At 40.0% G+C, this 288,358-nt stretch overlaps 2 protein-coding genes and 1 pseudogene across 4 annotated transcripts; 2 read left to right on the forward strand and 1 right to left on the reverse strand.

The window, feature by feature from the left end:
* Nucleotides 1–32,058: 32,058 nt before the first annotated feature.
* Nucleotides 32,059–151,064, forward strand: GDA (guanine deaminase). 3 transcript variants are annotated; one of them, XM_049896660.1, is made up of 15 exons: nucleotides 32,059–32,262; nucleotides 80,324–80,412; nucleotides 82,867–83,038; nucleotides 86,183–86,270; nucleotides 90,110–90,215; nucleotides 93,884–93,911; nucleotides 97,824–97,931; nucleotides 100,130–100,237; nucleotides 102,623–102,720; nucleotides 105,202–105,269; nucleotides 120,810–120,956; nucleotides 125,656–125,786; nucleotides 127,745–127,772; nucleotides 128,898–128,964; nucleotides 150,588–151,064. In XM_049896660.1, exons 1-15 carry the CDS (start codon nucleotides 32,140–32,142, stop codon nucleotides 150,643–150,645), a joined length of 1,419 nt encoding a protein of 472 aa, XP_049752617.1. In that variant the 5' UTR covers nucleotides 32,059–32,139; the 3' UTR covers nucleotides 150,646–151,064. The 3 variants fall into 3 exon arrangements, with proteins under 3 accessions (XP_049752617.1, XP_049752619.1, XP_049752618.1); XM_049896662.1 differs by lacking the exon at nucleotides 120,810–120,956; XM_049896661.1 differs by lacking the exon at nucleotides 150,588–151,064 and having other exon boundaries at nucleotides 128,898–133,199.
* Nucleotides 116,664–117,312, forward strand: LOC126083203 (SAP domain-containing ribonucleoprotein-like; annotated as a pseudogene).
* A 75,897-nt stretch (nucleotides 151,065–226,961) lies between the features above and the next one.
* Nucleotides 226,962–237,013, reverse strand: ZFAND5 (zinc finger AN1-type containing 5). The gene is made up of 6 exons (XM_049895824.1): nucleotides 236,930–237,013; nucleotides 232,344–232,503; nucleotides 231,830–231,941; nucleotides 231,197–231,300; nucleotides 228,646–228,771; nucleotides 226,962–227,197 (listed from the first exon to the last, which is right to left on the reverse strand). Exons 2-6 carry the CDS (start codon nucleotides 232,492–232,494, stop codon nucleotides 227,049–227,051), a joined length of 642 nt encoding a protein of 213 aa, XP_049751781.1. The 5' UTR covers nucleotides 232,495–232,503; nucleotides 236,930–237,013; the 3' UTR covers nucleotides 226,962–227,048.
* Nucleotides 237,014–288,358: the final 51,345 nt, after the last annotated feature.

A 288,358-nucleotide genomic window follows, 5' to 3' on the forward strand; every position in this document is an offset into this window, starting at 1 on the left:
GACTCTGCTGGTGAAACCTACCTGAGAAGTTAAGTGTTGACCAGAGGGTTCCTTGGAGAGCATGCAAACCCAGCAGGGCAGGGCAGGCAGCAGAATGAGCCAAAATTTTAAAGCCCTCAGGTCATGACAGCCTGGGACTGAGACTATCACCAGGATGAGATAAGGTTGGACTCTTGAAGCAGAGCATTTCCTCCTCTGGAAATTTCCTGCCCTGCAGGTGACTTGTGTCTGCTGGACATTGCTTGGATGAGCACTGTAAATATTTCTCCAGGCTTCTAGCACAATGCACGGAACAGGCAGTAAGGAAAAATTAGATAAATGGCACTCATAGCACATAGTTGTAAAATGACCTTATTCTTATCCTGCATTCATATCAGGAAGTGATCATCTTTCTGAAATAAGACACCAAGAGGTTTTCCTTTATTCGTCTAGCCAGGGAATAAAGGTAACACATTAAAGTATTCAAAACAAAAAGAGGGAAGAAAAGAAAAAGAGAAAAAAGGGAGGCAAGGGGAGAAGGTCCTATCCTAAATAGATATTGCTCAATGTTATTTAATGGCTTATTTCTGTAATTAAAAGCTTTTTAATAAACAGGCCCTCCCAGGAGATTTAAGTCCACTTAGCCCTCACAACTTAGTTCAATTAATTCATAGGGTTTTTTTTTTTTTTGGTGAAGCCTAATGCTTGATACACAGAAAACAATGATTAGGAATTTTAGAAATCCATCACTCCTACCCCTTCACTTTAAGTAAGAAGAAACTGTCCTAGAGATTCTCAGTGTCTTGCGAAAACTAACACTACTGATTACTTTTCTCCTATTGCACAGTTGATAATGCACTGAATAAATATGCACTAAATAAAGACAGGAAATTTTGGTTTGAGAGAGAGGAAGAGAGGACGAGGTACTTTTTGAGAATGAGATATTAGTAGGGGGTAAGTGGGCCTAAGGACCCTGGTGGTGCAGTGGTTAAGAGCTTGGCTGCTAACCAAAAGGTTGGCAGTTTGAATCTACCAGCTGCTCCTTGGAAACCCTATGGGGCAGTTCTACTCTGTCCTATAGGGTCGCTATGAGTCGGAATCAACTCCATGGCAACGGGTTTGGTTTGGTTTTGGAAGTGGACCTAAGTGGAGACCTGATGGAAAGGCCATAGGATGCAAAAAAGGAAATGATGCACATCTCCAATGCTATGATTTTCCTGGGCTAGTTGGCAGCTCACACGCCAGGCTTTTTGTAGAGCTTTGGTCTACCTCGTCAGCAAAACCAACTATGTGAAACACAAAACACTTTGCTTTGTTGTCATTGTCAAGTATGTAAGGGGAAAACAGCCACTGGAAGATGCTGATTTTCTGGTTAACGGAGAATTTATAATTTATAATGAATTTGTGGTTCATGGAGAACTTATGAGAGTGTGGTGATCTGTAGATGGTGATCATTTTGTTTCAATCACTATTCATTGAGCACCTGTCCTGAGATATACACTGGGCCTAACCCAGAGGGTACAAAGATAAATAACACATGATACTTGCCCTCAAGATGCCACAGTCCAAAAGAGGAGATACGCAATGAAGTAACTACGGTCCCGCGTATTACACCCAACAATTAAAATGTGTATGAGGTACAGTGGTAAATAATATAGGGATGGGAGAACGGAATTCTGTTGGGAGTGGTTAAGGAAGGTTTTACAGAGAAGGTGATCTATGAGCTGAGTTTTGAAGGATGAATAGGATAGCATGAATTAAGAAAAAAAAAAAAAAAAGAAAGGTACTCAGTCATCCAAATTTACCACTGTATAACCCAGGCTGTTGCTGATAACAGTCTTATCTGGATGAGCATTTTTTAAAAAAAAGTCTCTACACATTATGTCCAAACTCCTTATTATGGCATTCTTGAGCTTCCATTTATCCACTAATTCATCTTCGTTTATCGAGGCTCTGTTATGTGCTAGTTGCTGAGGATAAAAGCCAAGCAAGAGGAGATGTTGGCCCTGGAGGAGCTCACAGTATAGTACAGTGATTCTCTACCCTGGCTGCTGTTTAGAACCAATTAGGCGGGAGGGGGCTTTTAAAACACATGAGTGCCCAAGTTCACTTCCAAGTGCACCACTGAGGTTGAAAACGTCTGGTGTAATGAGGCAGGCGGGTATGTGACCAACAGATTAGTGTACTGTTAAATGATAATACCAGTTGCTGTAGCGTTGACTCGGATTCATAGTGACCCTGTGTGCCCCATAAGGTTTTCAATGACTGATTTTTTGGAAGCAGGTCATCAGGCCTTTCTGCTGAGGCACCTCTGGACAAACTCAAACCTCCAACCTTCTGGTTAGCAGTCAAGCAGGTTCACCGTTTGCACTACCCAGGGACTTCCAGTGTTGTATAATGGAGGTGCCTAAATAGTTGTAGGAATAACCAGGCAGAGTCCCCAATCCATCCTAGGGCTGAGGAAAGGGCCCGTGAAGCCTTTACAGAGAAAATGATTCTGGGTTGAGTTGAGCTGTGAAGGATAAGTAGAGTTTAATTAGGCAAAGCGTGTGGGAAAATGTTTTAAGCAGATAAAGGAGCCTGGGCAAACATTCAGGGATTTACAGCCTTTCCCTCTCCCGTTCTTTTCACCTTTCATACCCGTAACCATGGCGATAACCCTGACCTCCACCCCCCACTACAGCCCTGACTTCATGAACCCTGTGTTGCAGTTTCCCTAATCTACTTTCCATTCATAACACACCATGCATGCCTGTATGTCTTTATGAGTGTTTTCTCCTTTGCTGCCATGCCTTCCCCCATTACTCTAACAAAAGCTTACTTGTCACAGTATAGTACAGTGACTCTCTACCCTAGAACCATGGCCTAGCTCTAATTGCCCCCTCCCTCCAAACCAGGGGTCAGGAAACTATGGCCATGGGCGGAATCTAGCCTGCCACCTCTTTTTGTAAATAAAGTTTTACTGGAACACAGTCATGCTCATTCCTTTAAGTATCATCTATGGCTGCTTTTATGCTACCAACAGCAGAGTTGAGTCATTTTGACAGAGACAGTACGCTCCCCCTCCCAAAGTTGTGTGTTCCTAGGGAAATAACTGTTTAACCCCTTGGTGCTTCAATTTCCTTACCAATAATAATAATAAAAAAAATACCAATAGCATGGCAATAATTTAAAAAATTGCAACATGTTTTTATAATGATTGAAATGAAATCATGTGCATTTGGTTGATGCTGTTATGATGCCACTACAGAATGAGGATTTATTCCCCCAGTTGTTAGAAGATAGTACTTAGCTGTTAGCCTTCTGCTGTGGTGGAAGAAAGCTTCCTCACCTACAGTCATGTCTCCTTCCTGGGGGCAGCCTCATCTAGTGACTTATCAGCCTGAAGGTATAAAGACCTGGCCCCTTACCCCCCAACTCACATCAGCTCTGAGGAGACATCCTAGCAGCAAAGCCCCCCATGGATCTGCTGTGGAATTGCATTGTAGTTCAGCCTCTCCCTGTGCCCAGTCCTGCTTCCTTCTGCACCCTTCCATTGGTGTTTGTCCCATGAACATGCCCTAATAACTGTCTTGCACACTGAGCTCCTTGTCGGAGTCTGCATCCAGAGAAACCAACCCTTGATTGTAGATTCCAGGGTTGATTCAAGAAAGCAGACACTAAGATGGGATTTAGAATCTGGATCACCGTCTTCTGGCTGCCAGTGAGGGTTCCATCACTGTAGGTGGAGCTCATATAGCCCAAGCAGCAGGAGTGGATTACCCAAAAAGCAAGGTAAACATGGGCTTACTTGTGCTTACTTCCTAATCAGTAGTGAACAATTTTATAGGTGTTTCACTACATCTCTTCTCCCATCTCCCCTCTTGGCCAGCAGAATTAAGTCACAAAATAACCCTGCCCAAGGACATGCTGGGTCTGGTAAGAGAGAAAAGGACTGACTACCTCTAGTTTAATTTCCAGAGTAGCCAACTTGGAGAACATGCATGGGACTGGATTCCAAGGGTGCCCAAGCAAGGTGAGTGGAAGATAAATTGAGATAAAAGTAAGTTTATTGTCCAGTGCAGCTCTGGCTTAGGAGACCCTATTATGCAGGGCAGTCCTGGATATTTGTACCTTTTTTTTTATGAGGTGGACCCCACCATTTCCAAGGGGAAAATTTAACAGGGGAAGAAAAGAATACAGCTGGGTGCCCTCTGTGTGATAATCCATTAGAAGGCAATCTCTGAGCTTTCTTTTTGTGGCCTCAATCTATACTATCTATTGATTTGCAGACTCCAGCATGTCAGCTATTTTACATGGATTCTTTGCCATTTTAAAAATCAACAATGTATATAGTTTGGAGATTTGGACTTCCCTTACCTGTGTGAACATTGTTCTTTGGGAATGATGAACTGAGAATGCCTGCTTTTTGATTAGCCAAGCGACCTTAGCCCACACAGCAATTCTTCCCTGGTTATTTGTTTTTAAATTCTTCTGCCTCGTATCATCTTGATTTCCTACTGGTGGAATAGACATTCACTCTAGTTACAATTCAAAGAGAGTTAGTTTAAATTCCCATTTCTTCTTACACTAACTGGCTTCCTAGAAACATTCTCCCAAAAGATACTAGAAATTTCATTATAATAAAACCACCTTCTTTTCTCCTTTGCTCCAGATGAGTAGAGGCCAATAGTTGTATCTTAGATGGCCACTCGCAAGCTTTTAAGACCTCAGACACTACTCACCAGACTATAGAACATAAACTTTGTGAACTCTGTTATGCCATTGACCGAGTTGTCTCATGAGACTATTGTTCTAAGCCTTCAAACCAGGGCTTTGAACCAGCTCAAACCACTTCAGTCATGGCTGAGAAAGCAAAACAGGAACAGATCTGAAGTTTTAAAATTTGGTAGATTTGTCAAGGTACCTGGAATGGGAAAAATTACAGGTAGAAGCTGGAATGGGAGATTTGGAAGAGGTGTAGTGATCCCTTTTGGGAGCCTGATGCATGAGACTGGATTATTGGCAGGACTGTAGGAGAGCGACACACATTTAAAGTGGTGCGATCAGCTGCCATCTTTTAGCGAGGTGCCACCATCTTTGAGGAGGACAGCACTGCTTTGGACTGTGCTCATAATCTGGGGACAAGAGATTCGGTTCGTAGGGAACTCGTACAGTGCTCTTGTTCTCTAAGAAGGAGATTAAGTTTCTAGCAGGGCTTTGACCCATAATTTTACCTGTTCTGTATACCTTCCTGTTCACCATAACTTTAAAAATTCAGCTTTGTCCCAGTGATACTTCCTCAACCACAACTGAGCTGGGTAGAATTTGCGTGAAGCCCTGCTTCAAACCCAGTAAACCACGTTCTCTGAGGTGTTTGGTTATATCTAGAAAGTATTCATAATAGTGCTCCCTATGTGCTTTGTTATATGTGAACATATATGCAACACTCACAAGCGTGTATATAAATATGCCTACAGATATACCTATGTATGCACGCATACACACACACATATTTCCTTCTATACACATATTTGCATACATATCTACCACTGTAACCTCGTACATATTTTTTGGTTGTTATTGTTATTATTGCAAAATAATATATGTTATAGCATTTACCGAAAACGTCCCTTATTCTTGTGTACTTCTTATTGTTATCATCTACCTTGGTGAAGTTATGTACACTTCACCCACATTCAGTATTGCCTTTCCCATCACCAAAAATAATAAGTATCTACTATCTATCTATCATAGCATCTCTATCAGTTGGAATCAACTCGACGGCAATGGGTTTTTTGGTTACTATCTAGCAACTAATTTTCCCTCCCTCCCCCTTCCATCCTTGGCAACCACCAATGAATGTTAATTTCTGTATGTATACCTATTCTTTTCTTTTTATAAAAGTGAGATCATACAATATTTGTCATTTTGTGATTGACTCGCCATAATATCCTCCAGATTCATCCATGTCATGTTTCAAGAACTTACCATTATTCTTTATAGAAATAGCTGTGTAATATTCCATTGTGTGTAGGTATCACATTTTCTTTATCCATTTGTCTTAGTTATCTAGTCCTGCTATAATAGAAATACCACAAGTGAGAGGCTTTAGCAAACAGAAATTTATTTTCTTACTGTTTTCTCTCTGCTGGCTCTAAAGGAATGTCCTTGTCTCTTTTCAGCTTTTCTTGGGTGGTCTTCACGTGGCTTGGCATGTCTCTTCCCCCATCTCTGCTAGCTTGCTTGCTTGTTTAATCTTTTTTATATCTCAAAAGTGATTGACTTAGGACACACCCTACACTAATCCTGCTTCATTAACATAACAGAGACAACCCATTCCAAAATGGGATTGTAACCACAGGCATTAAAAAAAAAAAAAAAAAAACTGATAGTGACCCTGTAGGGCAGAGTAGAACTACCCCACGGAGTCTCCAAGGCTGTAAATCTTTATGGAAGCAGACTGCCACATCTTTCTCCCAAAGAGTGGCTGGTGGGTTTGAACTGCCGACCTTTCAGTTAGCAGCCAAGTGGTTAATCACTGTGCCACCAGGGCTCCTCACCACAGGCATAGAGGTTAGGAATTACAACACATATTTCTGGGGGACATAACTCAATCCATAACACCATTCATCCATTGATGGGCACTAAGGTTGTTTTTATCTTTTTGTTATTGTGAATAATGCTGTAATGAACTTTAGTGTGCATATGCCTATTTGTGTCATTGCTATTAGATCTCTCAGGTATATACCCAGGAGTGGGATTGCTGGATCATAGATAGGTACATCTACTTCTAGCTTTTTGAGGAATCATCATATCATTTTCCATAGTGGTTGTACCATTTTACAATCCTATAAGCAGTGGATAAATATTCCAATCTCTCCACAGCCTCACTAGCATTTGTTGTTTTCTGTTTGTTTAAATTAGTGTCATTTTTGCAGGGTGAGATGGTATCTCATTGTAGTTTTGAATTGCATCTCTCTAGTGGTCAATTACTGCAAGCATCTTTTCATGTGTTTGTTGGTCACTTGAATGTTCTCTTTGGTGAAATAAATACATTTTTACCAAAGGGAAAAATTAGGATATGATCTTAAACATATTGGCTTACTTTTTTTTCTTTGTATTTTCAATTTCAAGCAACAAAAATAATCAAATGATCAAATAATAACAAATAGCAATAATATATTGTGCTAAGAACTATATGTATATTATTTCTTTAATTCTGATAGTGAAACTGAGTGTCTTCGTTACTTAGTGCAGCTGTAACAGTGGCTTTAAAGAACAGAAATTTATTTTCCCACAATTTTGGAGGCTTAAAGTCTAAATCAGAATCTTGGCCATGTTGATTCCTTCTGTGAGCCTTTCTCTTAGTTTCTGGGGTCTATCGGTGATCTTGGTGTTCCTTGGTGTCTGTCTTCCCCGTGTGTGTGTCTTTGTGTCCATTCCAGTCTTTTTATAACCTAGAAGTGATTAGGTTTAGGATCTACCCTATACTGGTATGACTTCATTAACATAGCAAAAACCCCAATTTCCAAACAGGATCACATCCATATGTACTAGGGTCAGTAAGTCAACACATATTTGGTGGGGGGAAGATGTAATTCAATTCATAATACTGAGAGTGAGTAGCTTTATTCCCATTTTAAGAAACTGAGATGCAAGAAGATGAAGTCATGTGACCAAATTCACAAAATTATTAGTGGCAGATCCAGGATTCAAAGCCAGCATTGTCTGATTCCAAATCCCAGGCTCTTAGTCACTTTGCTCTCCTATCTTCACCTAAAGTCATCTACTCTGAGGAAGGTGTGCTGTATACTGGGGACAGAAGGCTGAGTAAAGTCATATCCCTGTCTTCATCAAGCTCATTTGTTAAAAACAATAAGACTTTGACAATTAGAGATCAATTATTTACTAAAAGAGAGAGAGAGATGTTTGTAAACAGTTCTAGAAAAACTGCTATAGCTGTCCAGAAGCTTTTTTTTTTTTTTTGCTTATATGGGGTTTGTTTGGGGGTTATGCTATTTACAATCTCATGATAAAAGAAAAAAATGTACAGTTGTTTTTTTGAAGTTATACAGTCATGCAGAAGAGCAAGTCACAAGGAATACACAAAATCTTGGAGATACCGCCGTAAGAAACTTCTAGGCTAAACATCTACTATCTGTTCAAAGTGAGCAAGGTTCTTGGGAAAACAGAACAGGCATTTTTTTTTTTTTTTTAATTTTATTGTGCTGTAGGTGAAAGTTTACAGTGCAAATTAGTTTCTCATTAAAAAGTTTATACACAAATTGTTTTGTGACATTGGTCACAATTCCCACAATATGTCAGCACCCTCCCCCTTTCCATTTTTACCCCGTGTTCTCTGTGTCCATTCATGTAGGTTTCCTGTCCCTTCCTGCCTTCTTGTCTTTGCTTTTGGTCAGGTGTTGCCCATTTGAACTGATATACTTGATTGAGCTAAGAAACACATTCCTCGCGTGTGTTATTGTTTGTTTTATAGGCCTGTCTAATCCTTGGCTGAAAGGTGGACTTTGGGGGTGGCTTCAGTTCTGAGTTAGCAGGGTATCTGGGGGCCATAGTCTCAGGGGTTCCTCCAGTCTCTGTCAGACCAGTAAGTCTGGTTTTTTAACGTGAATTAGAATTTTGTTCTACATTTTTCTCCCACTCTACCTGGAGCCCTCTATTGTGATCCCTGTCAGAGCGTCAGTGGTGGTAGCTGAGCATTGTCTAGTTCTTCTGAGCTCAGGCTGATAGAGGCTGTGGTTCATGTGGTCTATTAGTACTCTGGACTACTGTTTAACTTGTATCTTTGGTTTTCTTCATTGTCCTTTGCTCCGAACGAGATGGAACTGATAGATGTATTTTAGATGGCCACTCACAAGCTTTTAAGACACCAGGCAGTACTCATCAAAGTAGGATGTAGAACATTTACTTTATGAACTATGTGATGCCAATTGACTAGATGTCTCCTGAGACCATGGTCCCCAGCCCTCAGCCTCAGTAACTGGTCCCTCAAGGTGTTTGAATGTGTCAAGGAGCTTCTAGGGCTTTGCCTTTGTCAAGTTGTGCTGACTTCCCCTATATTGTGTGTTGTCTGTCCCTTCACCAAAGCTAACACTTGTCTGCTACCTAGTATCTAGTTAGTGGTATTCCCTCCCCACTCCTCACCTCCCTTGTAACCATCAAAGATTTTTTTTTAACGTGCGTAAATCTTTTCTCGGGTTTTTATAATAGTGGTCTCATGCAATATTTGCCTTTTGTGACTGACTTATTCAACTCAGTAAAATGTCCTCCAGATTCATCCATGCTGTGCGTTGTTTTGTCGATTCTTCATTATTCTTTATTTTTGCCTCATATTCCAGTGTGTGTGTATACCATAATGTGTTTATCCATTTATCTGTTGGTGGGCACTTCGGTTGTTTCCATCATGATAAACGGAGACAATATTGAAGTTGTCAAAGATTTTGTTTTACTTGTATTCACAGTCAATTCCCATGAAATTGAATGACATATTGCATTGGGCAAATCTGCTGCAAAAGTCTCTTTAAAGTACTAAAAAGCAAAGATGTCACTTTAAGGACTAAAGTGTGCCTGACCTAAGCCATGAAGTTTTCATATGCATGTAAAAGCTGGACAATGAATAAGGAAGACCAAAGAAGAGTCAATGACTTTGAATTATGGTGTTGGTGAAGAATATTGAATATACCATGGACTGCCAGAAGAACAAACAAATCTGTCTTGGAAGAAGTATAGCCAGAATGCTCATTAGAAGCAAGAATGGTGAGACTTTGTCTCACATGCTTTGGACATGTTATCAGGAAGAACTAATTCCTGGAGAAGGACATCACGCTTGCTAAAGTAGAGGGTTAGTGAAAAAGAGGAAGACCCTAGACAAGATGAATTGATACAGTATTTGCATCAATGGGCTCAAACATAGCAACGATTGTGAGGATGGTGCATGAGTGGGCAGTGTTTCATTCTGTTTTACATAGGGTCCATATGAGTGGAACCAACTCAGTGGCACCTAACAACAAGGACGTTTCCCCATTTAATGGACTTCGGGTCTTTGTTGAAAATCTGGTGACTGTAGGTGGATGGATTTACATATGGGTTCTTGATTCTGTTTTCTGCCAGCGAATCTTCAATAATCTTCTCTGAGTTTTCCATTTTCTCCCTCTGTCCTGGAACTCCTATCACACAGATTTTTGCTCTTTGTTGTGTTCCACATAATTCTTAGTTTTTCTTTATTTTTTTTTCCTCAGACAAAATTGTGTCCATTGATTTGTCTTCAGTCTCATTGGTTCTGTCTTCTATTGTCTCAAATTTGCTCCTAAGGCCTTCTATTGAATTGCCTATTTCTGAAATTTTGTGGTTTATCTTTTGGATTTCTAGTTGCTGTTTTTATATGATTTCTAATTGTCTATTTATTTTGACATTTTGTTCTTGTATTATTTTCCTGAATTCTTCTATTGCTTTGTCTTTGTTTTCCTTGATTTTGGCTATGTTTTCCTTGGTTTTTATCTGTGTTTCCTTAGTTTCTTTCCTAATCTCTTGGAGAGCCCTAAGTACTAGTCTTTTTAATTTTATATCAGGTAGTTCCACTACCTTTTCTTCTAGTGGAAGGTCATGTGATTCTTTATTTTTGTTTCTTGCTGGAACCATCTTGTCCTGCCTTTTTATATGTTTTGATATTGGCTGCTATCTCTGAGACATTAAGGTACTATTTATTTACTGATTGTATGTTCCTTACGTTTCCTCCTGAGTTTTTGTTTTGATGTCAGGGCAGGTGGACCAGGTGTGCTTTGCTGCTTGTTTGTCTGTGGGCAAGATAGCTCTTACCATCTTGTCCAGTTGGGCAGGGCAGCAGCAGTCAGGCTGAGCCTGCTTCACTGTATACTGGTTTTGTAAGGTGGCTGATGGCAGACAGGGTGGGCTCTGTCTGCCTTCTGATGTTTTCTGGTGGTATGGGAGCATTCACAGCCCCTCCCTGATAGGCTGGGTTGTCAGATAGGGAGTGGCACTGTTTTTCTTCCCACCATTCAGCAGTAGGCTGGGTGACAAGAGGTGAAGGGCATGGTGGGCTCAGTGCTGTGGCTGGCCTGAGTCCTGGGGATGATCTAGCCACTGTAGCATGGCGGGGGACAGCATTGAAGGGGGATGGCATATGGGGCTATGTGGGGGTAGGAAGAAAGAAAAGAGATTGAAAAAAAAGGGTAGCCAGCTAGTAGGGGCAGGGTGGACGTGGGGGCCAGCAGGAAGGGGGAGAATGTGGCATGTAGGTCCAAGTTTGAGGTGGAAAGAAGAATAAAATAAATGGCAACATAATGTGGGCTGGCATGTGGCAGTGCTGTGTACCTGGGCAGTGGCAGGCTGGCATGCCATTGGCTGTCTATTCATCGTGGTATGGTGGGGGCTGGCAGGAAGGGCAGGAGATTGCCTACAGGGCTAGATGGTTGGGAGAAGGAAAAGTAAGAAAGGAAAAACATGTGGTCTGGCTGGGGCTGGCAAGTGGGGGCAGGGTGAACCTGAGGTCTGGTGGGAAGGGAGAGGAGGTGGCAGACCCAGACTGGCAACAAGTCAGCAGCTCCCTAGCTAAGGCAGCATGGCATGTCCTGTCAGGAAGAGGTGAAGGTAGCATATAGGGCAGGAAGATGAGGGGTAGGAAAGTGTATTTCTCTGTTTACCAGGTGCTCTGTCTCCTGTTGCGAGCTCCATGAATTTGCCTTCCCATACTGCCTGTCTGGATTTGTTGCTGGCTGTGTTCCAAGATGGCAGTGCTGTACCTTGTTACTTGGCAGGGGACCCTCACTTCGTATCTCTGCTTGTTTTCTGTTTTTCTTCTGTTTCTTGTTCCGTTCAGTGTTTAATCATTTGATGCTTCCATTTCCAGGATTGGCATTTGTATCTGTTTGTCATGGATTGAATCATGTTCCCCCCAAAATGTGTGTATTTTGTTAGTCCATGACTCCCAGTATTCTATGATTGTCCTCCATTTCATGATTGTAATTTTATGTTAAAGAGGATTGGGGTGGGATTGTAACACCCTTACCAGGTCATATCCCTAATCCAATATAAAGGAAGTTTCCCTGGGCTTTGGTCTGCACCACCTTTTATCTATCAAGAGATAAAAGGAAAAGGAAGCTAGCAGAGAGTTGGGAACCTCGTACCATCAAGAAAGCATTGCTAGCAGCAGAGCACGCCCTTTGGACCTGAGGTTCCTGTGCTGAGATGCCCCCAGACCAAGGGAAGACTGATGACAAGGACCTTCCTCCAGAGCCAACAAAGAGAGAAAGCCTTCCCCTGGAGCTGAGGCCCTGACTTTGGACTTGTGGCCTACTAGACTGTGAGAGAGTAAGTTTCTCTTTGCTAAAGCCATCCACTTGTGGTATTTCTGTTATAGCAGCACTAGATGACTAAGACACTGTTTTACTTAGTTTTTTGGGTCTTTGCTGCAGAGGGTTGGCATGGTGCATCTGTCTATGGCACCAGGTTGGCTCTGCCTCCTAGAAGAGGCATTCTTTTATTTATTTATTTTTGTACTTTAGGTGACGGTTTACAGAACAAACTACTTTCTCGTTAAACAGTTAGTACACGTACTGTTTTATGACATTGGTTAACAACCCCATGACATGTCAACACTCTGCCTTCTCAACCTTGGGTTCCCTATTACCAGCTTTCTTGTTCCCTCCTGGCTTCTAGTCCTCCCCCCTGGGTTGGTATTCCCCTTTAGTCTCATTTTGTTTTATGGGCCTCTATAATCTTTGGGTGAAGGGTGAACTTCAGGAGTGACTTCATTACTAAGCTAAAAGGGTGTCTGGGGGCCAGAAAGAGCATCCTTGAGAGATTAATGAAGTTGGTTTGCAGGGGTATATTTAATGATAAGACACCTAGAAATCTTGGAGCATTGTCCAGGCTTCTGGGGAGTTCGATTTTAACATATTTAATGTTTGGATGAACATGATCAAAGCTATTAGTGAGAGGCACATCAGAGTGAAATTAATGATTACTGTAATTTTTCATATAGTTAATAGTTTTTACATTTTGAGGAAAAACACATTCCATTTTCAAAAGGTAAAAATGAGAGAAGAATGTATGGTGTATCTTGACTTCAGCAAGACATCAGACAATATTTCATAAAATCCTTGATAGAGAGTTGAAGAAATGTGATTTGAATGATAGTATAATTTGGAGAATTTAGGGCTGATTGAACTTTCATATCAAAGTGTCTGGCTAATAGTCAAGGTGAAACTGGAGTGAGAACTCTAGAGGTGAGCCATTGGGCCCTTCCTAGCCCATGACCTATTCATCATTTTTAACTATGCTTTAAGGCATTTATTTGTTTGGCATACATAAATCTATGAGTGACATAAAACTTTGAGAAATAACTGGCATATATGATTAAAAGCTACATGATGATCATCATTAAAGAGAATATAAAGCTTTGGATATAGGTTCAGGCAGTCAGTTGCATTCATTTAGGATTGAGAATAATATCAGTTAATGTGAAAAGATTAAAGAGTACAGCATGTCCAAGAACCATGTCAAAAATAAACAACTCAGAACACCATTAACGGATTGCTGTGCAGGTTTAAAAAACAACCTTAAAGTTGGATAGCAAGCCATTACCAAGTAAATCAGTGCCTTGATAAATGAAGATTTTCAAGGTATTCATATATAATTCATTAGTAACTTTGAACAAAAAATTCTTGATTGGTTGACAATTATATCAGAATACATAAATCTTATAAGAGAGCAGCATGTACTCAAACATTATCAGAGCTTAAATAGGAACCTTTCTAAGACAATCACAAGATCAGTGAGCCATGGTTGTAAGACCTCTGGAGTCCTGGAATCAGGACATGTTCATCAATCTTCAATTGTTTTTTGAAAGAATATGTTTCAACTGCTTCAGTGAGCCTGATCACCCATGTACAATTATGTGAAACTAGACAAGTTACTTTTAAAAGTTATAGTTCAAGGCGTAACAATAGACATGTAAAAAAATCGTATATATATATATACATATCTTATTATATATTTTTATATGTAAAGATGTCACTTTGAGGACTAGGTGCGTCTGACTCAAGCCGTGATGTTTTCAATTGCCCCATATGAATGTGAAAGCTGGAAAATGAATGAGGAAGACCAAAGAAGAATTGACGCCTTTGAATTACGGTGTTGGTGAAGAATATTGAATATATGACGGACTGCCCGAAGAATGAACAAATCTATCTTGGAAGAAGTATAGCCAGAGTGCTCTTTGGAAGTGAAGATGGCGAGACTTCGTCTCATGTACTTTGGACATGTTATCAGAAGGGACCAGTCTCTGGAGAAGGACATCATGCTTGGTAAAGCAGAGGGTCAGTGAAAAAGAGGAAGATGCTCAACGAGATGGACTGACACAGTGGCTGCAACAGTGGGCTCAAACGTAGCTACGATTGTGATGAGGACATAGGACCGGGCAGATTTTCATTCTGTTTTTTTTAGAGTCACTATGAGTTAGGACCGACTTGATGGCACCTAACAACAACAATATTATATATTTATGATTATACAGCACATAGGTTTCTAACGTTTCATAAGATGAGCTTTAGTGTCGTAGGCAGGAAAATTCTGTTTTCATACGGTAAAACTTATAATTTTATTTCACAAACTCGATGTTGCAGCTAATGGAGCAGGTATAATCTTAGGCTGCATTAATAGAAGCATCCCATTCAGATAAAGGAGGATAACGGTTCTAATGTATTCAGCATTGGTTGTACTTTCTTGAAATATTGCAACATTCCAGGTGTTTCCCTTTAAATGAGATATTGATCAAGCATTGAAAGGCAATAGAAATAACATTGATTGAATACCTACTGTGTATCAGGGGACAGTGGTGGTTCAGTAGTAGAATTCTCACTTTCCATATGGGAGACGTAGGTTCCTGCCCAAAGTCCCTTATGTGCAGCTACCATCTGCCTACCAGTGGAGGCTTGTGTGTTTCTATGATGTTAACCAGGTTTTAGCAAAGCTTCCAGACTAAGACGGACTAGAAAGAACATACTGGTGATCTACTTCTGACAATCAGCCAATGAAAATTTTATGAATCACAATGGTCTGATCTGCAAATGATCATGGGGATGGAACGGGACCGGGCAATGTTTCCTTCAGTTGTGCGTGGGGTCCCCATGATTCTGGGACCAATTCAACATCAGCTAACAATAACAACTGTGTATCATTTTATACGCTAGGTGATTTCACACATACTATCATTTAAATCTCACAAAATCCGTCTAAGGAACTTTTAAAGAAAGCTGCAGCAACTGAGCCTCAGAGAGGTTAAGTTGTTTGGAGTAGAGCTGAGATTTTATCTGAGGTACATGTAACCACAAAGCTCATGTCCAGGCCACTAGATCAGGCTCCCAGAGAGTACAAAACACTGAAGGGAACAACTTGGGGTGGGGAAGAATGAATGGGGAATAGGTAAGAATGGAGAAGAGGCAAATTAACATTTATTATGTATCTACTTACTATTTAATAAACTTAGACTATTTGCATGCATACACTCAGTTCATACAGCAACTCAATGAAATAGGTGTTATCACAATTCTCATTTTAATATGAGGAAACTGAGACTCAAAGAGTTTGAATGCCTCATCTAAGATCACCTAATAAATACGTGGTGGATTTGGGATCACGCTGCTCATCTCTTTCATTCTGTGTAATCATAGTTTTGCCATTATTTCCCAAATGTCAGATATTCCACACTCCAACTACATAGATTTTGTGATATCTGAGTTCCATCTATTTTGTAATTTACTTAGTTTTTCTTTAAATCTCTCTTTTAAGACTTTTTGTTGTTTGCTATTGAGTTGCTCCAACTCATTGCAAACCTATATGACAGAGTAGAACTGCCTGCCACCCCAAAGGGTTTCCTAGGATATGATCTCTGCTGAAGCAGATCACCAGGTCTTTTCTTCCATGGAGCCACTGGGTGGGTTTGAACTGCTGACCTTTCAGTTAGCAGCCGAGCACTTGACCATTGCACTACCATGGGTCTTTTTTTTTTAAGACGTAAGCGCAATTATTTAACTAGATAACTGTATACAAAATCACCAGTAAGGAACCAGGTCTACCAACTCTATAGAAGGAAAACTAGCATCCCTGATGCCATTAACATAAATACAATATAAACAAAATGATGTTATCGGATTCTAGATAGATACTGTTGCCTGCAGTAAGTTCTAACCCTGAAGTCTCCTTTCTTTGTGCAAAATCTGAATTAACAAGATCATAGAGAGGTGGAAGACCTTTTAGTACCAAACTGAGACCATCTCCTTGACTTGAAAGGATTGAAAAATTAAAATGGGGCTAATTCCCTCATTATGTCATTATTTGTAATTCAGTGTTGTTTATTGCACTGTCTGTGACTTACCTGAAGTGGTCTCCTGAACCACATAAAGACATCTCATGTTCTACCAGTGGTTCACATCCCATATTTTCATTTTGCTTAATTGCCTTGAAGAACAGTGGGATGATTAATCCGGTAAAGAGAAAATTCGGGACAGTCACCACAATTTTCAAATACTTTAAGACTGGTGTGTGGGAGACAATAGTGATTTATTCTTTCTTGCACGAGAACATCAAACTAGGACAAATTGGTTGACATTTTGAAACGTACCTTTCAGCTCAATGTAATATACAATATTATCATTAAAGCTTACAAAGGAGATGGCCTTCACTCTAAGAACTGAGTTCTTTGCTCCTGAAAGTTGGTAAAAGGTGATTCCCACTCCCGTGGCTGATTTTTGGAAGTAGATTGCCAGGCCTTTCTTCCCAGTCTGTCTTAGTCTGGAAGCTCCGCTGAAACACGTTTGGCATCACAGCAACATGCAAGCCTCCGCTGACAGACAGGTGGTGGCTGTGCACGAGATACTTTGGTCTCCCACCTGGAAGGTAAAAATTCTACCACTGAACCACCTTAGTCCCTGTACCAAATTTCCAAAATGATATAAAAGAAAAGATTTTATTGTTTGGGAAGTTGGAGTAAAATTTAAGACCATTTAGGACCTTAAGATTCTTTTCAACTCTATCATCTCCTATGACCCTATGATGCTTCTGTAGGTCAAAGATCTCAGAACTTCTAAGATCCTGTAGTTGAGGCTCTCGCCTCAGACGATGGTTTTACAATCTCAGCACTACTGACATTTTGGACCACATAATTCTCTGTTTGGGGTGAAGGTGCTTTCCTGTGAGCATAGGATGTTTAGCAGTATCCCTGTACTTTACCTACTAGATGCCGGTAGCATCCCCTCCCCCTGACCCACCCTCCGCTGGGTTGTAACAAACAAAAATGTCTCCAGCCATTGCCACATGTCCTCTGGGAAGCAGTGTCACTGTTGGTTCAGAACCATTGTCCTAGGCCAATCTGTCTTGTTCAGGGTCTTCTTGTTTTTCGCTGATTCTCTACCTTACCAAACATGATATCCTTTTCCAGGGACTGATCCCTCCTGATAGCATGTTCAAAGTATGTGAGACAAAGTATCACCATCCTTACTTCTAAGCATTTGGCTGTACTTCTTCCAAGACATATTTGTTCATTCTTCCGCTAGTCCATGGTATATTCAATATTCTTCACCAACACCGTAGTTCAAAGGCATCAATTCTTCTTCAGTCTTCCTTATTCATTGTTCAGCTTTCTCATGCATATGAGGTAATTGAAAATACCATGGCTTGGGTCAGGCGCACTTTAGTCCTCAAAGTGACATATTTGCTTTTTAACACTTTAAAGAGATCTTTTGCAGCAGATTTGCCCGGTGCAATACGTCATTTGGTTTCTTGACTGCTGCTTCCATGGGTACTGATTGTGGATCCAAGTAGAATGAAATCCTCGACTACTTCAATATTTTCTCCATTTGTCATGACGTTGTTTATTGGTCCAGTTGTGAGGATTTTTATTTTCTTTATGTCGAAGTGTAATCTATACTAAAGGCTGTAGTCTTTGATCTTCATCAGTAAGTACTTCAAGTTCTCTCCACTTTTCACAAGCAAGGTCGTGTCATCTGCATATCGCAGGTTGTCTTCCTCCAATCTTGATGCCATGTCCTTCTTCGCATAGTCCAGCTACTCAGATTATTTGCTCAGCATGAAGATTGAATAAGTATGGTGAAAGGATAGAAGCCTGATGCACACTCTTCCTGACTTTAAACAATGCAGTATCCCCTTGATCTGTTCGAACGACTACCTCTTGGTCTAGGTACAGGTTCCTCATGAGCACAATTAAGTGTTCTGGAATTCCCATTCTTCATAATGTAATACATAATTTGTTATGGTCCATGCAGTTGAATGCCTTTGCAAAGTCAATAAAACACAGGTAAACATCTTTATGGTATTCTTTTCTTTCAGCCAAGATTCATTTGACGTTAGCAATGATATCCATGTCCACTTCTGAATACAGCTTGAATTTCTGGCAGTTTCCTGTCAATGTACTGCTACAACCACTTTTGAATGATCTTCAGCAAAATTTTACTTATGCATGATATTATTGATATTATTGGATAATTTCTGTATTTTTTTTTTATTGGATCACCTTTCTTTGGAACGGGCACAAATATGGATCTCTTCCAGTCAGTTGTCTGGGTAACTGTCTTCCAAATTTCTTGCCATAGATGAGTGAGCACCTGCAGTGCTGCATCCCTTTGTTGAAACATCTCAATTGATATCCTGTCCATGCCTAGAGCCTTGTTTTTCACCAGTGCCTTCAGTGCAGCTTGGACTTCCAGTGCCATTGGTCCTTGATCATATGCTACCTCTTGAAATGGCTGAACTTTGACCAAATCTCTTTGGTACAAATGGAAGGAATATTACTCATATTAGGCACAAAACAAGTGGAAGAAATGAAAGCATATTACAATATATAATTACTTCATTTCCATCATGCATTGTATCATACTTAATCAATATTTATGCCAGTTATATTTCTAATTATGTCAGTGCTCATCATTCTGGTTAGTTAAGTCAATAACTTTGAGTAAAGAAACCTGTACACATCACATCCTGATAAACATCTGATGCTTGCGCTGCCCAGCATCCATTCACTTTCTTCTAAGAACTTCATTCCAGTTTGTCTAGGAAACCACCCCCTTCCCACTCGAAGCTCCTGTGCTTCAGCTCTCTGCATCCTTGATCGAGGGGTAAAAGGTACCACATTTCACATTGCCCTGGCCACGATGATTTTTTCAGGATTGGCACGTGGGCCAATCAGAGCAAATAATGTGATGAGGTTTTTTTTTTTTTCTGTAGCTTTTGGGAAAGGACCAAGAATTTTTTCCCTGATCTTGAATTTGAGACTGTAAAAAGTCTACAGCTGTTGCCACCATCTTGTGACCATGAAGTGAGAGATGCCAGAGAATGCAGTCAATATTGAGGAGACAGAGAGACAGACAGACACAACCAGTGTTCTGTGGACATCGACTGATCCTACAACCAATCTTTGCCGGTGGCAAGTGTGACCGTGGATTATTTTTGGTTATGTGAGGCAGTGTATTCCCATTTGGCCCACAGGGTTTAGGTTGGTTTTCTGTCACTTCTAACTCATAGGTCTTACTTATACATGCCCCAAACCCAAATTACATGTGGTTCATTTCACAACATATTGTAATGTTATATACATGATGATAATTTTAATGCTCCAGGGGAAAAATAAGTGATTCTGAATTGGAGTTTTAGTAAATATTACGTAACATCAATTCATCTAATATTTACTGAATCCCTATTATGTGTCATTGCACAAGAAATTTGGAAACAAACCAAAGTAAAAAAAATAATAAGGACAATTGCTTCTCACATATTTTCCCCCTACGAATACATGAGTTTGCCATGAGTAAGGGTCTGACTTGACAGCAGCTAACAGCAACAGCTGTCACCATTAGGATTAGATATTTGTCATAAACCTAATTAGTGTCTTTCGCATTTCATATGGAAGAGCTATCTGTGACTGGTAAATTCTTTCATTCATACATAATATTAAAAAATCATCCTTTTAGAAATATACACAGAAAAAGTAAGTTTTTTCTTTTTTAATTTATTTTTGTTGTTGTTACTGAGAATATGCACAGCAGAACATACACCAATTCAGCAATTTCTGCACGTATAACTCAGTGACATTGATTACACTCTTTGAGTTGTGCAACCATTCTCACCCTTCTTTTCTGAGTTGTTCCTTCCCCATTAACATAAACTCACTGATCCCTAAGTTTCCTATTTAACCATTCAAGTTGTGGTCAATTTGATTCCATATAAGTAGATCTTAAAAGAGCACAATGCTCAAGACAGACATTCTTTACTAATTAAGCTAAACTATTTTTTGGTTTTAAGAAGACATCAAGGAATAATTTTGGTTTGAGGTTTAAGGTTTAAAGGTGAACTCAAGAGTATAGTTTTGAGGATTCTTTCAGCCCCCATAGCTCCAGAAAGTCTGGAGTCTGTGAGAATTTGAGATTCTGTTCTGTGTTTTCCCCCTTTTGATGTGGATTTGTCTATAGAATCTTTGATCAAAATGTTCAGTAATGGTAGCTGGGCACATTCCAGTTCTTCTGGTCTCATGGCATAGGGGGCAACTGCTCATGGAGGCAATTAGTCACACGTTCCTTTTCCTCCTCCTATTGCTGGCTTTCTTTCCTCTGTGCTCCAGTTAAATAGAGACCAGTTATAACTTGGATGGCTGCTTGCAAGCTTTTAAGACCCCAGCCACTATGCAATGAACTAGGAGGTAAAACAGAAGCACTAAACATGATTATTAGGCCAATTAATCGGGAAGTTTCATGAAACCATGACCCTAAACACCCAAACCAAGGAACCAAATCATTTGAGGTATTTGGTTATACCTAGCAGCCTCAGCACCTACTTTTTCTTTTTTTGGTCATTGTTGTAAATATACCTATCAAACAGCTTTAGCAATTCAGCTTTTTACAGATGTACAACTTATTGACAGTGTAATGGTTAAGATTGTGTGTCAACTTGGCTGGGTCACAATTCTCGGTGTTTTGGCAGTTGTATAATGTTGCGATCACTTCCTTGTTGAGATTTGATATGTCATCACCCCCATGATGGGATCAGCCGTGAGTAGCCAGTCAGTTGAAAGGGATTTTCCTTGGGCATGTGGCCTGAATCTGAATATAAGCAGATGTTCTGGCAAGGCTCAGGGGCTTTTGCTCATTCTGGACTCTGCAGCTGGTCCCTGCTCATCTGACCTCTGGTTCTTGGGACTCGAGTTAGCAGCTTACCTGTAGTCTTGCCTGCTGATCTTGGCATTTGTCAGTCTTCACAGCCTGTGAGCAAGAGCCCTGCTTTCCGACCTGCCCATCTTGGGTTCAACAGCCCCTGCAGCTACATGAATCAGGAGAAGCCTCTGTCTTGATCCACGGTCTTGGGACATTCCAGCATCTACAACCTCGTGGGCCATTTCCTTGATGTAAATCTCTCTCTATATAGATATTTATATGTTTTACTTCTCTAGAGAATCCAGCCTAAGACAGACAACAATAACATTAATTGGCTATGTAATTCTACCCTTAATCAATGATATCTACATCACTCTAAACTGAAACTCAGTGCCCTCTAAGCAATACCTCCTTTTCCCTCCCTTGGTAACCACTAATAAGCTTTGGTCTCTATACATTTGCCTGTTCTTGTCTTTTTATATATGTGAGGTCATATAATACTTGTCCTTTTGTGATTGCCTTATTTCAGTCACCGTAATGTCTTCAAACTCCATCCATATTGTAGCATGTTCGCTATGAGTTGGAGTCAACTCAATGGCAATGGATTTGGTTTTATGGAGATTTCATTTCTCTTACTAGCTGAGTAGTATTCCACTGCGTGTATGTACCATATTTTATCCATTCATCCATTAATCGGCATTTAGGTCGTTCTTATGTTTTGACTGTTGTGAATAGTGCTACAATGAACATTTTTATACAAGTATGTTTGAGTCTCTGCCTTCAAGTCTTTTGGGTATGTACCTAGGAGTGGAATTGCTGGATCATATGGTAGTTCTAAAACTCAACAGCACTAGGTTCTAGGTTATGGTAGTTCTATGTTTAGTTTTTTGAGGACTTGCCACACAGTTTTCTGCAATGGCTGTACCATTTTGCCTTCCCACCAGCAATGGATAAGGGTTTCAATTTCCCCACATTCTCACTAACATTTGTCATTTTCTGTTTCTTTCTTTTGTTTTTTTAATGTATTTTCCCATCCCAGTGGGAGTGAAATGGTATCTCATTGTGGCTTTGATTTGCATCTCTCTGATGGCTAATGATGTTGAACATCTGTTCATGTGTTTGGTGGCCATTCGAATGTCCTCTTTGGTGAAATGTCTATTCAAGTCCTTTGCCCATTTTTTGATTGAGTTATCTTTTTGTTGTTAAGTTGTTGAAGTTTTATATGTTTTTTGGTTATTAGATTTTTATCATATATATGGTTTCTGAAAGTATTTGCCCAGTTGGTAAAGGAAGCAAGTTTTGATATTCATATATGGTTTTTCCAATAATTATACTTTTATATATTCAAATACTATTGTGAGAATTCATTGTAACATTCTTTTTTTTTCCTTTAAAATGTATCTTTGGTCATTTAACTTGAGTTTCAATTAGTCTTTAATTTCTATTTAAAACTTACACTTATCCTAAGGGACAATAATTGGGTAATTTTTCTAATGATTGTAGCATTGGGCTTTCTGCTAGGGTAGAGCCCACATGTGTCACGGCTTCTAGGAGCACGAACTCTGTCCTCAACTGTTCTCAGCATGTGGACTATCGTGATGTTAGCTAAAGCAAACATCTTCCCAAATCTGGGACCACTGCACACTCAAGCCTTTAAGCTGGACATTGATATTCTTGAGTAAAATCACTTCTTCTTCGTGGCCAAAAGAATTAGCACCTGAATTGGATTCATTCCATCCTCTAGGTCTCAGTTGTCAATGTTGAATGTTGGATATATGAAAACGCTTCTAGCTTAAGGCAGAAAAATTGACAACTAGTTTCCCAAAACATGTTTGCTATCTACTAATATAGAGAAACAAAGTGCTGAGGAAGATTATTGAACAAATTCAAAGCTATGCTTCTTACTTAAGATATTTTTGATATTTCACAAAGCTTAACAAAACTTGTCCAACTCAGAATTGATTATATGAGCTAAGTAAAATGTTAGGTCTGCTTCTGGTTTGAATTATATTAGCTCAATATGATAATACTAGACAGTTCATGTTGATACAAGCTCTGATTGGCAGTTACTTCGGTGTTTAATTAATGAAACATGGGGAATTCATTTAACAATTTTTATTGGGCGTCTATCTTATATTAGTATCTCTGATAGATAAAATGTTTAAAAACTTAAGGCCTAAGGCAGAGAAATAAGGAAATGAGTCCTTGGGAATAAAGATGTATACAGCCAGTGATAGAATGTAACTATTCGTCTTGCAGATGAGGAAACCATATTCTGAAAAAATGGAATGACTTTCCCAAGGTATCATTGGCTAGTGGCTGAGCTGGAATAGGAACCATAGACAGTGATTTTATTAACTGCTTATTCCTTGTCACTAAAAGTTAAATGTCTTTGTAATCCACGTTAGAACAGAAATGTAGACAACACAACGCCAGGTCAATGGTATTTGCTTTGAGCTTACTCTCCTGGCTGGAATGGAGTGTAAGCTAATCCTTGTAAGGTGCTACTTCAGTCCCGGCATCAGTAGTGTGAGTAGGTGATCAGGTAGCAGCTTATATGGTACTTAAATAAATCTTCCTGCACCGGCTGACATAACCTTATTCAAATTGCAACTCAATCCTCTGGTTTTGAAATTTTCCTTACTTCATTAAAATTCAGGTAAAACGTATTCCTTTCCCCAAACTTCTCCAGATTTAATTGATGTTCTACAAAATAGAAGTAGCTTTTCTCTAGCTTATTTTTCCTTCTACAAAACTCTGGGCTGCCTGTAATCTCTTGTCTTTTCTATATATGAATTTTTCCAACAAAACTGCAAGGATGTTATTGGTAATGATGGATCTGGGTAGTGATATATGAGGTTTTTTTTTTTTTTTATCCTCAATTTTTAAAAAAATGAACATATATCAATTTTACAAAAGTAATTAAGTAGCTACTTAAACATAATGGACTTCTTTAAAATAAGTAATATTAAAGAAATAGCATACTTCCACACTGTCATCCATATGAGTCATTCCAGCTTCAGTCTTACATGCCTTTTATCGTATTGATATCATTTAAAATCTGACATCTAGTATACATGGTATTATGGATTGAATGTGTCCTCCAAAAAGATATATTGAAGTCCTAACAGTGGGTACCAATGACAGTGAAATAAGGTCTTTGAAGATGTTATCACTTGACGTAAAGCCATGCCAGAGTAGGGTGAGTTCTAACCCAATATGACTAGTGTCCTTACAAAAAGAGAAGAGTAAGCACAGAGCACAGACAGTGGGAAGATAGCCATGAGACAAGAGAGCTCTGCTGCAGCGGCCAGCCGAGGAATGCTCTTCCTCTGGAGCACATGGAGAGAACACGGACCTGCCAATATCCTGAATTTAGATTACTAGTCTCCAGAACTATGAGATAATAAATTTCGGTTCTTATAAGCCACCCATTTGTGCCTTGTCATGGCAGCTCTAGGAAACTAATACCCATGGCAACATGCCATTCACCAATCATGTTAGAGGAATGTTAGGGTAACACTTGAAAGCTATTAATTCCTACTCCTAGAGGTGGCACAGAGAAAGAAGACTAGTTCCAGGTGGGCAGGACAATATCTGTTTTGTACATTGCCATATCTGCAGTGCTTACAATATAGATGCTTAATAAATGATTACTGAATGAACAAATACGTGAATGAAATATATTTGTACCATCATTACATTGGAGCCCTGGTGTGTAGTAGTTAAGAGCTACGGCTGCTAACCAAAAGGTCAGCAGTTTGAATCCAACAACTGCTCCTTGGAAACCTTATGGGGCAGTTCTGTTCTGTCCTACAGGGTTGCTGTGAGTTGAAATCTACTCGACAGCAAGGTTTTTGTTTTTTATCATTATATTCTCTTAAAAATCAACGAAATGAGAATCAAGCTGTCTCTCTATTGCCAGTAAATGGGGAGATGAGATACTCACATACATAACTACTGCTGCACAGATAAAATAATTCTGGGAAGGCCTAAAGATGTTCCTTCAATGGGTATACAATTCTGTGTTCTCACTTAAGAGCTAGAAAATCGAGATCGTTATAATGTGCTATCCATTAAGGCCTCCCACTCAGAAGAACGCAATTTTAAAAGGAATGTATCCCATCTCAAATTTTTGGTGTGCTCTCTTCCCCCCACCCAAAGCATAACGAGCTTGTCAAGAGTTTCCATGGTGAACACGGGGCACCATGGAAACTGATAGATTTAGCTACACGAAAAGAATAAATAAAATAGGCAGGCACTTATTTCACTGTACAGTGACAACTTCTAGATGGGAGAGGAAAAGTGGCTTCTCGTTTAACCCACCTGCCCTACACTCTCTGTGCCTCATGAAAATAGGAGTTGTTCTCCCTGGATCCTTCTGCTGTCATATGTGGATCGGATTGTTATTCTCCAGAAAGGCCCTTCTCCCCTCTTTGGTTTCACTTTGGGGTATGCCTGGGTTCACCAGCAATTGTTGGAAACCGTGTAAAATGTGACTACAACCCAGATGTAGTGAACAAGCGAGCCATGGCAAAACTGAACACGGTATTCTTCTCAGTCTACGGTGATAAGACAATGTGAGAGGGCAGCTGGAGACAAGTCCCAGGTTCATCCCATACTAACAAGGTGGGCAAGCTAACCTCCCTGAGCCTCGGTTTCCGCATCTGTAAGATGGTTAAAATACACTCTTTTCCTACTTCATAGGTTCATTGTAAGGCTCCAAATGAAATAATAGGGGAGGAAGCCTTTTAAATAGTCAGATTTTATCTCTCAAGAAGGATTGTCTAGCTGCAGGTATAATTACACTAATGTTGTTAGTTGCCATCAAGTTGATTCCAACTCTCGGTAACACCATGTGTGCAGAGTAGAACGGCTCCATAGGGTTTTCGAGGCTGTGACCTTTCAGAAGTAGATCACCAGGCTTCACTTCTGAGGTGCCTCTGGGTTCAACTGCCAACACTTCAATGAATAGTTGAGCATTAAGTATTCGTGCCACCCAGGGACTCATATTTACTCCTATTACACTAATAAGGGGACCAAAATGTCCAAACTGATCATGCTATATTCCAGTTCTTTATCTTGAGCAATTATAGGTTTAGGATATACTGGTCCCATCCAGTTGTTGTTGTTGTTAGTTGCCGTTGAGTTGGCTCCAATTCATGGCAACCTTATGTACAGCAGAACAAAATGTTGCCCGAGTGTTTGAGTCCGTTATTGTCGCTAGAGTAGTGCCTTCCAACCTAGGGGCTCATCTTCCAGCACTGTATCAGACAATATGCTGTTGTAATCCAAAAGATTTTCATTGGCTAATTTTCAGAAGTAGATTGCCAGGCCTTTCTTCTTAGTCTATCTTTGTCTGGAAGCTCTAATGAAAGCTATCGACCGTGGGTGACCCTGCTGGTATTTAAAATGCTAATAGCATAGCTCCCAGCACCACAGCTACATGCAAGCCTCCACAATAGGACAAACTAATGAATGGGCGGTGGGTCCCTCCTAGTAGTCAGTAGTTTGGAGACCACTTGGCTCCATCTGAAGTAGGGAGAAATGTGACACAAAGAAATAAAGCTTTTCAATTTTTCTGTATGTTTGAGAATTTTCATAATAGAATGTTGGAAAAACAAATAAATGAAATAAAGTGCTTTCTTACTTGTTTGTCCCAATGAATTATTCATCATTACCACAAGCTTACTACAGTCTCTGATTTTCTTTGTCCCTAAAATATAGACAATACATCCTTCTCTTGAAATTCAGCATTCATATGATAAATCTGATGAGCACCTCCTATTATCCAAGCACTGTGGTGAGGGAATATAGTAAAGACAAGGACATGGTCCTTACCTTTAAGGAGCACACAATCTTTTGAAGAAGATAGACTGGTAATGGAGCAATTATAGCACCCCAAGAACTCAGAGGAGGAGCACTTAACACCTAAGGGGAAGAGGAGGTGTAAAGATTTCCTGGATGGGGGCGGAGGAGAGGGGACAATTAAGCTAAGGGAGAGTGGGTGGTGGAATGAAGTAGTAGGGTGTAAGGTAGAAATCCATAGGGGTAAAGCAAATTCACAGCATGTGGGAGACTGGAAGGAGAAGAGCCTGAAGAAGCAGTCAGGGCTACCTCATGAAAAGCCCATGCCAAGGAGCGTATCTTTTCTTCTGAAGGAAGTGATGCGGAGCAGGGGTGCACTGAAGATGCATTCTATTGCTAGATTTTGTTCTGAGAAAGTGTGTTGGCGAAGGTTGAGTCTAGTCATTACTGATGGGGAATAGTGATAGTAGAGCATAGCAGAGAAACACATATTGAATAGTAATCTCCGAGGCTCTTTTCAGTTCTAATATGTCAGGAATTTAAACACGGGCTATAGAAAGGGTCGAAAAATGAAAATTGCTGTTTCCCGGTGTCTTTGGAGGCACAATAAATATCCTTTGTCACATACTCTACCATGGGCAAACCATGGCTTATTAACCAGAAGCTGGCTTGCCATGTGCTTGGGTTATGTTTTAAAGGTAATTATGAAAGTTCTGCAATTCTTTCCTGCTCCAAACCTCAGTACCTGCGAGAACACTTTCCTGGGAATTACCAGAATGGGAGTCAATATCGCGAGAGGACCAGGTCTGTGACTGGAGAGCTGGGGAGAAGACAAGGTGTAGGGGAGAAGCTAGTACTTCCTCATGTGTGGCTGAGCTGGGCTGCCTGGCAACAGCATCAAGGGTTCTGGACCCTGAGGCAGCTGCTTAAAACTCAGCTGGGAATGGAAGCAGGACTGTGCTCTGCTGGAAAAAGCTAACTCTTACTTACATGAGGAGGGCCAAGCCCATGCCATCCAGAAGGCCATGGCCATTCCTTCTGTTTATGGAGATCAACTTTATTTAATGATTGCTCATTTTGTTAACTACACTTCAACATTAATAAACATCAAAACAAAATTCCCTAGTGGTGCATGGAAATCAAATCCCACTTCTCTGATCAAATGTGTTAATCAATCCAAATCAATTTCTTATCAATTCTATTCCCCTCTGTTCTACTTCTGTCCTGACACCAGATGCACACATGGCACTTCTTCCTCTGACTCTAACCACCCAGGGCTAGGACAAACCTCACAAGTTAAAGGGCACAGTCTTCCAGACTGCCATGTCTGCCAAGACCTCAGATGTTGGCTGCAATCTTGAGGGTCTCCACACCATAACTTCTTTAAAAAAAAATTTTTTTTTAAATTGTGCTTTAGGTGAAAGTTTACAGCTGAGGTTAATTTCTCGTACAAAAATTTATACTTACATTGTTATGTGACCCTAGTTGCAATCCCCACAATGTGACAGCACACTCCCCCTTTCCACCCCAGGTTTCCCATATCCATTCAGCCAACTCCTATCCTTTTCCGCCTTCCCATCCTGCCTCTGGACAGGAGCCGCTCATTTAGTGTAGTTTTTTTTTATCTACTTGAACTAAAAAGCACACTCCTCGTGAGTATTATTTTATGTTTTATACTCCAGTCTAATCTTTGCCAGAAGAGTTGGCTCTGGGAATGGTCTCAGTCCAGGATAACAGAGAGTCCGGGGGTCGTGTCTTCTGAGGTTCCTCTAGTCTCAGGCAGACAATTGTCTTGCCTTTTTGTGTGAAATTGAATTCTGCATCCCACTTATCTCCTGCTCCTTCAGGGACTTTTTGTTGTGTTCCCTGTCAGGGTGGTCATTGGTGGAGCTGGGCAACTTCTAGTACTTCTGATCTCAGGCTGATGGAGTCTCTGGTTTATGTGGCCCATTTGTCTTTTGGGCTAATATTTTCCTTGTCTTTAGTGTTCTTCATTCTCCTTTGCTCCAAGTAGGTTGGGACCAATTGATGCATCTTAGATGGCCACTTGCAAGCTTTTAAGACCCCAGATGCCACTAATCAAAGTGGGATGCAGAACAGTTTCCTAAAAAACTTTGTTATGCCAATTGACCTAGATGTTCCCCAAAACCATGGTCCCCTAACCTACTCTGTCCCTCGAAGTGTTTTGTTGTGTTCAGGGAACTTCTTAGCTTTTGGTTTAGTCCCCTTGTGCTGACTTCGCCTGTATTGTGTGTTGTCCTTCCATTCACCTAAGATAATTCTTTCCTGCTATCTAGTTAGTGAATAGCCCCTCACTCTCTCCCTGCCCTCGTAGCCATCAAAAAATGTTTTCTTCTGCTTTTAAACCTTTTCTTGAGTTCTCCAAATAGGTGTCTCACACAATATTTGTCCTTTTTTGACTGACTGATTTCACTCAGCGTAATGCCATCCAGCTTCATCCATATTGTGAAGTGTTTCGCAGATTCATCATTGTTCTTTATCTTTGTGTAGTATTCCATTGTATGTATATACTGTAATTTGCTTATCCATTTGTCTGTTGATGTGCACCTAGGTTGTTTCCATCTTTTTGCTACTGTGAACAGTGCCGCAATGAACATGGGTGTGCATATTTCTGTGTGATGGCTCTTATTCTCCAGCATAGATTCCAAGGAGTGGGATTGCTGGATCGTGTGGTACTTGTATTTCTAGGTTTTTGAGGAAGGGCCAAATCGATTTCCAAAGTGGTTGTACCAATCTAAATTCCCACCAGCAGTATATAAGTAAGTGTTCCAGCCTCTTCACAACCTCTCCAACATTTACTATTTTGTGTTTTTTGAATTAATGCTAGCCTTGTTGGGGAGAGATGGTATCTCATTGTAGTTTCGGTTTGCATTTCTCTGGTGGCTAATGATCATGAGCATTTCATCATGTATCTGTTAGCCTTCGGAATGTTTTCTTAGGCGAAGTGCCTGTTCATATCCTTTGCCCATTTTTTAATTGGGTTATTGGTCTTTTTGTTGTTGAGGTTTTGCAGTATCTTGTAGATTTTAGAGATTAGGCCCTATGTTATTTATGTCATCACCAATTTTTTTCCCCCAGTCTTTCCATGATTTTAACTATAGCATAAACACCATTTTTTTAAGACTTCACATTATATTATATATATTTCCCGTGTGGCTACATATTTCCCCTAATGCTTTTAATAACTGTACAATATGCTGCTAAGTAGATATATGCTAATTCAGTAGTCTGCAATTGTTGGGCATTTGAGTTGCTTTCATTAAAAAAAAAAAAAAGATTGTTAGCTGTATTTGTTTTAGGGAACCAGCATATATATTGAAAATTTTTAATCAGATCCTCTTTCAGAATAAAGGGCCGACATTTCATGACCTTTCTTTTGTGAGGTTTGTGTATATAGGCCTTGGCTGAGGGAGTGTAGCTAGTGTGCCAGCCCTTAGGATGACAAGGAGAGTGTGGTCTGCAGAATCAGAAGAAAGTGGCAGGGAAAGAGGTTAAGTCTCCAAGATGCAATGCAGTGACTTCAGCTTCCAGGACTCCTAATTCTGAGTCCTTAGTAGGGTACTTAACTGTCCCATTTTGCTTGGGAGTAAAGGGTTTGCTGGGACACAAGACTTTTGGTGCTGAAACCAAGGAAGTCCCTGGCAACAGTGATAAGTTGGTACTAGACGTTGGTTCAGGGGAGGTGAAGGAACTGAGAAGGGAATGCATCATTTACATGATCCAGGCCTCTGCAATAAGATCACATTTCAGTGAAAGTCCGCACATTGACTGCAATGAAACCCTCAGTCTTTATGCAGAAACCAAAATAGGTATTTATCCCATGTTATTACTGTGCTCACAAAGGAGCCTTTCATTCATTTATTCAATAAATATATATGGACCACCGGGCCCTGTTCTAGGCATAAGACAGGTTCCCTGCCTTGTGGTGTTTCCATTAGTCGTGCGTGTGTGGGTGTGTTTGTGGAGAAAGGCAGATAATAAACAAGAAATGAGAAAACTTTAGATACTGATAAGTGCTACGGCAAAAATAAGGAGACAAGCCAGTGATGAGAAGAGCCAGCCTGGTGAGGATGCTCAGGAGAGCATTAGGGGCAGAAAGAACAGCACCTACAAAGGCCTTGGGGTAGCAACCAGGTAGCCATGCTGGAGAATTTAGTAAACGATTCTGTGGCTATAGTCTAGGGAAAGAATGCTGAGCTAGAATCAACGTTAGCAATGACCCAGTGCAAACTCCATTTTCACAAATGAGAATCATCAGGCTGCTGAGACCCACGTGCCTTGTCCATAGTCTCTTTCCACCAAGCCATGCCAAACCACCATTACTTGGTTTAGAGACTTCAATTCCTCCTGTTGTACAACCGGAAGTAAACCAAAGAGGTTTATTTTAGACATGAGAAAAATTAATATTGGAATGGTTTGTGGACAGGCTGATGGGTCAAAACACTGGTCCCCAGTAAGGTTCAGTAAGACATGCTTCCAGGACGCCACGTGTGGAAGACTATGTATTCTGCAGCCCGTGGAAACTGAAAATAAAATTAATCAACAAAGTAGTCAACACTAACTGACCTTTCACCAGACCTTGAACTTCTGCAATTTCAGGTGGGAGAAGTCCAAGGTTTGTCCACCAATGGCCCAAAGAGTTTAGAGGGCAGAGGAAGGCAGATGCGCCTCTAAGCTTCCCAACTGGGGGCGGGGGGGTGCTGGGGAACTGGGGGTAAAAGCAAATTTCAGTTCCAAGTAAAGGTGCAGGGCTGGAAACATGGACTCTTCAAGCTCCTTCCTTCATCTTTCGCCCTCTGCGTGGGTGACTCAGCCAGGGTGAGTTAAAAGAACTGCAATGCGAGCAGTGATTTTGGAAACTCAAAGAGTTAATATCAAAAACTAACGCAGTGGAGAGAAAGACCACACCCCACGGGGGCGCAGAGCCAACTCGCGGGAGAGAAATCCTATTGGCATTGAGAAGGCAGGGAGCCAGCCCCTGGGCGCGGCCTGCAGGGGGCAGGCGATCCTCCGGGGAAGCGGGGGGCAGGACCGAGGCCTGAGCCGGTGCCCGCTTGGCCGCCTCCCGAAGCCCCAGGGAGCCCTCGCTGCGCCTCCACCAGGTGCACCCTCTTCGCTCCGCGGACCCCGCGCTGTGCTCCCCGCTGAGATGTGCGCCTCACGGATGCCGCCCCTGGCGCACATCTTCCGAGGGACCTTCGTCCACTCCACCTGGACCTGTCCCATGGAGGTGCTGCGAGATCACCTCCTCGGCGTGAGCGACAACGGCAAAGTAAGTGGCTGCGGGCGTCGGGGGGTCTGGCGCGCTCCGACGGGCCAGCGGCCGGGCAGGTAGAAGGGACCCGCGCGGTGCGCTGCGGCGAGCGTGCAGGTAGAAGGGACCAGCGCGGTGCGCTGCGGCGCCAGGAGCTCGCCGGGTGAGGAGCCAGCCCTGCGGCTCCGGAGTTGAACTTGAGCGTTTGGCTGTCGGGGAACGCGAGCTGGGTTCGTGGGCTGGCTTGGAAGTAGGGTGTTCTCAGAAGCGGGGAGCAGTGGGGTACTCACGTCTGCGACTGGATGGACAGTCGTCCGGGCTGCCAGGGAAGGGGGAGATCGTTAATAAACCAGAACCTTGCCTCATTCATCTCTATATCTCCAGAGCCTGGCACAGTGTCTGGCACAGGGTAGACGGTTCGTAAATTTGGTTGAATTTATTGTGAAAGAAAAAATAACAGAGGAGGGGTCATTCGATAAATGTGGTTTAGCCATAGAGTAAGCAAAGAAATGATTTCATCCACCCGATCATTCAGCAGAGAGATGTACTCATGATTCAGGCTGAACAACTTGACTAGAAAGGATGGTCTGAGAGAAATTTCTCTCTCACATCCAACCACAAACCATATCCATTTGCATCAAAGCGAGCAGTTCCATTTTCAGGTTCAAAATGTCTTCTGTGAGTGCATCTTTTGCACTTCCTTTTCTGAAATCGGAATGTCTACAACCCACATAGGTAACTTGGTGTCTAATATTTACTGTCCCATACACACAGAGGGCGACTGTATCAGCAGTAGCCTGGCTAGTTTTATAAGTGAAGCCATTCCGTTTTTAGAAGAAAAAAATAAAGACGGGGATGGGATATTGTCGAGCTGTTTCCCAACTTACTGCCAGTTTGGTGAGGAAGAGTGCACATGCTTGCGATTTGTCAGGTTGAAGCCTATTCCTGACTAAAGTTGCTACCAAGTCAGTGACAATTTTGAATCGTGATTTGTATTTGGGGGACAGGGGGAGAGTAACTAAACCCAAACGTTTTAATGTGCTTTTAAAAAATACTCTCTATCTGTGCATATTCAGGGAACCTGCCTTTGTGTTTCCTAGGTGATGGAACTCTCAGAGCTCACCCAAATGGAGAGGCCCCAATAAACCCCGAAACTGATGAACTCCCAGGCTTAGGCCAGCTCCCAGAAAGCAGGGAATGGAGACTGCTACACCAGTCGAAGATGAGAGGTGTTAGCCTACTCAGAAGGATTTGTTCAACTCCTGGGCTTCTTTTTTAAAGTTAATTTCCCATATCCAGAATTTTTAGTGGGAGGGAAGCAGGCAAGAGAGTGGGTGGGGGACTGACTTTAAACAGTGGAGAGGAGTGAGAAAAGGAAGCCATTTATCTACAAAATTGTCTTTGCAGGGCGTTGTGCAGAAGAGGAATAAAAGAGGGTCCCGAACATGCAATTAGTAGTTGAGTCAGGGAGTCTGTTCTTAAATAGGGAGCATACTGAGGTTATAAATTTAGAACACATGCCATTCATTCCCCTACAAGATGAAATTAACTGGGGATTGAATACAAAGGTGAGGTAGTCAAATAGCTTAGATTTAGGGTGTAAAAATCCCTAATCAGTGAATTACTAACTGGGTATTGCTGTCTCTCCCTGAGTGCAATAGAGTTGATTCCTGACTGCCTGTAAAGGGAGGGCATGTCATACGTATTTCAAGACTCGATTTCCTTCATTTTGAAACGGGGAATACCTCACCTTTAGGGATGCTGGGATAAGTATTTTACTCGTTTAAAAACTTCCAGGGGTCTATAGAGAAAACAGTTTGTCCATGAGATAAATAGATGTGTTAAATAAATAATCAGTGTGCTGAGTCATCGTGATCTTTAAATTTTTGTTGTACTCCTAAAGCTGTTCTTGAGCATTGACGTGAATCGGAAGCATCTTGTGGTGAGGGGTAGGGAGCGAAGCTTGTTAAAATGGCGATTCCTGGCTCTCATCCTCAGAAAGTCTGAATCTGTAGGCCTGCAGTGAGCCCAGGAAGTGGCATTCTGACAAGTATCCCAGGAGAATCAGAAGGACTTAGTGTGGGTGGAGTACATTTTAAGCGACCATAAAGGTTGTGTGATGGGACTGGTTGTGTGTGGTCTCGGGGCCTCAGTTCTCCATTTCAAGCCCAAGTCAGGGGTAGCCTCTCAGAGAGAAGGGACACGACTGTCCTTCTCCGCCCTTCTAGACCTCACCCCCCATCTCATATAACTTCCTTTTGACCCAGAGAATGGGAATGACTAAGTAATTTCAACTCATTAAAATAAAGCTCATTCAAATTGAGGTTAGTTTTTAGAAATTAACATTTTAATATTGGGCATTTTGAATTCAAAGTTAGTTTATTTACTCAACTGGCATGTAGCTTTTAAAACAAATAATCCAGAATGTATTATACTTCATTTGCAAATATTTAAATAATTGTGAAGCTCTGTTGAAATATTACTAAATTACCTAATTCTTCCCACATACAAAAAAAAAAAAAATTGGGCCTGGTTAACTTTAAAGATAAATAAAGATGCCTGGTGGGTCTTTTAATGTACATTTACCCAGAAGCAGGAGAAAATCATCTTGATGCTCTGGGGTGGTGGAGTCTGTAGGTAGTACAAATGGTTAACATGCTTGGATGCTAACCAAAAGGTTGGAGGTTTGAGTCTGCCCAGAGGAACCTCAGAAAAAAGGCCTGGTGATCTACATCTAAAAACTTAGCCATTGAAAATCCTGTAGAACACAGTTCTACTCTGACCCACATGGGGTCACAGGTCTGCTTTTTTTTTTTTTTTTTGCTCTGGGGTGGCGGGAGCAAGGCCTATGGTGAAACAGAGACCTGGGTTCAAATTAGAGCCTCCACCACTTACCAGCTCTGTGACCTTGGGCAAGACAATTAACCTCTCTGATCCTCAGTTTTCTCATTTGTAGAATCAGAATAAAAGTGAATGAATGAAAATGCCTGGCAGTTAGTGGGTGTTCAACACATACTATGTTCATTCTGTCCCTTTCCTTCCTTTTGCCCTTAGCAAATCCTTAACTCCTACTCACTGCAGCATTTTTGCATATTTCCACATGGTGGCACTCATATAAGCCAAGTGGTACAGAAGGAAGCCATGGCTTGGGATGGCGTGTGTGGAAAGATGGGAGGATCGAGAACCAGGAATGACCTGTCAGGGAGCCCTGGTCGCGTAGTGGTTAAGAGCTCAGCTGCTAACCAAAAGGTTGCTAGTTCGAATCCACCACCCACTCCTTGGAAACCCTATGGAGGCAGTTCTACTCTGTCCTATAGGGTCGCTATGAGTCGGAACCTACTCGATGGTACCTAACAACAACAGGACCTGTCAGAACTTGAACGAATTTGGAGGTGGAGGGAAGGCTTTCCTGAGGAAGTGACATTTAAACTGTGATCCGAAGAATGAGTAGAAGTTAGCTAGGTAAAGGAGGCAGGACTGGAGGTAGAGAAGAGCCTTCTAGGCAGAGGCATGGCTTCACAAAGGCTCTGGGGTAGGAAAGAATAAAAGGACCAGTGTGGTTCAAGTCCAGAGTGTAAGGAGAAGGGTAACACAAGGTGAGGGAGGTAGGACAGGTAGGACAGGTGATGTGTGTGGGAGGGACCTTGTACTGTGATTAGATTTTGCATTTTTAAAAGACCATTCTAGCTTCAGGATAAAGAATGCTTTGGAGGAGGGTTGAGTGCAGGCAAGGAGGTCAGTTAGGAGGAAGAAGTGGGTTGGAGAAGCAGTGTTGCGGTGTAGTAATTAAGACATGAACACTTAAGAATATTTGTATCGCTTTTGAGTTGCTGATTCGATTCCAACTCATGGCGACCCCACATGTTACAGAGTAGAGCTGAGCTCAGTAGGGTTTTCTGGGCCGAAATCTTTAGGGAAGCAGATCCTTCCTTCTGAGTGCAACCGTTTGTACAGCCCAGGGGCCTTTATTTGCATGCAATTTCATTTAAATTGATGAAGGCTCCTATTCACATGTAGATAAAGAAAGGAAAGTGGAAATCTCTAATACTTCTAGCAAGCACGGGATCTTGCAGATAGCATAGATGCTGAGTAAATATTTATTGAACGAATGTTCTGAAAAATTATAGTGACTGTTGCAATTTGTCTTAATCTTTGTTCAGGCTGTTTCTAAAATGTAGTCGTGTGTACCTGAGAAAGGGCAATGCTACATGTAATTTAGTCTTGTCTCGAGTGATTTTTATTACACAAAATACAGACGTTGAGAAGCTGTTTGTTCCATTGATTAAATCCGCTCTGGTTTGAAAATGATGTTACTTTTAAGGGGTTTTTGTTTTATGTCGAAACATGGAAATTGGATGTTACTTTTTTGCACTCTGCTACCTATAAATATTTTATGCCTTTAACCGTTTGTTGCACAAACATTGAGTGCCTACTATTACGGATTGAATTGTGTCCCCGAAAAATATGTGTTATAATTCCTAACTCCTGTACTTGCAGATGTAATCCCATTTGAGAATAGGGTTTTCTTTATTATATTAACAAGGCCATGTCAGTGTAGGGTATGTCTTATGCCAGTCACCTTTGAGATATGAATCAAGCTAATTAGACTGAGAGAAGGAAGCAGAGATGGGGGAAGATAGATGCCAAATCACATGAAGATCACCCAGGAAAAGAAGCTGAAAAGAAGACAAGGACCCTCTTCCAGAGCCGACAGAGAGAGAAAACCTTCCCTAGAGCCGGCACCCTGAATTTGGACTTCTAAGCCTCCTAACTGTGAGAAAATAAATTTCAGTTTATTAAAGCCACCCACTTGTAGTATTTTTGTTATAGCAGCACTAGGCAACTGAGACATGTGTTCAGCGTACTACAGAACAGGTCTTTGTGTCCAGTGACTCGGTCACAAGCAACACATTCCAACTACCGTGAAATAGAGATTTCACCATTTACAGTCAAATGCTCAGCATCACAGGGTAAAGTGTTGTACTTCAAAAGTAACTCCATCAGTGGATAAAATTACTATAGGGAACACAAAGTTCAGAGAAATGAAATGACTTGTCTAACGGGATACAGGTGGGAAGGAATGGGGTTAAGATTTGAATCCATATCTGTTTCCTCTCCAGAGTTTATTTTCTCACTAGATTTGTTTTAAAGACTCTGGTTGCCATGTCAGCCACCAGGACACTTATCACTCTCTCAGCCCTACCACCTTTGTTGCTGAGTCTTTGAGTTTTAGATAGCAAACCCATCCTTTGCTTTGGGGTGACGCACACCCTTCATTCTGTGGCCATGCCCAAGATCTCCTACAATTTCTGATATTTGCCTCCTGTTCCTTCCCTGTTTGCTGCACTGAATGAAGCTTTATTTATTGATTTTGTGTGATAAAAATATATATGACATTTGCCATTCCCATTTTTACGTGTACAAGTCATTGACATTGATTGCATTCACCATGTTGTATATCACCACTACCATTTCCAATTTTATCATTCGTAACAGAGACTCAGTGCCCCTAAGCAACAAGTTTCCCTTTTTCCCTCCTGCCTACCCTTGGCTGGTGTTGTTACATGCCATCCAGTCAACTTCCACTCAGAGTAGAACTGCCCCATAAGGTTTTCTAGGCTGTGATCTTTACGGGAGCAGATCACCAGGTACTTCTCCTGTGGAGTCGCTGGGTGGAATCGAACTGCCAACCTTGCAGTTAATAGCTGAGTGCTTAACTGTTGTGCCGCCAGGGCTCTTTCCACTGCTGGTAACCATTAATAAACTTTGGTCTCCATACATCCGCCTGTTTTCAGCACCCACAAAACTCAAAATCTGGAAGTATCCCCAATTCCACAGCATTTTCACAACCCCAGACTTGCCCAAATAATGCAAAAATGGTGGCCCTTAAACTAATCTTATCAATATTTATAAATCTGAATTTACAAAAACTGACTGAGGGAGGATAAACATGAACTTTGCAAACAAGTTGGCAAGACGTATCTATTATAAACTGAGAGATTCAAAAGGGACCTCAGAGTCTTCTAATCCTGTTTAACTTGACATCCCTTAATCACTACCTCACACCCCCCCCCCCCGCCGCCCCGCCACAATTGCTTCAGACATGTGGATTTTTCTATGGAGAAAAATAAAGGCCATCTGGCCTTTATTCAAAAACAGTGGTTAACATACGAGAATGTATTGATCTACCCCAATTTCGTGCAAATAATGTTGCTTTTTTTTTTTTTTTTTCATACTTTAAGAGAACCAGTTTGAACTCCAACCACCACAATTATTGGAAAGTCCAGTATCAGTCATTTTGGGGCCTTTCTTTTTTTGGTTCCCGTCCTACAAGAATTCCTGGCAATTTACATGGTCCAAGCATTCATTCCTCCAGGATATTGATGGAGGTGCTGTTCTTGTTCTCAGACTGCAGCTGGGAGCAAGACAAAGCCTGCCCACATGGAACTTACCTTCAGTTTTGAAAAGGGGCCTCCAGACATGAAATTCTGAGATGAGGACAAACTCTTATGTCTGTGTCCATGGTGGCCACTGCTGCCTTTGTCCCTTGTGGCCACATGATGCTGCACTTGGGTGCTGGTCTCAACCCTTTGCCATTACTACTCTGTGTCACCAGGCTTGAAAGGGCCTTGCCCGAGGGAAGCTCAGTGGCAACTTCATACCCCATGGTCAGCTTATTCTAGAACCCCTTACACAAGTCACTGGGTGACACTGATCTTAATATTTAGCTTTCCTTCTAGGAAAAGGAAACCCTGGTGGCATAGTGGTTAAGTGCTACGGCTGCTAACCAAGAGGTCAGCAGTTCAAATCTGCCAGGTGCTCCTTGGAAACTCTATGGGGCAGTTCTACTCTGTCCTATAGGGTTGCTATGAGTGGGAATCTACTCAGTGGCAGTGGGTTTGGTTTTTTTTGTTTTTTTCTAGGGAAAGGAAACCTTGGTGGTGTAGTGGTTAAGAGCTATGGCTGTAAACCAAAAGGTTGGCAGTTCAAATCCACCAGCCGCTCCTTGGAAACCATATGGGGCAGTTCTACTCTGTCCTTTAGGGTTGCTATGAGTTGAAATTAACTCAGTGTCAACCGGTTTGGTTTGTTTTTTTTTCTAGGAAAAAGTACACCATTTCATTCCTTCCTGGTACATCTACATAAAAAGCCAAACTCACTGTTGAGTTGACTCTGATTCATAGCGACCCTATAGCACAGAGTAGAACTGCCCCATAGGGTTCCCAAGGCTGCAGTCTTTATGGAAGCAGACTGGTGCATCTGTCTTCCACAGAGTGGCTGGTGAGTTCAAACTCTGACCTTTAAAGCACCAGAAAAGTACAACGTAATTCCTCAGTTGGCCACAAGAATAATTCTAGAGTTCCAAGGTGCATTTAAAATACGATTTTATAAAAATTTGATCAATGACAATATTAGTAGTAAATCTCTTATATTAAGCAGTTGTGCGTTAAAATGCTAGAACCTGATTAAAAAAAAATACATTTTGTGTGCCAGTCATCTTCTTACATTGCACTTGATTCTTTTTTTTTTAATAATTTTTATTGTGCTTTAAGTGAAAGTTTACAAATCAAGTCAGTCTTTCACACAAAAACTCATATACACCTTGCTACACACTCCCAATTACCCTCCCCCTAATGAGACAGCCCGCTCTCTCCCTCCACTCTCTCTTTTCGTGTCCATTTCGCCAGCTTCTAACCCCCTCCACCCTCTCATCTTCCCTTCAGGCAGGAGATGCCAACATAGTCTCAAGTGTCCACCTGATCCAAGACACTCACTCCTTACCAGCATCCCTCTCCAACCCATTGTCCAGTCCAATCTGTGTCTGAAGAGTTGGCTTCGGGACTGGTCCCTGTCCTGGGGCAACAGAAGGTCTGGGGGCCATGACCACTGGGGTCCTTCTAGTCTCAGTCAGACCATTAAGTCTGGTCTTATGAGAATTTGGGGTCTGCATCCCACTGCTCTCCTGCTCCCTCAGGGGTTCTCTGTTGTGTTCCCTGTCAGGGTAGTCATGGGTTGTAGTCGGGCACCATCTAGTTCTTCTGGTCTCAGGATGATGTAGTCTCTGGTTCATGTGGCCCTTTCTGTCTCTTGGGCTTGTAATTGCCTTGTGTCCTTGGTGTTCTTCATTCTCCTTTGATCCAGGTGGGTTGAGACCAATTGATGCATCTTAGATGGCTGCTTGCTAGCGTTTAAGACCCCAGACACCACTCTTCAAAGTGGGATGCAGAATGTTTTCTTAATAGATTTTATTATGCCAATTGATTTAGATGTCCCCTGAAACCATGGTCCCCAGACTGCTGCCCCTGCTACACTGGTCTTTGAAGCATTCAGTTTATTCAGGAAACTTCTTTCCTTTGGTTTAGTCCAATTGTCCTGACCTCCCCTGTATTGTGTGCTGCCTTTCCCTTCATCTAAAGTAGTTCTTATCTACTATCTAATTAGTGAATGTCCCCTCCCTCCCCCGTCTCGTAACCACAAAAGAATGTTTTCTTCTCAGTTTAAACTATTTCTCAAGTTCTTACAATAGTGGTCTTATGCAATATTTGTCCTTTTGCAACTGACTGATTTCACTCAGCATAATGCCTTCCAGGTTCCTCCATGTTATGAAATGTTTCACAGATTCCTCACTGTTCTTTATCGATGCATAGTATTCCACTGTGTGAATATACCACAATTTACTTATCCATTCATATGTTGATGGGCACCTTGGTTGCTTCCATGTTTTTACTATTGTAAACAGTGCTGCAAAAAACATGGCTGTGCATATATCTGTTCGTGTAAAGGCTCTTATTTCTCTAGGACATATTCCAAGGAGTGGGATTGTTGGATCGTGTGGTAGTTCTATTTCTAGCTTTTTAAGGAAGCGCCAAATCGATTTCCAAAGTGGTTGTGCCATTTTACATTCCCACCAGCATGCACTTGATTCTTGACCATGACACAGGGTGATAAATTCATAGACACAAGATGCGTTGATGTCTACAATGATCATATTAACAATAATGCAAATGTTTATTGAGCACCCATTATGGGCTAGACCCTATACTGAGTAATTTGCATGTTTTATCTCAGTAATTCTTGTGACTACTTTATGAGGTTAAACTCTTATTCTTATTTTACGGATTAAGAAACTGATGACTATAAATCAGATGGCCTTTTTTTTCTTCTAAAGCCATAATAGGAGCCCTCGTGGCACAATAGTTGAGTGCTCAGCTGTTAACTGAAAGATCGGTAGTTGAAACCCACCCAGTGGCTCCTAGGGTGGGGGTGGGGGGGAAGGCCAACCTATCTACTCCCATAAAGATTACAGCCTAGAAAACCCGTGGAGCAGTTCTACTCTGTCACGTTGGGTTGCTGTGAGTCGAAAGGGACTTGATGGAACATGACCACAAAGCCATATTGAAGCTCTTTGCTTTGAAATGGTCAAACAGCAGATTTACAAATGGCTTCTCTAACTGAAATTGTTAATATGGATTCAATTCCTAAGATTAAAGGTAAAGATGACTAATCTCTTCTGATAACATTTACTAAGATTGTCTCCCAAAAGTTCTTGCCTCATGCAAGTCTTTGACCTTGTTTCCTATCTTCCAAAAAACCTCACCCTTTTTATTTTTGATGTCATTATTTAGTTGACTTTCTCAAACTAACTTATTAAAACTCTAAAGGATAAATTACCTTAACTTTAATTTCTCATTGAGGCTTGTCTTTCAAGATCATTTTGACTGTTGAATTTGGGGTCTCCTGCTTGTGCAACGCTAATTTTGTTTTTCATGTGGTATTACCTGAAGTTATTTCATTGTAAATATCCCCCATATCTTTTCCTGTAATAACCCTGCTCAGGTGGGGCATCACCATCAGGCCTGTTTCTATGATCACAAAGCTCTTCCTTTCTCTTCTCAGCCTGCTTTTGGCTTTTAAAAATTATTTTGACAGAATGAACCTCCTTCAGCAAACTACCTTAAAATCCAAATGTATTGCCCTCAATTTACTGACAAGCTATTGATTCATGAGTGTTTTTTTTTTTTTAAATCTCTGAAAATGCAAGCAATAATAAGGTAATTCTAAAGTGAGATTTTCTAGGCTTGAACAAAATGGTATGCAACCAAACCAAATCAATTGCCGTGGAGTTGGCTCTGACCCATGGGACTCCATGTGTATTTCGGTAGAACTATGCTCCAGTTTTCAAGGGCTGATTTTTTGGAGGTAGGTCATTAGGCTTTCTTCTGAGGCCCCTCTGGGTGGACTCGAACCACCAAACTTTTAGCAGCAGGCATGTTAACTGTTTGCATCAAAATTCCAAGGTTCCCCACCAGCATAAAGGGAAAGATAAATATATAATATGACCATACAACCACCCTCCCTCCAGTGTACCCACACTCTAATATACACATATAAAACACGTTCTGGAAGACAGTATTTAAAAAACACCTAAATAATATATACTTTTGGAGAGTAAGGGAGGGGAGATGTGGATATAGAGATAAATTTTACTTTTGACTTCATAGCTTTCTGAATTATTAATTTTCTGGTTTTGCTTTGCTTTCAACATCTAAAACCAATTTAATTTAAAAAATCCATTATAGCTCTCCATTACCCAAAGCTAGTTTCCGTCAAGTCAGTTCTGACTCATAGAGACCCCATGTGTGTCAGAGTAGAACTTTGCTCTGTAGGATATTCAATGGCTGATTTTATGGAAGTACATCTCCAGGCCTTTCTTCCAAAGTGCCTCTGGCCTTGCTAACTGTTTGCCCAGCCTTCTGTCTTGTTGTATGCTTCCAGGTCATTGTCCTTGCTCTTCCTTCATCCTCCGTCTGCTGGGTCAATATGCACTTACTTTACAGACTCAGTTCAAGTATCTCCTCCCTTCCGTTCACAGGCAGAGCTGACCTCTTGCTCCTTTGTGCTCCTCTATGCCCCATTTTCAACAGGGCACCTCTTCACGGCTCTCACTTGATCTCATCCAACTCCCCCATAGCCTAATCTGGAAGGCAGGGGCTATGGCTTTTTCATCTTCATAGCCACGACTTCTAGCACATGCTGGGAACGCAGATGAATATTTATTGGATAAATAGTGTTCAGATTTTTTTTTCTCCACAAAGTGGAAAAGTTCACTTTCAGAGTCAGCAAAATGTTTAGCTGGCTAAAGATACCTTCCAAATAATCAATTTTTTGAATAAGAACTCTGGGTTTTCCTAATCTAGATGCTTGATACAAAGTATTTGGCCCTGGGGAGCCCTGATTAGCTTCACGTCCTGGTGAGTAATTAAGAACCCTGGAAGAGTAGATTTTAATTAAAACCCTACAGCCTCATGATGTTCTCAAGCGCTTTTAACTCGGACCATGCTAGGACCTGAAATAATGTAGATTATAAAGGCCTGTTTACTCTCTTGGGTTTTGTATTATGTTTGTTAAGTGTTTGCTTCTTCATTACATGGTAATTTACTTGAAATGTTGCTTGTAAATTACTACTTATAGTTTACAGTCCTGGAACATAGTAGCCCCTCGATAAACAATAGCTCTTATTATCCTTCTCAGGTTTCTCATAGTACTTTACATAGTGCTTTTGCACAGAGTAGGCATTTGATAAATGCTTTTGAATGAAAGAACGAATAGAATGGACTAGTATGCTTTGTACACCATTTCTTTTCATGCATAGATAGTCCTGGCAGAGTAGAGAAGAAATACTTAACATTCTTGGTTAGTTTTAACCAATAAATTTGAGGGTGCAGCAGAAGAAATAACATTGTTAGCACCTTCCACATAGTGGAGATTTCTTCCTATAGTATCTTACCTATAAATTGGTTTCTTCCTGTCAATGCCTAGGGTCTCATGTAAGCTCTAATCCTTTTTTAAAGTGCAAAACGCAGAACCCAGTCTAGGCCCCTAGCTCAGTGGGGACATGGGGACCTTCTCACCTTTCAATATTGTGTAGACTCAACGGCCCTAGGGAGTTAGTGGGCTTGGAGCTCATTAAAACTGATAACAGCCTATGAAGAGCAAAGTCTTCAAGTTGCTATGGATAAAATGATGAGCAAAAGAGCTACAGTTCCTGCCTTACTTGCACTGAGAGTCAATAATCAAATGAGTATGAATGAGTGTGTTATTTCTACAAAGGAAAAATGCAGAGTACTAAGGAAGTGTTGGCATCCACCTGGCAGTGCCTCAGAAGAAAGGCCTGGTGCTCTTCTTCCATGAGATTATAGCCACTGAAAACTCTGTGGGGCACAGTTCTGCTTGGACACACACACGGTCGTCGTAAGCTGGAATTGACTCGATGGCAACACGTTGTAGATGGAGGTGTAAAACCAGAGGACTTGGCTTAGTTTGGGGAGATGTGCCAAGGAATGTATCCCTGCAGCAGTGACATATGAGCTGAGTCTGATGGTTAAATGGGAGTTAACTAGGCAGAGATAGGGAGTAGAAAGGCCTGTGCAAAGATCAGTAGGGGACATGAACTAGGAACTGTGTGGTGGAGAATGGAGAAGAAGGGGGCGATGGAAATAGATGAAACCAGAGAGAACTTGTAGGTCTGACAAGAAGTAATTCTTTCCCTTTCTCCTAAGGGCAATGGGAAGCCATTGAAGAGTGTTAGGTGGAGGGAGACAGATCAGATTTTCATTTTTATAATAACCCTCTGATCGCAGAGTGGAGAACAGACTGGAGCAGGGCAAGAGTAGGTGCTGGAGATCAGTTAGGTGATTGCAGTAGACCATGTGCAGTACACCACAAAGGGTGGTGGTAATGGTGGAAAGAAATGGGCAGATCTGTGAGACACTGATGAGGAAAATATTAGTGGGACTTGGGGACTTGTTGGATATGGAGGGAGAAAAAGAAGCTGACCTCTGGGTTTCTGGCTTTTACAACTAGATGAATGTGGTAGCCGCTGCTGAATTAGGGTACAGAGGAAAAGGCCCAGCCAGGGAGGGCAGATCCAGAAGTCTGTTTTAGGCATGCTGATCGAGATGCTTTTGGAACAACCAGCTGGAGATGTCAAGTAGACAGTTGGCTTATAGGTATGGAGCTCAGCAGAGATATCTGAGCGGGAGATGTATAACCTGGAGTAAGGGGTGAGAAAGGAACCCTGGTGGCCCAGTGGTTAAGTGCTTGGTTGCTAAATGAAAGGTTGGCAGTTTAAACCCACCCAGCGGCTCTGTGGGAGAAGGACCTGGTGATCCGCTTCTGTAAAGATTGTTGTTATTGTTAGGTGCCATTAAGTTGGTTCCAACTCATAACGACCCTATGCAAAACAGAATGAAACACTGCCTGGTCCTGCGCCATCCTCACAATTGTTGCTGTGCTTGAGCCCGTTGTTGCAGCCACTGTGTCAGTCCATCTTGTTGAGGCTCTTCCTCTTTTTCACTGACGCTCCACCAAACATGATGTTCTTCTCCAGGGACGGATCCCTTCTGACAACATGTTCAAAGTATGTGAGACGCAGTCTTGCCATCCTTGCTTTCAAGGAGCGTTCTGGTTGTACTTCCTCCAAGACAGATTTGTTCTTTCTTTTGGCAGTCCGTGGTATATTCAATGTTCTTCCCCTATTCCACAATTCAAAGGCGTCAATTCTTCTTTGGTCTTCCTGTAAAGATTATAGCCAAGAAAATCCCATGGGGTAGTTTTACTCTGACACATGGGGTTGCAATTAGTTGGAATCTACTCAATACCACCCAAAAACAAGGAGTAAGAAGAGATCAGGAACAAGATTGGATATAGAGTAGAATGAGCAGGTTGAGAAGGGTAACTTGAAAGGCTTGAAAACCATAGGAGGGTAGTGTCACAGAGGAAAAGTATGAGGATACTTCAAGATGGGGGAGCAGGGCAGATGCCCTATGTTACTGAGAAGTAGAAGGTAATGGACTACTGGAAAATTCCCATTGGGTTTAGCAAGCCAAGTTTTTTGTTAGGTGCTGTCCACTTGGTTCCGACTCATAGCAACCCTTTGTACAATGCAATGAGAACACTGCCCAGACTTGCGCCATCCTCACGATTGCTACCGTGTTTGAGCTCATTCTTGCAGCGACTGTGTCAGTTCATCTCATTGAGAGTCTTCCTCTTTTTTGCTGACCTGCTGCTCTACCAAGCATGATGTCCTTCTCCAGGGACTGGTCCCTCATGATAACATGTCCAAACTATGTGAGATGAAGTCTCGCCATCCTCGCTTCTAAGGAGCATTCTGGCTGTACTTCTTTCAAAACAGATTTGTTCATTATTCTGGCAGCCAAGGTTATTGTTGACTTTATTTTGGGCGGGAAAGATAGGGTGAAAATCAACTTAGTGTTTGGGTTTTGGAATGGGTGGAAGATAAAGAAATGCAGCTAGTGATTATAGTCAACTCTTTTGAGATAATAAATGTGTAATGTTTTTATTGTAGTAGAAAAAGAGAATTCAACAGTAATAAAATACAAATAAGTTACAGACTTGTTTGCAGACTTTCATATAAATGTTTGATTTGGTAGTATTTTGAGGTCATAGTGCTCTATCTGTCCTCTGGTCGTCAAATACTCTGCCTCGCACCCCGGAGACTATGGCCCCCAAACACCCTGCTGACTAAGAACTGAAGCCACTCCTGAAGACCACCTTTCAGCCAAAGATTAGACAGGCCTATAAAATAAACAATAACACACGTGAGGACCGTGCTTCTTAGTTCAATCAAGTATAAGAGACCAAATGAGCAACACCTGCCCCAAAGCAAAGACAAGAAGGCCAGAAGGGACAGGAAAACTGGACCAATGGACATGGGGAACCTGGGGTAGAAAGGGAAAGGGGGAGAGTGCTGACACATTGCAGGGATTGCAACCAATGTCACAAAACAATTTGTGTATAAATTTTTTGAATGAAAAACTGATCTGCATTGTAAATTTTCACCTAAAACACAATAAAATTAAAAAAAATACTTTGGTTTTTGTAGATTTTTGAATTTCAGGTTACTTCAGTGTACACATCAGACTGCTGATTCACGATGCACTTGCGTTCCTATATTCACAGAACGAAGTTTTCCAGTCTTCCTATAGTGTGTCCTGATTCACTTCTCTCCAAGTGCGTTTCAAAAGTTATATAAGCACGTTGGTGTTGTCCATTTTCAAATATTTCATTTGCACGGATGCCAAATTGTTGGTAAATATATATGTGCCGGAGCTTAGAATTAGTTGCTGCCTCCTTAATAAACCTTAATAAACATCTTATGGCTTTATCTCAGAAATATATAATTTAATTGCATATCAGTATCAACATCATTCTTGGTGTGCGGTTAATACTTCCGTTTTAAAATTCAAGATGCCGGTAGTGAAAATTTTCCCTTTATTAAGGTCAAACAGGTAAGGCATAATGTGTCTACAAGTTAGAGATTGTTTGGAAATTAAAACAAGAAAACAAAACCAGATAAGGCAATAGAGGCAGATGTTTCCTCTAGTCAAAAATTCAGTTTGGTCCTAGGGAAGCATTTTTTGGATTTCTGCCTTCTCTAAGGCAAGCGTGAAGAAAATCCCTACCTCCTCTCTCCTTCCCTGGTGGATGACTGTTCAAAGAAAACTTAATCCAGCTGAGAAAGATAACATATAGGTGACTCACACTAGGAAAGAAAACTACAACCTTCGTCTGTATGAATGGAAACCTGTACAATCATTCTTTTTTGCTCTGGATTTATGTCAGTTGAAACTAGAGTCAGGGAAATTGTGTATTTTGGTAGGACTGGGTATCTCGAAAGTGCCAGATCATTGAGTGAGAAGACAGCAAGGGAAGGGGGTGTGGAAAGGAAACATTGTAACAATGTTGACAATGTAAACAGTTGCACATCATTTTTTTTCTATGTCTTTGGACTTCCCCATCTTTTTGTCCACACCAGAATGCCCTTAGCCCCCTTTGCCTCCTGTATATACGCCTTATCCATCATTTATTTCCAGTTTCTCCAAAAACCACCCAGATTATTCCAGTCTTCACTGATTTCTCCCTTCTCTGAATTTTCACAGCTCAGCTGGTAACGCCAATTTGGCCCTTAAAAACATGTCACTTTGCATCTTTCTTTGTCTCCTACATGCATGCAAACTTTATTTCCTCAGCCAGAAAGAGGACTCCTGAAAGGCAAGAATTATTTCTTATATATTTACCTGGATCCTTAGTAGTCTGATGGCATGTGATGTACTTTTAAACAATATGGGTTGCCTTGTTTTTTTTTTTTTTTTTGAGTTGGAATCGGAGCCCCTGGATGGTGCAAATGGTTCAGTGCTTGGCTGCTAACCAAAAGGTTGGTGACTCCAGTCCACCCAACGGTACCTTGAAAGAAAGCTTGGCAATCTACTCTTGAGACATCAGCCACTGAAAAATTATGGAGCACAGTCCTTCTCTGACATGCATGGGGACTCTGTAAGTCAGGATCTGGTTTACTAGTTTACTGGTTGTGAGTTGGTATCAACTTCAATGCTGCATTTCTGAACGTGGCAATAGGTAGGCCAAGAAGCACATTTTAAGCAACTTCCTGCCAAAGCCACCCATCTCACCTCCGAGCCTCTCTATGTGATGATTTTATTGGCATAGACCCTGTCACAGGCTTCTGGCGTGCACAAGTGTAACTTTCACCGATGAACCTGGGTGGTAATTTGTAATTTTGCAGAGCGGGGGTGCATGTTTGGAGGCCAACAGCTGCACGTTGATATGCAGATCGCATCCCATCAGCGTCAGCATCTCAGTGCAATATCTTGCTCTTGCCGTATAAGCAGAAACTCTCAGAAATAGTTGAAAAACTATCAAAACTTTGCATTTAAAAAAATGTTATAGCATTCTTGAGAACATTGATGAGCAAGTGAAGATCTACCAGTGTGAAGGCAGCTTCTTTTTACTCAGGTTGCGGTTGCCATAGACTATAAACTCCTTGGGGGCCGGGATTATGCCTTGCTCACATAATATCTCCAGTGCCAGACATATCACCTGGGAGATAGAACACGCTCAGCAAATATTTGAGAATGGATAAGAAAAGAATTATTTCTAATAAAGGTAAGCAATTATGTCACATTTACTATGTCCCAGGCACTCATCTAAGGTCTTTACATATATTAACTCGTTTAATTGTTGCAGCAGCCCCATGAATTAAGCACTAGCATATCTCCATCTTACAGGTAAGAAAACTGAATCATCAACAGACTGAATGGCCTGTTCAGGGTCACGAAGCTGGTAACTGGTCGAACTAGGATTTAAATTCATGTGGTTGGCTTCTAAAACCTGTACTTTAGCAGCTTTGCTCAGGGAGAAATTAAATTACTGGCGCTCAGTTATTTGGGAGTACAGGACCACAGTGTCTGTTACAAGTTTTTTGTTCGCTTTTGACTTTTTGTCTTGCTAAAGCACGTGCCTAAGGTGTTCTGGAAATTTGTCCGTAAACCTTCTAAAGCAGTTACGTGCCTCCTCCAAGATTACTTATCTGTTAATTCTTAATCGGATTTTAGCAATGCTGTTATGTTGCTACACGTCAGAGGTGTAACCAGGTAAGGTAGACAGACACTAGCTTTGGGGAATAGGGAAAAGTAATGGCTGGTATCTTTACACAGAAGAACTTGGAACGCCAGTAGCTAGGTTTGTTCTGGGATCTTCTTAACAGCACCAGGAACTGAATTTCTTGAGCTGGATAGGCAGTTCAATAAAGCTCATTAAGTTGTGTGAAACCTACTCTTAAGTCTGTTTTAGAACCGCCGTGAAGAGCACACAGACAAACAAGGAGAGCGGGAGTATCAAGTCACGTGGAATTCCTTGCTGGACTCAGATGTTAGTTTTTAAATCTACTCTTCTGGAAGTAGAGTCATGATTTGTCTTAATTTGGCTGCTCCGGATGCATGTTTTCTAGCTAGCCAACACAATTTGTTTATACGTTCATGTCATCTTTTTGAGTAGGCTTCATAAATCAAACTTGGGAATAATTGTTGCTGGTGCTACCTAGTTAAAGGGCACCCAAAAATGACAGGTACAGAGTCTTGGGAGTTCCGTTTAGCAGAAACCAACGAGGCCCAAATTTTGCCTTTCTGCCCTCATCCAGCTCTCTGTATGCCGTCAGTCTGATAGAAAATAAGTTTGTGAGCTCACACTAGAATTAGAAATTGAAAAATGTTTGGTTTTCTGAGGAAACTAGGAATGGCTTTGTAATTAATGTGACAGAGAAAAGCAAGATATTTTCACCAATTTTACCATATATGTTTGTTGATAAAAATAAATAATATTAAAAAAAAAGCATTCTTCACCTCTGCGAACAGATAACCCAAAAGCCAGACCCATTGCTCTCGAGTCAATTCCAGCTCCTAAGCAATCCCGTAGGGCAGACTAGAACTGTCCCATTGGGTTTCCAAAGCTGTAATCTTTACCGAAGCAGACTGCCACACATTTCTCCCTCAGAGCAGCTGGTGGGTTCAAACTCCTGACCTTTCTGTTAGCAGTCGAGCACTTAATTACCGTGCTACCAGGGCTCCTTGAGAACAAATAAGGGTCCCCACATTCCCAACCTCCTGGAGGAAGTGCTCTCTTATTTTGCACAGTCAAGTCCCACTGACCAAGAGAGTAAAGAGACAAATTACACATCAAACAGAATGGGGCATAAAGAATTTTTCCCTCTGTAAAATGAGGGAGTATGACACCAGACACCATTTTCTGGTTGCTGTAAGAATGTATTAGGAAAGTTGGACTAGACTACAGGTTTGACTAATGGAAACATGTAACTATCACTGAGCTCTTGGAAGGAGACAACGGCAGTAGAGTCTAAAAAAAAAAAATTTTTTTTTTTTTTTTGGGCAAAAATGACTTTGCTAACAAAAAACCAAACCTACTGCCGTCGAGTCGATAGACCGAGAGAAAAACAAAACTCATTGCTCTCTTCCTACCAGTACAGATCGTAGCACATAATAACTGGGTTTTTGTGCAACTGTGCATAAAGGCGGTTTTATAAATTAAATAATGGGGAAAAATACATTGGCCAGAAGTTGGGATACCTGAGTTATAGAAGGGATTCTACTTCGCAAAGGATGGTGTGATCATGGGTTAATCAGTATCTTCAGTGTGTCTTTCTTCTTCATCTATGAAGTGGGGATTGCAGATGCATCTCTGCTGAGACCTTGCTTTGTGTCTTACGGAGATCCTTTGCCGCTTGAGCGTGCAGCAAGAGCTTCAAGTCAGCAGTTTGCAGTATGTGACTCTTGTTTAAAAAATTCTAGAGAATGAAGTCCAAATTTCTCAGCGTGACCCCTCAAGATTCCTCAGAGTCCAGGCGCTACATCACATTCATTCATTTATTCGCCAAGTGTGATTAGGCATCTGTCATGCACTAGGACTGTGCCAGGCACTGGGAGTATACTAGTAGCGTAAAGATGAACACCTCTATTCTTAGGGAATTTGACACTGAATGAGAAAGAAAGATATGAATAAAATAATACGTAATTATGAATAAATGTGAAACTGACATTGCAAATACTAAAACAATAGCTCACACTCATGGAATGTCTGCCATATGTCTTGTAACATTCTAAGCATTTTACATGTATTATCTCATTTAATTCTCACAACATGAATATAATCATTATCTGTACTTTACAGATGAGAAAACAGGCACAGAGAGTTTAACTGACTTTCCCAAATTAACCACTATTTCATAATTTCCATAAAGGAGAGGTGTGTGATATTTTGAGAATTGTTAATTAGGGTGGGGATTGGAGGGGATGTTGAACTAGTCCATAAAGGCTTCCCAAGGAAGGGGGCAGCTGAAATGAGATAGGAAGGATCAGTTAGATTAATTTGGCAAAAGGAGAGAAAAAGTGTCTCATCCAGAGGAAAGGTCATGTGTAAAGGCCCTGTGGTAGGGGAGCAGGGTGCTTATGGGATCTGAAAGGAGACCAGTGTGGTAGAGCAGAGAGCACAAGGGGGAGAGAGGAGCAAGGTATGGATTAGGCTGAGATGGGGTTAAACTGGGGAAGCAGATAGATGCCAACCCATCCAGGACACTATAGGCCATGTTACAAACCTTCTTCTTTATCCTAAAAGCAATGGAAGCCATTGAGATCTTAAGCAAAGGGCAAGAGTTCCTGAGTGGTACAAACGGTTAATGCGCTTGGCTGCTAACCAAAAGTTTAGAGGTTTGAGACCACCCAGAGGCTCCTTGAATGAAAGGCCTGGTGATCTGCTTCTGAAAGTCAGCCATTGAAAACCCTATGGAGTACAGCCTTACTCTGACACACGTAGAGTACCATGAGTTGAAATTGACTTGATGGCAATGTTTTTTTCTTTTTTTCATTTTTAAGTGAGAGATGTGTTAGACATTTCTTACCGTGCCCTGAACTGATGTTCTCATTCTCTAGAACAGGGAACTTGGAAAGAGACTAGGTTCAGAAATAAGATCACGGACTCAGTTTTGGACATACTGACTTTGAGGTGCCTTTTGAAACAACCAAATGAGATATCAAGAGAAACGTGATATAGATCTGGAGTTCATAGGAGAAGTCTGGACCGGACCTTTAAGCATAGGTGAGTATGTGGTGCCATATTGAAAAATAAATAATGGTTCCTTCAATATAAAGGCAAGCCTAGACTTTGTTTCATTGACTTCTTGCAATTGAGAGACGAACTTGCTGAAGGACTTCAGTCTTGCTAAACAGAACTTTAAGGTCTTTTATGAGGTCGATGTTAATCTTTTGTAGCAGATTTGAATGTGGGGTGATAATCAGATAGAGATTCCCTCTCCACTTTGTGCTTATTACAAGAGAATACCTTTGGGTAATATTTTATCCTCCAGTGATAGGAACAAGTTTTTGTAAATTATGGTTCAAGTCTATTAAAAGGAAACTGGTTAAAAAACAAAACAAACCTGTGTGGGCAAGCTTCTTTCAAACTCTGAAATTTCAGAAACCTCAGCATTCAGGTCAGAGTGGATTTTCTTTGTTATCTACTGCTTTATAACAAACTACCTCAAAATTTAGGGGCTTAAAACAACAATACAAATTTATTATCCTAACAGTTTCGGTGGGTCAGGGATTTGGGAGCAGCATACTTGGGTGGCTGAGGCCTGGGGATCTCTCATGAGGTAGCAGTCAAGATGTTGGCCAGGGCTGCAGTTATCTGAAGGCTTGAGCAAGGAGAAGGACTCTCTTCTTAGGTGATCTTTCACAGACCACTGTTGGCTTTTCATCAGAAATCTTTGATTCTTCTGCACAAGAGCCTCTTCAGGACTGCTTGAATATCTTCACAATGTAAGTGCAGGCTTCCCCCAGAGCAAGCAACGCAAGAGTCAGAGAGCTGAGTGGAAACTATTCTTTCCATGAGCTAGCCTTGGAAATTACGTAGCATTGTAAGTTCTTTGTTCCAAGCAAGTCAGTCAGGCCCACATCAGGGGTGAGGAAAGGATCTGTCGTTGTTGCTAGATGCCATTGAGTTGATTCTGAATCACAGTAACCCCATGTGACAGAGTAGAGCTGTCCCATAGGGTTTTCTTGGCCATAATCTTCCTGGCAGCAGATTGCTATTTCTTTCTGCTGCAGAGCTGCTGGGGAGGTTTGAACTGCCAACCTTTTGGTTAGCAGTTGAGCACTTAACTGTTGGTGACACTAGGACTCCTTGGGAGGCAACTAGAGTAGGCTCCACCTTTCGAAGGAAGGAATATAAAAGAATTTGTGGAAACATTTTAAAAAATAACAATGATTTATTTAGGTAATAAATCTGCAGTTTGGGCCAGGGTCAGGGGTGACAGCTCATTATGCTGTGGTATGAGCTGGGGAGGTTCATTTAAGGCTGGAAGATTCTCTCCCAAGATGGCTCACTGACATGGCTGGCGATTGGGTGCTGGCTGTGTTATTTTCCACATGGACCTTTCCACAGGATGGCTTGGGCTTACTCACAGCGTGGTGACTGGATTCCAAGGATGAGCCTTTTATGACCTACTCTTGGAAGTCATAGGGCATCACTTCTGTCACAGTCATTACGTTCACAAGATTCAACAAGAGAAAACATAGACTTACATTTTGATAAAGGAGTGTTGAATCACAGTGTAAGAGGAGTATATGAGATCAGGGCTATTGTTATGGCTGTATTTGGAAAATAAAACCTGCCACAATGAGCCTTCTGGCCACAATAATTCACGTCCTTCCTTTTTGCAAAGCACACCCCCTCTCCCCAAACCCCCAAGTCTCATACCATTATGGCATTAAGTGCTGTTACTTGATTACCACTCTGAAGACCTGTGACTAAAGAAACTTACCTGTTCTCTTCACAGCCAACATACAAAGATGAACAGGCATGGAATAGCCCTTATATATATTTCTATTCAAAGACAAGGCACTAAGAATCACACAACTGTCAGGAATCCATAACAATTCTGAAATCCAGCTGGACACATGATTAGACAGCCTTGATTAGGGCCCATCCTATTGTCTGAGAATGGTTCTCAGCCTCTTGACTCTGCCCTCTGACTCTTGAGTCCATCCTCTGAATTATTTTTCCTCTTCTCTGTCTACAGCCAAGTAATTTTCTCAGTCTACATTCCAGTCCAAATGCCTATTTTAATTTTGTGTTGTCTGTCTCTTTTTGGTCCACATTGGCGGGGCTTCCACCAGAACAATTATCTTAGAAACTTTGTGGATTTTCTGTGAAGTGCATTGATGTCTACCCATTAGACAGAAGTCATACCCACAGACCTATTTGAGACAGGCTCTTCTCTATCACTGGCCTTCTATGAGGCTCCTGAAAAACATCACCCTTAAAATTTTTTGAAGCCCTGTTATTTAATGGAGAGAATCTGTGAGATATGCCTTTCAAATCTTTAGATGGCTTTTTCTCTCCTTGAAGGGTCTTTGAGACACCAGCTTAAATATTTCTTAAAAAGAGATTTACAGTCACACCCTGGATTTGATTGTTGTCTTGAAGCCATTTATAGATTTAAGAATTTTGGAGAGGCTGGAAATGAGAGTTTTATTTTCACACACAGCTCTTCCTGGCTCATTTGTATGCAACAGTTTGTTCTTTAGCTCATATGTCTCCTCTCACATTTCCTCATGGGTAGTGAGAAGAAGGAAGGTGACACCTCTAATAGTCTGTCTGGAAATTCCCTTAGCAAACTCATCAAGTTCATTAGGAACATTTCCTATTTGCCATGTTATCTTAGTTGACTGAATTGGCAAGTTTTCTGCCACTAGATAACATGAGAACCCTTTCCTTCAGCTTCCAATAACAGTGGACATATTTTAGAACCACCACATTGATGTTTTGAAACCGAGCTGTGGATGGGGCTTCCCCTCTCACCCTGTGTAGGAATTAATTTCTGCTACAGCCTCCCTGACAGATGGTCATTCAGCCTCTGCTCTGGCACTTCCAACCATGAGGGGTTGGCTGTGTTGTGAGTCAGTGAATTCCATTTATATCCCATTTTAATTGTTAGAAGTCTCTTCTATTCATGAAATTTTGAAAGATTTATTGCAGGATTTTCCATTGTTGAAGCTAGTTCTGTTGCTCTGCAGTGGCACTTTTAGGTGATGGCTTTTCCAGAGTTTGTAGCTATAGTAACCTTTCTGACTTTCCTCTAGATGAAATATTGTCAGTTCCATTTTGAGTTCTGTCTTAGGTTGCGTTCTCTAGAGAAGCAAAACCAGTCAAGTGTATATGTATATGTGTATGTGTATGTATATGTGTATGTGTATGTATATGTGTATGTGTATGTATAAATATGTAGAGAGAGAGATTTATCTCAAGGAAATGGCTCACACAGTTTTAAAGACTGGCCAGTTCCAAGTCCATGGATCAGGCTTCTCCTGCCTCACGTAGCTGCAGGGACTGATGAACCAAAGATTGGCAGGTCAGATGGCAGGCCACTGGCTCACAGGTTGTGGAGGCTGATGAATTCAAGATCAGTAGGTAAAATGGCAGACTGCTGGCTCACAAAATGTGGAGGCTGATGAATTCCAAGATTGGCAGGTAAGGTGGCAGGCCACTGGCTCACAAGCTATGGAGGCTGATGAATCCCAAGATTGGCAGGCAGTATGGCAGGCTGCTGGCTCAAGGCCCAAGAGCCGAAGGTCAGATGATGATGAGCTGGATGCAGGTAAGCAAGTGAGCTTTGTCAGAATGTCCGTATATATTGGATGCAGGCCACACCCTAAAGAAACTCCCTTTTCAACTGATTGGCTGCTCATATCAGATCACAAAATAGAGGATGATTACATCAGATCACAAAATGGAGGATGACTACATCATTAAATAACTGCCACACCACTGAGAATCATGACCCAGCCATGCTGACACACAACCTTAATCATCACAAATTCCCTCTCATGTTTTGGTTTCAGGGTTTTTCTGAATTCTGGTTACCCTCCTTCAAAAACATTCCAATTCAGTTCACTTTCACCAAATCTGAACACAGACTACTATTTATGTACTCCAAGCAAAGTTTAAAGGACACAATAAGGCAGTTCTTGCCTTATTGCAGGACTAAAAAATGACTGTGTAAGCTGAAATTGTGCAAAGTTATTTTAACAATCAATGGGAAAATTATGACTGTCCTGTGAACTTTAAATATTTTTGTCAAAACATTTAAAATTTACCGTTAAGCCAAAGATTAGGTAAACTCATAAAACAAAATGAGACTAAAGGGATACACCAGCCCAGTGGCAAGGACTAGAAGGCAGGAGGGAACAGGAAAGCTGGTGATAGGGAACCCAAGGTCAAGAAGTGGAGAGTGTTGACATGTTGTGGGGTTGGTAACCAATGTCACAAAACAATATGTGTACTAATTGTTTAATGAGAACCTAGTTTGTTCTGTAAACCTTCATCTAAAGTACAAAAAAAAAAAAAAAAAAAAGATACGACCTGTGCCTGCCTAGCTCCCTGCCTAGTGGGGAGACAGACAGGGAAACTGGCTATGATGGTACGTGGGTCAGAGCCCAGAAGGGGGTGGAACAAGTCAGGGACAGGGTGCCAAACCCAGTCAGGGGTGGGCAATTTGGGGTGGGGGGAAGGCAGGAAGTTTTCTCACTAGAGGTAACAATTTGAGCAGTCTTGGAGAATGAGCAGGAATTAGTCTGGCAGGGGAGTGAGGGTGGGAAGGGGGTGATCCATGCAGAAGGAACAGCCTGAGAAGCCCAGAGGACATCTTACTTAATCCTCAAAACTAGAATGCAGGCATTCTAGTTCCCATTTTACAGATGGTGAAACAAAGGCCCAGATGTAATAATAATGCTTTACTTTTGGGCAAGTGTTACAGAGTTTGAAAAAGTGGTTTCTCACCTACCCTCTTGGTTTTCTGCTCACTGCTAACCCTATGATGTAAGAACTTTATCTGCACTTCACAGACGGGGCAACAGGCTCAGAGAAGTGGCTGGAGAGACAGATGCTCAGCTTTTCTCAAGTTTGCTCCAGTGTCTGGCTCAGCAATTAGAGGGCCAGGGCACCCTAAAGGAGGTGGAGCCACAAATCCATACCCCTGTTCCTTCCTTCAATCCTTGTCCTGGGAGGTGGGGCTCACCTTATCCCCTACCCTGTAACATTACCCCCTGCCCCTACCCTACACTGATCATTCCCATGACTAAAGCAGAGTTTAGGTGAGAAAACACTTGTCCAGAGCCACCATTCAATTAAAGAGAATGTCTGGAGTATTGGTATTTGCATGAATTATTTAGTAGCGTTGGTTTGCAGGATGGTGGCTGGGAGGAAGGTGGGAGTAGGTGTTCCCATATGCCAAGGGTGTCAGCTGCAGAGGAGGTGACGCCAGAGGCTGAACTCTCAGCTGCCCGGTCTCCCTTCCTCCACACCAGAGAAATCTCAAGCCTGGAGTGCAGGGGGAGGGGCCATGGGGAAAAGGTAGGTGTGGGGAGGGAGCAGCTTGAGGGTGATTGGTAAGAATACGTTGCATGTACTGAGTGCTTATCACGTGCTGCATGTTATCTTGTTTTTCCTGACAATAATCCTGTGTGGTAAAGTGTTACTATTGTTCTTTTATGGAGCCCTGGTGGTACAAGGAAACACTGGTGGGATAGTGGTTAAGTGCTATGGCTGCTAACCAAAAGGCTAGTAGTTCGAACCCACCAGGTGCTCCTTGTAAACCCTTTGGGGGCAGTCCTACTCTGTCCTATAGGGTCGCTATGAGTTGGACTTGAAGGCAATGGGTTTGGTTTTTTTTTCGTTTGATGGTGCAACAACAATGAAAGCTTACTGTTAGTTTTAAATGTACAGGGAGATGAAAAAATAGTAAAGCTAATCTTTATTTAGTACACTGTAATTGACCAATAGAAACATTGGGAATTAGAGAGTTTTCAATTTCTTCCCGAAAAACTTACCGAGAGTATTTTGAGCAGTGTTTGCTTTCTTCTTTTCCTCACATAGCTTAAGATATGGAACGAGCATCTCTCCTGTCTTGGTAAATTGTCATACTATTTTTTCAGTTTGGATCAGCTTCCAAAATTTTATCCTTTGCACTTTCGGAGTCGTGAAGTATTTCTGAGATATTTCTCAGAGAGTTCCTTTAATATGAAGGGTTTTTTTTTTTTTTGCCATCATCACAGCCTCTGGGACATCGTCAGCCACTTGCCTCATTTGTATTAATGAGTTCACTTTCCCTAAGTTCGTCTTGCTGCATATTTAGAGTCTGTTGAAAGGCAGCACCGTCAACATTGCCCTGGTCAGCTGTTTCTTCTCTAACTCCATTTTTTCTTTATTCAATTCCTGCAGCGTCACTTTTTGTTGCTGTGTAGGTTTATCACTGGGAGAGAGACAGAGAGGCAACACAACTACATGCTTTGCTGTCTGTGCATGAACTGAATAACAGGCTTTGAAAGAGGTGACATGATTGATCACTGATTGAGATGTGCATCAGTTATTTACAATAACTTGATAACTGTAGAGCTGGCGGCCAAGTGTGTGTTCTGTGTAATTAAACCCAACCCACACAGTTAATATATTGTGGTAACTGATATTTGAACCATGTTCAAATATTATGTTGTTGGGGGTACTGATGTTATTTAACCAAACTATGGTAACTGAAATTCGTGTGTATCAGAACCACACAAAGCCAGGATTGCCTATATTTCTGTGAATTTGAACTTAGCTAGAATCCATTTTTTTTATGAGCAGCTGTACCACACAGTTTGACTTATTTTGAGCGCATGGTCCTTGCTCTTACCAAGTCTCATATATCTTTACCTTGTATATTTGATTTTTTTCTAATGTCTCATTCATCTTTATCATGTGCATTTGATTTTTTAAAAATGTCAATGTAGGATTTTACTTATATTCCTGTTAAGCTTCATCTTGTTAATTTTAGCCTGGCTTGATTGGGTTGTCTAGGGAACAAACTGTTCCTTCGAAGCGTTGTCCTATGCCATTAACAAGAACATGGCTGGGGCGAAGCTCTGTGGTAAGTCTCTAAAGGCCTCCACCCATGCTTCTTTCATCATATTAATCAACACCAATTGAGTAGGAATATGTAACTAGATGGGAATTTCTCCAGGTTCGTTGCCCTCCACCCTGCATTATTCAAGCTTGCTCAGTGAAGTTTTCTGGTGCAGCCAGAGAGATGCCTTCCTGAAATCAAGCCACGCTGTGTCTACAATTGACTTCTGACCCATCACTTTTGTTGCCATATCAAAAATTTACGCTAATGATGATAACTTATGTTTATAGAGAAGTTTTTCAGTTTATGAACTATTTGACATATTTCTCTTTAAAAATATTTTGTCTTTATGGACTTAAAGGGAGATAAAACAACAACAACAACAAAATAGGGGTAGCTATTATTACCGTATTTTTAAAAACTGTGAGTCAAAGAGGTTAAGGGATTTTCCCTTGATGTCCAGGCTAGTAAGTGGAAGAATCTTGATTCTTCAGTGATTCCAGTGTCTTTATTACCCCCAGACTATTTCAAATGAGATGCTTACAGGAAAAAAAAAAAGAGAGAGAGAGAGAGAGATGGAGGGGGTTGTGCAGTTTTTTCCTTTCTTGACTTATTAGAATGGATCAGCCTTAGAGACCCTATTTCGTGTTTTTAAAAAATGATCAAAGGAGTGGGTTAACATAGCCAGTACTTCTATGCATGCCTGCATTTTCTTATCCATACCTAGCATCTGATACAGTCTGTTAAGTTAAACTTTGTGGTTAGTTGATATCACCTTTCAGTCTTCACATGACAGTGCGAACGCCTTTCCTGAATTCATTCTCAGTTGGCCACTTGCTGAATTTAGTCTCTGAAGGTGTCTTTTGAGAGGCAGCTGCTGAAATTATTAGCTTGTCTAACCATTTCAGTATTCAAATGTGTCATTTAACTTTTGCTGTGAGATTTGTGGTGAAAAGTGAATTTGACTCAGTGCTTAGTGCTAATTATATACCCATCTAAGCAGTTTCCTTATTGTGCAATTTTTTTTTTTTTTTAAGCAGTTTCCTTGTTGTGCAAGTTGCTTAAGGAATCAAGGAATTCTGAGTTTAGGAAACAAGTAAATTAGAGAGTAATAATTTGTATTACAAAGGCATTCAGAAACTATCAAGTGCATTTAAGAGTTGTTTAGCTGATTATCCACTGCTTAAGAAATAAGGGACAAACATGACCTCATTTTAGACCGCTGGCATGGGGGGAGGGTCTTACAAATGTTAGGCCTATGTCATTGGCTCTCCCCCTCCTGTAGCTTTTCTTCTTGGTCATTTGTATTTTCTACTGATTAGCAAATATGAGTGTTTTATATATGTTTTGATGTTTTTAAAAAATACATTTTTAGAGAGCAAAGAATTTGTATTTTCTGATACAGTTTTCCCGTGATCCTTGTGCATTTTGCTTATATGCTTTTTAGAAGTGGTTCTTCTTAATTAACTAACTCATCTGGTAGAAAACGGAGCAGTATGACTCTGTGTAAGGTGTAATGCATAAAGATGATGAACCATCAAGGATCTTTAGAGTCCCCTGTATGCCCTCCCCCATCTCATTCCCTTCCTTTCCCTCTCAGGGGAATCCATTACCCTAAATGTTATGTTTATCATGCCCTTGCATTTCCTTATAGCTTTACTTTATATATTTGTACTTCTAAATAATCCATGGTTCAGTTTTGCACTAAAACTTTTTAAAATTTTGAAATAACTTTAAAATTATAAAAAGAAGTACAAGAAGAATACAAATAGCTTTCATATAGCCTTTTACCCACATTCCCCAGGATTAACATTTTACCACATTCTCTTCATCATTCTTCCCCACTGTTATGGGTTGAATTATGTCCCCTCAAAATGTATGTCAATTTGGTTAGGCCTTGATTCCCAGGATCACATGATTGTCCACCATTTTGTCATCTGATGTATTTATCCTATGTGTTGTAAATCCTGTGTGATGTTAATGAGGCAGGATTAGAGGCAGTTATGATAATGAGGCAGCAATCAACCTACGGGATTAGGTTGTATCTTGAGTCAATCTCTTCTGAGATATAAAAGAGAGAAGAGAGCAGAGAGGAGAGGTACCTCATACCACCAAGAAAGAAGTATTAGGAGTGGAGCACTGAATAGCTCCACAACCAGGGAAAGATTGATGACAAGGACCTTCCCCCCAGTGCTGGCAGAGAGAGAAAGCCTTCCCCTGGAGCTGGCACCCAGAATTTGGACTTCCAGTTTCCTCAACTTTGAAAGAATAAATTTCTCTTTGTTAAAGCTATCCACATGTGGTATTTCTGTTATAGCAGCTCTAGATAACTAACACACCCATTTTTTCTAGATATATATACAAATACATAAGCACATATATATTACTATATTTTTTCAGAGCCAATTGGGGTAAATTGCAGATATATTTTAGTCTATCTACTTCAGTGTGTATTTACTAAAAAACAAGAACACTGTTTTACATAATCAGATTATAACTATCTAAATGAGGAAATAAACGATGGTATAATTTTACTGTGTAATCTACCAAAAACCAAACCAAACCAGTTGTTGTCAAGCCTGTTCTAACTCAGTGTAATCCAAGTGTAATCCATGGACACTTTGAAATTTTGCCCATTGGCACAATAATGGCCTTCATACCTAAATTCTTTTTCTTTCTGGTTCAAGATCCAATCCAGAATCACAAATCACATTTGTAGTATTTTTTTTATTGTAGTAATATTAGTTTTTTTTTAATATATATATAAAACATTAAAAAAAAAACTGTTGCCATCAAGTCAATTCTGACTCATAGAGACACTATAGAACAAAGTAGAATTGTCTCATAGAATTTCCAAGGAGCCACTGGTGGATTTGAACTGCTGACCTTTTGATTAGCAGCCTGGCTCTTAACCACTGTGCCAATAGGGCTCCATATATAACGTAGCATTTTCCATTTCAGCATTTTTACATATATAATTCAGGGACATTGATTGCATTAATCACGTGAAAACATCACCTGTATCCATTGCCAAATTTCCCATCACCATTAAGGTACCCAATACTTTCTAAAAAATAATTCCCCCTTGTCATATTTCTTCAGTGGCCTTTCATTTGGAACCGGTCCTCAGTCTTTCTCAGTTTTTTATGGCCTTGAAAATTTTGAAGAATACAGGACAGTTATTTTTTAGAATGTCCCTCAGTTTGGATTAGTCTGATGTTTTTCATGATTAGATTCATGTTACGCATTTTTGGCAGGAATCTTATAGAAATGACGCTGTGTTCTCCTCAGTACATCCTGTTAGGAGGCATGTGGTGTTGTCTCATTACTGGTGATAATTAACTTTGATCACTTGGTTAAGGTGGTTTCTGTCAGGTTCCTCCACTGTTACTATTTTTTTGTGTGTGAAATAAATTTAGTGGAGAGATGCTTTGACACTATATAAATATCCTGTTCTTCAACAGATTTTCACCCACTAGTTTTAACATCATTGATGATATTTGTCGGAGTCAATTATTGCTGCGATGGTTGCCGAATGCTCATTTTCTAACTCCATCATTCCTTCCACATGTACTAGTTGGTATCCTACTGTAAGGAAGAACTCTCCCTTCTTCCTTGTTTATTTGTGTAAGTGGACTCATGGATTTCTATTTTATTCACTGGGTTTTAGTCCATTATTGTCATTATTTATTTTGATGTGCAAATTGATTTGTCTAGTGGGAACCCCTTCAAAATGGCTTCTGTGTCCTTTTTTTTTTTTTAAATAAGTGTTTTAGGTGAAAGTTTATGTAGCAAATTAGGTGCCCTTTTAATAATTTCTGTACAACTTGTTCTATAACATTGGTTACATTTTTCATAATGTGTCAACATTCTCGTTATTTCCATTCTTTTTGTTCTGTTTCCATCAGTCTAGCTTCCCTCCCCTCCTTAGCTTCTCACCTTTGTTTTAGGGTAAATGTTGACTGTTTGGTCCCATATCATGGATTGTTTAAGGGAGCACAGTATTCATGGGTATAATTGTTTACTTTATAATCCAACCTATTATTTGCATGAGCAGTGACCACCAGGAGTGGTTTCAGTTCCAAGTTCAAAGGGTATCATGGGGCAGTAGTCTCAGGGGTTCTTCTAGTTTCTATTGGTTCAGTAAGTCTAGCCTTTTTTAGAAATTTGAGTTTTGTTCTGTATTTTTCTCCCTTTCTGCCCAGGGCCTTCTATTATGTCCCTGGTCAGAATGGTTGGTAATGGTAGCCAGGCACCATCTAGTTCTTTTGGTCTCAGGCTAGATGAGGCTGTGGTTCATATGGACTCCTGTGTCCTTTTGACCAATCTCCAACTATGTTTCTTAACACCTCCTTACTTTTTGGCACAAAATTATGTTTCCAGATTCATCTTACACTTTGCCTGCCCCAGACCTAGAATCATCCCTGGAATCACCGTGGTTCCTTTTAGCAAAGAATGGTATTCTAAAGTTGCTGATTGCTACTTGGTGTCATTGATTCTAGGATCTCTTAGCAGACAGAGCTAGGAAGTACCATATTTTTATGCAAATAATTGTGTGCCTTCTACGTTTGTTTGCCAACTGCACCCTTTATCATGATAAGTATTTTCGTAAGCACCGCTATGCCAATTTTTTTTTCATGTTGCTGTAAAAAAATTAGCATAGTGTACTTACAAAAATACTTCATTGGGGAAGGGCACAGTTGGCAAACAAAGGTAGAAGGCATGAGTTATTTGTGTAAAATACGGTATATGTATATACACATATGCACTCTTTTCTCTTTATTACATTATCTATCCAAATTAAAAACCATGACTTAATGCCAGTACCTCCAATTCAAATCCAATACCACAGGGTTTATTCTAGCCTTTTCCCTTTTGCTCTTTAAAACTCAGGGAGCCCTGGTGGTACAGTGGTTAAAGTGCTCGGCTGCTAACCAAAAGGTCAGTGGTTTGAACCCACCAGCCACTCTGCGGGAGAAGGATGTGGCAGTCTGTTTTTGTAAAGATTTCAGCCTTGGAAACTCTATGGGGCAGTTTTACTCTGTCCTATGTGATCACTGTGAGTCAAAATCAGCTCAGATGGCAGTGGCGGTTTTTTTGTTTTTTTTTTTTTAATGGATTTACTTAAAAATCCTTTCTGAGAAACCTGTCTCTCATTATTCACAATATTTTCATTTATTTGCTTATTACTCCTATATGTAATCAATCTCGTGACCCTTGTGGCTGCCTCCTCAGCCCCAGACTTGCCCACACCATCTGCCTCCTTGACTACCGCCTCTTCAGCCCCAAGTCCACTGGTCTCAGCCTTCTCCGCCTTACCACCTCCTTAGCCCTGACTGCCTTCTTGCTCCTGACCTTGCGAGGCCCACCAGCCCTAGCTCTTTCAAGAAAAGAGCAGACAAAGGAAAAGCACCAATAAACATTTTATACAGAAAAAAAGAAAGGAGAATTTTTGTATGAAAATGTGTTTTACAAAAATTAGGATAGTGTTCGATAACACTCAGCCTGGAGCCAGACTTGGTTCAGATTCTGTATTTACACGTACCAGCCTTATATTTTGGGCAAGGTAGTTACCATCTTTGTTCATAAGTTTTCGTAGCTGAAAATCGGGCCAGTGATATTACCTGCCTCATACAGTTCTTGCAAGGTTTAAACAAATTAATATATGTAACGTACATGAGACAGCGTCTGCCACACAGTAAACATTTTCACGGATTTTTATTAAGAGATAGCCTATCGTTTTGAAATGTTGTTTTATTTTTCTAATAAAATGATGTTAAATACCAAAAAAATTGTTCATGAGGTCTTCTGTAGAGATCAGAAGAGTTACTGAAGTTACTTATTTCTCTATCAAGAAATATATGATTTCCAAAGCAAAATGGGGCTTGGTGAGGCAACCAGAGCTACTCTTCCCAGGGTATTTTGATCAGGCCATAGGGTGAAAGGCAAAGTTGTTAAAAGTTATCACCAGTTGCAAACCAATTATACATGAAAATAAAGTTTCCTGGAAATATGGTAATGGCACAGAAATTGTGTCAAATTATGAAATTTTAATTTATATGTGTCTTTTTTAGGATACTTGTGAAATGGTGGGAGGAGTAGCAGTAGCAGAGTCATGGGGGATAAAGGGAATCAAGAGCAGCATCAGCCCAAAGCTGATCCGACCTCCATCTGCCAATCTTTTTACCAGCTCTGACACCAGCCTTCCCTCCTGTGGTACTCTCTACTTCTCTTCTGGGTTTGATAAGTCATTGCAATGGCCACACAGAACTCATAGACCATACTTAAAATTAATTATCTATTAAGGAAGTAATGGGATCAGGTTCAACAAGCTACAACTCAGGAGTAGGAGCAGGAAGCATATAGGCAAAGTCTCCCCTCTTCAGTGCAGGACAGCTCTCTTAGCTCCTTTCAGCTGCGCAGGCCTCTTCTCAGCCCCCTGAGGACAGGCCTCCTCTCAGCCCCCTGAGGGCAGGATCCCCTCAGCCCCCTGAGGACAGGCTCCTCTTGGCCCTGCTCTCTGTCACCACCGGCTCTGTTATGGGGCTTCTTCCAGGCCTGTTGCGACTAGCCCTACCATTGGGACTCTTCCTGGACTCTTGCTGTCAGCTCTGTTGCTGAGCCCGTTCTGAGACTCTTGCTGTCTTCAGTGATAGAGGCCTTGACTTGTGGTACAGCTCTTTTAGGAAGCTCCTTGCCTACGCTCTCTCAGTGCTTCTTCTATCTTCTTTCTTCCTTTTGCTCCTGTCTGCCGCTTCTCTTCCTGTGTCTTTCTGTCTCAAAAACTTCTATGGAGTTGGCTGCATATATATACAAACTCCTTGTCAGTTTCAAGGCATGGCCCTTCCACCAGGGCCAAGAATTTACCAATCCCCTCTTAGGAGGCCACAGACACTTTTTTGCATAGTCTACTGACCAGTCCCTGAAAGGTGCATACCAATCCTAGGATAGGCTGCAGCCCAGCCAAAAAACCCACTGTCATTCAGTCGATTTTGACATAGCAACCCTACAGGACAGAGTAGAACTGCCCCATAGGGCTTCCAAGGAGCAGCTGGTGGATTCAAACTGCTGCCCTTTTGGTTAGCAGGCAAGCTTTTAACCACTGCGCCATCAGGGCTCTAGTACCAGGCAAAAAGTAAACCACAAGTTGTTTATGGTTTACCCAGGAATAGCAATCAAACCAGATAAAAGTAACAAGCTCTCTGGGGTCGAAAACTAAGGCAAAGGTGACTCCTTGGTACTTAGGGAAAAATTATTGCAAGCTGCCCTTCCAAAGAGCAAAGGCAAAAGGCCACATAAAGGAATTCATTTCATGCCATATCAGGTTGGCAGACTATGGCCATTGGCCAAATCTGGCCTACTGCCTCATTTCATATGGCTGAGAAATAAGAATAGTTTTTACATTTTTAAGTAGTTGAAAAAGAGTTAAAAAAAAAAAAAAGCAAACAATATTTCAAAGAACCAGCTTTTGGCTTTGTTAATTCTTTCAATTGTTTTTCTGTTCTCTAATTCATTTAGTTCAGCTCTAATTCTTATTATTTGTTTTCTTCTGGTGCCTGATGGATTCTTTTGTTGCTCACTTTCTATTTGTTCAAGTTGTAGGGACAGTTCTCTGATTTTGGCTCTTTCTTCTTTTTGTATGTGTGCATTTATCGATATAAATTGGCCTCTGAGCACTGCTTTTGCTGTGTCCCAGAGGTTTTGATAGGAAATATTTTCTTTCTCGTTGCTTTCTATGAATTTCCTTATTCCCTCCTTGATGTCTTCTATAACCCAGTCTTTTTTCAGGAGGGTATTGTTCATTTTCCAAGTATTTGATTTCTTTTCCCTAGTTTTTCTGTTATTGATCTCTAGTTTTATTGCCTTGTGGTCTGAGAAGATGCTTTGTAATATTTCGATGTTTTGGACTCTGCAAAGGTTTGTTTTATGACCTAATATGTGGTCTATTCTAGAGAATGTTCCATGTGCGCTAGAAAAAAAAGTATATTCTGCAGCAGTTGGGTGGAGAGTTCTGTATAAGTCAATGAGGTCAAGTTGGTTGATTGTTGTAATTAGATCTTCCGTGTCTCTATTGAGCTTCTTACTGGATGTGCTGTCCTTCTCCGAAAGTGGTGTGTTGAAGTCTCCTACTATAATTGTGGAGGTGTCTATCTCACTTTTCAATTCTGTTAAAATTTGATTTATGTATCTTGCAGCCCTGTCATTGGGTGCATAAATATTTAATATGGTTATGTCTTCCTGATCAATTGTCCCTTTTATCATTATATAGTGTACTTCTTTATCCTTTGTGGTGGATTTAAGTCTAAAGTCTATTTTGTCAGAAATTAATATTGCTACTCCTCTTCTTTTTTGCTTATTGTTTGCTTGATATATTTTTTTCCATCCTTTGAGTTTTAGTTTGTTTGTGTCTCTAAGTCTAAGGTGTGTCTCTTGTAGGCAGCATATAGATGGATCGTGTTTCTTTATCCAGTTCGTGACTCTCTGTCTCTTTATTGGTGCATTTAGTCCATTTACATTCAGCGTAATTATAGATAAATAAGTTTTTAGTGCTGTCATTTTGATGCCTTTTTATGTGTGTTGTTGACAATTTCATTTTTCCACATACTTTTTTGTGCTGAGGCGTTTTTTTTTAGTAAATTGTGAGATCCTCATTTTCATAGTGTTTGACTTTATGTTAGTTGAGTCGTTACGTTTTTCTTGGCTTTTATCTTGAGTTATAGAGTTGTTATACCTTTTTGTGGTTACCTTATTATTTACCCCTATTTTTCTAAGTAAAAACCTAACTTGTATTGTTCTATATCGCCTTGTATCACTCTCCATATGGCAGTTCAATGCCTCCTGTATTTAGTCCCTCTTTTTGATTATTGTGGTCTTTTACCTATTGACTTCCATGATTCCCTGTTTTGCGTATTTTTTTTTCATTAATCTTAATTTGTTTGTTTTTGTGATTTCCCTATTTGAGTTGATATCAGGACGTTCTGTTTTGTGACCTTGTGTTGAGCTGATATCTGATATTATTGGTTCTCTGACCAAACAATATCCTTTAGTATTTCTTGTAGCTTTGGTTTGGTTTTTGCAAATTCTCTAAACTTGTGTTTATCTGTAAATATCTTAATTTCGCCTTCATATTTCAGAGAGAGTTTTGCTGGATATATGATCCTTGGCTGGCAGTTTTTCTCCTTCAGTGTTCTGTATATGTCGTCCCATTCCCTTCTTGCCTGCATGGTTTCTGCTGAGTAGTCTGAACTTATTCTTATTGATTCTCCCTTGAAGGAAACCTTTCTTTTCTCCCTGGCTGCTTTTAAAATTTTCTGTTTATCTTTGGTTTTGGCAAGTTTGATGATAATATGTATTGGTGTTTTTCTTTTTGGATCAATCTTAAATGGGGTTTGATGAGCATCTTGGATAGATATCCTTTCGTCTTTCATGATGTCAGGGAAGTTTTCTGTGAGTTCTTCAACTATTTTCTCTGTGTTTTCTGTCCCCCCTCCCTGTTCTGGGACTCCAATCACCCGCAGGTTATCCTTCTTGATAGAGTCCCACATGATTCTTAGGGTTTCTTCATTTTTTTAAATTCTTTTATCTGATTTTTTTTCAGCTATGTTGGTGTTGATTCCCTGGTCCTCCAGATGTCCCAGTCTGCATTCTAATTGCTCGAGTCTGCTCCTCTGACTTCCTATTGCGTTGTCTAATTCTGTAATTTTATTGTTAATCTTTTGGATTTCTACATGCTGTCTCTCTATGGATTCTTGCAACTTATTAATTTTTCCACTATGTTCTTGAATAATCTTTTTGAGTTCTTCAACAGTTTTATCAGTGTGTTCCTTGGCTTTTTCCGCAGTTTGCCTTATTTCATTTGTGATGTCTTGAAGCATTCTGTAAATTAGTTTTTTATATTCTGTATCTGATAATTCCAGGATTGTATCTTCATTTGGGAAAGATTTTGATTCTTTTGTTTGGGGGGTTGGAGAAGCTGTCATGGTCTGCTTCTTTAAGTGGTTTGATATGGATTGTTGTCTCCGAGCCATCACTGGGAAACTAGTTTTTCCAGAAAATCTGCTGCGTCCAGTCCAAATCCCGGCGGGATGGTTCCCCGGCTGGGACGCTGCTCTTCCTGCTCCAAGACCAGTCACTGCCTCCCGGGGACTTCTCCTACCGGCTGCGTCCCACGCCGCCCGCGGAACCGGCTGGTCCCCCTCCTGGGGTTAGTTCAGGGAGGTGGAGCAGCTCTCTGTGCTTGTGCCGTACCTGACTGGTACGCTGGCTCCAGGCTCTGAAAACAATCGCTGCTTCCCCATATTAGTTCATTCTCCGTCTCTAAATCTGTTTGTTGTTCAGGGTTCATAGACTGTTATGTATGAGATCGATTCACTTGTTTTTCCGTGTCTTTGTTGTAAGAGGGATCCGAGGTAGCATCTGCCTAGTCTGCCATCTTGGCTCCGCCTCCAAATGCAAACAATATTTCATAACAGTGAAAAAGATATAAAATTCAAATTTCAGTTTCTGTAAATAAATTGTATTGGACACAGCAATACCCATTTATTTATGTATTGTCTAGAGTGACTTTCAACTTCCGTACTAAAAAGGCAGAGTTGAGAAGTTGCAACAGAAATCATATGACTTGTGAAGCCAAAATATTTACTGTTCGGCCCTTCACAGAAAGTTTGCTGATTCCTGGTTGATACTATTAGAGAAGCATTCATAGAGGCTCAGAAGAACCTCTGGGAAGATGTTGCCCTGGGTCTAGTTCAGCAGGTACTCCTGACTTGCCCTCTGACATTGGCAACATAACCAGACTTTTCTCCTCAACTATATGATGAGAATGTTGGACCAGAAGACCTAAGTCCCTCATGCTACCCTGGGGCCTTTGTAACGTGCTTAGCTCCAGTCTGCCTTTACAGCCTGACAGTTTTATTGTTTTTTCACAAAAGCAATGTCATTTCTTTCTTTTCCATTTGTTGTGAATTCAGCTAACATGACAATTCTCATCTTTGTCCAGAAGCTTCAGAAATCTTTGAAACTGCATATTTTTATCTGATTTTATTTCCCATTACAGTGCCTAAGAGTGGATTTTGTGTAATGGGTTGCAATATATGTTCCCTTATTTTGCTGGATGGCTGAGCTATTTCAGAGTGGTCTAAAGAGGAGTTTACTCTGTTCCATAGCAACAAGCCTTTTGCCCAAAATTGCCATCTGGTGTTTGAAGCCTCTGTTTTGCAGAGATTTTTTTCATTAGCTGACAATCATTACTCATCTGCTTTTGGCTTTAGTATACCTGACATTCTCACTATTGCTCATCTTAAGTAGTCTTCATTTCAAGAAGTGGAGCACTTGGAGTTTTTTGCCCAAAAGAAGGGACTCAGCTACCTCATCTGGAAAACAAGAGCCTTGGACAAATGGGTTTTTGCCGGCTGGAACCATCTATGATTTTATGAAACTTGTTTTTTTATGACTTGTATACATTATTGACAGGTCTCCTAGACTGTGACTTAGGAAGGTGGCCCATAGGACATACTAGGCACTCATTAAATGATGAATGACTGAATAGGGGAATGAATAGTGGTATAGATTGAATTGTGTCCCCCCGCCAAAAGATATGTTGAAGTCCTAACCTGGGACCTGTGAGTGTGAGCCTATTTGGAATAAGGTCTTTGCAGAAGTCATCAAGTTAAAATGAGGTCATACTGGAGCAGGGAGGGTCTTAATCCAGTATGACTGGTGTCCTTATAAAAAGAGGAAAAGAGACACAGACTGACAGAGGAAAGATGACTTTGTGAAGGTGGAGGCAGTTAGAGGTTAGAGTGAGGCATTTATAAGCTAAGAAATGCCACAGATTGCCAGGAACCGCCAGAAGCTAGGAAGAGGCAAGGAGGGTCTTCCCTAATGTCTTCAGAGGGAGCAAGGCTCTGCTTGCCACCTCCATTTTGGAGTGTCAGGAGTCCCTGGGTGGTGAAGATGGTTAGTGTTCTTGGCTGCTAAACAAAAGGCTGGTGGTTCGAGTCTACCAGGAGGCACCTCGGGAGACAGGCCTGGTGGTTTACATCAGAAAGGTCAGCCACCAAGAATCCTATGGAGCACAGTTCTACTCCAGCACACATGGGGCTGCCGGGAGTTGCAATCGACTTGACAGCAACTGGTTTCACCTCTAGAACCGTGAGGATATACATTTCTGTTGTTTTGAGCCACCCAATTTGTGGTACTTGCTTATGGCAGCCCTGCCAATGGCTACGTAAGCCCACACCATCTCAGAACAAAAACCATTGCCCCATGAAGGAAACATCGATGTTATTTTATGATTTTATCACATTCCTTTGTTTTCTGAAATATTTTTAGAGATTTCATAAAAATGAAATGAACAGACCATACATACCATGACTTAGAAGACCTTGGCTACCTCCACAGTCTGATATCCTTCCCCTCATTTTTCTAGTCCTTTTAATGTATCCCTGCTGGCGTCCCTGGTATTTCAAAACATGCCAAGCACATTCCCATCCTGGGGTCTTCACATTGGATGCTCTTCCCAAGATATCCGAGTGGTTCATTCCCTCCCTTCATGCAAATCTCTGCTGAAACATCACTTCTCAGAGGGACCGTCATACCCCATACTTTATTATTACATCCATTTGCCTTTATTTTCTTCATAGCTCTCTCTACCATATGTAATGTATTTTATGTTCCTCTATCAATTTATTGTTTCTAGTTCCTGGAAAAGTGTTCCTCACACAGCAGGAACTCAGGAAGTATTTGTTGTGTGAATACATAAATATGAGCAAGAAAAAACATCTATTAAGTACTTGATTTGTAGATTAAAGTTCTTCCCAACCCAATGCCCCAATGTTATTTAAAGTACACTCTTTCCATAACACATCTTGTAGCGTTTTGTCTCTGTGCCTCTGCTACTATCATATTTCCATCCCTTTTCCTCCAACCCTGAATGCTTATCAAGCATCAAATCCTACCCATCACTGTTTGATTCTGCCTTTTCTTTGGAACCTTCACTTACCACACCCGCTGTCTCTCCATCTGAGCCGGTGGAAGCTTGTTGCACACCCTGCTCATGCCCTCCTCCATCTGATTCATTATCTGCCTTTGTGTGTCCTAAATCCCCAACTATAGCTCTATGAATGGAGATTGTAATTAATAATAGAATTTAAAATAGAATTATCTTTATTGTTTTGGCTAGAATAAAACATTTATTATTAAAAAATTTGAATCCAAAAAGGTGTTAAGATGAAAATAAAAATCACCCTGAAATTCTACATAAAGAAATAATAGCCATTGTCAACATTTAAACACAACCCCCCCCACACACCTTACTCTTAACAAAAATGTGAATATATACCATCATGTTATTTAGTAACCTACATTTAAAAAAAATCTTAACATTGTATCAAGGATAATTTTTCATTCAGTAAATATGTCATCACTGTTACTTTTTTTATTGTGGTAAGTATGTATGTAACAAAACATTTGCCATGTCAACATTCATCACACTTACAATTCAGCAACACTAACTTACGTTTATTATGTTGTCCAACCATCACTGTTGCTTTTAATCACTGCAGTGTTTAGTTTTATTTAACCAATCCCTTATTGATTCTGAGATCGTTTGCAGTTTTTCACAATTGCACGTGTGTGGTGTACATTTTCGAGGTAGATGGGGTGGGAGATTTGAAGAGAGGAGAGATTTGAAATCGTCACTGTGAAGGGCTAGAACATTAGTTGACTTTTTTTTTTGCTAATGTGTCTCCTAAAATAATTTTTAAAAACTTTGTACCCTTTTGTGGTTTTAAGTTATATTTTTTCTTAAATTTAAATGGTTATAAAGCCTGCAATTTCTGACAGATTGTATATAAATATATATAGAGGTGTGTTAAAATTGAATGGCAATATTATTTTTTAAATGTATCCAATGGATACATTTATATATCCATTTATCCATTTGGAAACCCTGGTGGTGGTGTGGTTAAGAGCTACAGCTGCTAACCAAAATGTCGGCAGTTTGAATCCACCAGGTGCTCCTTGGAAACTCTATGGAGGGAGTTCTACTCTGTCCTATAGTATCGCTGTGAGTTGGAATAGACAGCACTGGTTTTTTTTTTTTTTTTAATCCATATAAATGTATATGCTTATATATTTATATATATTATATGTAAAATAATTTGATAACGGCCTTTATCCATTTTTTTAAAATCATGAAGTAGCTGTTCTTTAATGATTTGAAATGTTACATAGCCCCCTTTTCTTCTTGAATTAGTAATTCTATTCCGCTTTCCTTAAAGAGTTTGTACTAATGTAATAAACCTTTACAATTGAAAGTCTTTTATTGATCAACCTATCACGTTTCTTTGCAATAAAATTCGTGCACATAAACTGAAATGTTTAAAATTTCCTGGGACCATAATGAAATTAAAAAAAAAAGTCTATATTACAAAATTTGAAAAGTAATTTGTTAAGTGCAAAAGGGCTGTGTTTTCCTCAAACTAGTTAATATATCTATGGATGAATGTTACTTATTGATAGAATGAAATAGAGGGTGGCATTACTTTTTCTATTTTTCATTTTTTTAGGTGGAAGTGGTGAGAAATGTTTTCACATAAATTAAGTAAATGGGAATAGAAGGAGTTTTGTTATAGCAATATTTCTCAATTATTTGAACTCCTGAGTTACTTCCTAAAAATTGTATGTTGCTCTCTCACCAAAAATATTTTTAATGACCTGTCAGTTGATAAGTAACTTGGTCTTCCTTCAGTTTTATTGACCGTAATGACCACTATGCTAGAGAAATAGCGTCCCAGGGACTGTTGGGAGCCCATTTGAGTTTGGTGACGGTGGATAGTCCATCTGCTATGTTGTGTGCCTTGCTCCAACATTGCTTGACTACTCAGATATAACCCAGAGCAAAAGAGATTTGAGTTCAGTCAGGGTTGGAATTTTGTCAGATGTGTGTTAAATAAAAGACAACAGAAGTAAGAAATAATAGATGGTGGAATCTAAGCTGGACAAGGAAAGTAGTAAAAGGAGGGTGCTGGAGGACTGAGAGAAAATCAAAGCAGGGCTCAGTCAGGTGGTTGAAATAGCAAATGGAAAAGAAAGGAGAATGTGATCAGAGCCTGAGATGTGTGACACCTGTTTTGGGGGGCAAAGCAATTATGGATCATGAACAAGTCCAAGGTGTGAGCATGGGTGCAGTGGCTCATGGAAGTGGAACAAGTCACTGAGGTTGACTTCACTGACAATGAGTATTAGAAGAGTTGTCCATGTTGATATTGAAATTATAAGCAATGAAGACAGGGCTTGGAGTGGAGAGAAAACTGTGAGCCAGGCATCAACAAATTTAGAGAATGAGAAGGTTGGTAGAGGAGAGCATCAATGAGAGAGGAAAGATGGTATACCTGAAAAGGGCACGTTGCAAAGGAACAGATATGTCTATTTATAAGAAGTTGGAGAAAAAATGGTTTGGAAATAGCCATGAAGTAACAGAAGGTACCAAACTCACTGCCTGGCCCTGGTTTATGATAACCTATTTGGTAAGCATAGCATCCCTGGGTGGTACAATGATTAATGAGCTCAGCTGCTAATAGAAAGGTTGGCGATTTGAGTCCACACAGAGGCATTTCAGAAGAAAGGCCTGGAGGTCTACTTCAAAAAAATCAGCCATTGAAAACCGTGGGGAGCACAATTCTACTCTGACACACATAGGTTGTCATGAGTTGGAGTTGACTCCATGGCGACTGGTACTGAAAATTTGCTAGGCATGGGGCAGCCATGTCCTGGAGGGACGGCACCAGGAAAAGCTCAACATAGATGCTGAAGATGCAGGGGAGTTTGCTGCTTGCGGAGGGACACTAACAGAAGTCACAGTGATGCGTTTTGATAGGTGAGGAGCTTGGTCAAGGTCAAGGAGTGTAGAGCTTTATGATGGTAATGGGGCAGATCAAGATCCCTGGTGTGTACCCAAGGGGCAGGTGGATTGTAGTTTGGGTGTTGGCTGAAAAAAACAGGGATGAGGGGTAGGTGGATTTATTCCAGCAATCTTTGAGAAGTTGGGTCTTTGCCTAACTCCTAAACTTCTGCTATGAATTGACAGAAGACATTTCCCAAATAATGAAGTCTTATGTGTTACAGATACTTTGAATTATTTTTTAAAATATACTTTTGCTTTTTACTTCCAGCATATCATTTGGGATATTTTTTGCATCTATGTTGTTAATTAACAAGTAGCATTGGTCTGAAGCTCTCAGGACCTCTTTCCATAGCACAGACGTTACCTGGTCTTAGTGAGTTTGAAAGGACTTCGCTATGAAATTCAGTGAACCTGCGTGGTCCAGTACTGCAGCCACGTGTGAATACGAGTACCTGAAGTGGGGCTAGTGCAACTAAGGAGTTAAATTTTATATTTTAAATAAATTTACATTCGCATTAAAAAATTTATACTCATTTCAACTTTGGAAAACCTAAGTGTGTTTGGAATAACCTGGGTATGTGAATATCCTCTTTTAAAATTTCATGGGACCTAAATGCAGATCAGACACTTCTGATGAAAATTTCGTGACCAATTTGGAATGTACTTTAAATGCAAAATACACCTTGGATTCAAAGACTCAGTACAAAGAAACAATGTAAAATTAGTAACTTTTATATTGATTCTAGGAGCCCTGGTGGTATAATGGTTAAGCACTCAGCTGCTAACTAAAAGGTTGGTGGTTCAAACCCACCCAATGGTTCTGAGGTAAAAAGACGTGGTGACCTACTCCCGTAAAGATTATACAGCCTAGGAAGCTCTGTGGGGCAGTTCTTCTCTGTCACATCGGGTCACTATGAGTGGACATGGACTCAACGGCACCTAACAGCAACACATTGATTCTGTGTTGAAATGGCAAACTTTTATATATGTTTTGTTAAGTAGAACATGTTATTAAAATGAATTTTACCTCTTTCCTTTAACTTTTTAAAAAACATGGCTACTAGAGAGTTTAAAATGACACATGTGCCTTGAATTCGTGACTCCCATTATATTTCTGTTGGACAGCGCTGTGCTGAACTGTGAGCTTTCGTTAAGGAAACGTCCTTAGTTTCTTCTAAAGTTATGGGTTAATTCAGCTTTTGTATTACTTTAGAACAAATTTTTATCATTTATATTGTCCTCAAAAATAATTTATTTCAAGTATGTTTCAAATGTGTGAGTATAGTGCTTTACAAATGACATTTTTATTTACAGTTTTTATAGTAAATCAGGTCAGAGATACACTTACAAATTCTGTCTTTTTTAATTAATTATGTATCTGCTTTGAGGTTTTTTTATTCCTCTTTTCCAAATATTTTTAGGACTCTCAAATCACTTTTCCTTAATTGATCATGTATGCTTTTCATTTTCACTTTAGACCAGTATCCTTAATTATTTTTTCTTTAAAGGTATCTTAATGATTGAAGAAGTCAATATTGACCTTATTTTCTCTTCAGTTCCACAAACAGGTTATTTTTCCTGATGTGTCTTGACTTGCTTCTAATTAACTAGATATATTTTATCAACCAGTTTTATTTCATGTTTCATGAAACATCTATTCTCACTATATTACATTAAAAATATGACAGGAATTTCCTGTATAAGTAATTTATTCTTTCTTGTCCTTTCTAGCTTTACAGTCCATTTTAATAGAGAAAGCTATCACACTCTACTTACAAAAGATTTAATAATACACATCATTTATCTAGCTTTTAACATGTTTCAGAGATGTCCTTACTTCACCAGAATTATTATACTTAGCCTTCACAATGTTGTTGTTGTTGTGGTTGTTATTGTGTGCCATCGAATGGATTCGGACTCAGAGTGACCATATATGACAGTTTCTGTCTTAGTCATCTAGTGCTGCTCCAGGTGAGGTCTTTCTCTGTCAGCTCTAGAGCAAGGTCTTTGTCATCAATCTCTGGGAAGCTCTTCTGGGAGCTTCTCAGTGCAGGAACCTCTGGTCCAAACGACATGCTCTGCTCCCAGTGCTGCTTTCTTCAAGAGGCCAAGGAACCAGGAAGCAGAAGCTGAAGAGACCAGGAACACAGGAAGCCAAGCTGCCTCAGTCTCAAAGGGTATGACCACACCCTTTGGGGTTTCAAAAGGTGGAGCCATGGCCTCCAGTGTTTCCAAGGGTGGAGTCACCACTCAGATGGACTAGGAGAATGGTACGCCTAAAGCCAAGGGAGCAGAGTTGCTGTCCTAGTGGGCCTGGAAAGGTAGATCCAAAACCCAGAGCTGAGGGGCCTCTACTCAGAATCTGGAGAGTGTGGCCAATACCTAGAGTCTAGAGGGCAGGGTCATTGTGTCAGTGGTCTCAGAGAACAGAGGATTATTTTCAAGCTTTGAGGGCTAATGTAATGTGTTCTACTGACTTGTTTGATGTCTGTTATCCCTTCTTTCCCTCCAGTTTTTCCCATTTGTAATGGAAATGTCTCACTTGTGCCTATTCCACCATTGTACTTTGGAAGCGGATAAATTGTATTCTAGATTTCACAGATGAGGTAGAATTTTTGGATTTTGGACTTGGAGCTGATTTAAAACTTTGTCTATGATATGATGGGATGAATATATTTTACATATAATGAAGACCTTCCTCTGGGGCCGACAGAGAAAGCTTTCCCTTGGAGCTGATGCCCTGAATTTGGACTTCTAGCCTACTAGACTATGAGAGAATAAACTATTGTTTGATAAAGCCATCCATCTGTAGTATTTCTGTTATAGCAGCACTAGATGACTAGGACAGTTTCCTAGGCTGTAAACTTTATAGGGGGAGCCCTAGTGGCACAGTGCTTGGCTGCTAATCAAAAGGTCAGTAGTTTGGACCCACCAGCTGCTCTGTGGGAGGAAGATGTGGCCATCTGCTTCGGCTTCCATAAAGATTTAGTCTTAGAAATGGTGCAGTTCTATTCCGTCCGATAGGGTCGCTGTCAGTTAGAATCAACTCCATGGCAACGAGTTTGGTTTTCTTTTTTGGCTAATCTTTATAGGAGCAAATCTCCAGGTTTTTTCTCCTGCAGAGCGGCTGGCGGGTTCTAACCTCCAACCTTTTGGTTAGCAGCTGAGTGCTTAACCATTACATCACCAGGACTCCTAGTCCTCACAATAGCCCTGTGTACTATGTACTGATGTTACCCGTAGTTTGCAGATGGGCACCAGACCAAGAAACATGAAGAAACCCTGTGAAGGTCACCCAACTATTGGACATGGGCTTCAGACCTCACAATTAAAGATTGCTGTTTTACCTCACTTCACTGTAGTGTCTCTTACACACAGAACTAAAAAAACACAGCAGACCTCTTTATAGTAGATGTCCAGCATCAAAACATCAGCATAGTTCATATGGAAAATCAATCGTCAGACAATTTTTATGTGTGATTATATTTGTTGTTGTTGTTAGCTGCTGTTGAGTCAACTTTGACTCATGACAACTTTATTTACAATAGATTGAAACATTGCCTAGTCCTGTATCATCCTCACAATCACCAGCATGTTTGAGTCCATTGTTGCTGCTATTGTGCCAGTCTATCTTACCAAGAGTCTTCCTTGCCCTCGCTGGTCCTCTACTTCACCAAACATGATGTCTTCCTCCAACAATTGATCCTTTCTGATGTACTGTCCAAAGCAAACAAGCCAGACAATGTTCTGTTGTGACCCATAAAGTTTTCATTGGCTAATTTTCAGAAGTAGATCACTGGGCCTTTTTTTCTAGTCTGTCTTAGTCTGGAAGCGCCACTGAAACCTGTCCACCATGGGTAACCCTGCTGGTATTTGAAATATCAGTGGCATAGTTTCCAACATCAGAGCAACACTAAGCGACCACAATACCACAGACAGACAAACAAGTGATGGCAATTATATTTAGTGTTAATAAGTTGCCCCATGATTTCACTACCACTGCACTCTAGTCTTGGATTTCCCAGCACAGCTAACTAAAATATGTGCTTAATCTGCTGTGAGGTAATATTTCTATAACCAATTTTTTCCTTTAATCATTTTCAGAGGTAGGAGGGAAATAGATATTAATTCACCATTTTTAATACCCTGTATCTTCAAATTATAGATTTGAATCCTTACTTATTTCTATATAGGTAGTCCCCAATTATGACGGGTTCCATTCTGACAACTCTGTCATAAGTCGTTTCTGACGTAAGTCGAATACCTCTTTTTTTTTTTTAGTTTTCATTATTATTGCCCTTTGTTATCAATATCTTTACAAATCCAATCTTTATTTGTCTTTGGGGGTTGGAAACATTGCATATAAAGTTACAGATACATTTTAGTAATACATACATAAAAAAATACACAAATCATAAAAATTTACTCTGACGATGAAGAAGAGTTGGACAACATTGGCATTTTGTCAGTTGCAGTAATAACTCCACTTGTGGAAGGTTCTGGATCATCTGGGTTATAACATCAGCAAATTACATGCTGCAAGATTGTTAAGATGTACAAAAAAAGACTGTTGTAAGTGCGGTTTGTCGTAACTCAAATGTGTTGTTAATCAGTGACCACTTGTACTGCAGCAGAAAAGGAGAAATTTTACCACTTTATTCTTCTGGTGACCAAAGGCACACCCTTCTCTGTTTTATCTCTAAACTCAATCCCATTTGTTACCAAAGACCTTGGAAAATAGCTCAGCTACAGTGTAGTCTCTTTAAAAGATTTAGATATTTAATGGCAACCAAGGCTGAGGTTCATTAATTTGTGACCCTTTTCTTTTGCTCTTTCTTTTAAAGATAATGTTTGTAGAAGAAGCATCTGAACAAGAAAAACTGGCCAAAGAGTGGTGCTTCAAGCCATGTGAAATAAGAGAACTGAGCCACCAGTAAGTCATGGCCAACTTCTTTCCTTCTGCTTGATGCTATTAATTAAACTCAGATTACAAGAAACCTGCCTGAGAGACAAGGATGCTTTTTGTTTTTGGAAAGGCGAGGTGGGAAGGAGAAGATAGAGATTAGGCAGCTGAAGAACAGAAACTTTGAGAACTAGAGGCTGTCATTAGTCATTTATTTCTTTGACAAATATTTAGTGCACCTACTATGTACACATACTAGGATCTGGAACTGAAAAGATCTACAAGGTCCTTGTCCTCATAAGACCTACAGCCTATGGCAGACACAGACAGTAAACAAGTAATCAGATTGTTAGCACCACAGGGATAGACTGATACTTTCTATAAAGAAAGTAAATGGGGAGGGGGGCTATGATTCCAAGAGCAACCAGTGGATTCGAACTGCCAACCATTTGGTTAGCAGCTGTAGCTCTTAACCACTGTGCCATCAGAGCTCCAACATGATATAGATAAAACATTGGAGGGGAAGGAGGAACAGGTATGCTGACAGCATGATTAGGGTCTGCAGAAGTGTGTTTAAGCTGAGATTTTATGTTCCAATTACTTTTAGTGGTTTTTAATATTTGTATAAGACATGTTTGTTGTAATTGGCCCACTTCTTCATAGCCATGTTAGCTGTTTTACAACAGTAAAAATCATTTTTAAAAATCAAATATTTTATCTTGTGTCAGGACAAGTGTGTTTGCAAAGTCAGTAGAACTGGTACTTTCACTCGGAAAACACTTGCGTAACTAGGGATGTAACTTTAGTCATGTAGTTCAAGGAACATTGAACTTCGAATTCAAATACTTAATTTGAATCCTTGCACTACAGCTTTCTAGCTGTTAGATCTAAAGCAAGTCACTCTCCTCTTTGAGCTTGCCTTCTCTACAAGCTTTTAAACAAAAGCATTGTCGGAGGTGAGTATGAAAGTCCCTTCTCATGCTGAGGCTCTGTGAATTGGGTTACCCCTAAAGCTTTGCAGCAGAGGGGCTGGTCATAGTCCAGAGGAACAGAGTTTGGTTACAATTGCAGCTGTATTCCCATCTCCTACCTCCTTCCCTCTCCCTGCTGTCTCTCTTTAGGCTTGGAAGCCCACTGGCAACGGGCATGGAAATTTAATGCAGGAACTTCTGACATTACCTTCTGCTTCCTCTTACTAGATTTTCATGAGAAGAGATGTTGAAGAAAAACTGACATTTATAGTCACCTGCTCGCATGCCTTCGGGATAGAGGGATTAGAAGGAGGTTTGGGAGGTGGAGTGGATGAACATATCTGTGGGTCTTCGCATCCTTTTGCTCCTTTTTATGAGGCTGCTTTTGGAGTTAAATCCATGGAAAGTGCAGATCCCAGGGGCCCTGTAAACACTACATACAGAGAAGCGGTAAGGCAAGAATTCACACTTTGGTGGAAGACTGAGGCCTATAACAGAAAGTCATATTTAAAATGCAAAGGGATTCTAATATCAAACACAGAATATGAGCAGTTGAATTTCTTTATGTCTCATGATTAAAATACCGTAGAAAATGATGTCTCTGATAGTATTTTTTAATAGACTTGGCCCAATACCCAGGTATGTAGAGGCCTATCTCAGCACCAAGTGGATTCTTAAAAAGTGAAAATTATAACCGGAGCACTGTGGGCAGTCCCTGGATGGCAAAAACAGTTAAGTGCTTGACTAGTAGCTGAACGGTTGGTGATTCAAACCCACCTAGAGGCACCTTGGAAGACAGGCCTGGCAGTCTGCTTCCAAAAGGTCACAGCTTTGAAAACCCCATGGAACAGTTCTACTCTGTACATATGGGGTCGTCATGAATTGGAATGGATTCAACTGCAGCTAACAACAATGGTGGGCAGTGTCTTGGCAGGAGTGGATCAGATTACGGCCAAGGGCTATGGACAAGGTTTGTAGTGCTGGGATTAGGGTGAGATGAGCGAGTCATTTACCATAGGAACAAAATTTAAGCTGGGAGGGGGGGTGTGCGGATAAAAAACTCGGTAATCAAGACAAAATATTTTAATGCAATAGCTTTAAAAATCAAAATTAATGCAAAAAATCCATGATGAACGAAATAACCCACATTTTAAATAAAGAAAAGCTGTTATCGTTTGTTTTATGCCCTTGTGTTTTTATGCAATCTATTTTCAAAAACCAGCCAATGAGAACCGTGTCGTTAACAATGGAACATTGTCTGATCCGCAGCCAATCATGGAGATTGCGTAGAACCAGGCAATGTTTCGTTCCATTGTTCATGGAGTCCCCAGGAGCTGAGGCCGACTCGACGGCAGCTAACGACAACAAAATAATAGGAACATTTACGGTTCTCTGATGTTTCAGCTGTAAACCTGTGTGCTGATCTATTAAATCCTTGTCGAGATAAAATGTGATGTAAAGATACGGAAAATGACTAAAGATGTTATTATTTTCCTCTCATCTTAATTTCCAGTGAATTCTTCATGCCTGGACTTGTTGATACACACATCCATGCTTCTCAGTATTCATTTGCTGGAAGCAATGTAGACCTGCCACTTTTGGAGTGGCTGGCCAAATACACATATCCTATAGAGCAGAAATTTCAGAGCGTCGACTTTGCTGAAGAAGTATATACCAGAGTTGTCGTAAGTATCCTGTTTATGAATACTGGTGTATCACGTTCTGTGATCTATACAAACACCCATTTCTCTGGGCAGATTTAAATGATAAAATACAGGTAGTTAAAGCCAGATGGACCATAGGGAACTTTTAGTCATTTCACAGTCCAGGGAGTTTGTGACCCCCTCACTTACGTAACTGATGAGCGGCAAAGAGAGAACTTGAACCCAAGTTCCCAAATCTCCACTCTTATGGGCTCCTACCTCTTAGGTATTACTTTACCAAATTTGGGTTTAATACATATACATATAGGGTTTTTTTGGGGTGGGGTACATATACGTGTTCTGCTATTCCTGCCAATCCCCGGTGCTGTTCTGAGGGTCATGTGGAATAGCTGTGTGACCTTTGGAAAGGTCTATGACTCTCTTCTCAATTGCAGCAGTAAAGATAATAGTGCCTGCTTCATAGGATTGTTAAGAGAATTAAGCAAGTCAGTATTTTTGAGAGTCTTGGAATAGTGCCTGGCACATGATAAGTGTTGTATGTGTTTGTTTTAAAAAAAAAAAAAAACTCAAAAATTTAAAATTAAAATGTCAAAGGACTGTTAGAAGGACATCACACTATTTTGGTAACTTCCCAGCTAGGGAAAACAGAAGGGTGCCATATTGCAGGACACGTGGAAATGTGACTTGAGCATTTGCACCACTAGAGGGGACCATGGGGCCAGTTTAGTCATTCAACAGTGGCTGTAGTGGTTGTAGTGCCAACTGTGTTTTGAAGGCTCTGATAATGTCCTGCCTTCTACTCTCTTAAGAAAAACAGCTTCCTTCTTTCCAGTCCAACCCTACTCCCACCCACTCAGCCACTCAAAACAGCCTCTTTAGCAGAGAAGTGAAGGCTGCAAGATAGCTTTTTATCTGACTGCTGACTCCTGTCATTCAGGATGCTTAGTCTGGACACTGCTAGTTGTTTGTAGGATCCATTGATGATTTTTCTCCTAAGGCATTGGCTACGTGATGGTGACAGTATTACAAGCCTTACATAATGACTTACCCGGTCTGCCAGTTTCTCTGGTCGTTCATCATTCAAGCCTTGAAGGGTAAAAGCAAGCGCGAACATTTACACGCTTCCCTTGCTTCATCACAGATTCAGTGCAATTGTGGATCTTACATATTTAGCCTGCATCCACATGACACAAGAAAAACTGAGAAGGACTAAAGCTGTGTATTAAGTTGCTGGTGCACTATGTTAATAACGAAGTGTGTTAACCACGCCAAATCTTTTTTATTCTCAACATTTATTTATACCTCACATTATTCTAAAAAGATCTTGAGATAGCTTAAAATTGCATAGTATACCACAAAAGAAAATTAGTCACAAAATCACAGCAAGGGAAAAAATGAGGAGAGGAAACCTAAAATAAAACCGAGGGGAAAATGTATGCTTCGGGGTCTATGCATTTGTTAGAGTTTGCCACAAATTTGGCTTTAAGTTTTTAGCAGCTGATCCAGAGGGGGAAATCAGTTGTGAAATTTATATTGCATATATGATTAAAAAGAAAGTATTTGTTAAGGTAAAGGATATGTATTTGTCGTATTAAAATTTAAGAAAATTAACCCCAATAATGTGGGTAGAGTCTGTATTGTCAAAATGTAGCTCAGTAAACTTAATAAAGTCCAAATTTGTCTGTCTCTGACATGTAGAGAGTTTGAGTATGTAGGACTATCTGTGTTTCAGGCAGAGCTCCGTAAATATTACTTCTTACATCTGAGGTATGTTAAGTATCTGTTTAAGCATTTGATGTCAGTGAAGGAGGTCAGGTTTTACTTCTGACAAGCCTTTGCAGTGCAAATACCTCTCTTTCTGATTCCAGGCAAGCCCACACATTTAACAGTTGGGTTAGGTGAGGGTAATGTTGACATCTGTGTGAGACAGTTGAGGCTGTTAACCAGAACCTGTCCCTAGGCTGAAGGCTTCCTGTGTCTATGTCAAGGGTTGCTAAAGAAGGTACCTATGAATAGAACCGAGATTTCTTTTGTATGCCCTCTGCACCCCTGAATAAAGTCCTAGACTTGAGCAATCAGGACTCCAGCATGTTGCTCCGTGGATGATGACTGTGATTATTGAATTGGCGAGTTATTTGAAGTATATATTAGCAAACATCTCCTGAGATTATTTTTTTTTAATCTCAGCAAGTCAACCTGAGAGTATCTACCTTAAATATTTTAAACTAGGTGAGAGGTTGCAGATTCAAATTGGACTGAAATGAACTCAAAAGACTAGAAAGATAAGTAATCTGCCCAAATTGTAGTCAAAGGACAGGACAGGAAGATCCGGTCTTGGTGAATGTGCAAGCCAAACTACTTGTAAATATTCACCCAGGTAATACAGTGAATATACACGTGCTGCGGGGTCATCAAAGATTTAGCAGATAAGTAAAGATAAATCCAACTAATTCGAAGAAGGTATCAAGTCATTAAGATACAAGGTGAAACGAAGGAGATCAGACCACTTTTTTTTTTTCTTTCCTATTTTGCCTCACAGGAAATTATCTAATCTGTTAAGAGGCCATTGCTACTAACCTTGACGTTCATAGTCCTCTTAAATTGGGAATCTATTTTGAGCTTCTAAAGCTTGGTCTCAAAACCCTTCTTGACAAGAATCGAAGGCTGAGGCAAGGTCAGGAAACACGGCAAACAGTCTGGTGTTGCTTCTGGTAGATTTCTACATAAATGGTAAAAATACAAAATAGTCATTAATGGAGTAGCTCCACTAAAGCTCGTGAACTCCTAGTGCTCAACAGGGGCCCAGGGAGCCTGGGCACAGACTGTAGGAAGAAGGATAACCAAAAAACCAGTTGTATCACTCCCAGCTGCAGCAGGGTTTGGTAGACTTAACCGATCCTAAGAAATAAGGAATTGATACCATTTGATGAATTCTGAAACGGAATTGTGTGACTCTAGGAAATCAAAAGTATCAACTTATCCTCCAGCTAACACTTCCAGAATATAAATGCTTTTCCTATTTCCCTTATAACTATGTTCCATGTCAAGATGGCATACCTTTAAATAAAAACATTTTAAAATTAAAAACTAGAATTCTGTCTTCCGTATATGCCATGTGACTTCTTTGGGCACACACGATTCATGGTTTTTGTGATTTATTTTTAGAGGAGAACACTAAAGAATGGAACAACTACAGCTTGTTATTTCGGAACAATTCACACTGACTCATCCCTGCTCCTCGCGGAAATTACAGGTGAGCAGATGAAAGCTTGATTTATGGGCATATCAGGCAAAGACAGCCAGACCATACCTGGCAACAGTTTATACTTGTGGGCAGTACTTTTATTTGGTAAAATTTGAGCACTGCATTTCTTATGGGTAATTAAATGCCCTGTATTACAATGGCCCTTGAATGTTTAATATTGTTAAAGTAATTTGGTTATTTCCTTATGGCTTTTGATTCCAGACTCATGTCTACGGGTCTGCATTTTGTGGATTCATTTAGCTTTTTAGATTTACTAATTCTAGCTGCAGCAGCACTTATAATCAATAGACGTGTCTTGGCTATTGTCTAGACTCAGGACACTGTGCTAGATGCTGGGAACACGGTGACACAGAAAGTAGTCTCTGCCCTTGAGGAGCCAGATGGGACACCCATGCACAGTGATTAATAACTGTAGTAACAGGTATAATGCTGTTACTGGATGCCTGGCCACCACTCATCTGTCAGTTTGTTGTACTGTGATGGCTTGCGTGTTGCTAGGATGCTGGAAGCTATGCCATCAGTATTTCAAATACCAGCAAGGTCATTCATGGTGGACAGGTTTCAGTGGAGCTTCCAGACTAAGGCAGACTAGGAAGAAGGACCTGGAAGTCTACTTCTAAGAAACTGGCTGCTGAAAACATCATGAATAGCAGTGGAACTTTGCCTGATATAGTGCCAGAAGATGCGCCCCTCAGGTTGGAAGGCACTCAAAATACTATTCCGAAAGAGCAGCTTCCTCAAAGTAGAGTTGACCTTAATGACGTGGATGGAGTCAAGCTTTCAGGACCTTCATTTGCTGAAGTGGCACCACTCAAAATGAGGAGAAGCAACTGCAAAGATCTATTAGTGGACGGGGCAGTGTTTCGTTCTGTTGTACCCAAGGTTCGTTATGAGTTGGAACAGACTCGACAGCACCCTACAACAAGATGCCTGGCGTCCTGTGAACCATTCTACATAGATTATCTCTGCTTCCTTGAAAACAGCCTTATGAGACAGTTATTAATGTCCTAGTATTACAGGTGGATGAACTGATGCACAGAGAGATTAAGTAATATACCCAAGGTCACACAGCTAGTAAGTAGAGCTGAAACTGGATTCAGGCTGGTAGTCCCAACATTTCTACCCAGTTCGATGCCTGGAAAGAGCCCTGGTGGTGCAACAGTTAAGCACTTAACTGCTAACTGAAAGGTTGGCAGTTCGAACCCAGCCGGTGGGCTCCACAGGAGAAAGACTTGGCAATCTGCTTCCGTAAAGATTATAGCCAAGAAAATTCTATGGAGCAGTTCTACTCTGTCACGTGGGGTCACCATGTTGGAATCAACTAGACGGCATACAACAACAATAGCACCTGGCACATAGCAAGTGCACAGTTAATACTTGTTGGCTGACACACTGATGGGACTGCTTGCTGACCATGGTGGTTTATGCCACAGTCCCAGTGTGTGGCACGATAAAGAAATACTGCCTTTTTCAGAGGAGGCAGAGAGAGCCCGGGACTGCAGCATCTGGGATGACTTTAAGGAAGGGGGCCTTTAAGCTGGGCTTTAAAGGGAAGAAAAAATGGGGGGATAGGGAAATGTCTTCTAGGCAGGGGAAATGATGGGGACAAAGCTATGGGGACAGGACTACTGACAGTGGATCCAGGAAACCTGGAGCAGAGTAGTTTAACTGAAAGAGAGAATTCATTTCATGGTGGGGTAGGAGATTAGATTGGGCAGATGAGATGACTCAAATTGTGAAGGAGCTTGAATATACATCAAAGACTCAACAAAGGTTTTGAGCTAGGTGAGTTACATGATGAAAGTGATGTTTTAAGGAATGACAGAGGGCAGAGCAGCAGGAAGACTTTTCAAAGACTCATATGACAGGAGTGGAGAAATTCTAAAAAAAATTAACATTGCCCAGTGTGGCTTCAACTTTGCAGCTGAAATAGAATTCCTCCAGCCCCTCTAATGAGGACTAGGTTCTTTAGCACTGACAAATGAGCTAGCAGGAGTAAATAAAACCCCTCACAGATAATAACATTGACTTTTCTACTGTTAAGAATAGAGGCAGTATCTTTCTTGAATCCTGTGTGCCAGACATTTTGTATACATTATTGCCTTTATTTCTCATTGTTGTTGTCAATTGCCGTTGAGTAGGCTCCGACTCATGCCAACCTCAGTGTAACTGAAGGAAACATTGCCAGATCCTGCTCCATCTTCGTGATTGTTGGTAATGTTTGAGTCTGTTGTGGCTATCGTGTCAATCTATCTCAGAAAACCAAAGAAGAATTGACGCCTTTGAAGTATGGTGTTGGCGAAGAATATTGAATATGCCATGGACTGCCAAAAGAACGAACAGATCTGACTTGGAAGAGGTACAACCAGAATGCTCCTTAGAAGCAAGGAAGGTGAGACGGCATCTTACATACTTTGGATATGTTGTCAGGAGGGATCAGTCCCTGGAGAAGGACATCATGGTTGGTAAAGTACAGGGTCAGCAGAAAAGAGGAAGACCCTCAACGAGATGGATTGACACAGTGGCTGCAACAATGGGCTCAAGCATAACAACAATTGTAAGGATGGTGCAGGACGAGGCAGTGTTTCATTCTGTTATACATAGGGTCACTATGAGTAGGAACTGACTCGATGGCACCTAACAACAACAACATCTCATTGAGTGCTTACTTTGTTGACCCTCTACCAACTATGTCCTTTTCTAGCAACTGGTAACATAAGGTTGCACATAGCAGAGGAAACTGGTCACATATAGGTTTGGACCTTACACAAATACATCTGCTGTCCTGGGAGGAGTAAGGAGACACATCTAAGTCTGTCCAACACCCAACATCCATGTTTTTATCACTAGACCAGGGAGTAAGAATGCAGAGAGGGACTCAACAACGAGGAGGGTAGAGCAGGAAACAGGAAGGAGATTATGGGGTGGTAAGGGGGGGAGAAGAAACAGACTGTAGGCGTGTCAGTGACTAATAGAATGTTTCACAGGATCACAGGCCGTCTAATCCTCTACCATGAAGATAAAATGAAAGCACACGATAGTTATGACTTTAGTAAAGACACAGATAAACTGTATAAGTAAAAGGAAAAGCTCAGTAATCAGTGAAAAACCCTAGTTGTTATCTAGATACCCTGGGAGTGGGTATGGGGGAGAGGGTGGGTTGGAGTGACAGATAGAGGAAATTTTACTACCTACTAAATTTAGTGGATACCACCCATCTGTCAGTTTATTGCACTGTGGTGGCTTGTCTGTTGCCATGATGCTGGAAGCTATGCCACAAGTATTTCAAATACCAGCAGGGTCACCCACAGTGGACAGGTTTCAGTGGAGCTTCCAGACTAAGGCAGACTAGGAAGCAAGGCCTGGCAATACTTCTGAAAATTAACCAATGAAAACCTTATGGATCACAGTAGAATGTTGTTCAACTTGCTTGCTTTGGATATGTCACCACGAGAAATCATTTGCTAAGAAGGACATCATATTTGGTGACATAGAGGATCAGAGAGGGTGAAGAAGACTCTTGGTGAGATGGATTGGCATAGTAGCTGCCACAATGGACTTGAACTTGCTGGCTATTATGAGGATGACACTGGACCAGGCAATGTTTTGTTCTGTTGTACATAAAGTCAGCATGAGTTGGAGTTGACTTGATGGCAGCTAACAGCAGCAAATTGGGTTTTGGTGGTGATTGTTATTATTCTCGAATGTCATGATGATGGGTAATCTTGTAGATTCTGGCTTATGTTTTTCGTAAGAATTTTAAAGGCTCAGAAAAAGTGCTGTTGGGAATGAAACATGATTTTAGACTTTGTGTGTGTGTTTCACAGATAAATTTGGGCAGCGAGCATTTGTGGGCAAAGTGTGCATGGATTTGAACAACACTGTTCCAGAATACAAGGAAACCACTGAGGAATCAGTCAAGGAGACTGAGAGGTAAGATGCTCCATTGTCTTGATTTGGCTTGTGGGCAGGTCCCTCTGCTGCAGGGATGGAGTTAGAGATGGAAAGAGGAAACCAGGTACAGGTGTTACGCGGGTGAGATGTACACACAATGATTCAGAATGTTCTGTTTAGTGCAAAATGGGACAGCTAGTCTACAGTGAATCTGCTCAACCATTGATCATCATTCACAATTTACAAAGAGCCTCCCCCTGCAAGGCCACGATTAATCCTCGCCTTTAAGGCCGTCTGTCTTTCATGCTAAGAAAACTGAGTCTCATATAGGCTAAATGACTTGACCAAGGCCTCAGCTTTTAAGTGGCAGACCCAGGATTGGAAACCAGCGTCAGTGGCTCTAAATTCAATATTCTTTCTACCGTAACATAAACCCTTGCCTCACGTTCAACGTAAATGCATAAAAAAGGTGAGAGAGAGAGAGTGCATGCAAGCGAGCAAGGAAGCAACCAACCATGTGCTGTGGTGTGTATTTAAAAACGATGTGAATGTGAGAAATCATTTGTGGGATGAAATATCAGAGAGTTAGGAAAAATTAGTAACATTTAAAGGCTGCTTAAGGATCTTACTTTTTTTTTTTTATTACAAAAGTAATATATACTCTTTGGAGAAGCACAAAAAGGTACAAAGAAGAAAAAAGAGCTCCATAATCCAACTGCTTAAAGTTATCGATATTGGTATTTTACTCTGTAGCCTTTCGGTATTTTCCCAAGGAGGCATATGCATCCCCTCACTAGTATTCTGTCCTACTATGAGAAGAGAGAGGTTCTTCTAGATACATCTGGAACGGCCATACCATGTCAATGCAGGGAGCTTGACTAGCTCCTCTTCAAAGACCTGACCTGAAAGAACACCTCTGCAAGGAGAAGTGCAGAGATCCAGGAGGGAGGGCCTTCAGGTTAATTCCTTTCCTGCTTTGGCACCACATCTGTGTGCTCACGGCGGGGCAGGGCCTCTCTGTGCAGCCTGCAGTGAAGATTCTAGGATGCCCAATGGTGATACACACAGCTAGAAAGAGACGATGTGGAGGGACCAAGGGTCTTTGCTCCTGCTGCCGCTGGGCATAGAGCTGGGTTTGCCAGCGGTGGTGGACAACCTGCTCTGGGAAAACCTCCACCTCAGAGAACAGAGTGCGATATGCACGTAGAATCATGAAAAGTAGTGGAGTGCAAGAGACATGAAAACGTTTGTCCGCACAAACATATGTCCACATTTCTATGAAACATATAAGAACAAAACCTATGAAAATATGAACATGAAAATGTATGCCCGTATCCATCAATGAGTAAACAAAATGTGGTATATCCACTAAGCTTCTGTTAAGAGCAATAGAAAATTCTGGAAATGGAGAGGGTTAATGTTGCGTGACATGATGAATGTCAATGAACTGTACACATAAAAAAGGTGTTAAAAAATGTTGAAATGCAAATGTTTTGTTATGTATATACTCACCACAATAAAAAAAGTTTCTAATTGAAATTATGGTTGGAATCTTAATAAAATTATATATCAATTAAAAATATGGTATATCCATATAATGGAATATTATTCAGCCATAAAAAGTTCTGACACATGTTAAAACATGGATGAAGCTTGGAAATGTTATGCTAAGTGAAAGGATCCAGGCTCATATAGCAAGGTTCCATTCATAGCTGAGCACTTAACCACTGTGCCATCAGGGCTTCTATGAGATGTTTAGAAAAGACAAATCAGAGACAGAAAGTCGATTAGAGGTTGCTTGGGGTTGAGGGTAGGAGTGGCTATTAACTGTAAATGGACACAAGGGTTCTCAATGGGCTGATGAAAGGTTCTAAAACTAGATTACGATGATGGTTGCACAACTCAATAGATTTAACAAAAATAATTAAATTGCACACTTAAAATGGGTGAACTTTATGGTATGTAGAGCCCTGGTGGTGTAGTGGTTAAGAGCTCAGGTGCTAACCAAGAGTTCAGCAGTTCGAATCCACCAGCCACTCCTTGGAAACTCCATGGGGAGTTCTTTTTTTTTTTTTTAATTTTTTTATTGTACTTTAGATGACAGTTTACAGAACAAACTAGTTTCTTATCAAACGGTTAGTACACACATTGTTGTATGACATTGGTTAACAACCCCACGACAAGTCCACACTCTCCCTTCTCAACCCTGGGTTCCCTATTACCAGCTTTCCTGTTCCCTCCTGTCTTCCAGTCCCTGCCCCAGGGCTGGTGTGCCCCTTTAGTCTTGTTGTGTTCCATGGGCCTGTTCAGTCTTTGGCTGAAGGGTGAACCTCAGGAGTGACCTCATTACTGAGCTGAAAAGGTGTCCGGGGGCCGTACTCTTAGGGTTTCTCCAGTCACTGTCAGGCCAGCAAGTCTGGTCTTTCTTTCTGAGTTAGAATTTTGTTCTACAGTTTTCTCCAGTTCTGTCCAGGACCCCCTATTGTGATCCCTGTCAGAGCAGTCAGTGGTGGTAGCTGGGCACCATCTAGTTGTACTGGACTCAGTCTGATGGAGGCCATGGTAGATGTCCGTTAGTCCTTTGGGCTGATATTTCCCCTGTATCTTTATTTTTCTTCATTCTTACTTGCTGTGCGTGGGGCAGTTCTCCTGTGTCCTGTAGGGTTGCTATGAGTCACAGCCCACTATATAGCAACAGGTTTGGTTTTTGGTTTTATGGTATGCAAATTATAACCCTATAAAATTGTTTCAAAAAATAGGGGTGTGGGTGTAGGGTATGTGTTCATGTATATTTGTGTTTTCTAGTTCACATCTCTTTGGACAAGAGTTGAGTAGAAAGTCATCCCTTTTTTAAAAAAGTAAATTTATTTTTGTAAGTTTACTTTTAAACTCACAGCCAGGGCAGAAGTAACCATTTCATAGGCTCAACAATGGCCATTGGAGGGGTGGTGCAAAAGGTTCATGTGCTTGGCTGCTAACCAAAAGGTCAGAGGTTGGAGTTAACACAGAGGTGCCTCAGAGAAAAGGCCTGGCAACCTACTTTTGAAAATGCAGCCATTGAAAATCCTTTGGAGAACAGCTCTGCTCTGACACTTGCTGTTGCCATGAATTGGAGTCCAAGTCGACGGGACAGCAACTGGTTTTTTACAGTTGCCTCTGTCTTTGCAGGTGTGACTAGTAGACTCTCCACCCCAGTCTCCCTGTGCCTCACAGCCCCCTCTGGCCTATTCTTACTGCCTCACTCTGACATTCATCCCCAGTGAGACTCTGGTCTTGGAAAGAAATGATGATACTGTGTGAGTGAGTTAGTTTTCTGCTTTAGGAAAATTAGGAGCAGAAAAGCCCCCATAGCTTATACATACCTCCAGGTGCCTAGGACTTCACAACGCTAATATGCGTGGAGAGTCACACATTGCGATATCTGCCAAACAGAGCTTAAGCTAGTAGGATAATTTGAGTGCTGTGGCAATACTCAGTTAACAGTCCAGCTGATTTTAGATGATAATTACATTTCTCCATGATTTTGGGGCTGCAAATGAGAAAGGAATCGACACTTGTTAATCTTTAATGAGCGGTGCTGAAAACATGTGCGGTGTTAGAAATGTTTGCATGGAAATTAGGGCATGTAAGGATCATTTTTTCATCCTTTTAAAATTTATTTGAAAATGTCTAGATTTCCTAACTTCCCGTTTGTTGCTTTATTTCAGATTTGTGTCAGAAATGCTTCAAAGGAACGTAAGTAAACTTGTTAGCAGCTTATTTTTGGATTGCTGTGGCATTTGTTGTAGGATTCACTGCCAATTTGTTTGGTAGAGATTAGCCTGTGTGTGTTTGGTTAACTGCATGTGTGAAGAATGTGCCTAGAACCTGAAAATGTTCTCACAGAAAATTCATCGTCTCAGCTCAGGTCAGATAGTTTTTCCCTTTCATTGAAGGCAACTGTGGCTCTTCACCCAACCCTCTGTGTTTTGTATTAAACACAATTTGGAAATCAAAACTGATTTTGGTAGGTTTAATTAAACAAAGCAGAGTCAGCAAAAACGAAGGAAACCCTCAGTAAGATGGATCGACATAATGGCTACAACAACGGACTCAAAGATAGGAACAATCGTGAAGATATCACAGGACCAGGCAATGTTTCGTTTTCTACATAAGGTCACCGTGAGTTGGAGCTGACCAACGGCGACTAACAAAATAATACTTAAGCAATCACCATTCAGATATGTGCAAACATGAAGCTTGCTTTATTCATAGCACTTTTCTTGGCCCCAAACTCCTATGCCTATACGTAGAGGGAGAACTAAATTTAGTCAGGTGGCTAAATTTGACCCAGTCCACTAAGTTTTTAGTTGAGCTAAGTGATGAATGGAAACCCTGGTGGTGTAGTGGCTAACAGCTACAGCTACTAACCAAAAGGTCAGTAGTTCGAATCCAGCGGGAGCTCCTCAGAAACTCTATGGGGCAAGTTCTACTCTGTCCTTTAGGGTCACTAGGAATCAGAATTGACTCAATGGCAATGGTTTTTTTTTTTTTTTTAAGGGGTGAACAACTTAGTCTTTGCCCAGGTCTCAGGACAGCTTTCTCAATGCCTCCCTCCCCGCAAACTCTGGGTCCTTCTAATTTCATAGGACTAGTTTCTGGGGAGGGGGACTTCATGGAGGGCATGAAACTGGAAATTGTGGGACTGCTTGATGATTATGTCAACATTGGCTCTGGCCACTTCTGCCTCTTTGTCTGGTCTTAAGCCCAGGTACTGTCCAGCTGTTATGCCTTGGCCACTGGCTGCCATGTTGTTGTTGTTGTTAGATGCCATTGAGTTGGTTCCAACTCATAGCGATCCTGTGCACAACAGAACGAAACACTGCCCCGTCCTGAGCCATCCTTACAATCGTTGTTATGCTTGAGTTCATTGTTGCAGCCACTGCATCAATCCACCTCGTTGAGGATCTTCCTCTTTTCTGCTGACACTGTACTCTGCCAAGCATTATGTCCTTCTCCAGGGACTGATCCCTCCTGACAACATGTCCAAAGTATATAAGATGCAGTCTCTCCATCTTTGCTTCTAAGGAGCATTCTGGCTGTACTTCTTCTAAGACAGATTTGTTCATTCTTTTGGCACTCCATGGCATATTCAATATTCTTCACCAACACCACAATTCAAAGGCGTCAACTTTTCTTCAGTCTTCCTTATTCATTGTCCAGGTTTCACATGCATATGATGTGATTGAAAATACCATGGCTTGGGTCAGGTGCACCTTAGTCTTCAAGGTGACATCTTTGCTCGTCAACACTTTAAAGAGGTCCTTTGCAGCAGATTTACCCAATGCACTGCATCTTTTGATTTCTTGACTGCTGTTTCCATGGCTGTTGATTGTGGATCCAAGTAAAATGAAATCCTTGACACCTTCAATCTTTTCTCCGTTTATCATGATGTTGCTCATTGGTCCAGTTGTGAGGATTTTTGTTTTCTTTATGTTGAGGTGCAATCCATTCTGAAGGCTGTGGTCTTTGATCTTCATTAGTAAGTGCTCCAAGTCCTCTTCACTTTCAGCAAGCAAGGTTGTGTCATCTGTATAACACAGGTTGTTAACGAGTCTTCCTCCAATACTGATGCCCCATTCTTCTTCATATAGTCCAGCTTCTTGTATTATTTGTTCAGCATACAGATTGAATAGGTATGGTGAAAGAATACAACCCTGATGCACACCTTTCCTCACTTTAAACCAATCAGTATCCCCTTGTTCTGTCTGAACAACCGCCTCTTGATCTATGTAAATATGCCTCACAAGCACAATTAAGTGTTCTGGAATTCCCATTCTTCACAATGTTATCCATAATTTGTTATAACCCACACAGTCGAATGCCTTTGCATAGTCAATAAAACACAGGTAAACATCCTTCTGGTATTCTCTGCTTTCAGCCAGGATCCATCTGACATCAGCAATGATATCCCTGGTTCCACATCCTCTTCTGAAACCAGCCTGAATTTCTGGCGGTTCCCTGTCAATATACTGCTGCAGCTGTTTTGAATGATCTTCAGCAAAATTTTGCTTGCGTGTGATATTAATGATATTGCTTTATAATTTCCACATTCAGTTGGATCACCTTTCTTGGGAATAGACATAAATATGGATCTCTTCCAGTCAGTTGGCCAGGAAGCTGTCTTCCATATTTCTTGGCGTAGATGAGTGAACACCTTGAGCCCTGCATCTGTTTATTGAAACATCACAATTGATATTCCATCAATTCCTGGAGCCTTTTTTTTTTTTTTTGCCAATTTTTTAAGAGCAGCTTGGACTTCTTCCTTCAGGACCATCAGTTCCTGATCATATGCCACCTCTCAAACTGGTTGAACATCGACTAATTCTTTTGGTATAATGACTCTGTGTATTCCTTCCATCTTCTTTTGATGCTTCCTGGGTCATTTAATATTTTCGCCATAGAATCCTTCACTATTGCAACTCGAGGGATGAATTTTTTCTTCAGTTCTTTCAGCTTGAGAAACGCCAAGCGTGTTCTTCCCTTTTGGTTTTCCATGTCCAGCTCTTTGCGCATGTCATTATAATACTTTACTTTGTCTTCTGGAGATGCCCTTTAAACTCTCCTGTTCAGTTCTTACTTCATCAAGTCTTCCTTTTGCTTTAGCTGCTTGATGCTCGAGAGCAAGTTTCAGAGCCTCCTCTGACATCCATCTTGGTCTTTTCTTTCTTTCCTGTCTTTTCAATGACCTCTTGCTTTCTTCATGTGTGATATCCTTCATGTCATTCCACAACTTATCTGGTCTTCGATCACTAGTGTTCAATGCATCAAATCTATTCTTCAGATGGTCTCTAAATTCAGGTGGGATGCCTTGGTCCATGTATATATAGCAGTCACATGGTCTGTAGGCACTCAGCCAGGCTACCCCTGGAGTTGAGGATCCTATGGAGACAGTGCTGTTTCTGCCCCCACCCCCAGCAGGCTCCATTGGGTGATCTTATACAGGCAAGTCAAACCCTTCCCTTACTATTTTTAAGGTCTGATTAGAAACCATAGGAAACCTTAGAACTTCTTTCAATCTATCTTTGGGAGCCCTAGGTGGAGCTTTATAGATCTTTACCCTTACCACACTGCAATGGGTCTTCTCCCTGGCCTGATCCCTGACCTCAGGTAGAACCAGAGCCAATCTGGCAACTGAACAATCTCAGAGAGGCTACGGCCAGTACAGTTCTACCAGGTGTAGAAAGGGGAATGCCACCACCTCGTGTTTTGTCTCCCCAACACTCTCCTTCACAACTTCTTCTGTCTTCCAGTTACCTGCATAAAGGTCACCTGAGCCTTAATGTGGATGTGGGCGGGGGGGAATGCCTTTCATTGACAACACACCCTTTTCCCATTGAATTTGGTGCTAAAGAATACACTCTCCTTCAAACACATGGAGTTGCCATGAGTCAGAATTGACTCCATGGCAGCGGGTGTGATTTTTTGGTTTCTTTTCAGCCACGAACTGTTTCCACATAACCTAGTTTTCCCACTCACTCTTAGAATGAGGGACTACCCCCCAAAATGAAGTCATAAAGTCATCTTTTTGTATGACATGCATTTTGGATGCAGTACTGGTTCATGATATCCATAGTTTTCTTATCAATTGTTTTTGGTTATTTCTAGTATTTGAGAGTGAAGCCCATAGTGACGCCACGTTTTTCCCTTTCCTGCTCCGAGTCTTTGATGAGTGAACTCGGCAACATTGCCAAGACCCATGATTTGTACATTCAGGTGGGTATTTTTCTTCTGTGGGTATTTTCTTCTTCAGGACCTGCGGAACATCTCTATACCCTAAATCCTGGCACTAATTTTCAGTTCCTCTACTGAAGTCTCCCAGAGTTGTGGTGTTAGAGGGCTGGAAGGAGCCTTACAGAAATCACCTAATCCTGTTCTTCAGTTTCACAGATAAGAAACTTGAAGCCCCATTTATCCTCCACCTCCTATGATTATCCATTGAGAGACAAGGGTATCTTCATAAATAACTGAGCAAGAACAATAATAGACTGTTTACCTATTCTCTGTAGACTACATTTAATACATTTCTTTCCTACTTCTCTTTGTTTGATACTTTCTCTCCATGTTCTATACTCTCATTTTGGGAGAAACAAGCTATTATTTGAAAAGCAAGAAGAACCTAATTTCCACCTTCCAAAAAAAAAAAAAAAAAGGCACTTAAAAGGCCCTTTGTTCCAAGTTTCTTAATTTAATGTCAGGAACAAAAAGTATATCTTACTTTGTCATTAAGTTGTTGCAATTTAGGAATAAAACACTTTTTAAAGCTTACAGCTGGATTAAAATTGGATGCTCCCCTTCCCCTATCCAAGCTTAATTACATACTGTACTAAAATTTCTTCTCTTAAAAGAGTTAGTTGACTATCTTATAAGAAAAGGCAGGTGGGGAAAGGCAACATAGTGATTCTTTACCATTTTGTAGTTGGGTTTTTTTTTTTTTTCACTATGTATCTTCTCAGAGCCCGTTAACTATTCTCATCTTTCCCCACTTTTGTGATCTGTAATACATGAATTATTGATTCTATCCCACACAGTTCTTTCCTGGAGACAAACCTTAGATGAATTTTCTAGTTTGGAAACAGAATGTTTCTGCTTCTCAAAAAAGAACATCAAAATAATATTAAAGTACATGGGAAAATAAAATAAAAAGGCACACAACGGAATCAAGTACATCCTTCCTGGAGGAGTGCGTGTGTGTGTGTGTTAAATTTGTTACAATGACGTGACTCATTCTCGTTGGTCTCTTCTTCTCTTCTGATGTCCATCCAATGGTCTGGAATTTCCTCAAGAAACACCCTGTTTTTGGAACCCTGTTATTTTTTTTTCTTTTATTTATTTGGGTATGCATACTCTACCTCATGTGGAGAGAAGGAAAGAGCTTTGTTATTCTTCAAAGTGATAATATACTTGTGAGTGATTTCTCATATATACTTGTAACTGGTTGTCCCGACATAATTTTTGTAGGCTAGTGGTTGGACTGGTTGTTGGACTGGTTATACTTAAGTTTCGTGTCTTAAAAACACTTTATGCCTCTTAGGTTATGTGGTGCCCTGGAAGGCCAATGGAGGGGACCTAGGACTCACTTGTTTTACTTGCATGTGGATTCTTAAGGGCACTTTCTTGAAGACTGCAGGTATTGTCTAGTATGGTTATTTTCAAACTGTTTTCTGCAAAATCACTCATCTGGAAGCCAGCAAAGGAGGCAGAATGGGGACAGGGTTTCAGAGTTCCAACCCTGCCTTGCCCTGAGGAGCAGCTTGTTTATGATGCCTTTTATGTATTGGATTTCTGTGAACTTTCATATGAGCAACACATACAAAGCTAAAAGAATTTGGAAACCCACTCATCTAGCCTAACCCTTTTATTTGAAAGATGAGAAAATGGAGGCATAAAGAAAAAAACTTACTTGTCCTAAGACACATAACTAGGGTCAGCACTTGGGCTAAAACTTTGCTCTCTTTACTCATATCCCAGTTTTCTTACCAGTGAACCCTGCTGTCTATCCTTGTGATGGCCACTGAAGTCTTTTCTTAAATGGCCAGCACCAGAAGGGGCAGTTTGCCTTAAATAGCTAGGCTCTTGATCTTCTTCGCTGAGTGCTTTTTATTTGTTCTTGGTATATTTTGGAATTTAAGAAGATTTTCTTGGAAGAATTTGTCTTAAAATGCACACACACAGAGTACATTTATGATATTCATAGTTTTCTTATTTTATATATATGTATATATATATATACCCACTTTATATGATATACATAATTGTTTTAAAGAAAATCACATGTCTAATCCTCATTATCTTTCCATGCGGTCCCTTACATAGGCAAGTAGAAGCCATCCATACCACTTTGGGATAGAAACTATAGTATCTAATGGTATTTTATTAAAAAAGAAACTGAAAATACAATTTTTTTCTTGTAGAGCCACATAAGTGAGAATCAGGATGAAGTTGAAGCTGTGAAAAACTTATACCCTGGTTATAAAAACTACACAGATGTGTATGACAAAAACAATCTTCTGACAAATAAGGTAAATTGTATATAAGGACATAATTTATGTAAATTAGGGTTAGTTAAATCTTAAAATCCTAGTAGTAATCTTCAGACTCCTGTGACGTGTATATTTCCCAAACTAGAGTAAAACTCAAGGTTAATTTACTAAAATACAAGCCTGAATTTTCATCCCAGTAAAGAAATCTAAAGGCTGCATTGAGGGTGTGGATGGATTTTGGGCCAAGAACATTTTGATAGTATCCATTAGGATTTTGTTTTTAAATAATATTTTATTGTGTTTTCGGTGAAGGTTTACACAGTATCCATTAGAATTTAAATGTGCATTCCTTTGAGTGAGTAAGTGCATTTCTAGAGACCCATCCTATAAAGAGTCCATATATTCATACTAACACTAAAAAAACCCAAACCCATTGCCATCCAGTCAGTTCTGACCCATAGCGACCCTATAGGACAGAGTAGAACTGCCCCATAGCACATCCAAGGCTGTAAATCTTTACTGAAACATCTTTATTCCACAGAGTGGCTGGTGCCTTTGAACCATCAACCTTTTGGTTAGCAACCAAGTGCTTAACTGTTGAATCACCAGAGTTTATTATATTGATATTAACTACACATAATGGCTGTCGGTGGTGGATTGGCTAAATTATAAAGCCTCTATAATTCAGACTAGGAATCCTTTGGTGGTGCAAATGGTTAAGGACTCGACTTCACTAGCCAAAAGGTTAGCTAGTTTGAACCCACTCAGAGGCTCTTGAGAAGACAGACCTGATGAGCTGCTTCCAAAAAAGCATAGTCTTGAAAACCCTATGGAGCAGTTCTACTCTGACACAAATGGGGTCACCATGAGTCAGAATCAACTCGATGGCAACTAGCAACAGCAGCATAATTTAGAATTTTATGCAACAGTCACAAAGAATTAAGTGTACAGGCTTATAAGGAAGAATGTTTGTACACTGTTGTTCAGTGTATGTGTATATATGTATGTGGAAGTGCCTGCTTAGAAAAACAGTCTGGAAGACACACATTGAATGTTATAAGTGGCTATTCCTGGGGGAGAAAATTGGAGGGATGACTTTTTGCTTTTTATATTTGAACACCCTGAGATTGCTCTATTATTATTTTTTTTAGTGAGCATGTATTGTTTTTGTAATTAAACAATTTAAGATAATTAAAATGAATAGAGAGAGACCTTATTGCAACAATGCACCCCTTGGCCTTGGCCTTATAGGAAATGTACAAACTGTAAGGAGAGTTTTACTACTGCAGCAAACTACTTTTCAGTTACTATGTGAATGGAGATCTGAATATGACCGATTTGAAATGTTAACACTCTGCATAAATCATGTAAATGCGACATCATAATCTTCACCCTCCTTTACATATATTTCCATATGATTAATATATTAACCTTCAATTTGCATGTTAATTTTAGTTGTACACAGGTTGTGAATATTTTATTTTAATAATAATTCTGTGGCCTCTGAACCATGCCTCCCAAAGGAGAAGGCTATTTAGATACAGGTTTTGTACTGAGAGAAAAGGAATTTTGAAAGATAAAAGTTTTTTCAGGAAAATCCACAAACATTACTGAGACAAAAAATAAAAGAAGTTTCATAAGTATGCAGCACCTGCTTGCTTGGATTAGTTTTACCTTCTGAACTAAACTCTATAAGATATTAAAACCAAAAAGCCAAACTCGTTGCTGTCGAGTTGATTCCGACTCATAGTGACCCTATAGGACAGAGTAGAACTGCCCCATAGGGTTTCCAAGGAGCAGCTGGTAGATCAGAACTGCCGACCTTTTGGTTAGCAGCCAAGCTCTTAACCACTGCGCCACCAGGGCCCCCTATAAGATATTACATACACTAATTTTTATGAAAATGTAAAGAGATGAGTTAAAGTTTGTTTGTGTCAACACCATTTGAGCCTGTATTATAACTGAGAATAATGGAGGTGGGGGGGCATGCCTCCATGTACTGAGAAGTGAAAGTTGCCTACTAAAAAATGCATATTACAATAGAAGCAAACACAGTCTGCCAGTAGGTTCCATGTAGACATAAGAAAGAATGTAACTTGACTGTTTTCTAAAGTGGAGATGATAGAATTGTGACATGTTCAAGCTGGATGGATGACCTATCTTGCAGATAAAAAAAAAAAAGGAAATTGAAAGGTAAGATCTACAAATTTGCTGAGACTTTTGTAATAAGATGTTTTTATAGGTTTTTTATGAGGTGTAACTCGTAGACAGTGATTTGATGGATACAGATAATCATAAATGTTCTTGTAAAGATAGTAGCAGCCAGGCACGGCTTCCATCTGCACCTGTAATATCTTGTGGGAGTGAGTACTAACCTAAATGTTTTTAAGTGACAAACTCTGCATCCCACACTCTTCTCTCCAGACAGTGATGGCGCATGGCTGCTACCTTTCTGCAGAAGAGCTTAACGTATTCAGTGAACGAGGAGCCTCAATCTCACATTGTCCCAATTCTAACTTATCGTAAGTAGGCAGTAATTGTTTGGTGGATTTTGAAAACTTGGGTTGCAAATACCAAATACCTTTGCTTTCTTGGTTGTTCCTCCAGGATCTCTCTTCTGTAATACTCAAACCCTTTGCCATGGAGTCGTTTCGACTCATAGCGACCTTATAGGATGGAGTAGAACTTCCCCAGATGGTTTCCAAGGAGCAGCTGGTGGATTTGAACTGCCGACCTTTTAGTTAGCAGCTGAGCTCTTAACCACTGCACCACCAGGGCTCCCTCACTTCTATAGTTAGGTGTAACTGAAATGGAAATGAGATAGACTGACCTTTACCTGGGCTGTGATGGAGAGAAAGAGAGCATTTAAAAAGGCCATTTTTTTCAGAGAATGCATTTCAAAAGCACCTTGTCTCCTAAAATTTCTGAGTTTGAACAAAACAGAATAGGAAATACAACAGAAAGATAACTCAAAACCAAAAGGATTCAGAATTTACAGCTAAAGACTGAGAGGATACAGATTGCAGCCAGGTGTTCTGGGAACAGATACTGACTTCCCGTTACTGTTTGTGCTCTGATGTCAGACAGAGGCGGTGCTGCCACCAGAAGCCAGCACCCTACCATGTATGTCATGCTGCTGGATCTGATAGTGTGCCAGCTCACACAAGGGGACCTCAGGAGGGACCTCGTCCTACTGCAGTTCTCAGAATGCAAAAGATTTATTGATAACTGATTCTTAACTTTTGAAGGGTTATTGATCCATAACTGAATCAGATGAAAACTAGGGTCTGTCTCTTCAGAAAAAGCCCATAGATAGAAAAACTTTGCATCTAATTTCAGGGGATTCATGGACCCCATGATGCTGGTCCTGAATGCTAAGTTAAGGGCCTGTTCTCCAGGATTAGATTAAATGTCTGTCATTTCTAGTGCTAGTGGACCCCAAATAGACCTCTGTCTCCTTAGTAACAGGGTGGAATGGATCAAATTCATTCCACAAATTTATTAGCTTCTGCTAGATTTTAGCCTTTTTGAGGGTTCCTTTGTATCATCTCTTGGTTTGGGTTCTCGCAGAAGTAGAGTGTGAGCTGAGGATTCATGTACAAGTAGCTTATTTGGGAGGCAATCTCAGGAAGCACCTGTTGGGGTTGAGACAAGGAAGGGAAGGACGTCAGTAAAGAGTGGATCGTCAAGCAGGTTACCACAGGTTCCTCTGGAAAACCCAGTAAGCCGGTGTACAAAACAAGCCTCAAAGTTACCTTGCCCAAGGGAGCTGGGGTAGTTATACTCTAACATTCATCAGTCATTGGTGGAGGGCTGCTGGGTTGGAGCCAGGGGCACTAATTCTCTGAAATTTTCAACCTTCCCCAAGCAAGGACAGAGCAATCTCTAGCATCCAGAAAGAACCCAGGCAGAGCAGGTGCTGGCAGCTGGAGGTCTAGGGACTTGGTGAAGGGAAAAAGTATGTCAATGGCATTATGGGTAGAGCCTAGGAGTGTTTTGAAAGCCTTTAGAGACTCTTAGGTTTCAGACATAAAGGTAGTCAATGTGACAGGGAATTTTGCCTACCTACATCTTAGTGACCATAATTATGGTCTAGCGACTTAGTGACCATAATTGTGGTCTAGCGACTAGACTGGAAGGATTTAACATCCCTTGGGTGAGTTGGACATCTTCTAAATTAAAACATGATCCAGCTTTCCAAATTGAGGTTGAAGTTAAATTTCTTAAGGATATTTCCCTGTTTCAGTGGTCACCACTTCTCTTTCTTCAACAGTTTGGAGAGATTTATTACTTATGCACTGGGGCTTTAGAAGTTATAGTTAGGTGTCTCTTTGAGCAGATGACTTTGACCTTCACATCTTCTCTGGCTTATAAAGATTGCTTAAGTTTTCCTTTGTCTCTTTAGAAAAGCAGTACATCTATCAAGCTCAGGGTCATGAGGTCCAGAATTCTGTCTGGGAACTCTCTGTCCTGGTTGCTGCTGTCTTCAGAGGCAGCACTTGAACTTTCAGTCCCTAATTCACCAGACTGTACTCCTTTTCCTGTTGTGGTCCCTCCTCTTTTTGAGTTTGCAAATTGCTGATCATTCAGAGTAACAAATTATTCCAGATACAGAGAAAAGGTAATGCGTTACAATTTCTACTTCCTATAGAAGGATGAGTTAGTTAAAAAGTGTGTATATTAAAGACTGATAAGACTTTTGGAATAATCGCAAGGCTTGATTTCTCCATTTTTCCTTACAAGTGACCTGTTGCATTCCCTTCTGTCACTTGCCGCTTTGTGTCCTCCTGAGAGTTTAAGACAGGATGTGGCCAGAGTATCCAAGCACCTTTATGATCTTTTTTTTAAACTCCAGGGCTTGGATGCCATGGTTTGACTAATGTTTGTATCAGCATTAGAGCTGATATGACGGGAAATACAACTTTTAGTGATATCGCCATCATTGCTATTTTGTTGGAACCACCTGGGTCTCCTTGTTCTGACTATCTCCTCTCTCTCTCCAGGCTGACCAGTGGCTTTCTAAATGTGCTCGAAGTCCTGAAACACGAAGTGAAGATAGGACTGGGTACAGGTTAGTAGTTCACCATTTGTAGCTATGGCAAAGTGGCCGATCAAGTACATAAGTTTCTAACATGACTAATTGTTGGGTAACAGCTCTTTCATGTTAAAAAAAAATCAGCTTTGGTATTTGTAGTAATACTTTGAGGTGATGAAATGGTGAAGTGGAAGCAGTAAGAAAATGTACACAGAGGGAGAAGTTTTGATGACCATAACCTCCTGAAAGAGACTCTGGGTACTGCAGATGGCTCAGCACTTAGCTACTAACTGAAAGGTTGGCAGTTTGAATCCACCCAGAGGTACCTCAGAAGAAAGGCCTGGTGATCTCCTTCCAAACTATCAGCCATTAAAAACCACATGGAGCACAGCTTCGCTCTGACACGGCATGGGGTCGCCATTTGCCTGAATCAACTTGATGGCAACCTTTTTTTTTTTAACCTCCTGAAAGCCATTATCCCTATTTACTGTTCATAGAGTGGTCTATAAAAGGTATTTCCTTTTAAAGTGCTTCAGGGTTTTTTTCAAAAAGTCGTTGATTTTTTTCCCTTTTTGTTTTATCCTTCCGGCTAAGTTTTTATGGTTTGGATTTATCTGTTTTTATTTTTCAAGAACTGTGTAATCACAAACATTGCCTCCAAAGAAAATAAAAATTATGTGACCTTGCTCTAAACCAAAACCAAACCCACTACCGTCAAGTCGATTCTGACTCATTGCGACTCTATAGGACAGAGTAGAACTGTCACAAAGGGTTTCCAAGGCTGTAAGTCTTTATGGCAGCAGACTGCCACATCTTTTTCCCAGACGAATTTAATCCATGCCAGCTTTGAGAACACTGAGAAATCTGTTGAGAACTTGCATTGCTTTTAAGCAGCATTTAGCAAAATGAGACTCCTCAATTCCCACAGATAGTCTGTGTCTTTATGAGGCTGAAGAACATTCTAGGTGGTTGATACGGTAGTTGCCTCTATGCCTGTGGTTATGGTCCCATCTGGGCGTGAGTTGTCCATTATGTTAATGAGGTGGGATTAGGGTAGAATGTATCCTTTTTTTTTTTTAAACATTTTATTGTGATTTGGGTGGAAATTTTACAGAGCAAATTGTTTCCCATTCAATAATTTATACACTTTTTGTTTTGTGACATTAGTTGCAATCCCCTCAATGGGACGGCACTCTACCCCCCTTCCTCCCTGAGTTCTCTGTTTCTATTCACCTATCTTTCCTGCCTCTGAACTTTGTTTTGGGGCATATGCTGCCCTTTTGGTCTCATATGCTTGGTGCGCCTGACCCAAGCCACGGTGTTTTCAGTCTCCTTGTATGCGTGTGAAAGCTGGACAATGAATAAAGAAGACCAAAGAAGAGTTGATGCCTTTGAATTACAGTGTTGGTGAAGAATATTGAGTATACCATGGACTGCCAGAAGAAGGAACAAATCTGTCTTGGAAGAAATACAGCCAGAACACTCCTTAGAAGCAAGGATGGTGAGACTTTGTCTCACATACTTTGGACATGTTGTCAGGAGGGATACTTTGGACATGTTATCAGAAGAGACAAGTCCCTAGAGAAAGACATCATGCTTGGTAAAGTAAAGGGTCAGCGAAAAAGAGGAAGGTCCCCAAGGAGATGGATTGACACAGTGGCTTCAACAATGAACTCAAGCATAACAATGATTGTGAGGATGGCTCAGGACTGTACAGTGTTTTGCTCTGTTGTACATAGGGTCGACGGTACCTACCAACAACAACGGTTGATTGTTCTGAGGAGCACGTTCCTCATGGGTGTTATTGTTCATTTTTTGGCCCTGTCTATTGTTTGTATGAAAGGCGATTTCCAGAAGTGGGTTCAGTTCCAGGTTTGAAGGAAGTCCAAGGGCCACAGTCTCGTGGGTTCCACCAGTCTCTATCAGCCTAGTAAGTCTGGTCTTTTTTATGCACTTGAATTTTATTCTACATTTTTCTCCCACTTTGTTCTGTCCAGGACTTCCTTCTGTGATCCTGGTCAGAGCAGTTGGTATTGGTAGGCAGGCATCATCAAGTTCCTCTAGTCTCGGGCTAGTGGAGGCCATGGTTCGTGTGGTCCATTAGTCCTTTAGACTAATTGTTTCCTCGAGACTTTGATTTTCTTCACTCTTCTTTGCTCCGGACAGACAGAGACCAATAGTTGTATCTTAAATGACCACTCGAAAGCTTTTAAGACTCCAGTCTCTGCTTAACCAAAGTAGGATGTAGAACATTGTCTTTGCGAACTATGTCTCCTTCTTTTCAGAGCACATTTTAATTGTTTTTTTCTGAGTGTGTGCACTGCTGCTCACTTCAGAAGTACGAGTCGGGCCCAGAAGTCTAGACATCCACCATGAACCTCCTTTTATTACTGTGTGTGACTGAACTAAAAATTAACCCCCCCCCAAAAAATAAATAAATAATGGGCATGGTAGCACAAGGACTCTTTTCCCATTCTTGATGCCTTGGTTTTCCTTATGTTCAAGAGCATCAGGACATATGCATGCTCACAATGCTACTTTCCATTGTTTTCTGCAATAGTTGAAGTCTCAGTTTGTCACCATGAGACCCTCTAAAGATCTCATGCAGTTAATTGGCAAGATGCACAATAATGCATAGGATGTAAATACACAATCATATACCTAAAGACTTAGTATTTTTAAAGAGGTGCACTAGATTAGAGGTTCTTCCCAATTTTACATGAACCAAAGGAATTAGGATTTTCCAAATTTTAATTAAGACTTGGATTATTGATTCCGTGCCAATCCCTAGGTATAGTCACAGGTATTAAGGCAGGGAGGAGCCCTGGTGGTGCAGTGATTAAGCATTCATCTGCTAACCAAAAGGTCACCAGTTTGAACCCACCAGCTGCTCCAAGGGAGAAGGATGTGGCTGTTTGATTCCATAAAAGTTACAGCCTTGGAAACCATATGGGGCAGTCCTACTCTGTCCTTCAGGGTCACTATGAGTCAGAATTGACTCAATGGCAATGGGTTTGGCTTTTAGTTCTTAAGGCAGGGAACCAGTTATTTTATCTTCACAGAAAAGCTTTAATGGATAAGAAAAAGACAGCCAGGAGTTTTTGTTACATGCCATAGTCAGTTAAAGAAACTCTTAGCAGATGAGATGCAAAAACCAGGTAGGTGCTGTACAGGATTTCGCTCTCCATGCTTTAAATCCATTACGTGGCTTCCAGTTCTTGACTTTGGGTTGTGTTTTATGGCCTAAAAAGTGTAGATAAAGCTCCAGCTCTGAATTCTTTGTCTGTCACTTATTAGCTGTAAAACCTTGAGTAAGTTACTTAAATTTTCTAAGACCTTATTTCCTAATTTGTATAACACCACCAACAACAGCTATAACAATGTTGACCTCACAAGCTTATTGTGAGAATTAAATTAAAAAAAAAAAAAGTGTAGTTAGTACAGTACCTGGCACATAGTGCTAGTCAATAAAGATTGGCTTAAAAAAGAAAGAGCAAGGTTGTGTGTTGACCAAATGTTTGATTAAATACGATGTATTAGCTTAAGGAGCTCTGATGGTACAACAGTTAAGTGCTTGGGCCACCAGCCGCTCCAAGGGAGAGAAGAACTGACGATTTGCTCCTGTAAAGATATAGCCTAGAAAACCCTATGGGGCAGTTCTACTCTGTTATATAGGGTTATAAGTCAGTATGAGGTTGATGGCATACAACAATAACATTAGCTTATTAACTTGGAGCCTGCTGTTGCATTTTCACAGTCTTCACACCAGAAACCTTCTTATATTCCGCTGTTTCCTAAACATGACCTTTATATACCAATTGCCCTTCAAGTGTAGTTTTTAGAAGATTATATAAACTCAGAGACCAGGACCAAGAACAGTTTATTCACCCTGCCCCTTAATAAGTCTAGGTAGATCTTGACTTGTTCAAGTATAAAATAGGAAAAATCCATGTGAAGCCTGATATAAATATCATGAACCAAGAAAAAAAAAAAAAAATCAAAAGAAATAAGAGGAAAAGTATACCTCTGAAAATGATGTACTTCAGGATCCAGAAGAAAGTTTCAGAAAATTGCCATCATCCTTGGAGTACAAGAAGACATGAGTCTGTGAAAAGACCCCAAGTTGTGATGGAAAAGACAAATTTAAAAATGAAAGAAGGAAATTACAAAAAAAAATTTCAGAATAAAAAATGCATACTTTTTTTTTAATGTGCTTTAAGTCATTTTTTTTAAGTGAAAGTTTACAAATCAAGTCAGTCTCTCATACAAAAATTTATATACACCTTGTTTTTTATATACTCCTAATTGCTCTTCCTTAATTAGACAGCCCGCTCCTTCCCTCCACTCTCTTTTAGTGTCCATTCTGCCAGCTTCCAACCCCCCTGCCCTCTCATCTCCCCTCAAGATAGGAGATAACAACATAGTCTCAAGTGTCTACTTGATCCAAGAAGCTCATTCTTCACCATCATCTTTTTCTATCCCATTGTCCAGTCCAATCCCTGTCTGAAGAGTTGGCTTTGGGAATGGCCCCTGTCCTGGGCTAACAGAAGGTCTGGGGGCCATGACCACCAGGGTCCATCTAGTCTCAGTCAGACCACTAAGTCTGGTCTTTTTACGAGAATTTGGGGTCTGAATCCCACTGCTCTCCTTCTCCCTCAGGGGTTCTCTGTTGTGTTCCCTGTCAGGGCAGTCAAAGGTTGTAGCTGGGCACCATCTAGTTCTTCTGGTCTCAGGCCAATGCAATCTCTGGTTTATGTGGCCCTTTCTCTCTCTTGGGCTCGTTATCACCATGTGTCCTTGTGCTCTTCATTCTGCTTTGGTCCAGGTGGGTTGAGAGCAATTGATGCATCTTAGATGGCTGAAAAAGCATGTAAACTCTTATATACTGTTAGAGAGAGGGTAAAGTGGCACAACCACTTTGGAGAACAGTTTGGCAGGTTATAATACATCTACTTAGGACCCAGCGGTTCCAGTTTTAGGTATCTACCCAAGAGAAATGGAAACATATGCTTACAAAAATTCTTGTGCAAGAATGTTTATGCCAGCTTTATTCATAATAGACAAAAACTGGAAACAATCCAAATGTCTGTCAAGAGGAAGATGGATTAGCAGATTGTGGTATATTTATATAATGGAACACTCCTCAGCAATAAAAACAAAACAAAAAAAAGATCAAACCACTGATAATATGCAAAAACATGGGTAAATCTCAAAAGCATTTTTTAAATGAAAGAAGTCTGGCACAAAGAAGCTCATACTGTATGATTGCACATATATGAGATCCAGGGACCAACAGAGCTAATATATGTTGATAACCAAAAAAGCCCCACAAAACCTATTGCCATCAAGTTGATTCTGACTCATAGAGACTCCATGTGTTACACAGGAGAACTACTCCAAGGGTTTTCTTGGCTGTAATCTTCATGGCAGTAGATCACCTGGCCTTTCTTTCATACTGCCATTGGTTGGGCTCAAACTGCCAACCTTCAGGTTAATAGTTCAGCACATTTGTGCCATTCTATGCACCTAATCTACGTTGATAGAAATCAGAAAGTGGTTGCCAAGGGATGGGAGTGGTAGATAGGGAGATTGGGAAAGGCCATGGGGGAATTTGCTGAAGTGATAGAAACCTTTAATAGCTTGTTTTTTTGAAATGCAGTTAAATGGGTGTATAAAATTGTCAACATCAAACTAAGCACCGAAGATGTGTACGTTTTATCATATCTTAATTATAACCAACCAGTTGTGTCTAGTCAATTCCAACTCATGGCGACCCCATGTGTGTCAGAGTAGAACCGTGCTCCATAGAGTTTTCAATGACTGATTTCTCAGAAGTAGATCACCAGGCTTTTCTTCCAAGGCATCTCTGGGTGGACTCAAACTTCCAATCTTTTGTTTAGCAGCCAAATGTGTTAACCGTTTGCACCACCCAGGGACTCTCTTAATTATACCTCAGTTGAAAGATAAAAAACCCAACCATGTAGGAGCCCATGACTTATTGTTGCAGAAAATTGAATCAGTGATGTGGAGAACAAAGTTGACCAAAGATCAAAGGATGTGTTTAAGGATGATCTATATGGAGGGCAGAAAGCATAATGCCAACAGATGGGATTTTCCTGATGGAAGATCAATAACAAATGGAGCAGAAGCAATCATCAGAGTTTTTATCATGGATTAAATTGTGTCCCTCCAAAATATCTGTCAACTTAGCTGGGCCATGAGTCCCAGAATTGTGTGATGGTCCACCATTTTATGTGATCTCCCTATGTGTTATAAATCCTATCACTACAATATACTAAGATCATAATCATAAGATGGATTAGTGGCAGGTATTTTGATGAGATCTACAAGATTAGATACTGTCTTAAGCCAATCTCTTTTGAGATATAAAAGAAGTGAGGAGAGAAACAAGGGGACCTCGTACCACCAAGAAAGCAGCTCCAGGATCAGAGCGTGTCCTTTGGACCTGAGGTTCCTGCACTGAGATGCCCCCTTGGTCTGGGAACATAAGTGGTATTTCTGTTATAGCAGCACTGGATGACTAAGACAGCTTTAAAGGATAAATCTTTTCTAAGCCTAAGAAAGAACTGTGCATCATATTGAAAGGGCTTACTCTGTTCTAGGCTAAATCATAATTGAATATATAATATATCCTAGAAAAACTTTTGAATTACAAAGATAAAGAAAAAAATTTCATAAAACATTAAGGCATGGGGAAAATCACTTATCAATGAAACAATAAAATCCAGTTTGATTCAGCCTTTCTTTGCTAGGTCACAAAATACCAAAAGGGAAGAAAGAGTTTGGAGGCAAAGCAATTGTGTTTTAAGAGTATTGTATATGACCACATTCTCCTTATGTGTGAAGGCAACAAAATTCTCAGATATGCAAAGGCTTGGAAAATGCTCTCCCCATAAACCCTTTCAAAAAATTTCTTGAAAATCTACATCATCCAGTAAGATATGACGCAAAATGAAGGGCTATAGTATAGGAAAGTAATGGTACGATAGGATTGTCAGATAAGCTGAACTCAGCTAAAATAGAAATAGTACCAAATAATTGTAAAGGAGTTTAAATATTCAATGCAAAAGTCAAAATATATCTCGAGAGAGTACGTATGGTATTAAAAGCAATATACATTAAAAAAAAAAAAAACTGTAAGAATGGCAACATAAATCAGGAAAGTGTTTCCTTCTGGTTGGGAAGAGATTCCTGAAGACTGTATACATGAAACTCATTTATAAAACTGAATGGCAGGTCTTTGAGTTTTGACTTTATAAGGGTGTTGCAGACAGTTAACATGCTTGGCTACTAACTGCAAGGTTGGTGGTTTGAGTCCACCCAGAGATGCCTTAGAAGAAAGGCACTGCAATCTGCTTCTGAAAAATCAGCCACTGAAAATCCATGGGGCACAGTCCTACTCTGACACACATAGGGTAGCCATGAGTGAAAATGGACTCCACAGCAAAGGGTTTAACTTGAACGTCTTCAGTGTTTTATCTTAAAATTTTAGAAATAATATATGTGCTACAAGAAAGAATTTTTCAGTACCAAAAGAGTTCTTCTATTTCTGATTTTGTTAACAAAACCCAAGAAGTTGTGGTTTCTGCATAAGATTCTAAACCAAACCAAACCCATTGCCGCTAAGTCGATTCTGACTCACAGTGACCCTATAGGACATAGTAGAACTACCCCATGGGGTTTCCAAGGAGTAGCTGGTGAATTCAAACTGCCAACCTTTTGGTTAGCAGCCGAGCTCTTAACCACTGCACCACCAGGGCTCCATGTGTAAGGGTAAAAGGATGAAAATGCATTTGGCAAGAAGAAGCGAAATTATAAATTTATGAAACTCTTTGTGTCAGAAAAGAGAGACACAAATATCCCATTTCACTTCTGATTTTACAACATGAAAATATTAAAGATAACAGCTTGTAGAACTTAAAAAATAGGATACCTCATATCTGAAACATAAAAAAAAAAAAGCACAGCAGAAGTTAAAAAAGGAATCTGATGGAAAAATTAAAAATTCTAAAACAAGTTTACATAACCAAGACCTAAAAATTAAAACAAAAAACACCCCACTTTCTAGCATCTTACATTCCAGCCACGATCCTCTGTCTTTTTAACTGTAACTTGTTCCATTATTCCCAAAGCTGTTAACAGTTCTTTCATCTCCTATGGACTCCGATCCAGTGACTGCACATTTTCTTACGTTCCATTATCCTCTTCTTAATTTACCTATCTTACGTGATCCCATTGTGCATGGGGTTGCCATGAGTCCAGGCCAACTCAGTGGCAGCTAATGACAACAACGGATGCCAGGATACACCACTGTATTTATTCCCTTGGAAACATCCTTACTTCTTATTTCTCTCTTGCTTTCTTTGACCTCACTTAATAAAAGCCCAACCCTAGAGGAACTCGACTACTTTTTTTCTCGGTGGCTGAAGCTGAGCAGTTGGAAGTTGCTGGAGAAAATCATCCAGTGACATTTCATTTCAGATTTATGCTCTCCAACCCCACATGGTCCTCAACACTGCCTTCATAGACAATATGTGTCTCTAATAAGAGTGTGTTCCCATATTCTAAGACAGTTTTTTTTCTCATTTCTTCTACAATTTTCTACCCTACCTCATACTTTCCTTATTTCCATCTGATGCCCTCATCTCATAAGTCATTGATAAAATAGAAACAACCAGAGACCCTTTCCTCATCTTCCTATCGTGGAATTCTGACACCTTCCTGCATCTGCAGGCATTTTCTCTTCTTTTTCCTGCTACAGCTGAAAAACCTTTGTTCTCCAATCAAAGACAAAATACTCAAATACCCTGGCGTGTGCTCTGTATTCTTTCCCTCTCCCAGTATCTGAAGAAATTAATTCCTTTGGCCAGTCATTCTCCTGAATCGTCAGTATCTTCTCCCTAATGGATCATTCTTACCACCACACAAACATTCTCTAGTATCTTCTGATCGTTTAAGCGAAGGAACAAAGCCTCTTAGCCAGACATCCCCCTCTGACTCCTGCCCCACCCAGATGCTCTATTTCACAGCAGAACTTCTTCAAAGAGGGGTTACTCACACTGCCACCATGTTCTAGGTACTTTCCACTTGTCCACCAACATCAGTCTGGCTTCTTGCCCCACCTTCCAGGGTAACTAACTGTCCTTGTCCATTCTTTACTGGGCTGTTACCACAGTGACCTCTTTGCTGTCAATTCCAAAAGACACCATTCTGTCCTTACCACACTTGACTTCTCAGCAGTGTTTGCCATGGCTGACTACTCTCACCTTTGTCAGAACAATCTTATCTTGGATTCTTGAAACAACATTGTAGTGATTTCTCTTCTTCCTCTCTTGCCAGCCCTTTTTTTCTTTTCTTTGAAGGCCCATCCTCTCTATGACACAGCTTTCACCTTTTGATCCTCATTTCCCAGCACTTATGTTATTTAATTGAATTCTCTCTTTTATGAGAAAATTGAGGTTCCCAGACATCATATAACTGGCCAGTGGTCAACAAAGCAAGAAACTTCCAGATCCACGGTCTAAAACTAGGTCTATAAAATGCAGAATTTTATTATTTCTTTTCCAGCCCTCCATAAAATCTCTTAAAAAAAAACAAACAAACAAATCCATTGCCGTTAAGTCGATTCCAACTCATAGTGATCCTATAAGACAGAGCAGAACTGTCCCATAGGGTTTCTAAGGCTGTAGTCTTTATGGAAGCAGACTGCCACATTGTTCTCCCATGGAGTGGCTGGTGGGTTCAAACAGCTGAACTTTTGGTTTACAATCGAGCACTTAACCACTGTGTCCCCAGGGCTCCTCTTCTTCCGTGGTAAATAAAGTATTCTCAATAATCTTCAGTAATTCCACCTGCATTAAATATGCTGTGGATAGCAGAGGAAGCCACTAACTTCAACCAGTAGAGCAGGGATCAGGAAGTTACTATCACAATGGAAATCCCCTGGAGGAAAACTTGACTGTCATACAAATAGTCCTAACTAACTAAATACCTTGGTTTGTGTGACCCAGGGTTCATTCTCTGACCAGCACATTGTTGTTCCTTTTGAGTAGCTCACTGTTCCTTTGGCATTTATTACATAACATCGGCAGCCAGAAGAATACAGGATGATTAAATGGACAGCATAATAAGGCATTTCTCAAAATATTCTCAATAAATTGCATAAAGTTGTTCCCTGATCTCTCCTTATTCTTTCTACAGGGATAGTTTAGATTAGGTTTTGAGGAAGATACTACTTCCTGTGATTTTTCATAACTGCAAGAATTTAAATCCTCCATAATTACACCATCTTAACTGCACTGATTTTGTTTTCTTTGTTCTCTTCCAGTCTTTATCCACAGATACATATTTAATTTTTACATGTTTCATACCATATGTTGATATTATTCTGCCTCGTACACTTAACATTGTATTTATTCTAGCAACAAAGGAAGAAGTAGCAGACAAAATATTTTAAAGCTTAATGTGCATTTTCCCCAAATCTTATTTGTTTTCTTTGGTTTGATGTTATGTTATAAATTCAAATTCAGTGGACGGTTAGGTGATGGGTCAGCAGTAGAATTCTCATCTTCCATGGGGGAAGTTTGATTTCTGGTCAGTGCACCTCACGTGCAGCCACCACCTACCTGTTATTGGAAGTTTGTGTGTTGGTGTTAGAAATGCCAGCGATCGCGTGATTGAATTTAGCAAGATCAACAACTTATTCATTGCAGATACCTTTTTTCAACAACATAAATGGCAACTATACACATGGACCTCACCAGATGGAAAACACAGGAATCAAATCCACTACATCTAGAAAGAGATGATGGAAAAACTCAGTATCATTTGTCAGAACAAGGCCAGGGGCTGACTGCTGAACAGATTATCATATGCAAGTTCAAGTTGAACCTGAAGGAAATTAAAACAAGTCAACGAGAACGAAGATACTACCTTGAGAATATCCCACCTGAATTTGGAGACCATCTCAAGAACAGATGTATTGCATTGAACCCTAATGACGGAAGACCAGACAAGTTGTGGGATGACATCAAGGACGTCATACATGAAGAAAGAAAAAGACAGGAAAGAAAGAAAAGACCAAAATAGGTGTCAGAAGAGACTCTGAAACTTACTCTTGAACATAGAGTAGCTAAAGTGAATGGAAGAAATGGTGAAGTAAAGGAACTGAACAGAAGATATAAAAGGGCAGCTGGAGAAAATGAAGTATTACAATGAAATATGCAAAGACCTGGATTTAGAAAACCAAAAGGGGAGAACACGCTTGGCATTTCTCAGGCTGAAAGAACTGAAGAAAAAATTCAAGCCTCAAGTTGCAATTTTGAAGAATTCTATGAACAAAATACTGAACAACACAGGAAGCATCAAAAGAAGATGGAAAGCTAGTGTAACAGGTGGGGGGGTAACAAGATGGTGGCAGACAGTGGACTTCATAAGCTGAAGCTTGCTGAACTAAAGTAGGAGTGCCTTGCTCGTGGTTTTGAGTTCAAGGGAATAAAACAAGATCCCATCAACAGGCTCCAGGCAGATCTTGAAGAATATGCTGAAGAAGAGGCAAACGAAGAAGATGTACTGGGAGGTGAAACAGAGGAAGAAGAACCAAAGCCCATAGAACTGCCTGTCAAAGAGGAAGAACCCCCTGAAAAAACTGTTGCTATGGCAACAGAGAAGAAAGTGGTAAAAATTACATCTGAAATACCACAGACTAAGAGAATGCAGAAGAGGGTTGAAAAATTCAACATATCTGTGAGCTTAGTAAGAAAGCTACCTGAACAGCTAGGGTTGGTATTTCTTCAGTTCCAACAAAAGGCCTGTCATCTGATGCCAAACCTATTGTTAACCTGGATAAGCTGAAGGAAAGAGCTCAAAGATTTGGTATGAACATGTCTTCAATCTCCAGAAAGTCTAAAGATGATGAGAAACTGAAGAAAACGGAAGGATCTATTTGGGATTATCACAATTCAGCTGGAACTGGAGCCACAAAGGATACAGAGGCAAAGAAGAGGAAAAGAGCAGAGCGCTTTGGGATTGCCTGATGAAAATTTCCTGATGTTTTCTGTTCTCCGATGGTTTCCCTTGCTCTTGATTTTCTTGGTCACGTAGATACCCAATGCACAGTTGTGTGCCTAGGTCTTGTCTTGCAATGAGGGAGCATGTACTCCAGGTACATCTGTGAACTCCAGCAGCAGTTTGACTTATTGCCGTTTCAACTTTAAAGTGTTGCCGTGTTTTTGTTTTTAATCGTTTTGCTTAATAATAATAGTAAGACTGTAGAAAAGAGAAGAAAAAGATGGAAGGAATACACAGAGTCACTGTTCTAAAAAAAACTGGTCAGTGTTCAACCATTTCAGGAGGTAGCATATGATCAAGAGCCAATGGTATTGAGGAAGAAGTCCAAGCTTCACTGCAGGCATTGGAGAAAAACAAGGCTTCATGAGTTGACAGAATATCAATTGAGATGTTTCTCAACAAACAGATGCAGCACTGGAGGTGCTCACTCGTCTATGCCAAGAAATTTGGAAGATAGCTACCTGGCCAACTGACTGGAAGAGATGCATATTTGGATCTCCCATTCCAAAGAAAGGTGATCCAACAAAATGCAGAAATTGTTGCACAATGTCATTAATATCACACTCAAATAAAATTTTGCTGAAGGTCACTCAAAAGTGGTTGCAACAGTACATTGACAGGGAACTGCCAGAAACTCACGCTGGATTCAGAAGAGGACATGGAACAAGGAATATCATTGCTGATGTCAGATGGATCTTGGCTGAAAGCAGAGAATATCAAAAAGATGTTTACCTGTGTTTTATTGACTATGCAAAGGCATTTGACTGTGTGGATCATGACAAATTATAGATAACATTGTGAAGAATGGGAATTCCAGAATACTTTGGTGTGCTCATATGGAACCTGTGCAAGAGGCAGTCATTGAAACAGGACAAGGGGCTTTTACAGCAAAGGTGTGCATCAGGGCTGTATCCTTTCACCACACCCATTCAATCTTTATGCTGAACAAATAATCCAAGAAGCTGGACTACATGAAGAAGAATGGGGCATCAGGACTGGAGGAAGACTCATTAACAACATGCAATATGCAGATAACACAGCCTTGCTTGCTGAAAGTGAAGAAGACTTGAAGCACTTACTGATGAAGATCAGAGTACAACCTTCAGTATGGATTATACCTCAACATAAAGAAAATAAAAATCTTCACAAGTGGACCATGAGCAACATCATGATTAACAGAGAAAATATTGAAATTGTCAAGGATTTCATTTTACTTGGATCCACAGTCAACACCCATGGAAGCAGAAGTCAAGAAATCAAATGATGTATCGCATTGGGCAAATCTGCTGCAAAAGACCTCTTTTAAGTGTTGAAAAGCAAAGATGTTACTTTGAGGACTAAGATTTGGATAACCTAAGCCATGATGTTTTCATTTGCCTCACATGCCTTTGAAAGCTGGACAGTGAATAAAGTAGACCAAAGAAAAATTGATGCCTTTGAATTATGGTGTTGGCAAAGAATATTGAATATACCATGGACTACCGGAAGAACGAAAAAGTCTGTCTTGGAAGAAGTACAGCCAGAATGCTCCTTAGAAGTAAAAATGGTGAGACTTCATCTCATATACTTTGGACATGTTTTCAGGAAGAATCAGTCCCTGGAGAAGGACATCATGCTTCGTAAAGAGTCAGCAAAAAAGAGGAAACGCTCAATGAGATGGATTGACACAGTGGCTGCATCAGTGGGCTCAAGACTTAGCAACAATTGTGAGGATGGCTCAGGACCGGGTGGTGTTTCATTCTGTTGTACATAGGGTGGCTATGAGTCAAAACTGACTCGACACCACCTAACAACAACAACAACAATGACATAATGCTGAACATGTTTATATGGAGCTTCCAGACTAAGACAGACTAGGAAGACCTGGTGATCTGCTTTCAAAAATCAACCAATGAAAATGCTATGGATCACAACAGTCTGATCTGCAGCCAATCATGGGGTTAGCTTAGGACCAGGTAGTGTTTTGGTCCATTGGGCATGGGATTGCCATGAGCCAGGGGCCAACTTGACTATAGCTAACAACAACAACTGTATATTAACACAACCTAATAACTTAAGTGGAGGTAATAACTTAAGTGGAGGTAATAAAACTTCTCAGGGAGCTGGATAATCCTCTGATAATAGTGTTCAGGTTAAAGAAAAGTAGTTTCTAAAAAAATCCATACAAGTTTATCCAAGGATGTGCAAGATAATTGAACATAAAATTGAACTGCAACCTAAAATTACAACTTAAGAGGCTATTGCTTTTGATCTTTGCAATATGTATAGGCACTAACAATTATAAATGTCTACCTAGGAATGACGGAAGGATCCCTTGAAATATAAAGTGCTTTTTATTAGCTATAGTTGTACTTTTCTTCTAATAAAACGTGCTGACTTACTTGACATTTACTTATTTAAACTGATTTTATAACTTCTACGTTGTTCTGGCCAAAGGCGGTATTTCAACTTAATTATGCTTAGGGACTTTATTTAAATCACCATAAATCTCATTTCTCATGTAAAGATGCCAACCAACATATAAAGCTATCTACATCAGCATGGCTCATTTATTACACTAATTTTCCAGAGTATAAAAGTTCATTCTAAACACTCTTCCTGAAAAATTATCATGAAGAGGTGTATTTTTAATTTCCTTTAAGTTCTCATCTGAATTAGAATAGAGTTTGGATAAGTTTTTAGTATATAGAACGATGAGCTTATTTTAAATCACATATTATATTATCTAAATTATCTTTATGCAGTCACATTTGAATAATTTCCATGAGAGTTCTACCAGGGAATATTCAGAGATAAAAGGTTTTTCTCTTAACTTCATGTAACCATTTGAGTATTATAGTGGGTTGAACTGTGGCCCCCAAAAGATATGTCTACCCAGAACTTCAGAATATGACCTTATTTGGAATAAAGGTCTTTGCATATGTATTTGAAGTAAGGATCTTGAGATGAGATCATTCTGAACTAGGGCGAGCCATAAATCCAGTGATGAGTGTCTCTATAAGAGACAGAAAAGGAGAGGCACATAGAGACGCACGGGGAAGATGGCCATGTAAAGATGGAGGCAGGAATTGGAGTGATGCTGCCATGAATCAAGGAACACCAGGAGCCACCAGAAGCTGGAAAAGGCAAGGAAGGTATTTCCCCTAGAGCTTCAGCAAAGCGTGTAGGCCTGCTGATGCCTTAATTTTGGACTTGTATCCTCCAGGACTTGAAAAAATTAATTTCTGTCATTTTAAGCCACCAAGTTTGTCATAATTTATTGCTTCAGCCCTAGGAAACTAGTATAGGTGTACATTTGATACTGATTCCAAGTTTTGTATTCCTTTAAAATGTCAGTCTGTGGCCATTCTGTGTTTATAGATAGTGCCCTTCCAGTAAGTATATTAAAGACTGTATCTGTCACTAAAAACAAAAACCTACCTATATATCTAATATTCCATTTATCCTCATAAGGTTACTGTTTTGGCTCTATCTTATTTGCTGTAGATGTTGCTGGTGGTTATTCATCCTCCATGCTTGATGCCATCAGAAGAGCAGTGATGGTTTCCAATATCCTTTTAATTAATAAGGTAAATGAGAAAAGCCTCACCCTCAAAGAAGTCTTCAGACTAGCTACTCTTGGAGGAAGCCAAGGTAATGACTTCTTTCTTTCTCACCTAAGGTCCAAGCATGCCTGTCTGCGTCCTAGGGTGCAAGGTGAAGGCACGTGTGATGATACCAGCATGTATTCCATAGTCCAGTTGCATCTTAGATAACAAACCCTAAATATAGCAAGCAAAGCTGAAGTTCAGGCAGGCAGTGAAGGCATCATTCTTTCAATGAGTTTGCTGTTTGTTTCATGATTGTTGTATTAATTATTTTAATGGGTATTTTTTTTTTATATTGCTCGCCTGCAAATAAGTTCTTTAAAATAAGCAGTTTTCCCATTGAGTCAAATAACTTGCTTTCTATTGGTTTGAGTAATAATAATAATAATAGTTAAAACAATAGCCAGGACTTCCTGGATGTTTACGTGAGATAGGCACTATGAAACTTGCTTTATTTACATTTCTTAATCTTCACAACCACTGTTATTAATTCTATCTTCCAAGCAAAGAACCTGAGGCTCACACAGCTGTCAAGCTACAGTGTGTCATAATTCAAATCCAGAAAATCTGATACCAGAGTAAAGATTCTTACCTGCTGACATCTTCCTATGTAATATGCCTGCCGAGACCATGCCTTTTGCTTGTATGTTTAAGTACACTATTTACCCAAGCTTCTTTAAAAGGAAAAGATGTAAAAATATAGTTGGTTGATATGAAAATATCACTCATCAGCTTTACTTGTTCTCACATGTAATCATATTTGTATGGAAAAAATAGAAATGCTTATTGTATTGCTTTAAGTCACTTTCAAATTATTGTGTAATCTGGAAGGATGATAGTGAAAATAGCATGGGGCCATAAGTAGATAGCTAGAAACAAAAATATAGACACAAATACAGATATGTTGTTGTTGTTAGCTGCCATCGAGTCAACTCCGACTCCTGGTGGGTGACCTTATGTACAACAACATGAAACATTGCCCAGTCTTGAATCATCCTCACAATCACCAGGATGTTCAAGCCCATTGCCATGACTATGGTGCCAATCCATATCTTTGAGATCTCCCACACCCTTGTTTGCCTTCTACTTTACCAAAGATAATATCCTACTCTAGTGATTGATCCCTCCTGATGATGGGTCCAAAGCAAGCGATTCAGGCCATATTCTGCTGTGATCCATAGGATTTTCATTGACTAATTTTTGGAAATAGATCTCCAGGCCTTTCTTCCTAGTCTGTCTTAGTCTGGAAGCTCTGATGAAATCTGTCCATTATGGGTGACCCTGTTGGTATTTGAAATACCAGTGGCATGGCTTCCAGCATCACAGCAGAGGCAAGCCACTACAGTAGGACAAGCTAACAGAAAGGTGGACTGATACAGATATAGATGTAGATGTATCATGGGTATTCTGGGCCACTGAGGCCAAGGGTATTCTGGGCTATCAAGGCCAAGGGTATTCTGGGCTATGAAGGCCATGAGTTACCTGGGAAAGGAAACTTCCTTGTTCTTCTTTGCATATCCTGGACTATGACAAATACTATAAAGGACATTTCAAGAAAAACATGCATGAGTTATGCTCTTTGGATTTCCTTAAATTTTTTTATTTCCGTTCCTGAAGTTTCAAGTTTTAATTCAGCCATCCTTTTAACGAGGGCGATACCCTACCTCCACCACCATAGCCATATTCACACATCTGATTTTTTTTATTGTGCTTTAGCTGAAGATTTACAGAACAAACTAGTTTCTCATTAAACAGTTAGGCCACATATTGTTTTGTGACATCGATTAACAACCTCACGACATGTCAACACTTTCCCTTCTTGACCTTGGGTTCCCTGTTACCAGCTTTCCTGTCCCTTCCTGCTTTCTAGTCCTTACTCCGGAGCTGGTGTGTCCTTTTATTCTCATTTTGTTTTATGGGCCTGTCTGATCTTTGGCTGAACGGTGAGCCTCAAGAGTGGCCTCGTTACTGAGCTGAAAAGTTGTCCAGGGCCATATTCTCAGGGTTTCTCCAGTCTCTCTCAGGCCAGCAAGTCTGATCTTTCTTTTTCGAGTTAGAAGTTTGTTCTACGTTTTTCTCCAGCTCTGTCCAGGACCCTCTACTGTGATCCTTGTCAAAGCAGTGAGTGGTGGTAGCCAGGCACCATCTAGTTTTACTGACTCAGTCTGGTGGAGGCCTTGGTAGATGTGGTCCATTAGTCCTTTGGACTAATCTCTCCCTTCTGCCTTTAGTTTTCTTCATTCTTCCTTGCTCCTAAATGGGTGAGACCAGTGTAGTATCCTAGATGGAAACTCATAGGCTTTTAAAACCCCAGACACTACTCACCAAAGTAGAATGTAGAACATTTTCTTTATAAACTATGTTATGCCAATTGAGCTAGATGTTCCCTGAGACCATGGTCCCCACAGCCCTCAGCCCAGCAATTCGGTCCCTCAGGGAGTTTCGATGTGTCTGTGGAGCTTCCATGACCTTGCCTTGTACAAGTCGTGCTGGCTTCTCCAGTGTCGTGTACTGTCTTACCCTTCACCAGAGCTACCACTTATCTATTGCGTATTTAGTTGCACTTCTGATTTTAAGTAGTTGTTTTACCGAGGGCTTTGAACAGATTGGTTCTGGTTCAAACCCCTGGTGAGAATTTGCATTTTGAACATGTTCCCAGTTGATGCTAATGCTGCTGGTTAGGGAGCAAGTCTGAGAACCACTAGTAGAAGAGTGGTTCTCAAAATTTATTATACATAAGAATCACCTGGGGATCTTGTTAAACCGTAGATTCTGATTCAGTATATCTGGGGTAGAAATGCAAATTCTCAGCAGTGGTTCAAACTGGAACGAATTGCTTCATCAGGATCCTGTGTCTGAGCAAGCCAGCATGGGGGGCCTACCAAATTATTTCTACCTTACTGTGTAGCTTTCAGATCTTTTTCTGTGCCACCAGGTACACTGTTACAGAATTTCTTCTCCTTAGCTCCTGTGTCTACCACAGTCTGAATAACATGAGATCAGCGGATTCTGGTTTAAAGAGTGACATCTTCCAGCTCTGCCACAGACTTTACGTTCAGTCTCAAGAAAATTAAGATGTGTATAAAGCACCTTCATAGAGCCAGCATTCGCTCCAAAAGGCAGTAAAACTGAAACGCATTTGAGTTGCTTACCACTTGGGCCCATCTGCAACAATCTGAATTTAGATCACTTTATAAAGTCACTGAAAGCAATGTGTCCAGTATTTATAAGTATGATTAATTTGTGCCTGAACACTTCCGGTCCTAGTGAATGACCCAGTTAGTTTATATCGCCAAAATGACCTGGATTCTAACAAATATATCTGGCCTATTAGACACACAACAATTTTGTGTTGAATACAGTCATTAAAAAGTCATATTTGCCATGCTTCTTTGTCAAGGGCCCAAAAGTAGAGTGTAATCAGTGAGGGAGGAGAGAGTTTCCTATAATTTTCTAATATATCCAATCCCTGCTCATATAATTAATAGAAGCCCCCTAACTGCTTTTAACATTTCTAATTATTTTTATACTCTTGTCTTGCTATCGAAGTCCTTCAGCCAAAAAAAAAAAAAAAAAGTTTTTTTCCCGAGAATAAAAGAGTGCCCACTGTATATTATCTTTCATAAATAAGCAGGATTCCTAAGTCAGTGCTCAGAGAATTGGCAGAAGATTTCTGGGTATTCATGTACAGAAATATAAAATAACAGATGTTGCCTAACAGGAATCTGTAACCCAGTGCATTTCACATCTGTATTCTGACAGTGATAGACTACAACAAACGCATGCAAAAATTGAAATAAATAATGTTGCGCTCCAGTTGACTTTCCTTTGATGTATGCCTTCCCTTGGTACCTCAGTGTACACCTTATTCAGATTACAGGGCCTAAGGAGCTTTGGATCCAATACCCTCATTGACCAGGAAAGCCAAGTACCCTATTTTCTGAAACGAAATCATAACGAGAGATGTTCTTATCCAGCGTCCAGTAGCCATGAAAGATGAATTCTAGCTCTGAGATGGACAGAGTCAATAGACATTATTGACCTATGTCCTATTTTAGAAAACCATTCTTTTCTGACGATCAGAAAACTGTTGAGGTTACAAAGAAATTGGGCTGCTCTCAAAGCATTGGGACTCTTGAGTTATGAGACCTAGTCACTTTGGAAAGTAAAAAAAATTTTTTTTCTATTCAGAGGATTTAAACTAAAGAATTTATGATGGATATGCTTGCATTGGCAGATGTGTGAAAGGATAATTTTTTTTAAATTTATTCGAGGTTCATTTTACTGCCATGAAAATGGATCATGTTAGCGACCTCATAGAAAAAAGAACGAAACAGGCAGGGAAAGGAGTTGGAGTGTTGGGGGGAGAATCGGAGGGAAAAAGAAAAAAAGGTTTTATACGTCAAGTCAGTTATGCTTCGTAGAGAACTGAAGGGAAAACATAGAGGGGCTGGGGTCTGAAGTATACCGACAGAGCTGGGAGAGAGAGAGAGGCTGCCAGAATTATGTTCACAGTCATGAAGGGAATGGATTTTATTCTCAATTTTGCTTTTCCTGTCCTTACTCTGCTTTGCTAAATAGAAGTCCTGTAACCTACTGGGCTGAGACCACTTTCCTGCTTCACTATTAGGATACTAATTTTTTTTCTAGTGTTATGTTGGCAAACGCTGTCCCTATAAACTAGGGCATTTGCATCGTCTCATGGCTGGAAAACTGACTGTTTATTACCTTGTTCTGCTCTGTAGCCCTGGGCCTGGATAGTGAGATTGGAAACTTTGAAGTGGGCAAGGAATTTGATGCACTCCTGATCAACCCCAAAGCATCAGACTCTCCCATTGACCTGTTTTATGGGGATTTTGCTGGTGATATTTCAGAGGTAAGTAAAAGAATGTTAATCAAAAGGCATTTACCCCATGAAGCAGTCACAACAGCTTCCCTGTAGAAAAAAATAGAAGCCGAAATATTTTAATAGAAATTGGGAGAATCTTAGAAGGGGAACTAGATCTTTGAGTTGTAATTACAATTTCATGACAGTAATATTAAGAATAATGATATTCTATTAACAAAATATTTGTATTTTGAATTGATTTTGGCTCTAAGCAGCCATACTATAGCTAGCACTTATGGAACACTTGCTATGTACTGGGTAAGCATGGGATTAAGCACTGTCAAACGTCATTTCACTTAATTATCAGAACAACTCTAGCAGGTAGGTACTGTTATTATTGCTATTTTACTTACGGGGCAGTGAGGCTTAAAGGAGGTTAAATGATTGACATACAGACTCATGGCTAGTAATTAAGTGGCAGAGTTTGGATTCAAACACGAGACCTTCTCACTACCAGAGGCTGCACTCTTAACCACTCTGCTTCACTGATTTTTCTTATTTTATAAGAAAATGAGTTTGATTAATTTCCTGTGTATAAAATAGAAGAGTTCTTCTTAGTTTAATAACAATTCTTTATCTGACACAAGATTTTTCTTTAAAAAAAAAAAAATTATATCACCTTTTACATACTGATTCATTAGTGTAAGGACAATGTCATGACCCAGAATCAGCATAAGACTGCGTTCTATGAGACAAAGACAGATATATTTCCACCTTCCCCCTTCTCCTTTATTTTGCTCCATTATTTTTTTGCTGGGTTCAATATCTGCTACAGTGGTCACAAAGAACTGTCAAGAACTCATGGACTATACTCACAGTTATGTGGTTTATGAGAGTAACAATGCAGAGGTAACAGGATGCAATGCAATTTGGGATGCAACTCAGGGTAAATGTCAGGAAACTCAGAATACAACTCAGGGAAGCATATGTGGGTGAGGCCTGGGAAGGTTGAAGAAGAGCAGGTCTCTCCCTTTGTCAACCAGGACAGCTTAAGACAAGATCCCAGCTGGAACAGGTCTTCCTCAGGCTGACTCCTGAGCAGCTCTTCTCTGGCTCAGGACTGCTCAGCTCTCAGGTTCCAGGGTTTTCATAAGCTAGTCATGTAAAAAAAAAAAAAAAAAAAACTCCTTGTTAATTACAAGGTGGGCTTCCCAGCCAATCTGTGTAAAGGTCAGATGGGGTGCCCTCCCCCAGCCAATTCGAGTAAAGGATGGTTACCAGGTGGGTCTCAGGAACCAGGACCAAAAGGCCAAATTGAAGGTGAAAGTAACTGTGGTAAATACAATAAATATAAACGTGATAATAAAAGAAAACCAAACCCTTTGCCATCGAGTGGATTCCAACTCATACCCAGACCCATAGCAACCCTATAAGATAGAGTAGAATGGCCCTGTAGGATCTCCTAGGGTGTAAATCTTTACAGAAGCAGACTGCCACATCTTTCTCCCACGGAGCAGCTGGTGGCTTTGGACAGTCGACCTTTCGGTTAGCAGCCAAGTGCTTAACCACTGAGATTCTTAGAAGGAAGGTGCTAGATTATTTGAAATTGGCACCATTTGTTATTTTCACTTTATTTATTCTTTTTGTCCTTTGTTGGAGTGAACTTCTTAAAATAGTACTCTTCTCACTCATCTGATCATTTTTGTTAATTCATATACCTGTTGAAATGGTTGAATTATTTTGTTACATTAACTTCTTAAATTCATATAAAACCTTCCTCTGAAGATTTCAAGGTTATAGACCAAGAAATTCCAGTCCATGAATAGTTGTTAGTAGTTGATGATTGTTTTAAGCTAAACACCATTTCTTATTAATTAATGGAGGTAGATTTTGCGATTGAAAAAAAAATTTGTATTTCTTGACTTTGCCAACACTATTGACTATGAATCTGCTTTTCTAAATGCATAAAGTATTCTTTCTTATTATTACCTTTATTTTCCATTTAGGCTGTCATCCAGAAGTTCCTCTATCTAGGTAAGGTAGATACATGTCTCTATGCTAAATAAAATACGTCTTTGTCTCTTTCTTGGATGTTCCCTTCTGTATTCATGGTACCATATGTTAAGCCCTGTGTGTGATAATTTGCTTTGAGTCATTATTTTTTCAAGACTCCTCCCTATTAAGCCCATTTAAGGCATGATATTTAAAAGACATTATTTGAAATGTGCATGCTCCTCTGTGATGCAGAGTCATAAATCCTGAACTGAGAAATAGAAGGCCAGAGACTGTCCATTCCTCTCACACTCATGCTGTTCCCCACCGTCTGCCCTCCCATGCTCTTATCTGTGTGCAGTGAGTCTCGTCACACAGGCTTTAACCTACTCACATTCAATTCTACTCACTGAGAGAAATAACAAATAGTGCACAAGGTTCTACTTTGCATTCGGCTCCATGAGCTCAGACCCCTGAGTGAACTTGATGTGGGAGATATGAGTGACTTTGAATGGAGGTCAGTTGCTGAAGGCCGTTCACCTCATGCTGAGTATGATTCTGGAGTTGAAAGAGAAAATAAAACCAGTTGCCATCAAGTAGACTCCAACTCAGGGTGACCCCATGTGTGTCAGGGTAGAATTGTGCTCCACAGGGTGCTCAATGGCTGTTTTTTTTAGAAGTAGATCTCTAGGTCTTTCTTCCAAGGCACCTCTGGGTGGACTCAAACCTCCAACTTTTGGTTAGCAGCTGTGGGTGAACTGTTTGCGCCACCCAGGAATTCCCTAGTTCAAAGATAAGTACTCCCTTTACAACAGAGGCTAGAAATGCAAACCAGCTACTCCAGCTGGAGAACAACATAGGCTAGAAATGCAAACCAGCTACTCCAGCTGGAGAACAACATAGGGTCCTTTCAGCTTTATGTGGCTTCCATCTTAGGTGCAGATTTCAGACCCTTGCCCTCAAGTTATGTGGAGCATGTTATATTGGTCATGCCCCTCTGTCCAGATTATAAACAATCTGACAGACAACAAAGGTAGATTTTTGTATTTCCTCTCTTAGAAGTATTTTTTTGTTATTTCTTTTGTTTTTTTAAATCATGCTGGTGGCAATATAGATAATTATTGACACATAAGCACTTCTTAAAAGATCCCTTGCTTTTTCTTTCAGGAGATGATCGAAATATTGAAGAGGTTTATGTGGGCGGAAGGCAAGTGGTCCCGTTCTCAAGCTCTGTGTAAGACCCTTGGGTTTCTGCAAATGTTCTCCTGGGATAAAGTGGTCTTGCGTCTCCCTTCTGCCCAGGCGGAGTTAGACAGTCAAAAAATAGTACCTTGTTCTTGGGATGACTATCTCTTTCTGTGTCTACAGTATGCGCTTGACAAATCCTTTGAAGGAAGTTGCGTTAATTCTTAACTCTCTGGTCGGGAGAGTTCATAATTTCATGAAGTTCGTCCATCTTGAGCTGTTACAGATTTACTTGAAGCTCAAACATAAGGAAATGTTTTTGGTGGTGGTGGTCTTATTCTGAGATTTAAGTAAAATCTATTTCATATTTTGAAATGTGGAGAGAAAAAATATTCCTATAAGGTTAAATATTTTGAGCTAATAAATGTGAAAATTAGAAACCTAAGAAGCACCAGTGAGAATAATTTTGTGAGAGGGTAGAAGACTGAACAAATTTTGGAAAATCACTTAGGATTGTGTTTGAAAATTACATGCTGAGCATACTACTTTAAAGAGAGAACTTGTTGAATTTTAAAATGTGTTTCTAGACCGACCTTGTATTCTGGAAACTTAAAAGAATTTGCATTTCAGAGATGTGTTATTGTTGTGCTTCGGCTTCTTTGGGGATGAAATGTTGGAAATTGAATGCCACATCTTTGCTTAAGGTAATCCTGTGCTTGAGAGTGTTTGACAGAAGTGAGTATTCAAGATTTAAAGTCTTTTAGGAATATTACTCATGTAACTATGTGGCATAAATAGTTGTATTTTTGTGTACTTTAAAATCACCTTGATTTATAGTTGTGTGATGTTATTGCTTCAGTTTTATTAGAAGAAAAACGAATCCCATATTCCACTGCTGTGTAGACTAGAGTCTTCCTAAGTTGGAGCAAGTAGTGGACCTGCGGTTGTCAATACTGAGAGGAAGGGTTCCATGACACTATACCATAAAAAAAAAAAAAAAATAGTTACTGGAAATTTCATACATAGATATCAATCTGCTGGAATTTTAAAAATAAAGGACAAATCCTGTTAAAGAAATGTTATTAAAAATATGTAAGCCCTGTCTATTGAAAGCGCTGTTTCCCAGATTTATCCAGTTGTCTGTTTAATTCCTTACTCTCTTCAGGACATTAGAAATTTAGAATAAGAACAACAACAATAAAAAATGCATGCCCCCTTCGTGTTTATATTAATGGAACATAATTTGTACTAGACATCTAGGAACATTAAACAAAGCAAAGAACATTTTATACTTCTTAACTAATATAGCGTGTTTTCCCATAACCTAGAATTGAAACCAAATTATGACCTTATAATAAGTCCTTAAAAAGTATTGATATGAACGTATCATTTAAATCCCACACATTTCTCATTTAATTCTGATTATTGTAAACCAACAAGGAAGAGGGATAGTTTTTCTTAATATATCATAAACTTGTTCCTAGAACTTAGATGGGACTTCTTAATATTGCCTCATGGTAAAGAGTTTTATGTAATATGGCTAACTCCATATTTACAGAACTAAGAACACAATTCCTCCTCCTGTACTATAAATTCTATTTTCACATATTCATGCAAATTCAGCAGTAATTTACCCAGTTTTTTCTATTTTTTTCTGGCAGGCTGGCAACAACAACAGAAATACTTTTAGATTTGATTTGATTTGATACCCTAAACCTAAAGATGGAACACATTTTTGCTTGTATGTGTATTTTTTAATAACAGAATTAGTGTTGTGGGATATTACATTTACTCAGTAAATCTGATGTCAGTCTGCTATTTCCAGTATTTTTAATTCCTGACCCATGTCAAAGATGACCTGCCAGATTTCTCCCCACTTCTCTATAGTGCCAGCAGGTGTTAGCTGCTCTGTCTTCCAACTCCTCCCAGAGGAACTTGGTTGCATGGTGTCCAACCCAAAGGAATAGACTCAGAAATTCAGTGAGATGGGCAAGAGCTACTATTAGACAGCAGCTACTCCCAACAGTTGCAAGATCTTATACTTTTACTTTCTTTAAGCGTAGACATTTTGATGTTGAACATCAATTTTCATTTAGATTTAGAATCCACATACAGAAAATATAAATGTGTGGCAACAGAAGCAGGAAGAATGGCCATTTACAACCAATCTGTCAAACATTAGATTTAACCTTGATAGTATGTTAAGACCTGCATATCATTTCTAGTAAGAATAGAATGTGTTGAGATGTTGACATGTACTTTGATCTCCCTGCATCCCTATAGCTTATGTGTTTTCTTCCTCCAAGTGCAGCGTTTCTGAATGTTGCCTATGCTCTTTGCAGTACTGTAGGCACTAGCCATACTTGTAGCCAGATGTTCCGTGCTTTGAAATGTTGCCTTTGCCTGATGTAGGTTGACTTTCTGAATTGTGGAGAGGCAGTATTCCAAGCCAATCCTAGTTGTCACTTTATCCTTGAATACTTTGCTCTCTGACAGGAAAGAGAATGAAAACTTACCAGCCCCCTCACTCCACCCCACACCATTTCACAGTATTTTTTAATGGAATGCACTTGGAAAGGTAAAAAAGTATTCAATAATAGTGTCTGTCAAAAATTTATAAGATTTTTTTTGCAACAGCAACACAAAAGCAAACAGTCTTTTTTTTTTTCCCCCTAAAGAGATTGAAACATGGGAAATAAAAGATTAGGCCATGAGAGGTTGTCCTAGTCATCGAAAATTGAGATTCAGGAGCCTCCTCTCCCCCTTATTTATGCCCTAGTCTTTTTCTATGATTTAATTGTCGAAGATTTCAGAATCAAGAGGATGTCTTAGAACAGGAAGAAGTCTTTCTGAGTTAATGCTTGTGAGCATTGAACCCCATTGGATCTCTTTTTTTACTTCAGTGAGAATGCTACACGTTAAAGGAGGGGAAGTGGTAGGAAAACACTGCCTATGATGCTTAGCTGATTTTGAAGTGTGCTTTGAATATCCCTGTTGGCAGCTGCAGCTGAGATCTTAGAGAGGAAATGTAATGGGTGTGAGATCCAGCAATGTATTTTGAATCTTCACGGCCTACCAGACTTTTCCTATTTTGAATCTTTTCATTTCAGCCAGGCAGATGGTGAGCTTTAAAGGCAAGCTGGAAGGCATGTTGTGTCAGTTCTACCTTGTGCCATACACAGAAGTACCCAGAATTGAATGTTCCTGTAGCCTAATGGGGAGTCCCTGGGTGGTTGTAAACGTTTAACACTTGACTGACAACCAAAAGGTTGGGGATACAAACCCACCCAGAGGCACTTCAGAAAAAGTCCCCCTGGTGATCTAATTCTGAAGAATCAGCCATTGAAAACCCTACGGAGCGCAGTTTCTACTCTGATATACGGGGTTGCCATGAGTTGGAATGGCCTTGACAATAACTGGTTCACAAAATAATACTTACTCTGTCTGTGATGCCCTGAGATATTCCCTGTACTATTTTATTTTATTCCACCCCATTTTATTCTATTTAATTTTTTTATGTTGATTGGTAGCCTACTGGAAATCTTTTCATTGTCCATTATTTAGATTGATGATGATGCTGGAAACATGCTTAAAAAGAGGTTTATGCATTATTAAAAGGTAAGCTAAGAAATGTCCCATGGATAGTGATTTGAAATTATTTTTAAATTGAGTAGATTTTTATGAATTTTGAAGTTATTTTTTTGAGGACTTAAAGGAGATATTTGCAGTTTCAGACATGCCTCCACTTCAGGTATGATTTTAGGGAAAGCATAGAAAGAAGTGCCCACATGAATAGACACAGCTAGGAAACCTTAACGTTGGTCCCAGGCTTGTTTTCATGCTTAGCCTCATCTCACTTCCCCTCCCACAAGCCTGAATGTAAGAGATAGAGAGTTAAGGGGCCAGTTCGTGGACATAGTCCAAGTCTGATGAAATGCAAGAGTCCAACAAGCCAATGGTGAAGTTAAATGTAAATTCCAAGACGGCTTTCACAGTCAAGTAACTTGGGGTTCAGGTAACTTGGGTAACGGATGCTATTCTTAGCTCATCTCTTATGTGGCAGTTACTTATCTGTCCATTCCCTACTCAAAATCCTGTCAAAAAGCGTTCTTTAGAGAAAACCATCTTAAATTGTTGTTAAACTCCAACTGCTACTCTTAAGAAGGTATATGTATGTATTCTTAGGGAAATTTTTTCTCAATATTTGTATCGATTTGCTTATTGTTCTTGTGCTGAGTGAGCTCTTTTGTGCTTCAGACAAAAATAAATGAGACCTTGTGTTTACATTAATTTTTGTTGTGAGTTCTATCTAGTCAATTTTGTTGTGAGTTCTATCTGTCTGATAGAAAGAGGATTAATTTTATGATGTTTTTCTCCTTTTAACAAGAATTTTGAAAAACAAAATAGATTATGTAGCTGTGGGCCAACATGTACCTTCCATCCTATGCTAAAAACCAAACCAGACTCATTGCCGTTGAGTGGATACTGACACATCACGACCCTGTAGGACAGAGTAGAACTGCCCTATAGGGTTTCCAATGGTGACTGGTGGATTCGAACTGCTGACTTTTGGTTAGCAGCCAAGCTCATAACCACTGTGCCACCAGGGCTCCATAGCAATGTTATGATAAGGTCACTGTAAATAGCTTCCTAAAAATTAAGCTATAATGTTGAGCCCTTTAGAGTCAGATTGCTATCACTTTTTATCTCACAATAGTTAGTTAAGCTCATTCTACTTGGGTTTTATGTACCTGGGGTTTTAAAAGGAAAAAAGGCTGAGAGGTAGTATAAAGGTTAAGTAGGTCCTAGACCAATGTATTTCATACTATTTAAACCACAATCCAGAGTGAGAAACGCACTTTACGTCAAAAGTATGTGCATGTATATTTAAAACGAAGGTTTCACAAAAATAATACTTTCCCTATCTGTGATGCCCTGAGATATCCCCTGTACTGTTTTATTCCACCCCATTTTACTTTATTCTATTTAATTTTTTTATGCTGATGATGAGTTCCCAAATTGGTTTCATGAACCTCCAGTGGGTCATGACCTGCAGTGTCAAAGCAGGTCTTCAGGGCTGCATTTGCATCTAGGCTTGGCTACTGCCTGACTGGGTGGACAAGTTATGCTTTAAATCTCCATGTCTGAGTTCCTTCCTCTGTGATACGAGGATAACCTGAGTAACTGCCTTAGAGTCATGAGGGTTAAGTAAAATAATACCTGTTGCTGTGCAGTCAATTCGGACACATCGTGTCCCGTAGGGCTTTTAATGGCTGGTTTTGGCAGTAGACTGCCAGACCTTTCTTCCATGGCACCTCTGGGAGGACTGGAACCACCAAATTTTTGGTTAGCAGCCGAGCACATTAACTCATTGCACCACCCAGGGACTCCAAAATAATACACAGGCAGCTCTTAGGTGGCATCTGGGACATAATGAGTGCTCATGATGTGGTAGCTGTTATTTTAAAAATTATTTTTTAAATAAATGAACAAAAAAAATACAGACTAGAAAATAAAAATGTTTGAAATATATTTCTGTTTATTTTTTAGAATATAAATCAAGTGATGTTAAAGATCCACAATGTTAAAGTTCTGTAAGGACCTCATCTGACTTTTTTTGGCACTGATTTGTTCATTATTTTTGATTTATAACATGAACTCATAAGAGAGTAGTAGATTTAATCTGTAAATTCACCCTCAGTGCTCTGAGCACTTTTTTCTCCTCCTCAAGAGCAACGTAGTCAAAATACCCAGAAAAGAAATTTCATGTGCATAATTTTGCATTAATGTGTGGCTAATTTGTATGTTGTGGGCACTAGGCCCCACCCTAGGTAATTAATAAAAAAAACATGAAAATCATTATATGAGGCTAAGTTCAGGATTTAAATAAAATAAGGTTTGGACTTAAAATAAATACCTGCCAGCAGTAAGACAAGACTTGGGCAAAAGTGTTTAAAACTCCATGAAGAGGCTACTCAGACAAAGGCGCTGTCCACGTGAGGGGCTGTCACTGAGAGGAGGGTGAGTTTCTTTTTTTTTTTTTCCAATCTTGTTTTAAAATAAGGGAAGACGTCGCTGCCCTTTGAAAGTGATACCAAAAACCGAACCCATTGCCATCTAGTCGATTCCGACTTACAGTGACCCTATAGGAAGAGTAGAACTGCTTTATGGGGTTTCCAAGGAGCAGATGGTGGATTCAAACTGCCGACCTTTTGGTTAGCAGCCAAAGGCTTAACCACAGTGCCACCAAGCGATATAACATCATCGTAAAACATAATTATTCTTTTTTTTTTTTTTTCATCTTTGGGAGGCACGAACAGTTTGCAGTCAACTACTAACCTAAAGGTTGGCAGTTTGAACCCTACCCAGTGGCGCTGTGAGAGAAAGGCCTAGCAATCTGCTTCTGTAAAGATGACAACCAAGAAAACCCTATGGAGCAGTTCTACTCTATAACACATGGGGTTGCCATGATTCAGAATCGCCATGATAGCAACAGGTTTGCTTTTTTTTTTTTTTAATTATTTTTTTCACTGATCTTCCTTTACCCGTTACCTCCAGCACCACTGTAAGGTTACAATGAATTTGTCAGACTTCTTGAGTTTGTCGTTAACTCTCGAATTTTTTGTGTTTCTGTCATAGCTTGGAATTGACTTGATGGCAGCAAGGCTTCTATCATAGTTCAGTCTGTATTTCAGGGTATAAAGTTTTTTCAAAGATTGGTAAAAGCATTCCCTGCAGCAGCAACTTTGTTGGGAAATTCTTCAGTAGTAGCTCAGAGAAAAATAAAATCAATATTTTTCTCCTAATTTAAGAAGTGGTAAAGAACTGTGAACAGATCCCACGGAACTTTACAGACCACTTGGACCCACCTAGATTGCCCACATTCTGCCCTTATCCCAACAGGACTGCCCAGCCTTGTAGGGAGTAAGCAGACATTCATTACCGTGTTTGTAGGAAGGAAACCCGAAGTCATAGCAGTAAAGTCTAACATAAGAGAAATAAAGGCCCTGGAAAAATGATCATTTGGTCAGATGACAAGGGGTTCTTATACCTTACTTGAAACTGGAACTTCTAGCCTCACTGTGAAATTAACTTCTGTTCTTTTAATCTTGGATAGTCTCCACAAATAAGACTTTTGTTTTACTGCCGTCAAAGACAGCCATAACCTACAAATGAATAAACCCAGGGAAAAGTTTCATTCTTTCCTTTAATTTCTAAATTTGTTGTCCTGGAGTGCCTGAGAGACTTTATAAAGCTCCTCCCTGCCCCACCCGCAACACTTTGCAAAAGCTGGTTCTGTCCACACTTGAGCCTGGGAACAAATGCAGGGATGATTTTGTGCTTGTAAAGCACTTTGAAAACCTTGATTGAAGCACAGAAACAGATAAAGGCGTGAGAGGCTTTTGTTATTTCAAAGGATATAACTAAGAGGCTCAGTAAAAGCAGCACACTTCTTTCAATTCATGAACACTTCCTGGCAGAATGATGAAAGATGAATCGGGCTTGGCAAATTATGTATTCTGGACTAATTTATATAACCACAACAAACTCTTCAGTATCACGAACATGTCCTGGCATAATGCGATGACATACTATGTAATCAGTAAAATCTCATGGTAATTATTCTGTAGCATGGGTGTGAAAGAGAAGCCACAGAGTAGCTGTTGAGGCTGCTTATGAACAAGCAAACACCTCATGGAATTTGGTTCCTTGGTTTGGAGGTTTAGGGTGATGTTTTCATGGGACATCCCAGTTAATTGGCCTAATATCATGTTTAGTGCATCTGTTCTACCTCCTAGTTTGTTGTGCAGTGCCTGGGGTCTTAAAAGCTTGCAAGCAGCCGTCCAAGGCACAACAATTGGTCTCTATTCACCAGGAGCAACAGAGGAAGAAAGAGAATCAAGAATAGGAGGAAGATATGGAATGTGTGGCTCCATGAACAGCTGCCTCCTTTGTCATGAGACTAGAAGAACTGGAAGGTGCCCAGCTACCATTACTGAACATTTTGATCAACGATTCCATAGACAAATCCTCATCAAGAGGAGGAAAACGCAAAACAGGATTTCAAATCTCATGGACTCCAGACTTTCTGGAGCCATGGAAGGTGGATGAACCCCTGAAACTATTGCTCTGAGATAATCTGTAAACCTTAAACCAAAAATATCCCCTGAAGTCTTCTCAAAAGTGAACAGTAGTTTAGCTTAGCTAGTGCAAAAGGTCTACCTTGAGCGTTATGCTCTTTTAAGAACTATCTATATGGCATCAAATTGACAACAGCAACTTGAAAGATTACATATGAACCTTAGAGGGCATAGAATTTGTGTTAATGTGGAAAGAACAATTCAGAAAAGGAGGGTGAGAAGTTGCACAACTTGAAGAATGTAATTAATGTCACTAAATTGTATGTGCAGAACCTGTTGAGTTGGTGTACGTTTTGCTATGTATATTCTCAACAAAAACAACAAAATTAGAAAAAAGAAGGTGGCTAATTTTTTAAGTTCAGTAATTTTTTTTTTAATCTTGTCCAGAACAATTATGCAATTCTTGTGGCAAATTATTTAATAAAACAGGTTTGTGTTATTGTTAGTGGCTGTTGAGTCAGCTCCAACCCATAGTGGTCCTTATACAACAGAACAAAATGATTTCTGGCCTTGCCCCATATTTACAATCACTGGTATGCTTGAGTCCATTTTTGCAGCCACTAGGGGCCTCATCTCCCAGCACTATATTGGACAGTCTTCTATTGTGATGCATAAGGTTTTCATTGGCTAATTTTCAGAAGTAGATGGCCAAGCCTTTCTTCCTAATGTGTCTTAGTCTGGAAGCTCCACTGAAACCTGTCCACCATGGGTGACCTTGCTGGTACTGGAAATACCAGTGGCATAGCTTCCAACATCATAGCAAGAAACAAAACACCACAATACTGACGTACAGATGGTGGAATAAAACTTAATAGGAGAAAACATTCATTATGTAGAACCTTATACAAAATCTTCATGTGCATGTAAAATTACTGCCCAGTTTAAATAAAAAGAAGACAACATAAATGTGTATAAAATCTTCACTTAATGCTGTTTATGGTGGTACAGTGGTTAAAAACTCAGCTGCTAACCAAAAGGTCGACAGTTCGAATCCACCAACCACTCTTGGAAACCCTATGGGGCAGACCCTCCTCTGTCCTGTAGGGTTGCTATGAATCAGAATCTTCTCCATGGCAATGAGTTTGTTTTGTTTTACGACACCATTTAACATGACATAACCCAAAAGAAATTGAAATTAATTAATCGGGTTCCCCTGAAATGCACTTGGCTATTCTCTTTTGCTCTTCATGTCTTGGCAATATTAATACTTAAAACTAGGTGCTTGTTTTGAGATAGGAATCCATACACGCAGGAAGCACAAAGTAACTGACTATGAAGTAATATTGAATTTATTAATCATAAAAAAAAAGAATCATAAGGTTGGTAAAATTTCAATGATACTCATTCAACCAACGGTTCATTGAGTGCACACTTGATGCCCTGGCACAGGCCAGCCTTGAGAGTTAAAAACAACGTTCATCTCCTTGAGGAGTTCACAAGCTGGGATGTAGTGAGAGGAACTATGTAATCAAGTCAATCTATTACATTAATGACAGACTTATACAGCACCAAGGAAGAGGTGAGTAGAGTGAAGAGAGGGCAAAGGATGATGGAGAACATCTCACTGAAGAAGAGAAAATTCCTGGAGCTTGGTTCCAGGAAGAATAGGAATTTATATTGAGTGTGAAGACTCTCAAAAGTTTATTCCAACATGAGGATTCAGCATAAGCAACAGCAAGTCATTATGAAAAACTTGGCCTCTGAGGTAGAATATTAAGAAATTCAGTGTGACCTTAATACCTGGTTTGTGGAGAAGACTACTTTGAAAAATAGGATGGGATTAGACTGAAAATTTTATCTGCTGTGCTCAAGAACATAGACTTTATCCTGCATACTATAGGACTTTAAAATCCTTTCAAGACCCAATTATTTTTTGCTTTAAATTTTTTTGTCAATACCATGTTTTTTCATTAATGGAATGCATACAGAATCATTGAGTGTATTTGAATTTTTGGTAGGTACTTTGTGTTTTTTTCTTGCCTCATCCCACCAATCCTAATCTCAGTGTCCAGAGCACTATGTGTACCACTAATTCTACTCCCCCAGAGTCCAATGGGACATATATGTCTCAAATAGATTTTTTTATTATCAAAATCCATGTTTTTCATACAAAAAACATTGATTCAGCACTACCTCATACAATACCCTGTAAAAAAAGTAATTTGTGGTACAAGCCCATTACTTCCATTTTATACAATTTTGGAGCAGCATGTCTTACAACAGCACGCACTGTCAGTGGGATCACCAAAGCCAAATCCGTTGCCGTCAAGTCGATTCCTTCTCATAGCAACCTTGTAGGACAGAGTAGAACTGCCCCCATATGGTTTCCAAGGAGTGCCTGATGGGTTCAAAGTGCTGAGCTTTTGGTTAGCAGCTATAGCTCTTAACCACTACACCATCAGTGTTTCCATAAGTGGGATAGCTTCTCGATAAACCACATGTAGGTGTAAGTAAGAGGCGGGAAACATAGGTGGTTGTTATATGTACCACAGGTCACAAAACGGACAAGGAAGTGATATGATTAAAGAAAAAAAATCACAGTAACAAACCGGAAGGTGGGTTAGAAGTGGGCAGCAAGGAGGGTAAATTGGAAGAGGGAAGTTATCCCAACACTTCAATGAGAGGTGAGGGTCTAAAGTTGATTAAGCTAAGAAGTTGGGTGTTGGGAGAAAGCATCAGACTGAGGAGTATTTCTGAGGGTAAGTGGGTAACTGACTAATCCTATATGCAAGGAGGGGCAGAGTTGATATAATCTGGTTTTTCTAGCTTGAGAGAATGGGAAGATGGGAAAGCATTACAAAGATGTAGAAAGAAGGAGCAGGGAGCAGTTGAAGCACAGGGAACAAAGGGCAGGTCTTAATGAGTTTGTAGGGTCAATAAATATCTGGAACCAAAGAGGTCTGAGCTGTTGGGCATTGTAATAATTTTTATCACATTACATTAGCAAATTAAAAACTCTGAGATGCCTATGGTAAAGAAAACTGTTTAACGTTAAACTTTCCAAATTAATGTTTCAACAAATTCCATGCCTTAATTTTTTAATGTCTCATCTAATTAATATCCCATCAATCAAAAATTTTGAGTACCACAGTTTGAGAGACTATTCTTTTAAAAATGTGGGCTATAGCTAGAGTTGTAAATTTGGAGAGCATAAAGAAAAACAAAAACTTTTTTTTTTTTTTATGGTGGGAAAGTTTGAATATATTGGCCACTGAGGGAAAAGCCCTTGCAAAGAGAAAAGTGCAACAGATGGAAGAGAGAAAGTTAATTGGTGGAATGAGGATCTGGCCGGAGCATGAGGGGATTGGTTAGCGGTGAGAGGAAGAAGGGCATGACAATGGAAGCCACTATAAATAGGTTTAGAGACTGAAAAGAAAGAAGTTGAGTGAGGACCAGCTTGATGGCCTTTCTTCTGTGGGTGTGTGAGGTAAGATTATCTAATAATGAAGAGGTGCAGGTCAGGTCACAACTTGGCAGAAAAGTAGTAACACTTGGAATATTTACATTGGAAACTATAATTAGTACTTCAGAGGACAATAAAGAATAATTGAGGTGCATATTTGAGAACCCACATTGTTTGGAAATCATATAATTTGCAATCAGCAAATGTAAGTGAATTTTCATTAGTCTTAGTCAGTAGAAATGATAAAAAGCAACGACATGTATTTAATTTAGGTTTGAGGGTTGATAAAAATGGATGTCGTTGTGTAAGGGCAAGGGAATTTTGGGTGAACACTCTGGATTGGGTAGAGAGAAAAGTAAGGTAAGAATGAGGTAGACAAATCCAGTTACCAGGGGCCTTGGTTCAAAATTGAGGTTTCCGGACCCTTCTCCCTGGAGATGCTGATTCAATAGGTCTAGACATGTCCTGAGAATCTGTATTATGTGGGTAGAGCCATCTTGGAGGTGACAGGTCCTGGTGTGATCATGCATGTGAGCCGCTAAAGAGAGAGGGCAGGAGACTTGCTGAGTCAGAAGCTGTGAGCATCATGTCCTACCTGGCAGTTATTAGCATTCATGAAGCAGTAGGTGAACATTCAACGTTTCATGACCTAGGCCCAGCTGGTGGGGAAAGAGATGACGGTAGCCATATTCTCACCACATGGAGACATCTGAAAGGGTGAGCTCTACATAAACATCCAGAGAGGCCTTGTGCTTACTCTGGGATGAGATACACATACACAGTCCTGGAGGTAGTGAGTCTGTGATTACCACCCTAAATTCCAGGATGCCCGCCTCCTGTTGCTCTGCCCTTTTATGTCCCCTCCCCATTGTTGTTAGCTGCCACGGAGTTGGCCCCTGACTCATGATGACTCCGTGCACAATGGAACTAAACGCTGCCCAGTCCTGCACCACCCCTATGAGTGACTGCACAGATCTGACTATTGTGATCCATAGGGTTTTCACTGGCTGGTTTTCAAAAATAGGTCACCAGGACATCCTTCCTAGTTGGTTTTAGTCTGGAAGGTCCGCTGAAGCCTGTTCAGCATCAGAGCAACTCACAAGCCTCCACTGACAGGTGGATGGTGGCTGAGCTTGAGGTGCATTGCCTGGGATCAAGCTCAGGTCTCCCACGTGGAAGGTAAGAATTCTACCACTGAACCACCCATTTCTCATCTCCACCACTCCCATTATCCTTACCTACTTTCTCTTAAGCTACTTCCAGCTGAGTTTGTCACTTGCAACTTAAACGGCCCAGAAAATCCTAAAGACTCCTCAGCCCCTATTTTTTCCCAGGATGCTGAACACTTTACTTTAGAAACAGATTAGAGGAGTCCCTGGGTAGCATGAATGATTAAGTGCTCACCTACTAAACGAAAGGTTGGAGGTTCTAACCCACCCAGAGGTGCCTCAGAAGAAAAGCCTAGCGATCTGCTTCCAAAAGGTCACAGCTTTGAAAACTCCACAGAGCGCAGTTCTGCTCTGCAAAACACGGGGTCACCATGAGTTGGAATAGACTCGATGGCAACTGGTTTGTTTAACACCCTTGAGTACTGCACTCTTGTCAAAAATCATCTATATGAGACCAAATGGTCCACAGTTACTCTAAAGCGTAGATGAGAAAGTTGAGGTGCAGTGAGGCTAGGTTAATGGGAATGGACAGAACAGTTAAAATGGAAATAATGGGGTTGTTGATACAATGCAAAGAATGCAAAAAATATGACTCAGCAATATGTGTAGAAATTATTGAACGGGAACCGCTTTTGCTGTGTACATTTTGCCCCAAAATACAATGAAATATTTAAAAAAATAAATAAAATAAACATAAAAAGAAACTGATTATTAACTTAGAAATGGCCATTTTCTTTTAAGTGAGTAAATGAATTACAAGCAAAGGAACAATTCTCTATTCATCAGGCATTTGGCCACTTTACTCTCCCCTCCTCCCTTCTAACTCCAAACCTGGTCAGAATCTGTAGGCCCTATATCCTTAGGGTCACCTCTAGCCTGACTGTGGTGCTCTTGGGGGCCCCCAGTGAGTCTCTCATTTCTGTACATAAAAGTACTGAGGATTAGTCCCTCACTGCAGAGTCCCATGAGATACCAGGAAAGTAAGGTATTGTTATAGAAATAAATGGTGGCAAATTCAGGCAAAAGAAGGACCCACTCCTCTGCAGAGAAAAACATGCTTCTCAAGATGACTTCATGAGTTGACCTACTGCAGGACAACCTGGCGAGCCATGTGGAGCAGATGGCTAGGCCGTTTGATAGAGGGCACTGAGGTCATTGGGTCACCCCCAAAGGGGAGCCTCCTCCATCCAGGCATGCACAGATTAAACAGGACAAACCGGCTCACTCAAAACCTTGAAATGTGAAGCCCTGGCCATTTCTGATTGATTTCTTTTGAGCTCTTACCATTGAAATCAACAACTGTTAGTTAACACCTTTGTGGAAGCCCTTCCATCCTTTACCTCTGCCAACCTGGACTGATTAAACACAGATGAGGGAGTGGGGAGGCATCACAGAAGAAAGACCCATGTGACCTTTGTAGGGAGGATCAAGTTTCCTTGCTGTAGAAGGAAGCTTAAAGTCAGGAGAGGGATTCTAACTCAAAAATATAGGGACACAATTCTACTACTGTAGTGTGCTCCCGGCCATTATGTCCTGACACGCTTACGGGCAATGAATGGGCAATGGCATGGGCCTGCTTTGATCTTCTAGGTGTCCTAGAGGGGCCAGGTGAGAACTACCGTGGCCAGAGATCATGCGCTGTTCTACTGTGGCTACAATCAACCCTACCCTTTTTTTCAAGGCACTGTACAAATAATATCACCCTCTATTTGTGCAGGAAACAGAGTAAAGTTAGAGAGCACTGTTTTATACAACCTGGCCTCTTCTGCCCCCAGCGTGCTGGTGGTTTGTCCTGGTTGCCAGACGCTTGTTTGGTTAGAAGCAGAACAGTCCTCAGAGTTCCCTGTGGTCAGTTGCAGCTCACTGGACACCAGCAACCGGAGGCAGAGCAGCAGTACCCTTTGGAGCCATAGCAAGCCTACTGACTGCCACAGAAATGTCTTTTCATTTCTTTCCTGGGGCTGCTGAGTGCTTGAGACAAGGTCTAAGTCTCTTTGGGCTCTCCTGGGGGATTCTGCTATATGCTGCTTTGATTGTTTTCATAGTGAAGACCGACTTTAAGGAGGGAAAAAGAGCAAGTCAAAAGTTTGTCTGTCTGTATTCACAAATATTGTAGAGCTAGCAAGAAGCTTCCACAGATTACATGAACTCATGAAGCCCTCGAGTCACCTGGAGAGGAAGCCAGTCCTCAGGAGCTACAAGCACGGAGTTTGGCAGCACTTAATGAATATCTCAACAGCATCACCTCTTCACTTGGGGATATGATAGCTCTTTTCCAAAAAGAACAGAAAAGTGAGCCCCCTAAACCTACATTTCCTGCAATGATGATGGCTTGACTTCAAGAACAAAACAGTCGCTTCAAAATATATCAAAATTCCTTCAAAAGCAACCAATGCAAATGCCATCTTAAGAACATTACCAAAGAACACACAGCTTCAGATGGAAATCCGGGATAGCTTGGATGAAAACACTCATTTTACGGAAAGCCTAAAACTACATCCCCAAGAAGCTTCCAGTTGGAAGGGAAGAGTGTGGGAAATGAAAGAGCAAAAGAACAAGCGTCGCAACTTCAACAGGACTCAAACAGGGTGTAAATGCTAAGAACAGCCAGTTAGAATATCTGCAACTATACTAAAAGGAGGAGGGGGGAGACCTGGCGGTGCAGTGGTTAAGGCTGCTAACAAAAAGGCCAACAGTTTGAATCTACTGGCCAATCCTTGGAAAACCCATGGGGCAGCTCTACTCTGTCCTATACATTTGCTATGTGTTGGAATCGACTTGACAACAACGGGTTTGGTTTTTGGTGTACACTAAAGAGGATAAGTCTGCCTGCTCCTTTAGAAAGATGACATGGGTGATGTCTGCTCAAAATTAGACAAAAAGGTGTGATTCTGGATTCATGCAACCAACCTCTGAACGTACGTAATCACAACAGGATATCTGAATGTGTTTCTTCTTTTTAAAATAGATATCTCTCTTTTCATGTTAACTGCTTCACCTTAATTGATTCTATGTTTGCTTTTATTTGCTGAGATAGTATTTTTAAATAAAGATGGTTAAAATATAATTCTTATGAACATTATTTTTACTTTAATTCTTTTTCCTCTAGAATAGGATGGTATAAGCATTGCATTGAAATAAAGGGTCAACTATTACTTAAACCGTAATTGAAGTTTGACTTAACTGAGTAGAGACATTTAAAACAATAAAGAGCATTTGTATATGAGTTTTTATTGGAAATATGTAAAGAAAACTAAATGTTTACATCAGTAAGTTTTGACTGATTTTAAAAATAATGCAAAACCCCTGCACAATAGAACAACACAAAGGTAAACTTAGTGACATTTTTATTAGTTAAGCCAAAGGTTAATGATTAATTTAGGAGAGTTGACATTTTGTAATCATTTGTTTCTTCTTTTGTGATTTTTATTTAGCCTTTATTATTTTGCTTAAGATATTCCTTACGTTTTAAACATTTCTAAATTTTATGTGGCTAAAATACATTTTTTTGTTATGGAAAATAAGATTGGGTGACCCCATTGCCAGTAGGCAGCAGTAGCTCAACTGTCCCTTAGTAAAGGTGACAGTCATCCTCTCCACCCTGCCGTGCCCTGCTCTTGGATTACCTGCCCTTCCCTCATTCTCATGCCAGTCAAAGGCAGTACTTTGTACTATGACATCCCACCCCACAATCCCAGGTATGTGAGTTTTGGAGTTGCTTGGTGCCTGTTATCCCTCCTTTCCATTTGTAATGGCCGTGTCTACCTTGTGCCTGTTCTACTATTGCACTTTGGCAACAACTTGTATTCTAGGTTTCACGGGTTCGCAGATGAAAAGGAATTTTGCAGAAGATGAGATTTTGGTCTTGGAGTCTTTTTAAGACTTTTGGGATGATATGATGGGGTGAACATGTTTTACACGTGGCACAGACATGAATTTCGGGGGGCCAAAGGGTGGAATGTCATGGACAGAATTGTTATCTCAAAAACGTGGGTCAACTTGGCTAGGATCCTCCATATTGTGATCTGATGTAATTATCCTATTATCCTCCATTTGTGTGGTATAAATCCTGACCTTTCTGTGTTAATGAGGCAAGGTTAGGGTGGGAGGTACATTGAGTCACCACCCTTACTCAAACCACAGTCCTGCTTCAGTCATACCTTTTGCCTTACAAGAGATAAACGGAGAGAGAGTAACAAGCAGAGGAAGGCACCCACTACCAGCAAGAAGAAGAGCTAGAAGTGCAGCATGTTGTTTGGACCCAGGATCCTTGTGATGAGAAACCCCTAGACCCAGGGAAAGATTCAGGACAAAGACCTTCCGCTCAAAGCCAACAGAGAAAGAAAGGCTTCCCTTGGAGCTCGCACCCTGAATTTGGGTTTCTAGCCTCCTAAACTGTGAGAGAATATATTTTGGTTTGTTAAAGCTATCTACTTGTGGTATTTCTGTTATAGCAGCATTAGATAACAAGACGTACATGTTTGTCCAACTTTTGCTGGCACACTCCGTTGACAAACTCATTTTTAAACAGCTCATTTCATTACAGGATAAAAGACCATTAGAAAATACAGTTCCATGTGAGTCAAGTGATAGGATAAGTACAATTATTTCAAGTGAATGAAATTGGCCTTTGGGTACAAGACACAAAATTGATATTTTTTAGGTACAATGTAAGATGGTAATGCCTGTTGGAATGCAAGCCAGCCAGCAAGGTGGAGATAATGTTTAACCAGTGCACCACCTAGTGGTTAAAGTTTGAACAGAAGGTTCTGTGAAACAACCAAGCTCTCCTTCTAAAAAGACAAAGTGCAGAGAAAAAAGGAGCTAAATTAATTTTTTGACACTCAGCAAAATAGAAATCCTAGATTTCAGGAGGTTATTTTTTTTAGAAGAAAACGGGACTTATTTTTCCTATGTAAGAAAAACATAAAAAGCCAAAAAAGGAAGAAAGCACCTGAGAAGGACAGCAAGAGATGACAAATACTGGGTGGAAGCAGGGACTGCTTGAACCTAAATCCAGTTTTACCCTTACAAAAGCTTGATAAATTACTTTCCAGGGATTGACTGAATAAACTTATTGAATCTTCACAAAACCTAATGGGAAGGAATTTATTACCATCTTAATTTCACGGATACAGGAACTGAGGCCCATCTCGCAGTTCTCACCAGTGAGAAAGCTCCAATGAGCTTGTCAGATACTCAAGCGAGTGTCTACATGATCACAGGCTGTCAGCAGACACAACCCATCCAGCTGCATTGGCTGAATTCACAGGTCATAATACCTTGATTCTAATCAAAGAATCAGTTTCATTTTTTGAATCTACTATTCATTTTGTCAAAGTCGAGCAAAACAGAGCAAGCAGCTGTATGTGTATCTTAGTCTATATGGTCTCTGTGATAGTGTTTAATATCATAAATTGGGGTTTCTCAAAGATCTCCTAGATACATTCTAGGAGATCTGCTAGCTCTCACTAAGAACTTTAAATTTTTTACCTTTTTAATCCACAGTAATATAAAATAACCTAATGCTCTGAGTCATCAGGATAAAATTTTTAGGATTGAGCTCTGTCAAGCAATTCCAGGGACTAATTTGCATGTACATCTAAGATTGCCTTGGTACCAAAGGGTAATGTTACCTTATAATAGAATGTTTTGCAAACTGTGATCTACAAATACAGTCTTATAGATCCAAGGTTTCTCACATTGAAGAAATGCTGTCTTTGACCACAGACCTCTAATAAGAAATACAGAGCCCCTATTTTTTTTTTTTTTTTTTATGTTTTAGGCTGAGTTCTCTAGAGGCACAAAACCAGTGAAGCATATATATAAATATATAGAGAGAGATTTACTTCAAAGAAATGGCTCACACAACTGTGAGGGCTGGCAAATCCCAAATCCGTGAGTCAGGTGGCAGGCTGAGTGCTTCTCCTGATTTAGGTGGTTGCGGGAGCTGGCGAATCCAAAATCTGCAGGTCAAGCAGCAAGCTGAAGGCTTCTCCAAGAACCAGAAGTCAGACCACCAGACCACTGCAAGTTTGAGAGAGAGGACGCGAGCTTTGTCAGAACATCCATATATATTGGATACAGGCCACACCCCCAAGGAAACTCCCCTTCCAACTGATTGGCCGCTCACATCAGATCACAAAATGGAGGATGATTACATAACGTCTGCCAAACTACTGAAAATCACGGCCTAGTCTGGATGACACCAAACTCTAACCATCAAAATCTACAACATTTTTGCTAGTAGATAAGTTCCCTGAATGCATTTTTATGATGGTGTGGATGTTGTTGGTGGTGGTGGTGATGATAGAAATGATAGTAATGAGCAATAATAATAATATTATATATGTGCATGCTGAGAATTGCACAAGGTGTATTCACAACAAGAAACTGAGTTTTTATTTCATAGGTGGAGCCCAGGCTTTTTAATAGATGAGACATAAATAAAATTATATTTGCAATGCAAATAGCATCATTTACTTGTTGCTCTTAGTGAAGACAATTTCACAAGGAAAAAATAAAATAAAATTGTGAAATCTCAAATGGCTTTTTTACAATGCCTCAGTTCCTAGAAGATGAAAAGTAAAGATTGTGTCCATCAGAAATGAATCTTGCTTGTGGAAATACTGCAAAATGATAAATTTCTGCAGCTTAAGAAGTAAGAATGTGTCAACACGACAATAAAAAGCATAAAAAAAGACAACAGTAAATTCATGTATTGATAATTACACTGCATGTAAATGGTTTAAATGCATCAATCAAGAGACAGCAGCAGAATGGATACAAAAAAATGACCCATCAATATGTTGCCTAAAAGAGACACACCTTAGACACAAAGACATAAATAAGTTAAAAATCAAAGGATTGAAAAAAATACATCATGTAAGCAGCAAACAAAAAACAACAGAGATGGCAATATTAATCTCTGATAAAATAGACTTGAATCAAAATTTACCATAAGAGACAAGGAGGAGCATCACATTAAAGAGACAATCTACCAAGAAGACATAACGACAATAAATATCTACACACCCAATGACAGAGCTCCAAAATACATAAAAATGAACTCTAACAGCATTGAAAAGAGAAATTAAGAGTTTCACAATAATAGTAGGCGACTTTAACACACCACTTTTGATGAAAGACAGAATAAATAGAAAGAAACTAAACAAGCAAACGAACAACAACAACAAAAAACCCAAACCCATTGCGGTCAGGTTGATTTCGACTCATAGCTACAATACAGGACAAAGTAGAACTGCCCTACAGGGCTTCCAAGGAGGGGCTGGTGGATTTGAACAGCCAAAGTTTTGTTTAGCAGCTGAACTCTTAACTACGGGGCCACCAGGGCTCCAAACAAAGATAAAGAAGATCTAAATAACATAATTAACCAACTTGACCTCACGGACATATACAGAAGATTTCACCCAATGGCAGCACTGTATACATTCTTCTCCAATGTACATGGATCATTCTCCAGAATAGACCATATTTTTGGCCACAAAGCAAGCCTCAATAAATCCTAGAACATCGAAATAATGCATAGAATCTTCTCTGACCACAACAGTATAAAATTAGAAATCAATAACAAGAACGGGGGAAAAAAATCAAATGCATGGAAACTGTATAACACCTTGCTTAAAAACCACTGGGTAATAGAGGAAATTTAGAAATGAAAAAAAAAAAAAAATTCCAAGCATCAAATGAGAACAAAAATGCAATGTATTAAAACCTGTGGAACACAGCAGAAGCAGTCCTCAGAGGAGAAATCATAGCAATCAAAAAACAAGAAAGAGCCAAAATCAATAGCTTAACCCTAAAGCTTGAACAAATGGGAGAAAAGCAGCAAAAGAAGCCCACAATCACCAGAAGAAAGAAATAACAAAGATTAGAGTAGAAATAAATTAAATAGAAAAACAATAGAAATAATCAACAAGAATAGAAGTTGGTTCTCTGAGAGGATCAATAAAATAGACAAACCACTGGCCAAATTGACAAAGGAAAAGAATGGGAAGATGCAAATAACCAAAATAACAATGAGATGAGTGACATTACAACAGAATCAACTAAGCTAAGAAGGATCATAACAGAATAGTATGAAAAATTGTACTCCAACAAATTTGAAAACCCAGAAGAAATGGACAGATCTGTAGAAACACACTACCTACCTAAGGTAACACAAATATACCTGTGTATGCAATAGTGCATACAGGGGACACAATCATGAAAACTTCTAGCCGTTACCATTGACTTAGTCATCTAGTACTGCTATAACAGAAATACCACAAGTGGATGGCTTTAACAAAGAGAAATTTATTTTCTCACGGTCTAGTAGGTTACAAGTCCAAATCCAGAGCATCGTCTCCAGGGGAAGGCTTTCTCTCTCTGTTGGCTCTGGAGGAAGGTCCTTGTACTCAATCTTCCCCTGGTCGACGAGCTTCTCGTGTGCAGGGATTCCGGGTCCAAAGGACACTCTCTGCTCCCGGTGCTGCTTTCTTGGTGGTATGAGGTCCCCAACTCTCTCCTTGCTTCTCTTTCCTTTTATCTCTTAAGAGATAAAACATGGTGCAGGCCACAACTCAGGGAAACTCTCTTTACTTTGGATCACGGAGGTGACCTGAGTAAGGGTTGTGTTACAATCCCACCCTAATCCTCTTAACATAAAATTACGATCACAAAATGGAGGTCAGCCACACAATACAGGAATCATGGCCTAACCAAGTTGACACATACTTTGGGGGGGACACAATTAATCCATGACAACCGTATACCTCCTGGGACTGAGATACTGGACTTGAAGGCCAGGGACCATAGTCTTGGGGGACATCTAGGTCAACTGGCATTTCATAATCCGTACAGACAATGTTCTACATTCTATCTTGATGAGTAGCAACTGGGGTCTTAAAAACTTGTGAGCAGCCATCTAAGGTACAACTATTGCTCTCTTCCCCTCCAGAGCAAAGGAGAGTGAAGACAACCAAGGACTCAAGGAAACAATTAGTCCAAAGGACTAATGGACCACGTGAACCACAGCCTCCACTAGCCTGAGACCAGAAGAACTAGGTGGTGCCTGGCTACCACTACTGATTGCTCTTACCTTTACCACAATTGTAGGTCATGGGCAGAGTGGAAGAGAAATGTAGAACAAAAATCAGACTCATCTAGATAAGACCAGACTTATTTGTCTAACAGAGACTGATAGAACTTAGACTATGGCCTTAGACAGCCTTCAAATTTGGAACTCCTGGAGATCACATTATAGCCATAAAATATACTGGCCTATAAAATGAATAATAACACCAATGAGGAATGTACACCTCAGAAGACTCAACTATGTAAGACCTAAAGGGCAGCATTTGCCCAAAAGCAAAGTTTAGGACGAAGGTAGGGGCAGGAAAGCTGGTCAAATGGGCTTGGGGAACCCAGGGAGGAACCGGGGAGAATTCTGACATATTCAGGGGCTTACAACCAATGTCACGAAACAAGCTGTGCATAAATTGTGGATTAGGAAACTAATTTGTTCTGTAAACTTTCACCTATACCACAATAAAATGTTCAAAAATAAATAATAAACAATAACACCAGAACCCTCCCCCCCCAAAAAAGTAAGAATGTAATACAAACCGTTTTACAAATTTACCATATATGAAATTGAACAACACTGCTTATAGTTTGGTCAAATTATTTTAGATTCCTATGGATACATGTTTGTGTCAAACCATAACGCTTGCTCTAGCTTATGCAAACAGTTACCAGTCAACAGGCATCACCCCCTCTGCCAGGATTAGATAGTCAAATGAAATTACCAGCTGGGAAATGGGGAAGGTAGTTCTATATTTGGTCCCATGAGGGACGAAACAGTCGAGGTTTGCAAACCTAATCTCAGTTTTGGAGAAGATCTTCTTGCCTGGCCGATGCTTTGTTCCCTTCTTCAACAATGAATATTCAGCTTTTTTTAAGCAACAAGAGTGATGAAAAGCTCAAGGCTATGTCCCAAGTCTCTTTCCATTCTTGAACAGCCAGGTTGGAAAAATCCTTTCTCTTGAGTTTCCAAAATTGTTCTCCTTGTATCCTCTTTACTCTCACCCCATCGATACCCCTCACAAGAACAAGTCTATTCATCTGTGTATAGGAAGGTAGTTACTATGTCACTCTGAAGTATTTCTTCTCCAGATGAAGCATCATTACCCATTGCCGTTGAGTCGATTCTGACACATAGCAACCCTATAGGGCAGAGTAGAACTGCCCCATAGGGTTCCCAAGGAGTGGCTGGTGGATTCCAACTGCTGACCTTTTGATTAGCAGCCATAGCTCATGATAGCTCTTAACCACTGCCCCACCAAGGCTTCAAAGCATCCTTAGTTCTTCATATAACACTGGTCTTCTCTTTTTTATCAAGATCTCCGCTCCCTGACCAGCACATAATACATTGTTGTTGTTGTAGTTAGTTGCCATCTAGTCTATTCTGTCTCATGGTGATCCCATGTATGCCGAGTAGAACTGCTCCATAGAGTTTTCAATGACTGGGGCCTTTTGGAAGCAGATCACCAGGCCTGTCTTCTGAGGTATCTTTGGGTGGGTTTGAACACCAGCTTTTTGGCTAGTAGCCATTTGCATCACCCAGGACTCCTACATAGCACATTACCAAACCAAACCAAACCAAACCCATTGCCACTGAGTTGATTCCAACTCATAGCAACCCTTTAAGTATAGTGCCCTAGGCTGAAGAAAAATCTTTAGGATTGGTGGCCAGTGAAGAGAAGAGGAAAAATATCAACTCCTTAATTCTAGACCAACATTTCTTAAACTGTGTTCTTTGGAATACAGATACTGGAAGATGCTTCACAGAAAAAAAAAAAAAAGAAGGTTTTGTGGTCAACTAGCTTTGGGAAATATTGTATCCTTTATTGACCCTCTCCTAAAGACTCATTATTTACGTTAGCACATTATTGATATTGAGAAGTTCTTTAGCAAAGGCACATGTTTAGCTTGCTTTACCCGGTATTTCTAAAATTATTAGATCACAAAATCACCTTCCAGCCTTTTTCTCCGTTAGATACATATTCATATTTCATTGACATAAATTTTAGAAATTAATTTTTAGATGTAGTAATTCTATCCATGCAGGCTATGATCATGTTTTAGTATTTGATCACATGACATTATAAACTTATATTGAGCTTTATTATCTACTCAAAACTTTCGTTCTTTTACACATTGCTTCTGTTAAGTCATGCTTCTTCTCATCCTGAAATTTTTCATTAGGAATTTTAGACCCAAATGTTGACTTTTCCTCTATATCTACTAAACTTCATATTACTAGAGCCAGCCCATTATTTTAACTTGTAAATGTCTTTGGATCCAGAATTTACTATGCCTACCAGCTCTGTAGGAGGCAGAGATGGTTCAGTGGTAGAATTCTTGTCTTCCATGCCAAGACCCAGGTTCAATTCCCACCCAATGCACCTAGGTGCCTGCAGGATAGCTTTCTCTAGCATTTGGACACCCTGTGTTTTCTCCAGCTCTCGAGTCAGGCAGTGGCAGTGTAGCTAGGAGAGCCAAACAGTATTGACCTGCACCCCAGCCCAGGTTGGGGCCCACTATACCCTCTCCTCAGACCCAGGCCCATGCATGCTGGGGCCCCAGGAGGAGGGGGAAAATGGTCATCTAATGAAGTGGTTGCCTAATCTTCCCTATACAAATCCTCCTTATCCTGTTACTAAATCAGATATAGCCATGATCCTACACACATAACAACTTAAGAGTAGACTGCATGTATAATGATACTTCTTGATTTCTCTGATACTGTGTCTCTCTGGAATGGAGGAGCCTTAGGCTAGATAGGACCAACCTAAGTAGGCCACAGTGAAAAAGTCTGATATTCCATTGTCTGGGTTGAGTGTGGTTTATTACCACCGTTTGAGTCAAATCATTCAGATGGTAATGAATTCAACTAATGTCCCCTTGTCTAAAAAACAAGTGACACAACCACAGTACTGAATAATGATAGGAATGAGGCAGAATTGGAAAGCCTATTACGGGCAAAAATACAAATTAAAGCACATCTGAATATCTGAGCCAACTGGGCTATAACCCAATGCTAAATTCAGAAAGTAAATAAAGCATATTAAATTGATTTGTCTCTGCAAATCTCAGAGTGTACGACTAGATGTGTACTTGTCAGAAGAGTCATTACCAAAGCCACTCAATTCAATTATAGGAATTTCTCAGTCATCTTGCTGTGACAATAATTGAAAACAGTGTCAACTATTCTGCCTTTCTAAAAGTACTGTATTTTTAGGTCAATAAAACTGTTTTCACATTTCCTAATTCATGTTTGCTTTTTCTGTCCATCAAGAGAAGGGTTTCATGAATACACTATTTAATTATTGTAGTGGAAATTGTTCATTAAATTTCTAGGATTGATAATCCTGGGAAAGAATTTATGTTTAAGGAGAGAAAAAAAGAAAGAAAACAGTGAATTTACCTATGTTTTAAGACTTTGTGGACAGACCTAGGTTTTCTTTTAGACATGTAGAAATGTACAACTTCCGGGTCAAAAATAGGCCATGACATTCGTATTAATAAGAATTCTTTTTTGCCAGCAACTGAAACTCACTTAGGCTATTTTAAGGTTAGTCTTTTTAAAAATCGGCATGGAGGTTGGACATCAGGCTAAGAAATGAAGCACAACCCAATGTGTAGTCTGCCTGGGTGGAACCACAATCAAAATCAGGCTACCAGAAAAGCCTGGCCAGGGCCCTGCTGACACCACTTCCAGTAGACACTGCCAATGCTGAGCACCAGGTGCCATCGCCATTGTAGGACCCTGCCATGGTGAACGATTCTAAGCCGTCCTTCACCTTTAGTTGCTGGGTGTCTGAATGGTCAGCCTGGGTCATGTGCCCCTTCCTGTCTGCAAGAGGTAAGAAGGAGGACCACATCTTGAATGTCCATACTGAGAGTTTGCGGACTCTGGCCAACTGGCTGCACAAAGACTGGGGGATTCCTGCAAATGACACTAAGTGTTGAACGTAGGCACAGTCTGGGTAAAAATAAAGACTGTTTTCAATGTTCATCTCTATGGCGCAGGCAGGTTCTGACCTACAGGTCCCATTCCAGGTCCTTGCATCTCCATGAACATTTCTGTTCCTCACATCAAATGTCCTTCCTCACTTCCTTCTTCCAAGCCTGTGTCATTATTTTGCCTAAGTAGACTCAATCCAGCTCTCATCACTGTGAACGCTACCTTCACCATCACCACTCTCATCTCCTTCTACTTCCTGCTCAGTCTTGCCCTAATCATGTAAGACGCTCATCACAGGTGTTTGAAGAAGAAAGAACAAAAATGGGCAGAGGGGAGGCAGAAGACTGACTGCAGTGGAAAGTCCTTGTCCTCACTGTCAAGGCTGAGTCAAGATTGATATGTGTTCCTGGTACCCATGGCTAGAAGTATGAATGCGTGTGTCCAGGAAATATTTTTATCCATGACTCAGGACTAAATTTCAGCTATGTCAAGGGTTTGCAGGACTACATAAACTAATCTGGGAGCCTAGCCATCAGAAATAAGTAGAGCTTTGTCTTAGTTTCCTAGGGCTGCCATAACAAAATACCACAAAGTGGGTGGCTTTAAAGAGCAGGAATTTATTTTCTCACAGTTCCGGAGGCTGTAAGTCTAAATTTGGGGCACTGGCAGGGCTGCACTCTCTGTCACCTCTTAGAAAAAATCCTTCCTTCTGATAGTGCCAGGTATTTCTTGGCATTCCTTGGCTTGTAGATGGATCATCCCATGCTGCCCTCTCCTGTGTGTGACTCTGTGTCTGTCTCCTTTTTAAGACACCAGTCATATAGGATTAGGGGATTAGGACCTACCCTGCTACAGTATGACTTAATAGATAATGCCTTCAAAAAACTGAAAACCAAACCCATTGCTGTTGAATCGATTCCGACTCGTAGCTACCCTTAAAGGAAAAAGTAGAACTGCCCCATAGGGTTTCCTGGCGTAGTGGTTAAGTGTTATGGCTGCTAACCAGGAGGTTGGCAGTTCAAATCCACCAGGCATTCCTTGGAAACTCTATGGGGCAGTTCTACTCTGTCCTGTAGGGTCGCTATGAGTTGGAATCGACTGGACAGCAGTGGGTTTGGTTTTTTTTTTTTTTTTTTTTATGTAAATCTTTACGAAAGCAGACTGCCACATCTTTCTCCTGCAGAGCTGCTGGTGGCTAGGACTTCAACATATCTTTTGGGAGGAGACACAATTCAATCTGTAACAATGATCCACCCTCTTCAGTTGCCAGGCCTGAGGGTATTCCAGAATGTGGAATAATCAGTGATAAGCTGGGAAAGTCAGGACGAACTGCAATGAGCTTGTCACTTTAGAAAATAGTGTTTTCATGGGAAAATACATTCTGCACCCCAAACAATCCTTGGAGACAGCCTTTTGGAAAGTATCTGTTCTCATCTTATTCGATGCAATTTGGCTTTCAAACAGGGCAGGCATGGATATCTTAATATGATTTTCTGACAGCTTCAACTGGAAATCTTAATATTCAGTAATATTTTACAGGGTCTGAACCTGGGTTACCACAGATACCAAGAGAATATTAGTAACTTGGCTAAAAGTCAAAGAAAAGAGCCAAGATATGGCTTGAGTACTTTTTAAGGAATCTTTCTTATTCTGGTTTCTGGACAAAATTTGCCCTAGGCAGGCGGGAGAGGACATGCTGGCTAAAAGCCTGTTTGGCAAGCTTTGTGAGAAACTTGGTCACCAACAAGATTCCAAGGTCAGCTCTGCAAGTGGGAAAAGCTGGTGGTTGAAAACTGCTAACAAACACCAAGGAAACCAAACTCAAAGCCCTTTGAGTCATGCAGATCCATTTGGGTGACACTTCATACTTTTAGGGACTCTTGAATTTATTTTCTTGTAGGCCAGAAAAAAAAAAAAAAATCCATGGGCACAAAGAGAACTTGCCCCCCTTGTTTAAACTCCTTGCTTAACATGCCTTTAAGAGCTCATCATGATGGGTATGTTAGTTTAGGTTCTCCCTAAAAGCAAATCCTAAGAAAAGAACTTGGGGGTACATAATTTATTAGTTTATTTGAAAGATAATACAAGGAAGCAGGAGAGAGGGAGCAAGAGTGAGACAGGGAAAGGAGAAAAGCATTATCAAGGTTACCGTCATGGCAGTGGGGGCTCAGTTTTGCTAGGAACACTGAAAAGCATGCAAATAACTCCCAGAATTGTCCCACATAAAGGAAAGGCATCTGGAGCATTTATCCATTGATTCCTGTGCCCTCCTGGTTGAGGATTGTCCAAGGGCAAAGAGAAAGCCCAGGGGCAGAAATCAGAAGGCACTCATGTGGTACTTGCAGCAGAACCCTGAGAGGGTAGAGGGAGTCTGGTTTCATGTAGAATTGTCCACCACATCCGTAGCTGAAATCAGAGGTGGGCCCAGGGAATATGACAGATGCTATCAGCATCTTCTACAAAGTGTAATATTTGAATAAGGCTTTGCCCTAACAGATCAGCTGAGTTACTCTCAGCCACCATACTATTTTGCCTGGTGTAACATATGGTACATAAAAGGCGATGTTTGGTTAATGAGGGAGGATGCAGCATAGAGAGTCCTGGTGACACGGTGGTTAAGAGCTTGGCTGCTAACCAAAAGGTTGGCAGTTTGAATCCACCAGCCATTCCTTGGAAACCCTGTAGAGCAGTTCTACTCTGTGCTATAGAGTTGATATAAGTTGGAATAGACTCTATGACAATTTTTTTTTTTTTTTTTTTAATGTAGCATAGTGAAGCCCTGGTGGCACAGTGGAGCCCTTGTGGTGCTGTGGTTAAAAGTGTGGCTGCTAACCAAAAGGTCGACAGTTGGGATCCACCAGCCACTCCTTGGAAACCTTATAGGCAAGCCTACTCTGACCTATAGAGGGTCACTATGAGTTGGAATCAACTCACTGGCAATGGGTATATAGCATGGTGGTTAAGTGTGTAGGCTCTGAAGACAAATAAGTCTGAGTTCAAATATTAGCTGGGTCAATTACTAGTTGTGCAACCTTGGGAAAAGTAGTTAAGCCCAGTGCTAGGCCATCCTCAAAATCATTGCTATGTTTGAGCCCATCGTTGCAGCCACTGTGTCAATTCATCTCGTTCAGGGTCTTCCTCTTTTTACTGACCCTCTACCAAGCATGAAGTCTTTCTTCAGGGACTGAGTCTTCCTGATAACATGTCCAAAGTATGGGGACAAAGTCTCACCATCCTCACTTCTAAGGAATATTCTGGCTGTACTTCTTCCAAGACAAGTTTCTGCTGCTATGGAATGCATAAACATCGATATCTTAGGCACTAGTGAGCTGAAATGGACTGGTATTGGCCATTTTGAATTGGACAATCATATAGTCTACTATGCTGGGAGCGACAACTTGAAGAGGAATGGTGTTGCATTCATCGTCAAAAAGAACATTTCAAGATTTATCCTGAAGTACAACGCTGTCAGTGATAGGGTAATATCCATACGCCTACAAGGATGACTAGTTAATACGACTATTATTCAAATTTATGCACCAACCACTAGGGCCAAAGATCAAGAAATTGAAGATTTTTATCAGCTGCTGACATTGATCGAACATGCAATCAGGATGCATTGATAATTACTGGTGATTGGAATGCGAAAGTTAGAAACAAAGAAGAAGGATTGGTAGCTGGAAAATATGGCCTTGGTGATAGAAACAATGCCAGAGATCGAACGATAGAATTTTGCAAGACTAATGACTTCTTCATTGCAAATGCCTTTTTTCACCAACATAAACGGTGACTATACAAATGGATCTCGCCAGATGGAACACACAGGAACAAAATTGACTACATCTGTGGAAAGAGATGATGGAAAAGCTCAACTTCATCAGTCAGAACAAGGCCAGGGGCCGACTGTGGAACAGACCATCAATTGCTCATATGCAATTTCAAGCTGAAACTGAAGAAAATCAGAGCAAGTCCGCGAGAACCAAAATACGACCTTCGGTATATCCCACCTGAATTTAGAGATCATCTCAAGAACAGATTTGACACATTGAACACTAATGACCGAAGACCAGATGAGTTGCAGAATGACATCAAGAACATCATACATGAAGAAAGCAAGAGGTCATTAAAAAGACAGGAAAGAAAGAAAAGACCAAGAGGGATGTCAGAGAAGACTCTGAAACTTGCTCTTGAACATCGAGCAGCTAAAGCAAAAGGAAGAAATGATAAAGTAAATGAACTGAAAGGAAAATTTCAAAGGGCGGCTCGAGAAGACAAAGTAAAGTGTTATACTGACATGTGCAAAGAGCTGGAGATAGAAAACGAAAACGGAAGAACATGCTTGATGTTTCTCAAGCTGAAAAAATTGAAGAGAAAATTCAACCCTCGAGGTGCAATAGTGAAGGATTCTATGGGGAAAGTATTAAACGACTCAGGAAGCATCAAAAGAAGATGGAAGGAATACACAGAATCATTATACCACAAAGAATTAGTCGATGTTCAACCATTTCAAGAGGTAGCATATGATCAGGAATTGATGGTACTGAAGGAAGAAGTCCAAGATGCGCTGACGGCATTGGCTAAAATCAAGGCTCCAGGAACTGACAGAATATGGAGATGTTTCAACAAACGGATGCAGTGCTGGAGGTGCTCACTTGTCTATGCCAAGAAATATGGAAGACAGCTTCCTGGCCAACTGACTGGAAGAGATCCATATTTACGCCAATTCCCAAGAAAGCTGATCCAACTGAACGTGGAAATTATCGAACAGTATCATTAATATCACAAGCAAGTAAAATTTTGCTGAAGATCATTCAAGAGCAGCTGCAGCAATATATTGACAGGGAAATGCCAGAAATTCAGGCCAGATTCAGAAGAGGACATGGAACCACGGACATCATTGCTGATGTCAGATGGATCCTGGCTAAAAGCAGAGAATATCAGAAGGATGTTTGCCTGTGCTTTATTGACTATGCAAAGGCATTCGACTGTGTGGATCATAACAAATTATGGATAACATTGTGAAGAATGGGAATTCTGGAACACTTAATTGTGCTCATGAGGAACCCTTACATAGATCAAGTGGCAGTAGTTCGGACAGAACAAGGGGATACTGAGTGGTTTAAAGTCAGGAAAGGTGTGCGTCAGGGTTGTATTCTTTCACCATACCTATTCAATCTGTATGCTGAGCAAATAATCTGAGGAGCTGGACTATATGAAGAAGAATGGGGCATCAGGATTGGAGGAAGACTCATTAACAATATGCGTTATGCAGATGACACAACCTTACTTGGTGAAAGTGAAGAAGACTTGAAGCACTTACTGATGAAGATCAAAGACCACAGCCTTCAGTATGGATTGCACCTCAACATAAAGAAAACAAAAATCTTCACAACTGGACCAATAAGCAACATAGTGATAAATGGAGAAAAGATCGAAGTTGTCAAGGATTTCATTTTACTTGGATCCACAATCAACAGCCATGGAAGCAGCAGTCAAGAAATCAAAAGACACATTGCACTGGGCAAATCTGCTGCAAAGAACCTCTTTAAAGTGTTGGAAAGCAAAGATGTCACCTTGAAGCCTAAGGTGCACCTGACTCAAGCCATGGTATTTTCAATCACATCATATGCATGTGAAAGCTGGACAATGAATAAGGAAGACCGAAGAAGAACTGATTCCTTTGAATTGTGGTGCTGGCGAAGAATATCAACTATACCATGGACTGCCAAAAGAACAAACAAATCTGTCTTGGAAGAGGTACAATCAGAATGCTTCTTAGAAGCAAGGGTGGCGAGACTGCGTCTTACATACTTTGGACATGTTGTCAGGAGGGATCAGTCCCTGGAGAAGGACACCATGCTTGGTAAATTACAGGGTCAGTGGAAAAAAGGAAGACTCTCAACCAGGTGGATTGACACAGTGGCTGCAACAATGGGCTCAAGCATAAACAACGATTGTAAGGATGGTGCAGGACAGGGCAGTGTTTCGTTCTGTTGTGCATAGGGTTGCTATGAGTTTGAACTGACTCGACAGTACCTATCAGCAAAAACAAGACAGGTTTGTTTGTCCTTTTGGCTGTCCATGGTACATTCAATATTCTTCGCCAACACCATAATTCAAAGGCATTAATTCTTCTTTGGTCTTCCTTATTCATTGTCCAGCTTTCACATCCATATGAGGCAATTGAAAATACCGTGGCTTGGGTCAGGCGTACCTTAGTCCTCAAAGTGATATCTTTGCTTTTTAACACTTTAAAGAGGTCTTTTGCAGCAGATTTTCCCAGTGCAATGTGTCATTTGATTTCTTGACTGCTGCTTCCATTGGCATTGATTTGTGAATCCAAGTAAAACAAAATTCTTAACAACTACAATATTTTCTCTGTTTATTGTGATGTTGCTTATTGGTCCAGTTGTGAGGAATTTTGTTTCCTTTATGTTGAGGTGTAATCCATACTGAAGGCTGTGGTCTTTGATCTTCAACAGTTAGTGCTTCAAGTCCTCTTCACTTTCAGCAAGCAAGGTCGTGTCATATGCATATTACATACCCCAAAACTTAGTGGCTTGAAACACCACTTATCGTTGGTTTTCTCTCACAGTTTCCGTGAGTCAGGAATTTGGGAGTGGCTAGTCTGGGCAATTCCAGCTCAGGGTCTTTCATAAGGTTTCAGTTAGATGTCATTTGGGGCTGTAGTCATCTAAAGGCTTGTCTGGGGCTGGAATATCCTCCAAATTGACTTACTCATATGGCTGGTAACTAAGTTCTGGCTCTTGGTTGGAGGCCTCAACTCCTGGCCACGTAAGCCTCTCCAAAGGGCTGGCTGCTTTAGCTTCTTCACTGCAGGGCAGCTGGCTTCCCTGAGAGCAAGTGATTCAAGATACCAAAATGGAATCTACAAGGCATTTTGTGATCTAGCCTTGGAAGTCACACACTGTCACTTTTCCTGCTATTGGTTACACAGATCAGCCCTGGTTCAAGGTGAAAGAGATTACATGAAGGCGTGAATACCAAGAAAAGAGAATTATTACCATCTTGGAGGCTGGTTTCAGCCTGACCTCAGTTTGCTTATCAATGGGAATAATTATAAGACTACTTCTAGGATTGTTAAGAGGATAAAATGAGATAACGAAGCTCTTAACACATTGTCTGGCAAAATAAATGCTCAGTTAAAAAAAAAAAAAAAACAAACCTGCTGCCGTCCAGTTGACTCCGAAAATGCTTGGTATGTGTTAGTAAATACTACTATCATTAGCTGCTTTCTTCTTTTCTCTTCCTCCTACCCAAGAGTAGACCATCATTATTGCAGCCATGTACTAATTTACAATTACTACTGGTCACATTACTGAAAGAGCTACCTGACTACTCTGTACCCAAATAGAATAACTTAATGCAAAACTTAAGTTTTGAAGAGCAGAGGTCACCTGAGAACTTGAGAGCTCTCTCAGTTTCAGACCTGTGATATGCTTGTGATTGCATTCACAGCCCTGCACCCCAGTCAAGCTATCTCTACCCCTCAGGGCTTCTCTGTACCTTCTGTCCAACCCTGGCACCATCCTCATCATGCTAAGTAATGATCATCTGAGAGCTGCTGGAGCTGATAAAAACTCACCTGTCTCCACACTGCAAGCATTTCTTTCCTTATGACACTAATCCCCTTTCTAGCCCCCCAGTTGTTGTTGTTAAGTCACCATGGAGTCTGCACTAACTCATGGCAACCTTATTTATAACAGAAGAAAACATCGCCCGGCCCTGCACTATCGGTATGTTTGAGTCCGTTATTGCAGCGATTCCTAGTTGTCGCCTGGTTTCTTTGGAACCAGGATAGCATCCTGCTTATTTCTTTGGTTTGATTTCCACTCTTTGGGGCCAGCTCTATGGATAGGTTTTATTACATTTTGTCCCCAAAGGCTGCTCAAAGCCTCACCTGGGTGGGACTTTAATATATTCTCCTCTTCCCCATCCCATAAAATAGTAATGAACGAATAAGCCCAACTTTTGCCCGATTGCCAGAGCTGCAAAATACCGTCTTTCTCCCACCGTACTTCTGGGGATGACTTGCTAGTTTTCCTGTTTGCTTTTGCTTTTCTCCCCCCAGCTGCTATTGAGGACTGTATTTGTTTTCCCATCTTTTGGCCAAGGCCACGATTGTTTTGACTTTCAGTAAAAGCCTTTAGATAAGACCAGTTGTTCTCAACATTGGCGGTACATTAGAAGCTCCCACAAGCTTTTAAAAATACCGGTGCCCAGCTGAATAGCAGACCCATTACATGAGGCTCTCCAGGTGTGGAACCCAGGTATCTGCATTGTTTCAAGCTTCATGAATCAATTCCGATGTGCAGCCAAGGTTGAAAGCTGCGATGCTCAAACTTTGGAGCCTTAGAACATTTTTACACTCTTACAGATTACTGAGAATCCCAGAGAATTTTTTGTTCAAGTGGATTATATCTGCCAATACTTCTTGTATTAGAAATCAAAACAGAAAAATTTATATTCATTCATAATAAGCCTTTTATATGTTAGCAAAAGTAACATCTTAAAATGAAAATTAGCTATATACTTTTTAAAACAAAAAAAATTTCATGTTTGCAAATCTCTTTAATGTCTGGCTTAATGGAAGACAGTTGGATTCTCCTATTTGCTTTTGTGCCCCGTTTGTTGCAATTTTTCATGCCATGTCATCTCTGGAAATCTGTCTGTATACTCATGAGAAGATGAGAGTAAAAAAGGCAAATCTTTATGTTATTATGAAAATGGTTTTGTCCTCACAGACCACACTTTGAGAACTGCTGGTCTAGAAGGCTATAACGTATATGGCTGTCAGAATGGTTAGTTAACAAGCCCTCTGGCATTCCACCCTCTCTTTTTTACTCACTTCGCTGTTCATTGCATTTTTGTTTCAACCACCTTTCTGTTCTCCCTGCCCTTGTTATTACTGGCCTCTAGAGGGAGCCCAAGGCCCTTTACTCCAACACCAATGAGGCTGGTGCCCTGGTCGGCTTTAAATACATCTATGGATCTCTAAGATTAGGGCTCGAGATTTTGTTTATAAGGGAAAAAGGAATTAAAATTACTTCTTCTGTCACAGCCTCTCTCTCTCTTTCTTTCTCAGAATTTCTGAAATTCCTGAAGTGTTTGGCCTTTCTTTTTGGAGAGCTGCCCTCTTTCTCCCAATCAGCTGGTGCAATAAAGAACAAGGTCTCTGGAGATCAGTTGGGCCTAGAATCATGGATCTCAGACTTAATAGTCATCAGAGTCACCTGGACAGTTTATTTAAAATGCAGCTTCCTAAGTCTCCACCACGAAATGTTGGTTTCGTAGGACCAAGGTGAGAACCAAGAATCAGCATTTTTAACAAGTACCTCCCCAACCAGGTGATTCTAATTCAGGTGGTCTGAGGACATTGCTTTGAGAAACAGTGACCTAGAAGAAAAGGAGAAGCAAAAGTTGGCACAGATCAGGGAGCCGTCTTTAAATATATGAAGACCTGCAAATTTGCTTTAAATGACTCTAAAAGTGAAATTTAGAAAGCGGTTAGAAATTTCAGGACTAAAGACTGGTTCGTTCTACAGAATTTTCTAAAATTAGAGGTGCTGAAAAATGAAATGGACTGACTTGGGATGTGGTGAGTTCACCATCGCTGGAGGTATGCAAACAAAGCTCAGACAATGGCTTGGTGGGGATGATATGGAGGGGACTCAGCCATAGGATGGGTGATTGGAGAGGACTTCTAAAGTCTTTTCTCTCCTGGAGTCCTTGCTTTATGAACTATACAAAATAAGCCATCTTTACCCCATGGTGTCCTACTATTTCTTTGTGAAGGTGTCCCGGGGCTTTGTGCAAACCAAGCCATGCTTATAGATTGCATTCACAGTGTCTGTGGCAGACCTTGGGCATGAATTGAACCAGAAGCTGTAGATGTGGTTTGAGTTGCAGTCAGTGGGTTCCCTCCACCCTAGCGGAGTCCATGCATCCTTAGGCATGCTGCAATATCTTCTCTCCCTACACCTGGGACATCCTTTAGAGCCTTGTACTCAGAGTGTGGTGTTTGCACCAGTGGCAATGGGATCACCTATACCCCGAACTCTGCCCTCTCTCACCCTGTGCTAGTTATCTATTATGGCATAAAAATTCCCTGAAAACTTTGAGTTGTGCAGAGAACCCCTGAGGGAGCGGGAGAACAGTGGGATGCAGACCCCAAATTCTCATAAGACCAGACTTAATGGTCTGACTGAGATTAGAAGGACCCCGGTGGCCATGGCCCCCAGGCCTTCTGTTGCCCCAGGACAGGAACCATCCCTGAAGCCAACTCTTCAGACATGGATTGGGCTGGACAATGCGTTGGAGGGGGATACTAGTGAGGAGTGAGCTTCTTGGATCAGGTGGACACTTGAGACTATGTTGGCAACTCCTGCCTGGAGGGGAGATAAGAGGGTGGAGGGGGTTAGAAGCTGGCAAAATGGACATGAAAAGGAAGAGTGGAGGGAGAGAGTGGGGTGTCTCATTAGGGGGAGAGTAATTGGGAGTGTGTTGCAAGGTGTATATGGGTTTTTGTGTGAGAGACTGACTTGATTTGTAAACTTTCACTTAAAGCACAATAAAAATTATTAAAAATAAAAAAACTTAGCGTTGTGCAACTAACACCACTATCAATTTTAGGCCATTTACATCACTGGAAAAAGAAACCTCATGCCCATTAGTGGTCACTCCCCATGCCCTCTCCTACCAGATCCTTTCTGTTTGTATATGTATAGTATATCGGACATTTACTATAAATGGAATCATACAGTATGTGGCCTTTTGTGTCCAGCTTCTTTCACTTAGCAAAATGTTTTCAAGGTTCATGTTTAAATGAATACTTTCTTCTATAAGAACCAGTACAAAGCTGATTCCAATGAGACAGAAGTTAAAGATGACCCGAATGTACAACTTTCTCCAAACTGCTATACCACTCCATCATCTCTAATGCCAACTCCTCTCCCTTCCCTCAGCATTCTCCCTCTGGTGTTTGGGGTTGATAATTCACTACAATGCCTCCCAGGGCTCATGAGCCATATTTACGATTATGAGGTTTAATAGGGAAGTAACAGGTTACAATTTAGGATTAAGATCAACTTGGAAGTAACAGAAACAACTCAGGATACAGTTCTTCAATCAGGACAGCTTCTTCTTGGCTTGCTGCTACTGGGCCCTGGTCGGGTTTTGCTGCCGCCTCGCTCTGTGGGCCAGAAAGCCCACCACAGCAGTCTTGGCTGGTCTTCTGGTTTTTTCTGCACATGGCACTGTCACTCTTGCCACAGTGTCTCTTAAGGCCTTCGATGTTACAGCCCCTTCTGTCTCTCTCCCTGTCTCTCCCTGAAACCTCTGTCTAGAAAGCTAGTTGTATAGAAATCTCCTTATCAGTTTCAAGGCATAACCCCTCCTTCCCCGTAGCAAGACCATGAGCTAACCGAACCCCTACAAGTGTTCCATGTACCTTATTTGCATTGGCAAAACTATCCAATCCCCTAGGTGAGCCACAAGCAACTTATTTGCATAGTCCCACCCAATCATTTTGTGGGAGTTACAAGACTATGCATGGCTAGAAGGGCCATATAAAGTAATTCACTGCACCACAGTGTTGTATCATGATTTAGTCCTTCATGCCTATTAATGGTCAGATAACATTTCATTGTATGGATATACCACATTTGGTTTATCCATTATCGTCTGAAGGACACTGGAATTGTTCCCACTTTTTAGCTATTTTGACTAATGTTACCATGAATGCTCAAGTACAAGTTTTTTCTGTGGGCATATATTTTCATTTCTTTTAGGTATATACCTTGGAGTGAAATTGCTGGGCCATATGGTGAACTCTATGTTTAATATTTTAAGGAACTCTTTTCCAAAGTGTTTGCACCATTTTACATTCCCACATTCTCTCCAGCACTTGTTATTATCTGTCTTTTTGATTATAGCCATTGTTCTTGTTGTTAGCTGCCATTGAGTCAGCCCCTGACGCATAGTGGCCCTGTGTGCTACAAAGTAGAACTGCTTCGTATGGTTTTCTTGGCTGTAATCTTTATGGAAGCAGTGTGCCAGGCCTTTCTTCTGTGGAGTCCCTGGGTGGGTTTGAACTGCCAATTTTGGGAAAGCAGCCCATTGCAAATCACTTGCCCCTGGGCTCTATAGCCAACCTAGTGGGTGTGAAGTGGTTTTGCTTTGCATTTCCCTAATCACTAATGATGTTGAACATTTTTCATGGACTTATTGGTCATTTGCATATCTTCTCTGGAGAAATGTATTATTCAAATTCTTTGCCCATTTTAAAATTGAGTTGTTTGTCTTTTTACTATTTTAAGTGTTTTGTTGTTGCAAAAACCAAAACAAAACCCATTGTCATTGAGTTGATTCCGAGGCATAACGACCCTATAGGACAGAGTAGAGCTGCCCGTAGGGTTTCCAAGGAGCAGCTGATGGATTTGAACTGCTGACATTTTGGTTAGCAGCCATAGCTCTTAACCATGATGCCACCAGGGCTCTGTTGTTGTAAATGTTCTTTACATATTCTAGATACAATATGATGTGTAAATATTTTTTCCCATTTGTGAGTTGCCTTTTCATTTTCTTGATGATGACTTTTAGGCACAAAAAGTTTTGATTTTGAAGAACTCCAATTTCACTCTCTCTTTATATATTTTTATTGTTTATATTTTTGGTGTCATATCTAAGAAACCAGTGCCTGATCCAAGGACATGAAGATTTATCTTGGGATAAATGATACCCGGTAGTGGTGTATAATCCTTTTTGTATGTTGCTAGTTTTGGTTTGGTGGTATTTTACTGAGAATTACACATAGTGTCATGATAAATATTTATTGAATGAATGAATGTATGAGTGAATGAAAATATAGACTTTTTAAGAGAAGAAAGGTCTCCATAATATAGGCAGGCCCTCAAATACATGCACACAACATTTGTAACATAATTTTAGGAAATTCAAGGACGTTAGATTAAGTACCCCTAAAGAGTTTGGCACCCTGGTGCTGCAGTGGTTAAGAGCTTGGCTGCTAACCAAAACGTCGGCAGTTCAGATCTACCAGCCATTCCTTGGAAACCCTATGGGGCAGTTCCACTCTGTCCTATACGGTCACTATGAGTCGGGATCAACTCAATGGCAACAGATTTGGTTTGTTTGTTTCTTTGTTTTTTGAAGAGTTTGTCAGGATATATTATTGCAGGATAACCAAGTGAGAAGAAATTGATAATATTCAAGTGAAAAGAATACTGATTAGAGTCCAGAGATACGGACGCTAACCTTAGCATCCTAATTCCTAGATGAGAGACCTTGGGTAGTTATCTGACTTTGAAAGGCTCTGCTTCTTCATCTCCATAATGGCGGTGGGGAGGAGGGTTGGTGAAGGGGTATATTTGGATTAATAATCTCTTGTGTACCTTCCAGCTCTAATAATCCGTGCTTCTCTAAAGTATCACATGATATTCAGTTTTAAGAAGAACATTTGAAATGTTTTCTACTTCTTATTTAACATCTCTGGAGTTGCTATGGGGGAGAAAGATATATAAACGATTTCAACACAATGTCATAAATACCAAGTATATTTATAGGAGCATAGAAAAGAAAATGGGTAATTATTTTTAAGGGAGTATGATTAAGTCTAAAGAAAAGATGAAATTTGAGCTGATTTGTGAGAAATGAATACGAGTTTGCAAGTTATATTTCTCTATTTCCACTGGTATATTTTCTGTTTCTCAGATTTCATATAAAAAATTTTAAGAAGTAAAATTTTTATTTGCTTCTAAAGTGTTCTCATAAATAATTTGTGAAACAAAATCCCTTGGTCAAAGGTGGAATTTTGTATGTACAGAGGCCTCAATAATGCGTCCTTATCTTGTTCCTGAACTCTGAATTTTCTGGACTGAGTATGTGATTAAAGTTAATCTGAACAGACAGTAAGAGCCTTTAAGGTTCTTGAAATGATAACAAAGCCAGATGGGGTCAGATTGGGTCTTCAAAATAACGGCACCCAGTTCTAACAAAATCTTATTGCCGGCTGCCATGTCACAACTTCACCAGGAGGTGGCAAGCTTTTTAAGCTAAGTAAATTTGTACACAGAAAAGATTTCACATCCTTTTCACTTTGGGCTCGTGGGCTTTAGTTTTTGTGCATTTATCATTACCATAATCAGTTATTAGTGTACCCAAAAGGATTTATTTAAAAATAAAGTCAATCTTCTAATCACCGTAAACAACAAGATCAGAGAACACTTTTCTCAACATAGTAAAAATAGGTGGTAACAACACTTCTATACTTAGCTGTACAGAACCATCAACAAAGGCTGTGCTTAAGCACGCAGACTAAAGTGAAGATGAGGCAACTACCCAGAAAATCTAGGTAAAAAGAATGCTTTTTGAATGCATTTTTGAAATATTTATGCACAACTTAAGTTTGCTTTGACTTAAGCCAAATAATTGTTTAAATCTTTTAATTTGCATTTGACACCTTTTCATAGGTAAACAACTAATCAGCAGTCTATGAATTGTGACTACATTTTTTTTTTTTTTTTATATACATCATGGTGGGGTACATAGATCATTAGACAAGGCCTCAAGAGACCCAGCTTCTGTTTTTATCGTAGCTGTCCCCCTCCCCATTTTTGTTGGATGCCCCCAAGTGGATTCTGACTCATAGCGACCCCATGTGACACAGTAGCACTGCCTCATCTTGGAAGAAGTACGGCCAGAATGCTCCTTAGAAGCAGGGATGGCGAGACTACATCTCACACACTTTGGACGTGTTATCAGGAGGGATCAGTCCCTGGAGAAGGACATCACACTTGGTAGAGGGTCAGTGAAAAAGACGAAGACCCTCAACGGGATGGATTGACGCAGTGGCTGCAACAACGAGCTCAAGCGTAATGATTGTGAGGATGGCACAGGACTGGACTGTGTTTCGTTCCCTCGTACATAGGGTCACTTTGAGTTGGAGTCAACTTGACGGCACCTAACAACAATATTTACGGAAGCAGATTGCCAGGTCTTTCTCCCGTGGATATGCTGGGTGAGTCTGAACCACCGATCTTTCCCTTAGCAGCGCTTAACCATTGTGCCGCAAGGGCTCCTTCCCCTCCTCTTCCTCCTGACTAGTCTTTGATCACTTCCCTTCTCTAGGCTTCATTTTTCTCAAGCACAACGTGGAAATAGTATCTATTTGTCTACCTCCCTGGGTTGTTGAGCTAATCAAGTGAGATAACATACATAAAATGACCTTTTAAAATAATTAAGCTGCACATATGTAAGTTATTTTTAAAACAAGAAATGCTTGGTCTTGAAACTCTCCCCACTGGTAAGAGACCACATACTCAAAGGCCACAAGTATGTGAGTTGCAAAACCTTACATTTCCTAGAAGGAGTCCAGTTGCACTCAAAATTTTCATAGAAAAACATGTATCATTGAGGCATGGGGTCTTAAAGACTTTTTCTCACTGGAACATCAAACCTGAGCCTCTTCACTGAATCTCTTAAAAGTAAATTTTCTGTGGAAATAAGCCCCCAAATACAGCAGTTATCTATATATACATATTAATTTCTTTTATTCAACAAAGATACATTGAGCATCTTCCTTGTGCCAAGCACTGGCCTAGGCACAAAGGATACTTCAGTGAACAAAACAGACGAAAATCTCTGCTCTGAAGGGGCTTCCATTTCAGGGTGGGGTTATAATTACTGGGGTTTTTGTTTGCTCATTTAATAGAATATAGAAATACTTTAGGGAACTTGAATTTCTGCACCTAAACATGTTTACCTCAAATTGATGAGGACGTTTCTGGCTCCTTAAACAAAACTATTGATTTCTTTTTTTTTTTTTTCAAATTTCATTTCACTCTTGGGGAAGATTTTATTAAGAACTCAGTTTCTTCCATGGCTTATACTAATTTATCCAGCACCCAAAGCAGACAACAGAGTCTAATGGTATATGTTAAATACTTAGAGTGACTTCTGGTTTAGTCTACATCTTTGTCATTTTTCTCTTTTTTTTCTGAAAGCTCTTTTCTGTCATCTGTTTACAGAGACTTAACAGCAAATGGCCTTGGTGGGGCACTTAATAACAGCCAGTATTTTTACAGTACATTTTAGGGTACAAAACATTTTCTCAAACAAAATCTCATTTGAGACACCCTGAAATTCCACCCATAGATACCATTTCCATTTTGCAACTGAAGAAACAAGGGCTTAGAGACCATAAGTCACTACTGAAAGTTGCTCAGGTAATGAGAAAATTCCAACTTGCATTTTCTATATTGAGATCTCAAGACTTCCTTTTCCTTCTCTTTAAAAAAAAAAAAAATTCAAAAATCTCTTTGGAAACTGAAAATATCACCTAACTCTTTGATGTGTTCGACCCCTCTTAGACCTCCCCAATAGCAGACTGTCGAGACATTTATTATAATCATTAAACGGACATAGGCAAACTTTAGAATATTATCGCTTTTAAGTTAATGCAAACTCTTGAATTCTAGGGTTTAAAGTTTAATAAAATCAATAACTAACACCATTGGTACAATAATTAACACCAACATCTACTTGATTTACCTTTATTCGTAACCAATGCTATAAGAAGGGAGTTGTTGTATGTTGTCGAGTCGATTGCAACTCATAATGACTCTAAAGAACAGAGTAGAACTGCCCCACAAGGTTTCCAAGGAGTGGCTGGTGGGTTCAAACTGCTGACGTTTTGGTTAGCAGCTTGAGTTCCTAACCACTTTGCCACAAGGGCTAAGAAGGATAGGAATGGGATTTCTTCCAAGTACTTTAAAATACAAGCTTTGTTTAGGGTAAGAACTTTTAACACCTATTCTGCCTTAATATCTATTTAAAGTAAGAGAGATTATTAATATGAGGTAGCAGTTTGTTTTTTTTTTAGCAGATATAGATTTGAAGGCAAGAAAAAGCACTGATCACCCATGAAGATCAAATATGGAAAAAATCCTACTCCAAAAGGCTAGGAAGGGGCAGTTCTAGGAGAAAAGACCTGGTTTAGAACATGAGGCAAAGCTGGGCATTCCATGACCACAGGTGTCTGTGCTGTTAGGTAAGTAATTTAGAGTTTCATAATAACGAATGATGGTGGTTTGTCTTTGTACACCTGCTTGTGACCACCTAAGCAATGGCCAAGGTGGACACAGGCCAGTCTTCCAGCCTGTGCAAGGGAGAAATCAGATCATGAGGAGGAGAGTAAAAGAATAGAAAGAAGAAAGAAAACAGGAAGCCATGGCGTTAATGGCACAAACAACACTCATGGACACCACTTACACCAAAGATTTTTCTAGCCCTCGGTTAAGGGGGAGAGACTAAGAATCTCTATTTTTATCTATGTTGTTGTTGTTAGGCGCTGTTGGTTCTGACTCATAGTGACCCTATGCACAACAGAACCAAGTACTGCTGGGTCCTGTAAAATCCTCACAATCGTCACTATGTTTGAACCTATTGTTGTAGCCACTGTATCTATCCATCTTGTTGAGGGTCTTCCTCTTCTTCGCTGACCCCCTAACCTTACCAAGCATGGTGTCCTCCTCCAGCGACTGATTCCTCCTGATAACATGCCCAAAGTACGTGAGAAGAAGTCTCACCATCCTCACTTCTAAGGAGCATTCAGGCTGTACTTCTCCCAAGACAGATTTGTTCTTTCTTCCGGCAGTCCATGGTATATTCAATATTCTTCACCAACACCATAATTTAAATGCATCAATTCTTTTTTGGTCTTCCTTAATGATATATCTCTATCACCTGATCGATATATCTATATCATCTATATCCATATCCATTTCTATATATATGGCTATACATTCTAATATAACATAATTAATATATAACATATATAATATAACATATTATATATGTTATATAATATCCTTCTTATATATTCTTCTATATAATAATATTATATATATATGTATATTCTATAAACCAATTGCTGTTGAGGTAACTCTGACTCATGGCAGCCCCATGTGTGTCAGAGTAGAACTGAGCTGCATAGGATTTTCAATGGCTGGTTTTTCAGAAGTAGATTTCCAGGCCTTTCTTCCAAGGCACCTCTTGGTGGACTCCAACCTTCAACCTTTTGGTTAGAAGCCAAGTGCATTAACTGTTTGTACCACCCAAACTCCCCATATAGATTTTATACACAGTGTTGTATAACCAAAACCAAACCCACTGCTGTCGAGTCGATTCTGACTCATAGCGACCCTATAGGACAGAGTAGAACTGCCTGATAGAGTTTCCAAGGAGCACCTGGTAGATTCGAACTGCCGACCTCTTGGTTAGCATCCATAGCACTTAACCGCTATGCCACCAGGGTTTCCACAATATTATATAGAATACTTACATATTCTAAAACATAATAAATTATTATCTGTTCTAATATGTATATGTGTATATATATATATATCTTTTTCTATCAGACATTTTGTGTATCCTGGGCCCAATGCAAACATTTGACGGGTTTTAGGTAAGAGCACAAAGAAAACCCACATACCATATGTCTCAATATTTTAAAAAAAATATTTAAAAATAAGTCACGCAAACAAGCTGTTAAATTGTATACCTTGTACTTAAAATCCTCAGACTCCCCAGACTTCCATGTTGGCCAGCTCCTCCACCCTGCCTACCTTCCCACCCAGGTTCTGTCCTGAACATCCGTGCTCTGTGCACATCTGTACTCTGTCCAAACCGCATAAACCACGGTCCTTGGTTACACCCTGGCTGGGGATTGCCACCCCAGTAGTACAGTCAACTCTCCAGAGGATAGACTTGAGGACAGAGGACAGGCCAGGTCATTTAGTCAAGATGGGGGAGTGCGTTTTGCATATCCTCTTGACCCCCTGGACTTCTCAACCTATAAGGAGAGGTGTGGTGTGGGGAGAGCCAGAGAACTCTCTGAATTATGGGTCCCAGGGCAGGACCCCCCTTTGCCTGGATCTAGAAGTGATTCTGTTGCGTCCTAGTGTCCTCTCTAACCTTCTAATCATGAAAAACACATGGAATGCTCTCTTTCAAATAGCCTTAGAGGCATGAGCTGCTGCATTGCCACCCAAATGTGCTACCAGGCATGTAGTATCCAGCTGCTTTGGGTGGACTGCGCTAACAAAAAAATTTAATCAATAAAGGCCAATTCCCAGCATTTTCTGTGGTCAGACGCTACCTAATAAAACTGCGCTTTTTACCAGGAGTGTTATTATTTGACTTTTGCTGGTAGTGTGTTTAAGCTCAAGAACCATTAAATCTTAATTCATTTTCAAACATCATTGCTCACTTTCTTTCTCCTGTCTCATTTTTAAAACCCTGGACTAGCTTCATCATTGGGTTAATGTAAAGCTAAATGTAGTTTCTCTGCTTGCATTGGTAAAATGTAGCTAATTGTTTTTAGATTCTTTCATGTTATAACCATGGTGCATTTCTACTCACTCCAAATGTCCTTAAGCTGTTTAGAAGAGTTTCTTGGCATGTGTGTCTAGAAACTCATTCCCCTCAGCCCTCAGGGCAGCTGGTGAGGCCTAGGGTGGCTGGAGCTCCCTGGCTGGTGACTTCTAGCTTCTAGCTTCTAGACGCTTCATTCATTTTCTCCAATGTGCCATATAAATATTGCCATTTTCCACTGAGCTTCTATAAAATGTGATGGAAAAATTTAGAAAGCAATAGCGGTGATGGTTGTACAACATGATGGATGTAATTAATGTCTTGCTTTGAATGTTTCTGGGGATACATCTCTTTAGGGTCACTCTAAAATTTTCCTCTAATTTAGCAGTTTAATTGCTCACCTCAATCTTCTGAAATGCCTTTTCTTCCTCCTCGTCTCAGTTTCTCCAGGTTCTACTTCTCCTTCAGTGCCTTCCTAATTTATTCAGTCATCAAACATTTGTGAAACGCCTGTGTTCCAGGCATTGTGCCAACCTGCCTCACAAAGACTTTGCTGTTCCCTGACCTCACTGCTTCACCATGGGCTTTCCCTCTTCCTAGTAACGTATTTCATTTTCACCATTTATTTGTGCACAGTGCCTTGTTATCCCAGTTTTGTGTTCACATACATAGATTGAGTCTTCCCAACAAAGATCCTTGAATGAAAACACCACCTCCTGAAGTGTACCTAGTATATATACATAAAATCTGCTGATCAATGGATTGTGACTCTAGTTATAACATTGTTTACTGAGCAGTCTGTGGGGTCAAACTAAATTTATTCAAATTCTGGCACTGTGGTTTGTCAATTGTGTGATCCTGGACTACTAACATCACAGTTTCTTCATCTGGAAAATAGAGATAAGAAAAGTGCTTCCCGTGTGATCTGTGAGGACTCCATCTTTTCTGAAGGATTCCCCAGCCTGCCTTTAGGGTCGCCGGGATCTAAATGCTTGGACATTCTAATATTCTCTCCAGGAGAGGGGTGCCCACTGCATGTAATGGACTGGAGGAGCCCTGGTGGTGCAGAGATTAAGTGTTTAACTGCTAACCAAAAGGTCGGTGGTTCAAATCCACCCAGCAGCTCCACGGGAGAAAGACCTGCTAATCTGCTTCCATAATGACTACAGCCTAGAAAACCCTATGGGACAATTCTACTCTGTCACACGAGGTCAGCTATGAGCTGAAATCAACTAGATGGCATCCAACAACACCGCAATATAATGGACTAGAAGAGGAAATAGTGGGGATTCTTTTCAAGCATAAAATACTATGAGTTTTTAAAAATCTCTAAATTCCATTTTCAGCACTCTGCTGGAATCGACTTGATGGCGACAGGTTTCGGTTTTGGTGCTTTGACCTTTAATGCCCCCTTTGTTTCACAGTGTCAGTTTTTTTTTTTTTTTTTTAATTTGGAGGACAATTATTTGAAGAAGGACAATAAATTGCTCCTATGTTTATATTATTGGGAAAAACAAACAAACAAACTGTGTCTCCCTCATAGGCTTGAGAACTAAATGAGATAATACCTGAAAGAAATAACAGAAGAATAAGCATTCAGAGAATGCTAGAAGACAATGACAATGATCGCAATGTGCCATGTGTGGCGATAAACCCTTTACATGTTTTATCCAAGTAATTCAGTCCCACGACATAAGAACGATTATTATACTTATTTCAAAGACAGGAAAACCAAGGCTTAAGGAAGATAAGTATCTAGCTCAAGGTTATAGAATGGGATTTAATCGTAGGCAATCTACCTGCAGAGCCTCCATCCTTTACCACCACAGGAAGTCCCCTTCATGTTACCTGTTGAGGAAACATGTTAAGGAAGTAGAAGGATTTATATGCAAAAGAGAAAAGAGTCCCCCCCTCAACTGCAATTGGGTCCAGCCTTGTCTGAGGATGTGAACAGCCTGACAGGGAAGGTTGCCTGAAGTCCATGTAAATGAGGTTTTTGGCTGAACTTGGAGCGGGAGTAAGGAGAAATGGCCTGATGCTTGATGTTATAGACCAGGGTAGGGAGCAGAGCATAGCATTTGGTTCTAGACGGTCTGAGCCCAGTAGGGCAAAGTGTAAAGATGGCTGTGCAGCTTCGGCAACTCCAGCACTGGGCTCCCTTGGCAGAGACATCCACGTCTTCTCCAAGACCTCTGGTGGAGTGTTGGTGTAGAGGGGCCCTCTCAAGTGGCTTCCCAAACAATGGATGAACTTGTAAGCAATGAGCACCTGTAAGATACCACCTGAGAACAACTTGACATTCTTGGGGGTGGAGGGGATTCATACTGAGCTGAGGTCTTGCATTATGCAGATAAACGTACAAGACAGTGAAATCTGAGATACTATCACTAAGGAAATCTGTTTCCTATCTCCACACCAGTGAGGCCTGGGTTGACATTTTAGACTCACACTTAAATCTCACCATACATGTTTGAGGCAAGTATTATCACTCGTATTTTACAGAGGAAGAAACCAAGGCTCAGGGAAGGTAAATACCTTGCCCGAGGTCACACAGCTCCTAAGTAATGGAGCCTGGATTCAAATCCAGATCTTTGCAACTCCCCAATTTTTGCAGCATGTGACACTGCCTGTATTCTCCCACACCATAAACAGTGATGTATTTTACCCACACACTGATCACTAAGTGACTAACAGAACTGGCAAGGCCCACGTTGCTCTGATGATACTAAGAAGACTTATTCTTCGTGTATGAATCGACGACAGTTGACTGTGAGGTAATATAAAATGTGTGTTAGCAAACGAATATTTAATTTCCTTAAAGCATTTTGAAAATAAATATTCCTAAACAACTGCTGCTCAATACCATAAAATGGTCATATTAAAATGATGTAGAGTGTGGCCTGAGGAAACTAACAGATATATGGGTTGATTCCTGGGTACATATGTGTTAGGCAAGCATGGGAGGTGAAGGAAATAGGGCAGGGGAGGAGAGGAGATGAGTGCTTTTCTATACTTCTCAAAGTCAGGGACTACGTCCTAGTCTTTGCTATAGCCCTCAGGGCCTAACAGGTGTTGGAGTGTATGGGCTTTGGATGTATACTTGTTGATTGACTGACTGAACAAATGAACAAATGGATGAATGAATAAATGAAGGAATTCAAGCCTCTAATGAGAAGAAAAAAATCCTTAGGCCTTCAATGAGCTAAATTTGTCCAGGTATTTTGAACTTTTCCTCCTATGTTTTTTGTTTTATTTAATCAAATGAGATGGAACTTGAGAAGTAAAGACGGAGCTGAAGAATTAAGCCATTTAGACTGAAGCAGGGCAAAAAGGTGTGCTTACCTGCCTATTTGAACAACATTAATGGAAATATGTCTCCTTGTCACAGTTTACAGTCATCATAGATTGCCTCAGGTAAGCCCCAGATGTATTTCTTTCAGATAGATAGATAATCTTGCCGTGTATATGGTACACTATAGACCGAGATGCAGATGCTGAGAGCTCAAAAGACAGGATACAACAATAGCAAATATAGGCAGAATTACCACAGATTTTTGAAAGTCAAATAGATTTGTTCAGGCTGCTGCTTTATGAAAACTGTCTTCAGAGTTTGTTATTTAAATTATGCTAAAAATAAATACCTACTGAAACAAAGAATATAAAATGTACTCCCCACCCTCACCAAGAAAAATAAATAATAAGGTTATGAACAGGGCAAAACAAGGTGTCTCTAGAGCTTGCAGGTACTATTTTAAAAGCAACACTATAGTACTCTTTACTGTAATAACATGCAAACATTCCTGAGCAATCTATTCAAGCTTTGATAAAGGAAAAAAGGAGAGCATTTTTCACTCTACTTTGGTTTATTACAATTATTAGTCTTATTTTCCTTAGATGTTATTATCCATTGGTATGAAGAATATCATCAATTAGGGTGAGTTATTTTGCTTTCATACGACCCCAGTGTTCCTGGAGGGCAGGAGAGGGTTCTTGTAAAGGAATAATTTTTTTTTCTTCATTTTTTCAATAAACTACTCGTGTTATTATTAATGTCTCAGTCCATCTGGGGAAATTTTTACAGGGCTTTCAATTATCATGCATGCTCCTGTTTAATTTGCAAATAGAAGATACTCCATCCTGCTATCTGCTAGTGTTGTAAACACAGCTTTGAGGCTGAACAATCCAATGCTGATTAGAGGTTTTCAGCATGAAGCATTGGTCTTGTTTTGAAAGTTTAACAAATAACACAATACATAATTCCCCAGCATGTCCAGTCCTTTTATGTCATGCAGTCGAAGCTTCCTCTGCTCACGTGACAAGCAAACGGAATGCATACTATAATCAACTGAGCAGGCTATGATTAACTGCGCATAGAGCTGTCCCCTCAAACTCCCTGCAAGCTCCATGGTGGCTCTTAAAAACACAGGGCAAGGCATATTTCTCTCATGATGAGAAAATTTCCAATTAAGAACCTCTTTCTTGTTTTTTAGGTACTTATGAATTGAATCAGCACAGGACCTAGCCACAACTCTCTCCTGTATCATTTTTATTTGCTTCTGCTACACAATACCAAACATTTGTGAGGTGAGGAACTTGGTAATGCCCCTGGGACTATTAAGTTAAAAATTATTTGAGCAATAATTCAGAGAGCTCTGTTGTCATTGTTCTATGACAGGGCATGTTGCAGCCATGTCTGTGAAATCAGTGATGTGCTGTTACTTCCACATTTCTTGAGTGGCTGCAGATGTTGTTTCCGGGTGCTGTTGCTGGGTGCTGCTGAGTCAATTCCAACTCCTAGTGACCCCATGTGACAGAGTAGAACTGTGACTTAGGGTTTTCTTGGCTGTAATCTTTACGGAAGCAGATCTTTCTGCAGAGCCACTGGGTGGGTTCGAACCACCAACATTTTGGTTAGCAGCTGAGCACTTAACCATTGTGCCACCAGGGCTCCTTGGCTGCAGATAGTCCTATTGAAAAATGAAAGAAATGGGTTTTTTTCCCCCATGGATAACACTGAGCACTACAGAAATTTATTGTTAGGATTCTTTGATAGGTCAGGATCATCAGGTTCCCGGCAGAAATTTTATGAGTTCCTTTTTGTTGAGAGCGAAGGAAGATCTCACTTGACTGTCCTGTGTCCATAGTTGAGAATTAATAATGTACTTCAAAATATGTCTCAGAGTAGGAGCTGGTCGCTAAGAGGTCTGAACTCAGGGCATCTTCACAAGCTTCTTTACTTGCTCTCTTTATTTACAGCAGACATTTTAGTTTGAAATATTAGTAATTGAGCAGCATCTCAGTCAACCATTTGATCCCTCCATAAACCCTAAGTGAGTTAATAAAATGAGGAACCTGATGCATGTTGTTCTTAGCTGCCGTAGAGTTGGCTATGCTTCATGGTGGCCTTATGTACAACAGACTGAAATGTTGCCCAGTCCTGCACCATCTTCTTGATTGTTGGTATGTTTAAGTCCGTGGTTGTGGCCATTGTGTCAGTCGATCTCACTGAGGGTTTCCCTTGTTTTTGCTGACCCTCTGCTTTACCAACCGTGATGCCCTTTCTTAGTGATTAGTCTTTCCTGATGATGTGTCCGTAGTCAGTGCTAAATACTTTTGTTCTGATAGTGCCGAATGTAATGACGCTGCTGTGATGCCTGCCCCAGTGAACTGATTTTTATCTGCAACGTTTAGGATTTTAAGTATAAGGACTGAGAACTCAGCTGCTTGAATACGAGCATAGGAAGCTCAAGTGGGGACTAGCTTACAAGAGCATATTCAGGTTATGTTTAAACCAAAAGGGAAAATATTAATTTTTCACCAGAATAACTTGAAAATAAGAGCACCTCTGTGCTCCAATTATCCAGACTATTTAATTCTATATTTTTTATTTAATCCTATTACTTGATTCTTAATTAACATCCTTGAACGATTCTTCTTGTAGGTGTTATTAGTTAATGTGGAAACAATTCTTGTTACCGTATGTAGATGGCTTACCTAGCAGCTACACAGACACCCTCAGGAACCCAACTTTTTTCTCAGTGTATTCCTGAACCATTTTCTCTACAATCAATGACCCTGTGCTAAGAGGTGCAAACGTGATAATAATTATTAATACAAAATAATATTGTCATAGGAATGTTGTTGCTGTGAGTTGGCTCGGACTTAAGGAGATCTTACCTATAGCAGAACAAAATGTTACCCGTCCTGTGCCATCCTCGTGATCGCTGGTATGTTTGAGTTCACGGTTGCAGCTATTGTGTACTGCCTGCCTTCCAACCTAAGGGGCTCCAATGGGTTAATAAGGTAGTTAAGTATGGAGAGCCTTCCCGGTCAAGGAGAACCTGCCCAGGAGAGTCATCTCCACCCCCCTCAAAAGAACAGAGAGGGGTATTAATACGTCCAGAGCATCACTAGATTAATTGCATTTCAAGACCTTAAATGCTTTCTGGTAGTGTGGATGCTATGTGCTGTGTCACTCAGATTCCCCTTTTAGGGCTGTAGAATTTATTCCTCCAGTTGTTTTGGGGAAGGATGTCAGCTGACAGTCCTCAGACCTGCACCACCCAAAGTCACATCCCTTCTTGGGGCAACCAGCTTCCAATTATTGGTCGATGCAGGCTATAAAGGTCCAGCTCCCTCCTCCCAATGCAGAGCTCTGAAAGGCCATCTTAGCTTCAGAGTTCTCAATGGTGGTAGTGGCCTCAGGCTTTAGTTTAGATTGCATTCCATCACTCCTTTTCCCCACCCCTCATACCCTCTCCCCAATTCTACTTCCTTCTATTTCCATCCCCTTCCTTCTCTTCCACAGGTGTTGATCTGACAGCACTCCCTAATAACTTATTTGCATGCTAATCTCCTCCTTAGAGACTGGGGGCAACCCAGTCTGCAATATCTGGCTTTTCTTCTTCTTAGTTTATATATACCATTGCTTTCTTGTAATTGGAATCAGACAGCAGAGAATATATTCATCATATAGATTATATTTGTTCCTCATGTAATTTCTGGGCTCAGCCCCTGCCCACTTTACAGCATATATTCCACAGAATATCTAGCACAAACATATACACCCAGTTAGAATTTTAAAAGAAGTCCCAAGAGTTGCAAATAACTAAGCACTCAACTGCTAACCAAAAGATTGGCAGTTGGAACCCACCCAGCGACCCTCACAAGAAAGGCCTGGTGATCTTCTTCTGAAAGTTCACAGCCTTGAAAATCCTATGGAGTGCAGTTCTACTCCACAACACACAAGGTCACCATGAGTTGGAATCGACTCCATGGCAACCGGTTGATTAGAAAGTTTCAAATGTTAACTGAATAGAAGTAGACCAAGGTGGGGTGGGGTGGGGTGGGTGGGAATGGAGAATGCACATATTTCTCACATTAAGCGCTAAATATCTTATTTGTGGCTAACTAGGAACTTCAGTAATTAAGTTAGTGAGGATCTAGCATTGAGAACAGGCAGTTACATGAAACACTGGAGAGCACAAACATTTTGTTTTCCTTTTTGGATACGTTTGGGGGTGGGAAAGCTGAGTTCTTGTAAAGCAGTACTGTGGAAAAGTTTGTTGATTTTGAACACCTTTGTTTCATGACATGTTAGGGGAAAAGGAATCAATTACCATTGTTGCTTACTGTACACATAGATTTTTATTTGTTTGCCTTTTGGGTTCCTGTTTAACCACTCCAAAGTTAGAAGTGGTTAAGAAACCTCCTCACAAGCAAGTACTGTTTTTGTCAAATAAATAGAAATAATGTGAGCCATAGTTAAAAAAAAAAAAAAATTTTTATAGTTATTTGGGGTTACTCTGCGCCTTAAGATTGAAAACAGATAAGCTCAACGCCCCTATCCCAGGACTTGTGGGAAGTCCAAAGCATTCTGCAATAATTCTATGAATTGCCAGAGCGCTTACATTCTCATAGTCAGCTTGAGCTCCCAGCTCCTATTCTGCTAACTTTGTTGAGGGTAGAAGCGCCTCCATAGGGTTTCCAAAGAGCAGCTGATGGATTCGAACTGCTGACCTTTTGGCTGCAGCCAAGCTCTTAGACCACTACGCCACCAGGGCTCCTTGTTGAGTTTTAGGGATCATCTTTTCATCTCCTCTTGCTTTTCTTGTTCTGCATCACGTCAACATACTGTAGAACACAGTCTTTTTCTTGCACTATCTCCATCTCTCTCTGTCATGTTCACACGCCATTCCTACAAGAGATTCTTATATGTAGCAAACTTTACTAGAGTTTTGGAAGATAAAAGTTATTTTATATAGAGTAAAAATCACACACTCAGAACAAAACAATATCTGTCACCCTGGTCTCTCTCATCCTTTAACAACTCTGACTCCAGCCTTTCTCTCCTCATTTCCTCTTCCTTTGTCTGCCTCCTTTTTAGGAGAAGAAACAAATCTTTTCATTCTCTTAAATGGGATAATTTAGCCCTATCAAATATTTATTAATCAGGTCATTTTGACTGCAAGTGACAAAAAAAAAAAAAAAAAGCAACTCAAAAGGGTTATGCAAAGGGGAGAATTTACTGCTTTTTACAACTTAAAAGTCGAGGGATGGACTTTGTTTGGGGCACAGGTGGATATGGGAGCTCTGCCACTTCCACAGATCAGCTTTCCTTCTCTGTTTCTTGTCTCCATTCTCCCTGATACTGGCTCCCTCCTCAGACCGCCTTTGTGCCTTTGCTGATCGTTCCAAGTTGGCTGCAGCTACTCTTCATATCTTCTAGCGTTCAAGACCAATGGAAAGAGTGTGCCTTTTTCCCAGAAGTCTTAGCAAAAGTCTCTTTGCATTTCATTGGGCAAGAATGAGACTGAGTCACATGACTACCCCTGGGCCTTCATTGTGAGGCCTGCTTATTGGCTTAGGCCTAGTTTCCATCACCTCATGCTGGAGCTCTATGGATTAGTTCCTCTCACACCACATGGAGAAGAGTGGCTCCTCAGAGGGAAACTGGCTATAGCTACCACATAAGGGTGACATGTTGCATAGTTGTAGTTTTATTGTATTATTTCACTGTCTTATTGAAAACAATATCCATGTGATTTTTAGTGCATTAATGAAGCCTATGAGTTTATTATCTTTGGTTTGCTTCCGTGTTAATCCTTTTTCAACTAGAGATGAAAAAATAGCCTAGCTCAGGTCACCAGAGCTGGTAACCCAATATGGGCTTGGAGTCAAATCCTAGCTGGTGTTAATGCTTGTGTATTTGCCAGGAGTCGCTTCTGGAACATATGTATGTATCCCTTAGAACTTAGTATATTGACATATGAACATTTAGAGACATGATAACCGGCAAGACAGTGTCAGTAGTTAAGGCTTCTAAACAGTTCCCTAAATTATTCAGGTGAAAATATTCAAAGCGGAAAGCTATTATTTTGCCTTTTATCATAAAGGGGCACTAATCAAAGTCATCAGATCTCAATGACACAACCATATTTGATGTTCCTCCAAACCCCTTACTGTCGAGTTGATTCCCACTCATAGCAACCCTATTTTTTAGCAACCCTATAGGACAGGGTAGAACGCCCTATAGGGTTTCCAAGGCTGTAATTTTTACAGAAGCAGACTGCCACATCTTTCTCCCTCAGAGTGGCTGGTGGGTTCAAACCACCGACCTTTCAATTACCAGCTGAGTGCTTAACCACTGCGCAGTCTGGGCTCCTGATGTTCCTTCAGAACAGGTTATGATGGACTTAGAATTGGAAGATCTGTGTTCAAGCCCTGGCTTCAATCTTTACTAGCTGTGTGACTTTAGGCAAGCCACTTAACTGTATCTGAGCTTCAGCTTCACATTCGTAACATAGTGAAGATGAGTGAGGTTCCTGGTTCTTCACACTATTCTGAGAAGTGGAGATGACACACGCAAAAGGCCTTTGTGAGACTGTAACACCTCATTATTATTTTGATTGCCCTGCCCATTGCCTTTGATAGCTTTAGTCACACTTTTTTTTTTTTTTTTCCTCAGTGCCTCCTTCGAACTTACCTTCTCAGGCACTCTCCTGAATGGATTTTTTTCTCCGTAATTACTCTAAGGTTAAGTGATTCCCAGGAGTTGGTCCAGCAGCACCTTCCATTTTGCCAAGACATCAGAGCACCTTGCCTGAATCGTAGCTAACATTTTTTCAGATGCGAGCTCCGTATAGCTTCATCCTGCCTTTCTGGATCTTTTGCAGTTCAATCTCCTAATTTTCTCTGTTTACAATATAATTCCTCTTTGAAAATCTCATTATCAGTTGCTGCCAACCCAAACAAGGGCAGAGTTTCTTGATTTCTCTTCATCTGTTTCAATTATTGTATATGTCTTTGGCTATAAAAATAATATGAATGAGGAATAATTTTTGGTGGTATAGAGAATGGCAACTTTCTTTTGGAAAGGCAGGACTATTTGCTATATAAGGAAAAGCTTACCCTTTTTCATAAACTACTGGGGAGAATGATGAGAGAAAGGAGATTTAATAAAAATTGTTAAAATGTTTGAGATAAACTTAGGTCCATGGATAGAGAGTCTGTCAGGGAGAGGCGCTGTTTTTAGGCACTTGTATTTCTTATCTAATTTAATCCTTATCACTGTTTCACTAGTTAGCTATTGTTATATCCATTTTACAGAAGTTAAAACTGAGGTTCAGAGGGGTTAGCTTGTCCAAGGTCACACAGTAGTTAAATGGAAGAGACAGGATTCAGATCCCCCAAAAAACCAGTGCCGTCGAGTCGATTCTGATAGAGATGTATATAAATACAAAGTCTACAGTTTTTCCATAGAATGTTCTGTGGCATTCATCTTGTAGATCTTGGGAGAATCTCTAACCACGTGAAAATAAGAGTTAAGCTTTTGTAATAGAATACTGACCTTGCTAGCCACATGGCTTGTATTCAGTATTCATATTTCCTTTAACTAGACTATAAATTAGGAAGGAAAGAGCAAACAAAGGAACAAAAGAAGAAAGAAAGATGGCCACTTTCCTCTGCTCGCACTGAGAATTCCTTAATAATAATAATAAAATCAGGCTTACTTTGCTTCACTAGAAAGTTTTATTAATTTTAAGAAGCTTTATTCCAGAAAATAGGTCATTCAATGTAGAGATGGACCACCACGCAATTAATAAAAATGAACTTTCCTGAAAATTAGTGAGCCTAAGATCTTCTGGAGACAATTAATTGCCACCTTATAGGATAATAGGAATCTGGACTTAAAAGTCTTTTGGGAAACTGCAATTTTATAATGTGATTACTTCCTTTAATATTAATTTAAATGTAGTTAAATCGAAGCGGCCATGAGAAGGCCATCTAAGTACATCCTCATGGCGGCACATTTATTTTGTAAGTTTGCAAACTCAAACTACCTAGAATGACACAGAGTTATAAGTATTTACACATGCTATTGTGAACATGACTAATATTATTCACATATTGAGACTATCCAGGTACTTACCTATTAAACTACCATACAGCTAGGAAAAATGTAAAATTAAAAGCAGATAGGAGGGCCAGCTTTCTTCATTCTTTGGAAAATCATACATTGTTATTCACTACAAAGTTCCAAGATGATCCTTTTCCTAGACTTGGAGGCACCGATGGTGTATTACTAGGTTGAGTGACTCAGATTTACAGTCTAAGCAAGTTCCTGCATCAGGTTTCACACCCCTGATGTTGGATCATAACAACTACTACTACATTTCTGGGACCTTCTTCAGCCCCTCTCATCTGTGGCTCTCCCAGATCCATTGCCTAAAATGAATTAAATAGGTAAAGCTCAAAAGCCAGCTTTGAAATATAAAACTGTTATGTCCAAATATTAAAAACAAGGTCAGCAATAAACCCTGTTGAAAAGAAGCCGGATGTTATAAATGGAAGAAAAGAGATTATAAATCATAATTCACAGCATGGAGCTCCGCTGCCCTAAAAGAATTTATTAAAAAGCAACAACGACAATGAAGATGATAATACCAAATAGCATACATAGGTCAGAGATCTGAGGTTTTCAGGAAAAGGCCAGAAAATGTTCAGAATGTTCAGAGGAAAGGCAAAGGGCAAAGGTCACAAGCCTAGGCAGACTAACCAGGTATCATAATAGTGTTGGCTTGCTTGTTTGTTGTTTTTTGTCCTAGTGAATGCTATATTTATGATTTGACTTTTTTGTTTGTTTGGTTACTTCGTTAGTTCCCAAAGGTCGCTCTAGCAAGTGTGCTATCAGTTATTTAGGGAGCTTGAAGAATACAATCTCACGTGTTCAATCCAAGATGTCCCTGATATCTTAGAGGCAAAATACTGGGAATCTTCAAGTAGGCAAGAATAAACTTACATCAGGTTCTTCTGGAATCACTTGGCAATGCTAAAATATCATTCAGACTGCTTTCAATATATGATAGCAAATTGCTGGCAAAAAAGAATGATTTAACCTTAGGTTAGAGATAAGCCCGGGCTGCAAATCTAAATGTCAGCTTTCTTGGCCAGCGACAAACCTAATAATGATCTTAAACTGCGAATAACTATACACCCTATTTTTCTGGCAATGAAACCTAATTACAATACGTTAATATTTATGAATCATTTTGAGATTCCCAGATGAAGTAAAGAGATAAGCAAGTAAATGAATATTATATAAATAAGTAATTACCCAAGCAATTAATGCCTCTCAGATTGTGGATTGTAAATTTGAAAACACTAATTGCTTTCCAGGACCTAGACCCACAAACAACACGGGAAGTGGTGCTATTTAAAACAGGATCAACTCCTCTGTACTGTGACTTGGAAACTAAGTAAAACAGAAAGAAAACGAAGTTCCAGCCAGCCCAGTTTTTTTTTTTTAATATAGAACTGGGGACATTCCGAACACATAGTGTCAATTCAGTATGGTCGATTTAAGGACATGGAAAATGAAACTATATGATCTTTTTTCTACTACATGTTCACACATTTAGCTAGTGCACGGAAATGGCCTTTTAAATAGATTTAAAACATTTGATGACCAGTATAGGGAGAAAGAAATATATGTGAGGGTAACTTGTTCTTTGAATTACATTCAGATAAGACAACGACTATTAAGTACTTTAACGACTATTAAGTACTGCAGATATCCAAATGTGATTATGGAAAACTTCATGGTTATAATTTTCTTCTTTTAGGTATGATATTTTAACCTTGGATAAATAGGAAGGAAAATGGGAAGAAATAGAAGAGAGGGAAGTGATATTTCTAGTTAAGTCTTTTTAAACCACAGCTTTGGAAACTCAAGATTCCAGACCATTTTGACTCCAGATTGTTTTAAGTAAGGCAAGAATCCAGTTTGCCATACAATAGAAAACGCTTGGGAATGTCCTAAGCTTACTTTCCCCCATTCAACAATTCTCTAGAGACTCACCAGTAACAATTAGGAGGAGGAAAATTTTCTGTTTTCTAACTCAGCTACTTTAAAATGACTTGTGGTGAAATATCTTAAACTTGCCCTGGAATCAAAAGGTTTTCCTTCATAGTTCATCACGAGAATAACTGCAGAGGTATTATTCAAACTCAAAAAAGCTTTGAATCTGGGCCCAAATCAAATACTAAGAAATTCGGCCCTATTTCAATGGCTTCTTTATGCTCTTCTGTATTTGCTGAATTTCCTACAATGAACACATATCACTTTTATAATCAGAAAAAAAATCAACGTTACATGAAAGAGTTTCATTCGATCCAAAACTTCTCCAAAGGCAATAGAAATGAGAGGATCGGCCGGGGACTGTGGTGTAAGTTCTTACAAGCATCACTGCGTATGTGTCTTGCTCTAAAGAACTGTTGTGTTTAGTAGCAAACATCGTGGCTGATGTAAGCAGACACTATTACTTCTTCCCCCCTTTCTGAGGAGCACTGAAAGATGTGTGTACTTACATAATTTTCTTCCCTGTGGAGGTTACATGGTAAATCGTCCGGCAGCTTTACAAACAATGTGAAGGCTGCTTTAAATAAACCTGAAGCTGAGTATGCTCTGGACAGTGTGAAGCCTGCCATCTGAGACTTTTGCTGGGGGGACTATCAGGCCTATCGACGTGAGCAAGGATGAACTTCTCAACAGAAAATTATTATTTTAGGGAGTATACAGAGAGACAACACAGTCTCATAAAATTTGGAGAGATGGAAGCAGCATAACTCATTTCTTCGATGGCACTAGTTTTTTGTTTTTTTTTTTTACTAGTTTTCTTATACTTATAAGGTCCGTGACCCTGGGCCATTTTCTTGACCTCTCTGAGTCTCCATTTCCAATCATAAAATGAAGATGATAATAATGGTTTTTTTTATGAGAGGGTTACTGAAAGGATTAACTAGATAAATTGCTTAGGACATCTACCATTGTTGTTAGGTGCCTTTGAGTTGGTTCCAACTCATAGCAACCCTATGTACAACAGAACAAAACACTGCCCAGTCTGGTGCTACCTTCACAATTGTTGCTGTTTGAGCTCATTGTTGCAGCCACTTTGTCAATCCATTTCGTTGAGGGTCTTCCTCTTTTTCTCTGACCCTCTACCTTACCAAGCATGATGCCCTTCTTCAGGTACTGGGCCCTTCTGATAACATGTCCTAAGTACCTGAGATGAAGCCTTGTCATCCTTGCTTCTGAGGAGCATTCTGGCTGTACTTCTTCCAAGACAGATTTGTTCATTCTGTAAGTTCCTGGTGTATTCAATATTCTTCATCAGCACCATAATTCAAAGGCATCAATTCCTCTTTGGTCTTCCTTATTCATTGTCCAGCTTTCACAAGCATATGAGGCGATTGAAAACACCATAGCTTGGGTCAGGCACACCTTAGTCCTCAAAGTGACATCTTGGCTTTTCTTAAAGAGGTGTTTTGTAGCAGATTTGCCCAATGCAATGCGTCCTTTGATTTACTGACTGCTGTTTTCATGGGCATTGATTGTGTGTCCAAGTAAAATGAAATCCTTGATGACTTCAGTCTTTCTCTGTTTATCACGATGTTGCTTATTGGTCCAGTTGTAAGGATTTTTGTTTTCTTTATGTTGAGGTGTAACCCATACTAAAGGCTGTAGTCTTTGATATTCGTTCTTCGTAGATAAGTGCTTCAAGCAGACTTCACTTTCAACAAGCAAGGTTGTGTCATCTGCATATCGCAGGTTGTTAATGAGTCTTCCCCCAGTCCTGATACCGAGTTCTTCTTCATATAGACCAGCTTCTTGGATCACTTGCTCAGCAAACAGATTAAATAAGTATGGTGAAAAGATACATCCCACACATGCCTTTCCTGATTTTAAGCCATGCAGTATCCCCTTGTTTTGTTCTAACAACTGCCTTTTGGTCTATGTACAGGTTCCTCATGGGCAGAATTAAGTGTTCTGAAATTCCCATTTTTCGTACTGTTATCCATAATTTGTTACCGTCCACACAGTCAAATGCCTTTACATAGTGAATAAAACACAGGTAAACATCTTTCTGGTATTCCCTGCTTTCAGACATTTACTAGCACATGGAAAATTCTCAAATAAATGTTAACTGTTATGAAGACTCAAACTCTGCCTTCTCCACCTATGACAGTGATGTTAGTATGAAGAGCAGAGTCTGAAGGTTTTTAACCATATTTATTACATAGTACACTGTTTTGGAAACACCAAGTCCCCTTACCTTTGAGCTAAGAGTAAATTATTTGGAATTAGACTTTCAACCAGACCCTAAAATACTGCCAACTAATTAGTTGTTTTTCTTATATATGACAAGTGGAACTTCCTTGGACAAAACTCAAGAGAGATTATGTTTGTGTTTAAGGTGCTAGACGTATTTCTAGAGGGAAAATTGTGTTCTGCTGGGGGATAAGAAGCTGCTTATACTATTAATGGTAAACCATCCTGAATGTTCACTTGAAATTAGAGTTGCCCCAACTTCGCCCACATTCTCGGTGAATACTTACTACCACCCTATGCAGCAGGCACTGTTGTAAATCCCAAAAGAAACCTAAGGCTCGGAGAGTTTAAGTAACTAGCTCACTGTCACCCAGTGAGTAAATGGGAACTCCAGTGTCTGACTGGCTTCAGAGCTGGTGCTCTTAGCTACTCCTTCACAAGGGTTTTCACCACGATTTTGAGAGTAAAAGATGAGAGGCAGACAGCCCTCCCTGAAACGTAAAATATTTTGCCCACCCTTCCTTATACTGTGCCCTCCCTCCCAGCTTTTAGCCACATCTTATTTTCTGCCAAATAAGTCAGGCAGCATGGGAACATGCATTTATTTCACACATGCACAAAAAAATGTTAGCCTCACACTTTTTTAAGATGGCGGGGGGTAAGACCCACACACAGAGAGAAGAAGGAGGAGAAATTCAACCGGCAATTTCTTTCACTTGAGGGCAGAAACGTCTAAAATAGCCTCAGAAGAACAGGCCAGAGCTGGCAGACACTGCGGTGAAAGACAATCTTCCAAGGACTTTAAGGAGAAGTTGTGCACCCAAAAGGTGTTTGCTTTGTTTTTTTTTTGTTGTTCTTATTTTTTGCCTTTCTCCTCTAACGTGTTTGTCGCTGGGAAATGAAATAATTTTGGTTTGCAAGCTGTCGCCAGGGAGTGGAGCAAGACTTTGTCTAATAAACAAGAGCAACTGCAGGAGGCTTGGCAAGCCTCTCCGCGGCCAGACTGCCAAGGAAACCTGGCGCTGTGACAGCCGGGTCCATTCAGCATGGCCAGTGGTTACAGCCAGGTGGGGCACCCCCAGACTCACTGAGGCGAAGAGCGCAGCCTTTCTTTCATGAGTTGCGCAGGCTCTTAAAATTCCTCCAGCCAGGACATTTCAGGAAGCCCCCGAAATCAGTAAAATGGCGTCTGTGTGTGTATGTGTGTTCATTTTTCTAGAAAAAGGTCTAGCAGTTTCAGCAAATTCCCAAGAGCCCACGATCCTCACAGTAGAAACCACAGTCAGGAGAAGCACACACTCTGATTTTCTAGAAAAGATCACCAAGCTCACCACTTTTATTTCTGGAGCAAATGAGCTGAGGTCGTCAGCCCACTTTGCTCTTACAAAACCCTAAGGCACTTAAGAGACCACAGGGGAAAAAAAATAGCTCAACCCTTTTTTAATCTAAACCTAATCCTCCTTAAACCTCGCCTGACCCAGGCTACCCGGAACCCTGCCAGTGCCAAGTGATACGATGTTTATTCAGCTCAGGCCTCAGCCTGCTCCTCCTGAGCGACAGAAATCAAAGGGGAATCTTTCAGCCACCACCTGCCGATGAATGGGTAAACAAAAGGGTAGTCAAGGCTGACGAGGACTGGTGGTTGAGGACAATCCCTTTGTGTATTTCCAGCTCAAATAAAGGCACGGCTTCTAAGGAACAGGCTTGAGACTTACACAAATGCTGTGACAAGTAGTTCAGGAGCCTGGGCACAGCTACTCCTGAAGGCACCCTTTGCCCCCTGCTGCCCCCTCAAACCACAATAGGATCCCAATGACACCTTGTACCCTCTTACAGAAGAAGTTGGCAAGCATTACCATTTATGAACGTGTTAAGTTGGGCTTGGAACAGCGTTTTTCAAATTATGCTCTGAGAAGCCTCAGAATCTGTAAGGGTAAAGTGGAGCCCAGGTCTGGAACACACAGACCTGACCCCGGCTTTCACCAGAGCAGCTGTTTTGATCTGTCTTATGTCTGGGGAATCTGCACAAGAGTTCGGGATGAGGGTGGTGTTTCCACTGCTAAGAACAGAAGGTTTGAAAACCACTCTTTTAATATCAGGTTTGACGCATCCTTACCTGAAAAGACCTAAAATGAAGGAAGTAAGTCTTTTAGATCCTGAGATCAGGCAAAGGCTGGTTTATTTCTAATTTTCTCTGCTTCCTTTCTCTGAACAAATACCTTCTTATACTTCTTTTTGATTTTTTTTTATTGTGGTAAAAATATATAACACAACATTTGCCCTTTCGACAATTTTTCTGTGTCTAATTCAGTGATATTAATTACATCCATCATATTGTGCTATCGTCACCACTATCCATTTCCAAATTTTTCTGTCACTCTTACCAGAAACTCAGTGCCTCCTAAGGAATGACTCCCCCCATCCCCATCCCTGGTAACCACTAATAAACTTTCGCCTCTATATATTTGCCAAATTCTTGATATTTCAAATAAGTGGGATCATACACTATTTGTCCTTTTGTGACTGACTTTTTTCACTCAGTGTGTTTCCAAGGCTTGTCCATGTTGTAGCATGTGTCAGAACTTCACTTCTTTTTAGGGCTCAGTAATATTCTATTGTATGCGTGGTGCAAAAACCAAAAAAAACCAAACCCAGTGCCGTCGAGTTGATTCCAACTCATAGCGACCCTATGCGACAGAGTGGAATTCCCCCATAGAGTTTCCAATTGCCCCATAGAGTGTCTGGCAGATTTGAACTGCCAACCCTTTGGTTAGCAGCCATAGCACTTAACCTCTGTGCCACCAGGGTTTCCTTGTGTGGTGCAATGGATCACTTTTATGTCACCTTTCTTGCCACGGTCTTGTAACTCTCACCAAATGATTGGATGGGACTATGCAAATAAGGTGCTTGTGGCCCACTAAGGGGATTGGACAGCTTGGTAATAATACAAATAAGGTGCATGGCACCCTTGAGGGGGTGGGACCTTGTAAATAAGGTGTATGGGACTCTATTGAGGGGACTGGTCAGTTTTGCTACCCTGCTAGGCTTAAAATGAGCCATCCCAGAGGCAGAAAGGGGGATCTCACTACCACCAAGAAAGAAGAGCAGGAGTGGAGTACGTCCTTTGGACCTAGGATCCCTGTGCTGAGAACCTCCTAGACTGAGGAGACAGAGAGCTGTAACATCAAAAACAGTGAAGATGGTGGGAAGTGGCAGCAAACCTGGCAGAGAACTGGTGGCAGCAGCAGAGCCAGGAGGAGGAGGCTTATTGAGGAGTGGGGTCCCTCTGGGCACTTATTGGTGGAGCTAAAAAGCTTTGTAACACTTGCCAAAGCAGGGCAGAGACTGAGCTGGCCCAAGGGGCCTGAGGGACTGAGGGTCTGAGGTGCCGAGGGTCTGAGGGTCAAGCGGCCGAGGTTCAGGGAGAGTCCTGCCTGTGAGCATGGCTAAGAAGCTGTCTCGACCAAAGAACTACATCCTCAGTTGTTCCCGATCCTGAATTGTAACCTGTTACTTCACTAATAAACCCCATAATTGTGAGTATTGTCTGTGAGTTCTGTGTGGCCATTGCAATGAATTATTGTACCCAGCAGAGAGTAGAGAGTGCTGTGGGAGGAACGGCTGGTGTTAGAATTCATGAAAAGGTTGAAGAAAGGAGGTATGTCTGACTTCCGCTTCACAGGACTCAGCTTTTGGCTGATGTTGCTGGTGATTTCTCTCCCCCTTGTGAAGTTACAGGAGGTCGGATGTTCCCACTGTGCCATTTTTACAATATGTATACACCACATTTTGCCTATCTATTCATCTGCTGACAAACATTTAGGTGGTTTCCACCATTTGGGTATTGTGAATAGTGCTGCAATGGATATTGGCGTACACATTTAGGTCCCTGCTTTGAATTCTTTTGGGTTTATGCCCAAGAGTGGAATTGCTGGGTCATATGGTAATTCTATGTTTAACTCTTCAAAGAATCCTTATAACTCTTTGCATGTGTATTTTAATATGCGTTATCCTCTTGGTAATATTAACCATGAGAAGAATAATAGCTAGCATTGATCGTGTGCCCGGTGATGTATGGGGCACTTTATGGGCATCATTCTACTGGACCCCTCAGCAGCTCTCTGAATGGTCCTATCGCTCTCCTCGCTCTCAGGTGAGGACACGAAGGCAGAACGCAACAACAGCAGCAGCCACAGCAGTGACTTGCCTCAGTTTGCCCAGCCTAAATGACAGACTCAGAACTGTAACCCAGATAATAACTCAGAGCTTGCAGTTTGACCCAGTACATAATTTTGCCTTTAAACAGTAACATTTAGTGAGCAAGAGGTGTGTTCGTGTGTAAATAAGGGATCTTTTTCGTCTTAAAAATCAGTGTGCTCAATAAAGACAATCTGAAAGTAAAAATAGGAAGAAAAAAAATCACTCTTTTCATGGCTCCAAGACCACCACTGTTAATGTTTGGACATATTTCCTTTCAGTTTATTTTTATATGTAGTTCTTAGTTCTGAATTTAAAAACAGCTGTGATTGTCTGCATATTTTATTCTGGTTTTGTCACTTAATAGGACAAGATAATATGGTGACATTTTACATATTATTCAAATCCTCTCTTTTTACTGGCTAAATAATAATCTCTTGAGTGGGGCAACTTAGTTTAACAAACATTTATTGAGCACCTAATATGTTCCAGACCCTGTACTAGGTTGTGAAATGCAAAGATGTATAAATTACTGTTCTCTTCAAAGAACTTGAAGTCTAGCATAGGGAAAAGAACGTATATAGATAATTTTATTGTTATATCATTAGTCTGGAGCCCTGGTGGTGCAGTGGTTAAAGTGCTTGGCTGCTAACCAAAAGGTAGATAGTTCAAACCCACCAGCTACTTCGTTAGAGAAAGAGGTGGCAGTCTGCTCCTGTAAAGATTTACAGCCTTGGAAACCCTATGGAGCAGTTCTACTCTGTCCTATACAGTTGCTGTGAGTCAGAATCGTCTTGATGGTAGTGGCTTTTTTTTTTTTTTTTTTAGTAATTACACTACTGAGCATATATTATGTTCTAGGCAATAAAGCTTTGTGCTTATGTAGGATGATTTCCTTAGTATTAAAAACACCTAGAAGTAGAATTGTTGGCCCAATGGATAGAAACATTGGAAAAGTATATATTAAACAAAATAATGATAATGGAGATAATAGTCAGTGAGCCAAAATAAGGGGAGAGGGGATATTTAACCAGGCAAGAGAAGGTATGATAATTGTCTACTGATATGTGAAGGCTGATACATGGAAAAGAAAGCTCCGGAGGAATAATGAAGAGCAATGGAAAGAATTTCTGCTCTGTCTGAGAAGGGAACTGGGTAATAGTTTACTATTTCCCATAATGGAACAGAGCTGCGGAATGAACATGATGGTTATACTATTTATCTGCTCACTCTTCGCTCCCAGCCCTGCCCCAATGCCTGTCCTGCCTGGTAGGGCTGGGCCACATGTAAACTGCATAGACCTACTTCTGACCTTTCCTTTTGGAAGCTTCACCCTGACTTTTCCCCCGGTTTCCACCCTGGTATCACTTTATTTCTGCAATCTGTCTCCCAGGACTGCATGACAAGGGAGAGAATAAATCATGCGTAGGAATAAAACTTCTGGCTTCCTTAACCTTCCCAGCAAAAGCTCCACTATAACCTCTATGTGTCCTTCACTTGTCCTTGATTTATGTCACATTCGTCCCCTCTAGGAGTGGGAAAAGTAAGTATGGATGAAGTCTTGAGCTTTCTCCTAAGTTTAGAAGATATCAGCAACAAAGAGGTTTGTATAGTGTGATGCAGGAGTCAGCAAACTATTTCTGTAAAGGGCCAGATAATAAACATTTTAGGCTTTGCAAGTCCTCTGGTCTATATTAAAACAATATAACTCTAACATTGCAGCACCAAAGCAGCCATAGACAACACACAAACAAATGAGCATCTTTGTGTTCCAGTAAAACTTTATTTACAAAAACAGACAGGAGACCATATTTGGTTCATGGCTCAGCGTTTGACAACCCTTGCTCTAAAGCCATAACTCAAGAAAATCGAAAATGTTTACCATGAGTTAAATTAATTTCTTTGTTGCTTTATTTAATAAATCACATATTTCTGAGTGTGAATCATAGTCTGGCGCCTTTCCAATACTCTCTTTGCATTCTTTACTATAAAAAACAAAGCTCTGAAAATTAAGTTAACGATATTATATTTCTGAACCTGAACCTGAAAATTTTTGAATTTGTAATAAGTTTTTGCCACAAACCCTTAGTTTAATTTGCAATGGGAATGACACTGTCACATTAATATTACATAATAAGTAACAAAGATAAAGGTCAGCATTATGAGTCCAAAGTGATTGGTCTTTCATTCATTTCACAAATGTTTGCATGTCTCTGTGTGGTGCAATGGTTAAGCAGTGGTCTGCTAACTAAAAGGTTGGCGATTGGAACTCACCAGCTGCTCCACAAGAAAAAAGACCTGGTGATCTGCTCTCACAAATATTACAGCTTAGGAAGCCCTCTGGTGAAGTTCTACTGTGTCACATGGGGTTGCCGTGAGTAGGAATCAACTTGACGGCACCCAACAACAAATGTGCAAGTCACTAGAGTGGCTGTTTTGGAGAATTCCAGAGTGAAATAGACATGAACTCTCTCTTCAAAGTCTCCGGCGTTTCTCCCCAGACAATGTGAGAAGAGAATCCCCAGCCATGGTGATTAGAGAACAGCTGTTGTTGTTGTTGTTGTTAAGTGTCATCAAGTTGCTCCTGACTCACAGTGACCCTATAGGACAGAATAGAACTGCCCCATAGAGTTTCTAGGCTGTAATCTTTACAGGGAAGCCCTGGTGGTACAGTGGGTAAGCGATATGGCTGCTAAACAAAAGATCAGTAGTTAAATCCACCAGCTGCTCCTTGGAGATCCTATGAGGCAGTTCTACTCTGTCCTCTAGGGTCACTATGGATTGGGTTTTTTAGTCTTTACAGAAGCAGATTGCCAGCTCTTTCTCCCACAAAGTGGCTGGGGGGAGAGGGTTCAAACCTCTGACCTTTCAGTTGGCAGCTGAGCGCTTAACCACTGTGCCACCAGGGCGCCTTTTAGAGGAGAGCACATGACCTAAATTAAGTCTCCTCCCATGGAATTTGAATCTAAAATAGAATGCTGTTTGGAAGAGGGTGGAATAGAGGAGACGGTTCATTATTAGTTCCTGCCACTGAACTACATGGAGGTGCCCTTTTTCCAAGGTTCTTTGCTTTGGGAAGAAGACTAATAAATACTATTGGAAAAGTAGGCTGGGGTCAGTTTGAGGTGAGTCGTTAAAACAAGAGGGAAAACCTGAACTATATATTCTATAAATATATATATATATAGGTTAAAACAAAACAAAAGTTTTTATAACACCAGGTGTGAGTGGGTTAACAGTAAACCAGGCAAATACAACTTCTACTTCACAAATTCTGTAGGTCCACCGGACTTATACTAGACAGGAAGATAACTGAATTTTCAAAGTGCTTAACATTCCATGATTTTCTTCTTCCAGTGCTCTATATAGCAGGGTTTCTCAACCTCGACACTAGTGACGTTTTGGATCAAATAATTCTTTGTTGTGGGGGACTGTCCTATGCATTGTAGAATGTTTATCAGCACCCTTGCCTTTACCTGCTAGATACTACTCGACAGTTCTACCTAGAATTATAACCAACAAAAACGTGTAGAAATTGCCGCATGCCCCCTGGGGGTGCTGTATTAGTTTTCTATTGCTGTTGTAACAAATTAGAACAAAGTTAGTGCCTTAAAACAACACAAATTTATTCTGTTACAGTTCTGGAGGTAAGCAGGACTAGCTCTTTCTGGAGACTCAGGGGGGAATCTGTTTCCTTGCCTTTTTCAGCTTCTAGTGGCCACCTGTATTCCTTGCATTGTGGCCCCTTCCTCCATCCTCAGAGCACACCCCTCCAATCTTTGTTTCTGCCATCCCATCACCATCTCCTCCATTCTGACTCTTCTTGAATCTCTATTATGAAAATCCTTGCGATTACATCAGGACTACCCAAATAATCCAAGATGATTTTCCATCTCAAAATCCTTAATTTAATCACATCTGCAAAATCCCTTTTGCCACATTTACAGGATCCTGGGGATTAGGATGTGGGCATTTTAGCGGGTTTATTATTCAGCCTTCCACAAGAGCAGATTTACCGGGGTTGAGACCCACTGCTCTAGAACAATGGAATTAGACAATCTCAATTTGAATCTAAGCTCCATCCTACCTACCAACTGTGTGAATCAAGTTTCCTCATCTGTAAAACGGGGCTAGTAATAGTACTTACCTTGTGGGGTTATTATGGAGAAAAATATTAGATAAAACATGTAAAGTGTAAAGCACTTATTGAAGTTCTTGGCACATGGTGCTCAGTACATGTTACTTGGAGTCCTTAGGTGGTGCAAACAGTTAACTCACTTGGCTGCTAAACAGAAAGCTGGTGGTTCGAGTCCACATAGAGGTACTCCTACTTCTGAAAAAGCAGCCATTGAAAACCCTATGGAACACAGTTCTACTCTGACACATGCCGAGTTGCCATGAGTCAAGCGTTGACTCCGTGGTAACTGGTGACATGTTAATTATTAAAAACAAACAAAAGGGACCTTAAATTTGAGATTTGTAAACACAGGGGTTAGTTACATGGAGAAGCGCAGAAAATGAGAAATGGTCTCTAAGGAATAAGTCGCTGGCTAACTTGGAGTGGGTAGCATAATCTCAACCTGTTTAAATATGAAAGTCCCCTAATTCTCATGCCCTTCTAATGAGGTATGTGAGATCACACAAGAGTTTGTTCCTTCAATACGTGCTAGTATTTACTGAAATGTGTGATAGGCCAGGCTCTATTCTATGCCCCTTGTATTTAGTAGCTTGTTTAATGCTCACAACTACTCTACAATGTAAGTAATATTATTATCCCCATTTTACAGACGAAGAAACTAGGGCACAGAGAGGTTTGGGATCTCATCCCGTTTCATACAGCATCTGTCACAGAGGTGAGATGTAATCAGGCAGACTTTCTCCACGGTTTCCTTCTTAACCTCCATTCTATACTGCCTTCGAAGACCCAGCCCTTCTCTTAAAACCAAGTTATTTCTTAGACTGGGGACTAATTTGTATTACCTCCCTGAGAATAAAGTTAGTTAAACAGAATGAGAGAATAAGAAAAATTCCCGAAAACGATGTCCCTGCCCACTTATATTTATTGTCTGTTACTTTAGCACCTCAGAGATTTTTGGAGCAAGAACAGCATATATATTCCATTTTATGAGATGCAGACTGGATCCTCCTTTTTTTTTTTTTCACCTCTTTAACACTTTTTTGCAGACTCCCGAGTTCCACTGCACACTGAAGACGTATAGATTCCCTGGGGGTGAGGCCAGGGGATCTTCATTTTAACAGGCTCTCCTGCAATTCTTTCCTATGGTAACATTTGAGAACACTGCTTCCAGCATTTCTAATCTCAGCTCCAATTCATCAGGGAGCCGTTTTCTCCTTCATGGAAAAATCGCCATCATAATGATAGCTACCCAGAATTGCCTTATTAGCTGAAGGGGACATAGAGGCTCGACTCTTAGTGGTTGGCAATTATTGCAAGGTAATTCCTGCCATTTTTTCCTCTCCCAGTTGGCAAGTTAATAGCAAATGGCTCGCTATTAACTTAACCATTGGAAAAGGGTAATAACAAAATGAACAAACAACTAAATTTGTTTTGGGTAGGTAGAAAAATTTGCTGCCTCTGTGGTGTAACAGGAAAGTTGAATGAAGACTCGTCTCTCCAAATATTTTTTTCACACCAGTCTGCCAAGGAGGCAGGGTCCTCCTAAATTCAAAATATGTTTCCTAGGAGGTGTAATAAGGTATACATTAAACTGTTATGATTCAACTACAGCTTAATGAGGATTGCAAAATTAGCTAGGAGGTTAATTATCAAATAACCAAAAAAGTCCCTGAGAGAGTGAGATTGAGAACTGGTAAATTTAGATGAATCAAAAAGGCTAGGCAAAGTCAAGAACACGGGATGTTACCTAGAGCTGAATGGACATTCTGGACCAGTGCCTTTTCTTGTTCTTCCTTTATTTCCCTTTAAGTCCCTTAGGCTTCTTCTAAAGTAGAGTAAACAAATTTTTTCTATGAAGGGCCATATAATAAATATTTTAGGTTTTTCAGCCAGACGTTCTCTGTGGCAAATACTCAATTCTGTGGTTGTTGTACAAAAGCAACCATAAACAATATGTAAATTAATGAGTATGACTATGTTCCAGTAAAACTGTAGTTATGGATCCTGAAATGTTAGTTTTATATAATTTTCATGTGTCACGAATTCTCCTGTTTTTTCTTTTTTTTCCACAGCATCTAAAAATGTAAAAACCAATCTTAGCTCGGGAACCATACAAAAACAGGTAGTGGAGTGAATGGACCATAGTTTGCTGACCCTTTTCAAAAGCAAAAATAATTTGCTATTTTAAATATATACTCCAGGCTATTCCACTTCTCTTCATTTGCTCCTGCTGTTCCTTCTACTTGAAATGCTATTTTCCCATCTCTATACATCCAAACCGTACCCATCACAAGTTTTGATTATGACCTCCCTTTCAAAGTTACCTCTTCTTACTCCAAATGCCTTCATCTGTGCTTCTTGGATGGCCTCGGTCACTTCTGATCTGCTCTACTTTGTGGACCAGGAGGCATTGTATTTATATCCTCCGTGGCACTGTACCTAACACAAAGTTAGTGCATTAATTTGCTTGAATCAAGGCATGACCATCAGCATTTAGGAAATAGCATAAGAATATTGGGTACATGGCCAAGAATGAAACAAGAATAAAATTAAAAGAGACGTGAAAGGGCACATATGCTTAACACCTGTAGTGGGTTGACTGGCAGCCCTTCCCCCAAAAGATTCGTCCAGGTTCTATTACCAGCACCCTGTGAATGGGACCTCATTTGGAAAAAGAGTTTTTGCAGGTGTGATTAAGTTAAGGCTCAGTTAAGGATCTCAAGATGAGATCATCCTAGCTTACCTGGGGAATGGTGGGGGTAAGTCTAATGACAATTGTCTTTATAAGAGGTAGAAGAGAAGACAGATAGAGAAGGCATGTGAAGACAGGCAGACATTGGAGTGATGCAGCCATAGGAATGCTGAGAGCCAGCAGAAGTTGGAAGAGGCAAGGGAGGATTCTCCCCTAGAACCTCTAGGAGGAGTACACCCTGGTGATACTTGATTTTGGACTTTTGGCCTTCAAAATTGTCCAGCACACTCCTCCCACAAAAGTTAGATGTTGATTTATAGTAATAGCTAATATTTATTCATCAATGATTATTTTTATTGTGCTCTAGGTGAAAATTTACAGCTCAAGTTAATTTCTCATACAAAAATTTATACACATATTGTTTTATGACATTAATTGCAATCCCCACATGTGCCAGCACACTCCCCCTTTCTATCCCAGGTTCCCTGTGTCCTTTCAGCCAGTTCCTGTCCCTTCCTGCCTTCTCATCCTGCCTCCAGACAGGAGCTGCCCATTTGGTCTCGTGTATCTGACTGAACTAAGAAGCACACTCCTCACATGTATTATTTTTTGTTTTATAGCCCTATCTAATCTTTGTCTGAAGAGTGGACTTCAGGAATGGTTTTAGTTCTGGGTTAACAGAATGTCCAGGGGCCATAGTTTCGGGGATTCCTTCAGTCCCTCTCAGACCATTAAGTCTGTTTATTTATTTATTTTTTCTAATTTGAATTTGAATTCTGCTCCACACTTTTCTCCCTCTTCATCCAGGACTCTCTGTTGTGTTCCCTGTCAGGGCAGTCATTGGTGGTAGCCAGGCACTATCTAATTCTTTTGGTCTCAGGCTGATGGAGCCTCTGATATATGTGGTCCTTCAGTCTCTTGAGCTAATATTTTCCTTGTTTCTTTGGTTTTCTTCATTTTACTTTGCTCAGGATGGGATGGGACTAATTGATCCATCTTAGATGGCTGCTTGCAAGCTTTTAAGACCCCAGACACCACTCACCAAAGCGGGATGCAGAACATTTTCTTAATAAACTTTGTTATGCCAATTGACCTTGATGTCCCCCAAAACTATGGTCCCCAGGCCCCAGCCGCAGCTACTCTGATCCTCAAAGTGCTTGGATGTGTCCAGGAAACTTCTTAGCTTTTGCTTTGGTTCAGTTGTACTGACTTCTCCAGTATTGTGTATTGTCCTTTGCTTCACCTAAGATAATTCTTGTGTAATATTTTATCTAGTTAGTGAGTCACCCTCCTCCTCCCCCCACCTTGTAACCATCAAATAATGCTTTTTTCTGTGTTTAAACCTTTTATTGAGTTCTTATAATTTAATAGTGGTCTCATACCACATTTGTCCTTTTGTGACTGGCTAATTTCACTCAGCATAATGCCCTCCAGATTCATTCAAGTTGTGAGATGATTCGTGGATTCATCATTGTTCTTTATTGCTGCGTAGCATCCCATTGTGTGTATGTACCATAATTTGTTTATCCATTTGTCTGTTGATGGGCACCTAGGTTGTTTCCATCTTTTTGGTGTTGTGAACAACACTGCAGTGAACATGGGTGTGCATATATCTATTCATGTGAGAGCTCTTACTTCTCTAGGGCATATTCCTAGGAGTGGGAGTGCTGGATCGTATGGTACTTCTATTTCTAGCTTTTTAAGGATGCGCCACATCATTTTCCAAAGTGGTTGTATCATTTTACATTCCCACCAGCAGTGTATAAGTGTTCCAATCTCTCCACAACCTCTCCAACATTTAGTATTTTGTGTTTTTTGGATTGGTGCCAACCTTGTTGGGATGAGATGGTATCTCATTGCGGTTTTGATTTGCATTTCTTTAATGGCTAATATTTGTCACTTACTTTATGTGCAGCTCTGTATAGATTATTATATTGAACTTTCACAGCAACTTATGAAGTAGGCACTATTATTACCCCTCAGACAGATGAGGAAATTGATGTTCAGAGAAGTCAAGAAACCCAGTCAGCTAGTTAGAGGTGGAACTGGAATCAAACCCCAGCAATCTGATTCCAGAGTCCTCTTCTCTTAGTTATTATGTCATCTATTAGGTTCTTTTTAATTATTCTCCTTACATTTCACATACCTTAGAAGAGCAGGGGAGTGAGACAGGAATAGAAGGAGAAAATAGAATATGTGGCTAATTGCCCCCATAAACAACTGCCTCTTTCACCATAAGACCAGAAGAACTGGATGGTGTCCGGCTACCATTACTGAACATTTTGATCAAAGATTCCATAGAAGACTTCTTATCAAAAGGGGGAAAATGCAGAACAGTATTTCCAGTTCTGATGGAATTCAGACTGTCTGAGCCATGGAGGCTGGATAAACCCTGAAACTATTACCCTAAGATAACCTTTAAACCTTAAAACCAGAAATATCCCCTGAAGTCTTCTTAAAACCAAATAATAGTTTAGCTTAACAAGTAAAGAATGTCTACCTTGACCATTGTGCTCTTTTAAAATCTGTGTGGGATCAAAGTGACAACAACAAATTGAAAGATTAGATAGGAAACTTAGGCAGCAGTGAGTTTAAGTTAATCGAGGAGGAACAACATGGAAAGGGAGGACGAGAATGGTTACACAACTCAAAGAATGTAATCAACGTCACTGAATTGTACATGTAGAAACTGTTGAATGAATGTATGCTCTGCTGTGTATACTCTCAACAACAGAAAATTATATATAAAAAAGGAATAAACCTACGACTTAAAATGTTAAAAAATAAATGAAGGAGAGGGAGGGAAAGTGTTGGTTAATAATTTCCTTCTTTGTGAGAAGAAATTTTCTAGCAGCCCATTTTTGGTGAACAAGCATAGGAGAGTCTGCTTCTCGGGTCAGGACAACAGAAGCTCACTCTCTGATTTCCAGGAAAAACGAAAAAAAAAAAAGGTTTCTGTTAGCCTTTTAAGGGATATGACCTTCACGAAAGTCTGTTTCCCTGAGCAGCTCTATTTGAATGCATCTAACAACCTTAATTTCTAGTTTCCATTAAGGAAAATAAGTAAGAGGAAACACAACTCCAGGCAACCCTGGTAAGATGCTGGCAATGGAAATACCAGTCTGTTGTGGAGGGAGTCATGCACAGCAAAGTGCTGAGCTGCCTTTGGGACACTTCCAAAGGAGCCCAGTCCTGGGAGAAGGCTCTCTGGACCAAGTGCTGGCAATGCAAGGTGGTCCCCAGTTAGGCTCCACTAGGGAAGCAAGAGGAGTCCCTTGGTGGCACAAACAGTTAAGTGCTCAGCTACTGACCGATTGGTGGTTTGAATCCACCCACAGGCACCTTGGAAGAAAGGCCTGGCCATCTACTTCTGAAACATCATAACCACTGAAAACCCTATGGAGCCCAGTTCTCCTTTGAAACACATGAGGTCACCATGAATCAGAATCGGCTCAACATCAACTGGAGGGAGGCTAGACCCCACTACGGTTAAGAGCATGGGTGCACTTGAGTCTAGGTCTGAATATCCTGGCATTGCCATTTATGAGCAGTGTGACCTGGGCAAACTAACCTTGAGCCTTAATTTTCTCATCGGCAAAGTGGAGATAATACAGTGAAACCTGTGAGAGCTGGAAGTCCAGGAGACTGCCTTGTTTTTCTGGTCTTGCAAGTTTTCCGCCTTTGACAGGGTGCGGTCTTATCGCTTTTCTATGGCTATTATTGGAAAATAGTTTGAGTTTTCCTTCTCTGACAGGTTTCTGCCTTACAGAGGTTCCAGCTTTCATAGATTTTAATGTAGTGCCTACTGCACAAGTACTATTAATGCAAAATGCTGGCACATGTGAAAAATAAAAAAAACTAACCCATTGCTGTCGAGTCCATACCAACCCATAGTGACTATAGGACAGAGTAGAACTGCCTCCTAGGGTTTCCAAGGAGCGACTGGTGGATTCAAACTGCCGACCTTTGGGTCAGCAGCCAAGTTCTTAGCCACTGCCCCATGAGGGCCCCTGGCACAAGTAAGTGCTCCATATTAGTAATCAAACTGTTCGCCATTAAATCGTTTACGCTAAAGCCTTGAGGGGAGTGAGGAGAATGTTCTTTAATTTGCTGCTTGTCCTCTCACCCTCCCCCATCACTCTGTCCCTCTCGATAAACCATTACTCTTTTACTAGGTATAATTTAGCCACTTCATTAACTTTTGAGTACCTATATGGAAGGCCAAAAGTAAGTTGGTAAAAGGAAAAATAGGAATGCCCAAAGTTCACACAAACTCTCCTTTAAAAAATAATGAGAAAATAAAAGATGCTTCTAGAGAACAGAGATTTTACATTATGAAATTTAAGATCTTTTGCCCTGTGTTCAAACCCAGCTAATTCAGGTTATTTCCTGGCCCCATTACTGGAAAATCTAGTTAGAACCATTTTGGTCACTTAAACCCTCTCATCCCCCACTCCTGCCTCCTTCTAGAAGCATTCATTATCTCAAGATAATTTTACCGATGATTGAGGCATTATTATTCTGATGCTTCTACTGTGACCTCTTCATTCCTGAAATCACTTCTTTGCTTCAGAGATGGTATGCTGTTAAGAATACTAATTTTTCCCTACTCTGTATTAACCAGGTCCCATAGCCCCAGCATCTGAAATTGGAAAAAACAAAATGTATACTACCAGTAGAAAGGAGCACATGGGAGCACTCATCACAGCACTTATTTTGCTAATAAGGCATAGCTTTTCTTATCCCTGTTTTCTATCACTCTTACTTTCAAAGCATTTTGTATATATTTGATATAGGCTTTATATATATAGATATACACACATATGACTCAATATACACGTATTTCATATAGTAGTGGTTATAGAATACGAGCAGCCCCCAGATTATGAATGAGGTTCATTCCTAAGTGTGTCTTTAAGTCGAATTTGTAGGTAAGTCAGAACAGGTGCATAGGGTTCTTACTTAGCCTTACTTTAGTGTTGGGCTTAGAACTGGTTTGAACCAGTTCAGTCATGGCCAACGAAGTGAAACTGGAACAAGCCAAATTTTTAAATAAACATCTGACTTATGGACAGCTCATACTTACCCTTTAATGTTAAGTAACCCACATTTTTAAAATTTTTAAAATTTGGGTGCTCTGGAACCATAACCAGAACAAGAAAAACTGCGAGTAGAAGATCTGAAATGGGAGACTTGGAAGAGGCACAGTGAGCCCTTTCAGAAGCCTGATGTGTGAGATTGGATTATTGCCAGGAATGAGGAAAGAGTCACACGCATTCAAAGTGGCATAGCTGGCTGCCATCTTTGAGCTAGGCTCCACTGTTTCCAGCTCTGTGCAGAATCCGATGAGCAAGAGATTTGATTGCTATGCAGTGTGTACGCTGCCCTTGTTTTCTAAGAGGGAGATTAAGTTTCTAGCAGGGCTTTGAACCATAATTTTTCCCATGGTTCCAGGTCATTCAAATTTTAAAAATTCAGGTCTGTTTGGGTATCACCTCCCCGGCCATGACTGAACGAGGAAGAACTGGTTCAAAGCCCTGCTTTAGTACAAAAAAAGGCTTGAAGCCTTTTCAGTGATTTAAAAGGTGCACATGCAGCAAGCGAAGGTGATTGTGAGGAAGAATAGTTGCAAGTAGGGAGGGGTAGGTTCAATCCTTTCAAAGTGAGGGCAACTTTACGTAACATTACAGGGTAAGTATGAGCTGTCCATAAGTCAGATGTTCATAACCCAGGCACTTACTTTATAGGGTTATTCACTCTTTATATGTGGTATTATTTGTTGATGGATTCAGACCCAGGGAGAGTTAATGAATTGCCTAGGCAGGCATGGGGAATCCATTGCAGAACCATGAATCCAGAATCTAGACCAGAATCTAGATTTTATTTCTCAGAAGTCCCAAGTTTATGCATTCTTGAGCTGATAACTTTATGCCTTAGCCCTTCCAGCCAACATTTAATACCTCTTGGTCTTCACATAGACACCAAAGTAACTCTGTTTCTTTAGTCTGCTTAATTCTGTCCCATCCTAAAGAACCTTACCTTGATCTGCCCTGTCATTTTCCCCTTCCTGTAAAAATTTTCTTCATGTCTTCATTCTTTCCCTGTTGTTGTTGTTGCTAGCTGCCACTGAGTCAGCCTCCAACTCATGGCAACCCCATGGGTGACACAGTGGAATCGATCCGTAGGGTTTTCTTGGCTATAATCTTTTCTGAAGCAGATCACCAGGACTTTCTTCCCACGGAGACTTTGGGTGGGTTCAAACTGCCAACCTTTGGGTTAAGAGTCCCTGAGTATCGCAAACAGTTTGCACTCAACTGCTAACCTAAAGGTTGGGGATTTGAACCCACCCAGCAGCACCACAGAAGAAAGGTTTGGTGATCTGGTTCCATAAAGATTAAGCCAAGAGGGCTGTGGGGACCATGGTCTTGGGGAACATCTAGCTCAATTAGCATAACATAGTTCATAAAGAAAATGTTCTACATTCTACTTTGGTGAGGAGCATGTGGGGGTCTTAAAAGCTTGTGAGTGGCCATCTAAGATACTCCATTGGTCTCACCCTATCTGGGGCAAGGTAGAATGAAGAAAACCAAAGACACAAGGGGAGGATTAGTCCAAGGGGCTAACTACCACAGCCTCCACCGGACTGAGTCCAGCACAACTACATGGTGCCTGGCTACCACCACCGACTGCTCTGACAGGGATCACAATAGAGCTGGAGAAAAATGTAGAACAGAATTCTAAGTCACAAAAAAAAAGAAAGAAAGAAAGAAAAAGACCAGACTTACTGGTCTGACAGAAACTGGTGAAACCCTGAGAGTATGGCCCCTGGATACCCTTTTAGCTCAGTAATGAAATCACTCCTGAGGTTCACCCTTCAGTCAAAGATTAGTCAGGCTCATAAAACAAAATGAGACTAAATGGGCACACCAGCCCAGGGGCAAGGACGAGAAAGCAGAAAGGGACAGGAAAGCTGGTAATGGGGAACCCAAGGTCAAGAAGGGGAGAATGTTGACATGTTGTGAGGTTGGCAACCAATACCACAGAACAACACATGTATTGGTTGTTTTATGAGAAGATAGTTTGCTCTGTAAACCTTCATCTAAAGCACTATTTAAAAAAAAAAAAAGACTATAGCCAAGAAAATCCTATGGAGCAGTTCTACTCTGACATGGGTTGCTACAAGTCAGGCTCAGCAGCATTGAGTTTGGTTTTTTGTTTATGTGACGAGAACATAGGCGGGAGGTTTCAATGTTCCTAGTCCTAGGTCACTGAAAAAGAGTGTGTGAGAAGCCTTCAGAGATGGGTTGCTCAGTGTACTGGAGAAAATCCCGTGCTTTAGGTTTAAAAAAAAAAAAAAATTTTTTTTAGGTTTAGAGCCCTCTATTTTAATCCCTTCCTTTTATTCTTTGCTACCTCAATTGCATGTTCTCTTTAATAATGATTCCAATATCCCCCAGAGCTGGGGTAAGTGTCTGTTCCTTTGGAGCAGAAGAAGCAATTACTCCATCGTAGAAATGGTGTGTGATGTGAGAGAACCAGGTTTCAACATCCATCTCCTTCTCCTTCTGGCTTCTCCATCCCCTCATTCCTTACAAAGGGGTTATTCTTGTTACTCAATGTCTCTGGAATCAGATTTTCAGTGTGGGGTAGCAGCCTGGGAGGGATTGCTCACATGTGCCGAAATGACTTGCCTCTTGTTCAGGGTTCTAATGAAACCCCAGGTAGTCCTCGACTTAGGACGGATTCCAGTTATGACAAACAGCACTTAGGGCTGTCCATTTTTTTTAATGATTTCTGTATTTTTTTATGTATGTATGTATGTATTAAAATATATCTGTAAGTTTGTATGCAATGTTTCCAACCCCCAAAGATGAAGATCGGATTTATAAAGATACTGATGATAAAAGAAAATAATAATGGAAACTAAAAAAAAATATGAGGTGTTCTATTTACATCAGAACCGACTTACAATGGAGTAGTCGGAAAGGAAACACATCGTAAATCAGGGACTCCCCATATATATGTTGCCAGTGATTACCATTATTCAAAGTCACATAAAGGAGAATGGGCGTTACTATTACTCAGTGCTACATAAAGGCCCGTTCTCCTCTAGGTGGCTGTCAAGGATTGAATTGTGTCCCCCAAAAAATACGTGTCAACTTGGTTAGGCCATGAATCCCAGTATTGTGTGGTTGCCCTCCATTTTGTGACTATAATTTTATGTAAGACGATTAGGGTGCGATTGTAACACTACCCTTACTCAGGTCACCTCCCTGATCCAAGGTAAAGGAAGTTTCCTTGGGGTGTGGCCTGCACCACCTTTTATCTCTCAAGAGATAAAAGGGAAGGGGAGCAAGCAGAGAGTAGGGGACCTCGTACCACCAAGAAAGCAGCACAGGGAGCAGAGCCTGTCCTTTGGACCCAAGTCCCTGTGCCTGAGGAGCTCCTCGATTAGGGGAAGGTTGAGGACAAGGAATCTTCCTCCAGAGCAGAGAGAAAGCCGTCCCTTGGAGCTCACACCTTGAATTTGGACTTTAGCCTACTTTACTGTGACAAAATAGATTTCTCTTTGTTAAAGCCATCCACTTGTGATATTTCTTTTACAGCAGCACTAGATGACTAACACAGAGGCTTTGTGCCCTTTTGCCACTGTTCTCCCCACACTCAAGTGGGAGGGGTTTTACTTGGTGTGTGATGACTTAGCACAGATGTCAGGCCACAGGTTACGTTTTTTCTGCCCTTCACTTTCCCTTCACTCTGAGCTAGCTCTCTGTCCCCTTTCATACTTGAAACCACCTCAATTCTCCTTTTTCTTAAGTGACGACAAAACACTCAGACTTTTGCCCTGTTGATAATTAGTCTTTTGGCTCCTTTGTCTGAATAAAAGTTTTTAACTATTTGGTCTCAGTGATATTCTTTTTGCGTTGCCTCGACACCTACTATAAGAATTCTGCACTCGTTAAATCATGACTCCCTTTGGCTGAACTCAAAGAGTAAAACAAATGCTTCATTTGGATATAAACCTGTGATTTCTTAGCCAGTGTACAGATTTAAAAGGGAAATTTAGTCATGTTTATAGTCTCTCTTTATCAATCTTAAAAAATGAATTTCAGTGTTGTATTTCATTTAGTCTTCTGTCTTCTTTAAAAATTCCAGCAAATAACTTGGGAAGACAGCTTTTCTTGGGTTTGTTTATTGGATTATCTTTAATAGCCCTGTTTTCTTATTTATAGCTAGAGCTCAAGCACAGTCAAATCATCATTAATTAAAATGTGCAAGGCACTCACTATCAACATAAATAAAACAGAATGGAGCCGGCAGCCAGCCTCCTCTTAATACCTTAGAAGGTAGGTTAGCCTAAAATGAAAGGTATGCTCGCTCTCTCTCTAAAACCAGACAGGAGAAGCTTTATCTACTCAGTTAAATGCCAGGAAATATGAAGCCACAGATTTTCCAAGAGAAAGGTCTTTTTCAAGCCCCTCTGAGGGTTAACTTATGACAAAATGAAAGATTATCCTCCGCCATCTGTCACTGAAACCCAGACTCCATTCTATATCCAACCTCCAGAGCAGGCAGAAAGTAAAGGAAATTGAGAGATTTAAATGTACTAGGAGCTGTTCCACAACAAATTTATTTCTCATTCGTCTTCATCAGGAGGATTTAAAGATTGGGCTGTTTAATAGACCACCCACTGACAGTTGACGGGAAGATTGGTGATCAAGGGTTAGAGATATTTGGAAAAGGAATGTGTTCTGCTGTGGGAATTGATGGGGAAATGAGGAGAGAGAACTATAGGTCCTGAAATGGAGACTGATGAAGCCCAAGAAACCAATCCTGGGGAGGAGAACAATGGATTCTGCCTCCATGTGGAGACTGGCGGGGAAATGCATGCAACCCTCTTCAGAGAAAGGTCCCTGGACGGTGCAAATACTTTGCCCTCAACTACTAACCTAAAGGTTGGTGGTTCAAACCCACCCAATGGCGCTGGGAAAGAAAGCCTGGCAATTTGCTTCCATAAAGATTAGAGGCAAGAAAACCCTATGGGGTTCTACTCTGTAACACATGAGGGCTCCATGCATTGGAATCGACTTGATGGCAATGAATTTTTCTATTCAGAGGAAGGTGAAATAGCCAGGTGGGGCAGTGTTCTTGAGAAAGCCAACTGTGGGAATAAAGGGCTCAGTTCTGCCTGAGGAGAAAGAACATTCGTCAGTGAAACAAAATATGTCAGGAAGTCATGGCCTCTATGAAGAAACGGGGTATGGTATTTGAAGCACGGTTTCTCTGGATCCACCGTAATCATTTACCAGAACTTAACCTATGGATATATTTCTGTAGCCTCAGTAAATTCAGGTTCTCCTGATGGAATTTCAGAGGAAAAATCAAGACTGTGGACATTTTTGTATTTTCAATTCTTAGACCACTTTATGAGATAGTTATCGGTTCCGATCATGTGCATTTACCACTCACCCCTCCATCCCACTCCCTCAAAGTTTATCTATGCATTCCAGAAACAACGGCATAGACACTACCAGATGATAGACATGAATTTTTACTCAGAACTGAGCCGGTGTTAAGCTTCAAGCAAGAGGAAAGGCTCTTGTTTGTAAATAGTGCTGGAAAGTCTAAACAAAGGTGTCTGTAGCCAGAAGGAGCACCTCGTGGTGGCACTTAAGATCAGCGAATGCCCAGACCAAACGAGGAAAGCTTCACTGAATAGTTCAGTGGCCATGCCCTCTGAAGTCTAATACTGTCTTTCTAGAAAAAGGAAGAGTTCCTGGGTGGTGCAAAGTGTTAACAAGCTTGCAGCTAATGGAAAAGTTGGAGGTTGGAATCCACCCAGAAGTGCCTTGGTAGAAAGGCTTAGCAATCTACTTCTGAAAAATTGGCCGTTGAAAACCCTATGGAGCCCCGTTCTACTCCGGCACACATGAGGTTGCCAGGAGTCAGAATCAACTCGATGGCAACTGGTATTTAAGAGGAAATGAGGCTCTGAATACGAGTTCTCCTTTTTTAGAATGCCAAACTGTTAAAGTTGGAAAGAACCTGAATACCATCTAAACCAGACCCCTCATTTTACAAATGAGGAAAATCGAGGATCTCAGAAGCAAAGTAACTTGTCTGTGGTCCCAGAGCTGCTTAAAGACAGACCCAGAAACACCCTGTGAATTTTCTGAGGCCCAGTTCACTTCGCTCTGTTCTGGAAGCCATTTATTTTCTAATCATCACCAACGGGGAAAAGAAAGACTCTACTCTCTGTGTTTATGTAATTACAGTTAAGTAATTTATAAGGGATGTCAAAAGAGGACTAAAATCCTTAACTAAAAATGAAGTAAAACTTTCTGACACAACTGTGTCTTAATTATTGACTGAAAGTTTTCTTTTTTTTTAAATAAAATGTTCTCTTATTTCTACAGGATGGCCAGAAATGGTACTTAAACATTCTGAGGGTCTGCCCCCACTCACTGGTCTGCATTATTCTCATTCCCAACCCCATTTATGTGCTGAAATTTCCCAACTCTGATAATATTGCCTATAAATGCTACACCAAAACCAAACTAGTTGCTGTCTAGTTGATTCCAACTCATGGCAACCCCATCTGTGCAAAGTAGAACTGTGCTCCATCAGGTTTTCAAGGTTGTGACCATTCAGAAGCTGATCGCCAGGCCTTTCTTCTGAGGCATATCTGGGTGGTTTGAACTGACAATCTTTCAGCTGGTAGTTGAGCACTTTACTGTTTGCACCACCTGGTGACTCTCTATAAATGCTAGGAGCATGCAAGTTAATTTTTAAAATTCCTGTATGCACTAAATAAAATATTAAAACTAAAATTTTAAATTCTTAATTCATTTAAGTGGAAAAAAGTCCATTCTAAATTACAGACTATTTTGGAAGACTTGAGTTTAAATTTAAAAGAAAAATGTTAGGGGGACTGGATAAGAACGAGCTGTAATCAACATGAGACGTATTTGGATATTTTTCCAGAGGAATTTGTGAAGTTTGTTTGCAGATGAGCCCAGTCTTTGAAACCTTTGCCACATTATTGTCGTGCTTACTTCCGCCGACTCCGGGCCCAGGCCTCAGGTAGATGGCCCAGCTCTAAAAAAGAGCCTTTATTTCAAGAATAGGAAAATGAGGTTTTATATTTATCAGCAGTTTATTGAAGCATTTGAAAGTTAAAATGTACATAAAACAATTTTTGCTAATGCATCAACCCCTTGGGGGCTCTAATTAGCAGTTGCATCGATGTAGATGCATGAATTCGTTGTCACTTCCAAAATTCTTGTCAAAGTTGTCATCGTTTTGAAGGCCTGACTCATTTTCAGCTTATCTGAGCAGGCTGTTCAGCTCTGTCATTTATAATTGTTCTTCATATTTCTCTAGTCATTTTGGTGACTGCACAGCCCACCAAACCTCATTTCCTTGTTGTTGCTAGTGTCACACCTGAATTTGCTGTTGGTTAAGACGTCCAGTTGTGAATGCTACTACCCCCTGTCGGTTTGTCATACTGTGGTGGCTTGCATGTTGCTAGGATGCCGGAAGCTATACCACTGGTTTTTCAAATACCAGCAGCGTCACTAATGGTGGACAGGTTTCAGTGGCGCTTCCAGATTAAGACTGACTAGAAAGAAAGGCCTGGTGATCTTCTCCCAAAAATTAGCCAGCGAAAACCCTGTGGATCACAACAGAATATTATCCAAAGATAGTGCTAGAAGATGAGCCCCTAGATTGGAAGGCACTCAAAATACATAGTGGCAGCAAAAATGGACTTGAATATGCCAGTGATCTTGAAGACAATGCAAGACCAGGCAACATTTCATTCTATTGTACCTGGGGTAGCCGTGAGTTGGAGCCAACTCAACAGCAGCTGTCTTAGTCATCTAGTGCTGCTGTAACAGACATACCACAAGTGGATGGCTTTAACAAAAAGAAATTTATTTTCTCACAGTGTAGTAGGCTAGAAGTCCAAATTCAGGGCATCAGCTCCAGGCTTTCTCTCTCTGTAGGCCTTCTCATCAATCTTCCCCCGGGCTAGGAGCTTCTCTGTGCAGGGGACCCAGGTCCAAATGACGTGCTCTGCTCAGGGGCACTGCTTTCTTGGTGGTCTGAGGTCTCCCTGTCTCTCTGGTCGCTTCTCTCTTTTATATCTCAACGGATTGCCTCAAGACACAATCCAATCTTGTAAATTGAGTCCTGCCTCAATAATACAATTGCCACCCATACCCCCTCATTAACATCATAGAGGCAGGATTTACAACATACAGGAAAATCACACAAAACTGGGAATCGTGGCCCAGCCAAATGATACACACATTGTGATTCAATCCATGACAGCAACTAACAACAGTAACAGCAATATCTGGTCATAAAACAACTGCTGCTTTATATCAGGCTAGAGAGGTGACTGAACCCTTTCCCTCCTTTTGAGAATATTATATGAAATTATGAGGTTTCTTCTAAATGGTTTTTTTCTATATGTTGATAGCTTTCTTTTCAAGAATAAAATACGTAATAACTCATTAGTGGAAAATGCAGGATGTTTTGTTAACTTATTACCTGGGTAACCAAACTGGAATACATTGTCAGTATCTTTTCCTCTAAAGTAGATTTGTTCTCAGTATTTAAAAAGAGAGCTCATACGTTGTAGGCAGTCACTGATTTTTGTTGTTTTCCTTATTGTTGCTCATTTTTCTCTATTTCTTGTAAGTCAGTAAAACATACAAGATATCATATAATGAGTTTTCATTACAAGTAGCATGAAAAGTTAAAACATGCTTGTACTGATTTTTAAGAGACATCAACTCCTGATGTAAATATAAACACTAAAATGAGCTAGTGGCTGATTAAATTGCTGGGGATACAAAGATGTTTACATTACAGTCAGTCTTTGTGTTCTAGGGGCTTTAAATACACATAACCTTGTTTTCTTACAATTAGATGATGTTATAAACTTTCTTGAACCACAGCCTGCATTAGTGAGCTAGGCTCTGAGACAGTAGCATGGTGACAGTTCCTTCATTACTTATGTCACACTGCTATGTGGTCAGGTAGCCCTTTTCCACCTGGTACATCTGCCACTGGAAAACGTGGTCTCCAGAATCACCCTAGCAAGGAAAGAGAAGGGTGGAAGCTCAAGCAAAATGTTTTTAAGAGCTAGACTTAGAAGTGGCTTACATGCGTTCTGCCCACAGTCCATTGATCAGACTCTGAAGCACAGCTAACTGCAAAGGAAGCTGGGAAATATTGTCTTCCTGTGTGCTGGGGAAGAGGAACTGGGGTGGTAGCATATAGCATCGTTTCTGCCACACAGCCAGAGATCATTTTTCTCTGAATCTTTCCAAATACAAATTCAAGAAAATGCAATTGTTGAAAACAAATGCAAATATTTCTCAGAACCATGAGGAAAATAAATGTTTTTAGAATCATTGTGGTATTCCTCAAAAAGAGTTACTTGATTTCTCATCGAGTCATACACATAGATCCTACACATCAATGTAGTTTTTATCTGTAGCTAACACTGTTAGGAAAGTCTTGGCAAATGTTAGTCAGGAAAGTCTTGGCAAATAATAGTCATGTAAAAAATAACATTCATGTAGGCCCCATGACTCCCCTTATCTTATGCTACAATTGACCACCCATTCTTGCAGCATAGATAATCATCCTCAGCTAAGTGTTAATGAAAGTGACTTCACTTTTAGAGTCATCTCAATGGTTATAGTCCTTTCGTCTTCATAGGAGGGAGGACAACCTTCCCGTCCACTCAATGATCAATGAGAACTTGGATTTAATGTTGCCTCTACTTCTTTCTTAATTTGACTGAGGAAGCATGGGGTGGAGGTGGTGGGCGGTGGCAGAGGGAAGGTGGGATGGCAAAAAAAGCATGCCAACATTCTTGAGCATCAACATCTACTCCGTGCTAAACACTGTGTTTAGCTCTTTGGTTGTTTCATTTCACTGGGACAAAAACCCTGTAAAGTTGTGTAAGTCCATTTTCCCACTGAAAAAACAGAGAGGTTAAATAACTTGCCCAAGACCACATAGCTACTAAGAACTGAAGTAAAGTCTTGAGTCCAGGCCTGTCAAATTTCAAAGTCCATGCTTTTTTTTCTACTACATTCCTCTCTGAATCACACTCAAGGATGTCAGACCTACTCGGTTAAGGTCACCTCTGCCTCACTCTGACCCTGGTGCCCTTCCCATGTTCCTGGGAAGATCATGAGGGACACCTCTCTAAATGATTCTGTCTCATCACTCTCAGGACCAAAAAAGGCATTCCAATAATTCTTTTGTATTCCTTAGCATATGCTCAAGTGGCCACAGATTGAATTTAGAGAAATGAAACAAAGACCTCTGTGACAACTACACATTTGTGTCTATCTTTTGATTACGTACTTACATTTAAATAAATGGGTGCCTACTTTTTAAAAATTTTTTTGAGCAAGCTTCTGAAGTTGTGCCAGGGAGCCCTGACAGTGGGTACGCTGGGAACTCTGATTTCCTTGTCCCGAATTCTCAGTCAACTTTTCTAGATAACTCGCACAAGGCTAAGGAAAAATGATTCTTTTATTCCCACTGCCTTTTCTTGATCCTTCTCTGGAGCTGGGGAGGTATGACTACAGTTTTAAGTAGCTGTCCTTCAAGGATGGTAATTCACAAGTAGACATAATGGGTGGAGTTCCCAGGCAGAGAAGTTGTAAAAAGTAAGCAAGATGTGCTACCAATGAATTTGAAAGGAAGATTTGTAGATAAATCTATTTATCTACAATTGTATTTATTGTTTGAGTTTTATTGTTGAGTTTCCTAAACTCTGAAGAATAATGTGATTAAGTAGTTACCTTTTGGAAGGAGTTTCCAGGTGAAATGTCTGAGCTATCTGTTGAGGAACCTATTGGATTAAAACTGATATGGTTTTGCTCCTATGTCAACGTTTTGCAAAATAATATAGTCCCAGGGACAGCAAACAAGAAGCGTAAGAGTTCTGACGGGAGACCATGTATATATGCACTTTGAAGTGACAATACATATAAACAGAAAGCTACATTTACAACGGTTCAAGCAAGTGAGACACTGGACTGTCAAAGTTCACCACATGTTTCACCTGTACGGGTTTAGTTTGTGGAAAAGGAGGATAAGTATACTCTAAAGCAGTAGTTTCCAAACCCGGCAGGTTAACAGAAAAACTTTAGTGACAATTTGTTAAAAATACAGATTTTCCCAGATATTCTGATCTAACAGGAATAAATTGAGACCCAAGTATGGGTATTTTTTTTTTTTTTAATTGTGCTTTAGGTGAAAGTTTACAGATCAAGTCAGTCTGTCATACAAAAAGTTATATACACCTTGCTACGTACTCCTAGCTGCTCTCCTCTTATTGAAACAGCACGTTCCTCCTCTCTACCCTGTATTCCCCGTGTCCATTCAGCCAACTCCTGTCCGCTTCTTTCGTCTCATCTCACCACCAGACAGGAGTTGTCCACATAATCTCAAGTGTGAGAAGCTCACTCCTCACCAGTATCATTGTCTTTCTTATACTCCAGTCCAATCTGTGTCTGAAGAGTTGGCTTCAGGAATGGTTCCAATCTTGGGCTGACAAAGGGTCTGGGGGCCATGACTATCAGGGTCCCTCTAGTCTCAGCCAGACCATTAAGCCTGATCTTTTTATGAAAGTTTGAGATCTGCATCCCACTGTTCTCCTGCTCCATCAGGGCTTCTCTGTTGTGTTCCCTGTCAGGGCAGTGATCGGTGGTAGCCAGGCACCATCTAGTTCTTCCAGTCTCCGGCTGATGGAGTCTGATTTATGTGGCGTTTTCTGTCTCTTGGCCAAGTATGTATATTTTTTAAACTCTCCAGTTGATTTTGGTTTGGGAATGACTCTGCTAAAAGGTTGAGTCTACTTTGCGAGTCTTAGGCATGATTTAGGCAAACCTTATCCATTTTCAGTGTCTTCTTCAGTAGATTGGGAGGTATTATAAGCATTATTAAAAAAAAAACAAACCCACTGCCATCGAGTCGATTCTGACTTACAGAGACCTTATAGGGCAGAGTAGAGCCACTCCATAGAGTTTCCAAGGAGCGCCTGGCAGATTCGAACTGCTGACCTTTTGGTTAGCAGCCACAGCACTTAACCACTATGCCACCAGGGTTTCCATTATAAGCATTAACCCAAAAACCAAACCCAGTGCCGTCGAGTCGATTCCGACTCATAGCGACCCTATAGGACAGAGTAGAACTGCCCCATAGTTTCCAAGGAGCGCCTGGTGGATTTGAACTGCCGACCCTTTGGTTAGCAGCTGTAGCACTTAACCACTACACCACTAGGGTTTCCTTATAAGCATTAAAAAAAAAAAGGAGAGTTCAAATATTGACTCTTAGACATCCCTTCAGCAGTAGAAGACTGGGAAAGTATGCACCAGAAGAGTGATCACTCAGAAATGAGGTACTGTTGCCCTGAACACACTCAGAATAAGTTTCAATGTCTCTACTATTTTTATCTTGGAAAGAACAGTACAGAGATGGTTTAATTTCTCTCCATCAGACAGAACAGTACCCTGACAACTCAGACAAGACTATGAAAGGACATGTAGTCCTTGAAGCTGAGAACAATCATTACGTATAATAACATGCTTGAAACTCACATTTCCTAGCTTGCAAAGCATGCATGTGCATCATGAAAACATGGTGTCTTGAGATGCTGGTCTGTGTTCGAGGGGAGGACAAGGAAAAGGGGATTAGGAAAAAGCAAACTAAGATGGCAAAGCAAGATTATTTTTAAAAGGACCAAAGGACTATGTTTTCCATCCACCAATTAATTTCCTCCTTCAGTTCATGGAGTCATTGTTGTTGCCTCTAATAAGAGGAAAAAAAAAACATTGCTGTCAAGTCGATTCCGACTCTTAGTGACCCTATAGGACAGAGTAGAACTGTCCCATAGGGTTCCAAGGAGCGGCTGGTGGATTAGAGCTGCCAACCTTTTGGTTAGCAGCCATAGCTCTTTCAGTAGTGTCTGAGAGAGGCAGCAGCCAAATAAGGCAGATTTAGCACTCCTGGTATGTACAACAGCTACCTAAGTACTCAGCTATCTCTACAGGAAGGCCAGGCAGATCCTGGGATTCCTATCTTCTTTGAGTTATGAATCTCTTTGAAAATTCTACCAAGAAACACAGATATTTTGCATACAATTTCAGGGGGCTCATGCATCCCAGGTTAAGAATTGTTAGACTTGCAGAGAGACTAGTGGTGGGGGGTTATTTCCATTCCACCTAATGAGTTTCGGTCGATTGCAAAAATACTGCTATCAAAATGACTGATCGTTGCAATTCACAGATCAGCATCTGGCCTCTTATACATCTGTAAGTATCGCCTTGTACCAAGGTTATTACCCATGTTAGTAACACTAAACCATCTACCCTGTATCAAACACTTACGATGTACTTACATACAATGTCATTTTAATTCTTCAAGTCTGCATACAAGAAGGCACTCAGGAACTCAAGGTTACATAACTTTTCTAGAGTCACACAGTTTTTCAGTCACAAACCCAAACTGACTTCAAAGCCAGCATCTTACCACTATCTGCTCCATTACTTTCCCACTCTGGAATGGAAAATTCACTCTCCGGCTACAACAAGCAGTTCGGTAAAGTATTGTCATAGGAAGAAGAGGCATCAAGTAATGATCTATACCTAACAGCCAACATTAATTTTAAAATTCTGCCCACCCACTCTCACAAAACTCAAAGGAAATTCATTTTCTCCATTATAGGCTCAACACGGTCAACTCAATCATTCAGAAGGGAATTCTTAACCATTGTGCTAATTCGTGATCTCCTTGGAAGCTGAAACCATGTGTGTCTTACTTACTCCTCTCTTCCACAGCACACCTAGAACACAGGGAGATTGATGCTCAGCGTCAAACGAAATAATCTGTTTGCTCCTCTCAGTTCTCAGTGGCTTCTTGAAGAATAACATAGCATCGCACAGAGGCAAACCATAAGAGAATCTTCTCCTAAAAATTTTTATAGCCTGCTTCCCTTGTTCCTACCCTAGATCACACATCTAGCTTTGCTATCACATTTTTAAATGCAGCCATTTATCCTTTACAAATGCATGCTACTTAACTAACTTTATTATAAAGTTTAAAATGCTGTTATTCAATACTAAGTTATTTTCAATCCAATCTGGGCACTTCTGTGTAAGGGCTGCACATTAGAGGGCAGGTTTGGCCATTGGTGAGCTGTGGCAATTGTCTAAGGTCTTTAAAGATACCTTTCTTAGACTCTAGTGCTATCCTAGGAACCCTGGTGGAATTTAGGAGTTATGACTGCTAACCAAAATGTCAGTTTGAATCCACCAGGTGCTCCTTGGAAACTCTGTGGGGGCAGTTCTAACCTGTCCTATAGGGTCGCAATGAGTTGGAATCAACTTGATGGCCAAGAGTTTTTTAGTGCTATGCTAATACAGTAGCCATTAGCCATATGGTAAAAATTTGAAATGTGGCTAGTCTAAGATGTGCTCCAAGAATTTGAAGACAGTACAGAAAAAAGAATGTAAAATATCTCAATCATGTTTCTAGTGATTATATGTTGAAATGACAATACTTTGGACATATTAAGATATATTATGAAAATTAATTGCACCCATTTTTTACTTTCTTAACGTGGCCATTAGAAGCTTTAGACTTACATACTGACTTGCATTACATTTCTGTTGGACAGCACCAGCGCAGGACATTTAAAATACCAGCTGTTGGCACAAGAAACTATTGATGGAAAGTATTTTGAAGAAGTAATTCCAATTTTTCTATTTTTGGTAAATTGTCAGTTCTATAGAATTATTTTCAAAATATTTGGCTGTCAGTTTATCAATATGGAGATTATAAATTAGCAATTTTCTTAAATTCTCTTCTGACTTCTAAAACCAAAAAAAAAAAAAAAAAACTCATTGGCGTTGAGTTGATTCTGACTCATGGTGAACCTACAGGATAGAGTAGAACAGCCCCATAGGGTTTCCAAGGAGTGGGTGGTGGATTGGAACTGCCAACCTTTAGAGCTCAGTAAAAAAAAAAAACCAAAGTCATTGCAGTTAAGTTGAATTCCTACTACAGCGACCCTGTAGGACAGAGTGGGACTAACCCATAAGGTTTCCAAGAAGGAGTGGGTAGATTCGAACTGCTGACCTTTTGGTTAGCAGCTGAGCTCTTAACCACTGTGCCACCAGGGTGCCAGAGTTCAGTAGGGTCTTTTAAAAATACCCTCCACAGTCCCGAAAAGTTGTGTCAGAAAAAAACCCTCTATCTTGGACCAAAAAAAAAAAAAATAGTTTGAGATGTTTTAGCATTTCGTCGGATATTTGAGCATTCATGTCCAACCTGGAGAAAAGGGATACTTCCATTATTACCACTCTGCTTCTTAAGGTAACTTTATTTTGTGGTTGTTTTATAAAACAAAGAATTTCACAATATCAGTTATTGAAAAGCACAAATGGGATAAACAGTTTAGGGTATTGGGAATGTTTTATGGTTACATGCCCTTGATTTTTCCTAGGAGCAAATACACAAGATTGCTAGGCTGTGTTAACACGCTAAAGCAGACCTTGCTTAATTCAATTCAGTTGTTCTTGGCAGATACATAAAATCAAATACTTAAAAACCACAGGAAAAAAAAAAAATTCATGCCCTTAAAATGGAAAGTTTTAGGTTAGTACAATTCTTATCAAAGCCATGGAAAATCTTAAGAAAACTTTCACCCAAATGTGAGTTTAGTCTTGGAAGACAGGTCCTAGCAAAGAGATTAGGTAAAAGTAAACCTATTCTGTTAATTTCCTTCCCACTAGTTCCATACTCTGACTCTTTACTCGTGTGATAAGCTGGATTTCCTTAGTATTCTTATGGTAATGTTTTATTCTGAATGACACCAGTGACGCATTAGTGGGATGTTCAATGTTCACATGGGTCCCGGTTTAGCAAGTAGAAACTGCTATGCTTGGTTTACCTTAAAAGCTATTTAAATCAAAGACTCAAATAAACGTCCCTATCACTTGATTGCTGAAGTGCCAGGCCTGGATACGAATGCATATTTTGATGGCTGTCGAATGCACTTGCTTCTAATAGTATCATTGCTTTATTTATTAAACCACTTAAGTCTCATGTTTGTCATCTGATATAATCTCGCCACTGATAAAATTGGTTATTTTGCCCCAGACATGCAAAACAATCTAAGTTTCCTTCCCACCAAATAAATAAGCAGCAGTGTAGCTGAGAATAAAATTGTTTGAACATACTGTAAATAACTTTAGCAGGCATTTAAATATAACACAGATGCTCCGGGCTCATAGTTGGGGGTGGCGGAGTCACCATTCCTATTTAGGTATTGTAAATTTTCACTCTAGGACTACTTTTCCAATAGGAGGGGTGCCTCTAGAAACATCACCCTGGTAAAGAAATACTTTTCTCTGACAAGGAGCCAGAATACCAGGAGGCTTGAGTTTTCTTTAAAGAAATAGCTTACATAGTAGCTTAATTTGTATATTCAAACATTTTTAATAATGGGGAGGGATCAGATGACAGAAGCATATTACACAGCAAGGGTCAACTCATGTTTTTTAATTTGCCATGGATTGGTTCAAAGAATATATTCAGACACTAGTGTTCAAATAGAGCTCATGTGGATGACTTCATTTGTGTAATTTTTTTCTAGCTGATGTCTGAGGTCTAAAGGGTAAGTACTTAAACACTAATTTGTGAACAGGTCTTCAACTCAAATTTAAAAATGTCCTAGAGTTCTTAACTTCTGAATCGACTGATAGGTTTTGATAAGCATCATAGTAGACATATGAAACTATCCTAATTCCTGAACAGCCTTGGTTACCTCATCATCTCAGCTGAGGCTCTGTAGTGATAGTTTCAATCAAAATTACCAGTAAAAAATACACTTTAAAAGGGTATTAACTAGAAAATAACCTCATCCTGCTGTTAGTATCTTAAGTATAAAATGTGAAGTGTGATTTAGCAAGGTTAGTACTCATGCTGAAAAGTAGCAGACAAAACGGAGTCTCACACTTATTCCACAAGATGGGTGTAACTTATTTCTAGGACAACAGAAATGGACTGGGGAGCAGGGTGAGAGGAGGTAGACAAAAATAAATGAAGAAGCCAATGGTTAGTGTGTGTAAATAACCACGAGTATTAAATGGCACTTTTGTACTTTGTTACACATGTAGACTTGTTTTTAAAGTAGATTGTACACACACGAGAAACTGCCTTGTCAAATGTCAAGTTACTTTTCATTAACTGCCTGCTGCCTCTCCCAGGTAACCTCTTCAGTACAGGTGAATGCTACATTATCTTATTCCTAATCAACTAGCAACCTATATTCATCACTCTTCAAAATTATAAACTACAATTTATAGCCAAAATTTTCTAGAAAAACTTTGCATCCAAACAAATTAGGTCATTGTACATATTCTGACATTTGTGCGATGTGAAGGGTATAATCTAAGTTATGACAAACCCATTAAAAAAAAAACCCATTGCCGTCGAGTCGATTGACTCACAGTGACCCTACCCTGTAAGATAGAGTAGAACTGCCCTATAGAGCTTCCAAGGAGCACCTGGTGGATTTGAACTGGGATAGAGTAGAACTGCCCCATAGAGCTTCCAAGGAGCGCCTGGTGGATTTGAACTGTTGCCCTTTGGGTTAGCAGCCATAGCTCTTAAACCACTATGCCGCCAGGGTTTCCTAAGTTACGACAGTTACCTAAAATGTATGTTTATCGTTGGAGTAGGAGGGTATAGAGTTAACCTGGACAGGATGAGAGGCTTTGCTTCTCAATGTGTATCTACTGCCAATTCAAAAACAAACAAAAAAATCAGTTATAACAGTACTATGCTTATCTGCTAAGACTACTTAGCAGACATTTGCCTGTATTTACTTACTTGCTAGGAACTTCATTTACAACAGACATCTGCAAAGCCTTACAGAAAAGCATTTGTCACTTTAAACTGAAAGTTAAAAAGTTACAGATCTTTACCTTTTATGCAGTAAAGTTTAACCACTTAATCTCATTAATCCTCAACTTTCTTTCCAAGTTCTGGAAATCATGACTTGTACAGGACATTAAAATTATTAATAGCAAATATTATGTGTCAAGGCACTGTTTTAAAATGCTTTATCCTCACAACTCTGAAGTAGGTACTGTTCTCATTTACAGATAGCCCGGTTCCAGAGTCCATACTTGTCAGTTAAATTTTCTTTGAAAATTAATCCACACAAAGGGAAGCCCATCTCAGACCAAGCCTGAGAGGCTAGTTTTACAGACCAGGCCCACTGAGAACTGGATTTGATAAAAGGACTAGCCCAAGGTCATATAGCTAGTTCCAGTTATCATGGCCTGCCTTAGTGAAACACTTTTGGAGAAGGGGAGAAAAGTATAGAGATGAGCCTGTTTATGTAAGGGAAGACATTCTTAACATGCTTAATATTTTTTAGTGTACACTGCAAAGTCCATAGTCTGGACTGAGAGAAACATTCAGGTTTGAGAGTCTGGGTAGAATACAATTTTCCTAGTTTCCTGAAACTTTTATTCCCTCCTTCTCCTCACCAACCAACTGGTGCTCTTTTGACAAAACAAACCCTTAAACCAAAAACCTGTTTTTTACTGCATGTACTTCTATTTTCAAAATCTTTTAAGATTTAAAATTTATCAAGCAAAACTTCGTTGATAGAGGTAGCACTGAGGGATGGGGGTAATACATCTCATTTTAAATTTAAATATAAATTTTTCCTTCTAAATGCCATCATTTTCAACATGTCATTCCTCAATACCCTTCATATTTAGGAAGATACTCTCATCTCAGCACATTGTCTTCACACATACTCACTTTCCCTACCTGAACACAAAAAATAGCATGCAAAGTCTAAGTGAACCAGGGGGTAGTATTTTTATCCCAAATTCCATTAGAGGCAGTCCCCGGGCTACAAACATCCGGCTTCGATACAACTTGTAGTTAGGAACTAAGTCTCATAAAGCCTATTAAAAAATCATACAGTGGTTCATAATAACAGAATGGGTATTACTTTGCAACGTGCACCAAAACATTACTGTATTATGTTCAAGAAGTCTTAGTATATCTGGAAGTGTTTAATGCTTTTTTATGCATAGAAAGGTACACTATATACTAGGACAAGCGTTTGACTGATGTTAGATACAAAACATACCTAACTGTTCCAACTTACGTACAAATTCCATTTAAAGACAGATCTTGGAATGGAATGCATTCATTATCTGGGAGCTGCCTGTATTGAAAAGCAATGGTTCTGCTCTCAGTTTAAGCTAACCCACTGGCAAAGTCCGCATGTTAACTATTCCTTTTTCTTCATTATCTGGTGTCACACCTGCAAAGACCAAGCTCTTGGGTCCACTCTACATTAGGACCAAACCAAAAACAAAACTATGCCTATTTTTGTATACAAAAAGTCACGCCTACTTTTGTCTTCAGATCTATCAGAAGTCATCTATTAAGCAAAAAAAGAAAAGGTAGGTCACAATCGTTCTAATTTCATTCCCTTCTCCCCTTAAGCTGTAACATCGTTCTGATCGTAAAGGTACCTAATTCATTTCTTCAAACATAAATTGACTATCTCGTACCACACTTGAAAATGTTTCGCAAAACTCATCTCATGGTTCTTACTTGAATAAGTCATGCTCAGGGATGGCAATGAAGAAAAAAATCACAATATAACCATGCAAAATCTATGTATACAACTAAAAGGTTGAATATGAAACATTTTCTAATTTTCTCCCTTTGGGCTTCTAGCTATGGCTCAAAAACCCAATGAACAAGTGGATGTTTCCCTCTGTACATGGCTTTTATTATTTACATAATACAATATAGCATTGATGCTGAATAGCATGATTATGTGCAATACATAAATATGAGCTATCTGTACACATCTGCAGGTCTAACTCAGAACTAAGGTACATAAAATTGAAAGCAAAACTGAATGTTTTAAGAATAAAAGTAAAAACTAGGACCAAACACTGCAATAAATCAGAAGTAGTGCCTCGTGTACGTAATTAACTATTTACAGATGAAAACAGGCATACCACAACACTAATCTAACTGTACTCATTTATATATAAAAAACACAAGTTTCATACATCACAAAAAAAACCTTCCATTATAACACAGAAGTGATATTACCAGACAAGCATCAGTGAAGTATACTGCCTTTTCTAGTTGTTATTGTACAATGCTGTAGATAATGCAGCCCATGCAATACACCCAAGAACACTAGAGTCCTACACCCAAGTACAATTAATATGATAAAGCAGCCCTCTGCAAGTGGTGCTGGATACCACTAAGAAGTCTACTGCAGCCATGTTGGTTATGGTTTTCCATGCAGAAGGGTACAATTACAGTAAGAACTGAAGTCTTTAAAAAGCTTTAAACGTTCTTTCTTGAACCAAAACATTCAACAAAAGATGCACACGAAAAATGAACTGTTCAGATAACTTTTGCAACTTAAAAATTCAGATGCATGTTATTTGATAGAGCTGCTGTGACAACCAAATGTTAAGTTTTAATTTCTTCTTGTAAACAAATTAATCCTAGTGCAGTTCTGTGCTACGCATTTTTAGCAGAGTAATGCAGACATCTTCTGGTGCAGACCAGCACAGTAAGCTTTCAAAGATACCAAGACCCTGTTGGCTTGACGGTTTTACTCCTATAACCAGTTGTGTTTACCTTTTTCACAGGACGTCTTATAACTTTGACAGCTTTTAGAAGACCAATCAATCAGGCTTACAAATGGCACCAAATACTGATTTCACGGAAAGGTCTGATCCTCTTTACACTTCCCTGCTTCGAAAAAACATGTTGTGGAAATTAACAGGGTGAACTTTTAACTATGGTAGAAGTAGACTGCCAGTCCTTTTCTGGTGTACCATTTTTTAAATAAAGTACAGGCACATAACACTAGCCAAAGGTTATACCTTGGTTACATTCCCAAAAGGCAGATATGCTGCAAACATGCAGAGATTTCATGTATTTTGTTTGGCACATGGGAACTAAACCTTGTTCCTGGTATCAGTGTTTTTCAATATGCTGTGCAGATTTTCATCCAATTTTATTCAGGGGGAGGGCATATACATTTTGTAGGGCTGTATCTATCCAATTCTGCCTGTAAAACACACCCAGACATCCTAAAATATCAGTAAGACAGACAAGTGTAAAGTAAAACTCTGGAGAACATCAAAGGAAAATGGCCATGCATCTGCTCTTTAATGTTTTCCTACGATATATTAAAATAAAAACAAAGTTTCAGTCTCTTCACAAGTAGTAAATTTATATTCTCTGGATTTTTTCAGCCACAACAACTGGATTCTCTTTTCTGATTTTTGCTGCAGCTTCTGCTTTGTAATCATATGGACAGTTGTGCTTGTCAGAGTAACGGTGAAGTCCACAAAACAAATTTCCACATCGGCAGTCAAACCCTGTACGAACAAGAGGAAGCACAGTCACCTAGAAACTTCTGGCAATTAAAAGAAAAAAAACCTTAGTCACTATAGAAAAGGAACCAGATTCTCATTGCTTTTTGCAACATGAAAGACAACTCTTGACAGAGCATACGCTTTAAACTGAAAAACTTTTAACCTCATTTGACATGGTGAGAAATTAAAATACTACATTAATTCTTATCCTCCAAGGACAAGAGAGACTGAAGTGCTTGGTAAACTACTCCATATTGAGAGAACACAAAATGGGCTATCTACAAGCTCATTCTATCAAGTGCTGTTTCCATAAACTCTCATAGAAATTACACAAGATCTGGAGAAGGTCTTCCTGGGTTCAAATCCTAGTCCTACCACATTAACTGTGCAATATTTCAAGGGGAAACTAGGGAACGACAACCATAAAGTTCTGAGGTTTAAAGGAAACAGGTGAAATGTATCCAGAACACTTCCTACCTAGCTCAAAGAACTGTATTTTTTCATATATCACACGCCCACATACGTAACTCACGGAAATGATGAAATTAAGTAAAATAATTCTGGCATAGTGCGCCCAATGCATATACCATGCATGTCTCATGACATTTCCAGAAGTGAATTTCAGCCTCGTTCACTCATTCTCCCGTACTACAGGTAAATCATATCATTCTTCTCATTTTCTTTTGCTCTGTTCACTTTAATCTTCTGCTTATGTGTATATAAAAACAGTCAAAAAATGTTACTTTTAATTATAATTGTATACTAAATGTATCAGCCATGGTCTAGAAGTGATGGCTCAAGTTTGGTGAAGTCCTCTGGTAATTAGAAAATAAGTGATGAACTATTAAAAAGCTGATGATTACAATGCATTAACTCAACAGTTAGATGCAAAAAACCTTATCAGATTGTCTTAAGTGAAACAATTAGGATATGTTATGTCTGTTTATTTTGTAGTTTAATTATGTCTTCTTGGTATCAGTTGAAGTCAGCAACATGTAAAAAAAAAAACTGGCATAGGGCAACTAGGAAAATAATGCATGGGGGGGTGGTTTGCACGGTTGGCAAAAAAAAAAAGTTATCAATGTGCATGTTATTTATGAAAAAATACAGTAGGTGCTTTATGCTACTGCTAGTTCCAGTACCTTTTCCCAGGAGTACCCCCGCCCAAAAAAAATCAAAAGATTAATTTTTATCAATCTAATAAAGGAAAATAATTCAGAGAGCCTGAAGTTAATAAAGGGTTTTGTATGATCAGAAACAGATGGAAATGCAACCCAACTTCTCTCCAGCCCACTATCATTCTTTTCCAGGCCACTCTGGAAGCTTCCTATTCCTAGAAGTCTGGCATTTTATCTTAAATATAAGACCAACCAATCCCTTAGAGTCCAACCAAGAGCTCTTTGTTAAATGCTGGCAGCAAAATACACATCATTTTATGTGATCTGTAATACCTGTAAGGCCAACTTTCTTTCTGCACATGAAACATCTGTTCTTCTTTGGTTTGGGCAAGTCAGGAGCTTTTTCTTCACTTTGAGAAGTACTGGGCTGAGAAACTGATGGACTGGGCTGAGTGACAACTGAAAAACAAGAGTAGAAATCAGCAATCTGTCAAGAATTCACCAGCTGATAGAAGTCAAAAAAGGAAACATTTAAGAGAAATGGTAATGTCTTTAGCAAAAACTTGTAAGAAGCCTTTTTCAAAAACACATACTTTAAATAAGGATTCTCTACTTTAAAATCAGGACTTCCAAATCTGAGAACATTTTGCTAATCACCATACAGTGCTTGCACCCCTGAATTTTATAAATTTTCTACATCTTGTATTCTTTAAACTCATTTTTTCTAGTACCGGGAAACAAAATCCGAAGTTGTAAAAACCTGGGAGATGCTGGTCATGTGCTCAATTTTTCCACATTGCAATTTTCTAAATGCAAACTTCTTAATTAGGGTAGTTCAAATTCATTAACTCTCAGTGAATTAAGATGAAAACTTCTGAGGCATCTATTAAAAAGTCATTTTGGTTTTAAGCTGATAGAAAAAAACAATCCTGTAGAAGAAATGGGCAAATCTTGACAAACCCAAAATCTTAACCCCTAATCAGCTTCAGACCCGATAACTCCAAAATAAAAATTATTTTACCATTTTCCTAAGTGCATTATATTGTTACAGGGAGAAAAATCTGGAAGTTTTTTTTTTCTTTTTTCTTTTTAAAGGTTAGCAAAGATAGTCTTTAGCCCAGCATAAGCACTTGTGAAGCTTCAATTTTAGACTATTAAGGATTCTACAGGCAGAACATGATTTTTTAAAGCATGGTTTTTATTTTTACTTTGAGGTACTTATTTCAAATGGGTACCAGATTTGGACAATGAGATATGACCTAAAAAAAAAATCCTATTTCTCCACCTAAAAGGTCTTTAAGTTTTAATTCACACATGACATCAAATGTCAAAATAAAAATTACAGCTGACTGTATCAAAGGCCACAGACACGTTAATTCTTTAAAATACCAAAATCTACTTACATAAAAGTCAGTTATACCAGAAACACTATAAACTCTTGTGTTATTATCAATCCAAACCCTAAAAGTGGCGTATGTATGCCACGCTGAAATTTCTGCCTAAACAGTAAGTCAGCTATTAGTGTAAATCCAAGCTCCTAAAACAAGCTGACTGGTTTAATGACAACTTACTCTAAAACCCTCTCCAAATTTATAACTCATTTGTATTAGCAATATAACCAACCGGATTAACAGCCTAATATTAGAATAATATTCTATCTACTGCTTATTCCTAACAAGCTTCTATGATAACCTCAATATAATTCTTCCTGGTGTTATGAGGATAAAGCCTAATAATTTATGGGAATAAAAACGGGGGCTAAAGAGGGAGGTCACAGCCAATTTTTTGGCCACGACTTACAAAATAAACAGTGGTTCCCTAAGACATACAGAGAAGGAAGGGGTAAGAGAAAAATGATACAGAAAAGCCAGACAGCTATGAACCACAGAATGCCTACTAAGTTATGATAAATGCAGGGACAGCTATAGATCTAACTTGAGTATTCTTCCAAGGTCAGAGTAAACTTATTTAAAAAAAGAAAAGAGTCCAAATAACAAAAGCCTCAAAAACCTTTTTAATTTGGTCAGCTTTTGTTCAGAAGGATGAAACGTTTCAAAATACCAGATGCATCTGCCAAACTTCAGAATCTGACCTAACTTAAAAGGACTGTTTATAATATAATAAAGTTTACTTACAGCCATAGCTTGACTATGGTGTTAGTGAAAGCAAGCCTGCAAAGAAGCATTTCCACTGACACCATTTTCTCCTCACAACGATCTTTTACACTGTGTTCAGTCAACCACTCTACCACAAAATAACGAACTGACTCGAACTATGTGCACAAATCCTCTTGTTCAAGGGCCCAGCACAAGTAATTCCAACAAGTCAGTGTTCTCACTTCAGTTGTGATAACCGATCACAGCTTCAAAGTCACTAATAAAAACCAAAAGCCTTTCCATACTGAGTTTTAAACTCCTACAAAATGTAATAGTGATACTGCATCTTTTCAGTTGGAAAGTTTTTTAGCATGCAATGTGTTCTGTTGTGCTTGATCAGTTTTCTACAATATTGACTTTTTTTTTCTTTGTAGCTCTTAAAATTTAATCTAGAATTTCTTCTATATTTATGAACAAATTTAAGTGGACAATACCTATTTAGATAACGTCAAAAGATGTCAAACTACCTTTCAATTTCATTAAGCTCTCAACACTTCCAGTATCCCGATCACAAACTGGTGATTTATAGCAGTGGGGTGAGTGGGTTAGGGAAAGATATAAGAGATAAACTATTTTACACTTCCAGATACTTTAAAGGTAGTGCTTCTTGCTTGACTTGTACTTTATAGCTCTTTGGTCCTATAATTGGAAGGAAAGAAAACCCCTCAACCAACCCTCTCTCAAAATACCAAATTCAGAACTGAACTAGTATTAAACAAAAAGCATACCTGGCTCTGACACCTCTGTTTTCGGGGTAGTTATTTTGTCCTCTCTTGAAATGCTCATTTCTGTCATTTGTTGAGTTACAGGCAAGGCAGCCACAGGCACATTTCTATTTGAGTTCAAGCAAACAATTATTTCTAAAGACGTTAAGGGTACTTTCTGGTATAAAGAATAAGTTGTCAGTTCAATTTTCAGTTATGTTCTTTCAAATAAGATCAAATAAATCTAGATAAACTTAAAAAGAATATCAGAGTCCCATCATAAATGTCTGAGGATAAAGAAAGCAATTTGATAAATGGGGCAGCCTTATGTGGTACTATCATATACAAAGTCTGCAGTCTCACTACAATTCCTAAACCTTAATTATAAGTGAAAGCACAGCATTCTCAACACAGTACCTGAGGGTGTTACAGACTGTGTTTTAACATATTTCTCTTTACTCAATGACCTACGAGATTACGTATTATCCAAAACCAAAACTAAACCCACTGCTGTTGAATCGATTCCGACTCAGTGAAATCTCTGTGTGATGCATACAAAGCCAAAGACATGTGATATATTAAAATCTTTATAAGGGTACTAATAGCAGATGTATTGCTTTCTTGTGATCCTAAAAACCCCCAAATATTCAATCTTACCTTGATTTTTCAGATGTGCTGCCAGCAGCACCTTCACAGTTGTTTAAACTAGCGTCTGCTCTCTGTACAGATGCAGAATCTGAGGTAGGACTGTTGGAACCACTAGCTGTCCCTATTTAAAAAAAGGATTTATAAGAACCAAATCAACACTACAAAAACTCATTTAATATCAAAACTATTAATAAGTAATACTTGCATTTAATTAGATTAGTGAGTTAAGAACTTTCACTGTGTTGCAGAATCCTATACTTATGTGAGTATCCAAACAAAAAAATATATAAAAAGTAATCCAGTGAACACAACTAAAAAAGCTAGAAGATGCCGGTAGATAGTCATTCACTCCTCATGCAGTCAGGCCAAGTACTTGAGCCGTTTCTTTAATTTCAAGCTCTTCTCAGAGGTCCTCACTCCTTGGGCTTTTAACATTGATACTCAGTCTCAGGCCCCCAATTGTTGGCTCTGTATTTTCTGTCCACCAGTTCTTCAAATGTGTTTGTCCTTGGAATCAACTTACCCATTGGGCTCATTCTGCCACTATTCTGCTGCCTCTGAAGATGTTCTTTGTAGCAAACAGAACACATTCCATTTGTCCTAGGATTCCCATAAAAGCCACATCCTGTACTACACAGCATGGGCCCTGGGGTCTGGTTAGTCTCCTGAGCCATATTTTCCTGCTAGAAACAAAACAAACAAGACAAAACTTTAGAATTAACGTGCCTCCAAAATAAAATCAACTTAGTGTGATACAGTCATCAAACCAAAAAACCAAACCCACTGCCATCTAGTCGATTCTGACTCCTAGTGGTTAAGTGTAGAACTGCCCCATAGGGTTTCCAAGGCTGTAAATCTTATGGAAACAGACTCACATTCTTCTCCCTGGACTGGCTGGTAGGTTTGAACCCTCTTCACGTGCTTTAATCACTGAGCAACCAGAGCCCCAGTCTGTCTACCTTTATTTCTAAAAACCAAGTCTGTTTCTAACAAAGGCTCAAATTGTGTGAGTCGTTAAAAAAAGTGGGCAAAAGGATGATGAATATTTCGTTGCCTTTGTAGAACAACAAAGAAATTGTGTCACAGCTTGATAGTGGACTATAATGGCTTTATATTCTTTAGGAGAAACGAAAATTATCATTAAACATTAAAATTAATTATTTCAGCTGTTATTATTATTCTATTTCAATTTTTGAAAAGGTCAGTTGGCCAAGTATCAGAATACGTTAATTAATTTGGACAACTGGTATCTTTAAGTGACTTTTTGCTCTCCAACAATATAAGCAGACCATTTCATACCACAATTTTACTTCACTAGCCAAAAACATACTAAATGGAACTTGCAAATGAAAATACAACTACTACGATTACAATTAACCCCTGACTCTTTATGTCTGTTAGTGGTTCTTAAAACCGACTGCATATTGAATCTACCTATGAAGCTTTCTTAAAACACTGAATAATATGATTGGATAATTCTGCTAAGGGGCAGGGCATCTGTACTTTTTAAACTTTGAAGTATCTTCACAGATGACTGAAGAGACAGCCAGAAGATCAACTAACCGTTCCTGTTACTGGGCAGCAACAAGGGAAGCTCTTTAAGAATTTAAGGGTCAGCTGCTTGCAAAACTCCTTTTATGTTCTACAATTGAGGTGTAACATTCTGGTTCTAAGTAGTTTAAAGCCAGTGCCTAGAAACCTCCAACGCACAAATTATCAGCCATAGACTTCTCAGTCAAAAGTTTTAGCTATTAAAACTTAACAAGCGCTTGTCTTCCTCATACCACAAAGTAATGAAACCTTCCCATGGCTCAAACGCAGTATGCAAAGATAAAGCACTATAAATACATAACCTTTAGTAATGATTAATATTTAATGCTAGGTTACCAGAAAGAACATCATACTGCAAGCTTTTTTGAAATTAGCACAAATATTGTTTTGCTGAATTCAGTAAAGTTTTCCCCTTGGTGAAGAAGTCAATGTTGCTAAAAAAGTAAACATTTAAGAAAAATTATTTTTTAAAAAAGGAAAACTGTAGAGGGTTTTCACATCATCTTAAAATATGAATGTCCAAAATGCATTTGACAGCATTTTATCAAAGGGAAATTGTGTGCTGTAACTTGTGGTCACTGTCATTTGATAAGTACACTTTACTCTTGATAATAAAGGTTACTTATGGTTTCTCAAGTTGTTTCATACAAGTACTTCTAAAGCATGAACTTGTCATTTCCTGGAATTCCACGTTTTTCCCAACTACCACATACTATAATAAATATACTCTCTACTGTGTTACATAAACATTCAAGTATTAACACTTTTTACCAAAATTATAAAAAGGGGGTGAAGGGACTAAGCAATTTTCTTTACCTGGCCAGAATCCTAGCAAGTATAACCCTAACATTTACTTAAAGGTTAGTAACCGTCCTTGTTAGCAAAAGGACACCATACAAACATTCAAGCCAATAAATCTTGTATGAAGTGTAACCAAGGTCCACAACTTTAAACAACAGTATTACTTTAGTTGACACTGTCTCTTTAAATAGTAAGTGGAATTTAGCTGACTCATTTTGGAACAGGGTAGTGCAAACATTTCAATATCACTTAAGTTTATTAACAAACACATGCAGCTGGGATTTTTTTTTTAACTATGTTGAGTACAACATAAGCATAAAAATGCTTCAAATAATTATGTATTTATTTGCATGCTCATCATACACGAAGTATATCAACCTTTGCCCTATGCAAAAAGTTGGGCATTCCTGCTAGCTTAAGAATTATGCTAGCTCATCCTTTCTAATTTCCAATGCCATGTGACATTGGCTTTAAAAGCAAACTGGCATACATAAGTCAACACACATTAAGTAGTTTTAGTTAATCCTATTCTTAAAGCTCTTTGTGTTTTTATATAAATAAAATGCAGGAAGCCCTATCTAGTAATTTCACCCGCTCCAACATGCAGAGTAAGAGCAGTCCAGCCTTCCTTCCCCAAAAACCGCATCTCCCTTCAATTCACTATAAATCACCTCTAGAGTTCTAAGAGACAAGTACCGGGGCATGAAACTCTTCTAACGGCTTCCCATCTTTTGGATTTTTCCCCTAGAAAGCCAGCTTTTAAAATGCCATCACATGTGCATAGCTTGCCTTAATATTTCTCAGAAGCTTAGATCACATGGGCGGGCGCCTCAGCCTGTCACAAGGCTGCAATGTGACAGGCTGAGCTGAGCTGGATGGAGGCTCTCACATAAAACCCAGTCAACAGGGGCCTCTGAAATCAGCTTCTATTTATATCTCAGAGCCTGCCAACTCCTACACAACCTCAAAAACTACCCCAAGAACTAAAGATGCAGAGTTCATACATTTAACATTAGGAGAAAGCAAAAACAAATCCGATTAAAGCTGTTTTGGGTGTTGTTTTTTTAAATGTCAGCAGGGAGAACTAGAGGACAATCTCAAATTCAATCTAAAAGATGCAAGCATCATTAATCACTCGTAAGGCCAAAATGGTCAAGTTGTTTATAAACCAAGAAGGAACAGGAAAGAGTACCAAAGTAATAAAGAACTCTCGGGTTCTGTGGCAAGTCTTTTTGGGGGGGAGCGGGGAAGAGTTCACGGATTAGGCAGCATAAACAGGTCTCTCCTACTTTATTATACATATATTTAAATACGGTATCCTTACAATTTAGTACCTCTAGAGTTAAACTGGAGCATGTATGTGTAGTTGTATCAGGTATAGCTGTTTTTTTTTTTTTAATAAAGTCTGCGGCTTCCTCTAGTTCATAGCTTAAACAAACAAAAACCCAACAACAACAAAAAAAACCTGGGCATGTAACTGAAAATAACTCCCCAACCCCAAATCTGAATAAAGGGCTTTTACACTCATGGCATTTATTTCTCTCAAGGTGCACCTGAAGTGAAGCAATGACTCACCTGGGTGTTTAGGAGACCTGAGTTCTATCCTCTCACCTACCACTAACTAACCAGTGACCTTGGGCAAGTCCTTTTTCTTCAGATCTCAGTTCCCATTTTGCCCAATTAAGGAGATTAGAATGATTGGTAAAGGCCTAATATCAGGCCTGAGAGACAAAGTGGGGGAGAAGAAACTACAAATTATTTAATTGTACGTTTAAAGGAAAAAATTGAAAAAGTGCAATACCCTATCAATTGAGTTCTGAAATCCTGTTTTTTAAAAAAAGTCTTAAAAAGGAAGAGTAAAATAAAATTAGATTTTAAGTCTGTAAGTCACCTGAATGCCAGGTTTAACAGGGGCTCTGTGACCCGACGACTTTACCCTAGTCTCCTTAGATCAGATTCTTAAGAGGCCCTCAAATCAATAAAGATAACCTGGCCTTTCCCCAAAGCACAGCCTCACGGAGCGCATGGAAAGCGACCGACGAATTCTGCGTTCACCAGCCCAAATGCCCGAAACAAAGGGGAAGGTGCTCCATTTTCTTCAGAAAAGAGATCTTGGGGGGAGAAACGCGGCGACGTCGGGAAAACCAAAACACGACGACAGAGAAACCCCCTCCCACCTCCCAGCAGATTTTAAAACAAGTTGGGTCCCACTGGGTCCCCATCCCCCTCCACGCGACGGCTTCGCGCAGCAAAGCCGAGCAGGGCCTTCTCCCAAAATCACTGAGTCATGCAGCCCAGCAGCTCGGCCCGCCGGCCAGCCCCCCACCCCGCCGTCCCCCGACGCCCAGCGGCCGGTCTGCGGAGGGGCAGGGCCGGGGGCGCGGCGGGCTGGGGGCCGGGGGCGCGGCCACCGCCTCGGCCCCTTTGTTTCTCCCCGTTGGGCTGCCCACGCCGGGCGCCGCTGCCACGAGCGGCCGAAAGAGACACGAACGAGGCCCGGGGCCCGGCCCGGAGAGGCCGCACGCCCAGCACTGTGCCCCCCACCGTGCGAGCGCAAGCGAGAAGGGGGCGCGGGGAGCCGGGCCTCGGCGACAAGATGACGCCTCTGCCTTTGTGCTTCCTGAGCGGGCGGGCTCCCCTCCCCCGGCCGCCGCCATCCGGGGCCCGCGCGAGCTCCGCCGGAGGCCCGTGGCGTGCCTGTAACCCCCCAGAGGCACGAGAAGCCCGGCGCCCTCCCCTAACCCTGCCGCCGCTCACCCTGCGGGCTCCGCTGTGTAGAAGCCGGGCTCGCGCGCGTCGCCGGCGCGGTGGGGCCGGGCCGAGGCCTCCGGGACGGGCGAGCCGGGCGCCCTGGTGCTGTCGCCGCGGGCTGGAAGCTGGTCGGAACCGCAGGCGGAGATGGCTTCGCCGCCGCCGCGGGGTCCTCCTTTGTTCCTGCAGCAGCGCCGAGCGTGGCCGGGACACGCCGGAGCTCGGGAAGTGGGAGGAGGGAAGCGAGGGGGGGCAGCGGAGGAGGCGGAGGGGGACCGGAGGCCGCCGCGGCTAACGCTGCTCGCGGCGATCGCCCGTCGTCGCCTCACACTTTCACCGACGGCGGGCTGGGAGGACTCCGAGGGCGAGCAGACGCGGCGCCGCGAGTGCTGGGCGCCGCGAAGGCCGGGGGAAGGCGCTCTCCGTCGCTTCTTCCACAGCCTGGGAAGCTGCGCGGCTGCCGGGAGCGAGCGAGCGAGCGGGCGACCGCCGACTGGAGATGCAGGCAGCTCCGCGCTCCGGCCGACTGACTCTCGCTCTCCACCCGGCTCTCGGGCTCTGAGGTGGAGAGGGAGGGAAGAGGCGGGACCTCTGCGTCAGCGAAAACCCCGACAGCGGCCGGGGGCGCAGTGACGTCACGAGCCTGAGGCCCCGCCCCCGGCCCCCACTGGCCGCGTCCGGAAGGCGGGGCCGAGCCTGGATGAGCTGCTGCTGCGCGGAGCCGAGTCACTGGCCCGGCCGCCGGCTTTAGGGTGGAGCTGGAAAGGGGCGGTCCTGTGGAGGCTGCATATCTATTTTTAACCCGATTGTCCGCCCTCAGCCTCCCTCCTTGCAAATTTCTCACTCGAGCTAGCTTTCGGCGGCCTGAGTTCTCACGCTTTGTCTCGAGCCCTTGTCAGACAACTCTCCCCCATTCTACTTCTTTCCCCCAACAATTACAGGATTCACCTCGGGGGAGAAAAAGAACTGCTTTATGCCATCTGGGGCCTCCCTACTGTTCAGGAAAGCTACCCCGTTTTCAGGTCTAACATTGAGCCTGAGCGTCCCGTTGAAGGAGCGGGCAGGCGGCACTCGCCCAAGGTCACGGGTGGTTGTGCAGCGTCAGGAAACGCTTGCCCAACTGGCTGCCAGTCCTGGGCCCTGGCGTCAGTCACTGTTCTGAACAAACTGTTTTGGCCAGCCTGTAAAATCCCTGGAAATGGACTATTCCAGCAAAGCGTCGTGAACTGGGAAAGCCCCAAATGTTCTACTCAAGAAATGGAGTTAAGGGACGATCTAGACCTGAGGCCGAAGTCAGAGGGGAGGTGGAACCTGATAGGAGGAGACGTGGAGGAGTAAGTTCAAGAAGGGGGTGGTTTCAGGCGGGCAATGCGACTGGCATGACAGGATGGGTGAGCTCAAAACACTGAGATCCTTTTTGAAGTACAACTAAAAAAGTCCCATTTCTAGCGGGACTCTTCACGTGACTTTAGTACATCTCAGAGGAGCAAAATTACTAAGACAGAAGGGACATTAGGCCATAAACATGCCCCAATGAATAAACAGAAACGATGTTTAGAGCCTATATATTAGCCACCATCAGAATGGTGTGAGAGGTTTTTTCAGTGTCTCCTAAACTTGGTTAATCAGAAAGACGACCTGTAGTGATTATTTAAAAATTCCCAGGCCTCTCCATGGGAATGGTTTTGGTTGCTTTGGGGTGGACTCAGGAATCAGTATTTTTATTTAGCGCCTCGGGTGATTCTTAACTATAATCGTGTTTGGGAAACACTGTTCTGGTCCCAAATGAGCACAGACAAATCTCTCCCGCAGTAAACAAAGTACGGGGAACATAACTGAACGTTTTCTTTACGTTTCCAGAGTTATTGCTATGATGTAAGTAGCTTGCAGAGTGGTCCCAGAACCACTGGCATTTACTTCATTGAACTAGTAGAGAAATTAGTAAAAACAATGTTGCGTGATTCAGACTCATAGTGACCCTATATGACAGTAGAACTGCCACATAAGGTTTCTTTAAGGAAGGAGCAGATAGCCCTGTATTTTCTCCCTTGGAGCCTTGGTGGGTTCAGACCTCTGACCTTTTGAGTTCTTAACCATTGCACCGCCAGGGCTCAGTCAATGCCAAATCATAGCAACCCTATAGGTCAGAGTAGAACTGCCCCCTAGGGTTTCCAAGGAGCGGCTGGTGGATTTGAACTGCTGACCTTTTGGTTATCAGAGGAGCTCTTAACCGCTGCCCAGGAGACTGCCAGTAAAAACAGCAGCTGCAATTTATGGACCATTTCCTGTGCTAATTATTTTCTATTTCGGGTCTCATTTAATTCTCAGAGCAATTCACTGAGGTATTACTATTATGGCTATTTATTTTTTTTAGAATTTTTTTTATTGTACTTTAGATGAAAGTTTACAGAACAAACTAGTTTCTTATCAAACAGTACACACATTCTTGTATGACATTGGCTAACAACCCCATGACATGTCAACACTCTCCCTTCTCAACCCTGGGTTCCCTATTACCAGCTTTCCTGTTCCCTCCTAACTTCTAGTCCCTGCCCCAGGGCTGGTGTGCCTCTTTAGCCTCGTTTTGTTCCATGGGCCTGTTCAGTCTTTGGCTAAAGGGTGAAACTCAGGAGTGACCTCGTTACTGAGCTGAAAGGATGTCCAGGGGTCATACTCTCAGGGTTTCTCCAGTATCTGTCAGGTCAGCAAGTCTGGCCTTACTTTTTTATTAGGGCCATTTTTACAAATGAGGAAATAAATACTAAACAAGATTAATGATCTTCCCAGGCTGCTAAAGGACACGGGAGGAATGGAGGTGACTTTTATTGAGGACAAACATAACTTGAGTTTTTTGTTGTTGTTGTTGTTTGTTTTTTTGCCAGAATTTTAATTGTTAAAAAGTAAAATAAGGTAATTCCTAAAGAAAGCAAGCTCATTATTTAATTATTTATTCCATAATAAATGGGTCGTAGCACCTTTTGATAATTCATCTTCTCCACCCAACATTTTCTATGAGACTATTTCAACCATAATTGTGTCTGGTACGTGAATCTAGCCACAGAGCAGGATTCCATTCTAGCAACTACTCCTCACTTTAGTGGTTCTCAAATTGTGGTCCCTAAACCAGCACCACCACCACCATTATCATCATCATCATCACCTGGGAACTTGTTAGAACTACAAATTCCCAGGCCCTACTCCAAATCTATGGAACCAGAATTCCTGGGAGTAGGGTGCAGCAATCTTGTGTTTTAACAAGGCTTCCAGGTGATTTTGATGTGCACTCAAGTTTAAGATCCATTGACTTCCCTTATTACAGCATCAGGTAACCCCTCTTTCTGCTGGCTGACACCATCTGAAGGGAAAAAGGTTAAAAAACAGAAATTCTTTCATGTTACTGCTGTAACAGATTAGGGGATATGCTTCTAAGGACTTTTTTTTTTCACATGTTCTAAATTTTGAGTTGTATTCTAAAGACAAACTTAACTAGAAAACACAAACTATACGATAAAAAAAAAATAACAATAGCGTGCTTTAAATATAACATGCAAAAGGACTATGGTCATCAGTGAAGGTCCATCTTCACTGATCGTGAAACCAGCCTCTATAAAAAAAGATAAATGTGAAGTAGGGCCTGATCCACACAGCCCAATGCCTTAGCATAGTCAATAAAACACAGGTGAACATCTTTCTGGTATTCTCTGCTTTCACCCAGGATCCATCTGACATCAGCAATGGTATCTCTCATTCCACATCCGCTTCTGAATCCGGTTTGCATTTCTGGCAGTTCCCCGTCAAAGTGATGCTGTAACTGCTTTTCAATGATCTTCAGCAAAATTTTACTTGTATGTAATATTAATGATATTGTTCGATAATTTCTGCATTCTGTTGGATCGCCTTTCTTTGGAATAGGCATAAATATGTATCTCTTCCAGTTGGTTGACCAGGTAGCTGTCTTCCAAATATCTTGGCAGCATGTGTTTGTTGAAACATCTCAGTTGGTATTCCATCAATCCCTAGAGCCTTGTTTTTTGCCACTGTCTTCAGGGCAACTTGGACTTCTTCCTTCAGTGCCATCGGTTCTTGATCATATGCTGCCTCCTGAAATGGTTGAACATCAACCAATTCTTATGGTCTGTTTGTTAAAGTTGTTAAATACTTGTGGTATTTCTGTTGTAGCAGCACTGGATGACTAAGACAGTAGTGCAGTCGACCCCTCGCCTTGTTCTGAGCTTTTCCATCATCTCTTTCCATAGGTGTAGCCCTTTTGACTCCTGTGTATTCCATCCAGTGAGGTCCTGTTTATGTTGTTGAAAAAAGGTATTTGCAATGAAGAAGTCATTGGTCTTACAAAATTCTACCATACAATCTCCAGCATCATTTGTATCACCAAGGTCATATTTTTTCAACCACTGTTCCCTCTTCTTTGTTTCCAACTTAAGCATTCCAATCACAAGTAATTATCAATGCATCTTGATTGCATGTTTGATCAATTTCAGACTGCAAAAGTTGGTAAAAATCTTCAGTTTCTTCATCTTTGGCCTTAGTGATTGGTGAATAAATTTGAATAATAGTCACATAAACTGGTTGTCCTTGTAGGTGTATGGATATTATCCTATCACTGGTTCACTGGCAGTGTTGTACTTCAGGATAGATCTTGAAATGTTCTTTTTGATGATGAATGCATCACCATTCCTCTTCAATTTCTCATTTCTGGCATAGGAGACAATATGATTGTCTGATTCAAAATGGCTAATACTAGTCCATTTCAGCTCACTAATGCCTAAGATATCGATATTCATGCATTCCATTTCATTTTTGACAGTTTCCAATTTTTTGAGATTCATACTTCGTACATTCCACGTTCGATATTCATGCATTCCATTTCATTTTTGACAGTTTCCAATTTTTTTGAGATTCATACTTCGTACATTCCACGTTCCAATTATTAATGGATATTTACAGCTGTTTCTTCTCATTTTAAGTCATGCCGTATCAGCAAATCAACGTCCCAAAAGCTTGACTTTACGTCATTAAGGTCAACTCTACTTTGAGGAGGCAGCTCTTCCCGGGTTGTATTCTGAGTGCCTTCAAATCTGAGGGGCTCATCTTCCAGCACTGTACTGGACAGTGTTCTTCTGCTATTCTTAAGGTTTTCACTGGCTAATTTTTTTCAAGAAGTAGGTGACCAGGATAACATTGTGAAGAATGGGAATTCCAGAACACTTTATTCTGCTCACGAGGAACCTGTACATAGACCAAGAGGCAGTTGTTCAAATAGAACAAGGGGATACTGCCCGGTTTAAAGGCAGGAAAGGTGTGTATCAGGGTTGTATCCTTTCACCATACTTATCCAATCTGTAAACTGAGCAAAGAATCTGAGAAGCTGGACTGTATGAAGAAAATGGGGCCTCAGGATTGGAGGAAGACTCATTAACAACTCCATTATGCAGATGACTCAACCTTGGTTGCTGAAAGTGAAGAGGACTTGAAGCACTTACTGATGAAGATCAAAGACTACAGCCTTCAGTATGGATTACACCTCAACATAAAGAAGATAGAAATTCTCACAACTGGACCAATGAGCAACATCATGATAAACGGAGAAAAGATTAAAGTAGTCAAATATTTCATTTTACTTGAATCCACAATCGAAACCCCTGGAAGCAGCAGTCAAGAAATCAAACGACGTATTGCATTGGGCGAATCTGCTGCAAAAGACCTCTCTAAAGTGTTGGAAAGCAAAGATGTCACTTTGACGACTAAGGTACGCCTGATCGAAACCATGGTATTTTTGGTTGCCTCATATGCATGCAAAAGCTGGACAATGAATAAGGAAGACTGAAGAAGAATTGGAAACCCTGGTGGCATGGCTATGGCTGTTAACCAAAAGGTCCGCAGTTCGGGTCTACCAGGCGCTTCTTGGAAACTCTATGGGGCAGTTCTACTCTGTCCTATAGGGTCACTATGAGTCGGAATCGACTCGATGGAAATGGGTTTGGTTTGGTTTGAAAAAGAATTATTGCCTTTGAATTAAGGTGTTGACAAAGAATATTGAATATACCAAGGACTGCCAGAAGAATGAACAAGTCTGTCTTGGAAGAAGTATAGCCAGAATGCTCCTTAGAGCAAGGATGGCTTCATCTTACATATTTTGGACGTGTGATCAGGAGAGAGTAGCCCCTGAAGAAGAACATAATGCTCGGTAAAGTAAAGGGTCAGCAAAAAAGAGGAAGGCCCTCAGGGAGATGAATTGCCACAGTGGCTACAACAATGGGCCTAAGCATAACAACGGTTGTTAGGAAGGGCGCAGACCTGGCAGCATTTCGTTCTTTTGTACATAGGGTTGCTATGAATCAGAACTGACTTGACAGCATCCAACTACAAGGACAACAAAAGTTGGGTATGCTCAAAGTGGGCATCTCCAATTCTGGTTCAAAAAAAATCTTTTATAGAATTTCATTAGAAGGAGACATGTCAGGTGACTGACACTGATTTCTAATTACTCCTTTAAAATAATGCTAATTCTTAATGATAATTTTTTATTCATTTTTTCCCATAAAAATGTTTTACACACTCATTACATTGAAGCACCCACTAAACTGGGTGGTTAGAGATATATTGGTGAGAAAAATAGATACTATCCTTGTTCTCATGGATCTTACTGTCATATGGGGGAAAATGTTAACAGTATTTTCATACAAATATATAATTATGAATTATGAACTTTAGGCATTTTGAAAGAAGAGCGCCATGTGGGCATTTAACGAATTACAGTGAATCCTGAAAACCTACCCAAATGTGAGTTTCCACCATTCCCATCACCAGTGTTTGTTATTGTTCTTAGTTGCTGTGGAGTTGATTCCGACTCAAGGCGACCACACATGATTCGCAGTAGAACTGTCCACAGAGTTTTCAAGGGTGCGACCTTTCAGAAGCAGATCACCAGGCCTGTCTTTTGAGGAGCCTCTGAGGGGGTTTGAACCGCCAATCTTTGGGCTAGTAGTCGAGCCCTTAACCTTTCGTTAACACCCGGGGATTTTATCACTAGAATCAGCCAGGCTTATTTCCTTAAAGTAGATGATTCTTTGTAAACTGTCATATGAAAAATTTGCAAAGTTTTATATTTTGCTTAGGAACTCAGATAAAGTTATTGCATGTTTGTGTACATTTTTCTTTGTAGATAGTGGTGGACCAGAAAGGAAATTGATGATTGGAGAAGGGCTAATATAATTAAATTTCCTAGAAAGTGGAAACTGACATCCCTTAAATATAGCAATAAAAATTATTAGTCTACTGTAAAATATAAAAGACCTGGAGTTATTTTAGCTTGACACGTAACTTCCCATAAAGGAGACAAGAATTGCTTCTGTGGCATTACTGTAACACCCTGTCATGGGTAACTACCCATTTTCTCTCTGTGCTTAAGTAAAGCTTGGTGAAGCACAAAGCCTTTACTGGGATTTTGAAACCGCTGGGTGTCATTTCATGTTCACATAGTGCCCTTCCTCTCTTTCCTGCTCCAGCCCCTCCCAAATCTCAAAGATAAAGGAAAAGAGACCCAATTGTATTTTGCATTGTTTTCAAAATGATTGATTAAAAGGATTACAGTATTATATTTAAGGCAAATCAACTAATTGAAAAATTAGCTGTATAACAACCATTTATTTAATTTTAAAGTGTTTCCTCCTTTATAATTAACAATTAAGAAATAGTTCAAGTATCAGTGAATCCAATGATAGATTGGGTTTGGAACCAACTCAACAAGTGTTTAGCTTATTTTTTTCCCTCAGAGAATTGATAAATCAAGTAGCTATTTTATTATTATGTAGACCTTTTTGTGACTTTAAAGCCGTACTTATTTTCACTGAAAACAACTTGACCAAAGAATCTACAAATAAGTGGCCATGAATATCTTACCATACTAGAAAAGAATTTCAGAAGCAATCCAAATACTGTTGACACAGCCATATATGTAGATAGTTTTTGATACCCTTTAAAATAATAAAAGCCTTTATTAAGTAAACCAAGAACACCATATGAAGAAAATTGGTGATTTAATATTGTTATTCGTTACCTGTTTCCACCCCCCCCATGCCTGTGATAATAATTCCATTTAGGAAGGATTGCCTTTGTTATGTTAATCAGACAGGATTAGTGTAGGGTGTATTTTGAGTCAATCTCTTTTGAGATGTGAAAGAAATTAAAGGTAATTTAGGAAGCAGAGATAAGGAAAAGACACATGGAGGTCTCCAAGGAACCAGGAAGCAGAAGCCAAGGAGACTAAGACCTTCCTCCAGAGCTGGCAGAGAGAGAAAGCCCTTCTCCAGAGATGGTGCTCTGAATTTGGACTTCTAGCCTCCTAAACTAAGAGAAAATAAAATTCTGTTTGTTAAAGCCACCCATTTGTGGTATTTCTAACTAAGACAAATAGGTAACACATTTTGCTATAAATAACTAAGAAGCAAGGTAGTTTGGTTTCAAGAACGTTAAGAAATTTTTGTGATCAAGCAAACAAACCAGGTATGGAGTCTTAAGTGTACATCTGAATCTCTGTATCTCTGGCTCAGAAATAACACTTTGAAGAGTTATCATAACCTGTGTTCATGATGGTGGGGTGGGCCAGGCTGATGATAGTCAAGAACAGTGTTGGTAATTCAGGGAGCAAAAAGGATGGTATAAAGCTCAGACAGCAGACAATTGGCAGTAAGGAGATTGCCAAATGAACTAAGAGTTCAATGGATGTCACAGAAGGTTCCAGAGATTGAAGAAGAATATAGTCTTGGGATAAGGGCTATCCTGTAATTATAGACTCTAAGGCAGCCAGCAGTGGCAGAGAGGAACTTCAGAATAACTTTAGCAACCAAGGAGGTGGACCTCCTAGGGAAACAACTTCCTTGAAATCCAAGACTTGTACGTTTCGTCGAATATAGAAGCATGGTTCAAGTCAATCTTCCCCAGCTTTCCTAAGGAGATCAGAGAAGAGGAAAAACGACTTCGTTAGCTTCTGCCTGTTGGGATCTGAAGATCACTTGGTGCAGTGATAGAAGGAGATGCTGATAGCCCAAGTATAGTTGTAGTTTCTAGTTCAGTTCCTTTTCTTCAAAAAGGCTTCTCTTCCCCCATCCTTTTCTGGCTGTGAGGTTAAGAAGCATGCCTGTTTTTAAGTAGCCTTAAGGAGTGTTAGATAAAATAAAGGGTTTTTGTAATAGAAGTTAAGTTCCTAGATGACTTACTTGTAAAACCCCTGACAATTCAAAGATTCCGTGATTTCTTTGTGTTCTTATTTGAACGAATAAATTCATAGTTAATTTTTTTTAAAGTTTCATTCTTACAGTTAAGTAGTAGTACAAATAAGTTCAGCACAGTTAGGTTAGAAACTTAAAGAGGGTAAAAAGCCAGATATTCATAATAAATTAACTAAAAAATTGAAAACCTGTAAAACAATGCAACCGTAACAAAATAATACAACTGCATAAAGTTAAAGGAACTGTATGAGTTACATGCAAAAAACATTTAGTATTTATTTTGTACATTGTGCTTTTACACACCTTATCACAAATCCTCACAATAATCCTTTGAAGTAGGAATGATAATCATCTTTTACAGAGAGAGCCGAGGCACTGGGAGGTAAGTAACATGTCATGCCTAAAGTCATACCATTGCTATCCAAGAATGAAGTCAGACCCAAGTCTGTCTGACTCTCAAACTGCAGTTCTTTCCAATTCAACAAGTGGCTTTCCTAAAGCCAGTGATAATGATGGAATTTTTGACCGGGAATGAAACCTAGAGGGTCCTTTTCAGCCTTCCATCCAGTATGTTGTTGTTAGTTGCCCCTGGAGTCAGCTTCAACTCATGGGGACTTTATGTAAAACAGAACAAACATTGCCTGGTCCTGTGCCATCTTCATGATCCTTGGTATGTTCGAGTCCATTGTGGTGATTAATGTGTCAGTCCATCCTATTGAGCGTTTCCCTCATTTTTGCTGACCTCATAATCCACGCAGTATAAAAAAAATAAATAAATAACCTGTTGCCGTCAAGTTGATTCCAACTCATAGTGACCATATAGGACAGAGTAGAACTGCCCCACAGGGTTTCCAAGAAGTGCCTGGTGGATTCAAACTGCCAACCTTTTGGTTAGCAGCCATAGCTCTTAACCATTACGCTACCAGGGTTTCCCCACCCAGCATAGAAGTCCTCTAAAAGCACCTCCGACATTCAAGTGCAGTGCTGATACTGCTAATACTGTGAAAGGATTTGCTCCCCAAATAATCCATCCCAACCTCCCTAGAATGGTGATACAAAATTTAATTCAGATTATTACCATTGTAAAGACCTCAGAAAAATGTAACTTTGGTGTTCCATTTAAATGTGTCCTATGACCATTGGTTAAAAACAGCTAACAAATTTTATTTTTAAAACATAAATAAATTGCATGTAACAGTGAAACTGTTTCTTTCAATTTGTACCTGGGTGTAATTTTGTGGACACTTTACTACAGTCAGCTTTCATTATCAGTGAATTTTATGCTCTATACACCTCATCTGCGGTGTGTCTCATCTACAGTGATGTGGATACTTGGCCATTTATACAAATTTGTTTCCCTTTTTGAGGCAGGGGATGTTGGAGGTAAGGGAGAAGGAGGGAGACAAAACGACACCAAAAGATTATTGAGTGAAGTTCTTTCCTAAAGTTATTTTAGCATTTCATTTTTTTAAATATTACAATGTATTAATAATACATGAATATACTCTTTGTAAAAATTTCATGCAACACATAAATTTGTTGTAAGGAGCCTCCTCTTTAAGCCATTCCCAACCCACTCTAGAAATAATCCTTAGGTACTCAGGTATCTATCCTTTCAGACCTTATTCTAGGCGTTCATGTACTTTAGACAGACAGACAGACATCTTTGTGATTAGTTTGTCTGTATGGAATTGTTTGGTTTCCTTTATGAGATTATGCTGTACATATTGTTCTGCAACGGTATGCCCCGGGGATCTTTCCATGTCAGTTCATATAAATCTACCTTATTCCTTCTAACAAATTGCAGAGTATCAGTGTAATATAAGTGTTTTAACCAATACCCTATTGATGGATATTTAAGGTGTTTGCATTTCTTAGCTATTATAAACAACGCAGATAAGAGTTTATTCTGAAAATGCAGTGTATTACTACTGATTATTTGCATTTCAAAAACTTTTTTCTCATGGGCTTTGACCATGTCCAAATGTCAGTTCTTGTGGGTAGAATTATTTTTTAAGAAGGTAGATGAATCTTACTTATTTAACTCTTGATCTTGTTGGGTTCTTCTCCTTTTTCCTCTCCCCCTATTCTTCCACTTCTCCCTCCCTCCCTTCTTTCCTTCCTTTCACCGTTTTCTTTCTTTTTTCCACATCTTTATTAAAATACATTAATACACAAAACTACAGTGAAACAAACAAAAATTTGGGGTATTATTGTTTATTTTATGGGCTTGTTTATTGTTTGGCTGGAAGGTGGTCTCTGGGAAGGGCTTCAGTTCCAGGTCAGAAAGGGATCCTTTTTGTGAATTTTATTTTTCGCTCTACATTTTTCTCCCACTTTTTCTGGGACTCCCTGTTGTGATGCCAGTCAGAGAGATCAGTAGTGGTAGCTGGGCACCATCTAGTTCTGATCTCAGGGCCGTGTGGGCTGTGATTTATGTGGTCCATTAGTCCTTTGGACTAATTATTTTCTTGAATCTTTTTTTTGTTCATCCTTTGCTCTGGACTGGGAGAGACCAATAGGTGTGTCTTAGATGGCCACATAAGCTTTTAAGACCGCAGATGCTAGTCACCAAAGTAGGATGCAGAACATTGTCTTTATGAACTATGTTGTGCCAATTGACATAGATGTCCTCAAAGTCTAAGGTTCTTTGCCTTTGAGCCTAGGAACTTCATCCTGTGAGGTGTTTGGTTATGTCTAAGAGGTTTCCGTGACTGTGCCCTTTGTGTGGTCTATATGAGGAGCATCTGTAGTCATGTATGTAGAAATGTCTACCACCAAGCCTATATCTGCTGGTGGGTGTGCTCCCTTACACGCTTCCACACCTCTTGGCATGTCTATCTACATATGTATTGATTCATAAGTTATTGTTTGTTAATACTATTGTTACAGGATTGCCTATGCTATGGTAGTTACTGTAGTTGTCCTTTATTTTTGAGTTTATTTCAGTGTTCTTTCTTGCCTTGGTTGTGTTGTGCTGCCTTCTCCCATATTGTGTATTGCCTTTCCCTTCACCAGTATTAATGTGTGCCTACTATTTTTTTTTTTACTATCTATTTGGTAAATTTCCCTCCCTCCCCCTCCCATCCCTGGTAACCATTAAAGAATGCTTTTTTTTTTTCTCTCTGTGTAAACCTTTTATTATTACACTATAATAGCAGTCTCAGACAATATTTGTCCTTTTGTGATTGATTTATTTCAATACAATGTTGAATCAAGAGTGGTGATAAAGGCATCCTTGTCTGGTTCCTGTTCTCAAGGAGAATGCTTGCAGGCTGTCTCAGCTGAGGATAATATTTGCTGTTGGTTTTGTATAATTTCCGTTTATGAAGTTGAGGAATTTCCCTTCTGTTCCTATTTTGCCGCAAGTTTTTTGTTTTTGTTTTTTAAATCAGGAAGGGGAGTTGGACTTTATCAGATGCTTTCTCTGTATTGATTGAGATGATCATGTGATTATTTTGTTTTATTTATGTGGTGGATTACGTTGACTGACTTTCTAATGTTGAACCATCCTTGAATGCCTGGCATGAATCCCATTTGGTCGTGATGTAGTATTTTTTTGATATGCTATTGAATTCTATTGGCTAGGATTTTGTTGAGAATTTTTGCATCTAAATTCATGAGGGATATTGGTCTGTAGTTTTATTTTTTAGTGATGTCTTTGTCTAGGTTTGGTAGCAGGGTTATGCTGGCTTCATAAAATAATTTGGAAGTATTCCTTTTCTATGTTCTGGAATAGTTTGAATAGAATTGGTGTCAGCTCCTCTCTGAGTGTTTGGTAGAATTTTCTACTGAAACTGGGCCAGAGCTTTTTTTTGTTGGGAGTGTTTCCAAGAGACCGCTAACAAAATAAGAGATTGAAGGGGTCCTACTTCAATTTCTTATTTTGTTAGAGGTCTGTTCAAATTTTCTACCTGAGTTTGTGTTAATTTAGGTAGGTAGTTCTAGAAATTTGCCCATTTCTTCTAGGTTTTCAAATTTATTGGAGTACAGTTTTTTGTAGTATTCTGTTACGAGCCTTTTTTATTTTCGTTGGTTCTATTCTAATGTCATCCATCTCATTTGTTATTTGGGTTATTTGCATCTTCTGTTTTTCTTCTTTCATTTTAGCCTGTGGTTTCATGATTTTATTGATCCTTTCAAAGAACCAGCTTTTAGTCTTGTTGATTCTTTCTATTGCTTTTCTGTTCTGTTTCTTTTATTTCTGTTCTAATTTTTATTTTGTTTCTTCTGGTGCTCGTGGGCTTCTGTTACTGCTCTCTTTCTAATTATACTAGTTGTAGGGTTAATGTTTTGATTTTTGCCCTTCTTTTTTTGATGTGCATTTTATTCCTATAAATTGACCTCCTGGCACTGCTTTTGCTGTATCCCAAAAGTTTTGGTATGTTGTGTTTTCAGTCTCATTGATTCTAAGATTTTTTTTTTTTTTTTTTTTTTTAATTTTAAGCCATTGTTGGCAAGTGGATTCTGACTGTTAGTGACCCTATAGGATGGAGTAGAACCACCCCATTGGGCTTCCAAGGAGTGGCTGGTAGATTCAAACTGCTGACCTTTTGGTTAGCAGTCGAGTTCTTTAACCACTGCACCACCAGGGCCCTAGTAGTAGTTTTCAAGCAGGGTGTTAATTCAGTTTTCATGTATTAAATTTTATTCTTGCTTTTCCTGTTACTGATTTCTATTTCTGTAGCATTATGGTCAGAGAAGATGCTTTGTATAGTTTTGATGTTTTTTTAATTTGTTGAAGTTTGCTTTGTGGTCCGCTCTGGAGAATGACCCATGAGATTTAGAGAAGAATGTGTACTTTGCCACTGTTCGGTGAAGTGTTCTGTATATATCTATGAGATAGAGCTGGTTGACTGTGGTATTTAAATCTCTTGTGTCTTTGTTGAGTTTCTTTCTAGTTGTTCTGTCCTTAACCAAGAATGGTGTGTGAAAGTCTCCTAGTATTATTGTGGAATGGCCTGTTTCTCTTTTCAGTGCTGTTAGAGTTTTATGTATTTTGGAGCTCTGTCATCAGGTGCATATGTATTTATTAGGGTTCTGTCCTCTTGGCGGACTGACTCTTTCATCATTGCATAATGTCTTTCCTTGTCTTTTATGGTGAATTTTGCCTTAGTATCTATTTTATCAGAGATTAATGTCAGCGCTCCTTCTCTTTTTTTGGTTATTGTTTGTCTGATATGTCTTTTTCCATCCTTTAAGTTTTAGTTTATTTATATTTTTTGTCTAAGGTGTTTCTCTTGCAGACATATCGATGGGTTGTATTTTTTTAATTCTTTCTGCCACTCTCCACCTCTTTACTGGTGCATTTAGGCCATTTACATTCAGTATGATTATCAGTAGATATAAGTTTATTGTTGTCATTTTGCTATGCTTTTTTTTTTATGGTGTTGATGGTTTCTTCATTCTGCTTAATTTTCTGTGCTGAGTTCTTTTTTGATTGTGGCTTTTCTTTTCATTTCCTTTGTTGTGGTTTTTTATCTTTGTTGTTCTTCTATACTTTGATGAATAGGTTTGTTAACTTGCTTTGGAATTATCCTGAAATTTTTGAAGCAGTCATTTATGTCTTGATATCACTTTGACTTCCTCTCCATATGAAAGTTTTAAACCTATTCCCTTTATTCCCCCTTTATGTTTTGAAGTGGTCTTCAGTTAGATTGATGTGTCTTGTTCCCTGTTTTCTGTCTTTCAGCTTTATTTTATTTTTGAGAGTTCTTTATCAAGATTGATATCTGGCTGATGTTGTCATGTGTTTAATCTCAAGTTGTTGTCTGGTATTGTTAGTTTTCTGTCTGAAGAACTCTCTGTAACATTTCTGGTGAAGTTGATGTGGTTTTTACAAATTCTCTTAATTTCTGTTTATCTGGAAATGCCCTAATTTCGCCATTGTATTTGAGAGATAATTTTGCTGCGTATAAAATTCTTGCTTGGCAGTTTTTTCTTCAAGGTTTTATATATGTCATCCTATTGCCTTCTGGCCTGCATGGTTTCTGCTGAGTATTTAGAGCTTAGTCTTATCAATGCTCCTTTGTAGGTGATCTTTCATTTTTCCTGAGCTGCTTTCAGGGTTCTTTCTTTGTCTTTGCTTTGAGAAAATTTGGTTATGATATATCTTGGTTTTCTTTTGGAATCTCTCCTGTATGAGGATTATTGTGCTTCTTGGATGGTTATCTTCTTGTCTTTCACGATATTAGGTTAGTTTTCTGTCAGCAAATCTTCAACGATTCTCCCTGTGATTTTTATTGTCTCCTCCCCTTCTGGCATTCCAGTCATGCATAAGTTATTCCTCTTTGTCTTAGCCATCTAGTGCTGCTATAACAGAAATACCACAAGTGGATAGCTTTAACACAGAGAAGTTTATTCTCTCACAGTCCAGTAGGCTATAAGCCCAAATGCAGGGCACTGGCTCCAGGGAAGTCTTTCTGTTGCCTCTGGAGGAAGGTCCTCATCATCAGTCTTCCCTTGGTCTGGGAGCACCTAAGCACAGGAACCTCAGTTTGAAAGGATGTGGTCTGCTCCTGGCACTGCCTTCTTGGTGGTATGAGGTCCCCCGTCTCTCTGCTTGCTTCTCTTTTTTATATCTCAGAAGAGATTGGTTTAAGAGACTATCTAATCTTGTAGATCTCATCAATATAACTACTGCTAATCCATTTTATTAACATAACAGTGATAGGATTTACAACACAGGAAAATTTCATCAAATAACAAAATGGTGGGCAATCACACGATACTGGGGATCATTGCCTAACCAAGGTGACACATATTTTGGGGGGACACAATTCAATCCATGACACTCTTACTAGTGTCCCACATAACTCTTAGGTTTTTGTCATTTTCCTTTATTTTTTTTTCCTTGAACAGATTAGTGTTAAGGGATTTGTCTTCTATTCCAATGATCCTCCATGGTTTTGATTCTACTCCTATGACTTTCCATTGAGTTGTCTGTTTCTGGAATTTTATTGTTAAGCTTCTTTTCCAGTTGCTATTTTTGTATGGTTTCTAATTGTCTATTTGTTTTCTCATTTTGTTGTATTGTTTTCCTGAATTCTTCTAGCTTTTTGCCTGTGCTTTCCTTGTTTTGTCTGTGTTTTCCTTGATTCCTTTGAGGGAGCTGTACCTAAGTCATTTGAATTCTTTATCAGGAAGCTCCATTAACTTTTCTTCATCAGGGAGGTTTTCTGGTTCTTTATTTTGATCCCTTACTGGGGCCATCTTGCCCTGCTCTTTAGGTGGTTTGCTATTGTCTGTTGTTTCCAGAACATTAAGGGATTATTGTATATATTTGTTAATTGTATAATTGTATGGATCCTGTTTTTTTGTTTTGTTTTGATAATTCCTGGCAAGCATGTCTGTTACTTTGCTCTGGTCACTGGATTGGCCATGCTGGAGCACTGCTTACATGCCTCTGGGCCAGTGGATCAATGGGCAGGTGTGGGAGCTCAGGTCTCTGTTTACTGGTCTTGTGGAGAGGCTGAGGGTGGGTTGGTTGGGCTGTGGCCTCCATCTGTCTTTGTTTTGGTGGCATAGGAGCAGGGAGTGGTGCTCTTCTTGCAGGTAGAGTGGCTGGTGTAGTGGTTGTGGCAGGCGAGTAGGAGTGTGGTCATCACCTCTTGCCAGTTGAGGGGGGAGGTGTGGGTGGTAGATGGGAGGCATCAGGATACCTCTGCCTTCTCCGGGACAGGGGAAGGGAGGAAGGAATGTCAGGAGTATGCACGCTCAGTCATGCGACACCTGCCTGTCTATGGGCGAGGAGAGGAAGGAAGGTGCAGTGGGTGGATTAGCATGCACTTGCTCTGCTTCTGCCTCATGCTGGGCAGGGGGAGGGAGGAAAAGGACTCAGGAAGGATGTGCACACAGTTGCCGCTTCTCTGCTCTTGCTGGACAGGTTGAGGGAGGAAGTCACACTGTGTGGATGTGCATGCAGTGGCTCTGCCTTTGCCTTGTGCCAAGTGGGGGGAAGGAAGAAGAGGCAGCAGAGGGGTATACACACAGTCACATCTCCTTCACCCTTCACTGGGCAGGGGGAAGGAGGAAAAAGTGGAGTGCACCTAGTGTCGCTCATCAGATGGGCAAGGGAGGGTAGTGAGTAGGGTTGGGTGAGGTGGGAGGAAGAGGAGAGGCTCGTATTTTGGTCAGGTGAGGTGGTCAGAGTATGGGGTCCTCTGCTACCTTGATCAGGAGGATAGAGTGAGGGGGAGTGTGTCCCTCTGGCCAGGATATTTGGGTGCTGGGGCACCTCACATCTGCTGCAGCCAGCAAGTGGGACCTGTCTCCTCTCAAGTGCGGGGATGGGGGACTGCCTGGGAACTGGCTGGGTAGGAGATCTCTCACCAATACTCCCCAGATCTACTCTTTCATGAATGTCACTCACTGCTGAGGTCAGGGGCTGCCCCTCCTGAGTATCTCTGGTTCTGGATCCTGGCTCCCTTCCTGCTTCTGATTCTTTCTCTGTGTGTCTATAGAATTTTTCTGTCCATTTTGGGAAAGTTGTGAAGTTCCTTGCTCTTTTTTTCACCCGGGGTCATTGTTGGCTTTGTCCTAAGATGGCTGCATTGGGCTGGGACAGCTGGCTGCGTGCCTCCATTCCATGTTACTTGTCGTTCAGTGCCTTCATTCACTTTTTCCTTCCAGTTGGTGTTCTGTTCAGTTCTTAGAAATTCTTTTTTGATGTTCAGGGTTCCGAGATTGTTATCTGCTTCTGTTTCACTTGGTTTTTTTTTTTGTTTTTGGTGCAGGGAATATTATGGTTCATGTGACTAAGCTGCTGTCTTGACTCCACCACTTTCCTTTTTACTTTTGTAATGGTAATACACGCAGGATACTAAAGATTCACTAGGAGAGAATCAACCACAGTGTGAAGAAATTCTGCATCACTTCTTCCCCATCCATAAGTTACTGACCACAATGACAATAGCTAACATTTTTTAAGCACTATGTGTCAGGCCCTGTTGTAAGTACTTTACATGTTGTCTTAGTCATCTAGTGCTGCTGTAACAGAAATACCAAAAGTAGATGGCTTTAACAAACAGAAATTTATTCTCTCACAGTCCAGTAGGCTAGAAGTCCAAATTCAGGATGCTGTCTCCAGGGGAAGGCTTTCTCTCTCTGTCAGCTCTGGAGGAACGTCCTTGTGTCTGGGAGCATTCCAGCATGGGAACTTCAGGTCCAGAGGACACACTCTGCTCCTGGTACACTTCCTTGGTGATACGAGGTCCCCCTGTCTTTCTGCTCGCTTCTCTCTTTTATATCTCAAAGAGATTGGCTTAAGACACTATCTAATCTTGTATATCTCATCAATATAACTGCCACTAATCCATCTCGTTTCATCGTAGTGATAGGATTTACAACACATAAGGAAATCACATAAAATGGTGGACAATCGCACAATATTGGGACTCATGACCCAGCTAAGTTGACAGATATTTTTGGGAGACACAATTCAATCCATGACACATGTATTAACATTAATTAATTCTCATAGCACACCTGCTAACAGGGAAGTCGTCAGAAAATACGCTAACGGTGGAAAATGAAAAACCTTGCGCATAATGTACGTTGAAGTCCTGAACAGTGATGTCTTACCCCTCATACAGTAAGAGGGAGCAAAGCAGCTCTACCAAGGCCCAGTGTTTGCAGGTCCCAAGCAAGGACTGCCCCATACTTCATGGGGGGCCAGGTTAGAGTAACCAACTTGTCTGGTTTGCCTGGAACTTTCCTCGTTTTAGCAATGAAAGTTCCATGTCCCAGGAAACCCCAGTCTCAAGCTAACCTAGATATAGTTGGTCAATCTGCTTCAAAGAGTATTTGTTTTGAGAAAGGTGGATGAAAACATATCTAGAGTAGATAAGCGGTAACCCTATCTCATGGTCATCAGAGTGTTGGCAGGACCTCCACTGAGGACTATTGGTAGTGAATATGTTTTCATAAACCAAGCCATGTAAATAGTAAGATCAAGGCTGCTGACTTCCTCCCTCAACAGAGTCATTAGGGTACCCCATTTGGGACATATTCTCTGAAAAAGAAGAGGAGACCTACCCATGGGTTACATTCTAATGTATCAGGGAACAAAGAATGTTGAAAAGGATCTGTCTTAGTTATCTAGTGCTGCTATAACAGAAATACCACAAGTGGATGGCTTTAACAAACAGACATTTATTTTCTCACAGTCTATGAGGCTAGAAGTCTGAATTCAGGGTGCCAGCTCCAGGGGAAGGCTTTCTTTCTCTATCAGTTCTGGGGGAAGCTCCTTTTTATCAGTCTTTCCCTGGTCTAGCAGCTTTTCAGCACAGGGACCTCAGGTCCAAAGGATGTGCTCTGCTCCCAGAACTTCTTTCTTGGCGGTATAAGTTCCCTCTCCTCTCTGTTGGATTCTCTCTTTTATATCTCAAAAGAGATTGATTCAAGATACAACATAATCCTGTAGGTTGAGTCTTGCCTCATTAACATAGCTGCCTCTAATCCTCTGTCATAAGCAGCATAACCAAAAAAACACCCGTTGCTGTCGAGTCGATTCTGACTCATAGCAACCCTATAGGACAGAGCAGAACTGCCCCGTAGGGTTTCCAAGGAGTGGGCTAGTAGATTCAAACTGTTGACCTTTTTGGTTAGCAGTCTAGCTCTTAACCACTGTGCCACCAGGACTCCCTTTCACATCACAGAGTTTAGAATTTACAACATGTAGGATAATCATATCAGATCACAAAATGGTGGACAACCACACAAAACTGGGAATCACCACCTAGCCAAGTTGACACACATTTTTGGAGGACACAAATCAATCTATAATAGGACCTAACCACACAAACTCCCTAACAGCTAAAATTCCTATGCCTTTTGACTTTTAATGTCAGACAATTTAAATGCAATGTCCTGTCTCTACCTATAGTATGCCTACAAGATTTGCACTCCTTTTTTGTTTCAACTGTAGCTAACAGTGTAAGCTATTGCATTATCTATATTGCACAGCTTTAGCTTCTTTTTGTGTGAACTAGAATTGACCTCATTACACCAAAGATGAAATTCTCCTTTATGATAAAATTTTAAAAAGCAAAGATCGCATTTTTTTTTTTTTTAACAGTCTGGCAATCCTGACATATTTAGAATTGTGAGTAGAACTTTTTTTTTTTTTTTAAACTCAAGTCACAAACTGCAAAGGGGATCAGAAAGCCAAGAATTAGTTGTGTTTCTTGGCAGATGATAGATGCCAAGAAAGGGAAGGATGGGAACATTGCCGGCCTTACAGAAAGAAACAGGAGACAAAGGCCTATTTGGTAAGATTTTATAAAACCTGTCATAAAAACTGCTTCACTTGAAAATTGTTCTACCTGAAAATTTTTGCTAAAAGTGTCCTGTTCCTAGAAATACAAATAAATATAAGAGTAAACCAACTTGCCTCTCATAATACCACTTTAGCTCTGGAATTGTTCTTAAAGCAGCACTAAGTGCCTGAGTAAGTGACATTGTTGACTAAAACTATGCTTGATGGACAGCCTGCAGGGCTGTAGATTTTACAACAATTTGTTTCTTTTCTGAGTTACAACAAAAAGTGATTTTTGTGTGCCAGGGGGTCTAATCTATTAACAATGCTTATCCTTTACCAGGCCTCATTTTCCATGGAACACGCTTACTATGTAATCTGAGCAATAAGAACATCAGAAATTGGTTCTGGAAACATGGTGGGGGATGCAGGCCCTGAAAACAATGGGGGCATTTTGTCCCCAAGGCAGAGATCACTGGGGAGGGAGGCAGAGCTCTCTGTAAGAGATGGGGATGTTCTAAACTATAATCAGACAGATAACTTACAAATTTTGCCACCTTAGACTTTTTGATGGAAGAACTAAGAAATTAGATACACTCTTTAATGTCTTCTGTTTACTAAAAAAAAAAATGGATTTTATGATTCTCTTCCACAAGTATTTATTGAGTATCTGTATGAAACCACCAGTGCCCCTTTGGCAGAAAGATGTGGTAGCCTGCTTCTGTAAAGACTTAGAGCCTTGGAAACTCTATGGGGTCACTATGAGTCTGAAGCAACTCAATGGCAGTGTGTTTGGTTTTTTGGATATGTAACTCAAGGAGTCCTTAGGCATCTTGACTACAGGTGGTTCAGATCCACCCAGAGGTGCCTTGGAAGACAGGCCTGGCAATCTGCTTCTGAAAGGACACAGCCTTGAAAACCCTATGGAGCAATTCTACTCCGCACACATGGGGTCGCCATGAATCGGAATCTATCAACAACACCTAACAACAGTAGCAACTAACAACAACACATTTAACTTTCTGCTGGTCCCTGGGGACTGATGTTGAGTATGATCTAGGCTCTGCCTAGAGGAACTTAACATCTTTCTGACCTCATCTTCTTCTGCTCTCACCCTTGCTCACTTTGTTCTTGTAACTCTGACTTCCTAGCTGTTCCTTAAACATGCCAAGTACTCTCTGCTTCAGCATGTTTGCACTTATCGTTTCTTCTGCTTAAACAGCCCTTGTCCCTTTTATCTCATTTTATTTGCTCTGTGCTTAAAGGTCACCCTCACAAGAGAAGTCTTCTCTGACCCATCATGTAAAAGAGCATACACACACACAGAGACACACACACAGATACACACACACACACACCCACACATGTACCCTTTTCCTGCTTTACTTTTCTTCATATCCATTTTCTTATCACATCAAACATACTGTATTTTTACTCAAATAACACACGTGTTATACATTTTTGCAAACTACACAGTGCCCTGTATGTTATTTTTATAAGGGTGCTATACCAATATATTTTTACATGTTGCTGACTTCAATTTCAATTTTGTTTTTTGTCTAATGGACTTAATTTTACTGGGGTAAAACTGATCTCACAGAAGCTTCATTTAAGGTAGGTATTCTCCTAAACCAAGGGCAACCAATGATGAGCTGAAAGGGCTCGTGATAGAAATGGGACACCACATTGAAACCAAAAAATATGAATGCATGAAGAGCTAGAGATTAGTAAATAAGAAATGATCCTAGGCCTAAAACTACAAGAACAAGATGTTTATATTTTATTGCTTTCATAAATCTTAAACTGAAACATAATTTTTGATAATGTCTTTGAAATTAACCAATAAAAGTTATATGAAGAAATGTTCTTTTCATCTTAAAATAGGCCATTTTATTTTATTTATTCATTATCATTATCAGTGGTTCTTATCCTCATGGAAAGGCCATTCCATTTAGTGAATTTTGAAATCCAGGTAAAACTCGCCTTGAAATCTGGGATTCCTCTTTCATTTGCCAGAAGATTTGCTTTGATCTGAATTGCCACAGTAGAGACAGCTTGATTTTGTTTCATTTGAGAAATAATCCACTCTCTCAAGTTGTTCCCCAACTCTGGATGTTTTGCTTTTGGCCCACAACATGCACGTTTTCATGGATTCATTTTCTCCAGCTCCTGTTTCTCCTTTCTCCAGCTGAGAACGGACAAATCTCCAACCTCAAACTCTATCCTGGCTGCTCTATTGCTTGTTTCTTTCACCCTCACAATGAAATTGGTTGTGTAAGACTTGTGTTTAAGTCTTGCCATGATCCTAAAGGGTTCTAAGATTTTGATTTACAAACTGAAAAAATATGCACCATATAATCGATAACCGGCTGGCACTACTAAAGGGAGCAACAAATTCAAATGTGTGGTGTACAAGAAGTGAGGGTGTTTTTATACGCTTGCAAGCACATGACTAAAGTGACTTATGATTGCTGATCGAAGACATTGGTGCTAATAAGACATAATTAGACTATGAAATAAGTAGAACTAACATAGCTTAATGATTTCACTTAAAACGATCTGATAAGATTTTAGCATTTGACTGTTGAGCTGAGAATGATTGTATATCAGTTTTGCTTTAGTTACTCCTCCAATTAAAAGCCAGAGTTGGAAGAAGACTGATAATTACATCAATGCAGATTGAGTCGAGATCCTATTGATAGCTACTCCATGCCATTTATTTTATTTTATTTATTTTATTTTTTTTCTTTTATTGAACTTTAGGTGAAGGTTTACAGAACAAACTAGTTTCTCATCAAACAGTTAGTACACACTTTGTTGTATGACATTGGTTAACAATCTCACAACATGTTAACACTCCCTCTTCTCAACCTTGGCTTCCCTGTTACCAGGTTTCCTGTTCCCTCCTACTTTCCAGTCCCCATCCCAGGGCTGGTGTGCCCCTTTGATCTTGTTTTTTTCCATGGGCCTGTTCAATCTTTGGTTGAAGGGTGAACCTCAGGAGTGGCCTCGTTACTGAGCTGAAAGGGCGTCCAGGGGCCATACTCTGCGGGTTTCTCCAGTTTCTGTCAGGCCAACAAGTCTAGTCTTTCTTTTTGAGTTAGAATTTTGCTCTACATTTTTCTCCAGCTCTATCCGGTACCCTCTATTGCAATCTCTGTCAGAGCAGTCAATGGTGGTAGCTGGGCACCATTTTGTTGTGCTGGTCTCAGTCTGGTGGAGGCCGTGGTAGATGTGGTCCATTAGTCCTTTGGACTAATCCTTCCCTTGTGCCTTTAGTTTTCTTCATTCTTCCTTGCTCCCGAAGGGGTGAGAACAGTGTCCTAGATGGCTACTCACGGGCTTTTAATACCCCAGACGCTACTCACCAAAGCAGAATGTAACACGTTTTCTTTATAAACTCTGTTATGCCAATTGAGCTAGACATTCCCTGAGACCATGGTCCCCACAGCCCTCAGCCCAGCAATTCGGTCCCTCAGGGAGTTTGGGTGTGTCTATACGCCAGGCGCTCCTTGGAAACTCTATGGGGCAGCTCTACTCTGTCCTACAGGGTTGCTATGAGTCGGAATCAACTCAATGGCACTGGGTTTGGTTTTTTTGGTTTTATACTCCATGCCGTTTATGCCAGTGCAGGCTTCACTTTGTTTATGCTTCCAACCGATAGCATGTGATTTATGCACAGTCTTTAGTAGGTTCAGGGTTCGGATTTATGACTCAGAAGCGACAGGGATATAATTATCAACTTGAACTAATAGAAACAAATGAAATTTCAATTGTTTATTTTCCAATTACCAGGGTACTACCAAACTCCATCCATGACTTCTAGACCATGGCTTATACGTTTATTATACAAATATGATCAAAAGTAACATTTTTGGACTATTGAATGAGGGTGAATGAGACTGAAAATCACTTCTGGAAATGTCACATACACAGTATATGCAGTATATGCAGGGGTGCGCTATGCCAGAACTGTTTTCACATAATTTCATCATTTCTGTGTATCTTATGTATACCTATGTGTGTGTACATTATTTATGTGGGTGTGCTATTTGCAAAAAATACAGTATATTTTTATTTGTTTAGGTCTTTGTTAAGTGTCTTCCTTTACTTACTACCATGTAAGCTCAATGAAAAGTTGTTTCTTTTGTTTGCTGCTATATCCCTGGTGTCTAGAACAATGCCTAAGGCATAATAAATATTTAGTGAATAATTGTGGAAGGAAAGAAGGAAGGAAGGAAAGAAAAAAGTAGGAAGGGAGGGAGGAAGTGGTCAAGTAGATTGTTCAATTATTCACACTCAGAAAATTAATCTAACTCAGTGTTTTTATGCTTCTATATCCCGAAGATCATAAATCAAGTCACAAATGCCCTTGGAAATCTTCATGGACAAGAGTTTTCACTCTGTGTCTAGCAAATGAGTTGTGGCAAATGAGTTGTGGCATTGATGAGGGTAGAGCAAATCATCAGGTCTTGGTTTCTCCCTGACTTCTTTCCTGTTTGTCTCCTTTAACACAAACAATTCTGCTTTTATCAATTTTAGATGTAGGGGTTCCACAGAGAATTTTTTTCTAAAGATAGTGTTCCCTCAGTTAAAAAATAACAAACAAAATACCACACAAAAAAGGAAACCACTATTTTAGGAAATTAGGGTGAAAGATGTTAATTCTTTGCTTTATCACATCTCTAAGCGTTTCTCAGTAACCAGGACGAAGTATCTGAACTAGGTGAGTGATTCAGCCCTGGAGTCTTGTAAACTTACTCCAAGACAGAATCTGGGAGAGACCACAAAAGAAAAGTGGAGTTAATGCCTTCATTATTTCAGAAAATAACCTTTAAAGATATTATGGTATTAGGAAATTTTCATCTTACTCACTTTATATTTCAATGTTAGTTAGACAAGTTGAATCAAATGCAAGTCTTTGCTGACATATGCAAGATCTTTCTTGAAAAATCCTTATGTTTAGATCAAATTTGCATCATGAACAAGGAAGCTATTAGGAAAATAACAACACTCAAGACTTAAACAATAAAAAATTGTTAGAATTCTTACCAGTTGTCCACTGTTGACTGTTGAAATGAACAGCTGTGAGTTCTGTGCTTGTAGTTTTCACATGGCCTACATGTCCTTAGGGGGAATACTATAGTTGTCATTTAAACAAACATCTTTGTCCTGTTGGAAGAGGCATTTAATTTAATCCTATTGGAGTGACGTGATCCTGAGTTTGCACTGAGCAGTTGGGAGAATTCAGTACAATTCAGCACAGTGTAGGGATTAAGGTCCTATCCTTGGCATCTACTTCCTGTTAGGGCTCCACAACTCCTGAACAACTTTCTGAACATACGTGTAGCATCAGTGTTTAACTGAGGGGAATGAACACATTGGTAACCTATTTGATGAGCAACTCCTTGTGTCTAGCACAGTGATAAACGCTATGGGGGATTTTCAAGAAATATGAAACTAAAACGAGAAATAGAAATTGGAACATTACAACAGATTCTACAGAAATAAAGAATCATAATCAAGTACTATGAACAACTGTACACCAACAAATTAGCTAGCTTAGATAAAATGGACTAATTTCTAGCAAGACATTAACTGCCTAAATTGCCTTAAGATGAAATAGAAGATCTCGACAGACCAATAACAATGAAGAGAGTCACAGCAAAGTGAAGAGACAACCTACAGATTGGGAGAAAATATTTGCAAAGCATATATCTGATAAGGGTTTAATATTCAGAAAATACAAAGAACTCCTACAAGTCAACAACAAAAACACAAATGACCCAATTAAAAAATGGACAAAGGACTTGAATAGACATTTCCCCAAAGAAGATATACAAATGGACAGTAAACACATGACAAGATACTCAAAGTCATTAGTCGTTAGGGAAATACAAATCAGAACTACAATGAGATACCACTTCATCCCCACTAGGAAAGTAACTATCTGAAAAATGGAAAATAACAAATGTTGGTGAAGGTAAGGAGAAATTGAAACACTTGTTCACTGCTGGTGGATAGTAAAATGGTGCAGCTGCTGTGCAAAACAGGTTGGTGGTATCTCAGTAAGTTAAACATAGAACTACCTTATGACCCAGCAATTCTACTCCTAGGTATATACCCAAACGAATTAAAAACAGAGACTCAAACAGATATGTATACACCAATATTCATTGCAGCATTATTCAGAATAGACAAACAGTAAAAACAACCCAAGTTTTCATCAACAGAAGAATGGATAAATAAAATGTTGTATATATAGACAGTGGAATATTATTCAGCCATAAAGAGAAATGAAATTCTGATGCCAGAACATGGATGAACCTTGAAAACATGCTGAATGAAATAAGTCAGACACAAAAGGACAACTAATGTATAATCCCATTTATATGAAAAATTCAGAATAGGCAAATGCATAGAGACTAAAGTTCATTAGTGGTTACCAGGGGTTGGTGGGAGGGAGAAATGGAGGGCTATTGCTTAAGGCGTACAGAGTTTTTGTTAAGGACCCTGACAAAATTTAGAAATCGATAGTGGTGATTGTAGCACAACATGGTGTATGTGATTAATGTCATTGAAATGTATATGTAAAATTTTGTGAAATATTTGGTTATATGCATTTCACCACAATAAAAAAAAGAATTACGAAACCAACTCCATGAATCTGTTCTTTCTGCCCCTTGACATTTAGACTTGCTAGAAAAGAAGCTTTTTCTAAACACCATCTCTGTCTTAGCAGATCTTATCTTCTCCAGGAACTGCCCTACTACCTTCAAGATCTGCTCAGTTTAATGCATTTTGTCCACACCTTCAAAAAATCAATCTTCCTATGCTAGAAAAAGATTTGAAGAGGATTGGATTTAGATTTAGAAAATGTGAACTCTAGGCCTGGTCTAAAGCTTATTTTATTGATAAATAATGAGAATAACACCCACCAGAGAATTATGGTGGGGAATCAAAAGAAATCACGTATGTAAAAAGCAATTTGTAAAGAGTAAAGATCCATACAAAAGTCTGCCCAGAGGCACCTCAGAAGATAGGCCTAGAAATCTACTTCTGAAAAACCAGCCATTGAAAACCCTATGGAGCACCGTTCTACTCTGGCACACATGGGATCACTATGAGTCAGCGTCTACTCAACAGCAACTGATTTTCATTATGTACCCTTCTTGATAACAAGAAAAACCTCAAAGCTACGTATAGCCTACAGAATAAAGTCCACGTGCAACGGGAAGTCCTTTCCAATATGGCCTATCTGTGTACTCTACATGGAACCTATTCTTGAGACAACCCACACTTTTCATAGTTCCCAGAACAAAGCCTTATTTTTCCATATCTGTAACCTTTGTGAACATGATTCCCTTTTTAGGGAATGCCTTTCCCCTTATCTTAGCTGATTTTAAAACTCATCTCAAGTACCGTTTCTCAGAGTTGTCAGGTTTGCATCACCTGTAATATCCAGTACTGCATTGTGGAAGCTCTCTGAGTGAGTGAAGGTACTGGGTCTAAGTGATTTTTTAAAAATCCTTTAAAGTGCTTTCAATATCATCAGAATCCAATGTTATTTGCTTAAGAGGATAAGAAATTAAAACATTCAGAAATTAGGAGCTTCTTTTACTTTTTTTTTTAAGGTTTTATGACTATGTTTACTGTCTTCAATACACCTGTGTATCTACTTTGCGAAACCATGGCAAGTTCAGGTGATTTTTGTGGTGAGTTTTTTTTTTTTCCCCCACTGTGTGGAAAGATGGTCACAGAGGTTTAAACATTCTTCCCCTGAAGCAATCTGTTGACTTCTGCACAAAACCTCCCTTAGAGAATATAGTCATTTGGAGAATGTACTTTATTTTGTACTTACTTTGTAATCTATAAAGTTCTTTCACATTTGTTGTTTCTTTTCAGCCTCACAACAGTGCTCATACAACAGAAACTTGTGATTCAGAAAAATCTAGTGACTCAACCAAAGTTATGGAGACAACAAAGGCAGAGCCAGGCCTCAAACCCAGGTCTTCTAGTGCCAAAGCCAGTGTTTTTTTTTTATATACCACAGCTGCTGTCTGGAACTTGGTAAGAGTTTATTCTGTGCTTCTCATGCTTCTCTTTAAACAGGAACAGCTTAAAATTAAACAAAACAAAACAAAAAAACTCAGGTAATTTTTCTTGTTACCTTGTCCTGACTTGATACCTTGCATATGTTATATGATGAAAGATGTGCCGTATAAGGCTCTATCTGTATACTTTCCCTAAGACACTCTTGTCTTGAATGTGTCATTGAGGCTTAGGAAATGTATCCATTGCCTGATCGCATACCACTGATAAAGTCACCGGAAACTACTCTGACAAACTGAATTCGAAAAAGTGGTTTCTAATTCAAGTAGTGAGATAAGCACTTGTAATAGCTCCTCCTTCCCAGGACAAATTTAAAGTAATATCACGAGAATACAAAAAGGCATAGCCTACAAAAATGAAGAGAATTGTATGTGGTCATGGGCAGATGAGAAGTGGGGAAGCAGATGCTCTAAGAGGTTTGCAAGTGGAGCAGAGATGGGAAACAGTACTCCAATATATGAGAGAAGGGGACTGCAAGGATAGAAATCACCAAGCTGCCCCTAGAAACTCTAGAGAGACTTTGGAGTCGCACCTGGGTTTCACTCTAGGATGTTCAACAGCCAACTATTAGGAGTTCCAGAAAGACAAACCATTCACAAGAGAGGGAAGGAAACTCTTAAATAAATGACATCTCCAGAGCTAATGGGATCTTCAAATTCAAAAGGGTCGTATGATCAAGTAGAATGAATGAAAAAAGTCACATATTTTGGTGTGCTACACTCCAAAAGAACTACATCATTTTTCTAATGTATACAAACAGAAATCAGGGAGGTATGTATGAGAATGGATATTAAGAATGTGGGATACTCGTGGAAGGAACATGAAGTTGGATTGGTTTGAATTTATTGATATGGACTCACTAAGCAGAGATTCTCTATTCAGTGTTTCAGCTTGAGGGGTTAGGAAGGGATCTAATAGTTTCTTTGGTTGGTTGACTGAAATATGGACCAAAAAGTGGCCTACACTAAATGAAGTAGAAATGTCAGGACTGCCTTGGTATACCATAGAAGAAGTTACCCAAAGGCTTAAAAAACAAAAAAAGCCAAACCTGTTCCCATCGAGTCGATTCCAACTCATAGAGACCCTATAAGATTGAGTTTTTTTTTTTTTTTTTTTGATGATTACATTTGTGAAGAAAACGCAAGCAATACAGAGTGGTATGAAGAATAAAGTACAAATGATCCACAAATCCATTGCTCAAAGGCAGCAATAACTGAATACTCGTAGCCATCAAGTCAATTCTGTCCTACCCTATAGGACAGAGTAGAACTGTCAGCACAACATGACCAAGGCAAGAGAGGACACTAAAAGGAAAGCAAGAATAAAGACCAATTACTGTAACCACTGGAGCCCTGATGGCATAGTAGTTAAAACTCAGCTGCTAACCAAAAGGTAGCAGTTCAAATTCACCAGCTGCTCCTTGGAAACCTTGTGGGGCAGTTCTACTCTGTTCTATAGGGTCGCTATGAGTCGGAACTGACTTGATGGCAACGGGTTTGGTTTACCGTAACTATTATAGCATAGAAAATCCTTCAATAATACTATTAACAAACAATAATTTACAAATGGATACATAGGTAGATAGATATGCAAAGAGGTGTGGGAGTGTATAAGGGAGCACACCCATTGGCAGATACAGGTTTGATGGTGGATATTTCTACATACATGACTATAGGTGCTCTTCATAAATTAATATGACAATAGAGAACATAAGGGGCACAGTCAGGGAAACCTCTTAGACATAACCAAACACCTCATGGGATGAGGTTCCCAGGTTCGAAGGCAAAGGACCATAGACTTGGGGGACATCTATGTCAATTGGCACAGTATAGTTCATAAAGACAATGTTCTGCATCCTACAGAACATGGTTTCTGACTACTACTTCCAACAGCTCTGACTGGGATCACAACAGAGAGTCCTAGACATAGTGGGAGAAAGATGTAGAACAAAAAATTAAATTCCCAAAAAAGACCAGACTACCAGACCAGTCTGATAGACACTGGAGGAATCCCTGAGACTACGGCCCTAAGACACCCTTCTGACCTAGAACTGAAACCATTCCCGGAGACCATCTTCCAGCCAAACAGTAGACAAACTCATAAAATAAACAATAAACCTGAGAGGAGTATGCTCCTTAGAACAATTAACTATAAGAGATCCAAAAAGCAATATTTGCCCAAAAGCAAAGATGAGAAGACAGGAAGGGATAGAAAATCAGGACAAAAGGAGACAGGGAACCCAGAGCAGAAATGGGGAGAGTATTGACACATTGTGGGGAATGAAACTAAGGCCATGAACCATTCCAAACTATCAAATGGGAATGTAATCTTCTCTCTATACTTTCACCTAATGCATGATTTAAAAAAAAAAAAAAGGGAAATTAAGTTAGTGGTTTAAGGAAATTATTTAAATTATAAACGTATCTAGTAGAGAAATGAAAAATAGTGTTATAACTGCTAAAAATTGGGAAGCATAGAGTAGTCATGTAATGAAATAAATTCTCCTCTGTTGCTGCAGGATGTTAATAAAAAAGTCTTTAAATTGATAAACATGTTATTTAGAAACAAGCAAAACAAACTGTAAAAATTTAGTTTCTTCTGTTTTTCATTGTTAAACACTATATACTTACTAATTTTAAAATCAGGACAAGCCATCCATTATATTTACACTTTTATATTTTAAACATATCCATATGACTGGACACCTAGATTATGAACAGATAAATTTATTGGAAGAGTTAGTTTAATTTGAGGAATTTCAGTTTTTGAGTGAAGCATTTTGCATTGCTGTAAAGATTTATGGAAACGATTTTAAGTATTCCCAGTCAGACGTTTTCAAAATTCTTCTTTTCTCTGTGTAGTTTTTCATATAATTTGTAAAAACTTTCAGAAGGATAGGAATACAAAGACTTAAGATTTTCTTTTGTTTTATTTTAAGAGGAAAGTCTCACTAATTGTAGTTATTGAGGATTGGTAGTGAGATGAGTTACTTTGGTAGTTGTAAGTCGACCTTTTATCTTTCCTGACTTCATTGCATTTTAAAAGCATTTGTATGAACAAATACATTGTTCAACAGATTTCATAAACCACTACCACCATCACCACCAAAAACAGACAAAAACAAATAAACAAAACCCCCCTACATCTACGTCTTTATGGAGAGTCACTATTACGAACTCTTGTAAGAAAAAACCTAAGGAAACAATGTCCTCATTACCCACTATTTCAGTGGTGTTGCAGTGTACTTAGGTGGAGGTGTAGCTATTAATATCAGACACTCTCATTATTTTATCCCAGGACTTTTTAGGTCAAGACACCTATAGAATATTTTAGTTATCAAATTAAACGCTTTTTGAATTTACCAGTAAACCACAGAAAAGTTGTTTTTAAAATAGAGAAGGCATCTACTTTTCAATTTCTTGTCTGCATGTACTTTTACATAGATTACATAAAAAAAAAATTTAGTTTTTTTATTAAAAAAAACTAGTGTGCAATAGGTATTCTGCCAAATATTAATAAAAGAAAAGTAATTTAAAGCTGCGATTAAGTTAACTTGAATAAATTAAAAAAATATATGAAGGATTAATCCTGAGACCTTTGGACAGTTACCATAACATTAACTGTGAAATTAGAAATTTTTATAAATGCGGTAAATTTCCTATTCCAACTTTATAGCTCTTTTTGAATTTCTAGAGAATGTAGAGAAATAAATGTGGCAGCCAGCTCCTGTCCCATGGCAGTTAAGAAGCAAATCAATCAATTATTGGTGTAAATCAAAGCAGTTTTTTTTTTTTCTTTCACATTTTATTGTGTTATTTTAAACTCTTTTTGAAGAAGCATGTTGAGACATCTGGGTTTCTTTGCCTTTAGATTGTGGAGCTATTTTGGTCTCATTTAAGTTGTTAACTATCCTTCTGATTGAAATGTCACAGTACTTTTGAGTGTTGACAATAAAAAGAATTAAAAACGCCCACTGGAACTGGACTCATTTACAACACGGGTGGTAGCCACTTGAGTGCCTGCTTGTAGCTCTGGCAGCTCACGTTGCCTCTGCTCTTGTGTTGTTTCTGCTTGGGGGCTCACCTCCACCCTTATTTAAACTTTTAACCCAGGTTTCCAAACTGCAGTCTTCAGAAGGTTGGCTATCACAAATGAGATTTAGAAAGTAACTAGGTATAGGCATTAAGGCAACCAATCTGTTTTTAAAACAGGGTTGATAAATAACCAGCTGCAGTCACTAAGTTCAGCCGTCAAGGGTGTACTCTAAATCAGTTCTGAGTCATCTGCTCCGTCTGTTTGGCACCCCTGTTTACAGTACATCTTGAGCCTTCTCATGTAGCAAGGTTGCTGGTAAATAGCTTATTCATTCTGACAGCATGGATGAGAAAGGGACAGCCTGATCTTGGTCCACAAAGTGTATACCTTATGTGTGGTGAAGGGATATTTTGGAAATTCTTGAGCAATTGTTTTAAAATGTCTGTGTGTCTGCATGCGCATGCGTTTTATGTGCTATGTAATGATTCCTGTTCTAAGAGTGTGTGTTTTTCTCTCTTAAAGAACTGGCAGCCAGCCTGCCCTCTCAGAAATGGGAAATTTCTTGAGCTAATTTGGACATGCAGGCTGTTTTTACACACTACAAAGCTGTAACTCTTTGTCCAGACAGCACTGCCAATTATCTGTGAATATTCCTATTCAGTATGGACTTAAAAGGAACAAAAAAGCCAGATCTTTTTATTAGCCTGTTTTGCATACAATCTTTTAGGATAATTCTATATTAATGTCACATCTAAAGGAGAAAAGGAGTTATTTAAAAGAATAACTTGATTATTTTGATAAAGAAAATAGTACAGCTGCAATCCCTTTTCTGAAAATTTGGCCTTGGGTTTCAGTGCAGGCTGGAAGGTGAAACTTGTGGATTGAATTTCAAACTCTGGGACAAAAGGGTTTGGCCCAAATCATTTACTTTTTCTGTACCTTAATTTTCACCAACTGTTAAATGGGAATCAAAGCATTTATTTGTCTCCTTACATAAAATAAAACACTGGTAATTGATTTGAAAATGTAAATCAGTGTAAAAGCATTTTTTTTTTTTTTTTTTCCTATTTGTAGGGCTAAGCTAAGCACCATCTTTCAGTCTGCTCCTTCCTTATGGAGCCAGGAAATACCCCTGTAATCATCATCTTTCTCACTGGCAAGAAAATAGCCTATTGCTGTGGTGAGATGCCAGAGATAAATGTTGTGTCTTGTACAACTCAGTTAACCAAGAAGCAGGCAAAATTAAGACACATTTTGGAAAATTCTATTTTTGTTTCTAAAATATGAGAAGGCAGAATATTCTCAGTCAAAGAAAACATGCACAAATGGGGCTAGAATGACCTGTTAGAAGAATCATAAATAGAAAAGGTGAAGAGGTTATAGCATTCACTCTTTTTCAGTGGCTTTAAAACAGACAAATAAAAAGAACAAAAATAAGCCAAAAAAAATGGAGTCAGGAGGATTGGTTTTGTCACTTTTTTAGAGAATCTTTTCAATTTGTAGTGTGTTGGTGGGAGATACTAGGTCTGCCAGCTATGTGCCAATTACGTTGAGTGCCAAGTATGTGCCAACTTTGTACTATGTGTTGGGAATTCAAAGGTGAAAAAGAAACAATTTTTGTTTTCAAGGTCTTCTTAATCTCCCAATGGAGAGAATTACATACAAATAATTACAATGCGATGTGATAAGTACTAGATTAGTAGCAAATACATATGCTGTGGTTTTGCCTAGGGCAGGTTGGGATCGATGAAGTAATATCTGAGCTTGGCCTTGAAGACTGAGCGGGGGTTAGACAAGGGGAGGTCATTCCAGGCAGAGGACACAGGGTGAATAGAGGCATGGAGAAGTAAATGTCATTGGTTTATGGGAGATGTTCTAGAGGAGAGGAATGAGTAAGCACCTGAGGGTCAGAAAGCCCTTGGTAACCCTGCTAGGTGGCCATTCACTGGCTATATGATTCGGGGCGTGTTCCTCAGACTCTCTGAGCCTCAGTTTCTGCATCTTTAATGAGGAATCATTATCCATCCTGCAGAGTTCTCGTGAGGATTAAATGAAATAATAAATGTAAAGGATACAGAACAGTGCAAGGATATAGTAGATGTTCCGTAGATGGTCATGCCTATCGCCTGACTATAGCTGTTGCTATATAACTGAAAATTGTTCAGAATGTCGCAGTCTGAACTCAGGAGGGACTTTTCCACATAAATCATCTGTAAAATGGGAATAACGTCTACTTTGCAAGGTTGTTTTGAGGATGAGATTTAATATCAAACATAGACCCAATAATCATGTGTAATAAACAGTAGTTATTATCATTAAAATTATACTCAAACTTTTAAAGGCCGAAACATATGCATGTTTTTTTTACACTCATACTGAAGCCATTGTGAACTTCTGTGTGTGTCAGAACCATACTTTCTGCCAGGGCAAAGGTGGAAAATAACTTTTGAAAGTATGATGACATTTCCCCTTAAAGGTGATGTGTCATTTTAATGGGTATGTTTTATGTGTATAAATTGGTATAAATAAGTAAATAAGTCACCTAACCATGCTTTATTCTCCCATTTCTGTGACCCTGCACCAAGTACCATACCAGGTACCTAATAGATGCTTAAAGAAATAGCTGCTGTGTGAATTAGCGGGTAGCTTCCTACTGGTTTTCTCAAGCACATTTTTGTTTTTTTAAATGAAGTAAAACAATTTTAGATCCTGAAATTGCCTTTTGAAAACTAAGTTCCCAAACCATTTGAACAATTGAACATGTATAAATACATGGGGTATCAGCTTGTGGAAAGGATCATACTGGTCTAAAATCTTTGTTTTCCTGGAGGATGCATTCGTCCAATCTGTAATTATAACTGCAAACAGTTATTATATCTATAATTATAATTATGAACATTTCTAATAAGTATTATTGTAGAGGTCAACCTAAATGTTATATCAATAAACTGGGGCCAAAGTATCTCATGAGTTCATCTTATCTTTTTTCTTTCTAGAACCTTATTTAGATGCTAGAAATGGTAAAAAAAAAAAAAAAAAAAAAAATCCAGTAGTTTCCAGTTTCCCAGGGAAACCTCCTTACCTTTTTCTCTGTCCATTTTCATAAGTCTTCTGAGAGGTCATGCCTCCACTCTTCAGTTTGCACTGATAATAATGGAAATGTAGACTGGTTCAGGCTTGCAAAAATGACAGGCACCTTCTGACTTAAAAATATTGAATTGCAGAGGGAGAAATCAGCATGGATGTACTTGGACTGCCTTGTCACATAATATAGCTGCAACCTCAAAGTGCCTATTATCTCTTATGCTGGCTTCAAAACAGAACTGTACGTAAGCCATACTCTGTCTGCTTTTTAACAACTTATTGTTTAATTTACATTGTCACTGAAATTTTTAATATTATAAATTTAGCCTAGGTCTTCCTGTTTATTCCTCAGTAGAAAAGGAAAGAACGTATATGTAACCAACATTCTTTTTTTTTTATATTGTAATGAGTCATTTGCCCTAGATTTAGATTCTTTCAGCTGGTAGAGACTTTAAAATTAATTCCTTTATAAATTTAAAAACTAGGTAGTTTAGTTGGGAATAAATACCCCAGAGTTTTAAGAAGCCCCCTGGCTTATTCCCTAACTTTCCCCACTTTTTGTTGATACATTTGATACTTTTGGTTATGCCTTTGGAAACCCTGTTGGTGTAGTGGTTAAGCGCAACATTTGCTAACCAAAGGGTCAGCAGTTCGAACCTACCAGCTGCTCCTTGGAAACCCCATGGGGCAGTTCTACTTTGTCCTATAGGGTCGCTATGAGTCGGAATGGACTTGATGGCAACTAGCTTGGTTTTTTTAGGGTTCATAAACATCACAATTCTGGGCCTTCATATTCGATTGTTCTTTTCATCATTGTCACCTATTCACTGAACAGCTACTATTAGATTGGACTTCTAAAATTGTTATTTTTGTAGGGGAAAAAACAACTTCATGTTCAATTTCACAAGTATTTATTGAGTACTTGCCATGAACAAAGAAAAGGTTTGATTATATGAGGAAAGTAATTCAAGAGTAGGATATCAAACAACAGCTTTTCAAAGATTCACTTTTTATCGATTAGGTACAATTTTCTATTTCTAAAGAAATCTTTTATATGACACGTATTTTTTTCAAAGTTGCTGGTTTGTAAGGCATGTGGCTAATCCATCTGACTACAAAAATTCAGTAAAAGTTATCCTTAAAATTTGCTGGCTTCAAAAGTAGACAAGTTGTGTATATTTGTTGACGAGTCATCAAATAATATTGAAATCTATAAAATAAAAACTGAAAGTTCATTCCTTACTACCTAGAGTAAACAATCGTAACAAATTTTGTTTATTCCAGAGCCTTCACTCTTTTCTTTGTCTCTTTTTATTTTTTACATGAAATGAAATCTATAACTTGGTTTTTTTAAAATCAGAAATGTACTGTGGACAATTCTTGTAAATACAGGATATTACACTTCTGAAATCAAGAGAGTCAGCATGTTCACTCTTAAACAGTCTTTTTAAGAATTGCTTCCCACATTCAATTGCTTTTTAATCGAGAACTTTTCAAAATGATTTTTGATTGTGGCAATTGCCCAAAACATTAAAACAAGGCTTATATTCTCAAAACACTTTCATTTAAAGCCATCTTTAAAGAACATGATGTACATGCAGCAACCACATGATTTTAACATTGTGGGTTGAAAACAAGGCACAGATACTCACTCCAATGTTTTATTTATGCTATACAAAATACGGATTGACTTGGAATCCTTCTAAGGAGTGTAGATGTGCCACTGTTGACATGATAAGATGCTGATCTCGTCTTAATTTTAGGAAAAAATTACTTTTGGCAATAATGAATTTAGACTTTTTATAATCCAGTTCACCCTCCCTATAAATTTTTTCTTAAACTTGTCATCTTATACTGCTTATTTGCTGGTGAGTACAGGAGACCAAATGAATAGGTAGAGTACAAACATTAATGGAAAATCTGCCCCCTCCCCTGGACATATGTGTTCATGGTTGAGGTTGAATATTATGTATATAATAGAGTCATGTTTTCTGCTAGTAACAGTTCTCCTGGTTCTTCGGTCAGACATAAATACATCAGCATTTTATGGGTTTCCACAAAAAGCATTGCCTTCTACAAGCTCCACCACCTAACAACCTTGAGAACACTGCTGGGTTGGCAAGAACTCTGCAATGAAATCGAGTCTTGCTGCTTAGTGTACACTCGGTGATCCCCAAGGTCTCTTCTGGGTCTTTATATGCTAAGATTCTTCTAGCCTCAATTCTCAAGAATACTTAGTTCTTAACTTTATTTGCAAATCCTTCAATATCCCACCATCCCAGAGACAGGAAAGCCCAAATTTGTATCTAGGTGGGCGGGGACTCTCGCATGCTGATTCCTTTGCTTGTTAGAGTTTTATGGTATCTTTTTATATTTTCCAAACCGCAGATATATCGCTAAACCTCAAAGCCAAGCCCATTGCCAAAGAGTCAATTCAGACTCATAGTAACCCTGTAGGACAGAGTAGAGCTGCCCCATACGGTTTCCAAGGAGTGCCTGGTGGATTTGAACTACTGATCTTTCGGTCAGCAAGTGAATGCTTAACCACCGCGCCACCATAACTTGCACATTTCAACACACAAAAACAGAAATCTGGTCTTTTAAACTTGAATTACAAAAGCTTTGCTCCTTTATTCCTTTATAGTGTAAGCTCTCCTAGGGTAAGATGTTATAAAATTTAATTCATCTCAAACGGCAACATAGCTATTTTAAAAGCTCAGTGCATTTGTGGAAACCCTGGTGGTGTAGTGGTTAAGTGCCATGGCTGCTAACCCAAGAGTTGGTAGTTTGAATCCACCAGGCACTCCTTCGAAACTCTATGGGGCAGTTATACTCTGTCCTACAGGGTCGCTATGAGTCGGAATCAACTCGAGGGTGCTGGGTTTGGTTTTGGGTTTAGTGCATTTGTTCCAAAAAAGTTACAAATTATAAATACTATTTTTTTTTATCTGCCTATGAAAACGCAAACTTCATTTTCTTGTGGCAGGGAACATGAACATAAAATCTTATGAAAATACGAAGTTTCTCATTTTCACACCCTCCTTATATTACCCATTGTATATTAAAAGCTAAAATATAAATCATTCAAGACAGGTTGATGAGACATGTGGGAATCTTACCTTTTTATCTGTTGAAAATCAACAATAAAAGACTTTAAATTTAACTGAGATAAAATATATATACATACTTAAAAATGCATCAAATGTGCCTGTCCCTAATTTTTTCAGTGGTATAATATTGGAATTTGACTCTAGGCCAGTTCTACCTCTTTCTGTCCTTTTTTTTTTGGTGGTTGAGAGGGGAGGTTAACAAAGAGTTGCACTTAGCATTGCGGAATGTGATCAAGTGTTGCCATGTTCTGTGCTGATGAAGTCTAAGTGGAATACTTTGGGTGCTCCACCCGAACTACTGTTAAGCCATTTGATATTGATGAAATTTTTATACTTTAGAGAGTCAGTGCACAAAATTACATTGTCTCCCAATTTCTACTTCTGGAAAATATTTTGATGATTACCTGGATTAGTCAGTTATTTTTTAGAAAGACTTCTCTGTAGATGTGGGAGACATTAAACCAGATTGAATGATTTAGACTGTCTCTTTATAAAAGGTACTAGGAGCATTCATTTATTTTAAATACATATTAGTTATTTATAAAAAATAATACAAATAAGTGTTGTAGAAAAATGAAAGCTGCAAATAGACAGTAATAATAAATTGCTAATGGCACCTGGAGAGATTACCACAATAATATTTTGGAATCTAACTTTCCAGTCTTCTAAGTGTAAAGAACTGTTTGTAACAGAATGCTTAGTCAGAAAATCAACTTGCAAATAATCTCTCCTTCTTCCTAGGTGGAGGGTATATTAGCCTCAGGTTTGTTGTTGTTAGGTGCCATCAAGTCGGTTTGAGTCGGTTGTTGTTAGATGCCTCGACCCTATGAGCCTTAGGTTTAAGGAACCGAAAAAGAGAGGTTGCTAGGTGTGAGCTATTAGTGGGCAATCTGTAAATCCAACTGATATGCTTTGAGGGTCAGTTTAGTTCCAGCCACTAAATTTAATGTCTGAGAAGGAGAGTAATTAAGATCAGCTCTTCCTTGTTGGAGACTCTAAAACCCTGAGGGAGAAATAGGGAGATCCCACAGGGTTGGGTCCTTCAAGTAGTTGGAAGAGCTGTGGCCTGGGCAACAGTAAGACTGAATTTAGATGACTGCTTCTAACCACTATGTGACCTTGGGTCAATTAACAGACTCTCTGGGCCCCATTATCCCCGCTTATAAAATGAAGGGGTATAGGTAAGGAGAGTGGGAGGTGGGAAAGAGATTGCAGAAATGCCTAAGACATGGTTTCTGCTAATTTAGATGAGAAGATTGGCCTAAGAAATCATTATAGATTGGGGGTTGGGAAATGGAGAGGGAAAGGAGCTTGCTAGAGGATTCAGCTAAAAGTCTGATCTCATTTAATAGCTTCTTTCAGGATCTAGACTTGTGCTTTCCAAAATGGTGGCCTCTAGGCACATTCGGTAACTGAGCACTCAAAATGTGACTAGTCCAAATTGAGATATGCTGTAACTGTACTAATACACACTAGATTAGTAAAAAAAACAGTACAAAAAAAGTGAGGTATCTCAATAATTTCTTAATATTGATTGAGTGTTGAAATGATAATATTTTTTATATATTGGGTTAAATAAAATATATTATTAAAATATGTTTTATCTGTTTACTTTTAATTTTTTTAATGTGGCTGCTAGCAAGTTTGAAATTACATATATTGCTCACATTCTATTTCTTTTAGATTCCACCAATCTGGAATAAATCTTATAGAATATGCTTTGGGAAAATGTGCTTTCACTAATTTCTACATGGATGTGGAAGATGTTAGAATTATAAAAATGGTCTAGTAAAATGAATGTCATCAGAAACCTAGACATTTCATAGATAAGATAAAAGCAGACAAATGGGAATATAAAAACACTTGAAGGGAAATAACAGGTTTTTAAACTATGTGTGAGTATGAATTTCCACATGACAAGAAAAACACTTCAGAGCTAGTTGACTTCGGAGAAACATGCCTGAGAGTCACACCCTGTTTTCAGTGGTTGATTATTTTCACTGAGCCTTTCAGTCAACTACCCATAGTCACTTCAGGCAAGAAGGTAGGGGTGAGAGAGGAGGAAGAAACAGGGAGAATAGGAATGATTTATAAAGCATGTTATGTTGATAGACCTCATAGATTGGCCTCACAGTAGGAAGGAGTTAATGTGTGTCAATAAATGATTACAACTGCTCTGATAAGCTGAATGGGGTTTGCTAAATAACAACTTTTCTTCCTGGAAAATTTCCTTTACTTCATACAGATAAATCATTTACTTCCAAAAAACAGTACACTTATTATTGTAGGTTCAGATCAGTCCCAGTAATTACATTCAGTTAGTCAACTAGGGTCAGATTTCATGGTAACATAACAGGAGGGAGGATAAAGCTCTAAAAGGACACTGAAAGCATCCTCAACACCAGTGACTTTTCCCAGTCTTCAGCTTTCTAAGTGTCAAAGCACCACTTCAAAGTAATAACCTTCCCTGCCATGTGCAGGGTTCAGAGGAACCCTCCTTCTACCACTCTGACTCCTCCTATCAGGGTGGCAGCGTAGCATCAAGTGCTGAACGTGCGTTTGCTGGTTGTCGTGAAAGTTTGGGGTAAGAGTTTATGCAAAGTACATATTGGGTTCTCAATAAATTATAACTATTAGTATTTTTATTACTTTTTACCAAATCTTTTCCTTCACTCAAGCCCTAAATTCAAGTACTCTCCTCTCTATACATTATGGAATTGTGTCTACTCCTGTAGTTTCAAGTATCACCTCTTTACCAATAGATGGTTGCAGAATGCCACATCTGAACTACTCTATGGACCCACAGTATAAGCATTTTTGGTGTTTTTCCAAGCTTGGACAGCTGCATCTTAATGGCAAACCTAGAGGACGCACAGGGGCTTCTTTCTTTCAAATCTGTCTACCTTTAAGAGGCCTGATGTCAATGTACCTCTCTACTTTTGCCAGACGCATCATCATAGATGTGTGCCTGAGTCTTCCCACTGCTTGTCCTTACAGCCTTGTACATCTTGTTGTTAGTTGCTGTGGAGCCAACTCTGACTCTTCACAACCCCATGTATGCAGATAAAACTGCTCCATAGGGTTTTCAAGGTGGTGATCTTTCAGAAGCAGATCACCAGGCCTCTCTTCCGAGGTGCCTTCGGGTGAGTTCCAACTGCCAACCTTTCGGCTAGTAGTTGAACACTTAACAATTTTCACCACCCAGAGCTCTGTAAGTGCACACAGGATAGGATGCTAATAAATTCCAGGATGAGCTTAGTTTAGGTTCATGTGGGATCTCCAGGGTACCATGGACATTTGATGATGGGGTCAGAGATAACTTTCTGTGACTGATAAAAAATAGGAAAGGGTGTGTTGATAAACTTTAGCTATGGGGCACCGGGCAGGTTATGTCACTTCCCTGGTCCTTCATTGGTAGGATGAGTGAGTTAGTCTTCACCTCTAAGCTTCCCAGTGCTAAGATGCTGAGCTTCTATAAAGCAATAGGCACGTAGAGGAAGGCAAGGCTCATGATATTCTTCCAAGCTTTTAAATGAAAGAGTGCTATTGAAAGCAGAATAGTGGGAATGGACCAGCACTCTCTAAAAGGTCAAGTCAAGGGTAATTACCAGCAGCTGTAATAAATCCACACAGTGTGAGTAAACCTTGCCATCCATGACAAGCTCCATGTTTGTTACTACTCTTGCCACTGAATTGATCATTGAATTGATCACTGAATTGATCGTGCCTCTCACTGAGTTTTCCTTTTGTAGATTATAAACAAACTTTATTTATTTATGATTAAATACTTGATACATATCCATTGTAAAAAAAAAAAATGGAAACAATAGAAAGAATGAAAAGAAGATAGTACAAGTCAGTCCAAATCCTGACCACCCAGAAATGATCATTAAAAAAAAAATTTATTAGTGTTTTGCTGTATGTGAACTTACATAAATGAGATTAGTATAAATGCTGTTTTGTAACCTAATTAAAAACAAAAACTCTCTAATACACTGGAAATATCTTTCTCAATCATTGACTGTTGATCTACAATAATCTTTTGTAATAGCCACATTCCATTCTATGGCTATATCATACTATATTTGTTCATTCCCTTCTTGATTATTTCTAATTTTCTACTGTTATGGGCAGGGTTGTGATGAATGTCAAGCCAAACCAAAGCTTACAAACATATTCAAACATGCTTGGATTGAAAGAAGAGCAGACTAATTTCCTTAGACAGGCAATTAAGAGACAGTCGGTATTTATACTTTGATTAATTTTTTCTTTAATCAGGCTGTCCCTGCATTGCCCCAATTCCTGACTTTGATTAGATGAGTGCATTGTGACCATTCTTTTCCTGAAGGGTGGACGCTTACATTTAAACACTGTATCTAAAAATTAATTTCATGCTATTGCAGATGGGATGGTAATAATATAAAGTATCATTTCTCAGGCTGAAGCCATTATTAAAAAAAAAATTTTTTTTTTTTTTGCCATTATAGTTATTTCTAATTAAACCATCCCTGATTCACATGATAAAACATGTATTGGCTTTTCATTTGAATATGAAGTCTCATTGTCATTCATTTTCAATGCTCTTCTTTTACTTAAATCAATAACACCTCAGACTTCTTGTTAATCACCATCTCTTCTTGTTAATCATTGACTGTAGTTTTGCAGTCCTTGGGTTGGGTGTATGAAAACAAAAGGCAAACATTCCTACAAGTTTTTTTTTTTTTTTTTAATTAACTTTTAAAAATAATAATTCCAAGTAGATTGAAGCAATGTTATTAAGTAATTTTAAATGCTTTTGTTCTGGGAATGAATTTGTGTAATGCATTGTCCTTTTGTCCCTGCTGCCTCCTATCGTGCCTGGGGCATGTTGTTGTTGGATGCTGTTGAGTAGATCCCAACTTAGAGAGACTCCATGTGACAGAATAGAACTACCCCTTAGGGTTTTCTTGCCTGTGATCTTTAAGGAGCCAGATCGTCAAGTCTTTCTCACTTGTAGCTGCTGAGTGGGTTCTAACCACCAACCTTTTGGTTAGCTGTTGGGCGCTTAACTATTTGCACCACCAGGGCTCCTTGCCTGGACCATAGCCTGTACCTGTTGCTGTGGTGTCAATTCTGACCTATAGCGACCCTATAGGACTTATAGGACAGAGTAGAATTGTCCCTCAGGGTTTCCAAGGAGCAGCTGGTGGATTCGAACACAAAACTTTTGCTTAGTAGCCGAGCTCTTAACCACTGTGCCTGGAACATAGTGGGCACAAAATAAATATTTTTTGAAAAAATTAATGAGGAATGACGCCACTTTTAATTTGTGACTTAAATATTGCCAGGTATCTGGACCAGTGGAGCCAGTTAGTAATAGAATTAAAATAATCCATGTGGTATATCATAGAATTGATTTTTCTATACTTAGAGATAAGATGAATGTTTTCCACCTAACATAACTCACCAGTTTTGTCATTGTCAAGGTCAACTGCTTAGGGAAAGGGTCAGGAAATTGTATCTTGTGGGCCAAATCCAGCCTGTCTGTTTTAGTACAGTCCATGAACTAAGAATGATTTTTATATCTTTAAATTATTTTTTTAAATTTAAAAAGAATAATGGCTTGCTACACATGAAAATTATATAAAATTTAAATATCTGTGTACACACATAAAATTTCATTGGAAAATTCCCTTGTTCATTTGTTTATGTATTGTCTATGGTGGCTGTCTCACTATAATGGCAGCGTTGAATAGTGGCCCACAAAGCTTAAAATAAATATTATTTGGTCCTTTACAGAGAAAATTTGGCAACCCCTGTCCCAAAATTATTTTTTGGAGGGAGAGATATTGTTCAGTCAGCAATAAGAATGCTTTTGGTTTACCAGCCCTAATGAATGTTAGAGTAGTATACTAAAATGACAGGTAACTTGGCAAAGGAAGATGAAAGCAGACTCTATTTTGTTAACAACTTGAAAATAATAGTAGTATCATATTTTCCTTTCTGTCTTCATCACCTCTAATTGAGAAGACCGATATTGTGCATTGTAAACACATTGTTTGAATGTACATCACTAGTCTGTAATTCCAGGGTTGCTTAAAACCTTTTGATACTGGTCCCAGCAATTCATTTCTGACCCCTCTGGCCTTCCCAGGCTTCCCTCAAGCCCCTTCCTGCCCCATGGTCCTATAAGCTGGGACTGAGTTCGTTCCTAGGGGTACTAATGTTTCTCAAAATAGTCTAAAGCAGGATTTTAGAAATTGGGCTCTTTGGAGGTTCTGTGCAAAATGGAAGGGTTTTATCTATACCCTAAACTTGTAAAATTATTGAATTTTCACAGGTATTTTAGGTTCAAGGTTTTTTTTTTATTATTAGTTTCTTTTTCTTGTACTGCTGAGAGACATTTTCACCAGGTTCCAGAGTGAAACCAAGGATCACACTAGGAAGTGTACAGTTCAATCATTGTTACTCTTAAACAAGGTTACTATAAAGTAGATTATAAAAAAAGAGAGAAACGTTATCGCCTATCAAGACAATATCATTGGTGCTTATATTTTAGTATTACTGAGTAATTTACAAAAGTAAAATCAAGGTTTTATTTGCAAGTAATTTCCACATGCTTTATAGTTCCCTTTCTAAATTTCAGAGCAATAAATTGAGTACTCTGATCTGGATAATATTAAAAAATTCTAAGTCCTATCTTAGCTATGGAGTCCTGATGGTGCAGTGGTTAAGAGTTCAGCTGCTAAACAAAAGGTTGACAGTTTGAATCCACTAGCCGCTTCTTTGAAACCCTATGCGGCGGTTCTACTGTGTCCTATAGGGTCACTATAAGTCAGAATTGGCTTGATGGCAACGAGTTTTTGGGTTTATCTCAACCATAGCCCCTAAAAACAATAAGAAAAGAATTGTATAAAATTAAGTATTTGGTAACATTGTAATAGCCATGCCTACTTTATGCTAAAAAACCCAGTGCCGTCGTGTTTTTTTTTTACTTTATGCTAGGACATATTAATTAATTAAATTCTTCCAATAACCCTGTGGAATAGGATTCTGTCCCTTTTACAGATAAGGAAGTGAGGCACAAGGAGGCTAAACAACCTGTCCAAAGTGGAAGATACCAATTGTGATGTTCAAACAGGGATGTAGTGCTGGAAGTGCTCACTCGTCTATGCCAAGAAATTTGGAAGACAGCTACCTGGCCAACTGCCTAGAAGAGATCAATATTTATATCTATTCTCAAGAAAGGTGATCCAACCAAATGTGGAATTTATTGAACAATATCATTAATATCACACACAAGTAAAATTTTGTTGAAGATCATCCAAAAGTGGCTGCAGCAGTATACCAACAGGGAACTGCCAGAAATTCAAGCCAGATTCAGAAGAGGATGCAGAACCAGGGATATTATTGTTGATGTCAAATGGGTCCTGGCTGAAAGCAGAGAATACCAGAAAGATGTTTACCTGTGTTTTATGACTATGCAAAGGCATTCAACTGTGTGGATCAAAACAAATTATGGATAACATTTCGAAGAATGGAAATTCCAGAACATTTAATTGTGCTCATGAAGAACCTGTATATAGATCAAGAGGCAGTCATTAGAATAGAACAAGAGAATATTGTGTGGTTTAAAGTTAGGAAACGTATGTGTCAGGGTTGTATCCTTTCACCATACCTATTCAATCTGTATAAAAAAAAAGAAAAATTTTCTTTTTATTCAATCTGTATAGTGAGCAAATAATCTGAGAAGCTGGACTATACGAAGAAGAACAGGTTATCAGAATGGAGGAAGACTCACTAACAACCTGTGTTATGCAGATGACACAACCTTGAAGCACTTATGGATGAAGATCAAAGACTACAGCCTTTAGTATGGACTGCACCTCAACATAAAGAAAACAAAAATCCTCACAACTGGACCAATAAGCAACATCATGATAAGCAGAGAAAAGATTGAAGTTGTCAAGGACTTCATTTTACTTGGATCAATGGTCAACAGCCATGGAAGCAGCAGTCAAGAAATCAAAAGACACATTGCATCGGGCAAATCTGCTGCAAAAGACCTCTTTAAAGTGTTGAAAAGCAAAGATGTCACCTTGAAGACTAAGGTGTGCCTGACCCAAGCGCTGGCGTTTTCAATTGCTTCACATGCATGCAAAAGCTGGACAATGAATAAGGAAGACCGAAGAAGAATTGACGCCTTTGAATTGTAGTGTTAGCAAAGAATATTGAATATACTATGGACTGCCAGGAGAATGAATGAGTCTGTTTTGGAAGAAGTAAAGCCAGAGTGTTCCTTGGAAGCGAGGACTGTAAGACTTTAGTCTCAAGTACTTTGGACATGTTGTCAGCAGGGACCAGACCCTGGAGAAGGACAACATGCTTGGTAAAGTAGAGGGTCAGTGAAAGAGAGAAAGACCCTCAATGAGATGGATTGACACAGTGGCTGCGACAATGGGTTTAAGTGTAACAACGATTGTGAGGATGGCATAGGACCAGGCAGTGTTTCATTCTGTTGTACATAGGATTGCTTTGAGTCAGAACTGAATCAACGGCACCTAACAACAACAACAATAAAGTGGTGGAGGTGACAGCCTGAACCCAGGCAGTCTGACTCCTGAAACTATGATATAAACCACTTCACATACTGCTATACTTGTGGTAGCTAAATTATGTCCTTTATTGTAGACTTAACCAAAAACTAGACTTAACATCTAGGGAATCTACCGCTTAAAAGCCACCAAGAGCTTCTCATTACTCTTAGGATCAAGTGTAAATTTCCTAACAAAGCCTTCACTTGGGCCTGGCCTGTGTCTTCAGCCTTCTCAAATGTTTCTCTTTCTCTGTTGGTCCTTCAATATTTCGTATATACCACTAAGCTTCTTTCCATGCCAACGTTTTTGCCTATGCTAATAACCTCTTTTTCCTTTTCCTCCTCTTTTGCCAGACCTGCTTCTCATCCTTCAAATTTTACCTTAAGTGTCACTTCCTCTGGAAAGATTCTCTGTCCTCCCCTCAATCCTCCATCCAACTAGATAAGCTGCCATGCCATCTACACCTATCACTTGCTCTTTACTTTGTCCTTCATGACATTTTTCTCAATTTCAATTAATCTGAATTTGTGTAATTATTTTCTTGATGACTGTACCTTTGGAAGGTTATGATCTTGCTTACCACTGTACCCCGAGTCCCAGGTATAGGCTTGAAACATGTTACTGTTCAATACCTACGTATTGAATGAATAAAGAAGGATGTTTTTACAAATGATAGAATGTACCCAAGTTCAGGTGACCAGTAGCAAAGCCAGCCCTTGGATCTAAGACTATCTGATACCAACGCTACTACTTAATCTTCTTTTTTGCTTGTGAGAATAATGGAGTTATTTGAAAAATCCAATAAAATTTTCATTGAGACAAGTACCATTTTAAACATTATAAAAAAGTAAGTCGTGTTTATATCCTCATATCTGAAACTACCCCAACAAGTTACGTATGAAAACATTATTGTTAGTATTAGTTTTTGGTAGCAATACGATGATGATGATGGTTCTTAAACTGTCATCAGAGGAATGTGGACAAAGTAAGACAGATGAAAAACCTGTCTCATGGAATTAGAATTAAGGGTTTCCGCAATTGTTGAGTTGGAATCAACTTGACGCAGAAGGTTTGGTGTTTAGTTTGGCTTGTATTCGTTCATCCTGTTATGAGAAATGTATGAATGGGAACCTGAAAGAATTCCTGGATTATTAATTTAAGTTTGTAGTCATCTGTGGCTTTAAAGGCTCACTCTTTCTGAGAAGTCTGTACTAAGCAATAACAGCTTGACTTGCTTTGACTATAATAATACTTATCTTTGGAAACCTGTAGTGCCTGTCTCAATTTCTGACCCAGCTTCTAAGTTTCAGTTCTTACCTTATGTATTGTCACACAAGAGTAGTATTTAAAATACTTAAGAACCTATCAGGTATAGGTTTGAACAATCAGAATAGATTCTGGCAATTGCTGGGGCAAGGTTTTGAGGGCTCCCTGGTATGGCAAGTATTAAGCCTTTAGTTGCATAAAAATGGGGGGACCAGGTCCACTGGGACATTGGAAGGGCACTCGGGGCTACGTGTGGCAATGATTTATCAACTGGTGCAGAAATATTTTGGTATTTTAACAAGTATGGCTGTACAGGGACAAACCAGCTGAATGACAATCTTGGATGCACATGAGACATTACACCATCCATTCTGAATGCACAAAGCCCAGTCTGGCTTTCTTGGAATGGTTGCTAAAGCTGTGATTGATCAACCAGGGTGGGGTAAAAGGGTCCTGGGTGTGTGTTATACTCAAAGTACAAGCAGGAAGTGTGTGTGTGTGTGTGTGTCTTTTCTTCCTTGATATACCAAGGTTTTAATTATTTTCTTCTGGTCAGTGGAGTGGTATGTGGGAAATGATCATCGAGAAGCCGTAAGTGGGAGAGAGATCTCAAAGTAGCTCATAGGAGAAGATTTGAGTGTGTGAATAGGGTCAGGGATAGTCAGGAGACTGGGACACCAGTTTAGGATACTCTTACAACAATCCAGGCATGGATGGATAAAGACATTAATTAGAGTGGGTGCAATGGGAATGGAAAGAATGAGATGAGTTGGAGAGTGAAGATCGTGGTCTCTCTTTAAGTAATTCAAATGCTCATTTCTATCTACCTGACAGAGGAAACAGCTTCCCACTTCTGGCACTCAGGAAGTCCCAGCAACTGAAACCACAAATGCTGATCTCACTTTTCCTTATCTCAATGAGGAAAGCCTGGATTGTGAAGACTTGTTTGGCCTTTCTAAGACTCAGCAAAGGGAGGATGCCTGCCACAAGCCAAGAAATACTTGGGGCTACCTGGGAAGTGATAGAAGAGTGAAAGAGAATTGTTCCTTATATTGCTTTGAAGTTTGTGGGTTGTGTATGTGGTGTATGTGTGTGTTGGAATGGGTTGGGTAGTGGTTGTTATGGATTTAAGATATGTTGAAGTTCTAACCCGTGGTACTTGTAAGTATGGCCTTCTTTGGAAATGGGATCTTCGAAGCTGTAATCAGTTAACATGAGGTCATACAGAGTAGAATGGGTCATAATCCCGTCTGGGTGGTGTCCTATAAAGGAGGGGAAGAGACACAGAGACAGACGTAGAGAGGGAAGATGGCTGTGTGTTGGAGGAGTCATGCTGCCACAAGCCAAGAAATACTTGGGGCTACCAGAAGCTGGAAGAGACAAGAAAGTCTTTGAGTTTGGACTCCTAACTTCCAGTACAGTGAGACAATAAATTTCTGTCCTTATAAGCCACCCAGTTTGTGGTATTTTGTTAGAGTAGTCCTAGGAAACTGATACAGTAGTGTAGGGAGTAAATGGGACAAGTTCTAAGTTATGCAGGGGCCCTCCGTATCATATGTAAGCTGATATAAGGTGTAAATATGGATGAACATTTAAAAAAATAGTTATGTAATGCTTAACTAACACATCAAAATGAGTTAACTTAAGGAAAACTATAAAGTAAAATCAGAATTAACTCGACAGCAACAGGTTTTGTTTTTAGTTTTTATAAAGTAAAAAAGAGTAAAGATGGTATGTCACCACCAAACCCATTGCCGTCCAGTTGATTCTAACTCATGGCAATCCTATAGGACAGAGTAGAATTGCCCCATAGGATTTCCAAGGCTGTAATCTTTACGAAAGCAGACTGCCACATCTTTCTTCCATGGAGCATCTGGTGAGTTAGAACCACTGACCTTTCGGTCAGCAGCCAAGTGCTTAACCACTGTAACACCAGGCCTCCTTAAAGATGTTATAGAGATATGGTAAAATCTTCATGGTAGAATGCAGATTGCTAAAGTTTGGGAAATGCAGAAGGAGAGGAATGATCATCAATTAATATGACTAGGACTTGGAATCAGGAGATGTGGGTTCAAATCATGACCATGACACTCACTAGCTTTAAGGCTTCTCTTTTCTTGGTGGTAAAATGGAGAAATTGCCTGCTCTGTTTATCTCATAGTCTTGTCATGAGGTTTATTGAAACTTATTTGTTTATTTACTCAGTAAACATCAGGTTTGCATTACATGCTAATAAAGAAAGCACTGGAGGGAGAAATAGGCTTTTTGAGATTTTTACATGATGACCTGGTATTTAAATTTAAACTCTTTAGGGTGACCCTTATTTCAAGAGACCACTAGAATATATTTAAATGAGATATTTACTTTCTCCACCAAATATCAAAATAAAATGAGTGTCAGTAGGTGAGAACATTAGAATCAGAAACAGGAGGTGCCATTTTTCATTTAGCAACTTGAACGCATAGAAAACCCACTTTTTTACATGCTCTTATTGTTTTTACAGTGCTGGGAATATATGTGGTAACTTGCAAAGTGAAAGTAGAAATGACAAGTTTCTTTCCCTGAGGAGCTCAGATCTAAATAAACACTGTTGGACAAGTCAACACAGCACAGCGGTGGAGCATATAATTGAGTTGATATGACGGAGAGGTCAGGCTAGGACTGTGGGCTGAAGACATATGAAATGAGCCATTCAAAGCCAGGGGGCTTTAGGCTGGGAAAGTAGGAGGGAGAAAGTGCTCCAGATA

The sequence above is a fragment of the Elephas maximus genome, chromosome 9 (assembly GCF_024166365.1).
Source record: "Elephas maximus indicus isolate mEleMax1 chromosome 9, mEleMax1 primary haplotype, whole genome shotgun sequence".
Taxonomy (NCBI): domain Eukaryota; kingdom Metazoa; phylum Chordata; class Mammalia; order Proboscidea; family Elephantidae; genus Elephas; species Elephas maximus.

Coding starts and splice junctions, on each gene's coding strand:
- GDA (XM_049896660.1), top strand. CDS start 32,140: ATGTGCGCCTCACGGATGCCGCCCCTGGCGCACATCTTCCGAGGGACC. Junction 97,932..100,129: donor CCCATGATTTGTACATTCAG/GTGGGTATTTTT, acceptor TTTTTCTTGTAG/AGCCACATAAGTGAGAATCA. Junction 105,270..120,809: donor GAAGATAGGACTGGGTACAG/GTTAGTAGTTCA, acceptor TATTTGCTGTAG/ATGTTGCTGGTGGTTATTCA.
- ZFAND5 (XM_049895824.1), bottom strand. CDS start 232,494: ATGGCTCAGGAGACTAACCAGACCCCAGGGCCCATGCTGTGTAGTACA. Junction 231,942..232,343: donor TGGCAGAATGAGCCCAATGG/GTAAGTTGATTC, acceptor TTTTTTAAATAG/GGACAGCTAGTGGTTCCAAC. Junction 227,198..228,645: donor AAAGAAAGTTGGCCTTACAG/GTATTACAGATC, acceptor TTGTTCGTACAG/GGTTTGACTGCCGATGTGGA.